Raw genomic sequence first — 266,034 nt, forward strand, 5'->3', positions numbered from 1 at the left:
CATACCACATGGGCAGGGAAAGAAATAAGAGGAAAAGTACCAAATGCAAATTGAACCTGTCTTCTGCCAAGGACTTAGATGTGCCATCCTTCCTACATCCTTTTCCCATCAGCAAGCAACACGCATCCTCCATGTCTTTTGCTAACAGCTGCTCTTCCAGTGTAAGCCATTTTACAAACATCCTTTTCCAGCAGTGGCTGGCTTCTACACTGTCCTCCCACACACACACATTCAAGCATGAGTTTTCTGTTGGCTGGTATTCTTCCCCTTCTTCATATTCCTCATTTTTTTGAGGGTCAGACATCCTTTTCATGAACAGGAAAAGATCCACCTACCTCCTTAGAGACTTTCCGTGCTATGAAAAGAACTCAAAAAGGATCTTGACCTGTCTCTGCCAAACTCTCACTCTTCCATCTATCAGCAAAGGGCATTGTGGGTCAGTTGCTAACACAGTAAAAAAAAATAAAAAATGGTTGATAGCAGTGGCTGATAGCTATAATACTGGGAGGAGAGAGGAAAACATGACTGTGGACACTAAGAGAAAATCTTTGCTGGACAGCCAGGATCCATCCCATGGATAAGGTGGCAAAATACACCTATTACAGAGGTTACAGAACTTCACCATATTCAGGCTACTTCTAGCTTACCTGGAGGATTACAAAACACAGCTTGCCAGGTCACAAAAGTTTGGATCCAGTCTTATAACTCCACAGTGGAAAATCATTCCACCACCAAGAATTATTGCTATTGTACTGCACAGGGATTCCAGGAATGGAAAGGGCCAAGTATGTCTGAAATGCCCTTCTCTAATTATTCTGCATGGGATGGCTACCTCAGCACCTATCTGTGTCTGTTTTTTCACAGCTGTTTTTAATATATGTGCCCCTGTGGAGATGCTTAGGTAAGACGTACTAGGCTGGTCCAGCTGGCATAATGGAAAAATCCTCTAAGAAATAATTCAGTAAGACAGAAAGTTTTTATAGTTCTGCCGCAAGTCTCTTGAGAGTGATTTGGTATCTTTACCTCTGGTATCTTTACCTTTGGCATCTACCTTTATCTAGCCATTTTGGCCCTCTATGCACCAGTGACAAAAAGCAATTCATGACAGGCAAAATAAGTCACTAAGACTGTGTGATTTGCTCTCTGAAGGTTTTTCTCTCAGCTGGCTATCAAGAGAAGCTCAATGACTAGTATACACCACCTGGACTTTTAAATGGCTGAAGTGCATGAAATCAACCATGTTCATGACAGATACCATGAATAAATCAAATACCACTTTTGGCTAACCTGCAGCAGAAACACAATTTCATGCCAGCTCAGCCAGTTCAACTCAGAAGGACAGAAAAGAGAAAACAATGAGACACTAGTAGTTGCAGTTGAAACAGATAATCCAGCCATCTTCTGGTCTTAAACAAAAAGAAAAAAAAAATCACAGATGTGTAATGGGGAAAGAAAACATGCGTGTGTTGGTATTAGCTTACAGTGCATTTGAAAAGACAAAGTTTAGGAATATATTGAATATATTGAATAAAAGCCACATTCCTCCACACCAGGGAAAATTTCTTCCCCTCCTCTCATTTGGCCAGAGAGCCACTGGGCTGGGATTACAGATGGGACAGGTCAAGAAAAGTCACTTCAGCAGTCCAGGAACCCAAAAAGGAATTGGAAAACTACATTCAATATTTTAAAACCTGCAAGGAGTCCAGCATGGGGCAGTCAGACCACAAATCTAGGAGGCTAGCAAACAGAAACCAGCAAAGGAGGCTCAGAGTCTGATCATTTCTTTGCTGCGCTGTTGGCCACATAGAAAGTAAGGCCAGAAAACAAGCCAGAATGGTCACACTGGCCAGCCGTCCTGATGGCAGCCCTCCAACAGGTGGAGTGGATTATGGAAGGAAGAATGATCTGTTCTGTACAAGTTATTGCTGGATAGTTCCCAGATGTGTTAATAAAGCTGCAGTCTATTCAAACAACATCTATCCTGGTCTATCCTGGTTCCTCCTCTACACTTATCTTGAAAAAAATAAGTCTGTTACATAAGCTAGTGACTGGCTTACTTAAGAAGTTGCACTTTATGCTGTGGAATAGAGGGTTTTTTGTTTTGGGAAAAAAGGAAATAAAATTTAAAAAAAAAAAAAAAGAGAGAGAGAGAGAGAGAGAGAGAGAGAACATGCAAAATTTCCAGGAAAATCAGGAAAAAATTGGGTTAAGCAGACTGGCAAAAATGGAATGATGGAGACTTGACACAGGTCTATCTGCAAAGTATCAGCTGTTTCCAGAGCTCAGGAATCCAAAAGAAGCAATTGGCTTTATATGTAGGACCACAGATAGAAGTCCAAAAATAATTTTGCACAAAACTGTGCAAACTTACATGGGTCTGATAGAAAAACACATTTCTTTCAAGTACCAGCAAAAAGGCATGGTGGTTTATTGAGCTACGGCTTTCTGTTTTACCCAACGAGCTTCTGTTCTTCACATTTTTGAGAGTCTGTGACTGAGCTACAAGGAAAAAATGTCTTTCCAGGTATGGACCCTGTCAGCTGTTTACTTTCTCTCTGCCAATTGAAAGTGCTTTCTTTTTAGCAAGCCCAAGATCAGCAGAAGTGGGAAAAAATGGCTTAGTCCATATTTTTCTTAAACACTGAAAATAGATGTTCAGGCACACAGAAAATTCTGCAGACATGATGAGATTAAGGGATTCCTGATGATTTTGCTGCATTTTCTAAAACACCACTTTTGTTTGAAAAACAATGAAGTTTATAGCCCTCTTTAATGCCTTCACTATGTCAACCAACAGACTCTGTGGCCAAACAGACTGAAATAATAGCTTTATTCATTTAATAGAGTGTTAGCTTTTGAAGTTTAATTATCAAGGATAAGAACTCTCCACATTCAGGGAAATGCAGACTGAAGTATGAAATCCACTTGGCTGCAGATCATTTCTACTCCATTTCAGTACAAGGAGGAATTTCGGTTGCGTGCCTGGAGAAGTGAATTCAGATCTGTAGATTCTTCTTGTTGCCTCTTACAATCCCAACATCCGATCCAATCCCTACAACCTCCTGTTCATTTCCTTCCAAGTCCTGACAAATTCTCCTCCTCTTTCCCCAAAGTGGCCCCTGGGAAAGATGAACTTGATTGGATTGAATTTTTCATTTCTACTGCTGTCTGTACTACCCTTTGGAGCACTCAGCATTGCAGCTTTGGCACGGACATCAACAACCACATCAAAAATCCAGAGAGTTTGGGAGCCATCCCAACTGCCTGAGAAACCTCCCTCAAGCCAGACAGACCTTTCTCCAATGTTTTGCACATTGGGCAGTCATCTCACCTCTGCGTGAGTGGGTGTGAAACACTCTTCACCTAGTGCAACACTTGTCATTTGTATTGCAATGATGTAAATGGGGCTGATCGATCCAACTGGCAGATCTGGCCCACACAGTCCATCCATCCTGCTGCCTTTTTTTCCTGTGGCCTCAGAGGAAATCAGGAACAGTTGTTAGATCAACACACAGAGAACAAAAACCATTTGGAAGCCTCTTACACTTCCAGCACATGTTTGGGTATTTGGAGCGATGAGGAGCCACAGCCACATGGAGCATTGAGGCAGTCCCCATGCTGGCATTTAGCCCCAGTCCAGCTGAGAAAGTTGAGACACTGAATTTTAATGATCTCAGGGGAGTAAGGTAAGAACAGCACAAGCCACGTGTCTGTAACAAGGCAAGTCTGCTTGGGATGAGACTTACTTCTGAGGATTTGGGACTTTATGAACATTAAGCCTCAAGGTTCTTAAACAATATTCTGAATACTCTCTGACAATGTCACTGCACTTCATCCAGATCATTGATTCCATTACCCAAATTTGGTGGCAATCAAACCATTCTTTTCCAAATTCAGCAATGGCACTTCATCTCAGTGCCCATTCTCAGTTTATAGGCTTAAATGTCAGACTTTTTTTTGCTAGAGCCAGATTCTCAATCAATGTCTAAAATATTATACTTGTCATGGTACACAAAAACTCCCCTTTTGCTTATCTCCAATACCTCAAAAAAGACTAAGGATTTCATTTAAACATTCCAGAACTAAGCAGGCACTGTAAAAATCATTCATTCCTGTGCCAATAAAATCAATTAGCATGATGTTTCTCAAACAAATGATTTGCAACCTCAACTTATTAAGACTTTTTTAGGAGTCATTTTATATAGCCAAGAAAAAAAAAATATATTCTGACTCAGCTATCAATTATATAGCTATTAGGTACCTTACTGCATTATTCTGGAACTACAAAAGATGAACATATAATAGAGATAGGAAAACAAAAGATCATCAAATTCAACAGCTACTCAGAAACTCTGACCAAGAATGTTAAGACACTAATTGCAGCCCTAATAGAACAAGACTATGCAACGAAATGCCTATACAGCATTCATGGTAAACAGCTCTGCAGCTTCTCCCCTTGTAGTAAAAGGCCAGGTAGAAAAATAAACATCTCTTTTAAAAAATCTCACTTCAGACAGATAAAAACCCTTAAGCTAAAAAAGGGCAAATAAGATGCAATAATTAGGATGTGTTATCCAATATGCAAATCAGTTCCTGCAGATTGCTCTGGAGATGCTGAAGTTTATTCAGCAGGTTTATCAAGAGACAGTGGATTCCTTAAAAAAAAAAAAAAAAAATCCCGGGGAAAAAAAAAAAAAAAAAAAAAAAAAAAAAACACAATGAAGGAATGAAGAGAACCTGCCCTTTCACAGAACATCTAGCTGACATGTCGCTTGCTAAAAAAATGTAAATGATTTAAAGAAAGGCTAAGCAGAAATGTACATCAAGTGCCATTATTTCATCACCCACTTTAATCACACACTGCTATTCAGAATGGCTTGGGATGTTGGTTGTTACAGAAGAGGTTTCTGTACCATTATTAGTACCTCTGAACAAATGCGGTGAGCGGGGAAAAAAAGGGCAGCAGGGGGGAGAGTAAGAGCGAGAAGGAAATGTAGCAGCGGTTAAAGCATAGTTTAATAACTCCAATCTCAGTCACTTTTTTCATATGTATTGTATGTGCAAGTCCATAGTACAGCATAATGTGTCATAATTTGGCCTCCAATTCTGACAGCACTGCTTGACTTGGGCATTAAATCATTGCCCCGAGGAATTCACATTCTGGCAATTCCTGATGGTAGGACTGTCATCTCCTCCCACACATGACCTATCATTTTTGACATGATTGAATCAAAATTAGTCAGTACATTTAGATGTAAATTAGAGACATCCAAGAATAATAATGAGCACAAAAATATAGCTCTGTGTAATTGACACGGCAACAGCTTAGTACAGTCTTCCACAGTGTCCTCGAAATTATTAATATCATGATAACAGAAGTACTGTATCAAAAAAGTGAGAAAACTTTTCCTTTTTTTTTTTTTCTCTTCTTCGGAGGGGCATATTTAACTAACCTTTAAATCCTAAATCCTTGGCTCACCCTGCACTCATGCTACCAGGATGGGACGCTCATGGGGCCAAGCCCCTCAGATGAGCAGAACTGCTTGCTCCAGGTAGTGACGCTTCCCAAAAACATGCCAGAGCTCCCCAGTCCACATGTGTTTCCCAGTGCTGCCCCACAGTGACACCACACCTGGTGTGTTCCCCATTATAAGCCCCTTTTTTTGTGTATTTGCACCGACCCCCAAGAGTGACACTGTCAGGAAGGTGCCAGAAGCCACTGGCCACCCCCAGGCAGCTTCGGACCCAGCCTACCATTGGGGTCCCTGGCGCTGGGGAGCAGAGAGGAAAATCCCCAAGATGCAATTGAAAGAGGAGGCCTGAAACTTTTGAAAAGAAAGAGGTGTGAGAGAGCTCCTCACTCTGCCAGGGAAAGGTCCTCCATGTTGCCACTGCTGTAGGGAGCACCCTCACCCGGGGCAGGTGCGTGGAGAACAAGACACAGCTGCAGACTTTGGGGCAGAGAGGCCTCCCACATCTGTAAAAAAAGGCAGCATACAACATCACCACAACCCAAGACCCCTAAAGTACTCTTTTACCAGATGGAGAGAGAAAGGAAATGGCAGAAATTTTGTGGGTTTTCCTCATTTCCCCACCTCCCAGTGGATCAGTCACCCTCAGAGCAGGCAGACACCAGCCACACCCTTTGCCCAAGAAAAGGACAGGCCTTAATAACAGAGACAGACTGAGACAGACAAAAACATGCACTGTATTAAGAAACATTTCCATCCGGTTTCAGCCTTTACACCATGAAATGCCATTTAATATCCCTGGTTTTGCACACAAACACTGCCCACCATCAGCCATCCCAGAGCTGCTGGGCTCATTGCGAGGGGAAAGCCTGGTTTTCTTCCCATGTGCCCCACAGAAAAACAGGTAACTGTTTAGGACTGAAACAATTCAGCAAGTTGGATGGGTTTTTTAGTTGTTTTTCTGGGGGGTGGATTTTTTTTTTCTGTATGGTGGGAGCATTTACATGTGTTAATGTGGCACTCAGTGATCTCGATAACCCAAGTCTGTATTACTACCTTGAAGCAAACCTAAAATCTCCTGGGGTCATGCCAACATCTCAATGGTTGCGTACTGAGTATCTCCCTAAAGTCTTTGATTACCATGTTGCCGGGGGAAAAAAGAAATTAGCTGGAACAATTTCTGTGTCAGTTGTCTGTGATGAAAGAGGAAGTGCCCAAGATTACTATGTCCTCGATGCACTTGCCATACCTTCACTCAACAGAGATGTTAATATTTAGAGTAACCAGGTGAAGCAAGTGTCAAAGCTGTTTTATTGGAATATGTTTTTCTGGAAGCCACAAATCATAAAACCATTTCTGAAACAATATTGCAAACACTACAAAAGTTTCCCTGTGCAGAGTGCATATGGCCAGAAACACTGCTTAGTGAAACAAAAGCTGGTAAGAAAGAAAATTTTCGCTCATGCAATTCAGTTTTCAGTGCTGATTAGTAACTTCCACCATGAACACTGCAGTCCTCTGGTGCTTAGCATGTCTGCGAAAGTGGCTAATGAGTGCATACAATTTATGAAAAATGCCAAAGCTTGCTAGGGCAAGAATACACAGCCTCAGTAGCTCTGTTTCAAACAATAAAATAATAATAATAAAATCCAAAAATATTTCTGTAAGAGGAGCAGAACACAAGCAGTTCTTGTGCACTTCAGATAGCTGCTCAGCACTATTCCCTTTAATAGGAGTTGAACATAAAATGTTTGTTTTCTAGACGTTTTCTACCCTAAAGTGTCAATGGCTATCTACATCCTTTTGAGTTTGCTGTACTGCCCATTGTGTATTAAAGTATCACATCTCACATTCATGACAAATTCAGTCAGGTAGCAGTACAGGTTGCTTATCTGCTCCTTGGAGTTGAAAATGATTCACCCATCCTTGAAAGAAAGACATAGCAAGTAAATCTAAATCCAGCTGCAGCTTGTGCCAACTTTGGCTGGATGCGATTAGTTCTGTAGGACATATGATAAAGGAGTTCAACTGGACTCAGAAAAGATGGCATCAGTTAAACTAATGAAGACTTGGGCAATGTACAATGATTTACTGTCATATTAGTGTGTCTATGCTAATTTATCCAAAATGAAGGACATTTCAAAATACTGTTTGGATTTGATACAGAATACCACTAAAAGGACAGGCATTTGGGAATGTAAAAAATGTTCTCTGGTAACAAAAGGCTTTGAAATCAACACAGAATGCCTGGCTTCCTTTCAAAGATTGTGCCTGGAAATGGCTGTCATCTCACACATCTTCTTAACAAGGACTGACTCTATAAGGCACTCTTATTTAAGAGGCCTGTCTCTTTTTTTCTTCACAGAAGCTGTTGCTTCTAGTAGGCATGCCCATTTTGGTCAGAAGTGACCAAAGAGTAAAAGTGAGGTAAAAAAAATAAAATAAAAATGATGAGTCCCATTGCTCCTCTATGGGGAGCAAATTGTGAATAACAGAAGGCAAGGAAGACTGAGGAGGAAATAAAGAAATAGAACTGTAATAAATAGAAAATAAATTAAAAAATAGAGATAGAAATAGGACTGGAATGCCTTTCTGGAGCAATATTACTGGGCTGGATTCAGAAGCTTCAGGAGAGGGATAAGTGAAGAAGCTGGCAAAGGACTGAGGGAAGCACATTCCCCAGTTCATGTAAGATGCAACTGGTACTCAGTTACAATGACTGCCAGTGGGAATGAGCATGGAGAGGAAAGGTATGCATTTTAGTGTTAACAGAAGTGGAAATCTGAATTTGTCATCTCATCCTGAAATTTGGGATGAGAACCTCTCCCTAAAACTGAAAATTATCAGGACATAACACCCCAAATTTGACAACGTTGTATTTTAATTCCTTGTATTTGGGGAGTGTGAACTATGTTCACTTAGCTTCTAGCAGCACTGGTTCAAATAGGCCCTCCTGAAATCTGCAATACATCTATCAATCCAAAAACTCAGATTAGGGGAAGAATTCAACACCTCCAAGAAGCCACAGAAATTGAGTGGTATTTCTGAAGTTACCTGAGCAGGCTGCAAAATGTTACAGGAAGTCCAAACCAAGGACCCTATGCATTTAGAATTGTATGGCTGGCTCTTCTAGATGTACATACTTCACTCATGTTTGAGCCCTACCCCTTCAAATTCAGTAGAGAGATAAAACAAGGGGGCAAACTGTCACAATACATCTCAGCTGTGCTACATAGCATTTCCCCACACAACAAAGCAGGAAGGAAATAGTGGAATTACCCACACAAAGAAAGTAAAGTGCTCTAGTGGGTGCTTGTAGAATTGGGGTGCTGCTCTCTAGTGATCCAAATGGTTGTATATAGTTTGGCAGATTAATTGCTAAAGCAACATTTATGCTTTTGTGTCTGTCTTTTTTCCTGTCCTACTGTAATGGTACCAAGGAAACCAAATGCAGAAAACAAAGTTGTTAAATATTACATTATAAGGACAGCATAAAGCGCCTTGATAAGGCTGACAAGCCAGCCTTGTGGGGAAATATTACACAAATTAATTCTTGCAAATTTTAGCTATGCTCTGTTGAAACAGGTCTTCAAAAATTGAGGCAAATCCCACCTCCATTTGACATGCAACAATAATAAAAGACAAGCACAATATACTTTTTTTGTCTGATAAACAGATCAACAAAGCTACATTAAATTAGTAATTAACAATTAGTTTGTCAGACATAAGTGAAAGTGCAATTAAGTCTGTAGACAATCTCCTCTAGCATTTCTTTACTTGCTAAGGAAGAGCCTGATACAGCTAAAACTATAAGGTGTCTCAGATATATTTTGAAGGAGAAGTAAGGCAAACTATACAGCTGTATTTAATGATTGGCTCTACATTGTATCAATGACTGGTCTAACTAGGACAAGGTGAAAACCCGCCTCCAGCTCTGTAGAGGCAGGAAAGCAGAGCGTATGTTTATTATCACCCTGGTGAACAGAAATTCACAAGTAAAATAATCATACATTGTTATAAATAGGGCAAGTCATAACCCACCTGCAAAGACGAATATCAGTATCTTACAAAAATACTTTGGCAAAATAAACTAAGAACCACATGAAAACAAATTCTTTGGTAGTAGGTTATTTTCATCTCCTTTGCATGCATTGTATTTTTCCTTGTATTTCCACTACAGTAAATGGGAAGTATTTTGAATATTCTGAAATACTTCAACTCAACAGTCTTTGTCACAGCAGAGAAAAAATCTCTAATTACAGAGGCCTGCAGAGATGGTAGAAAAACTGACTTAATACCCAGATTATGTTCTGGTTTCTTCAAGTAAGTAATCTTTCTGAGTATCAAGAAGTCCTCAGAAAATAAATAAATAAATAAATACATACATAAATAAATAAATATTAAAAAAAAATCTAGAAAACGTTTTTTTCACATCTTGCCTTTGAAATTAAATGGTGTTTTTTGATTTATAGAACATATCATAGACTGCGTCATTCTGTGACATTGCAGGTTTTATGCAGCCCCTGATACCAGCTGTGTCACAGAAGACTACATTCTGAAATGTCTTTAGCAAATTAACAAACACCAAGAGGATTTCACAGGAAAAAGGAAAAAAAAAAATGTAAGCATTTCTTACTAAATATTTTTTCTTGTATATTCCTTAAGGTGGGTCATAAAGACATTCTCACAAGTCTAACATTATTTCAATTTTCGTTAGCACACTTTATTTTCAAATTATTACAGTGAAAGAGCAAATTGTTATCAAACTGTATGACTTTTTTCAGTCTTACATATATTCTTTGTTTATAAAAGCACATTTTCACAAGGACTAATGCTTTTTCTAAAATAGATATAGATAAATAGATAAAAAGGTTTCTATTGAAACTGTAACTGTCTTTAGTTGCAGCGTTCCAGATCAAAATACTTTCCTTAGACCATGCTAGGATTTATCCAGATTTCAAAACTTCCCCTTCATTCACACATACTGAACACCAAATATTTAAGTCTGAACCTCAGGAAAAGATCATCCTTTAATTCCCAGGGCTACCTTGGAATATGTTATTTTAACTGCCAGATTCTCAAAAAAATTTTTATACACATTGTCCATCTGCATCTCAAATATCCATGTTCCTGAATCCTGCACCTGCTCTTAGTCCAATGCCACAGATGCTTTTCAACAGATGTTGAAAAAAAAAAAATGTTCTTGACTGGCTGCAGTACAGTTGGCCTTGTCTTGGATATTTATTTGGTTAGTTAGTTATATTACTCAGTTCATTCCATGTTTCTTTCATCTGCAAACTGAATGGGGGAAAAAATGAATAGTTCACATGAGCACGTTATGCACATTTACAGTCAGAAGGCAAGCTAGCGAACTTAAATGTAAGCCATTGTGAATAAACATGTAACTCTTTATTGTAAACATGGTAATCTGGAAATTACCTAAAATTACATTCTTATGTGTGTAAAGCAAAACAGAAGAACCTTAAAAGTGTGACTTTTTAAGAACAAGTTCCAATTCCCTCCATAGTAACAAATATGTTTTTTTACAAAATACAGAACTCACCATGGAGAGGCAGATGGTGGCCTTTCCCTGTCATGAAACAGAGGATCATATCTGAAGAAAAGGATCACTTGGAAAACAATTATCACACATTTTAAGTTTTGAATGCTCTAAAGACATAAAATCCTGTTGATCATTTTCTTCATGTTTCTTGTGTATTTGCTCCTAAGTTAAATAATAGCATGGACTCTGAGAAAGCCATCATTAGGCTTCAGAGTCAACAAGATATTGAAGTGAAAGGAGTGAATATAGGCCATTCTGAGCTGCTGTCTCCAGTTATTACAGAAGCTAGAGGCAACACGGCATCAATTTGCTGTCAGTCCAAGTGGGGAAGGCTATTTTTGCAATTATATGCTAGAGGCTATTTTTAATGAAGGATTAGAATTTGGAGCACAAGATGACAGCTTCCTAAAACAATAGGGCTTGTTCAGCTGCTGTGAGCCAACATCATTCATCCGCTGAGTTGTGGCCCTGATCCGTCAAAGCACTGGATCTTCAATGAGACTATTTGCATATTTTTCAGTTTTATTACTTGAGCACCTGGAAGCTTTTTGTCATGGCAAGAATGCCATTGTGAAAGGCACTGTGTGAACAGCAACAAAACAACTCTGTTCCTAGCACCTTACAGTCTAAGCTTTCTTCAGGTTTAGCGTACATTCAAGGGTTCTGTTGGATCAAGGCCTTCCTGTATCTCCTAATCCAGTTCTAGTAACACAGATGTTATGAGACAGTCATCAGGCATGGGGTTTCTCCCTTTCAAACTGTACCAGTTAAAAAAAAAATAAAAAAAAAAAAAGCCAGGGAGAAATCTGAAAATGACAGTAGGAAATCCTTACTTAGGGTGGAACACAAGTAGAAAAATGCAGATTAACAGCCCATAATGTTGAATCCAAAATGGTATTTTTATGCACTTAAGAGTAGGAGTTTGCTCTTTAGTATCCTCTTTTAGAAATGTGCTCTCTTCTGAGTCCATGGTTTGGCTTCCAAAGTTACCAGGCTCTTTGCTATGCAATTAATTTTCTCCATTAAAACATACTGCAAATTCCTTGGCTGAAAGCAACAGCCTTATTGGGGGGGGTGAGCTAGATTCTCAGCTGCCAACCTGTAAGCTTAGTGAAGTAACAAAATTAAAACGGGCTTAAATTGTCATTTCTGGAAGAGCACTGTTTCCCTTAGTGTTTTGGCTCATCACAACACAGACTGTTGACATGCACAAAAATCTAATGCAACATGGTGAGTCAAATTATTTGGCTAGTGTCACTCTGCAGAAGTCTGTCACTGTGTTAATACCCAGATTTGATAGATTTTGGAAAAATGTCATTGTATACCCAGTGTTCAAGCTCTTTCTGCTGGGAGTACAGTGAGAACTACTGGACCTTTAACGTTACATGGAACACACTAGCAGGCAATTACCCTGAAGCTTTATGGTAATAACTTACCATGCAATTCTAGAATATTACACAAAAAATATCTGCAGATAAATTAAAATAAACAAACTCCAGTGTAACTACAGCTCAGCAAGAACACAAAGAGTCTTAGAGTGACAAAAAAAAAAAAAAAAAGCACAGCCTTTGTATGTTTAAATAGGGGAGGCAGGAACAAGAGAAAGAGATAGTTTACGACAATGGTGAGCAGATGTGTTGTCCATACTTTAAGAGGGAAATGGAAAAAATGGAAAATGTGAAGAAAGCACTACAAGAGGTATATAAATCCTGGAGAAAATACTTTACAGTTAGACTCTCAGGGAGCTCAATGTATTTATTTTATTGAAGCAAGACTGAGAGGCTACATGATTTCAGTACATAAACACCTTCTCAGGTAGCAAATCCAGTGCAAAATTCTAGAAGAGAGAAGAATAATGAGAACCCAGAGGCTGAGGAGCTGAAGACAGAAAATTTAGATCAGAAGAAGTGTATGTTTTTAGCACTGGGGGACGGCAATTAAGTTTGAAAACTCTGCAGCTTTTTTTTTTTTTTTTTAAATTTCTTGGCCTTTTCCATGTAAGACTGGTCACTTTTCTGGAGATATTATTTCAATGAAGCACAAGTTATTTGGATTTTATTTTTGTAATTTGGGATACATAATCATCTGTGATGGTAACAGAAGGCTTGACTAAATGATCACTTTCTGGCCTTCAACTCTACATGTTCTGGGAGAAGAAGAGATATGATTTCTTATAACAAGGATTCTCTCTCTGTACTAAAAGGTTCTATTCTAAAATAAAATCCTTCTTAAGTGCCACCTTCTACCCGATGAATTAAATGTGAACAGAGGTTAGCTAGTTCATGTTGGACTGTGTAATATCAGATTAGTTAATTCTGTCTTCTAATGACCCAACAAGATTACCGTCTCACTCTCCTCAATATTACATACACAGGGAATTACATGTAGCCAATATGCCCAAAAACCCACATTCCAAGCTTGACAAAGGAAAAGTCTAGAATTATGACAGCAAATGTTCTGTTAATTCTTCAGTTGTTCTTCATGAAAGGGCAGGGTAATGTGGAGGAGATAAAGAGGAGGAGAGTAAAAGATGAAAAGACATGGAAGAGATGAATGTGAGAGCAACAGAGAAGTAAGATGAGGTTAAGTTAAGAAAAAGCCAAGCAGACATTATGACATTGTGAGGAAGAGAAGCCGTGAAGGCAAATATCCAGTTGGTAGATGTATAGCAAGATTTGAAACTGTAGTGTTCTCTGAAATTTGGCCAGGGAAAGAGAGGCCCTCTGGAAGACATCCCTTAATTTTGTTTATTATTGGACAGAAGCATCCTCTGAAGCCTCTACTTATGCCATGTGGGGCTCTGGAAGCCTCATCCATTGGCTGTAGGTGGGCTAGAAATCTACAAAGAAAACCCAGTTAGTGAGGATAATGGTACAAAATAGTTCAATAGAAGACATCTTGTCTCAGCATCATTAGCGAGCGGAGTCTTTCCATGTGTCTCTGACAGCTCTCTGTTAGACTTGGAGAGTGTGCTTTATCAAGCTAATTCTATCTTTCTATCTTGATATAGTATCAATTCTAGGCTTCACCACCCTAACAAATGCCAGAGAAACAAACCAGGATGTAAGGCCATGAGAATTTCACCTGCCTCAGTTTGCACTGAGAGACAACATGGCAATAAAGAAACAGAAAACTTCCAGAAAAGCTCATTTTCTTTCTAAACTGAAATAAATAGTCCTGCACAGAGGCCTGTGTTCCACGTGGTTCTTACTTCTCCCTGCATCTGTGCCATCGTCCCATGGAGAAATCAGCAGGCAGTGCTTTCCTTTCCACACAGTCAAGAAGATAGAAATTACAGAAAACACCCCCCCTAAGGTAACCACTACTTGCTATGTCTCAGCCATCTTCCATCTCCAAAGTGTTAGCAGTGGGACTCCATTTCTTCTACACATCAGCAAGGGGGGAAAATGTTATAGCAAATAGGTGAACAGTCTTATCTTTCTCCTGACACCACTCACTGTGCACTGGCCAAAGACATTTAATTTAGCCAATAAGTAATTGAGGATTAAGTTAAAACTGGCAGGAAAATAAAGCACAGTTGCCAGTCCAAGTTCTACCCAACCTGAGCACTGCAATAGAATGTCCAGAAAAAAAACATTATTGAATTCCCAGAATTGTTTCATTGGATTTGCACTCCTCTAACTGGGAGAAGTTGGGATTTCTGTGCCATCATTCATTTAACATAAGAAACATAATGATATATCTGTTTGCTTTCATTTTTTTCATTTAAAAATAATAAAGCTTTATGAACAAGCGTACACTTTGTAAAAGATGGGTTATGTCTAAAGATTTCAGAATTAACATTATAAAATTAAATACAAATTGTAATTTTTCTTTTACTTCTTTGCAGTACTGTATGGCATTTTCTGGCTGAAAGACAATTTTTTATTCAACCGAGCTAAACTAATGGCTGGCAGTGAGGAAAATGCACACACTGGGAAAATATCCCCAAATATCATTTCAAAATATTATTTAGTGTGCAATTAAAATAAAAGTGAATGCTATCCAGTGCAACGAAAACAGCCTTTCAGTTGTTCTTAAAGTTAAAAGGCCAGGACTGCAGGAGGCAGGGGACTTCTGGAGCGGCACTTAGGGTCCTGCTCCCATCTCATTGAAACAGCACAGGATGGGCACAGGAGCAATGCCCTTGACTGCGTGCCCTTATAGGAGCGTTACAGCTCCACTGGCTTTTGTATGAACTACCTCATTCAGATTTTTCTCAGCTAAAAATCTGCCTTGTAAATAGAAAACCCTGTAACTGTCTCACACTCCCAGGTTTTGTTTGGATGATACATGGTGTAAGTGGTTATGGCAAATGAACCACACGTAGAAACTGTTGCCATGCTTCTGCACAATAGTTGTCCTAAATGTTTTCTCTGGCTTCCAGATTATCTAATATATTTGCCAGGTATAAAACCTTTCAACTGAAAGTATAACATTTCTAAAGTATGTGTGTGTGTGTGTGTCTCAATTACACAGATACATAGAAAATTAAAATGGAGTAAAAGGACAGAATTATATCAGGATAAACAAGAAGAAACACACGCACACAAAACCAAGTGTGTAGAAAGAGATATTAATTTTAATGTGAGGAAGACAAAATAGTTTTTCCACAGAGGCTTTGTGCTGCATGAGGGTGCCAAAGGTTGCCACTGGCAGGGAGATGCTGCACACACCGGCCATACCTGAGAGCCCTCTTGAAGATGCTGGTTTCACCCCATGCGGATGTCCAAGCCCCCACGCCCCAACTGCCCCATGCAGTGCCACAGCTAGAGAAGGCCCTGGCTGAGCTGCACCTGCCCCATTCCTGCAGCTGGCAGAATGGTTTGCATGTGGGTTGCCCCTCCATACATACAGTGGGCACACCGACTCTGGCAAATCTCTGCTGGTTCCTTTTACTTTTGGCTGAGTTCTGCCTAGATGCTTGTTTCCTCATCAGAAACCCTTGAGCTGTTATGAAAAGCCTCTTCTGGGGATTTTAAATTACATAACAAATTATAACAGATATAAAACTAATATAATTTTGTGTTCTTTGGATCCAAGGCTTTCAAAAGTGACGTGATTTTGGAAGGCCAAACTTCCAGGAATCAGATACTCTTCATTTCCTTTAAGCCTTGTTCTTTTCAAAGGTCTCAAGCTGAGTATTCAAACACTGAGAAACCTAAAATCACTAAATAGCTTTGGAAAATCTTAAACTAAAAATGTACCTAACTACAAGAGATTGATTTCAGTTGTTCGACATCAAAACCCAACAGTTGCTTTCTCTGAGGCCAAAAGCAAGGCTTCCTTTCTCTGATAATGTGTTCTCCAAAAGGAAGACATCGTATACGATGGAAAATTAACACAGGGCAAAGAAGATCACAAAAGACTATGACCTTTCTCCTATATAAATATTTAATCAGGTACTTGACCTCACTGGATTACAAATTAACAGTAATTGGGACCCAAAAGGTTTCCTCCTTTTAACAATTTTTTTTCAATTGAACATGTTATTAAATTGGTTCAACTATTTTTTTTAGTAGAAGGGAATTAGTTACTTATGAAAAATATATTGAGGGACTTTAGGAAACCTGCCATCCCTCTTACCAGCTTTCTGAATCCACACATTCCTCTTCTTCTGCATGAAGGTGTCCTGTTCACCTGAACACCTTCAGGTTTCATCTGAAGACATTGTAAACATAAGACATAGTGTTGTTTGTCCTGTACCCCAGTTCCAAGACAGTAGCTAAAATGATTGAAGACACCCATTAATATCCTGTTCTCCATGTACATGTATACAACAGAGAGAGGAAAACTTCCTCCACAGCTTTGAACATTTCCTAAAGCAACAAAGGATGAATTGTGATTTATGCTGGGACCTCAGATCCATTCAAGATAGTTTTCCAGCATGGGAATTTTGTTTGTAACCATCCTATTAAAGAAAATCCATATGTCATAGAAATTAAATGGACTGGCCTGTCCACTCACAGAACTCTTGAGTCCATAATATGCAGTCAAGCAAAGCTACCACTGAAGTTTCCAAGGGGACTTTGATTTCTCCCAGGCCTTTTTACTCAAAAAATAAAAATAATTTTTAAAGATGTTTCTTTCCTTCTTTAGTCTCTGCTACTTTTATTTTTATCAACAGTGCAATTATTCACCCTGCGTTTTCAAAAGTTCATAAAGCATACGGAAAAAATTGATATGAAAGGAAACAGCACATTTTGGGGAGAGGTTTTTCTCTTTTTACTGGACAAAAAATAATTTGGTTCAGCTGTGTGCAAGTTAAAAGAGAAAAAAATGCAAATGTAGCAATCTGGTGGGATGGGTCGCTTTTTATTTATATCTGTAATTCTAAAACAGCTTTGAAATGACAACTCTGTGTTAGGACAGAGATTAATCCTTGTCTGCAAAGTGCCACGGGCATGTTCCACAAGAAAACCCCCCCTGTCACCACGGTGTCTGCCCTCCCCATCAGGAAGGCTCTCAACCCTGAGCACTGCACATCTGCAGCTTCCCTTCCAGTGAGCACTGCAGTGCTCAGCACAGCTCAGTTGCAGCCTACCGGCTCTGAAAGGACCTGCTTTGGATGACCACAGATTGACCTGGATACCAAACATGAAGGGGAAACCTGCGGAAGGAAGAGCTCGGAGTGATCTTATCAATGGCAGCTGGAGGTAGTTTTTACCTGTCAACAGAAGTGAAAGGAGAACTCACAGAAATGACTGGGAAACAGCTCTTCAGATTAATTCAACTCTTCCCCAAGTTAGCCCGACCTTTGAAGTACAAAGGTGACTGTGCTCAGCATCAACAGCTGAGTACTGCTGATCCAAGAGCCATGTTGTTCTAGAAGCTACTTGGTGCCTCTTCTTTACGTCTTGAAGACCAGAAGATCAAGGTCACGCTCATTTTCACCCTGGTGATGGGATAACTAACTCCTTACTAAACACTAAGCCCCCAACACACCACATGTGCCACACCAGGTTTGAGCTGAGCTAGCTAATCAGGGGAATTCTCCAGCTCTTTTATAAGGTGACCTTGTAGCTCTAATTCAAAAAAAAAAACAGGGATATGAGCCAAATACCAAAGTGTAAATAAGTTTTCCTATAAGCACAATATCAAGACAGTAAGTTTGTGAAGTCCATTCACTGGCTCCCATCCCAGAATGTAAACCAGGTGATGTATCTTCACTCCTCTTTTCTGACAGCAGCAATCATGCTGAAGTCTGTATTTCTGGCTGTGGCAAACACCTGGTGACTGTTACAGTGTTGCATCCATTCTGGCTCCTCTAGGCTCTTTGCCGAAAATCACAATTATATGTTGTCCTCTGATTAATGCTCATCTCTGGGTCTCAAATATCTATTCTGATTTTCCATTTTGTTTACAGGTTTCTCTTGTGTCAAGAATTTTCTTCCTCATGCAGAGCACGTGCTCTGGTTTGCCTCTGGGTATGCGTGGTTAAAGGCTCAATTGAGTTGCTCACATATGTGTACCTACAGGATTTGAAATGCCTAGGGTGTCCACCATGGCCTCCATCTGCCAGTCTAGTAAGACTCAGGTCTCCTCTAAGTCCTGCATTGTATCTGACAGTTTCCTGTGGATGTTTTGGATATGCCTGCACATCTTAAATGGAACAGGTGGCCTATATATGGGCAAGTGAATCAAGCCTTTGATGTCTTATGTTGCAATGGATATGCTGTAGAGGCATTTGGGAGTTCAGAATTAGTGCAGTAATATCTGTTCCCTTTCTTAACAACTACGCATTGGCTATAACTCACTTGATCACACCTAAACCTGTGGTCTTTTCAGTTAGTTATATGCCATGGCAGATGTTATGCTTATCAACAGAAATCATAGGTCACTTCTCAGTCTAGAACCTGGAACTTACAATTAATATAGACATTATTGCCAAACTTATAAATCTACTGAAGCAGTTAAAGCAAATTTGATGTTCACCATTTGTTATCTTTCTCTTTATCTCTGACTAAAGTACACCTTCACTAGTATGTTTTTTGACTAGCCAATCCAAGGTGTCCTTCTCAATGACCTTCTTCCCTACATTTTCTTTTGCCTTACTGCGATAACAGCTATTCTTGGACTTTTTGTGACTGATTTCCAGAAGATCCAACATGAGCATGAAAAGTGCTGTTTTTTTTCTCATTCTCTGCTTTTAATTTGTATGACCACTTGTATAACTCACTCCACATCCAGGATAAAGACAGTTTCATACATTTGTAGTGGTCATACACTCTGTTACAGCTCATTCCAGTTCACCTGGTTGCATTCTTCAAGCAAACCGTATTGTCTGTAAAGGTGGTGATCTTGACAATGTTTCACCAAGTCCTTTCTTGGGTTTTGCCAAAAGTGTTCTATGCTCAGTCTCTTGGCTTTTGATTCAAGTGGTCTATGCTTAGTCCCTTGCCTTTTGGTTCCAGACAAAACCAAAAAACTTTCTGTTGCCATTTGCATGTTCTACTTAGAATATGCATTCATGCACCTGTCCTGTCACCATAGCCCTTGAGGTCTCTACTGTAGATGAGTCAGGTGTCACTCATTTCATGTTCTATTTCTCTCATTAGTTTGAGATTGACAATTTGGTGTTGTTAAGTTTTTTTCTTCTTGCAGTTTCCAGTATTCTTCACAAGCAGTCTTGGTGTTCAATAATAGTGCTTCCCCTTTCTATTATGTAATTCTCATGCATTTTCATCCCTGGGAGACCTCCTATTGTTTGGGTCATGGTGCTTCAAAATGCTTCTGGTTCTAAATGGCTTCCAAAAGACAATCTCAAGAAGCAGCATCTGCAAAATGGTGATGTGAAAGTGCAAATTTTGAAGCATTCAGTGTCCAGGAGAATCTGCCAAAATCCCTTCTCTGTATCTTATCTTCTGAAGAACTTGGCTTTTGCCATCTTAGCAAGTATTTAATTCCTTGAGAGCAAATGGAAATGTTTTCCTTTTTAAATGATCTTGTTCAGCTTCTTGTGGTCACTGCAAAACCTAAGACCAATCCTTTCTGCTATTTTTCTCCACAGCTACAAAGAACAAGCCTGTTTTATTGCACTGGCTGATCCTGTGAATGAAGCCATCTGTTGTCATGTTTTGCTGCACTTTTATTAGTGCCACATGTAAGAGATTCTGCATCTTCCATTAACTGTACCTTGAATGTCACCAGGTGACCCCTTTTTTCTGCGAGCACACTTCACTTCACGCATTGGCACATTCACGTCTGGTTCAGGTTTGTTCCTGGGGCTATGAATCTACTGGGCTTTTGCACACATTCTGATGACGAGACCAAGCTTATGCCCATGGACTACTTGTTTCCCTTAATGCATTACCACAAAGTCTTGCTTTACTCTTTGTGCCTTTGAACATCAGTGACATTTCACACTTGGCCAGGCCTGGAATTTGTCCCCTGCTTTCAAATTTCAGTCTCACCTTTGACTTCTCCAACTTTATACTTTCTTTTGAACAAGTGTGTTTCAGTTTCTCTCACTTCTTTCATTTGGGCTCCTGGGCCTAATTTGTGCATCACATGGAGGCCATTTGTGCTTTCTTTTATTAGCCATTCTTTTGACTTTGCAGCATCTTTCTTTGTTGAGCAAATCCACAGCTTTCTCCTGCACTCTATTTATTCATTTCATTACCTGTTGTAGTCTGAGTGTTTTTGCAAATGCGTGAATTCTTTTCCTTTCTTGATATTGGCACATACACTGGACTTTTTTATATTTATTCACATCAGCTGCCAAAGCTATTTTTGGCCTAAAAAAAAAAAAAAAAAAAAAAGTGCTTGAATTTCTCCTACAGACCAATTTAACTGGCATTCACAGTCATGGGCTCAAACATTTAGTCTGACTATTAAGAAAGCTTTCAACTGATCCACCATGGAGAGTGCGGTTTTGAACAAGGGCACTTTTCAATGCCCTTAATTCACAAGAATTGGCCTGGTAGTTTTGAGTTTGTGATAAATTACTCTATTGTTCCATTTATATTTTCAATAATATCTCCTCCAGGGAGTTTTACTTCCTGGAGGAACTTTGATGATCAAATATCCTTTCTGCCACTACACTCTTGAAAAAATTGGTAATTCTGTGCACCAAGCTCAGTCTAAAATTTTGTCCTTCTCCTGTTTTATTTTCCATTACAGCTTTCATATAGCCTCTATGCACCTGTCTGATCCTTGTCTTCATCTTTTTAGCATTCATCCTAATTTTAAATCATTGGATGCTTTTATCTACTCCAGGTACTGTCTCTTTAGCAAAAAGAAAAATAAACTTCCATTTTTCTCCTCAAGGAAGACCCTCAGTAGAATTTGCTTTTGTTATTTTTTTTGTTTGTTTGTGTTTTTTTTGTTGTTGTTGTTTGTTTGTTTTTGTTTGTTTGTTTTTGTTTTTGTTTTTTGTTTGTTTGTTTTTTTTTTTTTTGATTGGTTGTTTGTCTGCTTTTTCCTGAAATAGATCCTCTTGGTGGCCTGCTGATCAACTCAGGTAGCCACTCTAATGGTGCCTCTATGCGATGAGAGTAGTATGTCCCTTCCATAAATCAGTAACTGCCCCATCAGCCATCCTGTGAGCGATCACTGCGTTTCCAGCCTTTATGACTCTACAGGCAATCACAGAAGATTTGCAGACCTGCCAGCTCTCCATCAGTTTGTGAAAGTTAGTACTAATGAGGACAGGAAAATGTCACACCAGATTACAATTCCCTGGACTTTTTGCCAATTCCAAAATGCTCTGTTTCACTTCCCAGTTCCTCTTGCCATTTGTCCCTTTTCTTGGACTCTTAATGCCCTGGTTTGCAAAGCATTGCACAGGCCGATCTTCATACTGGTGTACCAGGAAGGCAGGCTACTAAATTTGGAGCTGCAGCTGATATGGCAGTGTTATACAACAGGCATCACCTGTAGCATTGTACCTCTAGTAATGTATTTTCAGGGAAATCTATGGCGTCTTTTTATAAATCAATCAAAAATGATCATGAAAAAGATGAAGCTGTGTAACAGGAGGTTTGAAAGACAAGCTAACACATCTGGATCCAAATGGATGGGCAAGGACTTCATTTACTGCTGCTAACTTAGCCGACCTAGTACAGTGTATCTCCCCCTCTCTGAAACTGCCTCACCAACCTTCCTGCCAGGTTTAATGCAGGATCATTTTTAACCAGAACTAAATTGCTTTGTCTCCTCTCCAATGTAAGTAAAAACCTCACTGACTGTACTCTCCATGAGTCATTTCAGTTTCTTGTCCTGGATTTCTTTCAAAGAGCTTCAACTGGTTCACTCAGTTCTCTCCATATCAATACCAAGTTTTGTTTTGTATTTGTATAGTTTAGCATACTGTCAAAAAACTGCATATGTGGACTTGAAATAACTGAGATTTTTTTTTGAGATGTGGGGGTTTTATTTTATTTTTTCTTCCTTTTTTTTTTTAATGGTAAAATTGTTGCAGAAGTAGTAAATTTTGTGTTCTTAACAAGTCTGGTGTAAACACTGTGAAGTTCACTTAGGGTCTGATCCTTAGTATTATCTAAGCCAGTTTATCCTGGCGAAGGCTTTGCCGTGTAGCTTTGGGATTTTAACTGTCATAATGTTCTTCAATAATGTAGCAGGCGGTCGAGGGCTGAAGTATTATATTCAGCCCTTTGAAGTATGCAGCAGGGTAGGTTGTATTGCTGAAATGAAAGTGAGCGTGTCAGAGGGGTTATGGGGCGGGTGGAGTGCCGTGGTGATAGGGAGCTAATGTGACGACCATTGTACTGTGTTCACTTAAAACCTTATTTCCGACTTGAGCTCTTTCTGGTTGTGCAGACTGCTGTGAAAAAAACATATGTCTGACACCATATTTTAAACATATATACATTTAAAACAAACAGGAAAAAAAAATACTGTTACAAAGTAAGCACAAAACAAAGGTCCCAAATGATGATACCGAGATACCCTAATTCCCTTAGAGTGGTTTGCTCACTTGTTTGCTTTTGAAAATAAAAGAAATGAAATCCCAGCTTTGTACATCAGAGAGTGTATTGTCTTTCATGTTTAATTCTTCATTCTCAGCGTCTGGCCTTATTTTAAGCGTCACAATATTCACACCCAATTTAAAGTGTTATACTCAGACCAGTCCAATTACATACCTGTGCTCTGCAACTAAAGAACCACTGGGTGCATCATTCATAACCACTCAAGTGACTTAGGCACCTACATGGATTTCCAACATAGGAAAGACTTGGGAGTGAGGGGGAGGCTGGAAATGCCATCCATAAGTTTGCATCAATTTTTAGCTCTGTAACCAGACTCAAATTCTAATTTAAATTTAAATTTCATTCAATGTAAATATATTCAGTGATTTTGCGTTTAAAATTCCATTGACTTAAGTAGGAACATTTTCTTGAAGCCATTGCCATCCAGATGTTGTAACATAACAAGAGCAAGTGAGTCATGAGTTATAAAGAAAAGGCTTAGAAGCAAAAATGTAAGATTAACTGGGCCTATGTTCCCACATCCTACCTCAGATAAAGATGAAATAATAAAACCAATAAAAATGGTGAAAAGTCACTTTTACCCAACTCCTTACCTCCTTTGTGATAGATGAAAAGCATTCTTTTTAATTTTTTACATTGTTTTATCTCTGATAATGTTCCCATAAGAATTGTGCCTAATTTTAACAGTGTCTATAGTCACACCCTTTATGCTAAAAATCCTGTTCCTTTGCATGAGCCTTCAACTACTGTAAAAATATGCCATTGCCATGCAGCCAGCCCATCCCGCTGTGCACTTCACTTGTGTATTGAGTGTTCTCTGTAAATAAGCAGAAAAACCTACAAACTCCTTGCATCCAAACAATTGTTTCTTTTAATGTAGAAGCCCAAGCTAAGGTCAAGAATAGGCAGATATTAAACAATTAGTCTAAATAACTGCCTGAAGACAACTTTATGGTAACACTATGTACCACCTCCTCCACTGTCCATTGAGCTAAAAGCAAAAACACAAACATGAGGCAAACATGGCAAGTGCCATCACGGTATTTTGAGAAAAGAAGCTATCCAGTGTCTATGAAAATTTAATAACCATTGACTTTTTTATTATTATTATTTCTTACTGTGAATCCAGGACAAACTTTTATTTGACAACCGTATGTCCTTTAAAAGAGATCCATAAGTCTTCAAATAACCCAGACTGTTCCTCCCTCTCTCTTCTTCCCTCTCTCTCTCTCTCTCAATCTCTCTCTGTCTCCCTTTTTAATGCCCACATCTCCACTATCAGGAACAAATATGATTTCTGATTGAACATCACTTTATTTGCCAGTTCTGTGGTCTTTTCTTATCTTGTTCCACACTTCTCAGGCTTTGTGGTTAAATTATGTATTAAGGTCAATGTCAAAACACGGAAGATCTGTAATCTACAGGGAGCTCCCTTTTATTCGTTATTACAGTGAAGGCTGAGCGCAACTGTCAGGGAGCTTGGGATGTGCTCAGCATGGAGGCTTGCTACACAGCAGGGCTCTACAAAGCCTCTCTCCTTGTTCTCCCAGGACGAACCCTTGATAGATTTACCCAGATAACCCATCTCACTTTAAAGCTCTCTTGTCTCTGCTTCAATCTGAAAGCTGTCAAGTGCACCTATATAGTAATGTCATAAATCAAACGTAAAATGTGTACACTGGAGACACTGCGAGTGTCATGTATTCACTTGTACTTTGAGATCTTCTAAAGTAAAATGGTGTCAGAATAAGGAAGGCTGGGAGGAATGTTTTTTTCCTTAAAAACGACAGAATATTTGAAGAGGTTGGCTGTAAACTTTTTTTTTAAACTTTTGTTGCTATAAAGCCAAATTCTGGTTTATCTTAAATTAATCAGGGACAGCTATTTAGTAAAGAAAAAAATAAAAAATAAAAATAAAAGAAGAAGAAGAAGAAGTTGCAAGATAGCTATCTGTAAACAATGTGATTTAATGCAAGACCATGTATTGATTTTGTTTCTTTGGTTTCCTTCTTGACAAGCATTTGTCAACACAGATTTGTATTAGTTCCCAGGTTTGTTTATTAAACACTCATCATTCTTTCCCTGAACTAGAAACAATTCTCTTGCAGCAGGAGTACAACATCAAAGAGGGATCCTAAAACAAGATGCCAAGCATGACAAGAAAGTAAAGGAGTCCTCTATGCAGAAGGTACCACCACTGAACTTAATTTTTTCTTATCCTCAGGTAAAGAGAATTTTATTTTTTTTTTATTGGCAGAAAAGGCTTGCTATTTCTTATTTAGTGGAATCTGCGTTTTATTTTTCTTGAGGGAAGAAGTTTCATTTACAACATCCACGTTGCCTTTTAGTCAAATAGATCCTAGCAAAACATAAGTGATCCTGCAATTGAAACTTTCTTGACTTTAAATGTTCTGGCTCAAAGCCTATCTATTTCAAGGCCAGTTTGCATAAAATGCTTAATTAAGGATATCTATGAATCATACTCTGTCCGGCAGTCACCAAACTATGTATTCCATACTGCATCCCAAATATGTTTGACAAGTTTGCATCATTAAACTGCAAAAAGCCCTAGCATAACTTTAAAGAAATCTCACGCATCAAAACCCCACAAAAGGATTGTGGCTCCTTTTAAATCATTTGGAATTGAAAAGTATCCAGTTCAGCTGGGATCCAGAGACCGTGCGCTTTTTGGTGGAGGGCAAGGTGAGGCCCAAAAAGTGTTCTGCTCTGGAGACAGATGTGTGAGTCTGAGCTATAAACCAGCTGGTGCCAAAGGTCAACCCGGAGGGTGCCAGATTTTTTGGGCTGGGGAACCAGCCCAAACAGGATGTGATACTAGGTTTTTCATTCCCTCTTCTACTGCTGGCTGCAGATCCCTCCAGCTCCTTCACCAAACACACCTACAGTCTGCCCACGGTCATGGTGGCTCTTGCATCTCTTGAAGCTATAAAATCATTCCTTGTTTCTGTGTACAGCAAGGCAATATTTCAAAAGGCTTCACGTACAGGCAGTGACTTCCTCTGTAGTCCATACTACTAACAGAGATCTCTTTGCTCTATGAGGTGTTACTTTTGCACTTTCCTAATTTATATCTTTTGTATTCTTGTTGTTTTCATTTAAAACAAGGGTATTTCTTCATGATAGCATCTGTTCCATCCTCTTTGAATTTGAAAATTAAATCTTTTGCCTTCAGGACCCAACATGACCATAACACGTCATGGAGCCATAACATAAGAATGTAACATTGACAATGTTGGGTCAGAGCAGAGGTCCATTTGCCCAGTATCCTGTCTCCATCATTAGCCAGACAAAGAGTGTAGAAACAGGTCAAGTAGCGGTGCTTCCCCCAGACTGCTCCTAGCCCCCAACAATTTGTCATTCAGTAACCTTGTGAGGCAAAGATGGTGTCTTTATATGTAATAGACACCAGTGGATTTTTCTTCCAAGAATGCGTCCACTCATTGTGTCACTATTTAAATGTTAGCATCCCCAGCAGGAGTTTCACAGCCTAACTACAGATTGTTTCAAGCAAAGCCTCACTTCACACTTTTGAGCAGCTTACCCAGGATCCATAAAATGGAAAAAGAGCAGCGGAATGCTACAAAAGACCTACCACAAAGGAAGACAGGAAGGGGTTAGAAGCTGTCTCGTCTTGTTGTCATTGTCTGGAATCTTTTGATTACTCCAAGCAGGAGATGACTTTGTGCCTTGTAATTTGAAGTTCATCTAGATATACAACTCTATTAGTTGTGTTGTGCAGAAATAAAAGGTTTCATGAGGATAGCAGTCCCATTCTGTGAATCTTCTTTATGAGAACAATTTTTCCTGCTCCCTCTTAAACATTGTATTCATTAGTGAAGATGAGAAAGTCTGGAAAAAAGCTTTCATTCCCCCATCCATCAGTCACATTTCTTGGGGTTCATCCTCAAATAATGTCCATGTCCTGTGCTACTGAAGTGACTGATACCACCAGTGGTATCTCTGCACATCAGGCTTTAGTTCTATTAGAGGAGGTGTGGTCTATGGGAAAGTCTGTATCTTGACTGTATTCTTGAATGTAGGAATCTTTGTCCACTTTCTCCTTCTCAGGTGAGTAACATTCTCCTGAGCCTGCTTATGACTACAATTAATTATAGATTTACATGTTGAGAATTATGGTTTTCCAGGTTGTTGAAGTACAGAAAAAGATAGATAGAGCCGTGCTTTTAGATTAAGGTATAGTTTAAGATTTCCATAGAAAACACAATTTTCTCTAAAGATAGTCATTTGAACTGAATTTTCAGTTTCTTTAAAACTGTTCAAGAAGGAAAAAAAAAAAAAAAAAAAAAAAAACCTTCAGATTTTACTCAGCCCTTACAGAAAAGTTCTTGTATCCTCTCAAAAGTATCTCTGGGTTCCAAGAGTACCTTAAACTTGACTGTTTAATATAATAACAACTAGTCTGACATGACTTTTTACCCTTTTTTTTTTAATAAGACATGAGTAGGTTTGTTGTTCAGTATTCCTTTTTTTTTTTTTTTGTAGAGGTCAGAGGTCATACCCTAAAAGCTCATAGCTACATTATTACCAGCAATACTTGTCCAAGAGAGAAATGAACAGTCAGAAATACAAAACGCATTATTATCCATCATCCATATTTTGCACCTTCAAATTTTTTTCAGTGTCAACATTCCTGAGCCACACTGACACTAAAGAAAAGTCCCTGAAACCTCTGCAGATTTTAACAGGTCACTCCAGAGAGCAAGTTTAGTGCTTTCTTTAAATTCATGTGTTTGTATTCACAAGCCGATGAGTGTCAGGCTCACCACTGCTCCACTTTACATATATGCTTTCCACTTCAGAAGGAAAAGCTATGGTGCATCTGAAACAAACCCTATCTGAAGAGCCATGAAAATAACTTCTGACTACCAGGCCTAATTAATGCCTCCATGCTGACCTCTACATCCAGCCCATATCAAAAATGTTACAGCAGAGCTGATTCAACATGAACTCAAGATCAGGCAAGACCTGGTACTAATGAATACTAATGAACAGTAATTACTGGAACTCTGCCACAGAAACCCACTGCAGAGACATATGCTAATGGGCTTTGCACAACCAGGCACAGGACTTCATATCCACTAAGAAACTTCTGCTAGACTAAGAGCAAAGAGAACCATATGTCACGCTCAACCTTGCTTGCATCTATTTCTTCCCCTGCCCCTTGTGTCTGACATCCAGCTCCTGCCCCATACAGCCAGCTTGGGGCCAGCTCAGTTCTGCATCCCTTGCCAGCACAGGGGTCATGTGCATCCACTTGGGGACTGGGTTTGCCTTTCTGCCCTTTGTTCTCCCTCAAAATGGGCAAAACCTCATGTGGAGTGGAAAGAGATGTTAGGTTCCTTGGTCCTCAGCAGTTGTGCTGATAATATTACCTGCTAGTGCAAGGACACAATGGGAAAACAGATCCAAGTATGACATTTGGGCCTTCCCTGATAGATTTAATGGAAATTTACCCTCCAGAAGGAATGCATAAGATACTTTTAAACATAGAGACAGTCAGTTTGACAAGACTTCTCCCTTCTGAAATGTCCAGTGCCAGTCCAACCACACTGTGTGGATACCCTGACATCAGTGAAAAATGTTTCTGAGATAACCTTCACTTTATCTTAATTTCTGAGGTTCAATTCTGGCAATAATTAAAATTTATAAGAATAAATGTAACAATCAAGCCCCCAACTGAGGTGTTTATGCAATAAACTTATCGTTCTAGGCTAGCACAAGAGGTCAACATAAAAAAAGCACTCAGGCTTAGGGCTGGACCAAGCATCTGAAGCTGTGAGTGAGGGACAGCATGGAGCCAGAATGATTATCTATTCCTCTCTGCACTTTCAGATACTTGATTCCCACAAACACCATTAGTACCCATGTTTTTATTGAAGCTTCATCTCCTGGAGTCATAAATTAGAATCGTAGCTTTCATTTTACTAGGTAAGCAATTTTCTAACCCTCCTGGGTGTGGACAAATGCTTGTAAATATGACCCACATGAACACTAATGGCTCCAAAACCTGAGTGTTAGTAAAAGAGGTCTAATTATTTATTGACCTGCTTTAACTATGTGATTGAAGACAATCTCCTCTTTGGAGCAGATGTTGAATTGTAGTGCTTAAGACTTAGGACTGTGTGCAGGCTGCAAAGGCGTTGCGCTGAGACTGCTGCATGCCAAATGATTAGCATTAAACTTCAAGCTTAATAGATGGTGACCAGCCTTGTTGCTGTCCCCCCCTTCACCAGGCCCTTGCTGGTTATACCTCACGCCAGCTTTTTAACATGCCCTTAATTCGGGGGCGTGTCCCCACCTTTCTCCCATCCCATTTGTCCCTGCTATGTGCAGGGGAGCCCCACTAACTCATTCTTCCCCTGACTTTAGAGTTCACAAAATGAAGAAATGGGCGTGGAGAGATGTTCTTGTTTTGAGGGGTTGTTTTAGCTTGTGAGCTCACCGAGGAAGAACGCTGTCTGCATCAGCATGCATTTAAAAGTTTCCAGCCTTGTGGCTAGCATACAAAAATTTTAGCTTTTTCCCCTTTAAATAAAAGCCTAAATCCTACAGAATCTGAACCTACCACATCATCCGTAGAAATGCATCAAACAACAGAGAGCCATCCTGTGGGCAAGCTGTTTGACACCTGGTTCTTACTTCTGTACTTTTCCATCTCCTCTCCAGCCTCCTCCCTTCTTTTGTCCCTGCTGTGTTCATATCTTGCTAACTGAAATTGAACTAAACAGGACATCACGATGTACCCGTAATGGTCAGCAGAACAAGAGGTGTATTTGTCAGCTGTAACTGTTTAGGAAAAACAAGCACCTGCCAGCTGAAAGACCTCAATACACTTGACCTTCAGTCTGAAACAGCAAGCAGCAGAGTTGTTTTGCTACCACCCAGGCAATACATGAAAATCCATATTCCTTGACCTCTAGGATGTTAGTGGAGTTAATCCCATTTCTACAAGTTAAGAGGTCCAATACTTTCCTTATCTCTTGACTAGCACTTTTCTGCTTAGCATTCTTGCACAGCTTGTGCTCTTTTAAGTACTTTCTGATATTCCCTGGGCTGCAGAGCTTACAGAAAGGGGTCTTTCTTTTTCTCTTTTTCTTTTTCTTTTTCTTTTTCTTTTTCTTTTTCTTTTTCTTTTTCTTTTTCTTTTTCTTTTTCTTTTTCTTTTTCTTTTTCTTTTTCTTTTTCTTTTTCTTCTTCTTCTTCTTTTTCTTTTTCTTCTTCTTCTTCTTCTTCTTTTTCACTTCTTCTTTTTCACTTCTTCTTTTTCACTTCTTCTTTTTCCCTGTCTTTCTAGTCTCCAGAAGTAAGAAATTCATTTCATTACAGGTGCTTGGATCTGACTGTATCATTTCTGAAAAAGATCGACAGTATCTTTAATCAGCTACTACATGTTGAAGGAAATAAATGCAGTGTTTGTCTGCTTTGGCTATAGAGCTGCTCCTCCTGCCACTAAGGTCATTCATTTGTCAGGCATATAGTCCCAGAGCTTTATAATTTATACTTAGAGCTGTTTGGTGTCCAGGTGGACTTTAAGGAGGTGGGTTTGAATCTGTTGATATATGTAATCCTAGACAACATTGGTCCTAAATCTTGTCAGCTGCCCATTACTTCTAGTAGAAGGGGAGGTAGAGGGTTTGCAAAGACTGTACCAGCAAAAATCAACTTTGAGGACAGTTTAATTCAGCCTAGTAGTCACAAGACATTGGTGCAAATTTACTAGAGGACAGAACCAGACAGTAGCTCTCAGTCAAGCTCACTGGAGCATAGACATTCCTAATCACACAATGCTGCAACAACTAGCTTTCCCACTCACTTTGCAGCTGTAAATGGCTCTGAGGAATTTTCTATTTTATCAGCTTGTCCAATCAAAGATATTAGTTACCCTTACAAACTTTAACTGACTTGTAACCTTACATCTGCACAGGTACAGCAACACATCAACTATTCCTTTCATAATGTGCCTTAGCATTAGCAATATTCCTGACCTGTGTATCCACTGTTTCTACTATTCTTTTCTTTTTCTTTCAAGAAGTGTTTTGGAATTAAATGCAGTGCTTTAGCATTCTTTAAGTCATAAAAGAACAGGGTGTTATGGCAACTGATACCCTTAAGTTCCTTTAAAAATGTACTTTGTAGGACTAGAAATAAAAGGTATGAAAGTGCAGTCTCTTGAATACTTTGATATGAACGGTGCAAGAGACACATATGAGAAGAAAGATTCCCATCCCATGTGGTAGCACTGTATTGTAGGAGAATGAAAAAAATGTATATATGAAAAATTCCAACTTCTCCTGTGGAGCAACTTGCTGAATTTGAGAGACTCTTGAAAGCTAGTCTCTTTCAAAAGCTAATCTGACATTTCTGAGGTCTTCCTTTTTGCATGTGGTAATACATTACATGTGTTTGAGAAGGATTTCAGGTTTCCAGGAAGATTAGAAGAGTTGCTGATTCATTCCTAATAAAAAGCTCTGAATGAGTAATAATCAATCACTTTCTGCCCATTTTTTCATCAGCATGTATCTGTCTGCATACCTGAAATGCCTGAATGTTTCAAAATACAGCATCTTTTAAGCCTAAGTGAATTTAGATTCAGCCTTCAAAATCAAAACAAAATCAACATTTGCAATATGTCGTGTTACTCCCTCCTGAGCCTGTTTCCCATGTCATGTTCTTCAGAGAGGCACACAGATATTAACAAACCTCCACACTTCTCTGTAAGTCTAGATATCATTATATAGTTTTTAAATATGGTAGAATTCATGGGAGATGAAAGAGTTAAACAATGTTAACCACCTAGTACATCAGCTCCAGACTGGGACTCAAGCATTAACACTACAGAAACAGGCTGAAAGTTAGCTCAACACATCACTGACAACTTTTGAAATTTGTGGTAAGGATAAAAACTTTCTGTGTCCCAGCAATGGAAGCAAATCAGATGCTCAGCAAGCAGGATTTTACACAGTATTAGTCATGAAACACATGAGCAATTTGTATTTTAATGACTGTTGACAACAGGTTTTGTGCATGAAACTTGAATCCTTGAAGCCTAGTCCAAGGTTATCAAGAAAAAGGTCAAGTCAAGGTGAAAAAGTGTAGATCTTGCAAGGTACATCACAAAGCACTGCACAATCCAAAGCAGAGTAGAATAAAATGTAAAGTATGCCAGATGTAGCTATTTCAAGAAGCTAGGGAAAACTATGATCCTACAAATCTTTGGCTGACATCACTTCAAAACTGGTAGAATCAGGCATACCCTTCCCATTACTAGCTGGTTATGGAAGTGTTAAGCTGTTAACAGTCATTACATCATCAAAGAAGATGTTGCTTTGATATGCTGTCAGAACAACACTCACCCCTTAAATATTCCATAAAGAAATGAGAACACCACTGTGAGGGGGAGCAAATGGTGTTTTTCAGATATGGCTTGATGGTATCCTTGCATTGCATCATTTAGGACTCAGCAGACAGGTGCTTAAATAACATATTGAAATCACTGGGCTGGAGGTGGACCAAACGAAGTGTGTCATGAAAATGAATCATTCATTGTTTAGGCTGCCTTGTAGACAGCAATGAGGAAGATCTGGACTTGATAATCAATGTTGAAAATGTCCCATGAATTCCACAGATTTAGGGAATGTTCAGAATGGCTGTTTATCTTGGTGACTGTTTAAAGGGCATCATTACATGTAGATGGTTGCATGAGTCTTTCCACTGACTTTACTGCACCTTGCATCAGGTCTCTTAAAATGCCACAGACTAATTTAATTACAGACAGATAAGTGAGTTTTTAAGTGAATCTTTAAAAAGGTGCTCTCTTAGTCTCTGTGTTCCCATGTTTCCTTATTCAATCATGCCTAGTACTTTGTGGTTTTGAGCTTTTGACATAAAATGTTATGACGACAATATAAAAAATATTTTCTAAGGCTTGTCTTCAGACACTCTCAACATTCATGCAGTGCTTGGATGCCCAACTTATAGAAAAATAATCTCATTCCCCAGTAATTTCTTCATCTTCTCTTACCCTTCAACTCATTTCATTGTAAATCTGCTTCAGATAAACCTCACTTTGATTTACCTGGTCACAATATATGTTGTAACTTGCTGGGTGGAGTTATTTATACCAATACAAATTTCCTTAAATCTGTTATCTTGCTTTGTTGGAGATATTTTTAAGTAGTTAAGTCACAGGAGAGCAACCGTACAACAGTAACATGGGAGAAAGCTCTGTCAGGAAACCCCAGAATTCCATTTTTTGCAGAGAAAAGCTAATTGGTGTGTTACTGTCAGACCAGCAAGCCATGGGATCTCACTACCCCTCTGCCCAGAACCTTGCTTACAGCTTAATCTGTCCACCCTTTGATAGATAGCATGTTTTACAAGAGGCAACACAAGCACAAATTCCATGTGTATCCATGTCTCTGTACTGAAGGCATGCATGTTCATTTTTGAAGACCTTTAGTCACTACCTAATCATCTGCACCCTAATGAGGACAGACACTTGTCAACATTAGCAGAGAACCTCTATTTCATGCATATACCCATATGCCCTTATGTTTATGAATTTCCAGGCTTAAAGTAGAGTTGAGGCAGCCACAATAAGAAAAATAATGCATGTGTATGCATATGTGAATAATTTTATTGCAGATGTAGCAACTTCTGGTGGTTACGTACCATGACAGAACCTACTTGAGGTTCTTCAGTCTCTCCACCTTTCATAGTCAACTCTACCAGTTGCAATCCACGCTTCTGGACAAACCGTACCACATAGCAAATCAAAAAGTTTGAAAATACCAAAGATTTTTGCCTTCATATCTCCCATCTCTGTTGGCAGATTGGTGAGGTGAATTATATTAAAGAAAGTGACTGCTGATGTGAAGGAGAAGGATACCTGTTTAGTACCTCATTTCAAATATAAAAGGCAGAGAATAACTTAACAGATACTTTTCCCTTTCATGGAAAAAAGCACAGCTCCTGGAAAAAGTCATTGACATGCTCCTTCTCATCAAGAGATATCTAGATGACTCTTGGTGGGGAATGCCAGAGCTGTATGAAAACAAAACCATTTTCTGAAAGTGGCAACCCAAGGAAACAAGTGTGAAAAGTGGCTTATGAGACTTTCAGAGAGAGCCAGTGGCATGACTAGGATGAGAACCAAGCTGCATAACTGAGATATCAGTCCTATGTTTTATCTGTTGATCAGTAGTGCTCAAGTGTCGTGGTTCCGCTCGAGTGGGCAGCCGAGCTCCACCACAGCCGCTCTCTCACTCCCCCTCCTCAAAAAGGAATGGGGAGAAAATATGTGAAAAGTGCTCAAGGATTGAGATAAGGACGAGAAAATCACGCAATAATTATTGTAACGGGCAAAACAGACTCGGCATAAGGAGATAGTAAGATTTATTGCCTACAACTAACAAGCGAGAGAAGTGAGAAAACAAAGGAAAAAAAAAAAAACAAAAGCACCTTCCCCCCCATCCACCCTTTTCCACCTCCTCCCCCCCGAGCGGCGCAGGGGAACGGGGAATGGGGGTTATGGTCAGTCTACAGCACTTCTTCTCTGCCGCTCCTTCTCGGTCACTCTCGTCCCCTGTGCTGTGGGGTCCCACCCACGGGATGCAGTCCTTGATGAACTGATCCGGCGTGGGCTTCCCACAGGCAGCAGCTCTTCCAGAACTGCTCCAGATATGGGTCCGTACCACGGGGTCCATCCCTCAGGAGAAAACTGCTCCAACCTGGCTCCCCTACGGGCAGCAGCTCCTGCCAGATCACCTGCTCCTGCGTGGTCTCCTCTCCACGGGCTACAGGTCCGGCCCGGAATCTGCTCCGGCAGGGGTCTTCCACAGGCGGCAGCCTCCGTCGGTGCAGGGCCACCTGCTCCACCGTGGTCTCCTCCACGGGCTGCAGCGTGGAACCCTGCTCCACCGTGGTACTCCATGGGCTGCAGGGGGACATCCTGCTTCACCATGGTCCTCACCACAGGCCGCAGGGGACTTCTGCTCCGGCGCCTGGAGCACCTCTCCCCCTCCTTCTACACTGACCTTGGTGCAAGGCTGTTCTCCCACTCCCTTGACTCTCCCGGCTGCTGTGTGGCGCAGCATTTTTTCCCTGTCTTAAATATGCTCTCACAGAGGCGCAAAACAACATCGCTTATTGGCTCGGATCTGGAAAACAATGGGGCCCTTCCCAAACATGGGGCAGCTTCTAGATCTTTCTCACAGAAACCACCCCTATGGCTCCCTGCTACCAAAACCTTGCCACGTAAACCCACTACATCAAGTCACAGGGAGTTCTTGGTCAATGGCACCTCTCTGCCTACAAATTCAATTACAGAAAAGGTAAAAACCTTACAAGAAATTTGTGGCTGCCAGTACCTCAAAGCCATTGAGGAGTAATATGTTCCCTCTTCGGTCCTGCAACTGTTCCGTTTGTGCTCCCTTCTTTTCTTCTTCAGAATGCTCCTGCCCTGATCCAGAAGTGCTGTCATTCTGTGCATACAAAAGAAATCTCAGGAGCATGGGCACTGAGCTTCTATTTAATGCCTCCCTTTGTTTTGCCACTAGCCTTTCTGTATGCCTGAAAATACTGCGGATTCAGTGTGCAGAGTAGATTCCTGCCACCCAAAACATAATGGAGAAAGAGCAGGATTTGCCCTTTAGTCAATCCCTGACTGTACGGCATTGTCCCTACAGATACCATTCTGCTCTTTTCCCATTGTATCCATATTGTCAAAAGTGATAAGTCAAAAGCTTTCTTTTGTACAGCTGAAAAGCTATATTTCCCAAGTCTCCTTTCAGATCTGATTGTAGCGTTTTTATCACAGATGAGATTACTGTGTAAATGCATGCACTCTTCATTCTAGATTCTTTATTTTTTATTAAAACAACCATTTCCCAATTTTTCAATAACTATTTTTTACTCTTAACAAAGATCTTCCTGTTTCTTTCTCTGTTTCTTTTCTGACTTCAAGTATTCAATCCAATTAAATTATCATTTTTATCTAGTATTTAGCATGAAGAATCTTACTGTTTAATACATGCAGTCATCTCTTTCTTCTGTCCAATACTTATTTTTTTCTTCAACTGTTTGTGCCTTGAGAAAGATACATATTTCATCAAAAGATCCAATAACACATTGAACACTTACCCCCTCCTACCTTCAAAAGATCATACTTATCCCCCTCTTAATCTAGTGAGGTATGCAGCCTCCATCAAAATTCTACTGAAGACAATGAAAGTATAAATTCTGCCTTTAAAGCAGCTAGTTCAGCCCCTTGACAAGCACCTACAAATCCAGCGCATATCCAGAAGGAGGCGTCATTTTCATAAATGGTGGAAGATGCCAGTCTTCAAGCTATCAGCCTGATGCTGTCATGTGCTTAAAATCCATTTAAATTATTCCTTAAATAAACAGAGGTAAAAAGCTCAGAGTACCAAGTTACATGATATAACCTATGATAGCAATAAATCAAAGGTTCTGACCGTGATCACAGATATTATCTCTTATTACCTACAAAAGAAAATATAAGCCAGATATCCTATTTTGTATCCAGAATGTCTCTAGTGGCTTAGCAGCTTTCTAATGAATATCAGCTTAAAATAAGCTCATCTCCTTAGAGATCTGCTTCTGTGAAGGCAATATTCCCAAAGAAAACCCGTGACTGCTAAGTAACCTTTGTTATACTCATATGGCAATGATCTATTGGCCTAGGAAGCATGTACACTTTGTATAATTCTCAGTAAAAGGTAATTTTTTCCCTGGGAGGTTTTAAGAAAATATCCCTTTAAAATGTTGATGTAGAACTAATTCTCTTTCCTGACTGATTAACAAAAAAATATTGCTACTGTGGAGGAGAAATGTCAGTGAATGTGACAGCAACCTGGCCTTGATTTGAAAAACAGTAGAAGAAAGGTGGAAAACTGTAAGAGAAATGTTTAAAGGTAATACTTTTTAAACAGCTTGCTTAGACAGCATGAAAGCTTTTAAAATCTTGTGTATGAAAAATGAGTTTTTATCACCTATGTATACTTTGCACCAATTTATATTGAAGAAGATGTAGGCTCATGATGCAATTTTTGTTGCATCCTATGAAAGCTGTTAAAAAGTTACCACAGAGTACCTTATGCTAAATCAATCAAATGAAAAGAAAACCCATTATTTTACTGCACTTTTCTGACAGTTACACTATAATAATGGGAAACTTTTTCAACAACTAATCTGTATCTGGCATAATTACAATGTTTAATAGTTTAGTTTTGACATATTTGTTACTTAGCTCATTATCTTCCTATAAACCTAGATCATCACATTTAATGGTATTTCAAAAATCCTCAATCCGTGTTGAAAAGTTTTAAGCAACAGTCTTTCCCCTGTTCTTTCAGTACCTCTGGATTCTGTTGTTTGATTAGTGGATGCCCTCTCCTCGTTTAAATATGCTAAAACACTCACCTCTTCTGATTAGCAGAGTCTGCCATGCAAAGCCTTTGTGTTGCACTTTCTACTGATTTGTACTGTATTACACTGAGATCCAAGTATGTGCCTGCTCTTTTCTATTGAACTCATTTATCTTTGGCGGTCAGCCTCACATGTGCATTTGGTGTCAAGTGTTGGAGAGAGAAGCAGGCACAGAAATGCCTCTTCTCCTTACTCTTAATTTTTGTATTGAAGGGAATGGGGATTCAATGTCTAGCAATCGCCTTTCAAGTCGGCAGCAGAACCACAGATAATTATCAGAGTTTGGATTTGAAAACACTGTGCCAGACAAAAGGCTTCTTGACAAGTCTGCCTCTAGGGGATGGCAAAATGTAGTAGGATGAAAAAATCACAGGGGCCTATCACAATGAGCTACAGCAGTATACAACCAGCTCTTGGGTCAAGCTCCCACAGAGGTTTTGAGGTGTTGTTGGTACCATGCCCCATCCAGAGCAGGGGAGGGTTGAATAGGTGCACTGCATCTTGCTATGTCATCATTTCTGGGCTTTCTGATCATTAAAAAAAAAAAAAAAAAAAAAAAAAAAGGAGGGGGAACACAAACTTCTTGCCTCTTTTTCTGCTAGTTATCTTTCATTTGAGTTGTTTTCAATGCAAATAAGGGGCCCAAGCAGTAGTGACTCTACACCCCACAATTTCATTCCAAAAACATAGGCTAAAGACTGATTTACTGAGGCAGTCAATAGCTCAGGTGGCAAAACTGAAGTTTCAAGCATCCCTTTATTACTAGCACACCTTCCAAGCTAACTGGGCAAATGTGGCAACTCTGCACTGAGAGAGGCAAGAATGGAAGACAGGTGAAAGACTGTCAGGTAAGAGAAAAAAAAAAAAAAAAAAAAAAAAAAAAAAACAGGGCCTTTATGATAAGGTCTTTTGTACATGCTGAAAATCTTTTGAAGAGCCATCAGGTGTGTCTCTCTGCTGAGGTCCAATGAAACCATTGCGGTGTCAGCTCTGAAACTTTAGCATAAGTGTCCTTAACACCAACTGTACTAACATTACCAGCTTCATCGGACAAAATTTGAAGCAATACAGCTACTATTTGATCTAGCAGTCTTTGCCTCAGATGCAACGAATGTTGGTCCTTAAAGGGACACATGGCCCATGGTGTATCTCACTGATCCAGAGAAGTCACACGGGCACCTCTGAGGTCAGATCTGAGCCTGCAGGCTGAAAATCTCTATCAGTGTTCCCTGATATGATTTTTCAGATCACTTCATTGCACTGGAAGCACATGTGTGGGCAGCATGCTGGAGTCAGCCCTCTTACCTGTACACAAAGCATACAGCCTCCCGAGCACCTAGGCCCCAGCCTCCAGACATAGCTGAGCAGCTCCATTACACCAAAGCCAGGAATGGCCTATCCTTCTTCGGGATGAGTGAGGCATACAAGCTGCATTTATCCTTCCCTCATTGCCTGCAGATCTCCAGGCCCTGTGGCTGGTTGTCTTTCTACAATTTTCTTCACTCTTCAAGGCCTCTTCACTTTTAGTCCTCGTGTCCCTGAAAACAAAATCAAGTTCTGGTCTTAATGGACAGCCAAGTGGAGATAATTAGCAAGTGGGGAAATAGGGAGCATGCCTAGCTCACTGATGACTCTGTGACAAATGCACCAGGTGCCAGGGAATTACTCTCGGAAGAGAAAGCTGAGTTCCCATGAATCAAAAAGTGGCCTCCAGGGAGAAAAATATTGGCAACCCTAGAGCCCAAGTGTTTCCATTTCTTGATGAAGCTATTATTTTTCAATGTGAAAAAAAATAATAATAAATTAAATATATATATATATATGAAAAAAAGAGAAACCAAAGGAAAACACTTTTCTCCCATTAAGAAAGTCTGATGAAAACTGTTCTTTCATCTAGCATTTGATACTCAAATGCACTTTCCCATTCACAGTTGGATGGAAATTTTTTTTCAAGTTCAACCCTAATTTATTTATCTTAAAGCAGGCAATGTACTGTAATTTTACAATAAAGGACTCCCAATCAAAGCTTACCTTATCCAGAGGTAATTAATACAAAGATTGTTGAATTAAAGATGTGAGTCTTGACACTTTGGCGGGGGGTAAGGGACATGGTCTCAAAGGCCCAAATTATGCCTGAAACAGACCAATTAACACCATGTATCTTCTTTTATGTTAACTTCAATTAAGGTTTCTTAAAATTTTTAAAGTTATTTTCTTCTTTACAATCTCAGAATGTCAGAAATGTACATCAAAGAAAAACGCTTCAGTGTGAACACCATAGGTAACGCTCATTTGCACACAAATCTGCATATTGCAAAGGAGTTCAGAGCCCATTTTGCATGAATTATTGCCGGATGTGAGTCAATGAATTAAACAGCTAAAAAATAACAACGATCCAAGTGATGATAAGCTGCACCTACTTATGTTGACATAATGAATTTAAAAAAAAACACGTCAGAATTTGAGTTAAGTTACAGTGGAAATAAAGAGGTGATTTAAACTGTGATGCTAGGCAGGCCTGCCTGTGTATTTTAAAATACTTTACAAATTCATTTTGCTCATCATGATTCAAAATTCTTGTATTGTGAGAGCGTATTCTTTTTTTTTTTTTTCTACCAGACAAAACAGAAATGGATGAAATTTCACACTCTTGTCTCTTTCGGTTTTGAAAGTAAATCCATTGACTTTTTTCAGCATTGCAGAGTATGTCATTTATGTATCTTTTATTCTGCAGTCATCTGTCTATAAGATCAGTTTGCCCTTGTACAATTCATCTTGCAAGATGCCATTTCTTCATTTGCCACTGATGGGCAAGAACCTCATTCTTTTCCTTGTGCTGGTGCAAGCAATGTGTTTCTGAAATTGTCACAGCAAAAAAGGAGTGGAGTTCAGCATGACTAATGCAGAAATATCTGACTAAAGAAAGAATTGGTTCTTCAAAGAGTTAAATTTTAATCACATAAAAGGAATACCAAGTAAAGAGCAAAAATCCAAAGCTTTTCAACATAGAGTCTTGTTTTTCAGAGTCAAATCTATCCCTTCTAGAGCCTGTATGTGGCTCCCACTGACTCCAGTGTGTTTGGCCCTAATCAGAACAGGCTGCAAACAATGGACTCCTCTGCTGGGGCCTTTTCTTTCCCCCTTTGCAAATTCTCCACACATGGAACAAGATTTTCTTCTGAGCTTGAGTGCTCTTCATAACTGTTTGACTGATTGCTTTTATGAATATATTTGGGTTTACGGATTTCCCATCAATATTCATAATGAGAGTACCACGGGGCTTCTGCCTTTTAGAATTCAAAACCCAGGTTGTATGTGTGGTTATATATATCATTTGGCATGCTCCTTCTCTCCTTATAAGATGATATCCCTTTTATAAAAATAATGGTAGCTGGAGAAGCCTGAAACTGCTTTAACTTTTCAAAAAGCAAAGGGGGTTTTAAGGAGTAAGTAATAAACAGGATTACAAAAATTCTGATTGCGTATGAGGGGAAATATTTCACAGTGAAACTGCCTATGGATGGAAACAATCTGCAATCTGCCTGTCCTCAGAGACACTCAGAATGAAACTGGAAGGGCCTTGAGCAGCTTAATCTCGCTTGGAAGCAGGGGTTTGTACCAAACACCCTCCAGAACTCCCTTCTGCCCAAAATCTGCCCATGGATCTAATCTGTGGCTCCACAGCCTTGATAGTAATATAAAAGAACTGCCAAAAACCAACTGGGCCAAGAGCCTGATGTAGTTGACAGCAATGTCTGCATTTTCCCACGTAGTCTCTCTGCTTTCCTAATAATTGCCACACTCACTGCAGTTTAAGCCACTGACAACCCAGAATGCACGCCCAAGAACAGATTTGGGTGTTTTGGCTAACTGATGTGTGCAACAGGCCTACTGTGGATTGCACTTTTCTATAGTTTATTAAATTTATTATAGTTATTATAGCAGCTTCACCTTTAAAGAGCTTTAGGAGAAGTGGAGCATGACCCCAACTTCCACTACATTAAAAATGGCTTAATCATACCCAACCACCATGGGAATAAGTAACAGTTAAGGTCAAATGCAGGTTTGCATGTGTTTTGCTTTCTAAAGACCCTCAAGAGTTTGCAAGTTACAAGAAATTTTACACCTGTATTACCTCCATCTTTTCATTTTTTGTGATCACAGGTCAAAAAGAAAAAAAAAAAATAGAAGAAAAAGAAGAAGAAAGAAAAAGCTAGCTCAGCTCAAACTGTAAGGGCTCAAATTCCATCTGTTTTAGCTCATTTTTTCTCTGAGATGTCAGTATTTTTCTAAAGACCAACTGTGATAAAGCTTATCTTTGATCAACAATTCTGAAAACACTGGCCCTTAGCCAGAACTCCATTTCTTTCTCAGTTTGGGCTCAATTCAAAAGTCTCGACTTTTTCATGAAGTATGTGACAAAACTTCTAAAGAAGTGCAAGTTCCAATAGAAGGGAACCATCCTGCCAGGATAACAGGCAAATCATGCGATCCTTACTACTTACCTAAGCCTTTTTCTAAAAACTGTCACTGCGCCTTATCCATTTTAGAATCCCAAATCCCACTCATTGGGACTGCAGGAAACTCTGCTTGTTTAAGAGTGGATTTTGGCCTCAGTGAAGAAGTTGTCCTGAACTCTTTTGGTTTTAAACCAAAAATATATATATATCTGTCTGTAACACAGACACGTTATTCCTCAGCTGCAGATTGAGAAGTAAGCAAGATTATGGTATCTGACATTTGGGCAACTGATGGGATTCTATCAGCAAGTCGGTGTTTTCAACAAAAAGGCTGTGTATCGATATTTGGCTGCAAGGAATGCAGGTGGTCTGCATGACATTTTAGGAGTGACAGTGGACCATTGTCCAAAAAGCTTGGAATCACTGGTTAAAGCAACTACCTTTACTACAAAGAGATGGAGGGGCCACTGAGCACATCTTCGGAAGAAAAGAGCATCTGACCAGGATGCCCAGCCATTGGTGTTTTACCACAGTAATACTGAGTGTGAATCGAATTCCTGTTCATTCAGCCTCAGGGAAAGCAACAGATCTACAAAAAAAAAAAAAAAAAAAAAAAAAAAAAAGACTGAGAAAAGGCTATTGGGCAAGTAGGGCAATTCCACACGGTATTGTACCAGGGCAGGCTAGCAGAGGAAGGGCTTGCTACTAGCTAGCAGTGGACATTCAGTTAGAGACAGGTTCTTAAAGCTATTTAAGCACTAACCTCCTATTCAAAATGTGCTGTGAGGCACCTGAATTGGTTCATTCAAATCTCAGGAAAAAACTGAATGCTGTGATTTACTGTCAAAGCCTTATAAACAGAATTACAGAATTCAGTCTGCAAACATCCTCATGAAAAAAACCTCACAGAATTCTCACAATTATTAATATTAGGCCAAGTAATCATCTCCAAAGGTAAATGATGAAGCACTGTTGCTTGAGTTATTTAAAGCCAGATTGGACAATTCTCCAGGGAACATTTTTGGGGAGAAAGTGGGGACTTTGTTAAGATTAAACTGAGGTTATAAATAGGAAGACATTAATGCAGTGCAGCATTACTGAAACAGCAATGCTGTTTTATGGTTGTTTTTTTCTAATCTGAAACTAAGGAAATTCTCACTTCCCACAGCAGTCTCCGCCATCCCCAATTGCTTCTATTACATTGACCAGGAGTAACACCCTGTGGCTTTTCATTCATTCTGCAATGTTGTAATTTCTACCTTTCTCCTCATCAGATGTCAGAAACACGGAGCTCTTGTGCCTTTCCCGTGAGCCTGTGCATGACTTCTGATTCAATGTTTACACCCATGCGCATTTGGTTGGTGCAGAAGGGCTTGGACCTTAAGTGCAGAAATCTTAGAGCAAGGTGGTAAAAACAAATGCTGTCTAACAGCTTTGTACCATCACTCCAAGGTGAGAAATGTGTAAATGAGCCTCAAGGCTCAAGTGATGACGAGGTAGATGTTGTACTCACCCATTTAAAAGTAGGTAGAATTTCTATCCCCACTTTATCAGGCTTTGGAGGGTGTCATGTTTTCTTCTGGGTGCCAGTGATGAATAACTTGTATACTCATTCAACTAGTTGGGAGAAGGAGATTACGGTTAACAAGACACCTTGGACACCGGACAATTGCAAGGAAGCAAGGAGCTGTCTCCTCAGCTACCTGCAATTGTGGGGATTTACATGTATGCAAGTGAAAGCAAAGCAGAGGTAGAAAATGTTTCCAGGTCAGAAAAGTCTGTGGTGTGCCCCCCTACCTGAGTGTACAGTCATACACTGCATACAGAGCACAGAAGAGCTACACTTTTTCAAGGTCTATATGCTATCCACAAAGGCAGGTGCTCAAGTAAACCCTTATCAATAGGAAGGTTTGATGATTTGAGGAGATTGCTCATTTCTTTCTTTCTGTGTCTCCATTTATTTTTTGTTTGTTTTTTGTTTTTAATTTAGAGTGATTACTTCCTCTGCCTGACTTCTACCTGTTTTAGGAAGAACTATTTGTGCCTTTTCAGTTCAATCCAGAGGAAGTGAAAATCGTGGAAGGTGCTTCTTCCACAGATGGATTTCTAGTTCAAACCTCTAACATCATTACAAGCACCAACATACAGGACAGTTTATCACTGAAACAAGCCTTTTCTTCAGTTGCTTTCTTCAAATGGGGTTTATGTGCCTGTCAATGTGAACCAGAGTGCTGCATATGTGCACCTCAGAGATCTGTAAGTTTCATTCTGAACTCACCAAGAAAATGGGACGTGACACCCAGCACTAAGGGATATTCAATCATTTCTGATCCACCTGCACACTTGGGTTGTCAAGGCCTTCTCAACCTACTTCAAACATCCCCACAAACAGCACCTGGAGAGGGAGCTTGCTTTTTTCCCCTTAAACTTTGGCATGTAGGTTGAAGATGAAGCTAAGGAAAATGTTCCATACGCACACATGCTAGAGCTGGGCAGATACTTTCACTAGCTAAGGGTGGCACACACACATGCAAGCAAACATACTTGAATGCACATAGCAAATATTCAGCTGGCTGAACTCCCATCCTGCTCTCTTCCATCTTTCTCGTCATGTTGCTGTGCTCATCGCGTTTCCCCACAGGAACAGCGGGTGAGTTGTGTGGACAGGTATGTGAAACACCTACAGCAGGGCCATCAAGCAAATCACTGTTTGTGGAAATAAATAATGGTAGCACTTCCGCTCTCCCCATGAATGCACAAGGGGACGCATTGTGAAATGCATCAAACCCTTTACTAGTTCTTGTCTCAGTTCTCACTCCGAGTCCCCGCTGCTTTGTGCTGAATACTAGTCCTTTTCAATGGTTAAAAAAAACCTCTGGAGCTGTGGAATTCCAGAAAGCACAAGCCAGGCTCAGACCCCTCTTCTCACGCAGCTAACATCTTTCTTCTTCAGCCTGAGTGACGGTGCTTTACTGCGGGCTCACACAGAAGGAAAGTCCACAGCTCCAGCCCTGCGACACGTAGACCTTCAGAGACCTGGGCCCACCCCTTCCTACCACTGCTGTGTGTGGCCTTCAGGCTTAAAAATACCTTCCTTTCGCCATAGTCGCTGTTTGTGTTAAGCCAGAAATTGAAGCTAGACGCTTGCAAAGAAAAACGTTCCTGGAAGTATTGTCTTACCCCCTAGCATGAGGCACAGTGCTACAGAAATGATCGCTGCCTTGCCACAGCCACTTGCAGACCCTGCCCACACAGCTGCTGGCGGCATCCCAGCAGCAAGCACCATTGCAAGGATAGCACCCCAAAGAGAAGAAATGTGGACCTTTCAGCAAAACTGGCATTTCACTTCCCCTCCGTCTCTCGTACAAAGTCCTTTCAGTAGCAGCAACTTGATTTCAAGTTTGCAAATGTGCACTGCTCTCCCTCCCCCTCACCTGCCCATGCAGGCATGCCACAAGACATTCTGCACGTCCTGCCTGCTGAACCTGGCTTACAATCGATGCACCAACAAACAGCCGCTGCAGTCGCTGTCCACATTAGCTGAAGACAGAATTAGCAGGAAAGCAGTTGCCAGCTGAAAAGAGGTAAAAAAAAAAAAATCACTGTTGTTGTCTTCTCTGACATAGATTTGGCAACACCATTGTGCATCCGTTCTGATCAATTTTATTTCCAGTGATTTATTCCAAGGATCTCCCAGTTCAACCAAATACAGGTCCCTGGAAGAAATGAACTCAGCCTGTAATAATGGAGAGCTAGCAGGTTCTCTCCTATCACAGCTTAGTTTTGGCCCGTGCATTCAGTCTTCCATTTCCATTCAGCTTTATGGCTGTATATTGCTTATTTCCCGTACTTCTGACTACATGCATTTGTCGCATTAATATTTTCTGAGCTGTGACTTCTTCCAGGACAATAATACAAGGGAATATAAATGCACAGGACTGTCAGGCTGAAAACATTTGAGTCACACAATAACTTGATTTGCAGTGGTTATTTGTGCCAGTGTTCAATGTCATTGCTATCCTAGGATTTTGAACAGAAATTGTTTTACAGGAGACTGCCTTTGTCAATACCATGTGATCTGGCAAATTTTAAATGTGACCCTTGGAATGCAAAGGTAGTCTTCTAAAAAGCATGTGAGGAAATTGAAGCTCTTCCTGGAGGCTGCCTAGCCCAGCTAATTGCACTGCTAACTCTCATTGCCCTCAGAGGATCTTAGTTTGACACTTCTCAGCTATTTAGTGCTCTTCAACCAACAATTGACACACAAACCTGAAATTAAAAAGTGAAAAGGGGACGTTATTTTATAGTGTTTGGGAGCTTAGATTCTCTGGTGCTTTTTATGATGCAGTGAAAACTTGTGTGATGGGTGACTCCTGAGACAGAGCACTTCCTTGTTTCACAGCACGGAGCAGCCTAGAAATAAATGTCCACTACAAACAAAGGTACACTTCTTAAGTCCTAAAAGTCATTGGTCTTCAAAATATTTTTTTCTACAAAAGCCATGAAGCAGAAGATAAACTAAACCACAGGTGATTGTCCCAGCCACTGCTGTAACAGCAAGGCTGGATCTGCAATTCAGGTGCTGTCCTATTCATTGCATCGAGTCTCTTCTCAATACAGTCTGGATAAAATAATGCATTTTTAAAGGTGGACATGAGGAAGGTGAACATAAATATTAAAAGGGTACAAAAAAAATTAGTAATTATGAGGTTTTTTATGTTACAGTTGTTATTGTTTTTGCCGAGCACAAGGCAGAGGAAGGAGGGAGGTGAATACAGGGACCATCATTGCTTCCATTTGTCTAAGAAGCCCAAAGTTCACACTAAACACTTTCTATTTTTAACTCTTTCAGAAATAAGTCATGAAATAGAGAGAACAAACTCATGAGTCAGGCTAAAAGCAATAGTGTACATACAGTCTCCTTTTAAACCAGTTTGCCAGTGTTTCTTCGACACGATGCTTATGTGTAATGCAGTGCAGTAAATAGGGACCTGACTCACAGCCTCCTCCTCTCAGGCAGACACAGACACCTGAGAAAAGCCCCATCAGGTCAGAAGGGCAACACACAGTGCAAATAACCACCTGAGATGCCAGGCAGCATGAAAGGGAGCTTAGGGAGAGATCTGGACATGAGCTGCAGCTAAGTAATCAGGAATCTATTTATTGCAAGATTTTTTCTCTAGCATTTGCCCAGGACTTGTGGACGATACTTTTGACCTTCCAGGTAATAAGATTTAGGACAGAAAAAAAGTAAAATAGACCATTTTACTATTGCCTGAAGTCCAGTGGGCTCTGGCTGGATCTGATGAAACAAGTCTAACTGCTAGTACACAGAATAAGTTCAGTATTATAATGTATTGAAATGCTGATTTAGGTACTGTATCAGTAGATTACACTGTCATCTAGTGGCAACTACTCAACTTGCATCCCAAAATACTTGACGCCAGTCTGCACAGTGCAGATACCTACTCAGGAATCTTCTCTTGACAGGCTTTCTAGAGCAGCCGAATGATGAAGGACGCTTTCAAGGGATATCGCCATACTAATGGAAGATGCAGGCATACATTGTGGATTTGACCCCCCTGCATACCTAGAAAACAAAAGGCCTTTAAACAACTATCTCAGAAGATGCATGACCCACCTAAACTTATTCTACTTCCTGATTAATGAAAGGTAAAAACCACGAGCTGAAAGTTAGAGGAAAGCCAGAGCCTTCTATTATGATGGAAAGGAAAACATGCAAGGCAAACACATCACTTTACGGACTAGCTGGTGATATTTTACTCCTTTTTATAGGTGTGCATATTACTAGGATGTCCCTGACATAAGAATACATGAAGCCAAATCATAAGTTAGAAATAGATTTAGCAATAAAGTCAAAGGGACTTCCAGATGTTCAGAGAACAGAACTTAATGGAAGGAAAAGGACAAATTCATTGCTAGATGAATATGAGAAGTGGTTTAAGAGTGATTAAGAACCACAGGCCCATATAAGAGCCACAAGTCTAAGCATTCACCCCATTCTAACATAAAACTGCCCATAAAATATTTGATTAAGGGATGGCTAGAGTCAATCCATTATTGGCAGAGCCAGACAGAAAGAGCGCAGTGGCATGGAAGAGTTTATCGGGCTGAAGTACTGGCTAGCCTGCTCAGAGAAACACCAGATTTAAACACCAAAGGGTGAAATTTCCCCCCACCCCATTCTCATCCCAAATATCTATCTATATATATATGGATTGGATTTAAGATCACTGGAAGATATTAATATTTTTGAAGTAGGTAGAAGAAACAGTGGCTTTCAAACATCTCAAGTCACCAACAAAAGCATACAGGCTGGAGGATTCTGCTATCTCCTACTGCTCTGAAGGTTGGTATGGATATGAAAGAGAGACAAAAAAAGAAGCCCAAGGAGAAGGAAAACAGCAAAAAAAAACAGCAGATCCAGCCTCAGCAAACACCAAAAGATGGACCCGGGGTAAAAACAGAAAAGACTACTGGACCGGGTGCTCACCGACAGAGGGGAGTGTGGCACAGATACCATGTCGTTCTCCTTAGTTCTCTTTTTTTTTTTTTTCTTAAGACAAATAGCTACCTTTTCTTCCAAGCTATTTTACATGCCATTTCTTGAACACTCTGATGTTTTGTTCACTTTTGTAGATCGCTGTGGGAAAAATGTTAATATTTGCTGGACTAGACATTTGGGTAGCACTTGTGCAAATGTCCTGGTTGTGAAATCCTGCATACTCCTTTATCCATTATCCATCTCCCAGGCCATCCAGTTCTCCAGTGAATTCTCTTTTTATGGTTGTAACAAGTACATTTTCTGGCTTTCACTACTCATGAGGAAAGACAGTGTTCCCTAATTTATTTATACTTATATTTTTGTAATTTGCACAAATGAAATGATCTACAGAACGGGATTCTCGGTAGTATAAATACATGCTATCACAAAGAACGCATTTGTAACAGCATTAAAGAAACTTCAAAACTAAAAAGCATTTTGATTGCAGCAGGCCATTTAATATGCATGCCCCTCACTGAAATTAGGCTACATTAGCTAATCATTGAAGAAATAAGAGAAGCAATATCTCGGTGTAAATTAACAATGCTAGCTCTGAAAGACAGCTAATTGAGATCTGAAACACAGGGAATTACAAGCAAGAGACCACAACGCTCAGAACTAGCACACTCTCTGAAGTTTCACAGCACTTCTCCTTAACCAAAAAAAGACCTTATGTTTTTTTAAGTAGAAAAGCATCACCAAAAAATCAAGCGCCATGGGACAACGATTCATTTGACTGCAGTTCTTGGGCTCAGGTTTACCAAAGAGAAGGGTAAGGGCAATTGCTTTATCCTGTCTCTCCCAGACAGTGACTGTTACCAGTACTTGCTGCCACAAGAGCAGCAGTCTGGCAGAAGAGCTCCTGTGCTGGCACCACGCAGGAGGGGACAGCCATTCCCAAAGCACCATCTGTGGTCATACAGAGGCAAACCACTGGCTCAGGGCCTCCTGTTCTCAGTCCATTGCTTTAAAAAGAAGACATGGTAGCTCTGACACATACATTGATTGTGCTATAAGTGTCTAGTTTAAGGCACCTTGCTAAATAACTCTGATTTTAATGGCCATAACAGTAGAAGCACTGCATTTCTATGGAACAACCGAATGCTCATTTTGTGCAATCTTACAATCTTGTGTTGATTATGCATTGCACTTTTTCATTATTTTTTAGGTAATGAGCTCTCAATTATTCCTGGCAATGGGGGAGGTTGAAGGAAGAATAACCCAAATAAAGCAAGAACGCGGGTAACACAAAACAGATGTAAATTAGGTTGTAAGAAAAGAATAAATACGTTTAACTTTGAAAAGCAAAGCTGAAATGAAGAATGAGGTAGTAAACATAATGAAAATGAGGTGGCAGGGGAAGTGGTTAATCCACAACACAAATAATCCTCACACAGCTGATCAAAAATTGACTGTCCGTGTTTACACCTGCAGTAAGCCCAGCTGCCCCTCTTCTGAACAAAAATGACAGCCTCTGCCTTACATAGGCTGGGAATGCAGAAACTTGGGGGGAAATATTGAAACCTGACACGTTTTGGTGAGGGAGATACAGCCTCTCCTGGATATAGAGGTTCTCAAATTGTAATTAGCGAAGGTGGAAATCACAAGACTGGTACCTAATGCTTTGCAGGCCACAGCTTTCTAGCAGGCCGCAGATCTCTGGAGGTGGAAACTAATGGAAAGCAGCACCCGCGCTCCACGCGCATGCTGCACTTTCTTCAAACCTTCATTACTGATTGCTGGGCTGAGACAAATTCCAGCCAGGCTAAGCAGCCGGTTTTTGGTGCACTTCTACACAGTCAGGACGTGTTTTAATCCCCCAGAATTTATTAAAGGAAAACAACAAAGCTTTAGTTCTCCTGCCACAGCAAACAAACTTTGCTCCAACCTTTCACAGTGCAGATATCAGTTCCTCTCGCCTACCAGTGCAGTCACAGGTAGGTTTTTCTGCTCTGAATTTTGTTTTAATCAAGTAGTAAAATGAAGAAAAAAAAATCAGAAAAGCCATGGAAATTTTAAAAGCTGAAAATCTCACATGCTAAAAAGACAGTTCCCCCATCCAAACCCCGGTGCTCCAGGGCCAACCCAAAAAGCAAGACCAATGAAGAAGTGTCTTAAGAACATAGTGCCTCGTTTCTGTACTGACTGAGAAGGGCAAGGAAAATGAGCCATGGGACCAATGGGTCTTCAAGATTTTAAAGTTGAAGGAAGGCTTCTGGTTCCCCTGCTTCAATATAAAAACTTAAAAACTCTTTCTCGTTGCTGACAAAAAAAAAAAAAAAAAAAAAAAAAAAAACACATATATCTTGATTATTTCAATAGGTTTGAGGCATTCTTGAAGAATTGACTCAGTTTTATATACTTGCACTGCTTTACAGAGCTTCAGAGGAAAACTGGAAATGTGCCTGATGCTGGATAAAGTCTCCAGTGCGTGACATGACAAACACTGTCTCAAAGAATTTACAAACAAAATGGGTGGGACAAATGCATTCCAGTTTTATCCATGTTAAACTGAAGCCTCAAATTACGCTGAAAACCCATGACAGAGCTCAACATTCATTTACATTCCTGAACCTGATTTAATGCCTTACCTACAAGACTCTTTGTCTTTAATTGTGCCAATTTACTTTATAATTCACCTCATTTACAGAGATTATTAAAATTGACAACTGAAAGTAAGTCTGACACAGTTTAAAGCAAGAAATAGGAGAACAAGGAATGCAGTCTTGCATCCAGCACAGATTTCCATAGTCTAACTTCTGCCTAAATTCCCCAGCCTAGAGTTTTTGCTTGAGTAGGTACAGGTGGCAGCCTACAGCCAGCCACAAAAGACTAAATAGCACTTAGGGGGCTGAGCCTGGCACAAACCAGCTCAAAAATAATGTTCCCACAGCTAAATGCTGGTATATTAAGATTGGTTGTCTTCATTTAGACAACCTCTCTTACGAGAATGAATGATCTTGAACAGAAGTATCTTAGTTATGAGAAAATTACTAATGGCACAGGTGAGACAGAAGCACAGTGATGTTTATGAGAACACTAGCCCTATATATTTAGAATTGACATCTTTAGTTTATGTGAATACAACAATCGCATCAGCAGTCTCAAACTGAGATGCGATCAAGCCTTTTCCAGTTTCTTTACTTTCTGGAAAGGCTATGGAGCTATGTGAACCTGCAGCATGACCCAGTACTGAAATTTGTGCGTGGACATCAGGTTTGTGAGACAAACTCTGCAGTTCATACCTAATTTTGCCATGAACTGCATGGAAAAGAGCTGGCTGCTTCTAACAGGATTCTTAGCAGCCATCTGGACCACAGTGTTATTGAAATTAACTGATAGGAAAAGCTGGGATGAAGGGTGTTTAATAAAAACCCTGACTGCTCATGCTAAGACCACTAAGGCCCCAGGGAAACATCAATGTCAGATGAGGATTCATAGCCCATGTGCTTCACCACCTCTGCCATTCCTCTCCACACTGCAACAGGTACCGCTTTTGTCTGTCACAGGACGGGAAGAGGAGCAACTGGGCAATAAGGCAGGAGTTGGGATGCTAGTCCAGGAAGAAAGGAAGGTCCCAATTCTCCCCTAACCTTCCACGTCTCTTGTCTCCCGGCACTGTGCTCCAGCCACCCAGCAGCAGATGATTTTCTGTCCATCACAGTCCTGCAGGCATTCATAGGAGCACAAGGTCAAGTGCCCACCTTGTGCTGTTTGAGACGTCCCAGGGTATCTGGCTCAGCCTCTAGCTGTCCCTCCAAATTGCATGTCTCCCATAGGACCTGTCATCCCCTGGGACATCTGCCAGCCTTGTGCAGATATTTTAGCTACCCACTATTGTTTCAAGTGGTATTAGAGACCTTGGTGCAAGCAACTGAGCTGTATATATATCCTATCTCTGTATATATATCCTATATCTTCCACTCAATCAATACCAGACACTGTAAAATCAGACATAGGATTTGAGGCCTGCACATTGCCTATGTACCTATTTTGTCCTTAAAAACCTCTTTAGGATACCCCCTTCCAGAGAACAAGACCTGTTGACTGCTACATCTCACACTGACGAGGCAGGGTAGGTGCCCAGAATTGCTGCTGGACTTTCCCTTTCTCTGCTATATGTTGTCACTCTGCTAATGAAGTTACTCGGAAAGCACTTTCTACTTATTGAAACATATCACATTTAGGAGTCACAGACTTGTATGGCCATGAATCTCATGTCACTGCTTCATTTTTTTCCCTATTCAGATTGCAAAAAGTTTCCCATCACATTACTTTGCTATATATCCTTCAAGTGAATGCTTGGTACATATTTAGATCCTTATGGGTAGCACTCAGCATAAGATAATTTTTTCTCTAGCGATCCACCAGGGAGATTGAATAAATTTCATAAAGAATACATTTCTGGACATTAGCTAAGCACATATAACAAATGGATCTCAACAGTTTCTTACTAACTATTGATGGACCCTACCTGTGATTAGAGCTTTCCTGAGGCTGCATTTGCTATTTAGGATTTTTACAGGGATTTGTCCATACTTTAGAGCCTGCAGCTTGTTTTGAACTTTCTGAGCAAGGTGAGCATTTTGAGCCAGGCCCATCTAGTCAAATAATATGTTCCACAGCTATGTACCTTCTAATGGTCGCAAAAATTATATTGTCTTCTGCAGAATACATGGCTGAGATTTTCATCAAAAATAAAGCACCCAATACGTTAAGCATATTTCCTTTATTACCAACCAACTTATTCTTACTGACATCTTTATTCATCAGAAGCTGCTGCAAATAGCTTGGACAAATAGGAGGTGGTTTTCTTGGATCATTTATTTTTGAATATTTGACATTTGTTATTTACACTGGGTGATTCTTACCTTAGATCAATACACAGACATTTCTACTCCTTGATTAGATGACAAAATTTAACGAGAGAAAAAGGTACAAATAGATAATAGAGAACAACAACTGTTCACATTAATATTGCATTACACATGTTACTTACCCCCAAACCCACACATTAATAAATCCAACGCCATTGACAAACCACAAACAGTATAAAAAGAGGCACCCAGTCATTGCCAAATGCAAGCTGAATACAACGAAATTTCTGCCAATTGGTATTGCCAATGCAATACCTTGCAGCATTCAGGCAGTTCCAGCCTTGCTGTCATGGTGTCTCTGAAAAACAAAAAAACAGGGTTATTTGTATACACAACTGAGGCATTTTATAAGCCACAGTGACATAAAATGCTGACTAAGAGTCTCTTTTTTCTTACCCCTTTTCCTTTCACCTAAAAATCACACTCATCTAGTATATCTCTGCAGAAACTTTACTTAACATTTTCCTTAAGTACCTTCTTGAATAACAGCCAAAAATCATAAAATTAAGAACTTAGAACTACAGAAATCAAATTAATAAGCTAGTGTGCCTGGGGGAGTATAGAAGAAACCACCATAACATAGTATCAACAATAATACTCACACATGTATGTAAGAACACAGAGGGGGGTGTGTGCACAAGTGTGTGTGTGTGTGTTTGTGCTTATATTTATAACCCTTCTTGTAAAGGTGTATTACACAACATATGTTAGTAAAGCATCTGCAAAAATTATTTCAAGAAGAAGACATGACAGAGACTATACAGAACATTTTAATATTCGTAGTGGTCAGTAGTAATTTCATGCCTCAGTTATACCCTCTCTCCAGTCACGTGCCTCCAATGGCGATGGTCTGTGGGACTGACCACCTAGGGTCACACTTGCTGCTACAAAGGCACCAGACAAAGGGGCCTTCGCACACCTGTGAAGCCAGTTAAAAGCCTCTACGGGGCAAATTATTTGATTTTTCTTTGATGAGTGCTGCATGGCCTTTTTTTGGGGGGGTAAGTTCATGCCTTAGTTGAAGTCCAGCTCAGCAAAGCAAACCCCAGCTTCACAAAGTCCAGCTCAACCATTCAGTTGTATTAAGCTGAACCCCAGCTTCACCAAACTTGTCCATGCACTTCCAGAAATTAATTTTATAGCCTAACCAGTAGTCAGATCTTCAGACAGTCTTGACATAGGGTGTTTGCCTTCTGGTTTTTAGAACCTATTGATCCAATTGGCTCCACTTACATCACATTTTTAAATTGTTCCTACAACCACAAGACTTAGCAATTCATTTTACTTTTGTTGGTGAAAAGAGGGGGTCTTGCATAGACACTTTACTCCAAGGATCTAAGGTTTTAAGAAAGACACACTTGATGAAAGCACAAGGGTTAGCTTGTGGTTAACTTCTGTTAACGATACAAAATAAGCATGAGCCATAAATCTGGTGAAAATTGTATCACGGAACAGAAAATTTGCCAGATTGCTTTTCTAAGGAGTCAGAATATTTGCTGAATCAAATCAATTATTACAGACAGTTTTAGCCAAAACAAAATGAGTAAAAATATCAAAAATGCCAAAATACTTTTCAACATTTTTTAATGTAACATCTTATTTCTGAAACATCAACATCTTGTATCCTCATCTTCCAAATAAAACACTACAATTTTTACTTGAAAAGACAATTTTGTTTACAAATTGAACTCCCTTTCAGATAGGAAGGATTAGAAAGTGTTAAACAACCTGATAATTAAACACACTGAGTTGCCTCAAGCAAGCTGGTCTTGGCATTGTGTTTTGTTTGTGGTTTTTGTTTGTTTTGTGGGTTTTTTTTTAATCAAAATCTTCAAATCCATTGTAACTATTTGTGACAAAACCCATAGTTTCTTAGCTGTGTGGAGGTGGCTTAGTAGTTCGAGATGATTAGGATGACTTGTCTTCCTAAATTTGACTGCCAGTTTTGACAACATTTTCTCAATGACCTTGAGTACATCACTCAATTCTCCGTGCTTCAGTTTCCTCACCCATCTACTTGGCTTTTACTAGGATTGTGATGAAATCATCTTGTGTCAAGAATATTAATTTACCAGTATGGATTGTCATTTACTTATCAGTTCATCTGTGACAGGGCTGTCCTGTAATGTCATTGTCACCTTATTAACTGGGAAAGGAGAGATTTAGGTGTATTTTTATCCCACCATGGATTATAGGAGTTTGGTTGTTGTGGTTATTTCCATTCCTCCAAGTAATCGAGTGATTTTTCTAGCGTGTTTGTATGCATTTCTAAACTGTCCCAGCTCACAGTTGCCCCTCAGTAGCATTTCCTTCAAAAATAATGGTGTTGAAGTGCAGAAAATCATAAAAAGAAATGTCTATGTACCCAAGGTGCAGCTCATGATTTCTTTTTCCAACGGAGGAAGGTATCTTGTGTGACCTGCACAAGTTGATGCATTTTGCTCTCTGTATGAGGAAATTCAATGAGTTTCCACAACCAAGCTTTCAGCCGCTGGCACGGGTCGTTATCGGCAGCACGAAGCGACTTGCACAGAAGCAGATTATTTCTGTATTTGTGCCTGGCTTGTGCTGGGGGACCTCTTCCAAGCTTTGCGGCATCAGTGACCGGGACGAAGCCACCAGCATGGCATTAGCTAGCAGCAAGTCTCCACGTCTCCGTGCTGTTCCTCGCCCGCTAGGTGGCACCGAGTGCTTCGAGCGGTGTAAAGGGGATGGGGCAGCCCGGGGGGGGGGAATACATAAATAAATAAATAGAATGAAAAATCTTGGAAGGAAACGAAGGAAAACTCCACTGCCGTCTCAAGGACGGGACGCTGGCACTCGCAGAGGTAAGTTACATGCCCAGTTTACCACCCAAGCACTTTTATCACAAAACCATCTTCTGAAAATAAAGAAGCTCAGCATGTATCCTACAGCCTCTCTTAGAGGGCAGGTGATCACTGTAACACATCAAAAGCACGAGGGGGTAAATCTTCTGCTGGTGTGAACTCGATTCAGCTACAGCCATGCGTGCGAGGAGATGGTGTGACTGCGTGCACAAGGACACAAGCTCAAGGGAGAGACCACAGAAAATTTGGATCACCTGGGGGATCTGCCTTCTGTCCCTGGGGAGCAGAGTGGCTGCTAGAGACAGCGATTTAAGAGCTGGTTTCATAGCTCAAGGACCACCTATTCCAGATTTCCAGTTTGTGACAGTAAGCAAATAAGGGAAAAAAACTTTTAGGCAGAGGTACATATATATTTGGGGGCATGCTATTTGTTAAATAGTTTAAATAATAAATGTGGCTGAGGGTAATGGTGTACATAACTTAATTTTTTTAATTCAAATGTAGCAATGACACCTCACAAACTTAAACAGGACCCCAGTATGGGCTTATCTGCTTAGCTGAACAAGAATGGCTTTCTTTACCCATACAAAAACACATATACAAAAAATAAAAAATACAAAAAAAAAAAAATACAAAAAGTGAACGTTTTGCTCCTTGAATTTTTCCTGGAAAAAGAGGTCAGAAGAAGCACAAATTTCCTTTTCAGTCCTAATCTATATTTCTATTTTATTAATTTTTCTATTAAAACTAGTTCCAGATTTTTCTGCTCCTTGCTGAAACGTTCAGAGAATATCTCCTATCATCCTATCTTCTTACAGAAACCAAATTTACTTAACTCTGTAAACACATAACTCCATAAAAGATGTTTAACGTGAAAACCCGTAAGTCTGACTAGCAGTTGTTGCTTTTGTTAATACCTCATTAAATGTAGGAACCTGTTTCTGGAAGAGGAAATGTGCTCAGGTTCCCAAACTAGTAATATGTATGTCTAGCAGGGAACTTAATTTTTTGATAAGGGTTTCTAAGGCTATACCCTTGGCAATAGTCATAGAAGCTTAAAGCTGTGAATTTTGTTCCTGATGAAATCTACAGTAAAATCACAGTTGAATTCTCTGCTAAACATTCAGAACCTTTCACTGCATGTCACCATGGCCAACTTTTTCTTCAAATACTTAAAGTGTGCTTATAACCTCCCATGATTTTTCTGAGGCTATCACAGAAGACTGAGATTTAGTTTACACACTGCAGCTCTTTTTGTACCCCTGCTGCTGCCCATGGGGTATTTGCAGCTTTAAAGTTTGTCACTGCTAGATGCCACCAGGTCTGTGCATGTGCTTGCTGGGTTCTGGCTGTTATTATGACACACAGGTGGTTTTTTAATATAAAAGGTCCTTGATTTTAGATAGATTAGAGGAAAGTATTTTGATCAAAAGACAGAGTTCTGTATTGTACTTTCAAAGAAGTAGGTACAAACAGAGCTTGCTAATTTGAAATGTGAAGTAGCCCTGATCTTCAGCTGCTCTGTTTCTTATGAAGGGACATCTCCCAGAAGCAAATCTTCCATCGTTGGTTATGGTCTATGGCAGGCCAAATCCCAAAGAAATCAATGGAAGCTCATCTTCGTTGACTCTAAGGCTTGTCCCCCATGGACTTGATGAGGTGGATGCTTCAACTGTTGGAGATGTCTGAGGAAACACATACACAGCTGCTGCTGCTGCTGCTGCAGGATGTCAAAAGCAAGACATGTCAACACCCAGGCTGCCACCACTGTACAACACACAACCCAACAGAGAGGATTCTAAACTAAAGGAAATTTTCCTTCGTGTGTTTTATTTGCCTCAGGCTGACTTAAAGAACATTTTATCATAGCACATGCGTCTTCAAAAAAAAAAAAAAAAAAAAAAAAGGTCATTATCAGAGCACTAGCCCGCAAGAAAAAGATGAGGAAAAAGAAAGGCACCTGAAAGTTTCTTTTCTTTAGATATTCTGTGTTCCTCAGCACCAACATTTTCATTTTCTTGTTGGCCTTGAGGACACATTGCTACTGGCTGCTTAGCTAAACCAAGCAAGAAAGACCGTCAGGTACGTGAAATGCCATCACATCCTTTCCTTTACACCAAGCTGAATACCGCTCTCTGCTATTAACATAGGGTCTGATCGTGCTCTCACCAAAGTTAGAAGCAAATTTCCCATTGACTTTAATAGGGCAACACATGCTTTTTACTAAACAGACGGGGCACTTTTTTATTTCCTACTAAATATGAAAAAGAAAAATCTGAGTACCAAAGTCTTTGATCAAACAGAAAACAAACACATCTTACAGGCTTTTTAATAACTTTTTTCCCAATAAAAAGAGTAAAGTTGGCCTGAAATTATTATACCTGTTTGAACAGAAAGCATATTTTCTTTCTAGCTAGGCATTATATCATTCAATCTATGAAAACAGAGATGTAATATAAAGTAATAAAGAGGAAATACAACATAAAGTAAGATTCAGACATATTAAATTGCTTAATGAAAACACAAGAGAGAGAAAATAGAAAATATGTTTTCCTTTATTGAGAAAAATCCTTTTTCAAATGCTTAATCAATAATAAAGTTCATATTTCCTGACTTGAAATATTTTTTACATTTTTTTTTTAGAAAATTATTAAATATCTTTAATGAATATAGATTGCCATTTTTCTGCAGCATGGCCTGGCAGCATCCCGAATAGATTGTTCTCTGCCTAATCTGTTTCCCTTCTGCAATTGACTGATCCGAGCAGTGCACTTCATAATTTCATTTCAGATAATTCTTGTCACTGAATTCTATCCAGTAAATGTGAATACACATTTGCAAATGCACCTTGGGAAAAGGGAAATCCTGCAGGATCATGCTGCTGGTAATTTGAAGATGAGTCAAATTAACAGGCAACATTTGTTACCACTTAACTTTTCTATGCTCTTGAGCTGCAGAGCAGATTGAGGCTATGTGAGTATTGCAGTCAAACCACTGTTATTCCAGTTTGCATATTCTCTGACCCTAGTTCGCTGTCCATGGGTTATTAAATATGCAGAGTCTACTCTATGGAAGATGTAAGGCCTCCATTAGAGTGTGAAACCGTACATCCACCTACTCCACCATCTTCTGCCTGAATATCTACAGCTTGCTTCTGAACCATCTTGCTCCAAAGGGTGGAACATCAAAATTATCACTTAAAATAGCTGTCAATTCTGGAAAGACGTGAAGCATTTGTCTTCTCTCAGGGCTCAGTGGGAGCTTTACATTTCCTGCTCAGCATGGCCACCTTTCTCCCAGTATGGGACTGCAAGCACTCAGTAAGACCCTGCATGCAGTTCCCAAGGGGTGGAAAGACAGGGTATGCCTGTAAGATGATGTCAACCTGGCAGTCTTGAAGGACACAGATTCTGTGGCACAAAGACTTAGAGAAGTCATGAAAAGGAAGTAGGAAATTCCCAGTGCCTGGGGAAGCTGAGAGGAAGGAGGCGCAAGGTGTCTACAGTGACAGTGTGGGGAAAGATGTATGGTCTGGGGGGTCCTAAGACAGGCAGCAGTCCGGTGTGCTGGGAGATGAGAAGTACCAGCAGGAGCATCCTCTGGGAAAGGCAGGGTGGGGACAGGAGTAGAAAGGGACAGGCAGCTTTCAGCCATATGAAAACATTGAAAAGTTTGATCTCTCCTGGACTAGACCATTTCTTCTTTATTTGTACCACAACCTGACATCAAGACAATTCAGAACCTATGCATATGTGAGTAATGCTGTTCTGGGCAGCAGGGTATCCGAATTATGTGTCCAGGGCTGGCAGACAACAGAGAACCTGTGCAAGATGAAGGTCCTTCTGGAGTGGCACTCAATTGCCAGCTGGTAGGCCTCTGGGCTCTCAGTGTAGCTGTTGTGGTTAGGATACACTTATTTTTTGGCAAATGGTCACAAATAAGAAAAAAATATATATATTCTATGGGGAAATGGGTTCTACAGGGGCTGTGACCTGCAAATAACCAGATCTCCACGCTTCATCACTGCAGTCCACTGTTGATATGAGCCCACCAGTTTCCTTCCCTAAGCAATAATCCCAGAAGATCAAATTGGCTACAGTTCCTCAGACTGCACGTTATAAATGAGGGGTGGGAAAACGCAGTGCACAGTGTGCCCAGTTTAAGCTGCACCCTTGGCCAAGGCCTGGGCAGGCCAAGGTGGACTGCAGCCCCTCACATTCTGCACGTGCCACCAGGTACAGGAGATGAGCAGCTCCTGGGCAACTTTCTGGAGATGCTTCAGCTGGGCTGGGCTGAGGGAAGCTAGTAGAGAAGGGGCCAGGCAAGCACTAGGGAAGAAAGAGGTAAGGTGACAGGCTAGGGAGAGCAGTTACCCTCACAAAACTGTTAAGGCACCTTGCACATCAACCTTCCTGAATATTACAGTGTATTGAAGTAATCTTATTTACATATCCGAGTTAAATTTGGCTAGTTTCTAAGGAGTATTGCTATAGGCAGTACGCACAAATCACCTGGAACATCATCTCCTTCCATTGTAAACCTCTAATGATGGCTTATAAACAGAAACACGGTCAAGCTAGAAATAAGCTGTCACACAAAATGCTGACATCTCCAAATAACAAGTATATCCAAGAGGTGTTTTTTTTCTCATTAAAAATATTGCATTTATTTTTCACAGAGGAAGTAGATGTCGTAAGAAAAATCAATATGAAGTGACCTAATCTTTCTCATTTTCATTTTTAATTCCCCCATCGTGGGGCTGGAATAGCTCCGTTCCCTGACACCGAGTGCCATGACAACCATCAGGCCCATCAGGTCTCTGCATAGCCACTCTGCTCATTACCTGGGGAAAAATGTACGTACCAAACGCTCAAGCTCTTTTTAAACCTATTAAATATAAATAACTAATATGATTTGACCTAGATAGCTGAGTGTAATGTACCATAACATCCAAATTAAAAAAAAAAAAAAAAGCCTAAGTGTAAAAGCATTTATAAATGTTATGGAGACTAAGTAAAGTTGCTACAGTGAGCTCACCAGTTGTATTAATGTTTTAAGATAACTTCTCAAATGAAATGTGTTCAAAGTGAGAAATGTAAGTATTCAAAATTTCGGGTATCACTTTTATGCTATAAGTGCAAATTTCTATGAACGGTGTATTTAAAGCACTGAGAATATACAAGTTTTTATAAAGGAGATGCATCTCAAATCTGGATAACTAGTATCTCCAAAGAAAAACGTATTTTAAGTTGCCCTTGAAGCTTTAATATTCACACTTTTCTGAAACCTAAAGTGCACAGGTAAAACACCATTTCTTTTAACAGTACTAGCCCATGGAACAATCTGTAGTTGCACACACATTCAACCATGAATAAGCAAGATAAAGATGTATGAATTTCTTATCACTAACCTTTACACAAACACCATTTATGAATAGGTATATCCAACTCGACTGCCAGCCTGGCTTTTCCCTTTCATCTTGCTGCTAATCGATACTTGATAGAAATTTTATGCAATAGCAATGTCCAGTCCACATTTTGCATTTTGATGCACCAACAGCAACATAACCAGCTTCACTCCTTGTCCTTATAAATGATGCTGCCATTTTCACAGATAACCTACTTAAATGTCCTAACGTTTTCCCTGAGAAGCATCACCTTTCTGGCAGCTGGCCTTTGCAAGAGAACGTTAGACTCTCATCTGAAAGAGAGATGTACGACCAAGCCTCACTCTGCCAAGCTGGCTCAAGGCTTTCATTTAATTAGCACATCTTTAGCTTGGCCAAATTTAAATGAATGCGTTTCTTGGTAATACAGATAATAAAAAACGCCTAGCATTTGCACCCTGTGACCTAGATAAAGAAATCACTTTAAAGATGAAGGGTTTGGGGTTCTCTGACTGATTTCAACTTTATTCGGCTTAATTCTCCTATCCTCTGATCAGTATTATCCCTTTCTACTGCAACTTCCTCTTCAAGCATCTCTCCAGTCTTATTCCCTCATATTACTAACTTCTCTAAGCCTTTATTTCACATTTGATTTTATTTTCTCCCTCTAAATGTCTCTCCAAGCACTTAACTGCTTTTCCAGTTTCCCAGATAACATCCAGAGATGCTCGAGCATTAATGGCTTTGCTTCCAGCTACTGATCAGCCATATAAATCTGTTCACACGCTGCAACTCGTCCTGAAAATTGGGTCCAACACCACCCCAAACTTCAGTATAAAACCTGTTTGAAATCCACTGACTTAACACAGCATGCCACTAAAAACGCAGTTGTTGATGCAAAACAACCACCTTCATGACCCCACTGTTTTGACACATTTGAATCTGTCAGGAAGTCTAAAACAAATGAATTTCTTTTGTAGCTGGAAGACAAATAAAATTTGTTTGGGTGGAGGTTTCCCTGTAAACTAATTACGTTAGACTCACCACTGCCTTTCATCTTGTACCACACTCATTCATCTTTTGCTCAGAAACAGGAAGAGGAGGCTGCTTCTTCCTAGCCCTGCAGTCCCTGCCATGCCTGATTCAGACCATATGAGCTCCAGAGAAGATGCACAAGTTTGCTTGGAGCAGAATCAGGCCCACAGAAGCTGGTGAAATCACTTTTTCTCTGTGTGGAAAATGAGAGCAAACCACCCTCACAGAAGTGCAGCAGAAAGGACTGGAGGAAAATGTAACTCAGCTGCTCAAACATTTTGTTCTCTGTGGAATGGTTTATAACCTATTGAATTTTCATTCCTCCGCTACATGACAGTTGAAGTGGGAAAAAAAAAAAAAAAAGAAAAAAAAAAAAAAAAAGAGAGATAAACATTTAACTAATATGTGAGACTACTTCTCAAGGTCACCCCAATTATTTATTATTAGGATTTTTTTTTTTTTTTTTTAGGTTTGCAGCTGTTGCAAGAGAATTCCTTTCACTGAAGTATCCCCTGACTGCAGTTTCCAACAGAAAATCTATTTACTGAAATTGAATATCAAGACTACCAGGTATGCACAGCTGCACTACAAAAATGTATATTATCTGGTCATCTCCTGCATGCTACTCCTTTTTTATTAAAAAGTTTAAGTGTGGTTCACATGGATGTAGAAGATTAGGAGGAAAAAATATGTCAAAATGAAAGCATCAAATTATCCCTAGCAAAGATATGTCTGAAAAAGGGAACCAGAAAAATGAAGGCCCGTATATGACCCAGGGTTAATTGTACTCAACTACCTGTGAAATATATGCACATTTCTATGAGGAGAAACAGCAGCGTGAGGAGGAGTGTTCCCAGCAAATGAGGACGACGGGCTCAATGACGCAGACGCACCATTAGCCACAGGCCTTGGAGACCCAAACCAAACAGATGCCTGCTCCTATCAGAAGCAGCAGGTAAATAGGACAGAAAATGTAGAAGCCCGATGAGTAACAGGACTGTGGTCTGACATGGTACGAATAAGCAGAGGATAATAAGCAAAGGCAAACAAGGACAATGAGAGGAGTCAATTGTAGAAAAGTCAGCTACATCACACATGGAGGCAGCAGTACATTCCAAATCTGGGAATGCTGCATTTTGGGACCAACCGGAGACTATTTTTGCTGAGCCAGTGCCCATTAAGTGGGCTCTGAAGAGCTGTTTGTTCCCTCTGCAGGCTGTCGATTTGGCCAGAAGCATGGTGTTGGCAAGAGAAAAACTGGTGCATGGGGAGTGCAGGTAGCAGTCAAGACACCTCCATGCACACAGTGCTAAAGTTACAAACACAAGTTATGTGAATTTATTCAGTATGTCCCCCTTTCTTACATTACTGGCTTGTCCTAAGCCAGGGGTCACTCCGTGCTTCCCAGTGTCAGCCATCGGAGTTATACCAGCCTCTGAGTCCTGTTGGACGCTTGCTCCTTTATATCAAACACCGATTTTTTGGCTTCTCTGCCTCTTACCTTCAGCAAAGCACTTAGCCTACATGCAAGACCCTTCCCATGGGGTTCAAATGAGGAAAAAAGAAGACTTGATATGGTATTTGCTATGTGTAATGTATATATGAGAAAGGAAAGTATAAATTTCTGCTACATTTAAGGATATAGACTTTGGCAGCTGGATTTTCCTCCTCCCTCGATCAGCCCAATGCCACTTTAAACATGTTATTTTCTGGCTGTCCTCATTTTCTGTGAACTATTCCTCTGTCATTTTCACTGTCACGGGAATCAATACCTAGTAATAGCATTACATAGGTGGGGGTGTTAGCCTCCCAATAACTTCTGGAGCCACAGACATGTGGTTTATTAATTTGTTATATATCTTTGACTGGTTCTTTTCCCCTTTGCCCTCTTATCTATCTTTCAGGGCCTCATGCTAAGACTGCACAGTGCTGAACAGCTGTAATACACATCTCTGTTTTCCTTAGATCAAGTGGTCAGGAAAAAGTACTCTTCCTTCCCCACAAATACAGAATCACTTTTGATAAACATTATGCTAACTTGTGCAAAGAATGACAAAATTTCATCCCCTGTTTGTGAGAAAAACATGTATGTAACAACATCCCTGCTCAAAAGTTCAACAGCTAAAAACACCATGGCAATGAGAGCTCTGACACACTGGAAGACTCCTGGTTTCCCAGCAAATGTCAGCTCTTTCTCCTAGTCCTGAAAGAAGCCAGCAAAAATGCTGAGAACCTATTTAGAGTCACATTTAACATTTTTATTCTGGCCTACAGCACAATGCAGTTGGAAGGATGGGGGGGGTGGGGGAGGGAGTGCATATTATCTTCTTCTGTGACAAAACAGATAGACTGAGATCACAAAAATCAAAGATGTGTTATTTGAGTTTTGCATGTTATTATTTCACTAGGAACAGGTTTTGAAGTGGAAATTTAGAAGTATGAACGCACCTCTGTTTCTACCACAAATGTCAGTGCAAATGAAACCAGCTTATACCAAGAACACCCGCTATTCATAACAGCCTCTTGTATACAGTTTATTGACCTGTACCATGTACAGCATTTCTGTTTATCGAGACTGTTTACATGAAACTAATTAAAACCATCAAGATCATTGGTTCATAGATGCTACCACACAGACAACAGAATGTCATTTAAAAGATGTGCTAAATAAAACACAGGTTCACTTTTCTCAGCTCTGGCTGCCTTTATTTGCCACAATGCAGACACATTTTCTAAATTTGCACTTTCTCTAAAGGGTACAGGATCAGGCTGACTTGTCAGTACTGCAGAACAGGGAGAACGAATGCAATAAACTTCTAGGCTGCCAGCAGCTACAATAAACGACACAGAATGACAACAACCCTTCCACATAAATACTGATCTTATTTTTGCTGAACTCTAGACCTCTTGTTTCATGGTATTTTTATAGACTACAGTTCATATGCATTACATTAGGGGAAGCAGTTATGATGCGAGCATATTGTCACATTCCCTTGTACACTTATATTATGAAAAAGTGCAAAATTAAAGGAAAAATTCATTTCAGTAGACCAGTCAGTCAGCACTGCACTTGGGGAGAAAAATAACAGTGTAGACCTCTGTTTGTTTGCAGCATTCAAAAATCTTCCCTCTGCACAGTCATGGGTTTTATTTAGATCTTCAGAATAAGGTATATTCCACTGTAAGAAAAATATATGCCATTTTTTACCACAAGAAAAGTCTTTTATGAATGCTTGTATAAGACAGTTTTATGTGCCTCTGACACACCATTTACTTGACTTACCATAAATGTATTGCTTCTTAAGCTATCTCAAAAAGAACAGCAAAAACCGGAGGCATGCTCAGTCAGACTAACAGTTACACATACGTTACTACCTCACGAGCAGCTAGAGGGCTGAAGTTTCTGCAAGAAGAAGAAATAACAAAAGCAATGGATTGAAATGGCTGGTTTTCTCTCTGCCTAGCCCATCCCAAATACCACAAGAAGTCTCTCACAATTTGGAAATTACAATTTAATGTGAATGAAGAAAGTACCAAAGCATTACAAGGAGACTCAGAAATACATCTCTTCTTATATAATGAGAGAGTATATCATCATGTTACTATCATTTGAGAAACAGGTGCCTATCTGATGCATTGCTTTTCATAGCAAGGAGAGAGGTGATTCTTCATGCATCGAATAGATAACATGGACATGCACCTATTTAGCTTAATTTACACATACGAATAAATATATTTGCATGTCTTCTCCTGGTTGTTCATACTGCAATTTATAAGCTTCACTGCAGAAACAGCAAGTCCAACATTTTCAGTAAATATTTAGGAATTCTACAGTGCTGATGATGAAGCTTACCACTCCAAACACGACCTGCAGTCACTGCAGTGGCAGTACTGAAGACACTGTACATGCACAGCCTCTGATTTGTGCAGGTGTCAGAAGAAAAAAAAAAAATCTTTTCCCTTTCCTTTATTTTTTGCAGGTTCACATTGTTACCATTTCCCAAAAGGTAGGACTAGACACGTAGCAGTTAGATGAGCTCCTAGGATGTAGGGAAAGAAAAAGGATCTTCTATCTGCAGCAGCAGTAATGAGAGATTCTTTAGATTTTTCTTTCCTTAGACGAACATTTTGGAAGAGCTGCTTGCAACTGAGGTCAAGGTTACATGAGAGGTTACTACAAGTCTGTCTTAGGAAGTGAGGATTCATAGAAATGGAAAGAGTTTTCGTATTTACTTTTGAAACAAAATTCACCTGGGATGCCTTCAGAGACTCCTGACAAGGACAAGCACTCCACTCCCTTCATAGGGCTAGAAGCACTTTCTCTTGTTTCTTCAGTGCAAAGAGTGGGTACCACATGCACAGATTCTTTACAGACACCTGACTTAGCTGGAACAGATGAATCTGAAGCTTCCTTATTCATCCATGAAGGAATCATCTAAGGAGTTCAGTATTCACAGTTATGTATTTTTAAGCAAAACACTTAAAATTATATCAGAAGCATACCAGCTGATGGGTGTTTTATGCCCTGTTCAGATAAAAGCTCATTCGACTAACTGTTTCAACCTCTGGGGACTGCAGAAAGAGAGGCATTAGTTAGTGAACTGTGCATAGTTACCGCTGAGGAATTCCTGCACACGTTCTCTAGCAATATAATTTTCATCTTCTTTCTTCATCAGACAGCAGCATGGCCACCAGAGAATATAAAAAAGAGTTTCCCAAAACTTAATAGGTTTCTCTTTTCTACATCTCGCAGTAACTTGTCCATAGTGAGCCTTTGTAGTTGACTATGGACCCCCAAGTATGGATTTAATCTTAGTTTAGACTTAGTTTTTCACACTAGCAGTACTTTTTCTGTCCAGGGAGGACACTTAGAATCATGGAATCAGAGAATATGTTGGGTTGGAAGGGACTCACAACAAGATCATCAAGTCCAGCTCCTGCCTCACACAGGACCACCTAAAAATCATACTGTATGTCTGAGAGCTTTGTCCAAACGCTTCTTGAACTCCAGCAGGCTCGGTGCTGTGACCACTGCCCTGGGGAGCCTGTTCCAGTGCTTGATCACCCTCTTGGTGAAGAACCTTACCCTAACATCCAAACTGACCCTCCACTGATGCAGCTTTATGCTTCAGACACTTCAGAAATCCTGCCCTGTACAGAATCATTTGGACTTCAGAACTCAAGAGTCTTCAGATACTGCTTAACTTTTAACTTTCACATTCTCCCATCAGGAATCTCCATCCCAGTCAGGCAAGGCTGTCGAGTCTATCATGAATATGGTATATATCCTCCATGAGTTGAGTCTTCAGGAGCCGTATATGTGGTAAATAAATGGTATGGTGTAAAGAAGAGCTTCTGCTTCTGAAGCAAAAAAAAAGAAGAAAAGGGATGTTTCTTCTCTCCTGGTAAAAACCAGGTACCAAAAGAAATAATTATGAAAATTCCATGTCTACCAATCTAGTATCTTTTCTAAAAAAAAGACTATTATGTAATACACCCGTGTAATCCAATTAAATGATTGAATTTATCTTTTCATATGTATTTATTTCTTCCCGATTACAAGGTTTTCGTTGCACACTGCACTTAATGCAGAGAATCCTCTTGGACAAATCTTGCTTGAGTAAAGGCTGGAGAATTTTACCAGTTTATAGCTGTATTTTAATAAGTCTATGATCCCACTGACAACAAAGTAAACAGGAAAAGCTCTGCTGCAGCCAGACTCTCTCTGGGCTTTTCAGCTGACTGCTTCTGTATGTAAAGCAATTAGTACATGTGTATATATTCATGCATGGGGGAGAACAAGTACGGATTTAACTATCAATATGCATACCACAGTACGCAATTTGTTGCTAATAAAAAAAAAAAAAAAGCTAATAAACAAGGCTCTGTGAGTCTACTTTTCGTTAGAAAAGTTCAGTGAACACAAGTGTTGGATTTTGCCTAATCTGCTCCCACCAAATAACTTCAACATAACTTATTCTATCCACTGGAATTCTTTCCTGTTCATCAATTTAAAATTGATCACTCATTTCTTGTTTACTGTTGCAATAATGGCTCTGCAACTGAAAATAAATGTTTTATGCTTATACATAAGAGGAACCCAGTCATATTCATGTTAAGATGCTTCCCTCATATTGTAGTTATAAAAACAGAGAAGGAAAGTGTTGGGGGGGGGGGAGTTCATTCTGCAAATTTCTCTTAAATGGAAGAAACAGCCCCATGGCTACACAGTTCTAGCAGTTTCTGCTTGTGTTTCTTCTAATTACATTTTCCTGAAGAAAACTGACTTCTACTACATCTGAATCTGTATTTGTCCTGCTACAGCAGCATCCTGGTTGTTGCAACATTTTCACTGAGTTCATCAAGGGTTCAACAACACTTCAACAAGGGTTCAAGTTCAACGAGGGTTCAACAAGGGCTCAAGGTGTTCAACATCTCACTGAGATTTTGATCCAAAATAGCAGAAGTAACTGAAGTACTCATTTTTGCTAGAGTACACTTTAAATCACAGTTCACTGTGCAGAGCCTTCTTCCACCAGGTGGTCTGTTACACTTGACACCATTTCACATTTGGCTGTTTAGAAATTGTTTTGCTGACATGGGTAGGATCTTCCCTTATACCTGAGGTGAATGCTGCTGGCTAAGGTCATGCTTCCTTACAGTCAGAGAGGACGGCTCCAGCAATATAAATGGGAGCTGGAATGGATCCTTAGGTCACCATACCATGGCCCACAAAACAAACAGTGTTTAGAAGTCATTCAAGTTGAAAACTTCAAAGGAAAAAGAAAAGATGTGTGTGCTGGCACAACCATGAAAAATTTGTCATCTACTCAAGGGAGCTCCCTCCAGGATTCCATCTCCAAAAATGTATCTTCCACTCTTTGGGGACTTTTCTAAATATCTCGGTAAAATGGCAGCAAATTTAAGACCAGCATTAGGAAGGGCAATCCCATACTGTTAAGCATTTGATGCTCATTTTCCATGGGTCTAGCAGGGGTTATAGAAGGGGACAGTGACTTCTTTTCCACCATTCCCCTGGGGTGGTACAGACACAGAGAGACAAGGTCAGAGTTGAAACTGCTCCAAGGAGCCTGGCTCATCCCCTGGGCTGCTGAACATGATACAAAGCAGTGCACTCTCCATTCACCAGCATGCAAGTCTTGCTGCAATTTGGCTCTAATGATGCCCGCCCAGGACCTCAAGGACAAGCAATTCCCCATGGTCATGTTGCTCTAACACCGTACTTTGTCTACTGCTCCACTTGTGTAGTAGTTTCTCCACAGTAAAATACAATAGAGCTGTATGTACAAATACTTTAACCACTGGGAACTCCCAGCTCTTGAATGATTGATCTCATAATCCTAACACTGTGTGGAAAAGGGTTTTGATATTTAAGAAGTCTTCCCAGAAGTATTTAATTAAGTAGGTCAGTCTCTCACCTAGACAACACATTTCCTTGATGTTAACACAGAACAGTCGTCAGGCTGCACTTCCAAGCCGTGTTTTACCATTCAAATGATTTACCTAAATTAAGCTAAAAAAATCCTTTATTGTTTATCTATGGCAATCTACATCATTGGTTTGGCCTTACATGTCTGAGCTGGTACCTGGCCCCAACTCCCATTGATTTCACCTGAGCTATGGATCTCCAGCATCTTACTAGAGACATGTAGGGCAAGTCACCCTCAGGTCTCCTGTATAACATTTGTTCTTCTATGTTGCCTACATCTTCTGGCCCCTCTGATCTTAAAGTGAAGCCTCTGAAGTGATGAGATGGAGTTCTCTTATATCATGACGCATTTGCAACGTATATGTAGTTCACCTTGATGTTTGCCTCTCCCCAACTATTGTTTTACTGCATAGCCTCTATTTTATTGCATGCTCCAGAAGTCCACAGTCTCTCTATTCTTTTACAAAGTTGGTTACAAAAATTAAATTCTTCTTTACCGTCCAGGTGGTTTACATTGCTTTTAATTCCCTTTCCCAAATTTTAGTATTTAATCATAAAACTTCTGCAGGAGGTCTACCCCATAGAACTGTATTTTCAAACACTGAGGTTTAGTTTGCTTTCAAATATTAAAGGCATTTATTTTATTTGACATTTATTTTATATTATTTTGCTATAATTTATTTTAATTCTAATAATCACCTGGTTTTATTTTCAGCACTGTATTTATTTCCTTTTGTTCCCATCACCCAAGCAGTTCTTTAACGGTTAGCTATAAATTTGCATCTGTTTGATCTTAGGTGTCTTTCTGCCTAAAGAATTAATGTTGCTTTTGATAATATATACTCCAAAGGTATATTGTTTTGAACAACTCCTTTGACCTACTTGTTTCCATAATGTTTGAGGTTTCTGTCAATGTGATTTCTCTTTATAATTTTTCTTCCCTTCTCTTTACCAGAGGCTGATTTTCTTCTAACAGCCTATTTCATTTCAGTTCAGTAAAACTCCCTTTATTTTTTAATTTTCTTAGGTTATAGAAGTCCCTAGATTCCAAAAACATTAATTTTACATTTTGTCAAATAGAAGGAAGTTCAGTAGATTCAAATAAAACCAGACTGAATAATCTTACCTATCTAATGTCCTTTTTCCTTCACTTTGAAAAATTCAGCAACTGTTGATGAAATTCTTGTTCCTGTGATAGGTTGAAAAGAAAATTAAAGTAAGTGTTATTTCATTAGTTCTGAAATATAAAACTCCTTGTCACTCTTCAAAAATACATATTCAAATCTCTATATAAGTAGCATGCAGACATTCCTGATCATATCTAGTAGGAATTTTTCTTTACAAAGACCCCAATTTTGCAATCCAATCTGAACAGAAGAGCCATTTCAATTCCACTGAAATCCAGTGAATCCATTAGGCATTGGGCTTACAAAGGTATTTTGGCACTTGAAAATACAGATGGGTTCACAGTAGAATCTTCAAAAAAGTATAGGAAGTGAATTCTCACAGAAATAAATTAACTACAGTGTCTGTAGCACAACACATTATACTTTAAATTAAACAAGCCAACAAAATTGAAATGCAATTTTTTTTACAAAAAACACTCCAAGAATTGGGATTTTTGTCCTATGGCACAAGAAAAGGCTGTTTTGGGAAAGGCTCGGGCCACACGTTCTGAAGGACCACAGGATCTGGGGGGACACGATTCATCTCCCTGCATTCTCCCTTCTCTGCCCTTCAGGCATTCAGTGATTTGCTGACCAGAAGCTCCTTGCTTCTGTTCCCTGACCATACCGAACACAGGTGCTCTCAAAGCAGTGAAAGGCCAAATTTCACACCTGCACAGCCAACATTTGCACCAGGGCTTTTCTGTCAAGAGAATGCAGGTTGTGTTTGCTCGTGTCAGTTTTTTAAGAGGCTAATTTGTTGACAGAAAGAATAGCTGCAGAGTCAATACATCGCACATTTAATAATTACCCAGTATTACAAATATAGCAAAAAGGCAGTGTTTGGATTCAGGTTATTACACTGTGGTAAACTTTGAAGATTTTCTTTTCAGGTGATACCACTTCATTGGACTTAGAGGGCAGCAACATTTTCAAATTACTTTTCACAAAACATGAGAGAAGTTTCACTACCTTCTAACTGATGTTGGATCCAACCCAAACTCAGAACTGATACCTGCAACGTCAAACCTGTGTCTCTAAGAATTAAAATGTATTTGGAAGTTGGGTTATATATGGTACTATCTATCCTAACAAAAGAGGCTATGAGCGATTATGAAATGATAAACTATTAAAATTGAATACTTACCAACCACAAAAAGGTCTCTGTGAACACCACAGTTATTTTGTCTCCGAAAGAACAAATGTTTAGGAAACACTGCAAATAAAACTGAAAAGTATAGACACAGGCTAAGAACTCCAGAAGCTATGTAGAGGTACTCGCATAAAGCACTCTGTAATTTACACAGCAAGTTTAGAAGATTGCTGTATGAGCATTCCAGGATCTCACTGGAAATCTTCTTTCCTCTAAAATTAGCCCTAGAGTTAGCTCAAATGCCTTTAACAGCAGGAAAGCTGTCCTGCTGACGCAGGCATGCCAACACAGCGACACCATACAAGCAGTTTAAAACGGAGCGAGCATGGCAGCTCTTTGCTAAACCATGGCCTGAATTTGCAATTGTTGACATTTCAGAGGTGGCCACATTCAAAAGGGTCTGGCTTATAAGTTCTTGGTACCTACACTAAAATAAATGAAGAGAAAAGCAAGCATTTTATGGCATGACAGTATCATACTTCTACAATTATTTTGAACATTAATCATTTAGCATTATGAGTCAGAGAGGGAAAACTGCAGAAAATTACAGGGGAAACTAATGATAAGCATTTGAGAATGTTTTTTTTTTTCCTTCACCATACAATTCTATGCACATAAATTGTTACAATTAGATACTCATTCTCTACCTTGTACCACTGATGAACAACCCAAAACTGAAATGGTTAAGGTTATAAAGAATTGGAGATTCCATGTTCACATGGAGTTTTACTATCTCTTTATAACCGATTGAGAATGTTTTCTGAATTCTATTAAAAAAAAAAAAGTTCAAACTGCTTGACAAATATTTCATTGTCCTCATACAGCTCACTGCTGCCACTTGTTTGGAAAAATGAAAGGTAAGTTGAAAAATGCACCTTTTCCATTTTCATCTCTAATTGAATTCTCTCTTGACCCCCTTATTCCCCATGGCTGTATTTCAGGTTTTGATGATAAGAAAAAGAATTTTGTATTTGGATAATACAATTTTCTCACTTGCCTTCAGCGACCTTCAGCTCAATTTCCTCTCCCCAGAGACACTGTATATTATAGAATTGAATCAAATTCCTTATTCATAGAAAAAAAGTTCCAATTTAATCTGAATATTCAGCATTTTACACTGGTCAGGGTGATGGATGGCATATTGAAATGCTTTTGGTTCAGGTAATCAAATGGTAGAATTCAGACTTGTATTGAAAAAAATAATGAAGTCTATTCAATATTCTCATAAGGTGCAAAAAATGCACATTACACCGTAGAACTGGGGTTTTTTCTTATTACCTAACCAATAACATCTCCATTGCAAAAAGTATAGTAAAACATTAAGAATTTATGTAGGTTACAACACGTGAGAAGCAGCCACTGAGGGAAAAAGCAGGCATCTTCCTGAGAGTGCTCAAATGAACAAGCACAAAACGGGGGGGAAAACCAGATCTGTTTCCCATATGTACTCACAGTTTCAATGCTGGCTTACCAAAGCCTTATAATATGTTTTTAAATGCTTTTCAAGAAAGAAACATAGCCTCTTGAATCATTTCAAGTTGCCTGATACCTTGAATTATTGTAATGCTTCATTTCAATTCCCAAAAGTTTTGTCAAGAAACAGCATTGGGTATCTCATTATTTCGAAAGGACTGGTGGCTCCATTTTGGAAAACTGTCCTGCTGGTTGTGAAGCACAGCCCCAGAGCAACAATGGGTTAGATCAACTTCAGCTTGGCACCACTCTCCTGATGTAGCACACTTGGACACTTGGACATGGACAAGATGTCTCCAGGAAAACAAGGGGATAACGATGCTGCATGAATGTGGTTTTTAAAACTCCATCAATAGTCCATTTCTTCTAGAGAAGCATGAAATTACCCCGTCTCGTTTTTAAATACTTAATTAAAGTTATTTATTTTCTATTTGTTCGGAGTACTTAAGCCACAAGGAATGATTAACCGCCGGCACCACGAGCATTTAATTAAAATTGCAGTGCAGCAATTAATTGTTAAGGCACTGTGTTACAAACGTAGCAGTGAGCTGCCCTTCCAGGCTGTACTATACCTGGTGCAGGAGGGGAAGCCGGCTCCATGCTCATTCCCTCCCCTTACACGCGGGCAGCTGGCGCACAGCCCTTGCACGGGAAGGGCAGAGATGAGCCTCCCCTTCAGGGAGATGTCCCCATGGCCCATAGATCTGAGGTGGCCTTCACAAGCCAGGATCCTACTGCTACTGCTACTGCTACTCAAGCTCCCTACGTGGAAATACAGAGCTCTGCATGACGCCGGGCCTCCTCACTGGCCACTGATTTTCTGTGCAAAACCCATAAGCTTACCTTAACAGCTGGGGCAATTTCACAGCCACGGAGTAAAGCCAAAGGAGTGAGGCCTGTGGAAAAAGCACGCACATAAGCACTCTCAGGAACGGCTTACGTGCTCCCACTGTCAGGGACAATGGACACAACAAAACCATTTTAAAGCAGAAGCTTTTGATGTTGAACCACCTCTTTCAAATTAAGAAAGATTGCCAGGAAACGGTGAATGCTCGGAGTGGTAACTTGTGATCCACCAGCAACGGAGTAATGGACGAAGAACAGAACTTAAAGAGACACACAAATAAGTCCATTTCAGTCAAGTTCCAGATTAAAAAAAAAAAAAAAAAACAGGCTTATTTTTTCCAGCTTAGCCCCACATGGGCAATTTAGGAACCAGGCATTACATGTCATCGCTGTATTGGTGTAAGGGAGGCTCTGCAATGAAAGCCACTAACAGCTACACTGACGAACGAGAAAAATAGTCCAACTACTGTTCCAAGGGCCCTTACCTCTTCAGGACTAGCAGGAATAGAAGTCACCAAAATGCAAGATTTTAGAAGTTAATATGAACTGATAACAAAGAGATACACAAAGGAAGAAAGTGCTGAGTGTTTTACATACCCAGAAACACAAAAATGAACTTAAGATACTTTGTCTTAAGATATGTTACTTAAGACACTGAACTTAAGATGTGTTTGTCATAGATCAGGATTTAAGCATGCAGTTTTGAAGTAATTCAAGTACGTTTGCTCTCTGTCCTAAATGGGAGGGGAAATAAGCACACACTTCAGACTAACCTATAAAGTGCATTTCACAGTCCAGAGCAGTAAGGATAACGTGCTGCATGTGCTTACTTCTGTTGACATTTATTTGGAACTTCTTTGAAGTTCTCTGTGTGAATACAAAACGAAAAAAAAGGGGGGGAAATTTTCTTGAAAAGCTGCATTCAGCTCTTGATCCTGCCATAAGAGTTCTTGGTGCCCTTCCCTGCGGAAGAGCGAGGTACACACGCAGCCGGGCCAGTAGGGCTGTGGGAGGAGGCGCTAGCAGTCAGGGAATGCCCGAGCTGAAATTAGTACAATCTGGTTTTATGTTACCATGGGGGCTATTCCCAAAGGCCTTTTTAGCCTGAGGACATGGGGACCTTTCCCAACCAAGGGATAACAACAGGCTCCTCTGGAGGGCAGGTCAGATCAGGAACCCAGCTCAAGCCCAGCAATGTCTGTGTCACCCGGATAAATTTAGCCCTGCGAATGCTCTCCATACATCCAAAGAATATTTAGCCTAAATTATTTTCCCTAGGACCATGTGGGACATTATACAAACCTTGTCTTCTTCCTTCTCCTTTTCAAATTATTCTGGTGGTCTTCTAATGACTGAGATCTTTCCTGAGTTTACTGTACCTGTATCTTGGCAGTTGCTGTCTGCTGTCACATTTGCGACTCTTTTCAGCCAATAATATTAAAAGCTAGACATTAATTACAGGCCGTACTTCTCCAACCTCGTCTCCTTGAAGGGAGACAAGGACCTACTTCCCTAACCTTGTCTCCAGGACAGAAGATTTAGTTGGGAACAGTACAGCCAGGCACAGCTGCAGCCTAATTGACAAGTGCTCCTTAAAAAACAGACCGCTTTCTGCCAACTACTCGGCATCACCAGTGACCGGGCGAGACGGGGCCCTGAGCAGGACTCGTGGGGCTCATGGCACGCAGGAGGCAGCACGCCCAGAGTGCCTTCTTCAGAGAGCAGCACAAGCAACCTCGCAGCAGCGTGCAGAATACCCCAGCCCAGCATTCACAGGGCTTTTGCTCTTCCTCTGTACCTAACTCCAGCAAATGCGGCCGGCAGCGGAGGCTCCCCTGTTGGCTGGCACAGCAGGCGGTAGCTGCGGATACGCCGCGTCCTGTTCACTGTGAATGCGAGCCAGCTCGGGTAGCAATTTAATAAAGCAGCTAAAGCTAATGCCATTTTTTGGCACCAGATAACAGAGTTTGTTGTAGGGTCACGCATATGCATATAAGGGGTCATGTAGCAGCAAATTTTCAGGAAATAGTAGACATGCACATTATTAGACCGAATTGCTGTCTGGCTCCAATACCTGAAATATGTAACCGACTCTTAACCCTACGTCGCAGTGCTCTGGTGCATTTAAATCACAAAAACGTGTAGATTTTTGTCTCTTAAACTAAATTTCTACAGCAGGAAAAGAATATCAAGAATGTAGCACCAGATCCTGTGCAGAAACACTTGAAAAGCCATTCTGCTGGAATTAGTGACGCTGCTGGCACAACGTCCAGATGAATAAACACTTCTCAAAATCTGAGATGGCTTCTAAAGTCTCGATTGTAAAGTAATTAATTTGGGGCTCCTATAATTTTTAATTAGATTTTTTGAGCCATTAATTTTATACTTCCAAGATTTTCTGTGCAACAAGGGCTCTTTTTAACATGCATATTTAATGGAAGATAATATTGTTTCATAATCATGAGACTCTGAAGCTGCAGCTTTATAAGAAAAATACTAAATTGTATTAAACTTGTGATAAAATTATTGGTGTTGGCAACCTTGCAGACCTATGCCTAGAGCTGCAGCGTTTTCCTCCTCTTAATACTGTAACTAAAAAGACTTTAATGAGAGCCAGAGAATGTGGCTCTGTCTACCCAAAATCTTTTGGAATTTTTACTTTTCCCTAATGGAAATGAAAACAAATCTTTTTTTTTTTTTTCTTTTTTTTTTTCCTATAAGTTTTTATGGACATCTGAGCTGACTTTTGTAACGACGAAGGATTAAGCAAACTCAGGAAAATGATAAATGTGGTTTGTATTAGGGTACTAATTAGCTCATAAATTTAGGAATAGTTGATCTTTTAATTTTGCTGAATGAAAATAGTGGTCAAATCACAGATCAGATCTTGGGACTGGAGTAATGCAGTGGTGAATTAAAAACCCCTGAGCGTAAATGTCTGATCCCATAGCATTATGAGAACTGGAAGTTTTGCTACTGGCTTTGAAGTGCACAGAGTAAATCTAACCAAAGTTGTAAAATATTGTTCAAGCAGCCAGACACTTAACAGATAATAATAAAAAAGTGTGATTTATTAGGTGTCTGCTTCTCATTGTGCTGTAATCCAGCAATTAACTACGTTGATTATTTTTAGTACATGGAGCTAATTAGCACACTAGTAGCCAGCATAATCCTATGTTTTACTGCAGTTTTTCTTTATGTACAGATATTCAAAGACCATCCCCTAGAAGTACACATTATTTCAGAAACCCTTCTGGATGCCAAGTGATAAAATACACTTGCCGGTCGCATGACTTACATTTCTTTAGAACTGTCGGGGTAGAAAATGAGTAGAGGCATTATCTGTTTTATGCTGCTCCCCTGGTAATCTCACAAAGACTGCTCTGGTGATATGCAGGGAAATGCATATTCTACCCCAAAACAAGTTTAATTCTCAACTCTTCAGACTGGGTCCTAGCCAGGTGGTAGAGATGCATGGGCCAGGCAGCCAGGCACGGTTCACAGTATGGTAGCAGAAAGTAGCTGGCAGACGCTGCAGGCTGCTGCCTGCAATAGCTGAGAGCCTCCTCTTCCCTCTAATGGTTGCACCAGGACAAGGCTGGAAGAGAACTGGGCTCGGTAACACTCACCATAGAGAATGAATAGGCTCCCATTCTCACACCCCATAAACATCCTCATGCACACCTTGTTAAACACCACCCAAGAGACTGCATTTCAAGCAGTTTTCCATAAACTCCAGGTGACCTGGATACAATGCTAGATAAAACCATCGGATAAAATACAGCACTAGAAATACGTGAACCTGGGATTAGAAGATCACGGGGACTTAATGAGGAACCAGCCTTCACATCTGGACTGCTGTAAACATTGCCCGAGCCAGGGGCCTTGTGGAAAAAACATCACACTGATAGTAATTCAGCAAAACGTTCAAGAAATGTTCACTGCTAGCCCCGCAGTGATATGCAGTAGAATTAATCTAAAGCCATGGTGGAAAACAACTGCTGAACCAATTTTCTACTTTGGCTTGTAATGCACCTGCTCTTACAGTGTCTGCATTTTATGCTCTCTTTCTTTTTTTTCCTGCAGGAATGTAAATACTCCCACATGAAACCAACCACTCACATAAAGAGAAAGCCAGCAATCAGGCCTTAGTCTGACTACACAGTGTGCTAAAGTGGAAATAAAACGTGTTTGCAAACACAGAATGCTGAAATGCCTGGAGCCAGGACACAAACTGATAACCTACAAAGGAATTTGTAATTATACCTCCCGTTTGCACAGAAGGAGCTGCAAATCTGCAAGCAATCAACCAGAACTGATACAACTGCAGTATTCCACCTCAAAGTGGTAGGAGGTCAACAAAATTCAAGCCTCAGGTCTCACTCTCATGTTCTTCTCAGAGCATAGCTGGCTGCAAAACATGTGCACCAAGTCAGCATTGCTGACATTTTTTCTCTGCATATGATGCTACTTCTGGAGGCCATATGATCTGTAGTTCACCATCCTAGCTCTATTTTCGGTAAGCAGCTGCAAGAAAGGATGAAGTGGCATGGTTAGCTGGTATGGGTGGGTAGTTTAAGGGATTCCCAGTTATTAACATTTTCTTAGCCTTCAGTTTAAACGAGGCTGCATAAAGCGCCCAACGTCCTCTCCATTCCAGCCCCCCTCCCCAAAATAGTACCAGGACTAACAATTTTTGAGTGACAGAATGCTGGATTTTATCTTGCAGTAAGTGGAACACAGCTTTTACTCTCCCCTCAAGTCTCTCTGACAGCATACCGTAAGCAGGTTTATGAGGAACATCACCTTGGCAGCGCATCCTCAATGAGCAATTCTGGACAAAATTTTCAATTATAGCAACTTAAAAAAAGTGACCAGCTTGTCAGAAATATTCAGCACACTTACTTCCAACTACGTTAACACATTAGGGAATCAGGACACAGTTATTTTCGTTCTTATATATAGGTTAGAACCTAACTTCAGATGCCTAAATTTGAAAATTGTGAAATGTGTCAGCAAAAGCGCTGTCAGAAGTCTGAGCGAAGTTAAATATTCTTCTTAAAGCAACATCCTAAGGAAATACTGCAGTTCTCCTCCCCATATAACACGCATTTGAAAAGCTCTAGAATAAGGACTCAGAAAGATCCCGCTGGGTGAACCTCGCTTTGATCTAGAGCATGAATTTCACCTCAACCTTACATGCCCTGTGGAACGGTGACAACTCTACATTGCATAAGGCGACATCTCGCACAGCCCTGTGCAGCCAGTTATGCTTGCTACTGCACATGCATTTACCTGACCTAACTTTAGCCGTCGAAAATGCAGTTGTGGATACCTCAGACAACAATCTGTATCCTTATTTAGTAGCGAAAAATGAGCACTTTTAAGTCACGATTCATCTGACTTATGTTAGATGTCTACCTCGGGACAAAGTTAATCAGGCCTTAGAAATGCCTCTTCACTCCCACCAAACACAAAGTGAGAGCAGACAACACTTTCTTAGCCAAATTTCTAAGTTGTACATACCCAAGGGTATGAGGGAAAAAGCCCAGTCCCTCTTGTACATGAAATGCTGACAGAGCAGGAATATTCCCAATGAACACCACTGCCTGGTGTCACCGCAAGAGTGACAAAGCAGGGCAAAGGACTTTGACATTTAGCCATGCCTGTACATTAGCAGTACTGCTGGGATCACTTTGAGCATCAACACTGGTAAAACAAGGTCAGAAACAAGCTGTGTGCACCAGAGCCAACAAGAACTGGAAGCTAACGTGGCTCCTCAGTTTCTGCACCCCTAAGCACATCCAAAAACTACAGGGAGGTGCTGCACTACATGGACACACCAGTATGGGTGTGCTAGCCCCACTGCCCAGCACAGCTTCACACAAGCACCCCCTTATTAATAACTGGTGTGAGTTACACCGGTACAGCACTCTCCTGCACCTCTTATGAACAGATTCCTGCCTTACCTAACGAGTAGTCTGCATCTTTAACAACACTGGCCGTGACCCCGTCACTTCAACTTTCAGGTGTCAGTAGGATATTGCATGCTCGGTGCTTTTATAGATCATAATTATTCAACCAGACTTTTAAAGGAGCTCATCCTTGAAACAGAGACACATACATTGAAACACAATAGAAAAGATTTCTGTTTTCCTTACATTGAAACCAACATAGAAAAGGCATAGCCTCTCTACTTACCATGCCAGCAAAAACAGGGAAATCATGGTCAGAAATGAGTTTCAAGTTTCAGTCCTTGGTGGAAGAACAAAGAGGTTAATTTTAGGTATTCTGCCACTTTGGGCCAACTTTTGGGGCTCATATAACTCTCCAAACACACATCCCTAATGGCAGATATGCTGTTGAAGAGACCTGATCCATCCAGAGGCATGTTCAAAATATCCCTGTCAATTGCAAGTATTTTTATGACTTGGTGATGGCGCCCAAAGCACTTTAGTTTAACAGAAGACATGTGGAATTGATTCCTCTCTCATACCAATGTTAATCATGACAAATTCTAATAAAGTCAGAATTAAATTGCTTTGAATATACACTAGCATGCACGGGAGAATACTCTGACTGTGTGTATTTCTCAGATATTTTTTCATTTCTTTTTTCTTATTTCTCCTTTTCCTCTGGGAGATCTCATTGCCAGTTTCAACAAAGGGCATCATCTCTATGCAGATGATATCCAACTCTACAACTCTGTCAACTCACTCTCTGATCCCCTTCTTGCCACCTGTCTTCAGCATGTCAATCAGCAGATGGCTACACCATCACTAAGGAATGCTTCAAAGGCATTCAAAATGTTTTAAAAGTCCTCTTTGTTCCATGTCTGTGGCTCTGCTATCAGTCTTCTTAATTCAGCCCTTCAGTTCTAGGCCAAAAATCTTACCGTGATCCACAACAGAGCTCTCATTTTCCCTTCCCCTGCTTTAAAGCTACTTCCACAGTATTTACAGATTTATCCACACTTTGACACCTGCTTCCTCTGCTTTATATTGAATGCTTTACACAAGTTCAGAATAATGCCATTTTATCCTTTTTTTTTTTTTTTTGTCCAAAACAGACTTTCTAAACTTCACCAACCAGGTGAAGGAAAACAAAGCACTACTTTGCTTCAAAAAGTGGAGATTCCCCCCAGAAATTTCAACACCTCACAGGTTTTCTTGAATGCAGAATTTCATTTTAAGGCTTGTGTAAATGCTTTTTGGCATCTACAACAGTAAGTCAAAGCCATTCAAAATGCTTACAACGGCAGCATTGTTTTTGCCAAATGCTAACATTCTCAGTATTATCAGAATATAATTGTTTTGATCTCTATCAGATCTCTCTCATGGCATCTAATCTTGTGCTTTACCTTATTTTTTCCTTCACTTTGTCCTTTCTCCAAGCCCCCAGAAATTAGAAAGCAAGGTCATCCCTTCACATATCCTATGTTAACCTTGTCTGCATTTTTAGTCCTTCGCTTGAAACCACTGAAATATGTAAATGGTATCATCTCTGGTACAGCCTCATTTCCACACTAGTATTTCAAGGATCTGTGGCATCAACTTGGCAGAAACGTTCAGAGCACCTCTCATGTAAAAGGAAGCAGAGTGCAGAAGTGAAGCATAGCCACGTAAGGGAAATACAGGGAAATCGAAGTAGGGATCTGAAGTAAAAATATAGATGGTCCCCTGATGTACAAAACACCAAGGAAAAAGTTGCACCGCGCAAGACCATGCTATGTAACAAGCCACTGAGAAGTGTACAAGCCATTGAGAAGTTTCGGTTGGATATTAGGAGAACTTCTTTACTAAGAGGGTTGTGAGGCTTTGGAATGGGCTGCCCAGGGAAGTGGTGGAGTCACCACCCCTGGAGGTCTTTAAAAGACGTTTAGATGTAGAGCTTAGGGATATGGTTTAGTGGAGGACTGTGTTAGGTCAGAGGTTAGACTCGGTGATCTTGAGGTCTCTTCCAACCTAGACAATTCCGTGAGCTCAGGGAGAGCGAGGGCAGCGGGGAGGCTGTGGGGACACAGTGACACGGGCGGGCATCCCCACCACACCGCACCCCGAGGCGAGGCGAGGCGGGCACAAAATGGCGGCGCCTCCCCCGCCCCTCCTCGTTTCCACGGCAACCCCCCGCCGCCAGCCCGGGAGCGGGGCAGTTCTCGCGAGATGTCGGCGGGCCGGGGCGGTGGGCGCGGGGCGGGGCGGGGCGGGGCGGATTTGAAGGCGGCGGCGGGAGGCGCCGCGCGGGGCAGGTGGGTGCTGTGCGCGCGCGCCCCCCCCCTCCGCGCGCCCCCCCCTCCGCGCGCCCCTTCCCGCCTTTCCCCGCGGGGCCGCGCGCGCGCTGCTGCCGTTGGGCGCTGTTTATCCCCCCCCCCCGTGCGCGCTCTCGCCAACGGCCGCAGGTGTGCGGTTGGCGGCAGGTGTGCCGTTGGGAGGGCGGGAAGGGGAAGGGGGGGGGTGGGCGGCAGCCTCCGGGGGCCTCGCCCGCGGCTCTGCCTCAGCGGGGCGGGGATGGGGGGGGGTGGAGGCGGGGTATGGCCGTGGCTCGCTGCCTGCTGACGCGGCGGTGGCGGTGCCTGGGCTCCCCGGGTGTTGGCCGTGTCAGGGCTCCCTCGGCAGCGGGGCTCGTGTATCCCCACAGCACGGGGGTTCAGCGTGCGTAAACGTGAGGGCTTAAAGCGTCAGCACCGCCATAAGCATGTGTAAGGGCGAAGGGTAAACCGTGAGGGGCTTAAATAGCGAAGCCCTGCAGTTCCTACTGTGTTTTTTAATAAGAGGTACCAGATCAGCGTGCACAGCCTTCAGGATGAAAATCCAGCCTTAGGACTTAGCCCCAAACCCTCTCACTGAAAGGCTTGCTTCTTAAGTCTTCTCTGTGCTATCACCACAGGCTCTGCATGAGCTGTTTGCTTGTAGGTAGTTATTTCCAAGTTCAACTACAATTTTTGAAGCCAGTTTGTCCCGAATGAGTATTTATTATACATTCCTGGAGAACACTTGTAGACAGCTGTGCTTGGGTGCAGTTTCTTTTTCTCCACTGTCCATCACTTACAAAGTATGCTTTTATGAAGAGCAATTTTCTGGATTTGGCTTCTAATTAATGACTTATGCTTACAAAATGTTTCTGTGCCTTTGTAATCTCATGCTATCACGTCTCTCCCCACACCTGCTGATATCAGAGGGGAATAACTACCAGCACTTTGTTAGAACTGTAACATTAAATAAGTGTTTTGCTGTTTTTAACAGGACCCTTGGCTTCTGTGAAACTCTGAAAGTTATGTGGAATAAGTAGATAACTCAGACCTTTGTTTGGAATTTCTTCCAACAAGAAGGGAAACTTGTAGAAAATGACACCCGGGAAAGTTTTGCAACCTGTATTGAAAATGAAGGTGGATGAACTGTTTTTGTGCTGGTTTAGCCAGCCTGCGACGCAGCTGATATTAAAGGACTGCTTGAGAAGGATCAAGAATGAGGAGAAAACTGAGATCAGAAATGGAGATTCAGGAAACAGTAAAAATGAGAGGTTTGCTGCTACGAATTCTGACTCCAAGCAAAGCGTATTAGGAGATGTCAGACTACCTTTGTCTTTCAGCCCTCCTCAGCTTTCCACTACTCTTCCATTGTCAACTTCATCCAGCTCAAGGAAAGTTTCTAATGTTAAAGGAACACGTAGATCTTCAGGAACCAGAGTAGTAAGTCTGTTTCTTAGTTATTAGACCTATTTGTTGAAATTGAAGTGAATTTTGTGGTTGTGGCTTTGAGTTATACAAGCAATTAGTTCCTCCACAGGAGGTGTCTGGAAGCGAAGCAGCACCACAGAACATGAAATGTCAATGCTGGCATGTCATCAGTGCTCAGTGGGCTGAGCTTCTGAAACACTGTCTTGGCTCCTTGGAGTTCTGTTGCTTTTTATAAGTTGTACGTGCCTGACACAAACTGAGAAATGGATTGCTTTTATTTCCAATAATTTTTCTATCAATAAAATATTGCCCTGGTTCCTTAAAAGAGCAGAATGGGAAGCATTGTAAGATGCTTGATTTGGTACAGCTGACTCATTTGGTATATCTACCCTAGTTTGAGCGGTAACTTCAAATAAGCAATACTGATCTGTCTTGCTGGTAATGTACGTGTCCTGGTCACTCCAGTGGGTACAGCATATGTGAGGAAGGGTCAGGATAAGTGCTTCCTGCTTTCTGAAGGATTGTCCTGTGCAATAAGGATAAGGCTGGTATCTGTATTCCTGTGTTTCTGAAGTCATGAACAAACTACAAGTGGTAGAAAAGCTACAAATAACTTTTTTTTTTTACTTTTAAAAAGTGGTTTTCCATCATGCCTTTGTGAACAAATAATTTTAATAGCCAAAACTTGGATAGATGGGGCAGATAGCCTTGGCTAATAGGGTATCCTGCATGAAATGCATTTAATGTTTTATATTAAATATCTAATGTTTTATCAGATTATCAGACATAATAGTGTACAGAGATTATTTATTTAGTTTAGTAAACAGATCACAGTTCCTGGCCATTTCTTCTTTAACTTAGTTGTGAGAAGTAACCAAAATGTTGATGTTTCAAATACCATGCTTCCCATAAGAAGGCCTTCCACTGTAAATGCATTTGTCCACAATTGTGAGTTCCCTGTGTTTGTTTGCACTGTTACTTTTACAAAATACTGCCTTGACTGCAAATATTCCTCTGTCTGATGATACCAGGCACTATTGTTAGTCCAGGACTCAAATTTGGCTCTGCTGAATCTGCATATTAACAAAGTAATTGTTTTGGTACTGCATGGTACACTCAGTGCTTCCATTCTAAGAAGGTCTTGGTTTATAAAAGACAATGTCTTCTATGCAAGAATGGCATCCCTGTCCCCAGCCTGACGTGTTTTTTTGTGGCTTGCAGTTCAGTTCATTCTAACTTGTGGGCCTCTTAAGAAATAGTAAAAAAAAAAAAAAAAAAAAAAAAAAAACACCACAGGATAGAAAGTGTGATGATTGATGAAACTAAGCATTGCATGTATGATCTGCCTTGTATCAAAGGAGTTGTTAACAGAGGCGTGCTGTTTCTGCTGTAGTGCTATAAATTCCAGTTACTTAATAATACTGGCAAGTAGTAAGTGGTTGTTGCTCTCAGCCAGTCTCCATACCTTCCTGCCTGACTCCGTCCACTAGCCAAACCCTCTCATGTCCCAGGCAAGCCATCTCGGGTTGGTATGGGTAGAGCAGTCACAGCTGAAGAAGATTAAGAATGTCAGTTAATATTCTGTTATAGGTGTCTGCTGTGTGCATATACCTGTATTTTTACCCACTGGCATAACAATATGACAGTTTTGTGCTAAAACATTTAATCTGAAGTGTTACCTTTATTTTTTTTAAATATTAATTTTCAAATCTAGTTCAACGTGGAGTACTCACTTCTTAGATTCAAGACATCACAGAGTCCAAAATTTGTCAGATTGCCTTTATAATAATAGAGCTGTATTTTATGCATAATCACTATCCAGACTACAAAGCATGACAATTGATTTACACTTTCCTTTATGTTCATACCCTCGTATCTTCTGTTCTAGTGAATTGTAGGTAGTTAGCAGATGCTCGGTCTACTCCTGCATCAGATAAGTGAGCAAAGGACGAGTTTGCATTACATGCCACTGTTACATGATGTATTCCATCACTAATTTGTTTATTCTAATTTCTCTTTGCGTATGTTGATTGCTTTAAGTAGGTACCATAAAGAAGAAATAAGAAATTCATGAAGGTGTGACAGTTGCTTAATTGGAATCACTTGTATAGCACTGAGAAGCAAACTAGATGGGTAGGTTGGTGTTTTTTTCATCCAAAGTGTTGTATGGAGGGAAGTTTCTATGCGATAAGAAACTTACTTGTGACTTTATTCAGCTGAACTGAAGCATCATGCAAAAGGTTCCTAATCTTCGAAATGTAAATTTTATTTGGAATAAGCACCAGCTCTTAAGAAATCCCAAGAGCTGCATAATTGCACATTCTATTGTGACAGTGAGTTTTCTCACAGAAAGCAAAATATACCCCTTTTCCTTCTCATGCAGTCATAAATTACCCATTCAGTGTCAAAAGCGATGCATCTGGCTTTGTGCACTTCACCATTGTTCATAAACTGAGCCATAGTATTTTTACCTACTTCATTTGAGTTTAAGCTTGAGGTCCTTGGCATTCTTATGCTTCACTTATGCTTCTGTAAGTGGAAAACAATGTTTTGAATAACTTTTTTAAGAAGAAAGCTTCTACTGTAGCTCTAGTGACCGAGACTTAAACTCTAAGGAACAGTTCTAAAAAATGCTTAATAATAATAATTTGCTTAACTCTGTGTGCCCAAGAGTGACATTTGGAAAGGGCTTCTACACCCAGTCATAAAGAGCTGGAGAATGATTTTCTTTAGTACTATAGAAGTCAACATAGGCATCTTCTGTATACAGTAAGAAAAGCTTTAACAAAGTATTCCTGTAATGGAGCGTATAGGTAGTAAATTTGTTTTAGTAGGATACTTTTTCGGTATCATTGAGCTGAATCACTGCATTTAATTATGGGTAAGGCTGCTGTACAACTTCTGCTGTCTCTGGGAATATTCCTATTGGAACTTTTCCGAAGGACATCAGGCAGTAAAGCTGGTAACAGCAAGCTGACATCCACAGGTCATTACTAAGTAGTAAGTAACTGTGTAGGAAACGCCATTTTCATAATACAAGTTTGTTTTTAGAAAGCCAAGTATTGTAGAATGCTTTCTTGGAACACCAGTCTTGAAATGCATACAGAATTCAACCATGAAAATTCATTTGAGAGTGTGTTTTGATGTGGGTGAAAACGAAACAGTGTTTGTATAGATGCTTTTGGTTAATTTTCCCTTAGGGAAGGTTCTTTGCCTTTGCTTGTATGATGTCACTCAGGGAGGTCAGTGTCTGTCTTGTGTCTGTTGCACAAGTAACTTGTCTACAAGCACAGTAACTGCAAAGTTCTGGTGAACTTCATTATGTGAGGTAAAGTGCTTGCTAGCACTCAATATTCTTCAAGGAGATTTGTGACTTTTTTTATATGCTAAATGTATTAAAATAGCAAGAAACCAGAGGCATAGATAAACTTCTACAATTGTCTTTAAAAACAGCATACTATAAAATAGTCAAGAAATTCTAGAGCTGTAACTTTGAAACTTGAGGAATTGTTGCTGTAGCTTTCTTCTAACCCTTATCACTACTGTACACGGGTTTAACAGTGTTTCTGGCACTCTAAATTATCTTAAACATATGGAGAATACACAATTGTACACTGTTCATCACACTGTCAAAAATGCCAGGCCTCAAGGCCTAAAAGATGCCGCAGGCAAAATGTTTAATCCAAACCAGCTGGTGTGCTAGGCATCTGGGGAAACAATTCACAGAATTCCCTATGGGCATTTTGGAAGGGAGGGGAGTTGCAGACAGAATGTGATATGATCTGACGAAGTTCAAAGTTATTTTCCATTTCTCTGCAGGGTCAATCTTTAATATAAAGATACTTCTTAGGTTGGTTTCTGTATGTCCTTTTCTTGAAAAGCAAACTGTTCCTGCTCGTTATACTATGACAATTATTAAAACTCATTGTCTTGTATTTCTCTAATTTGTAATTTTCCCTACTGCTGTACTATATTGCAGTATAGCTTTATTCATCACTGCCATTCTTGAAGGATTTCAGTTTCCAGTTAGTCGATTCAAATGGAGTGGTACTACTAGAATCTATTTTAGTTTAAAGGGAGACTAAAATGAAACCATTTACCATTAAGACAAAGGTTTAAGCATAACAGCACTAATAATTGCTTATTGGAACAACTGAACTGATGGCTTGAGTTAAAGGGTGGGTAGCAAGGCTTAGATCTGCATCCTTTAGATCAGTCTCTGTGTTCTCCAGGTGGGCTGTAATGTTTTTGGGGAACCTCCTTTTGTTAACAAGGAGAGAAACTGTTCATAAAATACTAGAAAAGTAAGAGGAATGAGCTTTCAAATCCAGAGAGGTTTTCACTTTGGTCATTATTAAATATCATTAAACTTGGTCGGTCTTGGCACTTCAAGTGTCTTGTTTTGCATGTTGCCTGCATCAGAATTGCTACCTCGTACACCTTAACACTAGAAGTGGTGTTAAGTACAGCCTGGGAAACACTAGCTGCATTGGGATTGCATGGCAAACTAGGTTAGACCGTACTCAGTCTTACGTAATGTGTACTTCCGAACTCCACATTGAGCAAAGCTAGTGTTAGTGGTGCTGTCTCCCATCAGTAGGTTGGGAGGGTGGCAGACTTGGCTTCCAACTCAAGCCTGTGACTTAAAAGCAGACTGTAAATAACCTGGTATCAAGCTGATGTACTTTTAGGATGATAACAAGGCAATATGACAGATGTCAGCACTAACGTGTTCACAGTAAAGGTCCTTCTATGGTGCCAACAAAGGAAGGACAGCCAGAAGTTCATATAAAGGTCTGGAAGATTGTAACTATAGGTATTCCTAGAAAATCATTATTAGTTTCAACTGGCGTGAGATAATAATGGTCAACATAAGCAGTACCAGTGGTATATCCTGTGTTATTCTTAAGCTTTGCTGTACTGAATAGCTTGGAACAGAAGAACCGTTATCCTGATTAGAGAACCAATTATTCATTTTATGTAAAAATGACAAACACTTATTCACTGTTACAGCCTTTTGGTAGTGTTCTTTATTATTGCTGTATATTGGACCCAAGAACATTAATATTATGCTTGGCAGTAATAGTATTTATTTTGTTTACACATTGTGCTTTGTTAGAAGAAATAGTAATCTCTTACAGTCCTCTTTCAAAGTGGCAGTTCCACATGAAAGAGGAGATATATCTATCCTATTGGGAACTCATAAATATTCCTTATATGCTGCAACCATTTCTAAAGTTTTTGACACTTCTAGTGCTGAAAAACTGAATTTGGAACTATATGTGGCCTTCTTTAAATTTAAAATTCATGTGACTCCTGACACAGGACAAATGCAAATATATGGTTGAAATTGATTATTCAGAGGCACTCTTTCCTGTAGGAGTAACTGTTGCTTAAAAGCAAATAAGCAAAAAAAACTTCATAGTTGCATGAGATCGTTATATTAAGATATTTACAGTTACTTGTCTATTCCCAGTCTTTTGAAACATTTAAGCTAATTATAGATCTACATCAGTGTCATTGAAACAGTTCATTGTTTTAGCAGGTGAGCAGTCTTGGAGGAAATTAGATCTTGATATAATGAAGACAGCTTTTTTTTTTTTTTTTTTTTCTTGCCTCAAAGATGCAAGAGGATCCACAGCTGAGAACCCATCTTGGATTTTTGAGAACCTCTCCTTCACATGCCCTACACTTACTCTGTCAGCAAGAAATGATCTTCAGGCCAAAAGTATGTGTGGGCTTACTTCAGTACAAAACAATGTGGTTCATCCAGTGAACTAGTTTGTCTGTTGTTGGACATAGTAAATGGCTGCACAGAAATTTTCAGCAAGCAGTGCTACAGGAAGAATCTCTAAAATTCCAGTGGTAATATCATGGTTCTGTCTTTCAAAAGTAGAGGCTTTGCACACAACTGTTTTGAACTAAATGAAAATTAGGCAATTTAAGTAGCTTAATTGGAGAAGATACCAGTTAAGCTCATTTGTCGTTTTGTACGGTCCACAACAAGTGGGTACCAAATTTAATGTTTTAACTGTGTCACAATATACAAAATAACTCCTTTTTGTTGTTGGGTTGAAGTATTGTGTTCTCGTCTTCAAGTTAACCAGATGGTACTAGTGTACTGGTGGTTAAGATTAGTTTGTATTCTGTCAACAACAGATACAATTTGAAGTTATTTCACAGAAAGCTAACCAGTGATCAAGTGGTGTGTTCATAAGTATGTGCTGGTACTTCATGTTAGATGTGCCTCTTTCCCACAGCAATCACTATTCCATATTAATAGTAGGTAGAAACTTGAGTCACCCGTGTACCATCTCTTGACCACGGGTACTAGCAGTGATAACTGGCTCTTAGGGCTGCTGAGGTAGTGCTTAAATAACCTTTTGCATACTGTTTCTATTAGGTTCTATAGTTTCTATTTCATATGAAACAAGCCTTATGTATTTGTTCTGTGCAGATCTTACTAGAAACTTCTGCGTGTTTCAGGCAACAAATAAGATGTGTTGGAAGATTACAAGGAGACTTCCACAGCATTTATAGAAATAGATGAGAAAGGAGAATGCAAAGAAAGAAGTTCTCAGTGGGTGAAGAAGGGAAACAGCAAAATTATCAATAAAATGCAGCTGTAAATATGCCCAGCATGAACAGTCTTCATCTAGGGCTTCCTAAACAAAACAAGGCTTGTAGAGCTTACGAAACTGCTTGACTTGATCTGTTTTTTAAAATTCGTCAGAATCAGGAGAACAGTTTCTAAACAATTTTATTCCTATAGAAGCTAGATCTGTATTGGTAATCGGCTGATCTAGATTTGGTAAACAATTCTACTAGATATATTGGATATAGTGAACAGTCTTTATTCTTGTGGAGTATCTCATTGACTCATATATCAAGCAAATTTTGAAATTAAATAATGTTGAAGGTACTCAATAGACTAGGTTTTTCTTACTTCAGTCTAACATTAGTATTCATAAATAGTCTTCATTTGCATCAAACACCCTTCTAAAGTTTTCAGTTCAAACTGTAGATTTGGAACAGAGATCACCTTTATCATTGCCTTATTTGCTGTTAACATACTGAAGGGCATCTCCTAAAGTATTGAACAGTGGCTTATTTATCAAGTAACAACTTAAGTGTAAGCTAGACTGCTTGAAAAATATTTGTACCTTACAGCAAGTCACTCAATGATCTCTCAAGCATATGCAGTAAGCTGTCCTGCAGCTGTCACTGACTCAAAATTATGGTCTTGTGATTTCAGGGACTAAATTACATGAGGTGTTCGCTTATGATGCCCAAATTAAAGTAGCTGTTGTACACCAATCATTTTAGTTTTGGAAATAATGAAATTCTAAGCTGTGTGTTTCTGAAGGGATTCGTTGAAAATTCAGTTCATGTGAAAGTGGTAAGTACTGAACAGTTGGTCCTATGTTTAAATAAATTGCTGGGGGGCAATCTAAGAACATGAATGACAATGTTTTATATACCAGATTACTTTGTCAACTTCTAAATTAAGGTGATACAAGGTAAATAATACCAACCTGGAAACAAGTAAATATCCAAATATCTGTGTGACTTTGAAAAGTTGCATAATGCATAAATTAGGCTCCATTATAAAAGTACCTGTCTCCTGTAGGAAAGTCTAAGTGTCATTCGTAATCAGCTTGAACTGACACTTCATTTCAATGTGTTCTGCTACGCACAGGCATACCTTGATAAGCTCCAAATGCACAAACGGTGGCTTCCTCTGTGGATACGCTTCATTAGCATCATGGTTAATCTAAAAACAGCGTTCTATAATGGCAGGTGTAGCTTTAATTTGTATGAGCCAAAATAAATATTTTTATTGTATCTATCTGTTTAACAGCCACCTCAGTAGCATCAGTTTGGGTGCAGCTTTTTCCATGGTCTAATGAACAGGTTCATCTGAAGATCACAAATAGAAAAGAGGTTTCACCTGTAAAGACCATTCCAGCAACCTGTTTCCATCAGAACTCTGTTTATGCTATACAGAAATAAATAAAATGTGAACTGAATCTTTTCCTAAGATGGCAGACAACGTGAGAATTGTTCTGAACGGGGTACTTTACTATCCTTTAACTGCCAGGCTTCAGTTTTATAGTATCTCGTGTTGACGCTTGCTGAAGTTAGTCTGCCAGATGCAGTTAGCAATCTAAAAAGGCTTGTGCTATGTCTTTGGAGTCCAGGCAGTGTAATCATAGCAAGGTGACATGTATCTTATCTTGCTTCTAATCTGATAACAGCCCGTGGCGTGGTGTACATACATGGCATTCTTCTCATAATGCGCAGAGAATCTGATCAGCCCATCCTTCCTGAGCTATCAACATATATCTTCCATCTAATTGGTGTCTTGCTGTTCACTGTCTTACCTCCTAAAAACTTGGGATTCTCCCAGTAACTCTGGAAAGAACCTCCAGGCATTGTTTTGTCTACTCCAAGAGTACTGGAAAAATTAAATCATTAGAAAAGACATACACAATGTCTGAATGTTCCGTGGCGGAGGCACTGCATCCTTCAAGGAAAAAAAAAAAAAACTTGATTCCTTCTGTGGTCTGTACTTTGTAGACTGTCATCTTGGGTTTTGTCAGACTACTGCTGGACAAGCTGTTTGGGCTCTGGATCTTAGAGGCGACCCACTCACAAGGGAGTTAGGGATGGATAATAATGCTGTGTCATTCTGTTCATCTCACGTCATCTTGTTCGGATCTCTTCAAAGCAGTTTGAAATGGGAAGGTCTTAGTAAGAAGCAAGTTAAATAAGTATCTGAAGAACTGGGAAAACTGCATGTCTGGGATGCTATTAAATCCCTTTCCTTATCCATCAGTATAAGAACAGATAAGTTTCAACTTTGTGCATCCTTATTTCATACGACCATAGGTTTTAGTCAATGAAAATAAAAATATTTGTAAATTCAATATTGAAAAATCAGTATCAATAGGTTCTCCCCACCCCTGAATGGGTCAGCTTGTCAATAAGTATTAATGTGCTTAGGTTGCTTAGGCAGGATCAAAAAGCAGGATGTTCTTTGCGGCTTTCTATTTATTCTTGGAGGTTCCCATTCTCTAAAAAGGTCATGTTTTACAGGACCCATCCTACTAAAATTTGAGATCATTAAATCTTGTTATGAAATGCATTCTCCTGAGAAGAGAATGTTTTGTTTATTGGTCATAATAATGGAAAATAACACACTGACAACTGAGGCTTTAGTCCGTTCCTATAAAGAAGCTTTTTCCTTCCAAAGGCCTTTCTGAAGACTTGAAGGGTAATTTTAGATTTCTGTTGAAGTATTGTCATTCCTCATTTATTCAGACTTTGTCAGTGGAAGTTGCTGTGTACAGTATTAAATAGAGCAGTACTGCTGATGCTAGGGAGCCTGCCTAAGCTGTGTTTTCTCTCTTTGGTCATAATACCAGTCTGACTGAAATGGACATCATCTTTTTAATCTTTCCCCTTATTTCTCACTTTGTACCTTAAGAGCTGCTGATACAATAATGGTCCATAGGCTAACACTGGCTTGCAGGGTTAAAGATCTCCAGGTTAGTGTAAATAGTGTATCTGCCCAACCAGCATTATGTTTGCTCAATGTCACTTGCATCTCCTGTTGTGCAGTAAGTTTTTTGCGGAAATCTAGACTTGCTGGACACTCAGTTGGACTGTGGAGCTTTGGAGTAAGGAATAGGGAACCAAGTAATTATCGATTAAATATGCCTCATTTGCATAAATTAAATATCTAGTTGCAACATCTCTCAGTATATCAAAGGCCAGATAAAGACTATCAAGAGTTATTTCTAGGTTAGATAATATTAAATAATGGTGATATTCTAGTTACAATCTTTGTTGAAGATGAGGTGGGCAACTCATCCTTTTAGGGCTTTTTGTATTGTCTGCTTGTTTCTCTGGTCTAGCAAAGAACTGCTGCTTCCATTTGTCATCCTTCTGGTATATTTCTCACTTCTCATTTATTTATTTTTCTTGCCTTATAGTAGCTGTATTTTGCTTAGCAGCTTTAGCTGATTAACTTTTTTGTATATCTTCTTGAGCTATTTGCTAATAGTGCTTTTTCTACTTAAAACATCTGAAATATATCCTTTGTACAAAGTTAGTCATGCTAACTTATATCTCTTCAATGTACTCAGAAATATGTTACCTTGCCTTAGTTATCTTCTCCTAACTGCTCTTCTCTGCCCCTCACTAGTCAGTTCCTTTTGGGAAGTTGTATGTGTTCTCTGCTGTGGAGATAAGGCAGAGTGTGTGTTCTGGGTTAAGGGGAAAGCTAATTTCTGCAGCATTGCAGGCTGAAGGATTCAATTATAATGCACATTGTAGCCATTGAGTTTACTCACGCAGCCTTAAAGTGCGTGAGGCCAAATGGGCCTTCTGTCACCGTGGTTCTCACGTGATTGGGTTGAAGTCTGGAACGCAGGTTTTGTATGGCTGAATGCAGTTTGTTACATATTGAGCTCCTTATTTTCTTGGAAGCTTCCTGTAATGTTTGGATGCTTTTTTTTTTGTATGATTTAAGGCCAGTTTCTGATAATCTCCTAAGACTTTAGAAGATTAGTCAGTATATGCTTTACACTGAGAAGAAAATATAGAAAAAACTGCATTTTGTAGACAAATGTTTCAGTTTTTCTGAGTTATGCTTCAGGTTTCTATTTCTTCTCTATTCCCCAAAACAGATTAAGTAAGATTTGTCCAACCTGAATACTTCTGTGTTGCAGCCGCATAAGTATTACACTACATGTTCAGACCACTGCTAAAGTGGTGAACTCTTTAACCACAGTCCTTTGAGTCAGATCCATTCATAGTGTGTATCTTTAGCTTTGGAAGGAAGCTCTGAGCATGCATCTTCCCTTCTGTTTATCTAGCTAATAATAAGCTGCCAGGATACTTGAACAGCTTCGTGGCTGGCATCCAGCCCTTCACCCAGGAAAGGATTTTGCCTTAGCTTTCACTGGAGAGAATGCAGAGTTAGGGTGAGTGTAACACTACACCTGAACATTCCTGGTTCAATCTAGATGAAAGCTGACTTTCCCTTTCTCCTGTGACTAACTCATGACTGAAAAAGGGAAAACTGATCTTAAGGGGCTCTTGACCACATGTCTTCAGTAATGCTTGTACCTGCTTAAATGTGGCAGTACAGAACCTTTTAGTGTTCAGATGGTGTAAAGGAAGTGAGAGCTGCCACTGTATTTACCTCTCAGTGCATTGCAACTAAATGTTTACTTGCATGTAGATTCTTCACATATTGCAGCCTGTCTGCTTTCAAAAACTATACTGCATGCAGGTACATAACTACTAGGTTTGAAACCAGGCTAGTGACAGTAGGGCTAGAACAACATTAAGCTAGCAGTGGGATTGATGTACCGTCTACTGGGCTGTGAAGTGGTATTAAACCAATGAAACAGAACATCCAAAATATTGAATGCAATATATTAGTAACTGGTGACAGACTCAGAGCTTCATTTGAAAAATGGAGTGAAATTCACAGCTCTTCAAAGTGCAGTTCAGAGCAACAATTTCTTACTGAGGTTCCTTCAGCAGGTTCAGGTGAACAGGAGCTCCAGTCCTTCAGCCTCACTCTCCTTGTGGCAGCCAGTCATCTTAATGACATACTGTGGCCTCCTCGACCAAGACCGTGATTGTACTAGTGAACTGGAGTGCATTACCTTGTGAGAAGGGATGAAAACAGAGCAATTTATGTAAGCAGATACCTTTCCTTACATATTTTCCTTCTCTGAAGGAAGGCCTTTTTTCCCTAACCTGAAATGCAATCTGCCTTGCCTGTGTGCAATACAACCTTCCTGACCTTCCCCAAACATCTTAGTCCGGAATGGGCATCTGCTGCCCAAGTAGGATTCTTCTACTCTAACACCTCAGTCCTTCGTCTCAAGTTCCAGGCATGCTGCTGTTGTGCGCTGCATTCCCTGCTCCCCTCTGGCTTCCTTGTGGCCCAGGGTTACCACAGGTTGGTTGATTTGGTCTTCCTAAAAGGCAGCAAGTGACAGCCAGCTTTGTTCTGTGCAGGTTGACAGCCTCATCATGCCAACCATGTCTGACTCTTGCCTAGTCAACTCCTTACTTGCTCTACTTCTGAGATAAATGTCTTCATAAGTTGCAATAACAAAGGAGGTGGGGAAAAACTAGATACTGACTTAAAACCAAGAGAACAGGCTTTCTGTCATCACTTACTTCCTAACAACATGTGTTAAAGTAAAAAGGATTTAATTAAGGCAAATCATGTTTCACTGGTACCTTTTCATAAATTCCCTTTTTCGAAATCTCGCAAGCTGTGTGTTGTGGAGTTTTTAATATATTGATATGACAGAATGGCTATGAGTAGACGGACGAGGCTAAAGATTATAGATAAACACAGTGGAGCTAAAATAATGCAGTCAAATAAGAAAACTTGAGCTTCATGGCGAAATAGTTGTTTCAGTGTTTCTTGGCTGCATACATTTTTATCTAATCAAGAAGGTTATTTAGAGCATGAGGGATGAAAACAAGAAGACTGGCCACATCTTCCTATTTATGCTATTAGTAACTACACCCGTGCGTGACAGTTTAGAGGAATTAATCAGGCAACATAAAATATGCAACGTAAAATATCTTAAAGAATTTGGGGGGCTAAGAGTGTTATATTGCAAAAACTTCACCTGTTATCTTTTAATGTACATAAAAATGTAGAAGAGGAAGGACACAATGTTACTACCTTCCACAAAAGATTACCAAAAAAGATTATCAAATGTCTGTTTCTGGGAAGGAGATTGCTGTGGACCAAAAAGTACCCTTATTCCCCACAAAATGTATGTAAGATTCAGTAAACTTAAAATAGAGTAGAATGGTAGCTAACTCTAACTTTAGTGCTACTGAAATGGGATAGGCATGCAATCTAATACACGGATATTAAGTTCTATAAAAACTACTATTTAAGCAAGAAAAATGTATCCTGTCAATTTTGGGGGGATTTTGTTAAATCATTGATATTCCTGATGTATTTCTATGTGAAACTAGGTGAGCCACTCCATGGAAGTTTGCAGCTTTTTCTGTTGTCTTCATTTTTCCAATGTGATAGGATTCCTGCTAAAGGACTGGAGAGCTTAAAAGGAGTTTAATTGCTGCTCAGTAAGCCTTATCCTTTGGTGAGGTACTTAATTGAAGCTAGACAGTGAGTGTTTTGTGACAGAAGGAAAAGCTGAGGGGGGATGGGAGGAGGAGGAAGCTACGAAATGACCACGGCTGGCCTCTTCACATTCCTCTAGGGCTTGCTTTTTTAAAATTGGAAGCTGCTTTTATAGATGCTCCTCCAAACAGGTTTGTTTTTTTCCATACTATCCCATTTAGACTTTGGAATGCATGTACGAAAGGGCAGGCCCCCAAAGTGACTTTCCAATCTGTTTTTGTGATTCCAGCCAAGTTCCCTTTAATGTATGGAGCAGGCGAAGTTGAGCTGAGTCTCTTATAATATCACAGAACTCAGGCGCAGCTGCTGCTGCTTTAAGTGGCACTGTGTGATAATACAACAGCTCTGCTATTTACTGGGACTCAAGTGCCTGGACTGGCACAGAGACATTATATGAAATCCGAAAGCATGAGGATAAAGGAAATTTCTTTGCGGCAAGACCCTGATCTAAGAAAGGAGTTGGCATTGCTAGCTCGAGGATGTGATTTTGTTTTACCTTCTAGATTCAAGAAGAGACTGAAAGCTTTTCAGCAGGTCCAGGTTTGTCTTTCAGTTCTTATACAATTAAGTTATTGTATTCAGCTGTATGTTTACAACCGTGCAAATTTCAGGAAATACATGGCAGTTATTCCTCAACTAGCAGTATTTCACTAGGTTTCATGTATGTTTTCTGTATTTTAGAAGGTTGCACAGGTGCTTCTCTGCAAACAAAAAGACAGGAGAGCTTACTGAGTCATGTAGTATAGATGAAGTATGTTTGCACAGAGACATATGCAGTAGAAAGTTGGTGTGCCTATTGCCATTTGACTTTTTGGACAGTTTTCCTTAATCTGCATAGTCACAATCTGTGTATTTCCCCTGGGGGATTAATTTACATTTTACTAAAATCTACTGAAGTAGGATGTAACTTTAACTCAGAATATGTCAAAGTGCTTTTATTTGTCCATGATGATTCTGAATGCCTTTGCGTTGTTGTTCTTTTAGGCTTTTATTTGGATGAGATCAGTTGTTGCTACGTAGTTCATACATGTGCCTCTGCTGTTTTGCAACAGTGAGTTAAATCCACCATTTTAAAGTGAGCTCCTCATTGAGAATAGAAGCGTTTGAAATGCGTGGTTCATAGGAAAACTACTTATAAATGTTTCAAAGAGATTCTTTTGTGAGGGCAAAATCTTAAAACTGTTTTATTGGAGAAAGTCGGTATTTCCTCAACCAGCACCAAACTTTAAGTGTTTTGGTGGTATGTGAAAACATTCACTTTGTCCTTACCTCACCCTCACTTCTAACTCATGTACTAAAGGTGTATCAGTGACAGTATGTTTGACATTTTTTTACTTGTTTTTAATTAAGGAAAGTTTGGTAGTTGAACAAAAATTACATTATCTTAAGATTTCTTTTACTTTTCAAATCATTATAAATATAGCCAACCATTTAATTTTGTGTTCAGAGCACTAGTGTCCCTTCTGGGTGACCTTCAAGAGAGGGCAATGGAGCTGGAGCCCTGTGACCCTAAAAAAGTGTTAGCCGTGTACCTGTTATGTTTTTACTTCAAATTTATTTCAGCTGAGCTATATAAACAATGTTTGTGCCTTTGTGGAAAGACTAATTCAAATGCTGACCTATCAGGTTTATGCTGTTCAGAATAAACTTGTGAATGAAAGGATTTTTGAATTTTTTAATTCAAAAACTAGAAACAGCCAAAAAGGAAAATGTTATCTTTAATTACCCCGAAGTAGCAGTTAATATTTCTGAAACTCAGAGCATGAGGCGAGCTTAGTCTAGTCATGGCATCCCGCTGTAAACAAACACTATTATTACCTTGTGTGGTGCCCGTTAACTTGATCTGCCTTTCATCGAGTGATAGCTGGATCGCTTGCACTTGTACGAGGTTTTTTGTGTTGAGCTAGAAAAGGTCTCAATATAGTATGGCAATGCATATCTAAAAGCAACTAAATACTTTGGAAAATAGCTTGTCTAATGTATTTTTTCAGTTTTGATATTCTGCTGCCTGTTACCTTACAATGCAGAAAACGAACAATCAATTTTCACTTTCAACCAGATTTTCCCTTGGATAAATGGCAATTGTAGAATAACATGTTAAACCACTTAATTGTATTACAGACAAAACTGTTTGGGCAGAACAAACTCAATAGGAATATAAAACTAAAATCTGATGTCTTTGCTCAATCTGATATAAAGTATTTTATCTGGGGTTCCTTTATAAATGCTATTTTATTTCTACTATTTCTACGTGATTTTTAGAAGACCTTTATGAAAGTACCTTAAATATGCAAGTGTCAGTAACTATTGATATAGAAGAAGATGAATATTCTTTACCTTCATGCTAATGGTAATTTCAAGTTGTGCCTCATGGGCCAGGTGCATTTCAAAGAATATCTGTTTATATTTTACGACATAATCTCTGAAGAAATTTCATGTTGAAATGAAAGACTGCTTAAAGCTTTTGTAGAATAACTTGAAAACCTTTTCTCAGTTGCTGAGCTTCATTGCCGTTGGAATTTACAGTCTTCTATACCACTGCAATATTTACTTTCAGACAGAACAGTTCTTGAAATTGATGTAAAATCAGAATGCTAAAATCAAGTGTAACTGAAGGCTGACCTGTTTTTCCATGCCTGTACTATACTTCTATAAGCGTTCATATCCGTGAAGTTTCTGTAAGATGTTAAACAAAAGTCAGATTCTTTTGAAGAAATGCAGTGCTGTAGGAGTTATTCTCCTGAAGTGAAACAACTAATGGTCATGGGTGGTGATGGCTCAACATCTGCTCTGACGTGGTTTGGAGTGACTGGGTCTTGCACAGTTTCTAAGAATTCTGAGGTGGTGTTTTTTGCATAGAGCCATATGCATTTTCCATAGATAATCAACTGTCCTTTGGAATTGGCATTCAGTGGAGTGTAGCAAATCAAGCTGTACGGAAAAATCTTTAAATGGACGATCAGTAGTGAGGTGGGTAGGTTTGGTAAGTGGTGGAACAGGCTGCTTCTCAGCAGTTGCATTTATTGATAGAACTGAGCAAAATAGCTATTTCTGGAAAGACTGTTTCTCAAAAATAAGATTAAAACAATACACAACTGTTGAAATGTTCTCTGTTATGGGGAACTGAATTTGGAACTGAACTTGAGTACATAATTTTGCACAGACCAAAGAACATTAATTCATCTCCTTGCATTAGTTGTAGGAAAGACCATTTTTAGGCAATTTTGTGTCTACAGAATATAGTAAGCTGGAAATGCAACACTTGAAGAGACACTGTATCCATCTTGCTCATCAGTTCTCTGAAACTTTTGAGGGAGAGGGAACTTATCACCATGTCAAATGGACTGCCAACAGCTGGTGACATCCCTACCTGTCAGAGCTGGAATGTAAGCAGCATCATTACCTAGGCTATTTGAGGAAAATATATCTGAAGTTGGAAACAAAATGGTAACAGAATAAAATAAATCTGTGTGCAGTGACATCCTTGCACCCATGTAGCTTAGTGTTAGCAGAAAAACACCTATTTTCCTAGTTTAGCTTAGTCTCACACTGCTCACGTAAATTGGTTGAGTTCTAACACAAACTAGACTTCACTGAAGTCAAATTTGCACTGAATAGGATTTAAAAATAAAGAAAAATTGCCCTTAATCTCAAACTCATCCCCTGAATTTCAGTGCCAGATCTATGTGCTGGTGTATTTTCTGATACTTGAACTGCATCGTACGTCTGTCTGCTGTTACTGCTTGGCGGTCCCTGTAGCTGTATGCGTCACACCTCAGTGTGGAAATGGCAAGCTACTGGTTCCATGACCACCTGTTAATGATACTAAATGCTGCTGCTTTCGCATGCTATTTATGTCAGCTGTATGTGAAATATTTCTTCAACTTCCCCACTGGGCCTCCCAAGATTAGCTTTCCTTCTGAGTGAAGTTAGGCGTGCGTTAGTGCCTCTTGATTGCTTTTGCACTCCTCTGTTACCAAAATGTTTTATAAACTCTAGTGACGCATTCAAGATGACAATGAACACCTACAGCCTGTAGGTGTTAATGTGTGCTGGGCTGGTGTATGCTTCTGCTGTAGTGTACTGGTTCTTCCAGTGATGGAGTTAACATTGCCGTTTCTGAGGGAAAGTGGATTTTGAAAAGCTTAATTGAGGCAGTTGGTTTTACATCGGTAGTCAAGACGTAAGTTGTGTAGTAATTGGAGGTCTTCAGCAGGCCAGCTTTCCTAACAGGGTCAATTTTCTAATTTTATTTTGTTTGGAGATGAATTAATACCACAGAGGGAGACATGATATCTGCTTTTACACAACGTTATTCCCTTTTTAGGGGGGGGAAATAAATTTGCAGGGTGGGGTGGAATGGAAGTGTCATTCTGAGTGTAGCTTATAGCTATGCTTGATGTTAGTTTGGTGTAATGCCAACATTTAAGACAGAATGAGAGTATCTAAGCTGCCCACCGAGACTGGCTTGTTAAGGTGAGAGATTCCCCTAGACAGTCTGTCACTAATGGATTGCCAGGTCCTCAGCTCTAGCCATGCAGAGGAAGCCAGAAGCAAATAGTCAGTTTTCTGCCACTTGGGTGATGGGAGACTCCCTGTGCAAGCTTAAAATGTATTGGCTGCACTGTGACAGCAGCTTCTTCACCTGCTGGTGGCTGGTCATAAATTCATGCATGTGTGTGCTGTTTCTGTAGCAAAGCCAATATGGTGCACGTTTGTTACAGCTCACTTGCACACATGATTTAAGAGTCTACACGTCAGTACCCTCTGCAGATAAGTCCTGACCAAACAATTCAGGTACCGGAGACTTCTGATTTACTCTTTTTCTTGCCTTTGGAATAAAAGGTTCACATGCCTTTTCTCTATTTTAACATACTTCTCTTACCTTTATAATCATTTACACTACCTAATATAGCAGGTGTGCTCTGACTGTCAACAATAGTACTTTGTATCCTAGAAAGCCTGAAACAGTTTGGCACGTTTCTGTATTAAAGAAAATAGCCTTCAACTTCTTAAGGATCAAGGAATGTGCAATTGTTTTCACAATTGTCCAAATCAGAATTTGCTGGGGCATTGCCAGACAAAAAGGTAACAGAATACTTACTACACTGATGACTCCGCAGCTCAGTAACAAGGCTGAGCTGGCTGATATTTTTCTTGTTTGAGTGGATTTTTTTCTAAGCTCAATTGCCCTGAGTGACTGAAAGTTGTTTTGTTGCAAACATGGAAGGCTGCAGAGCTTACGAATTAAGTGGCTGTCTGTCTTAGCCCTATTTGCTACTTCTGATGCTGAACTGATGGCCTGTCCTGACAAGGGCTGTTTTCCATAGACAAATGTTAGAATTGCCTGAGGTAACTGGCTGTCAGTTTTTCCCCATTAAAATGATGTTTAGGCAGTCATGACTCCTGTGCAGGTAGTGAGTCCCAGTGTGATCCACTGGCTGTGTACAATCATAATGATTATGTACTAGGAGGCTCTTACCAGCTAGTCTCCTGAAACAGAACGTGCTGGTAAGGAACAGGAATACGGATTTAACCTATGATCAAAGTATTTTCTGAGAAAGCTGCAGCTATATGCAAAACTGGGTGTATTACTGACGCGGATGCTTGTTTTGATATAGCTCATAAAATGGAGGCTGTCTGACAATTCCCAGGCAGTGACTAATATTTTGTACCCCTTCTGTCTCGGCACAAAACATAGTAGATGTTGCCTTTCATGAGGTATTTTTTCTGAAGTTTACTTTTCCATTTTATAATCTGTACCATTTTCATTTCCTGAATTAGCAGGGGAAGCAAAAAGTATTTCCACTGGTCAGCAAATGCTTAGAGGATCCTACCTCTGAAGGCTCTGGTAAAAGCTCTGTCAGCAAATAAAGCAAGTTACTTGTGGACATATAAGATACAAACTCCTCCTGGGCTCATGTTTTTTTTTTTTTTTTTACCATTCCACCTGTACCCCACCCCAAGGGAATTCTGAATGAATCATGGAAATCATGGAACTGTTTCTAACTGCGTAACTAGAAACTTAATGCAGGAGTTCTGTGTAATTAAAATGTGGGGGACAACTAAATATATGTAGCTGTATTTTAAGGTCTTTCTATGGCAATAATGCATGTGCAGTAGAGTACTTCAGTTCCCAGCAGGACTGCATTATTTGTCTGTTTCAGCTGTACCAGCTTGTAAGTTCATTGCATGCTGCTTTTTTACATGTGTGTGGAATACCGCTCATCTGTGGTGACATGCTTTTAGTTGAATGTATTTTTAATGTCAATGCAAAAGATGGTATGCATGGAATGTATCTTGTACTTTAAGTGGAACCCTTTTCTGGATACCACTACCTACCACCTCCTCCTACGTGAGAATTAACACACTATCCCAAATAGCTTTGTGTACATGGTCCAGACTTCTGCATGCTCTGCTCTGCAGAAATACTTAGACTTGAACATGGATTCAGTTCAGTGGCTTTCTTGTGGAGCTCACGTTGGCTGCTTAAATGTGACTTGCTTAATTCAAAGGGGAAACGAATTACTCATAGCTCTTGTGACCATCAGAAAGTAAGTAGCTGAACTACCTGTTACTCTGCTGTCCTGACCCTGAAAATGACGGGAGGAATTTCCTTCAGGTAGCAAGCGACAAAATCTTTTTTCCTTCAAAATCAGAGGTTAGCAGACAAGCATTGTTTCAGTGACAAAATAGATCTGATTCTAGCTTGTTAAGAAGCTAAATTTTCCAATATTAATTTATAAAATGAATGTAAACTGATATCTCTGCAACTTGATAGCCAGTGATATTCTAGGATCAATACTTTGCTGGTGATGTTGATATTTGCTATTAAAGTGGACCACATTAGTAGTTCATTATTGCACTAGAAATACAGTAGAACTTGGTGCTGAGTATTTGAGGAAAAAAAAAATCATACAAATCAACCAACTCTTCTGAGCTTTCTATTTATAGTTCAACCACCAGGTGATGAATCAGTGAGGGTTTTGCCTGACTTAGTGGATGGAAGAGAGATCAGACCAGTTAGGTTCACCAACTGCTTTGTCTCTAACTGGCAGTACCAGGGTCTGCACTCTGAACTGTTGACCTCTGAACACAGTGAGGCTGACAGAGTTGAACCAAACACCAAGAGAAAGGTTATCTATCCCTAGAGCTGTTTTTATGTTTGTAGCAAGTAAGAAAACTAATATATATATATATATATATATATATATATATATATATATATATATATATATTTAGGTCATGGAACTCTAGCTGTAATTCCATACTTCTGTGAGTAGCAGTGCAAGTCGAGGGTCTTCCTTAAACTTCATTTTACTGATTCCAGAAACGCCAGGGCATGTTAATTCTGCCAAAACGTGACAGTGCGATATACGGCTTGGTATCTAGAATAAAGTTGTTTTAAAATTGGGGATTATCATTGTCACTAGATGACAAGACGAAGAGACCTTAAACTCTTGTACAGAAACAGGTTTGAGAGTAAACTGCCAAGAACATGCATAAGTCAGATAAGAATGATAGGTGGTGTGTGAAAATGAGACGAGGCATGATGTGGCACACCAGCAGGGGACACCCAACAGTCTGGGCAGAATTTTAAGGCAAATACAGACTGCACTTCGGGGAGCTGCTGAACAGCTGCTCCCTTGTATCGATCGAAGTGATATGTATAAAATCAGAAACAGTGTACTTTAAAGTACTTTTTTTCCTTCTAACAGTACATGGCTAGAACTTTGTGGAAAGCTGCATTCCTTTTCTCATTTCCTCCCACTCATTGTAGCACCAATTTTAAGTGACTACAGGCCAAACTGGATCAGAGAACTGATCTGAGTTAAGGCTGAAAGCAAAAGCAAGCCAGTTTAAAAACTATCAGGGCTAAAATTAATAGATGTTTATCTCTTACCGTGGAAAGGAAAGAAGAGCATGTATGATATAATTAGTTTCTATAGCACATCCAAAAACAGCTGCCAAATAATAACTGAAGGATAGGAAGCAACTGGGACTGAAAAAGCATGTGTTGCCAGAGGACTTGTGCGTGTATACCCTGGCACCTGTTTTTGGCATAGGTTCATTCTCTGTAGGTGTGTCTCTAAGCTTGACCACATGTCTTAACTTTAGGATTATGCTTGGCAAGATCAATCACAGTCTTAGCATAGTTCTAAGGGTAATGTAAACTTATTTCAAACAGCATTGCCAGAGTATTCCTCTAACCTTCTTCAGGTTATCACCAGAACCATGTTGCTTGTAAGTGGAGTCAACTGTGGGAGACTGGATGAGAATAAGTAGTTTCACACTGCTTTTCAGCTGCCTCGGTGACCTGGGGCAATTCCCCATGCTGCAGCACTGCCACTGGTACTGACGCAAAGGTCAGTAAACCCAAACAAGATACAGGAGTGGGGGAAGATGCAGGTGTACTTTGGTTTGGCTTGCCTTATGCTGTGCTGTGAAACTTCGTTAGTAAGCTTTCAGACTAAATTACTGTTTTCAACCTATTTTTCAGGGTAATAACTAGATTTTACAGAAAGTCTGTCTGGAAAAATAATTTTGAAAGCTTTAAATTGTCAAAGGATACTCTTGTTAAGCATGTGAAGCCGAATGGGAAACGATGCAGTCAGTGAACTCTTGCAGTAATAAATCTGTCTTTCTAGTTTGGCTAGAAGGAAGATATCTAAGAGCTTACAGAGAACAAGGGAAAAACATCATTTCTTTGAATTAGATAATTGGAAATCTGAATGTCTGCCACAAGGTCAAGCAAGCTTATGTTACAGAAGTTTTTCTTGGCTTGTCCTGAGGGTAGCTGTAAAATTAAGCTTGCTTACCTATTCTGAAGCAGATCTTTGAAAGAACTTTAACATGCCAAAACATTTGGGAGTTTGGAATAGATTTTCTAAAATAATATTTTTTTCCTTGCAGGTCAGTGAATCATTTTCTAGGTATTGGTAGCATGAATCTTTAACCTGGTGTTTTCAGGAGTTAGGTTTTATAAAAGCTACCATGCCACTTACTTATCTAGAGGAAGTGTTGACATTCGCTGTACAATCAAATAGATAGTAACTCAAAGCAGAAATATTTCTCAGACTTCATTGGTCAGACTTGAAAAAAGGGGAAGGCAGGAAGGCTGATTGGGTACTCCTTTTATACCTGCGTACTGGTCACATTTTCTTAGATTCGCAAGTAACATGCACCTTTGATAGACAATAGGGCATAAAATTCAGTATAATCCTACAGAATGCAGTAATTAAATCTTTAAGTTTATGCTGCAATATTTCTTGTTTTGTTTAGAACTTTCAAGTTCACGTGCTAAACAGCATTTATGTCTCTTTACTACCACCCTACTGTCTCTCAGGTCTCCATTTTAACTTTTATTTTCTGTTGTAGCAGTTAAAGAAGGGAACTTCATGCAGCATCTGGTTTTCCTGGTGGGTGACTCAAAGTATCTCTAAGTGGGTGTTTGCAGGGATGTTAGACTTTAAAGAACCAAATTGTATACCTCTGCAGAATAGCTTTTAGCTTATTACTCACTTTGATATTCCTAGGTAATATTTGCATAAAATGTGATATGCAAGAGCAGAGGACTCAGCCAGTGGAAGAACTAGAATCATTTATGCATAGCATGCTTGAAAAGTATTGCAACATTCTTCTGTTGTTTTTTTTTTTTTTTTTTTCTTGGAGGGAGGTCCTATTGTCTTGACCCTATTGTGTATATTCCATTGACTTTTCTAATCTGGAAGTCTTTATGGCAGCTTATGGTAAATAGTACAGCAAACGCTGAATGCTGTCTCTGAAAACACATTTTGAATGTTTCCAGAGGAACTGGTATTACAGGTGTTAGTGTCTGTCAAATGTTTGAAAGCATAAAAGGTTTTACATTAACCTATCTTTTTCTGTAGTCAATGCAGATAACAATTAAGTTCAATGAGTTTGTCCTAATCAGCAAAATATCTATAAAACACTACATTTATAAACATATTTACCTTGCTCGTTTTTCCACAAAGTCCTTTTTAAGTGAGGTTTCACTCACTAGCCTTTGAATGTGAAGCCCATCTGTGAGGTTCTGTGCTTACCTGTAGATGGAAATAGACTTGACTGAGTGTACAGTGTTAAAATATCTGGGAGCAAATGCCCCCTTCCTTTGTGTTTCAGGAAGACATCCTGTCATTGGAGGACTCTTTCATTCATTAAGTGGGGAGAGGGAAAATCACCGTGGTGTTTTTAAAATGAGGTATCTTCATTTTTGTTTAGAACCAAGTTCACTGCTGAGTGTAACTCATCTGTTGGCAGATGTAAGAACGTAAAACAAGACTGAACCTCTCTCATTGGGGTGAGGGGTGGGGAATCTGTGTTCCCCAGTCCAATTACTACCATATTGCTCTACTGTAGTTCTAATAATTTACTTTCCATCCGCTGGTAACAGTTGGTAAAGGGTCTAGAGAGCAGCAAAATAAAATAGAAAGCTGCCCTTTGAACAATGACCCCACTGGGATATACATTTCTGCTTCCTTTGTAAAAGTGAAGGCAAATACGTGTTGGATAACTGGACAATCCTTATCAGTTTGGAAATGAAAACTGATCATGTGTTAAGAGTTTTTAATGAATTCTTCATAGAGAAATCTAACAAACTTGTTGATGTTTCTATAAACAAGGAATTTTCAGGGAACCATCGCTTTCCATCTTTTAGCAAAAAACATAAACTACATTTGCAACTTACAATACAATTACAAGTCAAGGACTTTACATACAGGTATTGCAAAGGCCAGTGCACCATTCAGTCCTAACAGTTCAGCACGCATCTGCTTGGATGAGTTATTTACGAGCTCATACAGTCAACATTCCTAACTCCAAGTATGTTGTTTTTTATGCCTTGCCAAGTTTCAGTGGAACTCATCTCTTACCAAGCAAGTTTCTTTGGGCAGTTTAGCTTGCCAGTACTAGACTAGTATTAAAGGGTTTAAGAAAATGTAGGTCAGTTTTTGTAAACGCTAAATTGACCACTGAAGTGGCATAGTTGTGTCAAAAGAGTAATGAACAGCTGTTGCAGACTTCCAATTCAAAGTTTTGCCACTAGCAGACTTCTGCCATTTCTTATTAAGGAAGAAATCCCATGGTTAGTTTTAATTCATTTTAGAAGAGCTTAATCTCCCACAATTACACATTTTGACTGCCCTGAAAGAAGTTTGCTTTACCAGCTGTACAACACATGCCTCCACAGAAGGATCTAGCTGAAATTGTAGAGTGCAGTGGCACTCGGAGCCCGTCACACATCCCCTCATTAAAGTGCATACAGGAGAGGAGCTTCAGCTGTACTGGAGGCCTTTCAGTTGTCAGCAGAGTTGAAGCTGACAGAAGAGAAGAGAAGAATCCCTGGCCCTTCTTGGGAAGACAAGGAGAGGGAGGAGGTTAATACTAACTCTGTAGTGCATTAGTTGGAGCTGCTCGTTTCGGATGACCAGTTTCTTTCTTTGATGCAGGCTTTTATCCCTGTGTTGACTGATGGTGACAGTGCAGTCTGATTGTCCAGCTGGAAGTTGCCTGTGGCCTTGAAGAAGCATCAGTGTGCTCAGAACGTCCCCATAGCAGATACGGTGGGAGAGCTGTGCTCTGAGCCGGCTGCTGGAGAGCACAGGGAACATTCAGGGTCACTTTGCATTGCACCCAAGATGGTATTCTCACTAGAGGCCTGTATGTAAGCACCAAATTAATCCATCAGAAGGGCAGGTCTTATATTTTCTGAAGCAAATGAAACATCTTTGTTTTTTTTCCTCTCACCCAATTTGAGGAACCAGCATGTAGAAACAGGTATCGTCCTTCATGATACGGAGAAGGGTTTTGTCTTACAGTGAGTCTGTATTCTATACGTGAATTGAATAAATTTACTGTTTTACAGATTAAATATTAGATGTTCTTATGCTAAGCATGCAGAATTCAACATGAGGCCTAAATGTAACACTTACCTTAGATATATATGTGAAGAAAATTGATTTTTCCTGTCTCCAGTTCTGAATCTGTTGCTTAGCTTCTTCCTCAGGACCACTCTCTGGAACATCTTTATGACAGACAAAAAGATGAAAAATAAAAAGCCTCTATTGCATAACTCTTAAATAACACCAAGAAGAGCTACTCTAGTAGGTGTAACTTTACTACAGATCCTGAACTGAGATTTCTACGGGTGCTTAAGAACAACTTTTGACCTGGGCTAATGGAAATCATTTATTATGTACTCTGAGGTACCTGAAGTAAATGAGTAGTTTCTGAGAAGTAATCTTTGCAGTGAAATAGCTCTGTGGCTAGCATTCTCTTTCTCCTGGGACCTTTTCCAATACAGTTTTCCCTCTGACCCTACTTTTCCTTTTAAAAGAAATCTTTCCCTTTGATCTGAGGCTCAAAATTTTCTTAGCTCTTGATTTTGAAGTGCCATGTCTGTCTGTACTAGGTTTTTTTGAATAACTGTTTTACCTCATGTTACCTGAAATGTGAAGGGCACATCAGTGGTCTGTAATCGCCACCTGTCCTCCTCTCAGCTGGGGCCTCGCTCACCAGCATGTTAATGCCTGCTCCTCTGTGGTGAGTGGAGCAACTCGTGTGGGAGCAGCTGGCCGGGCAGTTGGGGAAAGGGGAAATAAGGTAACTTTGCTCTTTGCAACAAACATAAGACTTTGGTTCTGTTAAATAAAAGATCATTTGACTGCCAGTGCTCAAAAGCATGCTATAACTAGCATGCTTTTGTGTGGTACCAGCCTGAGGAGCAAGTCTTTGATCTGCCTAGGGTAACTGCTAGGGCCCTGCTAAAGTGCTGATGTGTAGCACTGGGTTTCTAGAACTAAACAAGGTATTAACCCAATTACATATGCTATTTGTAGTGCTGATGGTAATATTACTTTGAAGGTGAAAGTGTTGCTGTCTTTGTTCTTTCCCAAAGTTTTTGGAGTCTACAGGTGGAAGGGATTTTTGATACCCTATGGCACTTCTCTTACAAACTGAGGCCTTGTTAGCTGAGCCCCTAAACTAATGTTGAGGTATCAGAAAATCTAATTTATAGGTTTCTTAGAAAATAATAGGCAGCAACTGACTCCAGGCATCCGTTTCAAGGTAACTTTTTCCTCTAGGAAATAGGAGTTGTAGCTCAGTTAAGGGATTTCTGCAGCTGGGAGCGTGATCACTGGCTCAAAGTCAAGGAAGGGAAAGAAAGGTTAATTCAGGCTGGTTTAGCATGTGTAGTATTCCAGCAAAGGCTCCTAGATTGGAACCCAGAAAATTTAAAACTGCTCTCGGTAGGTACCTCTTTCTTTCACTGAGATGTGGAAGGGTCTCTGTACAGGCCCTTTGCAAGGTGGTAAAAAGTAAAATGAGGGTTCTTTGGTTTGTTGCTTTTTTCTTCAATCTCTGGTTGTTTTTTCTTCAACTCTGGTTGGAAATGAGATGTAATTCTGGATTTTGAGCATATTTACACTACAATAAGCCATCATATAGCATTAAACATTGTTTCTACATTTGGGTAGTGGCCTTGGGATGAAAGACTTCATGTTTAACCACCAACATTAAGTTGCCACAATTCTATTTTTGCCTTGCTTGCTATCTTGGTTTCTCTGTGTTATTGGACTTTTTTTTTTTTTTTTTTTTGACACTAAGTACAAGGTGAATTCGGCTTTACTTGGGCTAAATGTGTTTAAATAATTTCTCTTGTTACTGGTCATTGATTTTTCAGTAACGTGCTGTATCAGAAATTTCTTGAGAAACAAACTTCAAAGCTCATGCCATAATTGTGTACAGTGTACCAAAAAAAAACAAACACTAATATTTCCTTTATGAAACTGAATGATTTTTAGGAACAAAAACACCAAGCACCTTCTCTGTAATTCTATTAACAGGATGGTAGTTCACAACAAAGCTGTCATGCTTATTTCAACAGTTTGAAGTTGTAAAACTAGAAATACTTCAAAAGCAGATTCTTCCATGACCTGTCTGTTAAACTAGAAGTTATGTTATGCTATCAGCTTCAGAAGAAAAAATTCAAGTATTTCAGAGGTCTCCAAGAAGCTGTCTGGTATATTAATCTTGAAACTTGATAGGTTGAAGACTGATATTGTTTTTATTAAATTTTAACATACCAGAAATCTTCCTAAATGACAGTTTTTGGAAATACTCATGAATTTTTCCAATGTGCTCTCATTCAGCCTGTCATCAGAAATCTTTTTGAAGGTGTGTTGTAACAGATAATACCAAGAGAATCAAGTCATCTGAGGATGCCTATTATACATGATTTCATTGTACCTGGCTGTCAACTGTATATTTATCTATTTAGGTTCAAGCGAAGAAAGAAGAAACTTTGCCACCATCGCTTAGTCAAACCATTCCAACTTTCTATTTTCCTCGAGGATGTCCTAAGGAAAAAGTGAATATAGATGCTGTGATTGCCAAAATTGAGAGAACTTTCTCTCAGTTTCCGAATGAGAGGGCAACTTTAGACGACATGGGGAAAGTTGCAAAGGTGAGAATTTGCTGGCTGGCTTCTTTCAATACTATATTCCTATGGAAAGGAAACAAGAATTGTGCTTTGTTTTCTTGCGTTATGGGTTTTCATTTCCAGCAAGGTAGTGCTAGTAAGACAGCATACCTGCTGATGTTGATAGCACAGTTATGAGTGGAAAGCTTTGCATTAAGTCTGTCTTAAAATTTATGTTATTCTTAGAAAATCTAACAAACCATAGAAAACAATGTGTTCTTTATTGACCCATAGACGTAAGACAAAAGCCACTCTTGGTAAGCACTTTGATTTTTAGACCTCTACAAAATTAGTCACATGGTGGAAAATGTTCCTGTCATTGGTATAAAATCTACAGAGTGCTGTTTTTCTTAAAGCAGTGTCATGAACATCCATTGTAAAGATGCTGAAACACAGAATCATTTGGTAATTTGAAATTATAACTCTTTAGTCAGTAGTGAAGAGTTAACGCAGAGTTACTGTAGAGTAGCAAAGTACTAGGCTTACAGAGCAGCTAAGATTATTTGTAAATCTTGTAATACACAATAAGCTAGTTAAATCAAACTTCAAAATTTCTAAGTAGTGCTTGAAATATCAGTGCAAGTCATGGTCTTGGTCATGAGTCTTAGGTTCTTATCCTTGTTCCTGTCACTTTGCATTTCAAGTCCAGGGCATAGAAGAATAGAAGCAGGCTCTTCTCCAGAGCAGGATTAGGGGTTGAGTTGCTCCTAGCCTACCTCACCAGAAGAGTTTAACTGCTAAGCTGAACACTAGGATTCCCTCCTTTCACAGCTCCTTTCCAACTAGAAGGGGTGCTTCAGCAAGTGAGCTGGAAGGGTCCAGTCAGCTACAACTCAGTGATAAAAGGCAGCCTCCTGAAGGGTAGGGAAAAGCCTCTCAGGCTGAGCAGGGTATTTGTCAGAAACGCTTCTGTAAGTACTGGTTAAACTACTGCATGAGAAATAACTGTCCTTTTCTGCCAGTGACCGTGCACATCTTGTAATATTTAGTATTCTCTGAGATCCAAATGAGCTTCTCACAGATGTTGGCACATCTGATGACTCCATGGCATAGTCAGTGTCAGGCAAGAGAGCAGCACTTTGCAGTGAGGACTGAGGAAGCTTGGAGCAGGCGCAGAAGCAGTGCTGTAGCTGTATGGCAACACTCAAGGTGTGGAGGAGTACCTGCTGGTTACTGTGAAGTGCTGCTGGACAGGACAGGGCAGCCTGCTACCAAAAGTGGGAAAGACGTGCATGTATATGCAATGATGCAGATGACTTGAGCTATCCTCTGAGCCAGATAAATGTAAACTGGCTGTGGTCCAGAAGTTGTGTAACTGTTTGTGCTGCCTGGAGCTCAATTTAAACATATCCAGCCCAATAGCAAGGGCTCTGCTCAGCTGCTTGGAGGGTGGACAGACCAGACATGTGACTGCATTCATCTATTAGGAATGCTGCAAGTTGCTTTGTTTTACTTTCCACTTCTGAATCTTGGCCTAAAGCAGTTGCTTTAAATTAGCTAGTTTGGAGGGTGTAGCTAGTTTCAGAAACAAAATAAAAATAAAATAAAATAAATCTGTGCTTACCATGGTTTCAGTAATGCTTCTAATCCCCTACAGATACATGCAATGTTACAAAAAGGTTTTTCCCATTATGTTTCCTCAATGTTTTTCCTTAACACCTGTAAAATTTAATTTTTTGAAAGACTTATGAGGGAGTAACCCTCAGATAAGCAATCTTGTCAATGAATTGACTTGATGTATACTTTAATTATAGGCTTGTGAATGCCCACTTTACTGGAAAGGTCCTCTGTTTTATTGTGCTGGAGGAGAACGAACAGGATACGTGTCAGTTCATAAGTTTGTTGCAATGTGGAGGAAGTAAGTAGATCGCTTTTTCAGAGAGATGGTATTTTTAAATGAAACATGGTAGTCTAAGTTCTGAATGAGTTTGTAAAGGGGAAGAAAACACTACCATAACCATTGTCAGTAAACTTTTACCTAGGACAACGTAAGTAGATCTTTCCTTTAAAACAAGCAAACAACTCTATATTACACTTAAAGATTTTTAAATGCTTGTGATAAATGACTGGCTATTGATGGGAAAAGTGAAAACCACGGCACTAATTTACAGATGTCATTTCTGGACAAAATGCTTTCTCTTTTTACTTTCTCTTTAGTTTCCTAGTTCTAACTTGAAAATGTCCTTTCATATAAGCAATTACTTTGAGTACCCCTCCTCAAATGTAAATGTACAAGACTAGCGTGCTTTAACTTCCCTTAGAGTGAACTTTGCAATGTGTGATTAATTATCTTTTGAATTAAATGTTGTGGTTGCAGTTCTGTAAGACTTGTTCATGCTAATTTGTATGGACATCCTAGGAGCAATTTTCTGTGTATGCTAGTAAATGCATATCTTTACATTTCAGAATACTTCAGACCTGCTATGATGATGCTGCAAAGTTTGTTCATCTTCTAATGAACCCTGGATGCAACTATTTGGTGCAAGAAGACTTCATTCCTTTTTTACAAGTAAATTGCAACTGAAACTAGTTCTAGAAAACAAAACAAAGTTATGAGCTTGCAGAGTTTTTTTTAGCTAAACATGCGTTTTCATCGTCTTCATTAAAGTTTATTAATACTTCGTGTAGCTCACTTTGTGTTGTCCACTGAGTGCTAGTGACTTCTTTTAAAGTTAATCATTTTATGGCTGGTTATATATATATATTTTTTTAATATTTATATTTTTTTATATTTTTATATATCTGCAGTAAGACGTATGGATTTGAAATTGTTTGCAGGAGTAGCTTGTATTTTTAGAATTCTTGGGATTTTGAAAAGCAGTTGAAGTTACTTATGTCAAGGAGGCCCTTTGGAGGGCAAAGGAAAAGTGGCCTGTAAATTCAAGACTTAATACAATTTCTCTCAAAGAGCAGCGAACAAATTTATAAAACCTGAATTGACTTTTAATGTGTTGTCAGACACAATTACAAGCTACAACAGTCAGTGTTTATCTGGCTAGTTTATTCAAAATCTGCCTATGTAAAATACAGGAAACCTTCAGGTTATATGGCTATTAAGAGATTATTTTATTCTTAAAGTCATCAGTGTTTACATGAAGCGTGCTATAAATGAAGTTATTAATTATTCTAGTTAATTTGAACCCTCTTGCTTAAGGAAGGAGATATGCTAATCTGTGCTATTTATTTTATACAGTCACTAATGAATACTGTTCAGGATATTGTTATTCCTTTCTCTGTAGGATGTGGTGAATAGTCATCCTGGCCTATCATTTTTAAAAGAAGCATCTGAGTTTCATTCTCGGTACATTACCACGGTAAGTGTTTTTTATTTGGAAAATCTGTTCTTGTTAATTAAGTACAAAAATCAGAATGGTTAAAGTTAGTCAATAAGCATCTTTGTCCTTTGGAGGGAAAAAAAAAAAAAGTTGAGTATGCTGTCAGTCTTAATTTCTACTTAACTAGAGGTATTACAAAGAAAATTGATTTATTTTAGCATTGTAGTAGAAAGTGGTGAACTTAATACTAGGAAGAGAAACACTGAATTGTAATAGTGTACAATAAGTTAATGAACATTGAACAAAGAATGTGCTGTTATCTTAGACTGACTTGATTGTGGGTTTAGACTGTACTCATTAGAATCCCACCCTTATTCTGCGATTAATTAAATGCAATTTTGAATGAAAAGTCTATATTAACATGATTATGTTCAGCATCAAGTAAAGTAATGTTAATACTGAAGCTGCTTACCATTTTTCTCTCTGGGGGTTTTTCTTTCTAGGCAGGTTTTTTTATACAAAAAAAAAGCTCCATTTCTTTCTTCATGCAGTTACATGACTGAAGTATTCTTTAGGTACACAAGGGAAAAATCAGTGACATTATATTTCCTTAGCTGTAGACTAGATACCCAATTCCACTGAAGTCTCAAAAGATGAAAACTCCACAAAATGACATTCCATTCATTCTGTGCACATGAAAACTAGTTTAACGAATATTCACCAACACAAACCATGTGGAGTTGGTCATGTTTTATCCAGCTTATAGTTTTACCCAGACCTAAATGTGGAAGACTTTTTGAAGTGTTTGGTTTTGGTTCCTCCTATCCTTCCTATAGAGACTGCCAGCCTATCAAGTAGGTCCTGATGTATTAGTTTTTACTTTTTGTAATCATTACATGAGCTCCCGGAGCCTTCTTGCCAAATGTGACTAGAGGAAATGTTCTGCCTGTGAGAGTAGTTCTCTTGATTAATGGATTGTGGTTTGTATCAAAGCCTGCTCTGCTTAAAATCATGAAAGCTTGCTGAAGGAAGGAAAAAATCCTGCCACTTCCAGTTACTTTTCTTTGGATGAACAGCTTATTTGAGTAGGTTTGGGCCTAGCAATATTGAGTAAACCAGTGCTGGCAGCACTTTACTGACAACACTTAGTATAGTTTCAAGAGAAATCCACATTTAATCAAAATTCCAAAAAAGAAGCTAGTATTTTTTAATAATGTAGTAAGAATATTTGGAATGCCATTCTGCAGATAAAAAAATGGCAAGAGGACTCTGCTGTTATTTCTTGTCTTGTTTCAGGATGGAGTAACTGTTAGTGGTAAATTGACCTATACAGCCTTCTAAAACTCTGTCCTAGAAACTGTTACTAATATAGGTGACTCTTCTAGAAGATAAAGTAAGGCATTTTGGACCAGGTGATCCTGGAGGTCTTTTCCAACCTTTATGATTCTATGATTTTATGTATTCACCTGTATTCAGAATGGCCTTAATCTTGCTACTTGAAGCTTTAAAGGGTGTTGTAAGCATTGTAGTTGAATATTTAATCTCTGTTCATGCTAATTCCAGTTAGCAGTTAAATGAACCATTTTTTTTGCATTTTTTTGCAGTTTGTGTGTATATATATATATGTGTGTGTGCATGTGTATGCATACATACGCTTCATAAATTTAGTGCAGCAGGTGTTTAAGTATTCTTCAACCATGGAAGCAACTGATTCTGTCTGCTAGGCAGTGATATCGGTTGGTTGGTCAGCCTAGTGGTAAGGTTAGGTGCACATGTTCAAGATAAAGCTGAATTACATTACAAACACTTGTCCTGACAAATGGGATACTACGTTTAGTCTGCAAGTATGTTGTATGTACATCTTAACTATGAATTCTTGAAATTGCAGTCTCCACAGTTTCCTCTCCCTTATGACAAACCGTTGTGCAGCCTAGTAAGGAAGGCAATTCTCTGACAATTGGCTTGTACTCTGCTTCAATTCACTTTAGAAAACTGTCTTTTATGCCTGTTCCCAGTTGTCTCCAGCAAACATTCAATTTTGTTTTTATTTTTAGACCAGTTAAATGTATAACAGATGAGATAATGACATGCAGATGGATTAAGTTGCAAAGCTAAGGCAAAACCTTTTTAGAAAAAATTGCTTTGTAGTATAAGCCAAAAATGGGCCTTCCCTAAACTCACAATTAGAATTGAGCTAATTAAGTTTCAGAAGCAGGCTGGTCTATTCTCCTTTCTACATCTAGGGAGCCAGCTGTTCTTTTTCAAAGTGTGTGCTGCAGAGCTTACTGTATGCAACAGTTTAAGCTTTATTTTAAAGAATCATGAACAAAACTCTTCTGTTTGTACTTTAAAATTGTTGTTGTCTTTAAACTATTGGTATGCTTCAATTAAAACCTGAGGTAATGAAAAGGTCTTTAGTTTGAAAGAGGTTTTTATTGGGAGAGGAAGAAATTTCTAAAAATGTGGCCTTTCTTGGCTAATAACTACTGTTGTGAGTAAAATGCTGTGCATGCAACATTCAGTGCATTGCTAATCAGCAGGTATAATCCATTTCCAGTTAAGCAATTACGGTTGATAATATCTTAAATTTTTTTTGGTCTACTTTATTATTGATGAATGAATTATTTAGAATGTTTATCTGGTTGAATCCAGTATTCACCTCAAAAATGTTTTACTTAAAAACTAAGAGAAATTGTGTTTTAAAGGCTCATGTTTGTAAATTAAAGCTAAGCAGGTTATGCTAAATGCATGAGTTTACCAAAATGATCCACCAGTGAAACTGATTTAAGTAGAAGTGTTGGATACTTAACTGAATGAATTTGCTTCTGGTTCCAGTATCACTCTTGCCATAGAAAATAGTGTATTTCTTGCTAGCTTTTTGTTACTCAGTTAGAAATAATTTGTGCTATTTTTAGTAGTAGTGTCAGTTTTTTCCATCTAACTTTAAATAGAATGAAATGGGGGGGGAGGGATGCATTGTCTGTCCACCTGCAGGAAGTATTGTTCCTGTTAGGTGTTGGTTGGTTGTATTTGTGGACTTGAGAAGTCATGGCATCCATGTCCCCTTTTTGTTTGTCACTTCGTTTATGAAGTAAAATTTTCATAGCAAATATGGGTCTTTTAAATCCAAAGCCATGAGATACATTAATGGGTTTATCAGATGATATCCTAAAGTGTTAGAAGATTGGGAGGCAGTGAAATTGTCAACAGATGAATTCTGGATAGCTTGTGAATATTCTGCAGCTTCACTGTGTGGGGCATGGGTACTGCAGCATCAAAGTAAGAGTTACCTAGATTAGATATAGATGGAAGTAGCTTGGGAATATGACATGACATAACAGAAGCATCAAAGTGCAAGTAATGGAAAGAACAGACTTCTAAGCCCTTCAGTTTTGGGGAAAGACGGAGTCCTGTAATGTAGCTAAGGCTTATCTTTGATCACAAATTTTTGGGAGGGTGCTTAGGTAGCATACTGAAGATCACCTCTTTGTTTTCTTTTTCTTACAGGTTATACAGAGAATATTTTATACAGTAAATAGGTCCTGGTCTGGGAAAATAACCTGTAATGAGCTCAGGAAAAGCAACTTTTTGCAGGTACACAATATCTAAAGCTTTGCAAGATGTTTCTACAAGTTTAAAAACTGTATTAACTAAATGTTTAAGGGAGTAATGTAAGAAGCATTTCTTCTTTTTGCAAAACTAGTGGGACTAAATTGCATTAACACGTATACAGGAGAGTATGTTTAAATGTCATCTTTTATCTAGACCTGTCTATGTGTAAATTTGATTAGCAGAAATCTGTCTTCGTTTTTCTATGGACATATTAGCTTTCAACCTTTTCTGTTAAGTCTTTGCTGTCATTCTGCATGGTGTGCCCTGTCTCTGAAGATAAAAACTTATCCATTGAAATATTGTTAGGTAATAGTAATTAGTTTGGTTATCAGAACTCAGATCACTCAGCAGCTGTCTTAGAAATTCTTTAATGTGTTCTACTTATCCTTCTGATAATAGAATGTGGCATTATTGGAAGAGGAAGCTGATATTAACCAGCTGACAGAGTACTTCTCATATGAACATTTCTACGTTATCTATTGCAAATTTTGGGAGCTGGACACAGACCATGACCTCTATATTGATCGGAAGGATTTAGCTCGACATAATGATCATGGTATGACAAATGAAGCATCTTTCTTTACATGTGTTAAATGACCTGTAAGCTTTCACCTGAGGAAGTGGTTAGCCACAAAGGACAGCGTTCATGAGTCTGTAGGTGTAGGTCATCCTGCTTACTCAGGAAATAAAGTAGGGCAAGTTATTTCCGATGCTATCTTGTGTCTAGCAATACCTAATCAGAGGAAAACCCTCAATTTAAATTCTGACTGTGGTGAAGAAGAGGAGGAGGAAATAAGTTTGAAAGTCTGTAGGCTTGACTGGGGAGAAGGGGAGACAAGAGGAAATGACGTCAAGTTGTGCCAGGGGAGGTTTAAATTGAATATTAGGAGAAATTTCTTCACTGAAAGAGTTGTCTTTACTGAAAGAGTTGTGAAATATTGGAACAGGCTGCCCAGGGAAGTAGTTGAGTTGCTATCCCTAGAGGTCTTCAAAAAATGTGTAGATGTAGTGCTTAGTGACATGGTTTAACAGTCAGCTTGGCAGTGCTAGTTAAAGGTTGGACCAGATGATCTCAGAGGTCTTTTCCAACCTAAATGATTCTGTTATTCTGTGATTCTTGCAAACATACGTTGTTGCTTTGCTTATTTTAAGGTTTTGTTGACTCAGCTGCAGGACATTTTGTTTTAATACCATTTAGTGGCTTTACCTCTTCTGCATTCACAACATACAATGACTTTGAGATCCTATAGTCTTGTATACTTGCACCTATTTTAAATATTCTTGTAGCTTTTATGGAACTGCTGTGTTTTCTTGTTCTGTTTGCTGTGTCTATTGTCATCTTTGTCCTCTTCAGGATTAGAAAGCTTACTTAAATGCTAAGTGACTAAGGAATATGATGCTGCATTAAAAAGGAACAAAAAGCATTCTGATAGCTTCTGAAAGCTTGCCTGCAGAAGTCTATACTTTAGCACACCAAGGAAGGGAAGCTTTTTTCATTTGAGAGGTTGCTTTAGTAGGTACAGTGTAAGAAAGCAAGCAGAACTGATATCAGGCCACAGGCAGTTTATTTTGCACTGTTTTTGTATCCTCTAAGCCTAGAAATATTGATTAAAGCTTAACAGTTGCTGTCTGATGAGACCTAGACTAAATAAGAGCATAAAATGGACCTGATACACGGATTTAGTCATAAAAGCTTCTATTTTTGTGTAAAAATCAAATCTACATTCATCAATCCCTTCCTTTCTTGTCACTGGTTTAAAATTAGATCAAACATGTGGAAAGAGCATGGAAAGAAAGTACTGAAGTATTTAGGTATTGTTGGAAAGACTGAGCAACTTCAGTGTTTCAAAACTAGATAGGAAGATAGCATATGTCTGAAACAAATTGGCAATCCTACAGTTCTGCAGATAGATGTTAGTAGGGGCCAATATTCCTACTGAAATAATGTGGTGGTGGCATCTTCTAAAGTATATAAAACAGATGACCAGTTTGAATGGTTAACCACTTGGCTAAATTATCAGTATTTCTACAGTGTTGAAAAAGGAATTGAGAGCTAGAATAATCAGAAGTAATTCTGCTTCTATGAGAATAGGGTTGTATGCTGCTTTGAGTGCCTACCACAAATTCCTCAAGTTGCTCTGCATGTCCCTTACAGGGGTAGTGTTCAGTTAAGACATGTATCTAAAAATCCCTGGAATTGTTTCAAAATAGAAATATGAATCACAACCATGTCAGAAATAGACCCATGTCAGAATCAACTAGGTATGCTCATTATGCATTAATATGCAATTCTGTTTTGGCCCTTTGCCAAAAGCAGGGTCACAAGCTAATGGTACTTGAAAACATTGTTTACTTGTCTTAGAACTAGTAAATGATGTTTTACTAATCAGCCAGTCATTACTTCTGTTATGCTACTATTTCTGTATCAAGTCTGAATTCAAAGCTGGTTGTTCGGCTCTAGCTTTGCTCTGGAGACTGTTAAGTCGTCCTTTCCGAGAGAACTCAAAGGGATTAATGAGTGCTAGAGTTGATCTTTCTTACAGGTGTGTGTTTATGTGAGGTTTCCAATAAACTCTTCAACTAGACAGTACAAAGCAAAAATAATTTGTACATAACTGACAGAACTTTAAACCCTTCTTTCACAGCAATATCAAGTAGAATGATAGAGAGGATCTTCTCAGGAGCAGTAACAAGGTAATTATTTTGTATACTGATCTAAATCCAATCTAATACTTATATGCTTGCTGGTTAAATTGTGTGTGATTATTCCCAGGATAAAATGACCTCATTTGAAACAGAACATTGAATTTCAGTACTTAATATTGTTGTTAAAACTTGAGAGTATTCATGGAATCTCTGGCTCAATCCAAGATTGGATTTACTCTTTAATCTTTACTCTTCTTTCTTTATCCATATGAACACTCATTGTTTGCTATTACATGGCATAGCAGGGATGGGAATGAGGGAGGAAAAAATGTTGGCATTGTCTTTCTGTCCCTCTAACCTGTAGAATTTTCAAAGGGATTTGGGCTTTTTAACTACTACTAATAAAATGAACACTTGCATAACAAGTTTACAAAAACGAATCTATATGATCTATGCAGCTAGAAAGTTAACAATAAACTGAAATAACAAAAGCTGAAATGAATGGTATAGACATTGGCAGGCATGTCTACAGTTCATTCCATCACGAGTTTTTTGGGCAAGACAAAACATACATTGTATCTTTCTAGATATCATAAAGATAACAGCAAAAAAAGGAATTTTGGGGGGAATTAAATATAACATGCCTATTAACTGCCTACCTGACTCTTTGCTAGAGAGGCTGACATTTGGGTGCTATGTTCTGTAGTATGAGTAGAAACAGATATAACTATGTTCTTGTCACATACACTTAATATATTTTTCATTTCTATCTTTATACTTGTATTCCAACACTACTTCTAGCTGAGGAAGATAAGTAAAACTTTTGTTTCTTCTAGACAGAGTGCTGTCCACCTTCTACTACCTTCCTCTTTAAATATCCATTGCAGTAGAAACAGAGCTCACAAGCTCCCTTATCCTGAGTGACCATAGGCACTGACATATTTCCTTCAAACAATGCATCTTTTGGGAGATAAATGTAGTTAATAGCACCAAGGGAAAATATTCCTTAATTCTAGTAAAACCTATCTGTTTTAAAATAAATTCTCCATATTTTTTCCCACATCGGCTGTCAAGAGGTAGAAAAGCACAAAAAGATGGAAAAATAAGCTATGCTGACTTTGTCTGGTTTTTGATATCTGAAGAAGACAAGAAGACACCAACTAGGTAAGAGTGAATTTGTTTTAGCAGAAATAGACTGGCTTTATTGGTTTTCTAGCCCTAAAAAGGGGAGATTTCTGTTGCTCAGATAGAACTTTAGAAGAGACTGAACTATAAAAATTGACTGGGGAAACTGGCTCAGTTGGTTGAATCATTGTTATTTTTTAGTGTTGTTCTATTGTTGCTGGTATAAAGATCTGTTTCAGTGGTTTCTAACAAGCTAACTACATGTTATTATTCATATGTTGCTTGTTATTGACAACAACATAAAAGGAAACCACAGGTGTTTCTTGATGCCAGTGGCTTTGGGGAGCTATGCAGTTAGCACTAGCTATAGAACATTCGCAAACTTATTGCTTGATTTTATTGCATTATTGGCTTGTTCAATTTGAAAAAAGAACTTAGTTCTGATGCACAATTTAATTTTCCATTGGCTCCCTTGATTATTTTTTTTATGTAAAGCTATATGTTCTAGTCCTTTCCTTTTTTTTACCCCTCACAATTAAAGTGTGTTTTCAAATGCAAATGTTGTGTGGTAGGGCAACTACCAGAAGCTTTTATCACAATAGGTGTTTCTTGTCTAATGACTTCCTATGGTATTACAGAATGTAGTCTTAAGTTTTAAATCTGTAAGTAGCATAGCCTTTAAAACAAGCATCATAAATTCTTAAAACTGTTTGTGTGAACAGTTCTTTGTTATTAAATACATAATTTCAGCATTGAATACTGGTTTCGCTGCATGGATCTTGATGGGGATGGTGTTTTGTCTATGTATGAATTGGAGTACTTTTATGAAGAGCAGTGCCAAAAATTAGATAACATGGCCATAGAACCTTTGCCATTTGAAGACTGTTTGTGCCAGATGCTGGATCTCGTGAAGCCACAATATGAAGGTAATGAAATTCTTTTCCATTCTTTAACTTCTTCTTCTCTGGGCTAGGAGTTAGTGTTACCCCTAAGAGCAATCAGTTGGTTATACCAAGAATAAACCTTTATTTGGTGGTCGTCTCTAAAGCCTATTAGTGTTTATTAATTGAATGGTCTTCCAAGGACAGGCAGGCATTCATTTCCACACTAAAATTGAATACACAATATACTGCTTTAAAATTCCATGAAATCTTAAACATGGCTACAAGCCCAAATTTGTCTCATATAAAATCTTTCCTGCTGCCTGAGGTGATGCCCTCAAGAAATGCTCCTGACTGTTCTGCTGACTTGCTGCTTACCTATTCCACAACTCAGTTAAATGAGATTCCTTCAGATCGAGCAATTTCTAAATGGTGTTTGTGTCTATAGATCATTATTATCAGACTTCTTTTAGGTTACAAGCCTAAACTCCCATTAGGAAATCAGTCCAAGATCATCTTGGACTCGATGATCTTGAGGTCTCTTCCAACCTAGAAATTCTGTGATTCTGTGAAATTCATGACAATGGTCTTAGAGGTAGCTGAATTTTAAACCATCCATAGTTGTTGGTCATTTTCTACATTCATTTGAACCTTCAATAGGCCTGCATTCTACTTTCCTGCATTTGACACGTGATCTTTAGCTGATCAAAACCAAGCTTACATTTTATGCCTGGAAAAAAAAAAAAAAAAAAAAAATTATAATGGAGCATGACGCTTGTTTCTTAATTGCTGTTCTGTGCTGCTCTGTACTATAAGTGTTTTGAATGCTTTGATAAACATATTACTGTAATGTTAAAGTGACATCCTGCATGTTCATGGCCTCTACCTCTGCTGTTTCTGCTATTTGTCTTGAGTTTGATAAAACTGTTCTATCAGCAGTGGATTGGTCTTCAGGGACTTCTTGAACTCAGGACAACTGAGGTCAACCTGCATCTGAATTTAATGTCTGAACACTCCTTTATAGTTAACACTAATAATCCTTATTATGGCTAAGCTTTTTAATGTGAACTTCAGTGTGTAAAAGGACTTGGCTTATGCTCTAATTGCTATTCTTGTACAGAGTCTGCATTGCAACAAATGTAGAACTTGCATATTTGCACTTGAAGTGTTTGATAGGAATGATAACGTCTAACTCTTATACTATTGTCTGTTTTTTGTGGTAAAAGGAAATTGTTGAATGCTTATTCTTTTGTCTATCAAATATGTTGTGCTAGTGTCTCACACTTATGCACTTTTGTAGATGAAGCACTGAGTTGCCTACTTGAATTTCAAGTATCACTTCAATAGTGTGTAAAAGGGTAGCTCTGTTTACCGTTCATAAAATTATGGCTAGTGTATAAAAATATGTAGTCTTGCCTATTGCCCACCTTCTTTCCAGTATTAAGAACATTTAATTACAGGAAACTTAGCTCTGTTGAAAAAAAGACACTTATCTTTTATGGAGGTAAATTTCACATGCCAAAGGAACTGAAATAGCTCAAAACTAGTTTTAAAGAAATAAAAGCTTCACATTATTTCAACCAAGTTGAAATGAATTTGCTAAGTAAAAACACTCATTTATCATCATTTTACATCCTTTAGAAATGTAAAAAGAAAAAGTTGTAATAAGTATGTTCTGGCTGGAAGCCTAGTCCTAGATATCAGTGGAATGGAGTCCTACATCAACATTAATGTGTAATGCAAGGGGGGTCAGGGAGAACTACAGAAGTTGAAATAAACTCTGAAGAAAGCATTTGTTATATGCTTGCCTACAGTAACATCCCAGACTTAAAGTGTCCTTCCAGTCTTGTATGTTGTGCTTCTGAAAGGCAGATGTTTTTGATGGTGCCTCAATTCTGCATTTGAAATGAAACAAGATTGGCGTGTCTGATCCATATGATGAACTTGATGAAAGGAGGCTGTGAAAGGTCTCAACCAAGAGAAGAGTTATTTAGGACAACAAAAATAAAAGCTACTCATAAAGAGCTGATTGTTTTCCATGTCACACAGTTTTTGCTAAAAAGATGGATTACTAAAAGGATTCATCCATTTTTCTAACACAACCCAGCCTTGGCAATTGATACTTCAGTTGGTAGATTTGAAACAAAAAGGTAACTTCATATAACATGTAGCTGCACTGTGATACAATTTGCTAAAGGATGCTTTGTACCAAAATCCGAATTCATGAATTTGTACAGACGTAGATCTAGCAATTTCAATTTCGTTCTGTTCCTGTTGGTCTTTGAGAGACAGTGTGGGTGTCTGCATGAGCAGTAGTGAAGCTCCCGGTGCAGTAAATGGAAACTGGAGAGCAAATCAGTGAACCAAATATAGGCATCTAACTTAAATTGGGAGCTTATATAACTAGGACTCAAATCAGTTGCTTGGTTGTGGAGAGATGCTGCCACTTGAGATGACCCGATACACCAGACATCTGTGGCAGTCTGACAGATACGACACAGGTGCCGTGAGGGATTTGTTGTTCTGGAGCATCAGCTGTAAGCCAGGCAGAATACACGAGGGCTCCTCAGATGGTGGCAGATGTGTGGCAATCATTTCCAAATGGGATTCAGATTCAAAGACCTCTGCTTCCCTCTGATGCCCTTGAGTTATACATTGTTAAAGATGGGATGCTCTGCTGAGGAAACACTGTTGTAAGTCTGGCTTTTGAGCTCTTCCATAACATCTGCAGTTAGCTACTCCTTGACAACAGAAGACTGCCCATATATAAGGTGAATTAATAAAGGAGGGTTTTAAGGACAGCCATCTGTCTTTCCTTGTATGTCTGGCATTTCTGAGTCTTTCTGCAGAAGCTTAATATTCAGCCTTGAAATAAGGTAACATTTCTGAGCAACATGACAAATACTTATAACACTTAGCAGATCCATTGTTTTGGGCTTTTGAAGGGTCGGTTTATAAAATAAAATACTTCTGAACGCTTTGCGTTCCACTCAAACAATAAATACTGGTCAGCCTAGACAAATGAGACAAATTACTTTTATGGAAAATTCACTCGTATGAAGCACAGTCACATGCTCAGGTCTAAAATAGATGCTGGAATTTTTGGGCCAAATAGAAATTATTTTTCAAGTAGGAGTTGAAGGAGCTTAGTGAGATGGATTACCTTCACTTGTATAATGCAGAATAATTTAGGGGAAAAAAAAGGGGGAATCTCCTTCATTCAGGGAAGAGAAAGGGATGCTGAAAGAGGAGATTCCTACCTGCTACCCAAACACTTCTTAGGAAGGAATGGCTAGCTCTCTGAAGGCTTCTGTCTCATAGGAAGCTTGGACAATTGGCTTAAATGATCTTCAAATCTAGGTATGGTAGACTTCTTCAATAGGAAGTGCTTCACTAGGGTGATAGCTAAAGCACAGAAAAAAATCTGAAGTACTTAAAGGTTTTGTCTGTTTTGAAGGACACTTTTCTAGGTAGGTATTTCATCTTTTCAGTCCTCTGCTATTGCATTGAGCATCAGTAGCAAATGATCTTGAGCATGATGATGATTTAAGAAAGAATATTATTCAAAAGTTTTTGGCAAAAGATATTTAGAGTTACAATTATCCTCTCTCTTAATCTTGTTTACAGGAAAAATTACTCTGCATGATTTAAAGAGATGCAAGTTGACAAATGTGTTTTTTGATACTTTTTTCAACATTGAAAAATACCTCGACCATGAACAGAAAGATCAATTTTCTATGTTACGGGTGAGTTTGAAGCTGTAAAAGTCTCTTTAGCTACGTGCTTAATGATTAATGCAGCTTTGTATAACTTGCAATGTGATTGTTTAGGATGGTGAAGGCGAAAGTCAAGAGTTGTCTGACTGGGAGAAGTATGCTGCTGAAGAGTATGATATCTTGGTAGCAGAAGAGGCAGCAAGTGACCAGTGGAATGACGGGTAAGAACATCGCAGGAGAGCTGGCACAAGTCCTTTTTACTGATTCAGAGCCTCACAATCACTGCCACTGTTAATGCTGTTTTTGTAGATCATTGTTGTTGGTTGTGTTTAGCCATGTGCCCAGTGAGGCAGAAAGAACCTCCCTTAGAACCTCCCTTGTATCTAGAATGAAAGTGTCTGGAATGAAATACTCTTTGACAGTTCGTGATCACACGAATTTTGTCAAAGAAAAGGTCCTACATCAAATTTTCAGCGGAAAGATTATTTTAAACAGCTTCACAGCTAAACATGATACAACACAGTTTCTCTAGCTTGTTGAGTCAATGAAGAGCATCATTAAGAGTTTTATGGGGGAAAGACTGAGTTCTGAACTAAAAATTATATTGGCTTAAAGTATTTCCTAATTGTTCTGTGAGAGTAAACATGAAAATTCTTGCTCTTTCAGAATCACTCCTTTCAATTTGCTAGGCGACTTCCAGAACCTCTTGGAATCGTGCTGTACTTGGAGTCAGGTTTTCAAATCTTGTTTTCAGGTGGAAGCACTAAAGCTCTGCTTCCAAAATCCTGAATTTGCCTTTCACCTTTTCATTATTTAAAAAGATAAGTAAAAAGGTACAACTTTAACTTGTTTTAGGCCTTAAGTTGAGGGACGTGTCTAGAGAAAACACGTTTTCCTGCTTTCCCTATATCAGAAAAACAAGATCATCTTCTATGCCAGACAGCAATATTCATTTTTAAAATGTCTGTTGTTCTTGGCAAGGATTTAGAGAATTACTGGCTTGATGTTTAGGAAACTGTTCTAAAAGGTGTCCCGGCCCTTGGGAGGGGGGTTGGAATTAGGTGATCCTTTCCAACCAAACTATTCTATGGTTGTAAAACATGCAAGCAAAATCTTCTCAACGTACTAAGTTCAAGAAACTAAATTCAAAAAACTTCTTAAAAGAAAGCATATGAGGGAAGAATTGTCACCCAGTCTCCTCAACAGTGAGGGCATCACACTGTTAACTCTTTGTCGAAGCCTCCCCAGAAGTGATTAATATTACAGAATTAACAAGCCAAAAAAAATACTGAAGTTTTGTTTTGCTGTGAGTTAGTCAATATTAAGCCTTCATTGCATTTATCTTTCCATCTCTAAAGCTTAATTTATGCTAAGCTTGTGGTAGGTGTAGAATGTGTATTTGCATTTTTGATACTCGTCTGACACTAATGCAGAGTGTAATAGCTTAGATTTGATGCATCAAAAGAAAGAGTAGCTTCTGCAGTCTTGCTGGCTGTGAAGCGTTACTCTGATAAATCAGCTGATAAAACTAGTGGGATTCTTATAAACCAGTGATGGATTCAGATTTTTGGCCCTCCTTTTAGAATGTTCTTCTAAAATTAACAAGTTAGAACTATCAAGAGTCAAAACTTGAAGTTACTGGTGGACGTAATAAAGCGCAGTAAATCAGTGTATCAGCAGGTCAGCCTGAGAGACCAGGCTCAAGACAGGAATAGCTTTAGAAAAGACTTGAATACTCTTAAATCTGAACATCTTTTATCTTAATTAAAACCACTTCCTGAAACATTTTACAACATTGTGGTTTTACTCTTTTTTTCTTTTCCACTGGTCTGTTTACTTCTGTCATGGTAGTTGTCTCTTTCCACCTTCCTGTTTTAAAACACTGTTGCTGTTGCAAAGTGGTAATCCCATTTTGTCTATTCTGAGACACAAAGTTGCAAAAGTCAGATGTTTTTGACAAAGATGGCTGCTCTTAGTGAAGATGAAAGCCACAAAATTCACTGCAAGTATGCTTACCTCAGATTGTTTTTGTTCTTTCCCATAAATCTATTCAAGGTGTATCTGAAACCATGGTTCTATAGCTTTATGCATAAAATGAACAAAACTAACTAAAATGCAACATGTTTTTCAAGCTTCCAGATTATATTTAAAAATTCACCTTAAACTTCCCTCTTCAGTAGACTGCTAACAGCTCTTGGACACTTACCTTTTCAGGTATTTCCATGAAGATTTTCTCCACGGCATAGGCACTGTTGCCTTTAGAGGTTTATACAGTCAAGTATTACAGACTTGTGGAACTTCAGACAGTGTAGAACTTCTGTAAAACAGAATCCTAATAACCCTAAAACTTGAGGGGAGGAGGGAGGTGTTTACCTTCACCGTGTTAATACACTCCTTCAGGAAAATCAGTGTGTTGCTCTAAGAATAGAATATAGTTTTGCGTCAGGGCCAGGGCAATCCTAAGCACAAATTCAGGCTGGGCGGAGAACGGATGGAGAGCAGCTCTGTGACGAGAAGGACCTGGGGGTGTTGGCTGACAAGAAGCTCAACATGAGCTGGCAATCTGCACTCGCAGCCCAGAAAACCAGCCATGTGCTGGGCTGCATCAAAAGAAGTTTGGACAGCAGGATGAGGGAGGTGACTCTCCCCTTCTACTCTGCTCTTGTCAGGCCCCACCTGGAGTGCTGTGTTCAGCTCTGTTTTTCCTAGCAGAAGAAGGACATGCAAGTATTAGAATGAGTCCTGAGGAGGGCCACATATCAGAGGGCTGGAGCGCCTCTCCTATGAAGACAGGCAGAGAGAGCTGGGGTTGTTCAGCCTGGGTAAGCAAAGGCTCCAGGGAAACCTCACAGCTGCCTTCCAGTACCTACAGGAAAGATGGGGATGGACTTTGTCAGGGAGTGGAACAGAACAAGGGGGAATGGTTTTAAACTAAAAGAGGGCAGGTTTAATTAAATACTAGGAAGAAATTCTTTACTCAGAGGGTGGTGAGGCGCTGGCACAGGTTGCCCAGAGAAGCTGTGGCTGCCCCATCCCTGGAGGTGTTCAAGGCCAGGCTGGATGGGGCTTTGGGCAAACTGGTCTGCTGGGAGGTGTCCCTGCCCATGGCAGGGGGCTGGAACTGGGTGGGCTTTAAGGTCTCTTCCAACCCAAACCATTCTGTGACTCTGATTGCTTCCATCTAGGCAATGCCAAAGCAGATCCTTTTTCAATATCAGCTGTCACTGACTTTAGCTAAACATTTCATTATCCATCTGTTCATTTTCATGTTCAGCAGGTGATTATCAGTAATTTCTCACTAAACAAATTGCTTTCTAGCCTCTGCTTTAAATACACGGTTGCTATCACTTCCTTGTGTTCATACCCATTTTATTAATGCTTTTGGTGTTCTTTGTTTTATTGCATCTACTGCAGGAATGTTGTTTTTCCTAACCCAGCTTAATTTCTGCTTTCTTGGAGAAAAAAAAAAAACAAAAAAAAAAAACAGGATTTCTGTCAGATGCATAAATCTTGCATCTGACAGCGTCTAACTGAAGAGTAGTCCACTACAGCATTATGTACTAGAGCATTTTGTTTTCAGTATAGCTGTGTGTATTTCACTCTTCTGTCACATGCAGAACTTGTTGGTAAACCAGCTCAAATTGAACTAATTTTTGCAGAAACTGTGGTGCATGTGATTGTTTATTTCCTGAAAATATGAAACACTGGAAGTGATGTTCTTCCTGCAGGTGCCTTGTTAGTGCTGGGACATTTGGGCACTTCCCAATGTATCTAAACTTTTTTTTTTTTTTTTTTGCTCATTTGTAGGTACGAAGCTGAACTGAATCCTGTAGACCATCAGAAGGCCAACGTCCTGAAGTATCAAATGGAAAAAAGACCATTTTTTGAAATGCCTTCACACCTGGCTGATGTAGACTTGGATGAATATGACTATGAAGAGGACTTTGAGTAGCTGTTGCGGTCGACACTTGCAGAAGAGAAGGGACAGTCTGCAGCAGGTCTGCTACACACTACACATTTCAGTGGGGTTTGTTTCCAGGAAGTCAGCTTAGTTTTGTGCTTAAAAAAATATTTAATCACTAGACTACCTTTTAAAAGAAATGCATTTGTATGGGATGATGAAACTTTTGTATTTATTCAATAGTCTATAGTTTTTAAAATTGATTAAAATATTTATTTACAGATGTTGCATAATTCCTTCTTGGAAGAATAACAATATTTGACTTTAGAGAAGAGTAATCTACTGTTTTTTAAGAGAACTGGTGTAATTCTCTCTAAGTTGAGGAGTGGTGCACTGACAGTCTCCGTCCCTTATGCAGAGAGGCATTCCTGCCTTGCTAAGGGAGGTAAGGAGACGACTTCTACCTGGCCGGCAATGCTTATGTGCTCACAGACAGCGCTAGGGTTCTTGTGCCTTGTCGGAGACGTGACCGAGCGTGTGACCCAGCTCTTACTTACAGACGCAGTTTTATTGGACAAGCTGAGCATATTGGTGCATAAGGAAGACTAATGCTGAAACAAGTTGCTTCTCTTCTCTGTATAGTCCTTGTTTGCCCCAACTTTAACTTTGCTTGGCCTTTAAACTTCAGTGTTTTCACTGACGTTCATTATAAAAATACTATTAAATAGTGCAGTCTGTTTTAGTGTCCATACTTGATCCAAAACGAGTGTGTTATTTCTTGTAGAAGGAACCAATTTTTTTAAATCCTTTGTATAAATGTTACTTGATCAGTGATGTGCACTAATTTGTTGTGGGCATTCAGTGCTTTTGTCTGTCCTCCCCTTCAGTTGTTTGCTATTGACACATTCCATGGATATTCATAGTGTCACAGCAGCTTGAAATTGTTGCCTCACTCTTACTGTTAAACAGATTTTGTTGAAAAAAATGTACAAAAAGATGTAAGTTATTTTGTTTGCAGTGTAGATCTGTTTAAAATGTTTAAAAATCATGTTTGTATTTTGAAATAAAGATTTTCATACATGTAATTTAACAGCTCTAATTGTTATGTACTACATCCAATTAAGTTCTGAAAGAACCACTTAAGCTATGGGTTCCATATGTATGCAGTCTGGTTAGATAATTACACCAAGCTGCATATTCAAAGCAGATGAGTTCTAGCAGGTTTTTCCCCATCCACATGGCAGTGATGCTACACAGCTGGAGGAGGTACGGAGCAGTCTGTGCCCTCAGCTCATCGCATGGCCTTCTACTGAGACTTACAAACTTACAAACCTGTGGACCTTTCAGTAATGGAGTTCATTACTCACAGCTTCACCCAAAAAAAATAAAGTCATTAAAATCCTTAGAACATTATTCGAAGAAATAATGTTGTGGTCCATTATGCCACCTTTAATAGGAATGTATGAATGTCAAATTTCTCTAAGTGTTATGCAGACACCTTTCACTACTTCCATGTTTTTCTTACATTTTCAACCACTGAAGATATACAGAGCATTTCTTTTAAGCTCTATACAGAGCATTTATTAAGCTCTATTCGCCAAATGTGCTGTTAGAAAGATGCCAAACTGGCTTTCTGGCTGATGAGCCTGAGCATCAGGGAGGTTGTGGCATCCTAATCTTCCCTACCCAAACCCTTCAGCTGGGAGCTGGCTTCTCAGAAACAGCTGTAGATGAGCAGCCAAAACTTTTCTCATCACAATTCATTAAACAGAGCAGAGCCATGGTGAATGGTAGAACCTGTAGCCATGATTGATGCTTTGTGTTTTAATAGAGAGCAGGAGTGAAGAGATTTCACTATACATTTGATATCCAAGGCCCTTTTTTCCTAGAGGATGTGCAGAGGTTTAATGGAGCAAATGAGTGTGTTGCTGTAGAAGTCTTCTTCCTCGAAGAATGATTACTGTACCTTCCCCTGAAGCGTAGTTCCCATCCCTAATGGTTTTTCCCAAAAGTTTGAGAGCACTTGTGCCTGCGGTCCTAGACCTGTGTTCTTGGTGCAGCTGCACGCTGCCTACTGTGAGGGGCCAGGCTGAGATCCACACTGCGGGGGGATGAGGGGAACATCACTGCTCAATCTGAAACACACACCCGCTGCCTCGGCAGTGATCACAGCTTGCAGTCACGTTCCTGGGAGCTGCGCTCCCGCTGCATTTAATAACAGGGCCAACCAGAGGCCAGCAGCACCGCTGGGCTTTCTCCAGTCACTGTGGGACTGTCGCATGCACCTTCCGTACTAATGGACAGCAACGGTTATACAGTTTATTTTACAGTCATGATCCAAAATATATACATAGATTAAAATTTTAAAAAAGCTTTTAGGATTAATGCAGTGTACAATTCCATGGAGCAGTAACAAAGCACTCGAGTGAAGAACGTTTCCAAACCTGTCATGGAAAGACTGCTTCTGAAGGGCTGTATTTACAGTCTATTTACATTGTCTTTTCAAGCTTTTCATATCCCCAGTAACTACTACGTGCTTGCTGTGCATGACGGATTTATTCCAGAGGAAAATACTGAATCAACTGGTCCGCTGTTGTGTTGTTGCTGCAAGTCTCCTGAGACTGTGTCCTGATCCCCAACGGCAACCAGCCCTGTTTCTGTGAGCGCTGGCGTTCAGAAATGCTTTCAGACGCTGTGAGCCACGATTTGCACCTTACAAGCAGGAAGCGAGCAGCCCTGCCGCGTCCCTCGCCATCCGGCACCCAGCAGGGCCCTGTCCACAGCCGGGCCAGGCTCCTTGCGCTGTGACGGGGTGCGAGGGCACGAGCACATCGCCCTCTCGGGCCTCTCACACCCAGCAGGGCGCTGCTCTGAGCTGAGCACCCTCGTCTCTGTCTCATCCAGTTCACAGAGTCGCTGAGTGTTTGTCAGTACCCTGCCTGCGATCCTTGGGGTGGGAATTTATCCACGAGGGCACTGAAGTCCAGGATGAAGTGCAGCAATAATGATGGTTGCTGCTTCCACACCTCAGAAGCACGCCACCAGCCAAAGCAGTGATACTGATGAGCAGCAGAGTGGAGAAATCACCCACGGTGCTAGGAGCTGGTACTGGGTGGATGCCTACAGGGGGAGACTTGCCTTGAGCTGCTGTGCATCTCCTGCTGCCTTGGTTGATGCCGTCACAACCGCACTGTTCACTTCAGCAATTGGCAGAAAGCAGTAGTAGCGTGTTCTTCACTTCCATTTATCCCCTCATTGTCACCTTAACTCTTCTAGACCAGACAAAAGACACATTAGTCAGGCTCATATTATCAAGAAAACATCACAGAGGAGCAGCTTGTAAGGTGTCAGGACAGAGATGTCTGAATATCAGGCTAAAGGGCCACGAAGACAACCAAGGGGCTGGAGCATCTTTCCTAGGAAGACAGGCTGAGAGCGTTGGGGCTGTTCAGCCTGGAGAAGAAAAGGCTCTGGGGTGACCTCACTGCAGCTTTTCAGTACTTACAGGGTCTCATAAAAAAGATGGAGAGGGGCTTTTTGCTCAGGCAGATAGTGAGAGGATGAGGGATAGTGGCTTTAAACTAAAAGAGGGGAGATTTAGATTAGATATAAGGAAGAAATTCTTCACTGTGAGGCAGTGGTGGTGAGCTCTGTCCCTGGAGGTGTTCGAGCCCAGGTCCTGGGCAGCCTGGTCTGGCGGGAGGTGTCCCTGCCCATGGCCGGGGGTTGGAGTTAGATGCTCTGTAAGGCCCCTTCCAACCCAAGCCATTCCGTGGTTCTGTGCAGCCTCTAACCACTCAGCAACGCAGCCATAGGTGGCTCTCGGAAAGCACACTGGCTGCCACAAAAGGGAAGAGGTATTTCTACGCCACATGGAGCCCGGAAAATGAATGACAGGGAAAGGCCTGTCTGTTTTCTGTATAATTTCAACCTTGGTCTGCTGATTTACCTTATTTTATTATCTATCTTCAGCAAAAGCTGCTCCAAGCCCATTGCCTAAACCAGTATTTTACATTTTAACAGGCATACAACTGGAAGAAAACACAGAAGTCCTTTCTTTCCTTCTAGTCCTCAAGCAAAAGTAAAACCCTGGGTTTGTAACACATTACAAGTTCAGAGAGCAGGAGGAAATGCAAAAAAAAAAAACAACAGAAACACTCAGGCCCTTGCAATGGCTGACAGAGCAAACCCTGGGAGGAAGGAAAGGCAGTGCTGCGAGGCCCGTGGTGTGCAGCAGCCTGGTTGAGCCCTTGGCACTCGGCTGCCCCAGGGCCACGAGCCCTTCCCTGCTGCTAGGATCCGTTGCCCACCTGCGCTCAGACCCAGGCAGGCAGCTGCAGCGTGGCCACACTCCTACCTGACCCCAGAGGTGCCCTCAAGAATAACACGGGGCTGCGCCGTCTGTCACCCCGAGCCCACAACGCTCAGGTGCTTCCCTTTGAATCCCCACCTGGCCTGAGGACAATTTAATCTCCCAACAGCCTCGAATGGAGAAGGACAAAAGCCAAGGGACGCTCCAGTCACAGCGATCAATGGCCGGGAGCACAACGCGCACACCTCCTCTGAGGCAGACATTCCCTCCAGGCCACGCAGCAATGCCATCCCTGCAATGTGTCAGTAACATGAAGCAGCTGCAGAGGGTTCCTAATTAAGGAGCTTCGCAGTATGGGAAAAGGAAACTGGATCTTCCTCGTAACGCGTCCTAGCTGGTCTCCAACATACCTAAGGGTGTCCAGAAGCTACGCTACCAATTGCCGTATGGCACGCAAATAAACGACCTGAAGAAGGAGACCTCAGACACAGCTGGAAAGGGGAGAGAACTTCTTTCCTCAGCCTAAAAGGGGCCACAAAATGAGCACGACAGCCAGGTGGGTACTCACGAGGTTCTGAACTCACGTTCACCCACCCCAAGTACAGCTGTCCACAGAGCTGGAAAACCCAATCTGAAATTACCTGGTCTGCATCAATCACATCAACATCGGCATCTTCACTTTTATCTCCCGCTTGTCGCTTCATCGAGACATCTGTCTCAATCTCACCTTCGCTGAAAAAAAAAAAAAAAAAGCTAAGTCTTGAGAAACTTTATGAGGGAAGTCATACGTTGCGCAGGTTTTATTAAGGCAGAGTGGTGCATGCATCATAATCTGTTGCTGAGGCACCCACAGGAGGTAGCCCAAAGCTTCTGGCTCAGTATTGCCTAGGTATGACATAGGTGGTGCTCTGAGGAATGTCTGAAAAAGGCAGATCAGAAACAATATCTTCATTTAAACAGGCTGGACCTACAATCTCCTATGTTTCTTTTTTTTTTTTTTTTTGTTCTATTTTACTAGTATTCACCAGGTCCATTCAACAGGTGTCCCAAAACTGTCCCAAAACCTGAAAAAGCACGTGTACTCCTTCTGGGATTTGTGTGTCAGCTTTTACCCTGCCAACATGGGAAGTGGAACCCACCAGCTCAATAAATGAATTGCATTGCAGGACATTATCCCAGCTGAGCACTCTGAGCTCTTTACACAGCTCAGAAGTAGACTGAAGGCTTGCTACTTCTGCAACACCTCTCTTACATCCAGTTCTGGTGGGTTCCACTCCCATGTGTGTGCACACTGCACGTAGACACGCAGCTCTTTAAAAGAAAGCCACCAGCAACACAGCAGTTAACAACGGATCTGCAGAGACAAGAATTCTCTCTTTCATTTCCAGAGGTGCAGAAAACACCCAGCGTTGGGCTGCACCACACAGCCAGGGAACAGCTGACAGCACAGGCCTCTGATCAGGACCAGAGACAAGAGAAGTGGGACAGGGAACTCCTCCCGCCTTGTCTGTTTCCCCACACGCTCGGTATTTGCCCAAGAAGTACTGGAAGCTCCGTGGCAGTGGGGAACGATGAGGGCAAGGCAGCAAATGCAGCTATTGGCCCGAGGAAATGAAGAACACAGCCTGTCCCTGGGACACGGCTCGCACAACACTGCGCTTTGCCCATGGCAGGACTGCAAAAAGCAGAAGCAGAGGTGGGTCGAGAGACCCCAGCTCCCAGCACTGGGACACGTGAAAGAGCTTCTAAGATATCTCGCCAGTACCTTTGCTGCAGCCCGCCGGGACAAGGGGGTGGCACATGCTCCTGCGAGTTCGTCTCTCGAGATTTCAGCCTCTTTCTGCTCTTCCCTGCTGCGGAGGTGAGCTGGGAAGCAGGCTGTAAGGCTGGATCTTGGCTTGCTGCTTCAGCAGGGCTGGCTTCAGGCAAAGACCCTGTAGGAGACAGCGAACAGACCCCGTTCTTCAACCTCGCCCTCAGAGGCTGGGCATTTCCAACAGCAGCGTCCCCGCTGCAGGGGAGCAGCGGAAGCCAAGCTCAAGGAGAGATTTGGGGCAAAGCAGCCATTTATTGAAAGTTGCAACTAAAAGGCACACAAAAGAAAAACAATTTAATTTGCCCCGATCATTTTTGCAATGTAGGCTTACGATCTTAGCCCCAGTCCTTTCGTGCTACCAGCACTGCTGACTCTGTGTCACCCTCACTAGACAAGGGCCACTTGGACACAAAAGGACAAGGTTTTGGAAGGCAGGGCACTAACAAGAGAAATTCTGAGAAAGAATGAGAGAGAAACTGAAGGTCTTTGGGAGAAATTCCCTTTCCTCCCCATAGACCTGCACATGTCCATAGCACTTAGGAGTTTTACTGGCAACTGTTTTCATTGTGGCTGTACTACATATAACTAATCCCCACCATGTCTTTACAGATTGGAAGTCCGTGAGAGCAGCCCACGTAACTCACTAAGTTAGGAATATGATTCCAATTTAGAAGGCTAGACCCCCTGAAACCTCAACAGATAGAAAGAACCCAGAGAATGATTTGTCCCAGACTACCTGGGCTGAAGACACGAACCAGTTTCTGGGAATATCGCCCCTTTCTCAGTCACCCACAGGGCCCAAATCAACAACGCCCTTAACGTAACAGCTGAAAGCACCGAGCCAAGCCCCAGTGGCACAGACAAATGGCAGAGCTCAATTCAAGATCATCTGAATTTGGCTCACACGAGGTCTCCAGACCAATCTTCCTCCAACTGAGTAACGAAGAGACCTTTAACAACAGCTAAAAACGTTTGGCAGTAAAGCTGAAGGCAAACACCACGGTTCCAACTGGAGAGGCCACGAGGTCCAACACACTGCGGCACCACTAACACAAAGCACGACGTGCATTTTTGCTGGGACAAAGCCAGCACAGCTGATTCCCAGCAGCCCCATTCCCATACCATTCGACAATTTCCTTTTGCAAGAAGATGCCTTAGAGGTGCCCACTTGGGACCACTCCCCTAAGCTGCCGAGGACAGAGCTCTCCTCATCTTCGTTGGCCAGTAAGGAGTTTTTGTACCAGATCAACGGCTGCCATTCGTCTCGGCTGTAAGGCAGCGGCTCGACTGCGTACCTCTGTAAGTAAGCATACCTGGAGAAAAACAAAAGCAAGCATAAAAAAAACTCAGTATCCTTCCCGTCAACATCAAGGGAAGGTTTTGCTAGAAAGGCTTTTTGCCTTTACTGTCCAAAGGTGCAGACAGAACTGTCAATGCAGTGAAAAGAAAAGACACCCTTTTTCTCTTGTCTGACATCTCTGAAATATGGGAATAGTTATAATGCAAATTCCTTCAAAGCTAAGAGAGTGCTTGAATTTCAGCATTAGAGACAACGTTTGGTTCACAGGAATTACAGAATTACACCAGTCTCTAAAAAGAAGTCCCCACGTAGGAAGTCACTGCCTATTGCTGCTGCCAGGGGCAGCTTGAACGGAGCAGCACTCTGAGGGCATGCCACTTTTCCTGGGGGCCCTTTCCTGCCTCTTGGACTGCCACAAAAAGGAGATCCCAGGTGACAGACACTCCTCATGATTCAATAGCACAGCAGGTCAGGAAGCGGGGTATTTGCACCACAAGTGCCTGTTTTGTCGTTTTGTTTTTTTTTTTAAATGAACAAGCAATAAAAACACTTCTCTGGAATATCATATCAGCCCCAATCCGATCCTCGCAGGTTCACAGTAAGATTTTGAGTGTCTGAAAAAAGCAGTTAACAGCTCTTCAGTTGTGACAATGCACAGGACGCAGGAAGCATTGCTTCAAATCCCTGTTCTGCTTGATTCGATTCACAGACTTGACGTTGTACCCCCCTAAGTCTCAGGTGAATAACTTAATCACCAGGCTACCAGCCCTTCTGGAGCAAAGAGGTCCCCTTCAAACATTTTTGAAAAATAGGGTATTTCTGACACAGTTTTTCTGATCCATTCCTACGTCACAACAATAAGAAAACAAAATCACAGCCTGACTCAGGATTAGAAACTGGGTATTCACTACATTTCAGCTACAGCTCATCACTTCAGAATCAAGCCCCATCTTGTTAAAACAGACCCTACCTTAGCAAAACCAAAAGTGACAGTTTTAACACCAGCCTGTACAGTATATTATTTTTTCTTTGATTAAGAGAGTGGCCTGGAAAATATCAGACATTTCATTTGCTTTGCAAAAAAGAAGGAAAGAAGGAAAGAAGGAAAGAAGGAAAGAAGGAAAGAAGGAAAGAAGGAAAGAAGGAAAGAAGGAAAGAAGGAAAGAAGGAAAGAAGGAAAGAAGGAAAGAAGGAAAGAAGGAAAGAAGGAAAGAAGGAAAGAAGGAAAGAAGGAAAGAAGGAAAGAAGGAAAGAAGGAAAGAAGGAAAGAAGGAAAATCATTGCTGGGAGGTGGTTAGGGTAAGCACGACTCAATTAGAGTTGTACACCCTGAGCGCCTTGGGAATGGCGAAACCCCAGTAATGGGATCTGTTGGTTTCAAACAAGCACGTATTGTAACTACTGTTTTAGGGCCTAATCCAACTGCTGTCCATGTCAATGGAAAGACTCCTACTTATTCGGGAGCCAAGCTCTTCGTACTGCTTGTTATTCAATAATCCATTTCTTGTGTGCATTTTGTGGCACAGAGCAGTTGACACGTCAGGTATTTTACTGCTACAGCCTGGGCAATTACAGGCAGAGAAGGTTAAAATCCATATACTTTGATGGCGTTGAAATATACTCCTTTCTATCAAATGCCCATATTCTGTATCTCATCTGTTATAGGTACATTCACATATGTGAATATACAGACCTGGACATCAATCCCATGATTAATAATAAAAATGAAAATAACCAGATGTTTATTTCTGAAAGTTCATGTTGACCCAAAGCATTCCACCCAGTAATTTATGATACAGCTAAACCTAAATATTTCTAGGAGGAAATATAATCTCCTGCCCCTGCAAGGCGTTTTAAGCCTCCCAGAATAGAAACTGTTACTCTAGAAACATTGTCTGAAAGTCGTTGTGGATAAAATTCCAATTTCCCCCCTTGTGAATTTTATTGTTTCCCATTTGTCCCCAGCAGCAGTGGGTGGGTCTGAGGCAGCAAACTCAAGGAGCATTCCCTACTAGGTTCTCTATTTCCCACAAAAGTTTTCAATGTCTAAACCTACCTGAATGTATAGATTACAATTAGGGATATACTTCTGGAATATATCCACCAGTCAAGAAGTTAAATAGAACCATAGGAAAGAATAATCCGGATATAACTTTATATCTGCCTACTTCAATTATGATTTTTTTTTCTCTTGTTTAATTGAAAAAATACTCCTTGAAGGTACATGAAATTACATTTTTTTTCAAGGATGAATTAACAGACATCTACTTATTGCACAAGTATCACCACACGGGTAATAAGAGAACTTCAAAATCCTGGCAACATGGACACAGATGTACAGGAACTGTACAAAACCAGTACATACAAAATCTATGACAAAAATCTAGTCATAGATCTCAAAGATTCTCTCCAAGAAGAATGCACAAACAAAAAGGGAAGTTATCACTTCCTGTCGATTATCCACCCTAGATTTACCAGGGCTGTGACCAGTGTATGTCAGATATTTTTCTTTCCTATTTTGCATTTTAGGTTTTAATTTATTTTTTAAAAGCATGTTGTGTGGGTAACTGGCAATCATTAATAAACTTTATTTGTCATGTAAAGCAGCAAAGAATTAGACATTTTACCAATCTTGACCTATGTTATATAAAAAATGGTTGACAGTCCCCATGGAGATTAACCTCCAATTTCAGACAAAGTGACACAGGACCAAACAAGTGACACAGGGCTCAGCAAGATGAGTTTTTCTTTTGTTTCATTGCTTCTCCAAAGCAGAACCTTTCCTGACAGGTATTGGAGTAATTTGCTAAGGAATTCCAAAAGGCAGATGTGTCTTCATGTCTCATCTAACTTTCCCATGTCTTCAAATGTGCTCTCAGGAAAATGGAAATACTTGTTATATATTTTGAAATAACTTTTGCAGTGTCTTGTAAAGAAGAGGACTGAAGTACAGATATCCAAAATACACACTACTGACCAGGGAAATAAAGACAATGATCAAATGGCTCAGTCCTGACCCTGTGGAATTAGATTGTTACAAAATAATTATCTAGGCACTACATCCTCCTCAATCTTTTGTGTTTTACTTTTCTCTTCAGAAAAGCATTCCTCCCACTCCACTAGCCAGTCAAGTTGCAAATCTCTGCCACAAAGTTCGCATTGTCTTTCCCTTACACTAATTGCCACATAAAGTCACAACCATTCTAGAAAAAGGTGTAGAAAGGGTACTGCACATGTAAGTAAATACTACGATAAAATTCAACAAGTGTCTCTAAAACCAAGAGCTTCAGGGGCAGATTGATTTCAAAAGGTCTCTGAAAAGCCTTTGAGCGACTTCTCCAGCACTGCAGGTCAAGTGTCCCATGTACAGAGATATACAAAATACAACCCACGCATGAAAATGTGGAAGAATTTAACTTACACTATTTTTTTGTCAGGCTTTAGCAGCTTATAGGAAAATTCACTGATGATTAACAGAAAGCTTAAGTTAGGAGGAAAGCTCTTTCCGTCTGTTCCAGTAGCTCCTTGAAAGGCAAATTCGATCCCTTCCCTATTGAAACAAAACAAAACAAACAAAAAGAGAGAGAATTAAGTAATAAAACAGACAGCTAACAAAAGCAATGACCATGGGCATTGTACGTGGCACATACTTGTGTATCATGGCTACAGATTCTCTAGATTTCACCTGGTCCCAGCCAAACGTTAGCGAAAACCGACGAGCCAGTTCTTTCATGTTTGTGAAGGAAGCAGATGCCAAATCCACACCAGTACTGCTGTCTTGGCTTTCTGCACACGTCTGAAACAGCTGCAAAAGAAGTCCAAGATAAGCAACCACATGGAACCCTACAGGCAAACAAAGCTTCAGGAGGACAGAGAGACACGTGCGGCCAGTAACAGCTTAAAAGATAGAAGCCTTACAAAAGAGTAGTTAAGTCATGTTCTTCAAAAGCACACAACAAGCACTAGGAACTGACACAAAAGACAAGTGCTTAACAGACATGCACGAACTGAAAAGTAAAATAAAAAAAAAAAAAGACATGCATACAAAGAGAATCAATTCCTGAAGGTGAGGGCCCCATCTGTTGTTGAGTCTTCTGAATCAAGCCCAAGAGGAGTAATATGCCTGAGAGGTTTTCAGGGTATCAGAATGCAGATATAGCACACAGGTCTGGCAGCAGGACAGCCCAATTTCTGAGAGTGAGACTGGGTTAAAAGCAAGTCTCAAAACCAATTACTACGTTTCGGGATTTTTTTCCTAACAGAACATGGAGGTAGCTTCAACCTGTTAACTTTCAAGGTCAAGCCAAGACCAGAAAGGGCCTGTTGTCTATGTGATACACAAACACAAAGTGCTGACTATGTCAGCAGAATACATGTAGCCAAATGCTGCTTAGCCTGGTCTAAGCTCAGATTTCAGGGGCTGGTTCGCAGATCTAAGCCCCTGGCAATGGGTGTGAAATAAGCAAAGCTCATGTATCAGTACCCCCTGGGAGGAGCCTGCTCTGGGGCTTACAGCACGACTCAACTCGAGCTAGAAGCAGCTCTGGCCATGGGCAGAGCTGGCAGAAGCAGCTGCTAAAATAGCTGACTGGCCTCATCAGTCAGCAGCTGCAAACCCTTCAAAAGGGCTGTGCCCCACTTTCTTCCACAAAAAAAAAACACTGAAAGTACTGGGGCTTAGAGCTGGCCAGCCACCGGCACACTTACTCACAGTTCCTCACACTCAACAGGAATTGAGGTAGTCAGTAAAACCTAGAATACTGTCCTTAACCTTAAGGTTAAGAGACACCCACCATGTCCCAAGGGAGACTCTGTAATCTGAATGATTACATCAATCCCAACATGCTATGCCTTTGAAGATTGAAAAAAAAAAAAAGAAAAAAACCACCTGTGCACAAAATTAAAGTTTAAAATAGGTGTAATGAGTAAAATAGGTGTAAGGAGTTTCATTAAGACATGCAAAAACACATCTAAATAGAAAGCAAAGCCAAGGAACGAATTTCTTTCACTAGGCTTTAAAAATTAATTTGAATAATTACGGAAAGGTAGGGAAAAGGCTAATATGAAACACAGCTGTCATAAGAACCCCCATCCTCTCATTTTAATTATAACCTTACCTGCTGCAGACAGAGAATCAGTGCCCTGGCACTCTCAATTCTGTTATTGTGCCTCGTCCTGCTTAGAGTTTCTTTAATTATATCCCCAAAATCGTTGTAAGCCTATTAACAGCAACAGATGAAAATTAGTGTTTCCCTTCCATAGTGCTGGGAATACACAAAACAGATGACTATGTTCACGTCACACAAGAAGTTTATAAAACACTCCCAGTATCAGTACACCCAAACTATAAAATCAAAATTGGACGTTTTATTTTATGTTTAAAGCAAAGGTCTGCTCCCTTAAGAGTAATGTGTATGTTAAAGTTACTCTGAAATTGTTAAGTATTATAACAAAAGAACAATCCTTCTTAGAAGAAGAACAGAGTTTTACATATTCAACCAGTGCTTGCCCAATGAAGTGAGGATCAATATCCACACTCAAGTATTTCCAGTGGCAATTGCCCGCTCTGTGCTGTTCTTAGCCCTCTCCACACACATTTCAGAGTGGCTGAGGCTCTAGCAGCTGTCTAAGCACAGGGACCCACATGACATCTAGGCCATCTGACCATGAACTGTGGGAGCTTTATGAAATCTGCTGACCACTTCAGTGTGAGACTCTCCATAGTTAAAACACTCTCCCAGCCATAAACTGCTTCTCCGTAATGGCCTCTTTGGAGAAGCCAAGGAGCAGATGTTCAGACATATAGCCTCTACTTAACTTTCAGTTACTTTGTCTGCAATGACACACCTTTCCAGAGCAAGGAGGCGAGACTGTTCCGCTCTTGCTTGGTTTTATAGCCCTTCTGTGAGTACACGAGGATTCTGAGCCATAAACCATTAACCACATCTTTCATAAACACCGGAGTCATTTTCAAACACTGAAATGCACTGATAGGCAAAGCCACGTTATCTAAAACATTACCTTCACATAATGCTTATAGATCTCAGCAGCTGCAGTCGTCTCCACCACATTAAACACTATTAACTTGCAATATGCTGCAAGAAGACTCCGCTTTTTGTGCAAGTCGTCAAGTTTGTAGCTTTCGTCTTTTCTCTCCTCCTCTTTTGTCAGGTCTAGGGAAACAAAAGCGTTGCAGCTTTGTTCCAGTATTTTATTCAAGGTATCTCAATTTTAATGACCAACTTTCATCCGAATAGCACAGACTCAGCCGTTCAGCCAACATACTAAGCAACAGATGCTACGCTCAGCTCTGTGTATGTCAGAAAACACAGCTTTCCATTTCCATTTCAAAGCTTTCAGCTGGTGACAGTGAAAGCGAGTTGTTTGCACAGTCTTCTACTCTGATCTTCACAGGGATTTCTCATTTCTACTAGGCAGAATCTCCTGTATAACACTGCTCAACTGCAGAACAGGACCAAACAGTGCAGAATAAAAGGCACAAACACACAAAATGGAAGAAACCAGACACATTGCAATCATGTTGTGTTTTGTGGGTTTGTTTTTGTGTGTGTTTTTTTCTTTCCTTTTTTTTTTTTTTTTGCACACAGACAAGCACACCCACAGCATTAAAAAATCACTTCTTTAGGGAAGGAACCTGCAACAGGTTGACAACGATCCTTTGTGGGGAGGACTTAGAAATTGAAAGCATCTTACAGAACAGGTTTGAAACTGATCTCAGAAGGCCATCTAACCCAAAACAGGCCAGACTCGATCAGTTTCAGGTACATAACATAGGTAATGCGCCCAATACTGAACACAGAACTCCATGTGAACAGCTGAAGGGCAAGAGTTCAGCCCAGTAATCTAGGATGGTGCTTGGTTTTTCAAAGCACAACACTTGAACTCAGACTCAAACCACAATGAGCCAACAATCTATTTTCAAAACACTCCCAAAAGAAACCAGCCTTCACAATAACATCCTCAGCTTGGCATCTGAATTTGTTTGAAAAAGGCAACACAGCAACAATTACATAGCTGTTTCCCACAAAAACTGCTCTGCATCCCCACATCAAAATCCTCCAGTCCTTTACTCTGATGGCTTGGAAGAGCCCATGCATCAACAGAGTTGCACTGTAACACTGCAAGGCTTTCCACCGAGGTGGATGACACCATCTCTACCACCGAAGTCGGTCTGTCAAATACCTGTACGTTTCCACCCATGCCTGCATTACATCAGCCCTTTCTACCTGGGACTAAATTGGCAATCGTTGCCTGTGATTGAGCCACAGTGGAGACAAATCACTGAATTTATATTCATCGAGCAACTTTGTAAGAGGGCCAACAATGACTCGCCCCCTTTCAGCGCAGCCGGCAAATAGCAGCGAAAATGGTAGAGTGTTTCTTCAGTGCTGAAGATGTCTGACCTTTGCTTTCCTCTTTCTCCTCCACAAAAATATGTTCTTGGACAAACAAAAGCAGTTTTTCCTGAAGGGAAGTGCTGGGAAGGTAATCCAGAAATCCCACTTCTTCTTCATTATTATTTGAATCTTGATGACTCAAAATCAGCAGCCAGTCACAGAGTATCACGAAGGCCTGTATCAAGCAAACAAAGCCAAGGAAGGATCCAGAGACCATCTTAGTTTTCATGCCAACCCCCATTTGCATCTCCATCAAACACAAGTCAGAATCTGGTTTCTATCCTACTTCTTCCTCACAAGCTGAGGATTTCTGTTGGCCCCACCCTGTGATGAAATGCCACAGCTGAGCCCTTCCAGAACCTACACTTTAGGATACGGTATATGCAAGTATCATGAATGAACACCACCTAAAGATTTGAATTTCAGACTTCTCTGAAAAGAACAATGAGCTCTATTACGCCACAACATCTCTCTTTCAACATGTGAATCACTGGACAATTTCTCCAAATGTTCCATTTTTTAAGTGACATTCATAACAAGGCATTAAAAAAGCAATGACAGTAAGCAGTATACTGATTATTCTAAGTAGAAAATGTAGTGACTATCAAGTGACGAATCAAGTCATTCAGATTCAGGCTTTGATTCTGCATATGGACCATGCAGAGACATACCTGTGTTTGTCTAAAGCACTAACTTTTGTAGCATTTTAACTAACTTTATGTTAAAATAGATAGCATTTATTTCAAATAAATAGTTGAGGATTGTTTATTTTAAAGAGTCATTTCTCTGCTAAGAGACAAAAAATTACAAAATCAGCAGAAGGAAATACTGGTATGAAAAGAAAGAAAGGCATTTAAAAGGAGGACTGAGGATGCATGCCAGTTAAGTGATATAAGAACACAAACCTTTTCTCTCACGTCTTTTTCCTTATGGGTGAGGAAGTACATGCAAATCTCACTGAAACGCCTCAGTTCTCTTCTTAATGCCAAAAGAGCGCCCTAAAAACATATGTAAGGAAAGTGGCAGGACTGAGATGTTAGGGACTATGACCCAATAGAGAATTATAGAATAAACAACAGTTGCATCTTTCTCCACTGATTCATTTAAGATAGCACAGCAGATGCCATTATGAAAGAAGCTGACATCTCACAGTAGCAACAGCTCACCAGATATGAACAACTTTAAAAATATGTCTTGCTTTCAGCCACGATATCTACGACAGAAAGGTCAATCCATAAAAATACATACTTTTTCCCCCCACTCTGGTGCAGAAAAGTGACAAACAGAGGGACATGTGCGTCTTGCTGAGGCTAGCGGTGTTCAGCAAGTCACAAACTCTTTGGTTCTCCATCTGTAGGATTAGCAGCTCCAGTATCATTTATTCCCTGATACAGCCCTCCAAGCAACTAGGAGGTAGGTCTGCAGAACTCACTTCAGCTTACCCTTATAAAGCAGGGATAATAATTTCCACTTTAGAGACAGGTGTAGAGTCACAAAAACTCTAGTCCACCCCACCTTATTTTCAGCACCCAACATGTGAATTGCCTTCTAGAGTTGCTCTTCTCTCCCCTTCTACTGATTACAGAGGAAGCCCAGTTTAACTACACTGCTAATTGTGGCAATAGACAAGTCTATTAGTTAAGACAGTCTACTTGATTTGCCCAGAGCCAAATAAAAGACCTCCTGATCCTTCACTAGGTCCCATCTGTTGCACTGCACAGACCAATCAACAGAAGAACGCCTTTACAAGAGGATTTCATGCCATGCAACTGGATCTTTGTAAGAAAGGGGATCCATCCCAGGGCATACTGAGAAGGAGCAGAGGGGGAGGTAAAACACTGCCTTAACACCATTAGAGGAGGAGGGGGGAAGGAACAGTCCCAGAGCTGCTGTCCAGGAAATGATGTTTTTTGCTCTCGGAACTTCTCTCTTTGCCAATATCTAGATTTGGTCCTGCAGAGTGGGCCGTAACACTGTGCTTCCAATCAAAATCTGCCCCTGTATGAAAGGCCAAGTTCAAAAATGTGCTGCCCCATTATCAGGCAAGCTAACAGTGTCTGGGCTGGAAGGCAGAACATATTAGAGCAGTGAGAGATGCAGACATCCACTCAGGAATGGAATGGGACGGGAATAGATAGTGAATCAGTCACCAAACGGGTAACCTCCCAGCTAACATTTCTCACACAAAACAAATGCCCATGTCAGCGCCCTATTCTGTACACACAGCAGCACCAGAGGAAGGGGGCGGAATGACAGAAACAGCAACACTTGGCGTAGCCAGGATTCACCACGAAGTAAAACTGCAAAGGTATAGATTCACATGGGATTCAAAGTATAAAAGAGTTTTCCTCTCTGGTATCTTAAACTAGAATATCTTCTGAAGTATCTGGCAGAGACTGGCACTATGCAAAACCAATTAGGAAAGTAAAGTAGTCAGCTGATGAAAAAATTACACAAAGTTTGAAGAAAGTGGGATGTCACAGAATGGATAAGTAAAATAAGAACGTAAGAATAAAACAAAGCAACAGGACTTCCTGGAGTTTTCCTTGAATATTATTTGTTGCTTAAAGCAGGAGAACAAACTGTTTGGCAGTGGAACAAGTTCCTTATCTCCATCAAGCATGAGGAATTCGCTGCACATGTTTTGTAGTAAAAATAGAGGTGAACTGTTGTTCCCTTATTCTCTTGCATACTGAAAAGGCATAAACACTCTAAAAAATAGGGAAGGGTGTGGAAGGTAAGGGGAGATATACAGAGAGAGAAAACGTCCCAACTCAGTTTGGTTTCCTCAAGAAAATATAGAAATTGTCTTCTTGAGAAAGCTTGTTTTTTTTCTGGCTATCTGAGAATAGAAAAGCATCTTGAACTTCTACAAGCACAACCCCTGGGTTTCAAAATGATATGGAATGGCCAACCTTGGAAGAATCTTCTGCAGCTGCAGCTACTTGCCACAGGAGAGAAAAATATGTGCACTGGAGAGCTGGCAGGATCACCTGCAAATAAAAACACATGTCCTTTATTTACATGAAAGGCTTGACAGCAAAAAGCCTGGCATTCTGCTTGCTGCTTGCACTGCCATTTCTACACTGCCAAGAATGTAGGTCTTCAAAATAAACACAGTAGGTTTACACCCAAGTAAACGTTGCCTGCTGAGAAACTTCATTACTAAGGTGCTACTTCTGTGTAACTCTGACATCCTGATGCGTTCAATGGAACATAACTCTGTAATACGAGGGGTATTCACAGAGGCTAACTTCAGCTGAGCTTCTTAGGATTTCTCTGCTGTCTTTGGTGAAAGGCTGACTCCTCCAAAGGGCAATTTAGAATAGAAGCCAAACCTTAGTTCTCTGGTACTACAACTGAAGGAGTCTACCCACACGCTTCAGACTTTCCCTCTTTGGCTATATTTTGCCTTTTTCCAAATAAGCCCAAATTCTCCTGGAAATGCAGTCCAATTAACTGCTCAAGTACTTAAAATACCATGATATACCTCTACCTTGGCACAGCCAATGTTTGAGTTGAGGCAATCAGACAAAGAAAAGGCTGCAGTTGAGACAACAGGTAATTACAAACTATCCTCATCAAGTGTCAATTTGCAAGCAACAGGTCCAAAATATTTCAATTTCTGGTTACAAGGAAACCATGCTCCTCATGGTCCCAACAATTCCATATGTACACAGAGCGAGGTTTTGCAACCAGCAGGAAGTACTGAGAAAGGATTATTCAAGTTGTCAGATGATTATTCTGTCGTAGCTCTGGAAAATCTCCAAATTAATGAATACATGGCTATAATCCATTGATTCTAAATAACATTATACCAAAACCTTAGTTTCTATTTGTCAATCTGGGAAACAACATCCTCCTGCCTCATACAACACTAATACATAAGATTATGTAATATTTGCTGGTTTTCCTGCTTTCAACCTTAAGTATCAACAACTCACCAGAACGGACAAACTCCCATGTTGTATTTCATACAACAGCAACCGTAAAGTCTTGTCATACAGCTTCCACTTGGTGAGATCGTGGGCACTGCAAGTGGAAAAAAAACAAACAAACAGAAAAAACAATGTCACACTAAGCAAGAAATGAAATCTCACCTAATCAAGTAGGTTAAATGAATCCTGGTTTTGCCTTCCTCTGATGTACAGCAGTAACTTTAAACAACTAATAATTAATTCTAAGGGGGAGGGGAGGAATACAGTCTGCATTCCTGCCACAAAACTGCAGTGTCTGTGAGGAGAGGAGGAGAAGGAAGCTGGACCTCTGTACATTTTCCTATACATTCTATTCACATTCTCTAAGTGCCCAAAAATGTCTAAAGAAAAATTCCCCCATACACACTTTCAAAGAGTACTTTGAATATTATCAAGTGTTGCAACTCAACTTTAGGTTTCTCTTCGCATGAGCAGAGCAGCTCTAGTATGTAGGATAAGCAAAAGACACATTGCACAGAAGGCCATCTCCCCAACCCTCTACTATCTCACATGGTAATTTACTTGGTGAACAACCCCTGCAGAACCAAGCTTTTTGAGAAATCCATGTTTTAGCAGGAGAAGACCAAGTAAATTAAAACAAACGAAGCAGATAACACCTGCTGCACTCATTACACCTCTTCAGACTGGCCATCAGTGTTGACCATAAGGCAGTGCAACAACATGCAGCTAGGAGGGAGGCACCGTAACAACGTAGCTGAGAGGATGTCAACATCCACTCTGACATCCCAACTCCATTATACACACTTCTTAGCCCCACTAGGGCTGATTCTCCAACCTCAGTAAGTCAAAAATAATAATAATAATCCATACCCAAGAGCACAGCTCTGTTCAGGAGAAACTAAGTCTTGCAATATCTCTTATAGGAATAGTTTCCATTTTCTTGTGAAATTCTTACTAAACCCAACAAGCAAGAGCAATTCTCACTTGACATCTGTTAAGGCAACACTAAAGAATATGGGAAAGTAAATTAGCAGTACGTAAAAAAACATCTCACTTGTGAAAAGCTGCTATTCTTCTCAAAGCAGCGCACATCCGGGCAACTTCTCTTGCATCCGTGCAAAATCCTCTTTGCTAAATCATGCAGGTTTAGGAAAGAGAAAGGCATTAGCCAGCATGGGGCACAGTAATTGCTAAGTTCTCTTCCCACCCAGCCCACAGACTTGAATTACTCTCCTCCAGCCCTCGCCCCTTCACACATGCAACTTATGCATTCCCCTACAGTAAACAGAAAACAACGTGTTGACTGCACAGAAATTTTGTATCAGTGTCCCTGTCCCTACTAAACCCCCAGCAGCCTCCCTAGACTACAGCACTGCTAAAACAGAGTAAAACTAGCAATTAGGCTACCACTGAAGTGCGAAACCTCACACAGTTGCTAGGTATCTCTGGAAAGCTAACCATTCACATGGCGCTGACTCTCCGTGCTTCCAGCTGCCAGATCACATTCAAAGATAGCTAAAAATATATTAAAATACTTTCCCATAGATGCAATTGCTGCAGTTTCCACAAGGATGCTACGTGATTATGGGAGATGGTATATACGACCAGGAATTAGAAGGGAGGGGCTGCAGGAGAAAATCTCTTTATTTAGATACGGATTACTCTATGAAGGAGTTGAAGAATCCCTGGTCTAGCACTTATCTTGTTTCTCATAAGTGCACATTCTCCCATATTGACATAGATATCTATTTAAGACCAACAAAATAAATCCAATCTGAGGTTAGGGGATTTTTTGGCTTGACACATTTTACAATATCCCAGTGTCCAATAAAAACCTGCCAGCATTTACTCCCATACCATGGCATGACACCTGTTCATGACGGCACAGTTGATCAGATCAGCTGCGGGCTTCTGTTGTTCAGTTCAGCCAGCAAGCTATTCATATCACCACCAGCTGTTTCTGCTTTTTAGAACTAATGAAAAACTTTGAGGAAGACTCTACAGTCCTCCTTCAAGGGGAAAGTCATCATTTCGAAGACCCCAAAGCTATGCAGTCTGCATCACAGACTGATGTTTTGTTGTGTTTGTTTGTGTTTGTTTTTTTTTTTTTTTTCCTAGAAATACGCAGCCAAAGTCAAACTACAAAAGGTATCTTGCATGCAGTCAAATATGAAGAAGTATAGAACCAAAGCAGTAACCGGTATTTTGGGAACAATCTCATCACCTACAGATCCACGGTCCTTCTTAGCTGATCTTTTACATAATATTTTTGGCATAGTAATACTACAACAGTGGAACCCATGTCCAGAATATTTAGACAACATAAAATGTCCCTTTGCTGCTGTGGACTACCTCATTTACTATTTTCACCACTCTATTCCTGCCAAATCAATAAAAAGTAAACCATCAGTCATTTTAGAGGAGCAAACCCAACCTTGAAAGCTCTGCTCCCCCCAAGCAGAGAAACAGCAGGCAAAAAATTGTTCCATATCCCCTTTAATTTTTTCTCTTCTGTTTTCATATGGAAACAGGCTGTTTGTCTTCGCAATGAGTCACGCTCACCTTTTGCCAGAAGCCATCTAGTAGCTGGTTAAGCTGTCCCGCCAACTCATCTATCAGCTGAGTTCGGGCGCGATCCACCTGATTGTAGATGGCAATTTCTTCACTGCAGAGGATATAATAAGTCCTGGAGGATGCCTCAAGGACAGACATGTCAGAGTGTTTGACCACAATGTCTTTTACCTCTTTCAGCAAAGCATCCAAATGCTGCAAGTGATAAAAGGGGTATTACAGGTGAAATGCATGCAAATCCACTTAGGCTTCAGACACATTTCGCTTGGACTATGCATCTCTGTAGGTCACACAACCAGTACCAAATAACTGTCAGTCTAAGGAGCAGAGGGGCAGGGCTAGTAGATACAATTTTTTTTCTGGCTTTATGGTTCTATTTCATTACTGTCTGAATCTTTGTGAAAAATTAAGCAACTGTTTTAAGTCTCGCTTCAGTAATACACCTTTGGCACTACTACTACTATAAAAAAATAAATAAAATGTTAGGGAATAAAGATGTCTTTCCAAAGGAAAGGTGTGTCTCCAAACAATGGAAGTTGTCTCCCCCAGCAGCAGAGGACAGATACTGTTTCAGATCATGTCAGCAACTGCCATCTTCACTCTTACTGGCAGGAGGAAACTTAACTTGTGCCATGCCACTGACTCTCCCCCTCTTCCAGTTAATGTTTTGTGCTGAAAGTAATCTAGGCGTGTTTGCTTGTTACCTCCCTGTAAACATCCCTGCTTTAGAATACATTACACTATTTCAAGGATTTAATCAATCCATTTCTGACCATCCCTTTCCCATCAGCAGTTACACTATCTCCATTCTTATCTTTCAGTTCCTATCACCCCCTAGCAGCTGGGAGTCAGTCCTCAAGGAGAATGAAACCTACTCTGCAGAAAACTCCAGGGAGATGCCAGCTTAGACACATAGCATAACCCACCCTCTCTCCACCCATCAATGAAAAACCCAGGGGCAGGCCTATCGCATGAAAACACAACCCATCACCCAGCAGGGCCAGTCACGGCATATCGGAACTGACAAGCGCTAACGCTTTTCTTTGGCAGCTTCCAATCAAAAAGTAAAGCCTGAAAAAGACCGCTTTCCTCAAGGTACGAGACTGTTTCTTAATATTTCAACAGGCTTCTATTTGTTCCAAGTCACACTGAATTCTGTACACTGTCACATAAATTTAGCACTTTCCACATGCACCGACTACCCCAATTCCTATTCACCTTCTCTAGATGTCCCGTACTGTAAACATCTAAATCATAATATTGTGGAATCTGCAGAAGATTTGCCACTTTTTGTGCATCTGTTGAATACTGCAGAGAAGAAAAAAAAAAAAAAAAAAAAAAAAAAAACAGGATATGAGTGCACTGCAGGAATTTTAATGAAATATTTAACATGCATTCACAGAGCAGCTGTTAGTTACCTTTGCCAAGAGCTGAGGAAGCACCATAATAAAATGTTCAGTAATTTTGGTACAATCTTCCGATTGTATTTTCTTCTCTTTTACTGACAGAATCTGCAGACAAAGCATTTTGTTTCAATTATAAAATCTCTTAGATCTGAGTGGAATTTTACATGTAATTCAAGGTTAACTTATATGCCTTTATCTAAATCAAATGAAGCCAAGATAAAGATATTTTCCGTGGAGACAACCAGATGCTTTTTTTATTTTTTGTTAACTTTAAATTAGATACAAAGCACTGAACAACAATTCTGCATGGATAAAATGCTCACCATTTGTCAATAACTTGCTTTAACTGGCTTTTTTCTAATGTTCATCCGCTTCAACATCCACTACTAATAAGATCCACAGGTCAAACGACAGTGTGACATTTCGTAAAAGTATGCCAGTTCATTTCTGAAGATATACCTACCGCTGGGAGCACGCTATCTGGCAAAGCACATAAGACAAAGAGATAGTGATTACAGCACGATATGTAAGAATAAGACGCACTGACTTTTTTGGCTGCACCTCTGCCGGCTGGAGGATGACCTTCAGCTGCTTCTCTAACCGTCGCGAGGATAATTTCAGTGAGAGCACTTTTCTGGGCATCGTTCAGTGCTGTAAGTAAACCAGTCTCCTTTCAGCATCACACAAAAGAAAAATGAAGTTGCAGCAACAGCTAATGAAATGCCTATTCATTTATCCGGACAACTGTGGAAGGACACTACAGAAAGAAAGATGCAGTGTTGCTAAATAAACACCTAGAGTGCATTTGATTTAACTTGAAGAAAACTATTTTCTATATTCACTGAACACAAAGCTGATTATTTGCCTCTTGACTAAACTTTTTAGGGCACTTGGGTTACCAAAAATACAGGCAGCTTCCATGAAGCCCATCTTTATTAACTACTATCTCATTTAGGATAAAACTACTCTTCTGAGCAACAAAATGCTTTAACTCACTGGGTCTGCAAACTTTGATTTCAATTGTACAACCACCTCCAGTTCTAGTACAACTATTATTAAAGTTCACTTTTTTTTTTTTTTTTTTTTTGTAAAAATATCTTAGAGTTCTCTAACATGTTAGATGTCAATGAACTCAACACATTGTTCTTCTTCTCTTCAGGCATGAACAGCAGTCCAAAAATACCACACTTCATTCAATTCTGTTAGATTCTCAAGTTTTGAACAAACAAAAGAAGGGAATGTTACTTAAGCTTAATTATGCAAGCGTTCTTGCAAAATTTCTAAACTACCATTACATAAATGCAGAATACTGAATAAAACAAGTATGTTGCTGCAGATCATGTAATCAGCAGTACATCTGCTTTGTACATCTTGGCGACCACAATCTGGGATCAAAGGGCACTGCAATATGAAATGATCCTAAAGTAGCTGAGGCAAAGTGCAAAAAACAACAACAAGAGATTAATCCAGACAAAGCTAAGCTCTTTGCTCACCCACCTTCTCCATCTCCTCCATCATTTTTTAATAGAAGTGTGGTCATGCACTCCCAGTCCTTCAGGAATGTGCCAGCCCAGTCCCACAAGCTGTCTACGAGGTATGCAACATGTTTGTGCACCTAGGGATTAAAAACACAAACTTATAAAAGCAAACACATCATTAAAAGAAATACAACTTCCTATGGTCCTCTCCTTTTCCAATCACAGAGCTGTCATTCACACATACAGTCACATACAGTATTCCAACATATTTAGTTTGAGGCTATTCAACATTTAAACACTGCCTTCAGTCTGATACAATGCAGGAAAGTGGGAAAAAAAGGATATAAATCAGGAAAGAAGCTTTTCTTTCCTCTTATTATGGTATCTTTGCTTTGTAATTTAAGCAATCTCTCTAAAACTAGTTTCTGTATTGCTTTTATACTGCTGATCGTAACTAAAAATCCAACCTTGGGACTAAAAATGAGTTAACATTTTAGATAATGTCTGTGAAATTCTTTGCACTTTGATTCGAAACGGCAGTGCCTTAGACGTTTTGGCCAGACATAGGTCTGCACCACCACAAAAGCCAAATAGAAAAGTACAGCACTTAAACTGATAAAATCTCAGAAAAACTACACAGTTCTTAGTCAGCATGGAGCTACAGTACAGCAACCTCCATCTGCCTGCAGAAAGACACAGACACACCAAAAACCATTCACATGGTGCCATTAATCTTTTAGGTTGTTTTCAGAAGCTGCTTCAGCTTTGATTCTCTCCACTGGCAGAGTTGTAAATTAGTCTTAAAACACAGAACAGAAATGCCAAATTCTGTCTCCATTAACAACTCATCCTGGAGAGTGAGAATGTGCCAAACACCAAACATTTCAGAGCTCACCACCGGAAATACCCCTCAAAAGGAAGCCAGAACTTGATAATCAACATGCAACAGTGAATTGAAAAGGTTTACTGCAGGGCCTATTCTCACCTCACTGTCCAGGAAGAACTGTATTAAACTTTTCAACTGGTGAGCATTTGTCCCAGCATTCCCTCCTTCTTTGGGCAGAACTTCTTCGTCTCCCTCATAACTAAGCAGCCTGCCAACAGAAAAGGAAGTCAGTTCATTTCTGCCACGTTCCCCTTATGATCATTTGCCAATATAATGCTCATTCTTTCAAGATCCCAAGGACTATATTTTTTCTAAATGTATTCTTATTTACTGTAAATCACATTAGACTTTCTTATGAGATGAAAGGAAAGGAGGTTAGATTGTTTTCCATCAGGAGAGATCTGCTGTCCCTGTGGATGCAGAGACTGTTTCTGACAGTTTAACAGGTACCCTGCCAACTTTCTGGACAGCAGATGCAGATTTCACAGCGTTGAATATATCCTGAGGTAGGCATTTTCTCACGCCTGAGAAGGGGCTTACTCTAGGCTGAATTTAAACCTTAACAACGCAGTAAAAATATTACTACCCAACCATTAGTCGCATTACGGTACATCTAAGAACCAAAGCTTCTTAAAGAAAGCATAGTACCTTGTATTTACAAGAGACAATTTATTCCATTTCACAAATACAGTGGAAAAACTGTTTACAACAGTTTCCATTTCCCTCTTTGCCCCAAATGAGTGTGACAGTATTGCTCATGGAGAGTGCTAATCCCAAAACACATACAGGCCCAAATGTCTTGGATTTAAAAGCAGGACCACACTACTCAACGTCAGTATAGACTTAGACTTTCCAAAAGTGCTTCTGCTGGTGTAATTGATGCCAGCTCAGTAAGTAATCTAAGAATGAAACCACTGAGATTTCATACACACCATAAAGAAGAAAAAAATAAATAAACTTTATACTAAAACTGTTATCAGTATAACTAGGGAAAGGACATTGTCATTAACATTTCTATCACACCAGAAATAAGATTTTGATAGTAGTAGAAGTGCCAGAGAGAAGACCTGGGCAAACAAGAACAAGGAAGAAAGACGTTTAGAGGGTCAGAATGTCCATGCTGCACTGCAAAGCTGAGTATCAAAAGTAAAGTTACCAAGGCAAACAATTTAGTAGCAAGAGACAGACGTTCTGAGAGGAAAAACAGCTGATTTATGATAGAATATTGGGACAAACAGAAAAGACTAAGTAAGGCCAACAGATGTGATAGAAGACTCATCGAAAGAGATTTATTGTCTTTTGTCTTTCTGCTGGACTTGACTCCACAACCCCTGGAATATCAGCAGTTCAGCCAGATAGGAACAGGCAGCTAGGAGGAGATTCTGCACATGTGAGAAACACCAACCATTATTACTTCCGAATTTTTCCCCACAAAAGTCTTGCCAAAATATTTTTGTTTTCATTCCTCTTCGTAAAGCAAAATTATTTCTCTCAGCCACAGAGACAGAATATTTATTTCTTCTCTTTTTAGCATGCCAACTCCATTCACTTCATGCAACCATTGTTATAAGAAGCCCATTTATAAGACTTACTCCTGGGGAAGATAAACCCTGTACTTCATTAACCTGACAGAAAATTGGGAGGGCTTTTTAATCTGCTGCATCTCTCATTATTCAAAGCCTTTACAATGTATACGGCAACTTCCAAAGGGAAGAGGAGGCCATTCTTGTGATTAATCACCAATGCTATGGAAATCCAGCAGATGCTAGGTGATGAATTAGCTTGTAAGAAGCAAAGCAACAGGAAAAGAAAGTAGAAAGAAAGGAGGTGTATTCTCAACATGGCATGGTATCTGTGGATCAGTCAATTGTTTCATATTCTCTGTGTTAGTCTTGCAACTTTTCTCATGCCTATTGCGGAAGGCCGTGCCGAGGAACAAATGATCACCCCCAGACAGCCTTTCCCTTCCGAATCAAAAGAAGAAAGTACATCTACTATCCTCACGGCACACACGCTTCCAGCAGAAAAATGAATGCTTAATGTCCCTCTTAAATAAATCCACCTTCATTTTGAAACAAATGAGAATATGCAAGAAATAGGCAGAGATACCTTTTATAAAGGAATTCCCCAGCTGCTACTGCAAGTGGACGGTGTGTGGTATAAACCAGTCGGTATAAGGTTTCACAGTCTTCATCTGATAACACATCCTCGTAGTTCCTAGGCAAAAATAACAACGGAAGTTATAGTTCAGGTTTATCTGCAAAGAATACAATGAATGGTATGTCCAGCTTTATTAGACTTGATGCTCCTTAGCCTTGCAACTTGTTTATAAAGTTTTGTAGGACATATCTACAAATGCTATCAAATGGAACTAGCAGCATTTTTTACTCATTTTGTAGAGAAGCAAGAGGTCTGTACAAGCCATGAAAAATCAGGCCCATTGGACAGAATATTAATTTAAAGTATAATTAAATTGATTAGTGGACTTGGTAAAAAGAGTAATAATAATGAAAGAGGCAAGTTGTGCCTCTGTGCTTAGATGACCATTATAGAAGATAATAAGAAGCCTTCATCTTGCAGAACAAATTCTTTTTAAATGATTTTTTTTAACAGCATTTTAAAATTTATACTCTATTACACTGGGCTTATACAGAGTCGCACACAGAAAGCGAAACACATTCTAGATAGCATGCTTACGCCTGCAACCTTTCTGTCCTACCACACTGAAAATCACAACTTTTTTTTTACAGCCATTAAGCTATGCATCTTGAGAATGCCACATGGCAACTAATAAAGCTAGAACATACTATGGGAGGTAGCACTTGGTGTTAACTGCAACTTGTTACAAAACAGGAAAATGAAGCATTGAGGTCAAATAACCCACCAAAGAGATACCAGCTAAGTGAAGACCAAAAGAAGGGGTACAGTTTCAAAATGCTTGCTTCTTACTGCAGTAACAACATCATTGGACTAAGCTACTTGAGCGAATGAAACAGCAACATATGACATCCTTCCACTTCCTATAGATAGGTGAGGGGAAAAGAGTTTTTATTTATTATTGTGCTCAGTTCTCAGCTAGTACTAGTTTTAAATCACCTGCAGCTGCAGTCCAGTACCTCTTTTAAAACTGAGGATTCCCCATTTGGTGGGAGTGATGGCTTAGAAAATTAAAACCCCTTCCTGGCTTGCCCAAGCAATTGTGTCCAATCCTGTTGCATCCTTCAGCATCCTCACAAGACCCAACGTCCCAAAATATCCTCAAATCTGACTGAAAGAAAGTGAGCTCACACTAAGGAAGAGTCATACTAAGAGTATCACTGGACTGTTCCTTGCAAATATTTTTTATGTGTATGTTCACGACAGTCATAAGCATGGTAAAAAGCTGTTTAAATGGAAATGCTGATGGTGTATCTTCAAAAGTCATGGGTCAATCTTGCAAGATAATACTTGCAGTGAATAAAAAAGAAATTCTGGCAGGTTTTGGTGGCTTCTTTTATCACACAGTTCCCTTGAGTACACAGTTGTGGTAACAGAAGAAAAAGAAAGTGCTCTGAGTACATATATCATGTAATCAGCATACAGGAAAATATTAATGCAAATTCTTATTCAGCCATCTACAGAAATGGGGAAATAGCATAAAAATGTGCTTATTGTTGCTAAACAATAAGAAACTGAAAGAGATAATATGGTGCATTAGCATCTCCGAATAAGCATTGTCATGTCCGGAAAAGCCCAAGTATTGAATTATTACTTCTATGAGGTTAACAAGTGAGAGTAAACTAAGACTGACAACAAACTGCACCTATAGGAGTAAGAATGGATCACAGAGCATGCCTTTATATTAAAAGACCATGGGAATTTAGTGAAGCCATCCAAAAAGTTTGCATTCATTCTTTTTAATATGTCCGTTATTTAATTCTTTTAAAGCACTAGTTACTGCTAAGCTCCCCTTCTCATTTGCTCTATGCACACATATTTTTTTTTAAACAGCAGACAGCTTGAAAAAGAAGAAAGTTCCATATGAACACACGGTGATCTGGAGTGTGCCAACACTGAATCACAAACAGCCAAGGCTGGAGAGTACCTCTGGAGTAGGTAGATCACCTAGTCCTACCCTCTGCTCAGAGGGTCAGCCACAGGAGGTTGCTGTGGGTTGTGTCCAGTCAGCCTCTCTGACAATCTGTTCCAGCGTTTGACTGCCACCAGAGTAAAAAACTGTTTTTTGTATATTTAAATGGATTTTTCAGCATGAACACACCACTCAAGTGTACATGTTTTCTGATATTTGAATGTACTCATATGTCAGGTTTTCTCTTCCTTATACATTTATGAAAGTAGTGAGACCTCTGAGTCTGTTTTAAAAAAATGTCTTGCCTAAATTGTTTAGATGACTCAAAGTGCTCAGTAGCATGCCTGCAATCTCTTTGGGTAGAAATTAAGGACTTTGCTCTTTTCTAGCACAAGTGAAATTCCAACCTCCTTGGTTTTGACTATGCCTTCAAAGAAGCTAAGAATTTGCCCCAGTTACATTGACCTACAACAGTGCTACTTTGTCTCTCTTCAAGACAAGCGCAGGTGAGATGTAATAGCTCTGACCACCACTCTCTCTGAGACAACCTGCTTTACACTCAAAATTCCCACTCCAGTGAGAGCTGAGCGGTTTTACTTGCCTCTGGAAGTAACAACACTTGGCTACACCTGCTGCCACTACCACTAATACTACTACAATAAATGGGTGCCTTTCTTTTTGCAAACGTAAGCCAATAATCACACATTCAAAGAATAGTTTAAATACAGCAATAACACTGCTGCTAATTTACAGCCCTCAGAATGCCAAGCAACAGATAAAGGTTAAGCCAGAAGTGCCTGCCAGTGTTTAGGTGTCTAAAAATAAACAGGCACAGCCTTCCACATAGCAATGTTATGACATACCATTTTCTCTGCAGTTCAGTGTGAACATGGCATGAAGAAGTTGGGATCTTCTAGGGAGAGATCACAGCCCTATTTTGTTCTGCCTATGGCACCAGATGAAAGATTTCATATCTTGCTTTTTGTGCCATTTTACTGTAAGCAAGAGACGTGGCTATACATGATTGCTGGAATCACTTCTCTTGGTCTGCACTACAGCTTACGCTAAGCATGACAATAAAAATCAAAACAGTAAAATAAAAATACACCTGATGCTATTTTCAAGGCTTACCAACTTACTTTTTTTTGTTTTTAATGTTAGAGGAGGATCTGGCAGGGAAAGATTAAGCCCATGTTATTTGGGCATGGGTAATTCAAGGTCAGCATCTCAATTTTAAAAACTCAGTTTATTTTGCATTTAAATAAACACAAATTAAATATACTAATCTACATGTACATTTTAAAAACATCACTGTTGCACTGAGCACTGCTATTCAAAAAATACCTCTTGAAAGCATTTTGTTCAAAATAACAGAACAACTTATCTATTTTTTATACTTAAAAATGTTATTTCCTTCATTCTACCCTACTGTTATTGCAGGTATTTCAAGATGGCACTTTGGTGATCAGAAAGAGCTGATAACGTGGTTGCCACACTACAGTAGAACAAGAGTCCTTTGCCACCCACTTGAAAATAGCACTAATATGTTACAATGTGCTGTGATTCCATGGTTATGCTGTGACAGAGCACAGGAAGATGCACGTTAAACAGATGCTATATGGTATTCTGTTCTGGTTAAGAAACATAACCCTACGAGACAAGCAACCCTTATTTTTTCTTGTCAACTCTTCAGACAGGAAAGATAAGAATATTTCAGAACAGACGTGAAGGTTCTTGAACAGAGGTGCACAGATGACAAAATTGCTGATGGTTAACTTCCATGAAAGCATACAACTGAGAAGATAGAAAAAAGGAGAAGGCAGAGGAGAAGGCACAAACCTTTGTTCCATTTTGGTCTTTCATTTCTGCTTTGTTTGGAATAAGTTTGACTCCTCTACAGCACTACCATAACTCTACCTTAATAGGAGTGTGGACCTGCAGGAATCACAGAGGAGCTGAGAGGACTCCCAGCACAATTCCTTTCCACTAGTACTGCTAGTCAAGTTACTCATGCAAGAAATCAGAACTGTGCTGTGTAATTTGCTTTACTGAAGAGAGATCTTTATGTCGCTACCTCTATCAACTTCACAGTAACATTTCTTTATTTTTTCTCAAAGCCATTAGACAAAACAAAGGGGGGTAAATTCCTTACATGTATGCAAAGCATACACATCTCTCTTCAGCTTACTTTTTACAATGACAGTAAAACACTTCATAGTAGAAGTTCGTGTTTGAGGCCAGGCTGGGTGGGGCCCTGGGTAACCAGATCTAGTGGGAGGTGTCTGTGCCCAGGGCAGGGGGTTGGAATTAGGTGATCTTTAAGGTCCCTTCCAACCCAAGCCATTCTATGATTCAACAATAATAGCATTTAAGCCTTCAACACAACTTAACCATTTCTCTGAATAGTGGCTTTCTGAATAACCTTGCTAGATATAATGCATTTGCATTTGTCACTTCCTTCTCCGAAGTCCATGGCTCAGCTATGAAATAACACCAGAGAATCAGAGTTCATCTCTTTGCTGACGATGAATTATTTGCCATGGCATGCTTTGCCAATCCAGTTTTTGAGCTTCTCCTAGAATGTAACCCCCCCCCCCAACCAGTCTAACTCAGAATAAGAAGGGAGACTAAAATTTCATTTTTAAGTGCAAGAATGATGAATCTCTACTTGACTTGGGCCTCCTGTGCTAAGCAGAACACCCAAAACTTGTAAGCTTCAGTTTCCTGACCTTTAAGTTGGATAAACCCTACTTAATACTGTCAAAGTACTGAAATGAAAATTAATGTATTCATCAGCTCCAACAAGTAATTTAAACAAGTCCTCAATGAGTCCTCAATATACCCACTGTTCTCACTGAGGCAGATTTGAAATCTTCCAGATTTCAAATTTCAGAGCTTTGTGTTTAAAACACAGTTTAATTTCTACTTACATTTAACTAATGTGATACAAGATAATTTTCTCCCTCTTTGCTCTTTACCTTTAAAGCCGTTTATAAATTTGTATCCCTCCATGCACCACTTGTAATCACATTCACCTACTTCAGTTATCTAATTACTTTTGCTCTCTTTTCCAAACTCCCTCAACTCTTTCAGGTACTTAAGCATACAAAACTGAACTGAATTGTCTGGCAGTAGCCACGCTAAACTAATTTACCTCCTGAAGGGCGATGTTTGCAGTAAGATTCCTTGGCTTCTCACTGTCACTCATTTTTTCTCCTTCCTAGTTCTACTCCCTCTCAGATCCTTTGCAACATTAATGCTAACTATTATGCATAATTCAGTAGCATTAATAATTTCTGTTATGCTAAACCTCATAGGCTCATTTCAGTTTCAGGATCACACCACGCTGTGTAAAAATAGAAATCCACCAGCCCAAAAACCTTGGCATTCAATTGAGACAACACGCAACAAACAAGAAGAAAAAAATCAGCTCAGAGAGAGACAAAATGAAAATACAAATATGGATTTGAAAAAAAAAACACACAGGTATATGCATAGCAAGAGCATTTTAAGTCAGCAATGGATTTTATTATTATTTTTTTAATAGTGTAGCATGGTTAAGTGAATCAAAAAGATTGGTATTTTCATTGCCCGTCTAGCTAGCAAGAAAGAGAAAGAATGTAAAGGCCAGCACAGAAATGTTATGGGCCAGCAGTGCACACAGCAGTCAGGTATATATTCCACTGCACTAGAATGCAGTGATGGTTAAGAGAGAGACATAGTTAGTACTAACAAATATGCAGAGTTCCACTGCAACTGAAAAAAAATAAAAATAAAAACTGGCAAAGAGGTCTTGCTACTATACTCGCCCAAAAGACAATTATGAAAACTCATAAAAGAGAGTTGCTAATATAGTAAATTTTCCCCAGGAAAGTGAGAGAGCACCCAGCAGACTAATTGTGAGGGGAAAATAAAAGTTACTCCCAGCCTTGCCTCTCTCTCATACATGTCACCAAATAACAAAATATGCATTCCAGAACTAGAGGCAAGTCCTAGAGATCAGTACCTGACTAGTCAAGTTTATATTGTTTGTATAAAAAAAAAAAAAAAATGACTTATTGTTAGCCAATTCCATAATATCATGATTCCAAATCAAATAAAGAGAGTTCTTACAGATGGATGTTCTTACTGGTAGCTTTAAAAATGGAAACTTGATCTGAAAGGTCTTTCATGCCTCACTAAAAATGTAGTTTGGGCAACTAGTTGCTAAATTTGCAGATTGACCATCCGCAGAGAAGTCAATACAGCATGACTGAGTGCTCTCTATGAATTACATAAATACATACAAGCAGCAATGCCATTTATAGAAGTTGTCATTTATTATTCTTTACAGGCAGTGGAGTCACTGTCCACAACATCGTTTCATGCTTTATTGCATTTATCAGGCAGCTTTACTGCTCGATATGCAGGTAATGGTTTTGAACCATGATATGCACCTACTAGAGAGCCTGAAACTTCTTTGCTCCTGCAATGTCAGCAGTGAGTCCCTTCTGATACCTGTAGGTTCTGTGGCATAAGGTTTGTCCCTGCTTCAAGAAAAGCACCTTGATTCAGGCTCTTATTATGAAATAGACACTGGATATAGATTATGATATAGACACTGGATAGTGTCTATATTGTCTGCATTCCCTTCACACAGGTTTTATAGATGGATCAGTACTAGCCACATCAAAAAAAAGATCTGTCCTTGAATTTGCTCATTGACTTCCCAATTCTCACTTTCATCATTATAGTAATTAAGCAAAATCAGCAGTGCTCAAAGCAGATGGGGGAAGAGGGGGACAGAAAGGAGGATGGCTAGACAACAGACGAGCAAAAAGAAAGAAGCATGTATGCTCCACACAGCCTAATTGAAAACAATTTTGAAATGTATTCCTTCTGATCATTAAAATTATATTTTATGATGGAAAAATGTCATTCAGAAAAACTTTAGATGGTACTTACATTGAAAACCTAACTGTATTTTAAGAGAAATTTGGGGGGAAAAATTGCTTCAGGGGAAAAAAAAAAGATCAGACTTTTATAGCTGCAGCTCTCATTAATGAGAACATGATCCCACATAATAAAGCCAGAGACCCTAAACAGCTGCAGTGCCAATATAGCACTTGTTAGTTCAGAGACAGAACAAGTGCAGCCATAACTGGTGTTCAACATCTTTGTACTTCAACAATGGTGTGCTACTCCTCCTAGCACAGGGACATGTTACACACAGACACAGCATTGTGCTTTGTTCCAATAGCTACACGTCACAGAGAAGCAAGTGATGTAGAAATGGATATTGTAAACACAGAAACAATAAACCCTATCTACTACTAGCGAGACACGAATAATAGTACTTGCTTCAGAAAAGCATGTTACGCTACTGTGAAGTAGTCATATGCTGTTCTGATGCATATGTTGGAGTAACCTAGAGAAATGCCACTCAAATCAATAGAGTGTGAAGTGAAAGAGGAGTGAGTCCAGACAATAAAGCATCACTTCAACATATACATGTACTTAAAATTTAATGTAAATATCTACACCACCGTATTTTTGGTCCATTAAGCTCTACATCCTCTTCTAGCAATGACCAATACTTCTGGCTTAAATGGGAAAGCAAATGGCTCAAGGCTATTGGACAATGCACCGTGCTGTACATGGAGATAAGCATCTGCATCAGCAGAATTCAACTTAAGCTCCAAACCAGAAGGGACACTTCTGGAGTACTAAAATCTCAACTATATCAAACAATGTAATGCAGTGGGTTTTGTTATTCTTATTTTGCTCTGAAAAAGAGGGACAGAGAATTTACTCTTCATATATTTTGCCAAAAAAAAAAAAAAAGTTGTTTCTAAAATAAACACGTTTCTCAACGATGTATTGGAATAGGAATCATGTGCTTCTGTAACGTTAGTCTAGTTTTTCCCCACAGGTTCAATTTGCCATTACCTTACCAATTCTATGGCTGGCAGGTAATTTCCCAACAAAACAACTTTTCTGTTACTTTTCCATTTCAGCAAAAATAAGATGCCATATACTTATTCATTTGCTGTCAGTTAGGCTGCTGTGGGCTTGATAGCTCCCAGATTTTCTGTCATGGAGCAAAGAATCTGGAAGCCCAAATTCTAGCAACAAAGTTTAAGGCTTCCTGCATCAGGTGGGGAGACAGGGAAGATGCCAGAGTTCCCTGAGCTCCTAGTCAAGACCTGGCAATGCTGGGACAGAAGATTGTATGGTGCGGACTTCCCAGGAGACAGACAGACAGTCTATTTGAGAAAAGCCAAATTGAAAATGCTTTGAAATTTTCTTTCGGGGGGAAGTATAAAGATAAAAACAATTAGTTTTCACATTGAATCTGACCACAAAGGTTTTCTTAAATATTGGTGTTTCCCACAGAAAGAAAATATCATGTCTTGAGCAGCTTTAACTGTAACTCATATCCTGCTGGGACCAATTTTTTCCCAGCATGTAATTGATTACAGGAAGATTCATCAGGATTTTATCTGGATCTTGTTGCCATTAAAACAATACAGTAAATTAAAAAAGAAATTATTTACTGTGACATAAGCATCAAGAGTTTCATGGCTTGAACTGCTACTTCATGGTCCTTGTCCAGAGGCATGGACACAATTCGATCCTAATGGATGTAAAATGACAATAAAAAGATGTAACATGTTTTGTTCTCAATAAACATTATTTTTTGCTACAGATAGATCATCTACACTAGTAGAGCAGAGATTTATTTTTATTTCAGCAGCTATTTCCTAAGAGACATAAGGCAACTTGATTACTACCAAGTAGTTCCCCAGCCCCTGAAAATTAACAGCATGTTAATTTTTTAACTGAATTAATCATGCAGTAATATGGTATTTTTTTATAGATGTAATGTATGCGTTCACAAGAAATCAACTACAGTCTACAAATTAAAAGTGACTGACAACTTGTTTCTAAGATGTTACTACTGACACTTCAATATGTTAAATGAAGGTAAGCCTCAAATTACAAGCATTATATAATCAGTTTCTCCCATCAACAATAAGGTGTGTGTACCTACACATTACAGAAGCCAGTGCCTTGCTGGAAAGATAATTAGGAATTGAGTCATAAAGGTGCTTCATGAAATAGCGGTAATATTCCTGACCTCTAGAACTCAACCTACTGCAACTTGGTGCACATACATCTCAGGAAACAGTGGAAACTCTTGGGAAGTACCCAAGAACTGATACTGCTCAGTGCAGCCTACAACTTTAAGGCATATTAAACCTTCAGAATAGCTTGTTTGGGGACTAGCAGCTTTCTCATTACATATATCATTTCTAAATGTCTAGATTCATTTTTCTTTGCACCTTCCTTTTCTAACAACCCAGATGTAAGGTCTGGAAGTCCATGAATCCTGAGTTTGGAAACTCAAGGGTAACAGGGAGCATGTGAAAATCCAGCTTGTTGGAAACGGATTGACAATTATATATTTACATTGCCCATCACCAAGAAAGTAGTGTTTCAACCCTGGGAGATTTCAGATCTGTCTGTATCTGCTGTTTGGATTTCTTTTCTTTAGAGGAGAAGGAGGGGTTGGGTTGGTTTGTTTGCTTTTTACACTGGGGAGGTAGAGTTTGCAATAATCTAGTTATATAGTGCCCTCCATAGAAAGAGAGATCTCAGTGAAAACAGACTGGAGCTGTTCATCAGCCTTTGAATGCTGATGAACATGATGAATGCTTTGAATTACTGTATGCTGTATAAGCATCCTGCAGATGCTTATACAGCATACAGTAGCTTGTAACAACCTTCCTTTAACAGCAAAGAGAGAACATCACTACAAAACTGTTTAAAATGGGTTAATCTTAGATAGCCGAGACCCAGTCTGAACAATTTATTCCTAAGTTACCAATATCAATCAGTATCTTGTTCTTCAGCAATGTTCTAAAGGTACTTCCTACTAACTGCTCTGACATATGGGTAAGGACTGCACCTTTTGAAAACAAACAAACAAAAAAAAAGAAACCACGAATTGCCACCACATGCAGGCATTGATTGTGTGCTGATTCAGAGGGACTGTGGTATCAATCCCCCCTCTCACAGCATCTTGAGCTTTCTTATTCACGTACTGAAAAGATCCTGAAGATCCTGCCCCTCTGGGATAAGAATAGCTGATTAAATCATTACAAAGGGCAGGATTAAAAAAGTAAGGGCTTACTTCTTAAATGAGTGAAGGTGTTGGAATATAATAAAAGTATATATACATAATGTTGGAATATGATAAAGACGTGTACATAAAGCCTACAGGGTCAGTGCAGTCACAGAACAAGCTCACAGAACTTCAGCATATCGTCTGACTCATTCAGACAGGAGGTAAGGAATCCTTCTTCAAGAGTCATACTGACATGGTGGATCAACAAAGAGTCATTCTCGCGTCAGTGTAATACATGTGTAATACATAGCTAATCAAATATCTAAGAGCCTAACCAATTATCAAAAACAGCAAAAAAAAAAAAAAAAAAAGGAACGGCTGGAGCATCAAATTCCCTCCCATCTGTCAAAGATCCTGTAAAAAAATATGGGCCATCCTGGATAAATGATGGAAATACTTAACTACAGTGCATGTTAACACCATTCTGTGCGTAAACTACAGTGAAATGGAACTGTGAAAATTCCACAGAAGCAGGGGGAAACACCTCTGCAAAACTCCTTCATCCACTCAGTCAAGCAGGCTGCTTCTGCAATACTCTAAGCTTCTGTCACTCAAGGGAGTGGGGAGATGAGCTCTGACCAAAAACATCACACCCTGTGCACACACCCAACCCAGACATAAAAACTAGAGAACAATCATCTATTTACCTTGAATCTGCTTGTAAAGAGATCCATCTTGTAAACAAGTTCTCTTCTGCTATAAATTCCCTGCAGTCCCAGAAGACATTTCAACCGCACTTCAGGTTGCTACAAGACAAAGAGAAATCTGCTAATATGTTATCTCTGATTATTTACTCCTGGCATTTATATTATGCAAATAAGAGTTCCTTGTGGGTACCTACAGCAGATTACCCAAATACCACCCCATTTTCTTTATTAGTGATACCAGTACTGCATCTCTCCCTCTCTCTTTTTCCCTCCCTCTCTCTGAGAAAGCCTGCAATGAGCCAAACTTAAAGGTGACATCAAAGGTTGTAGGCTCCCTAAGATTCAGCGAAACTCTCGCAGAAACTACAGATATTATAAGCAACAGAATACAAAAGACACAAGAATTGCGCTATTCACCTGTTAAAGATATACAAAGACAAGAGTATGGATGACCTACTTAATACAATCATCACTCTTATGTATACCAGACTTTGCTTCCTTTCAACAATTTGTCTCAGACAACAGTTAAACTCCAACAAGGATTCCAAGAAATTCCAGTCCAGAAAAACCTCCCTGAGGAAGATGTGTACCTTAGCATTGCATTGGCTTATCACTGTGGACTCTCATAGAATCACAGAATGGTTTGGGTTGGAAGGAACTTTAAAGATTACCCAGTTCCACCCCCCTGCCATGGGCAGGGACACCTCCCACCAGACCAGGTTTCCCAAAGCCCCATCCAGCCTGGCCTTGAACAGGGATGGGGCAGCCACTGCTTCTCTGAGCAACCTGTGCCAGTGCTAATTTCTTCCTAGCATCTAATCAAAACCTACCCTCTTTTACTTTACAGCCACTACCCCTTGTCCTATCACTCCACTCCCTGACAAAGAGTCCCTCCCCAGTTTTCCTGTAGGCTCCCTCTTAGGTATTGGAAGGCCACTATAAGGTCTCCTTGGAGCCTTCTCTTCTCCAGGCTGAACAACCCCAACTCCCTCAGCCTGTCTTTGTAGGAGAGGTGCTCCAGCCCTCTGATCATCTTCATGGCTCTCCTCTGGACTTGTTCTAATACATCCATGTCTTTCTGTGCTGGGGGCCCCAGAATTGAACGCAGTGCTCCAGGCAGGGTCTCATGAGAACAGAAGCAGAGGGGGAGAATCACCTCCCTCAACCTGCTGGCCAGGTTTCTTCTGTGTAGCGTGTATCGCCAGCTCATGCTGAGTTTTTCATCCACCAGTACCCCCAAGTCCTTCCCCTTAGTGCTGCTCTCAATCTGCTCACCACCCAGCCTGTATTCATTTTGGCATTGCCCTGACCCAGGTGCAGGACCTTACACTTGGCCTTACTGAACTCCACGAGGTTCATGCAGGCCCACCTCTCGAGCCTGACCTCTGGGTGCCATCCCTTCCCTCTAGTGTGTCATACATACAAATATTATGCCTTCTGCCTGTTTCTGTTTTACTCTAGAATGATGTATTTTAAGCATTTTAAAAAGAGAAAAGTTTTAAGTTTGGCCTAGTTGGCAAATTTAGGCAAAACAGTCATCCCTGTTACTTCCTGCTGTTAGTATTCCTGCTTCACAATGTCCCAGAAAAGAGGACGTTTCCCTGACCCAATTTTTAATTAATCTCATGTCTATTGCTAAACCTTTCAAACTACAAAAGCTTTGGATGTCATTAAGAAATTTATTCTGAGGATCTAACATTTAAAAAAAAAATCAGTGTTCCATAAACTTAGAATGCTAGGGATATCAGCAGACACTGTAGGCCTTGAATCAGTCTCTTCATGTTTATTCCTTTTTTTTCCTGCTAACAATAGCAGTAGGAAAATTCAAGGAAACCTAAAAAGGAGACCACCTACACATAGGCTATGTATTGCTACAAGTTCCTGTTCACCTGCTTAGGATGGAAAGCAAAGGATGATATCCAGTAGCAGGGTCTGACCAACAATTTTACATAAGGCAGCTTTTTGCTAAAAAATAAAATATAAAATCAATAGTTGATGACAAACGCTCTCTAACCTGCCCACAACTCACCAGCAGTACATATTCTAGATTGTGTTCACCTTTAAAATTAAAGGCATTCTCAGAGAAAGAGACTCTTGCCCCCACTTGCTGCTTCCTACACCCACAAGGGCTCCACATACAACTCGCTCACAAACAGTCTCAGCTTGGAACCCATCACTGCCTGCCACCAGGAGTGCCACAGGCAGGAGCTTTGCACACTTGCACAAACTCAGCTCAGCCAGCGTAATGCCATTCTGGCTTCAGCTGCTCTCACTATTTTATCATGAGGTTTTCCTTGTGAATAGGGACTTTATTTGTGGTTGGGATAAATAAATACATATGTTTAAAATGTTTGTGATGGTCATATAGCTCTTCAAGCACGGCTAGCAATCAGTCACTTGCACTTGTCAATCAGGTGGCATTCAAGTGTAGGTTTGCAGATATATGGATTAATACATTAAACTAAACCACCTGCTTTCTTCTAAGGTATTCACTTCCCACTCAGAAGCTCTCAGTCATAACCCTGTATCTATATGTTTGAGAAAACTGTGTTAGAACTATGAATACATAAGTACTTCTGCTATGGCGATTTCTGCTGTCTTCCTATGTTTTCTGCTGTATTTTCTCCTTCTCAGCTACCTGTCCTTTTCCAGATTCATCACTCTTCACAGTTTCTTGATCATTCAAATCTATTTCACATCCTTCTAAAACTATCTCACCACTTACCTTCAGCTCCTTTGGGCAGTCATGTAGGCAAGTACAAAAAACACCTAGCCACCTATTCCCTTCACCAAAACTATCCTTCTAATCTTGACACAAACACCTGCCTGTTTAGTCTTTCAAAGCCGTGACAGAGCGAAGGGGAATTATATAAGCACATCTTCATTCGGGATACTCGGAACATACACTGTCCCTCAGCTGTATCATAGTGTACTCTGACCCTGACCTGCAAACAGACTGGCAGGGAAAATCAGTAAGATGGTGAGCAGCTCTAGTGACATCAAGGAGCTCTGCATGGGCTCCAGCACTGTTTAGACACATTCAGTTATGAGATTTCAGTGTTGCTGCAATCAAAGAGATGGAGCCATTCTGTAAGCCATGTAAGTACAGGCTGGTACATGGATGATTTTGTCACTGTTCCTCCTCAATACCCTCCAAATAATAAATTGTGAAAAACAAGAGTATTCCAAAAGTAGACGTGAAGAGTGAAGACAATATAGCTTAGCTGTGCTGTCAAGGTAAAACATAGTTTAAAAAAAAAAAAAAAAAAAAACAGCAATACTGGCCCCCCCCAAAAAAAATTTAAAAAAATGTCAGTATATATGCAGAAAGATGATTTTTGGAGAGAAAACCACACTTCTAGCATGAACACTTGAAGAAAGAAGTACTTCAGAAATTGTCATAACAATGGGATCAGTTTTTATAGCCACGTCGCATGGGAGGTAAACCTAAAAACCTCTTCCATTTCCTGAAATTTGCCAGGAGTATTGCATGGCCAGGACACAAAAGTTCATTTTAACATAAAGTTTGTTTCCCACAGGATTTCTTTGGGTATTTTTTTATGGTCTAGTGAGAAAACCTCAGCAACTTGCCCTAAAGTTCCAGACAAAGCTAGTCTAACATGCTGGGAGGTCTCAAGTGTGTGCACACACACATGTGCATGTGTATCTGTGCACATCTCCATTTTCATTGCCTTTGCATTCCTCTCTGTGGGTTCTACCTTCCCCGTTCCGCACCCTTACTCTTCATCATCTCAGTTTTTCTGGTCTTTAACTCTGAACTTTTTAGACAGAACTCCCCTTAGGTCTGGCTGCTGATGCAGTAGTAGCTATATACCCCTTTGGGTGCCTTTGAGCACAAGTTAAGTGCCTCTGTTTCACAAATGCAGTGATAGGTGACTGGGCTTACGTGTAACATTGTTCAGTAGCATAGGGCTCTCACATTTAATGTCAAGTGTTGCTTGATCTTCAAAAAATAAAGTTACATTAGTTCTAATAGACGAACAAAAATGTATCTTGAAAATGTATTTTTATAGCACTTTTCAACAACTCCTCCTGGGCCAAAGAGTTGTATTCATATACAACTTCAAGAGTATTACTACTGAATTTGGAGAACCCTCTTGCACCTAGGAAATAGCCTTCCATGTAAAAAAAAAACATGCTTCAAATTGGAGTATAACAGCAAAATGGTATTTCAGGGGGAAAAATGATTATATTCAAAGAAAAGACATTGCTGACAAAACATTAATTTTATATCTGCTTTTTTGTTTTCCTCTTTAAAGTCTCCCAAATGACTGAACTTCATATTTGTTTACAACACTGTAGATGATGCTGGCCAGATTTCTCCCCACGGTTAAACAACCACTGAAGTATTCTAACTCTGGGGCCTAAATTATCTGGCAAATGTCTCTATGTTATATTCTAAAAGAAAATTGGCTCTGGGAGATGTCAGTTTTTTGCTGCACACCATCATCACGGTGGAATGGAAATGCTTATTAAGGAGGAGTAGAGGGAAGTAACATTCAGATGTATTTAAAAGCACTACTGTCAGCGTCAGAAATGCCCTGCTCTCATTTCGGAATTGGGCAATTTAACAGTGGCTGCAAATCACAAAGCACAGCCGGGACTGCAACCGCCACTAGTGGCATACTACCAGGCCTCAGCCAAATGTGGAATATGAAAGACTTCTTGCTCTGCTGGCATCTGCACCACTGCTTCCACCTACTATGCTTTAGACAAATAACCATTTCTAGTTTCCAACAAATTACACTGGAGAAGCTATGTGCATTAATCAAAGACACCAGCTGTTAATTTTCACTGTACAGCACTGGGAATGGAGACACATCATCATCAAAAATTACTTCTTATTCTCACAGTTTGAGAATTCTCCCAGCTGAACAAACACTAAAAAAGATATTCTGATCAGATAAAATTCATGCAGAAAAAGACAACAGTTCCTGACAGATGTGTTGCTTCTGAAAATCTGAATGCTACCTTTACAGAAATGGCAGAAAGCAAGGAAATAAGAGGCTTTGTGCTCCCCCTCCTGGCTTTGTGGTAAACTACAATTTTGTTCACAAAACATGGACATTACCCAAAGTTGACACAAAACTGAAGGTGTCAGAATTTGTTCAGATACTACATACACTTTAAAAGGTGGCCTGCAAGAAATACAGTGTACCAATTCCAGTACTTAGCCTTTCATGATAAATATACCTATCTCCCTAAAATTTGTCATGTATTTTAGAAGCATGAGAAAAAGTGTATTTTTCAGTTACTTTTCTTTTTTTTAATGTGCATCTACTTGAAAAGAAAAAAATATATATTAAAAGGAAAAGGTGAAAAACTTTTGGGAAGTGACTGAAATAGACCTTCTGAAAATAATCTCTGTATTCCATATGAGAAATGCAGGACTGAAGACTGTTTTACTATAGGTACTGTATCTGTTCATCTTTATAAAATCAGACAAAATTTTAAATGTAGCCATCAAACCTAAAATCACAGTTTTAGTCAACCTTTAATGCTGCATGTGCTCAAAGGATATAGGACATGTTACAACTTAGTATATTCAATTCAATAAACAACTTAGCTAATTCAATAACGTATTAAAAAGCTGCATGGAATAAGAACACTCAGACTGCTACAGAACTAGAAAAAATGTTGTTTTTTAATGAAACAATGGCTTTAAAAATGAAACCTGGAATAGGGAAGAGAGATTTTTTTGTACCATCGCAGTTTTAATATCTAGTCTTGGAAACTTAAACTTTAGGATTCTTCCAAATTTAAAAAAAAAAAAAAAAAAGTCTTCCTATATATTGCCCCCATAGTGAAGTAAAGAAAACTAAAAACGTTACCTTATCATACAGCATCCACCCAATGTATTTTAAGTAGCTATCATTTAAATATGTATCTGGGTATGTGTTAATCAAGCTGCCAATTTCTTCCATACAAGTAGCTCGGATCTCAGGGATCACATCACTGTGAAATTATAAAATTGTAACATTAATATATTAACATGTCTAATATACTTTAATTATATCATTTGCAATATTTTTTCCTGGAATTGCTGAAGTATGTACAATCCAAAATATTTCCAATATTTATATATTAATGTACTAAGTCGTCAATCAACAGTTAATCCATTTAGCTACAAACGTTTCATACAATAATTATCTTGAAGTTCTGGATATCTTCTCAATAACTAATGTACTCCATGTAAAATTTCAGAAACTAAATTGAGATGTCCTTTTCTAATACCAAATTCCTTAAAATAATTTCAATGCTACATTTTTCTTGACAGGGTGGCATTTAACACTAGTATCCAGACAATCTGAGCAACAGTCTCTTGGGAATGCAGATACACTTCACAGCTTTATTCTTACCGGTAACGGCTTAGAAACGTCCCTTTGAAAATAGCATTCATCATGTTCTGTATCTCCAGGAGCTTCTGCTCATACTGAAAGAGAAAGAGAACTGAATGTTTACAGTGATCCCACAGTTCATTTCACACGATAAATTTGCATCAGTGCACTTACAAGACTACTGTGGTCTAAATCACTATTGTTTACACATGGTACCAACACAGAATGAGTGGTCTGTATCTACACTGGCAATTGGCCTTTTTGTAGCTACGCACTGATGAAAGATTCATCAGGTACCAACCACAAGCCTGGAAAACAAGGTTCAGCACGTAATATTTTTGATATGGTGACTCCTGCTCTACCCACACACAGCACAATCGCTAAGCAATCTTCACGTATAGGTCAAAATTCTTTTATGCACTTTAACAAAGATGGAGGAAAGGCAGACATGCCAAGGAAATCTAGTTTTGAAAATTTGGAAACATGACATTTTATGTAAACATTCTCTCATCAAAAGCATCAGAAAGGGTAAGAAGTTTGCTTTTCCCCCCCAACAGACACATTTGCTCTGTTTTTCCTGTCAGATCAGATTTCTGATGATGCTGAAGACTTACATCTCACCCAAACACTTCCTATGAAAAAGGGGCTGCTTCTATAACAGAAATATTCTTCAGCATCTAAACCTCGGAACAGAGGTAAAAGGTTCTAAAAGGTTCTAAAGCCAGATTTATACCTTACAGCTAAAGGCCTGTCTCTGGGAGGTGATAAGGAGCTGTCTAGCTGAGCAGAGAAGACATGACAGAAACCAAACACAACAAAGATACAGGTCATACTCGAAGTTATGACCATTTTTACAATGCATTACTTATACAGAGATGACAGCTATCTTGTGTCCTTTTGTGTTCATTTCACTCACTGAGACTCAGTTAAAAACCTAAAATCTTGGCTTTTAATTTGTGTAGCCCTGTAAAGCACTCTCCCACAACACCAGAGCGATTAATGCCATTACATGTGTGTGCAGATCTACGTGTGTGTAGAGATCAAGGGCTAATGAAGCAATTAGTGGGACGGGCATCGCAAGCTAACAGTATATAGGTCAGTTATTACCTTAGTCATTTTTGTACCACTTAATCTGGGTGGGCACAAACGCTCTGCAGCTCGCATTAGATAAGCCTCAAAGAACTGCAGTAACCCAAAAGCAAGCTGTCAGCAATCCCTCTTTTTAAATCTTCACTCATCTCCCATACAAGACACCTGCCTAACCTCTTTCCTTTTTCTCTCTAGCTGGTCAAGTCTGTAATTGGTCTTCTTGCCACTTATTCTGTTCTTCTCCACCTCATATAATCTTTGAGCATTGTGCTTGTTGACATCAAGGTTCAGATGTACGCCTACAACTGCTGTCAGAAGCTTCATTGCTGAAAAGGAAACAAACCCAACATATTTAGTTTAGCTCAGAGATATGTAACATAAATATATTCACCACATTACCACAAAAAGCATAGGGCTAGCCAAATCCAATTTATTATCCACATTGCAAATGACTAGATTATAGTAATTTCTTTCAAACCACAGTGTTTGTTTTAAGGGCAGGCGATGATCAGAAAGGAAAATTTAGTGATACTACTAGTAATTTATAGATTTTGGCAAGAGTTTATTTGTTGACTAGTAAGAGAAGTGATTTACCGGACAACTCTCTTCTTATATTAAGTAATCTTGATTTGTTTGCAAAAGTATCTAAAGCTGTGGAATATGTAAGTTTCAGAAAGAAAAAAAAAACACAGTGAAGTCCCAAAAAACACTGGGAACCTCAATATTTAACTTATTTTGTCAAAAAAATTATAGTTTAGTGTGTTCTTTGTATGGCAAAAAGGGTACTTAGTGACTTTAAATTTTAAAAAGTAGCTTTAATATCACTATGCTGAACCAAATAAAAATTTGTTACAAGTTTTTTTTCCTTTTAGCATAGATACCACAAGAACAACAGCTCTCTAAAGGAAGCTTTCATACACAATGCATTTAATGTAACCTCACTGCATTAATTATTAGAGGGAGGGAAACCAACAAAATAGAAAACTGACTGAAAAATCAGTTACTGATTAAAAAAAAATCACAACATAATTTTGAAGTTAGTCATATCAGACATTAAAGAACACATCTTTAGAAAGAAAAATCAGTCTAGATCAGACTGAAAACATTCAAATTCCATTCAGATATAAATGGGAACAATTTATTTATATTACATTAATAAACACTAGGAGGAAAGCACTGTCAATACATAAAAAGAAAACAATTGCTCCAGTAGAGACCTTTTCAATTTTGAAGTGTTTTATTCTGCACGTAAGTCAGAAAAACCCATGGGCTACAGCAAGTCTATGACTTGTTTTACCTGCCAAAGTGCTTGTGTGTCTGAATGCTCTGATCATGGAGTCCGCTAAGCCCGTAAGCAGTGAGATGATAGCGTCCATCAGGTAGCTATCATACAGGATGCTGCACTGGCACTGTTGGACCAGCACTGCAATGAATTCACAGAAATTGGCCCTGAACTTCTTCCAGTAGGATCCTGTTCTGGTCAGTGGGTAGTCTTCACCGTCCTGCACAAGCAAAAAGAGACAAGAGAAAACACACTAAATAGTTTTGTTTGTGCACACCACATACATGTCTCCCACCGAACACCAGAGAATTTTGCTGACAGTCAGCTTCATCTCAGCTCCCCTGTAACTTTTTTCATGGTTATTATTCCAAAGAAGGGACATGCAACTACATTACAGGCAAGCACAGATACAAACTAGCCTCATGAGAGCTACACTGTAATGACAGCTCACATCTTAAAGCAGAAGTTGTGAGGCATCTGTGAACACATGGGAAAGGACATGCGAAACCACAGTATCATGAATGCCTTTCACTGACACAAACCAAAAGCACTCCTGGCCTCTCCTACTTCCTCACAGGTAGCAGTGCATCCCCACTGCTCTGTCCCTCCTGCAACTGCACGGTAAAATTCAGGAGGAAAATGACATGATTGAAAAAGAACTGTTACTTTGCCAAACTGTTTTTCAATTGGATCAGTTCCCTGAGGTGGTTGTATTGGTTTTGTCTGGGGTAGAGTTAATTTTTTCCATAGCAGCTGCTTTGGATTTGTGATGATGTATTGGGTTTATGGGGCAAGGTTTTGGTAGCAGAGGGGTTGCAGGAATGGCTTCTATGAGCAGAGCCCAGCAGCTGCCCTATGTCAGATCAGAGGCAGCTCCAAAAGGGTCCTGCTGCTGGCCAGAGCCGAGCCAGGGGACGACACTGGGTGGGCCTCTGGGACAGCAGATTTAAGGAAGGGGAAAAAGCTGCTGGGCAACATCAACTGGGAGAGAGGACATGAGAGAAGAACCAGCCCTGCAGCCCCCAAGGTCAGTGCACCAGGAGGTGCTCCAGGCACGCAGCAGCAGTTCCCCTGTGGCCTGTAGAGAGGAGCCCACGCAGGAGCAGGGGGTCTGAGGGGAGCTGCCGCCCATAGGGGACCTGTGCTGGAGCAGTTTGCTCCTGGGGGATGGACCCCGTGGGGACGGAGCCGTGTGGGAGCAGGAGATGAAGGAGAGGCAGAGACAAAGTGTTAGGGACTGACCACAGCCCCCGCTCTCCTGTACCAGTAAGGCAGAAGATGTGGAAAAGATGGGGGGAAGGTGGTTGTAGCCCGCTGTTAGTTTCTCACTGTAAGGTAAGAAATTAATCTCCCTTTGCTGAGTCTGTTTGCCTGTGACAATAATCATTGCACATGATGATAATTGTTGAGTGACCTCCCTGTCCTTATCTCACCCCCTGAGCCCTTTTTGTCATGTTTTCTCCCCCTTTCCCTTTGAGGGGGGGGGGGGAGTGAGAGAGTAGTTGTGGTGGAGCTCAGCTGCCCAGCTGGGTAAAATTACCACGGATACAAACAGTGGTAATAACACACCAGTGTTTTAGTTGTTGCTGAGCAGTGTTTACACTAAGTCAAGGACAGTTCAGTTTCTTGTGCTGCACTGGTGGTGCACAAGCAGCTGGGAGGGGATACAGCCAGGACAGCTGCCCCCCATGGTCCGTAGGGATGTCCTGTACTATAAAACATGCTCAGCAATAAAAGCTGCAGGTAAGAAATGGGGGCTTGGGGGTGAGGGGGGAATGTTCAGGAGCATTCAGCTTGATGGCATTCATTTCCCAAGAAACCACTACACATGATGCAACCCCGCTTTCCTGGAAATGACTGAACACGTGTCTGCCACTGGGAAGTAAAGAATTCCTTATTTTGCTTTGCTTGCACAGATTTCACTTTACTCATTAAACTTTATTTATCTCAACCCATGACTTCATTCACTTTTACGTTTCCGATTCTCTCCCCCATCCCACTTAGGGTGAGTGGGTGAGTTATAATAAAGCCCCAGGAGTGTTCACACTACACTTGATAATGCCAAGAAGAAAGCAGACAGATGGCAGTTCACACAACTTCTCACACAAAACGGTGAGCCTCATGTGAAGAACACAATAGTAGGATGTTGTAGATGCCAGTATCAGACAGCATAAACATTTATTTCATTTGCATCTCACAGATCCCATGAATGGCTCTGAATATTGATTTGCATCCTGATAGTTGTGTATGGAACCAGGGAATTCCCAGATTTCACTCATTATGGAAAATGTTATTCTGAAGGAAACCCACTACTCCGCTAGTCCTTCCAAACACCTTCTGAGATGTATTCCAACAGGCAGCTTCATACCCAGAGCAACCCCAGGTACATCTGAAGTGCACTTGATGCTTTTCTCTTTTGACTGTTTCCAGAGCACCAAACCCACTGCTTTTTTTGAAAAACAAACACAGGCAGATCTTAGGGATGCCTGCAACCCAATAAATTTGGAATCTATGGAAAGAGAGGAAAGTCAGAGTGAAGTGCTAACAAGGAGACAAGATGAAACCCCCACAAAGCTGCAAGCAATGTATGGCAAGAGGCATTACAGAATAGCTGTTTCTAAAATATTCTTCTAATTAAAAACATTCTCTTGTAAATATAATTATTTATGAAACAAGCTTCTGAACGAAACTGTCTGCCAAAAGCTCTTGTGTGCATGCTCAGAGGTTGCTGGAAGGGTTGGGGAAATGTTCCTGAATACCATTGCAGCTTGACATACACCAGGCTGCTTAAAACACTACAGGAGCATGTTGTGGTTTAACCTGGCAGACAGCAAAAATGCCACACAGACATTTGCTTACTCTCCACTCCTCAGTGGGATGGGGGAGAAAACTGATAAGTGCAAGAACTCATGGGTTGAGAGATAAGAACAGTTTAATAAGAAGAAAGAAGGAAAAAAAAAGGAAAAAAAAATAGTAACGACAAAAAAAAATAAAACAAGTGATGCACAAGGCAATTGCTCACCACCAGCCAACCAGTGCCCAGCCAGTCCCTGAGCAACAGGAGCCCCCCCAGCCAACTCCCCCAGTTTTGTTGCTGAACAAGACATCATATGGCATGGCAGAATACCCCTTTGGGCAGTTGGGGCCAGCTGTCCTGGCTGTGTCTGCTCCCAGCTCCTGGTGCGCCCCAGCCTCCTCGCTGGCAGGGCAGCACGAGAAGCTGAAAAGTGCTCGACTCTATATAAGCACTGCTCAGCTTACACACCGGTGTGTTATCAGCATCATTCTCATCCTAAATCCAAAACACAGCAGCATACCAGCTACTAGGAAGAAAATTAACTCCATCACAACCAAAACCAGGACAGAGTGATTCATCTTATCCAAATTAGCAGGTTCTGTTCCCCCTCCCTTTAAAATCAATAGCAAGGAATGGACAACTCCAAAGTGCGCATGGGTTCTTTCAAATACAGAGGTCTAAAATAGACCAGATGAAGTAGACTTCTGAAGTGTATAATTACCTCTGTTCACTAACACACAGTTTAAGCTGACTACTTCTGATGTATTTGCCTAAACTGGAGAAAGCTACAGAAAGAGCCATGCTACAACTGGAAGAACTACAAAAGAGCCGTACCATGTCCACTGGCCAAGTAACTGTCAGGATCCAAGGAAAGGCCATGAATCTCTTGTATTGCAACCCAGATTCCTGTAATGCAGGAGAAAAAAAAAATTAAAGGCTTTTCAATGAAATTGCACAGTTAATTGAAAAAGATAAAAACAGCACAACCAATGCATCATATTTAAATGGCTATTAAAACTTCGGACAATTTGTATTATAAATGGTTCACAGAATCCAATGTGTTAAGATGTAATCCCTTATTATTCTTCAGTTATGAGCAATGATAGAAGAAAAATGTATTTTTATATAAAACTGTAGTTTTCTCGCTACAAGTGAAAGACTTGTTTTTAAAACTTACAAGCAAAAATATACAAAATGTAATCCTCAAAGTTAAGTCTGACATATGCCTTTCCAGCAAGTCTAAGAACATATCCCTTTCCAACACTTAGTAACTACATACTGTTAAACAGCTAACCTCTAAAATAAAACATTCTGAGCTTTTGAAATTATACAGGAATGTTTTCAGAATAAGCATCAGAGATGTTTCTCAAATCTACAATTATTTCAAAACAAAAGACAGGAAATCTGCCATTTTTATTAGACTCAGTGAAGCACAAGTATTTCTATCCCTATCTGGCTCTACAGTTAGAAATAAAGCTCATCTCTTCCATTGCTAAACTTTTCAGCAATGAAATGTGAGAGGAAAGGAAGCCTACAAATAATAAACAACTACTGCAAGAAATAAAACAATGCATACAGGAAGAAAAGCAGCAGAGGGAAAGAGAATTGATTAAGAAAGAAAGGAAAATAAAAATTGGTGGTCCTAAAGATAGGTCTGCCTCTCCGATGACAAATACTGCAGCCCACAAAGGAAAAATGCCTCTGAATGACTATTTAAAGCCATCTCCTTCCAATGCCTGTACAAGTTTTCACAGAATCACAGAAGCACTGAGTTTCAAAAGGACTATTTGAGATTATTTTACCCAACCCCACCTGCTCAAGCAAGGTCAGCTACAGCAAGCTGCCCAGTGCCAGAACCAGTCAGGCTCTGAATATTTCCACTGGTGGACACCCCACATCCTCTATGGCCAGTTTGTTCCACTGTTAGACTCCCCTCACAGTAAACATGTTCAGATGAAGTTTCACATGGTTCAATTTGAACTCATTGCCAGGTCTTGTCTGGCCTTTTGTGCCCACTGTCTCACTGGGTACCAGAGTCTAGATTCCTCTTCCGCATCCCAACAGACACTTCTACACATGGGTAAGATCCCTCTGAGCCTTCTTCTTTCCAGATGGAACAGTCTCACCCCTCTCGGCCTCTCCTTGTACAAAAAATCATTAACCATCTTTGTGGGCCTTCATTGGACTCAATACAGTAAATTTGTACTTTTATACTGGAGAGCCCAGATCCAGGCTCAGCACTCCAGATGTGTCTCACCGGTATAAGCAAAGAGGAAGGATCACCTCCCTCCACTTGCTGTCAATGCTCTGCCTACTTCAGGAAGCTGTTAGCCTTGTTTGCTGCAAGGGCACATTGCTGGCTCACGCTCATCTTGATGCTCACAAGGACACAAAGATCCTACTCCACAGAGCTTCCTTCCAGCCTGCTGGTAGGCATGTAATTGCACGTGTGTGGTTGTTTTTGTTTTTTTTCATCTCCTCATATGCATGGGATTTCCTGGTATAGAACTCTGTGAGGTTCTCCAGCCCAGATCTCCAGCCTGTTCATCAACTCACAGAATGACCTGGCTTGGAAGGGACCTAAAGCCCATCCAGTTCCACCCCCCTGTCATGGGCAGGGACACCTCCCAGCAGACCAGGTTGCCCAAAGCCTCATCCAGCCTGGCTTTGAACACCCCCAGGGATGGGGCAGCCACAGCTTCTCTGGGCAGCCTGTGCCAGGGCCTCTCCACGTCAAGCTCTTCATCCAGCAGCACCACCAAGTCCTTCTTTGCAGATCTGCTCGCTCTCTCCACTCGTTCATGCACCTCTGGACAGCAGCACAATCACCTGGACCATCAGTCACTCCTCCCAGTTTTGCATCACCTTCAAACTTGCTAAAAGTAAGTCTGCCCCATTGTCCAGGTTTTTAATAAAGACATTAAACCATATAGGCCCAAATATCAATATACACCACTAGTGACTGGCCTCCAACTGGGCTTTGTGCCACTGATCACAACCCCATGGGCCTGGTTAATCAGCAAGGTTTCAATCCATCTCACTATCCATTTACCGAACTCAAACCTCAGCAGCTTGTCTGAGGATGTTATGGGAGACAGTGGAAGAAGTCTTACTGAAGTCAAAATAAACATCCTCTGTACTCTCCTCACCCTCCAAGCTAGTCACTTCATTATAGAAGGCTATCAGGTCAGTTAAGCACAATTTCCCCTTTGTAAATCCATGCTGACCAGTCCTGATCTTCTTGTCCTTCGTGTGTTCAGAAATGATGTCCAGAATCAGTTGTTTCATCACTTTCCCAGGAACTGAGGTGAACCTGACCAGCCTGTAGTTCCCCAATCCTCCTTCCTGAAGGTAGGAATTATGTCTGCTTTTTTCCAGTCTTTGTGACTCTCTCTCAGTCCCCATGACCTTTCAGAGGTAATTAAAAGTAACCTTGCAATGACATCAGCCAGCTCCTTCAGCACATTGCAAATGCATCCCATCAGGGCCCATGGCCTTATGTACGTTCAGTCTGTTTAAGTGTTCCCTAACCTTATTCTCCGCTGAGAGTAAGGCTTTGCTCCAGAATTTCCCTCTGGTCTCAGAGACCTGGTATTCCTTAAAGCCAGTTTTAACAGTCAAGACCAAGGCAAAGATGCCAATTGAGTTCCTCAGGCTCTGTGTCCTTTGTCACTGGGGCTGCAGCTCCATTTAGCAGTGCAGCCGTTTTTTCCTTAGTCTTCCTTTTACTGCTGATATACTTGCAGAATCTTTTCTTCTTGCCCTTTGCATTTCTCGCCAGGTTCAACTCATAGAATCACAGAACTCCACTAACATTAGTGAGAATTTGGGGAGGAAGCAAGGATACACAGATACAGTGTTGCAATTAATTGCAGTGTCTAATTTCCTGTCCTCTGAACGCTAGAAACAACCAATACAATTTAATAGAGAAGAAGTAATCAAGCAGTTAGCTAGTAATACTCTCCACTCCCGTTATTACTCACACCATTATTATTGTCTGTTTTCAAAAATATGTTTGAAATCTCAGTAGTCCTCCATGGCACTACTCAACAAACTTATTCCCTAAATCACTTTTCCATAACTGTTCCATTACAAAGATGAGAGAGAACTGCTTGAGAAAAGAAATGCAACCACAAGGAGGAAACAACTAATTTTAAAGTAACTCTACTTTCCTCTTGCTCTTACGAGTTCTGCTTTAAAAGAAATCAGTTAAATCCTCAAGCATTATTTCAATCACCTAATACATGATTAGCATAAAAATGGTTGCTTCAGACATATTTTTCTATATTAATTTGATAGTTATATCACAAGTAAACCAAACAAGCTGTCCGACACTGTCTTTAGAAATACTTCATTCTGTATAAATTATTTTTGGAGTTTATTTTACAGTCAGTCAACTTAAAAGCAGATTAAGAGAATTTCAGAACTCATCAGATTTAGAAATGACAAACAAAAATAGAGAGCATCCAACACAGGGAATACCATTTCGTATTTTCCATGAGTAAAACGCTTCACAGGAGTAGCATGTTAAAATACTGCCTCAAAAGAAAAGCTACATTGTTTTTATGCATGCTTCTAAGGCAAATGTAGAATCTCTCCCTTTACCCACCAGGGCAGGAGAAAAGGCTACAGAGCAGTAACACATCCAGAGTGATGATCACAGTAATCCGATCTGTGTACCTTCCAGAGTGAAGGACCTTCACTGTCATGAGTGCTATTCAGGGTTAATTTAGTTAGGACAGAAGTGCCAGATTACTAATTCATATGGCCAGACACATATTGGATCATTTCTGTCAAAAATTAGCCCAAGTGCTACTGCAGTTCTAAAAGGAGGAAAACCATATTGGCAAATTCGTCTTCTGTGGGAATTTCTACAGCAGCTGGTCTTTGAGAGATGCTCAATTAAAGCAAGGCTGATGGCTCTAGCTTGACAAATCAATTCAGAGGTGGCAAATTCAGGGGGAAAAAAAAGCACGGAAGTAACTGAGAAAGTGCCGCAGAAAATCTGATGTTGGCATAATTAACCAAGAACCAGTCAAACAGAGAAACAGCGTAGTGAAGGTGTGCATTTTTCTTAATAATCCTCAAGAAATGAGATATTCACTATTGTTTTGACAATTATCTAAAATCACAAATGCATTTTCCTTCTTTCGTGTGACAACACAGTTATAAAAATTAATGCTGTCAGCAAAACAGGAAGATTTAAATAAAAATACCAAATAAAAATTATCTTCAAAACAGCTCTTCAATAATTTACAATAGCATTTAAAAGGACCTATCACCCGAATACCAGAGGAACTGTTTACCTGTTGCAATGTCAGGTTACATGTACCTCTATAAACCCACTACCAGAAGAACTCCTACGATTTAGGAAGGCTAAGCGAGACAGCCCTAACTCCGAAAATAAATGTCACTTACAAAAAAATACTCTAGTGCTGCTAAAATAGGTCATTACAACTCTCCTGTGCCAGAATTAATTTTCTAAAGAAAGGAAGTGGGATACAGCTCCTGATAAGCAGCAGGAACTTTGTCTAGGTTGACTATTAAGGTAAAGCCTCTTATCTATATTAAAAAGTCACACAAAGTCAAAGCTGTACCTACCTCATCGAAGGTCTCTGTCATTTTTTGCATGACATCATTCTTGTGTGTACTTTGAAACATTTCTGCTGTTACCATGCCTAGAAAAGTACATTTTAAAAAGAAGAATGTTGAGAACCGTACTTCAGAAACCCCAAAAAGGACTTTAATTTAAATTTAGAAATACCAAGAGAGGGGTACTTGAGCAGTTTTATCTGTTTACACTGACACGGGCAACATATATATTGGTAGACATATAAACACATTTACAGTAGGAAGTGCTGATGAACCAGAACTGAAATATACATTAAAGAAATCTACAGTGTCTTCTTGCATGGCTATTTGGCTATTTGCCCTAGCAGTCAAATAGGCTAATGGCATCCTGGGGTACACCATGCACAGCACCGCTAGCAAGCTGAGGGAAAGGAACGTCCTGCTCTTCTCTGCGCTGGCACAGCCTCACCTCAAGTGCTATGTACAGGTTTGGGTGCACAATATAAGTACACAAAACTACTAGAAAGCATCCAAAGGAGGGCTACAAAGATGGTGAAGGGTTTAGAGGGCAAAACATATGAGGAGCAGCTGAGGTCCCTTGGTTTGCTCAGCCCCGAGCAGAGCAGGCTGAGGGGAGGCCTCATGGCGGCCTGCAGCTCCCTCACAAGGGGAGCGGAGGGGCAGGCGCTGAGCTCTGCTCTCTGGGGACAGCGACAGGGCCCGAGGGGACGGCATGGAGCTGGGACAGGGGAGGGTCAGGCCCGGGGTTAGAGAAAGGGTCTGCACCCAGAGGGTGGTCGGGCACTGGGACAGGCTGCCCAGGGACGAGGTCATAGCACCAAGCCTGCCAGAGTTCAAGAAGTGTTTTAGCAATGCTCTCAGACATAGGGTCTGATTTATGATTAGTCCTCTGTGGAGCCAGGAGTTGGACTTGATGATCCTTGTGGGTCCCTTCCAACTCAGAATATTCTGTGATTCTATTTAATCTGTCCATTCACTGACTTCAAAGATTTACTAACATTTAGCCCACTGTTAGTCAAAGATCCCAGAACATTTTCCAGAGAAGGCATATTAGTCAAAGACCTGGAAAAAAATCTGAAGTGTAAGAGGTACTTTCTAGCTGCTTAAATATACTCAGAAGTATCAACCTAACAGAACAGTCTTCTTAAATCTCTTATTTGCCATCCTGAAGCTTTTAGCTAGCTAACATACTTCAGATTACTCTCCCCCCACAGGCAATAGAAAGGGATATTAAGAGGGTAAATTACCTTGGCAGCCTGAGCACTGAATGAAGAAGTTGATCAGATCTAGAAGTGCCACATTCCTGTCTTGTTTATAAGCTTCAACCCAGTCATCTACCACAGACTAGAACAGATTAAATAAACTCATTAGCCAAGAGCTGAACACAACATGCTGCACTTCGCTGAGGACATCCATAATGCACACACAAACTACATTTTTCCATCTACATTGAATTATAAAAATGAGAATTAACTCCATACCGTTACATTCCATTTCTAACAGAACATATAAAAGAGCCTTTCTGGGGCAAAATGAAGCCTTTAACCGCTCATTCCCAACTTCTGTCTGGCTTAGGCAGAAGGCTGAAATAGTTCGCATATTATACTTAACCTAAAAGCTAACCTCAAATTTCATTTCTAGGGCAGCCCAGCCTCCAGCCTGTACGCGACACTAGGCCTGCTGGGACAACTCATGCAGCCTTCAGCCCACCTGTACTGCCACACAGGTCTGATGAATTCCAGCAGCAGCAGCCCGCACTCAAGCTGCTGCCTTTTCAAGCCCTTCTCATCATGTTTCACACAGCAGAAGCTGTGCTCTTCAGGGAGCTCTACTGAAGCTAACACAGCTGTCAGACAGCTAAAGGCCAGCCACAGATCTTGGAAAAAGTAGGGTCTCGCCTCCAAAATATGAATGTGTTTTTCACGTGTGCACACATGCAGTTTATACTACATACTGGAGGCATATGTATAACCCTGGATTAAAAATATTTGAAGCTCCAGGTTTTAATCTTTCATACACATATACGAACATGATATATAGATACACTGGTGGACTTCCTCACACTGAAGAAAGTTGCTAAGTAAACATCTACAGAAAAGCTGATTATGCAACATGCCATCACACATCAGAACGGGGTCAAAAGAAAACTGCCTAAAGGCAGGCTCCCAGGAAAAAAAAAGAAAAAAATGGTCTGATTTTCAGAATTCTGAACAACCACAATTTCCTACTAAAGAACCCTTTCTATACTTTTTTTAAATAATTGGCTTTTCATGTGTTCAGACATTGCTTTAGCAAGACTGTTTTAGATATGCCTTTCCTTCCTCTTTTTAAATATCTTACAGCTACGTTTTCATTAATGAAGATGCATTCTTTTCAAGAACCATGCTCATAGCAGTTTTCTGAACATGTTTCTTCACACCTATGCCAAAAACAGAACACAATTTCAATGCTCCGGAGTGATAACTGAAGTGACTGTTGTTTATCTATCGTCCCTCCACCAACTCCTCTCAGAACTCAGAGCTGGAAATACCTGCATGGCCCGCTTCCCCATGATAACCACTTCAAACAATGTAACCGCCTCAACCACTGCTCCATTCTGCAGCCGTCTCACTCTTCTACTGCTGGAAGAATTTCTCCTTATATTTTCACTCTGTTCTCGGACCTTACGTTTCTCTCTCTGAAATGAGTCAAGCAAAGAAAGAATATGAGGAAAGAAGATACTTAACAGCCATCCACAGATAAATGAACTATTCCCTAATAACAAGTTTATTTTACTCTCACCGTAAGGATTTCCCAAGGGTGCTAACTTTTAAGCCTCACTGAGGCTGACGAAGACTTATCAAACATGGGTATGAAGGAAAGGATTTATCAGTTTGAAATTTTTTCCTCAACAAGTCATAAACATAGCAAGGTATAAGCGGAAAGAAGCTTCTGAACAGTTATGTACTGCCCAGAAGGCATTTTTCAGTGGCAGCTGTAATTTCTGAAGAGCAGACGGCAAGCACAAAAGCTCTTCTACACCTCTTCACTCACAGGGCAAGCGCACAACCTGCAAAGTACCATCAGCTGCACGCAGTGTACAGATAAGGCAGAGCACATGCTGAAGTGAACTGACTGTGCAAAAGCCAGTACTGAGGCTCTGGTGCCAACAGAATTTGGGGATCAAGCTGCAGCCACTGACTAGGTTTTAGATGTACTGTATTGTTTCAAGAAACACTCCATTTTGTAACAATTGAATGAGACAGAAAATAAATTCCTTAAAAAAAAATATATATAAACTTACTGTTGTTTTCAGGTTGCCATTTCTCACACCTCCGCTGTTCTGCACTGCAGACTCAGGCACAGTCTCATCACGGACAGCATTCTCTCTAAAGCATAACAAACATGTTGAAACAGCCGTGAGAACAAAGAACCGTATACTTGGTATAAACAGCAGAAGAAAGTAAGATTATGCATATGCATTTTAATGTTCCTAAGAATATAGAATGGTTTGGAAGTTATGCCTTTTTTGTTGCTAAAATAAACAAACAGAAAAAAAAACTTTAAAAGTACAACAGAAGTTCAGGGCCTTCTTCAGATTATTTCCTTTCCTATCTGATACATAGATAATTAGAAAACTAGTGAAACTATCAAAACCATCAAGGAAGCAGAAAGCAAGTAGTTGAAATACATGTAGAAAGCTGATGTTGACTTAAAGTAGCTTGTAAGAGCCATCAGCCAATAACAAGCATATATCACATTTTAGGTCCTCTACAGAAAACAAGAAAACAACATTTGGTGGCTCTACAATTTAAAATGCGAGGAAGAAACTGTTTTACTTGTCCTGTAAAACACGCTTAAGGAAGAAGACACATAAGAACGTTCTTTTCATTTGCAGGTATATATTCATATTCATTGCTAACATGATGCAGGAATAATGTTATAAGCAAAGATGCACCTTTTGGGGGATCTGAAGCCATACATTTAACTGCAATGAAACCATGTCATTTTTCAGCATTCCTAATGCTAACAACATGTCTTGCCAAAGCTCATGTTTGGGCAGACGAGCTAGATCCCACTTGTGCAGCAGTTCAGTACTGGTGGCCAGCTGCTATGGCCTCCTTGAAAACTGGATGGCCACCTCATGGCCAGGACATGAAGCCAGTTGACTTGTGCTCTAGGAAGGCACAAAAGGAAAGTAAACATGAGACTGTACAGTTACGTTATTTTTCATGATCATGCTGCAACAGGAGAGCGTACTAACATGAGCAAGCACTTTGCAGAGAACAAAGCAGAGTATTACCCTGTCACATACAGTCAAATCTCCAGTATCCAATGTTGACTAACCCAGATGGAACATTAACCATGCTACGGATGCAGAGCCAGATCGAGTCCAGAGGGGTTTATCAATGCCAGATAAACACTATTCATCTTCCCAAGACAGCTTCAGTCAGACAGTGCCTCTGCAAAGCAGATCCTGAGGCTGCGTACCATCCGCTGCAGGGCCTAGGTCCTGATGTTATTTCATTAGTGAGAAGTTTCTATTTAAACACATCTCTGGTTCTGAATTTATTGGAGCACTAGACCGTAAGCGATGTAGAATTAGGCTTCCAAAGATTCCCATGCTGCTCTCTAGATCCCATAAAAATATATCAAATTTCTAAATAAAATGATGCAAATGATTAACTTCCCTACAGAGAAAAATCCCATTGAAGCTAAATTTAGTGAACTTCTCATCATAGAAAAGTTCAAAACGTGCCATGGTGGTGACAGATGGAAGCCAAGAAAATAAATCAGTCTAAACCAACCCTTACATCAGTTGTCTGGACTTCTGCATGCGATGAAAGAGGGAAGAACTGTGCCTCACAACCAAGTCTGCATGCTAAAAGCAACACTTTGCAGTTTTCAGAATGCTTCCTTTGATTTGTAATTGTGCACCACAGAGATTAAGTATCTCAACTGCTACCAAAAAACTTCCTAGTTCAAAAGAACAAGCAGCAATAGCCAGCAATATATACAGCTCTTCTGAAGCCAGGTAGCCCTTCTCAGATTCCTTATACAGACGACAAATTAAAAGGACCCAAACCTATTTGTCAAGGAGCTGCTTCTCCTATGCGATTAAATGCTTTCACTCGTGATTTTGAAGTAGAACGCAACATTATGGGGCTGGACTAACATGTTCTTACTTGTGCTGTTCCACTAGAACGACAACTCAGATGCCAGCCAGCATTTCAGTGTGTGTTACCTGTTTATGCAGTGTACCTCCACACGATGCTCAACATACTCTCAAGCAGTTTTCCCGAATTATTTCTGTGTACTATTTAGCAACTTATTACATGCCATGATGAAAACAAATACATTTCATTTGATTACGGAAACTATAATTGAGTCTAAGTTGAATTAAAATATTTAAATAATGAAGGAAAAAAAAAACACACCGCCCAGTACAAAAAAACACCAGGACAATTTAGTCAAGGACTTGTCTGAACACGTGCTGCATTTAACATCTTTGTCTACAATATACCTCGCTAAAGCTTTAACTCACACAGCTCTTTCCCAAGCACATCCTGGATGTGAAAACCACTTTCAAGCAGTGGTCCACTGACACTGACCCTGTGCTACTTTATGCCAGGCAAAACCTGCCTGTAGCGAAAGGTGTTAACAAAGTAAGTGAATGCCTGGTATAGGGGACAGCCTGCTTCCTGAAGCTCAGCAAAATGAGCAGTAATGAGAAGACAGTTGACCTCCAGCTTCCTCATGCTGGGCTAACAGTTCCATGTAAAATGATAGCCCTGTGACTAGAGCAGTTGGACTAACTTTCACGCATATGCTGAGCATCCCTGTTGAACACCCACCAAATGTAACTCAGCACTAGGTATACACTAAAACGCCATTTAGTTTCCAAATCATTTTGGCTTTCAGTGCACCACAGCACATAGCAATGCCACAGGAAGTACTGTCTTACAAAAGACATCCTACACCAAAGACTGCAAAGACAACGTATTTAAGCAGGTTTAGCTATCTGCTTGCTTTAAAAGTTATTTGAAAAAAGACTTCTCATCATAAGCCTATGAAAAATAAAATTGCGTGACTAAACAAAAAAACACTCTCAAGATCCTGCTTTGGAAAAAAAAAGCATCTTCACTTTAGTACGAACTTAACTATGAACTTCTGGACTGATATGTTTTCCTACACTTAATGTATTCTCTAATTCCCTGAATCTTTAGGTTTGTTTTGCATTCCTTAAGAAGCCGCTAGATCTTGTTTGCTCCTATTTACTTTCTTTATATACAGAGTTGCACTGATCCCTGTACCTGGAAGTGCTCTGTTTAGTTTTGGTAGAGATTTTTAAAAGCCAGATCATCTCAGTACTCATGTTGCTTTCCTTCCTTTTAGTACGGGTATTTCCTGATAGTAATGTTGTTCATCAGGCAGGTAGTTAAAGGTTTGCAGGAACTAGACCAGAGTTTACAAACTGAACCATACGGAGCCACTTAGATACTTCCCTTGAGTTTTTATCTGCACAACTAGAGTTCTGTTGAAGAAACTGTAAAAAGAATTAAGACATCCTCTTGTCTTCTTGAGCAAAATAGGAATTACTCTATCTAATCCTAAGGATGATGTGAACACTACCACAGTGATCCTTATGCGCAACTCCATTTAACATCTTTTCAACTACTTGAGTACAACAGTAGGTTTGACAAATTTTGACATAATCACAAGCTTTTCTTTTGTGTTTTTTTTGTCAACACCACACCAAGTGTTTCGGCATACCTCAACTCACTGCCTCGTGCACTGTAAGGAACAGTTGCCAGCCATTTACTCTGTTTCCATCAGCAAACGGTAAGAAAGCACAGGAGGCGGAATTCCATTCCTATCTCATCATAAATTTGACCTTTAGACCCTGCAACATATGGCTCACAGGCACATTTCTACCTTACATTCCTGCCACAATACAGTCCTTTCAATAGCACTGGAAGTGTTACTGATGAGATTAAAAAAATAAAAAAAAAAACTTGAAGCAGGAAGGAAGCAAAGCCCTTCTTCTAGCCCTCACACAATGCTATTGTGGAAATTTTTTAGTTCAGTTTTCTCATTTTAATAAATATTTGGAGCAGACTTAAGAAACCCACCCTTAAAAAAGAAAGCTACCTCTTTCATGCCATCATAGCTTATTCTTTCAGCTGTCTAAAAGGAACGATTAACCTACGTTACTGGATTAATCCCACCTGTATATTTTCTAAATCATAAATTCCAGTGCAATTGCTTCACCTTTTAGAAGCAACAACAAATCGCCAAACAATAAGAAGCTGAGCTAAACAATCGCCAGGCACCTACCTGTCACTTCTGAAACTAAAAGGTTTGCTTCAGATGAAACATTCAGGAAAGGACACTTGGCAAGCTACACCGATTGTCATCATGGCCTACAAGGAAAGCACCTCTCAGAGCTAACGAAGCAAAAGACCTGGAGCATGCTTATAGAACCATAGAATATCCCAAGCTGGAAGGTACCCATAGGGATCATCAAGTCCAACTCCTGGCACCGCACAGGTCTATCCAAAAGTTTAGACCATGTGACTAAGTGCACAGTCCAATCGCTTTTTAAACTCAGACAGGCTCGGTGCAGTGACTACGTCCCTGGAGAGCCTTTTCCAGTGTGCAACCACCCTCTCGGTGAACCTCTTCCTGATGTCAAGCCTACATTTCCCCTGCCTCACTTTAACACCATTCCCGTGGATCCTATCACTGGTATCACGGATAGGTCACCTGCCTCTCCACTCCCTCTCGCAAGGAAGTTGTAGACCACAATGAGGTCCCCCCTCAGCCTCCTTTTCTCCAGACTGAACAGGACGAGTGTCCTCAGCCTCTCCTCATACATCTTCCCCTCTAGGCCCTTCACCATCTTCGTCGCCCTCCTCTGGATGCTCTCCAACAGTTTAATGTCCTTCTTGTACTGTGGTGCCCAGAAATGCACTCCAGTACTGGAGGTGAGGCCGCACTCACTTGGAAGGTAACAAGATGAGCAAAGACCAGGCTACAATGAGCTCAAAGTAGGCAACGCTAGATACCTAAGAAGTTTCACTCTTCAAAACTACACAAGGTATGCTCAAATTTAGTAACTTTATTATCTGTATCTGCTCTTTCTACCTACATATCCCATTCTGTAAACAGTATGAATGCATTTGGTTTATTAATTGAATCAACTGATGACGGAAAACATAGCCTCTGAAGGGGGAAGACTTGACATGCCCCCGATGAAAGCAGCTCTGGAGCAGCACATCCTCTCCCCCTGCTCTAAGGCAACAAGGAGTACGCAATGCCAACAGGTTGACTACAGATAACTTGGTACTCTTCCCTCTCAGCACCTCAAATCTGTCACTGGAGTGAACACACCCGCTGAGACTATAAATCTGCCTGTTTTTATTCAAACTAGGTTCACTTGCACAGAACAGGGCACAGAGAAGCTCGTAAGACCAACCTCCCTGCACATCGGCATAAAGCTACATTTAGAAGATGCTGAACAATACACGAAAGGGAAAGGAAATGAAACGCAGCCGTTAGTAACGAGACACAGCCAATCCCCTTTACCTTCCCTCCCACCCCCAATGACCCATCCATTCCCCCACTTATCTGCAGGACACAGATTGAAGGGACAGCGCCCGAATTCACCCCCCCAACCCCCTCCCCCTAAAAAAAATAATGAATAAATAAATGAATAAATAAGTAAATAAGCGGCGCCAGGTCTTACTTTTGGCTGGGAAGGCTGCTGGCTGCGTTGGGCTCGGCTATCATTTCCACTACATTATTTCGGCGGCGCAGGCAGCGAGCTGATGGTGGGGGGGGAGGGAGGGGGCTCCTGAGGAAACTTCACCGCGGCGGGGCTCGGCTCCGAAACGCGCGTCCCGGGGCGGGCGGGCTGTCAGGAGAAGAGCAGAGGGCGAGCTAATGACGGAGCCGCTCATTAAGGGCCCTCACGGCCGGCCGGGGGCGTTAATTACCTCAGGGAAGCGAGGGGGGGGGGTGGGGGGGGAGCTGCCCGGATCCCCCCCTCCCCCCCCCCTTCCTTCAGGGCCCTTCCGAGGGCGGCGAGCGCGGCCCTGGCGGCTCGGAGGGGCCGGAGGAGGAGGAGGAGGAGGAGGAGGAAGGCTCCGGGCCGCCCCGCTCACCTGCCTGTGAGGGGCTGTCGTGGAGGAGGAGGGGGGGGGGAGGGGGGGCGCTGAGGCAGAGGCACGGCCGCGGGGACGCGCACTCCAACGGTCGAGCGCGCGCCCGCCGCTGCCGGCTCCCGCCGTCAATCACGGCCGCCCCCCGGCCTATCAGCGGCGGGCAGCGCGGCCGCCAGGGGGCGGGGCCAGGCGCGCGCCGGCCCCCGCCGCCTCGCGGCCGCCGTAACGGCCGTAACGGCCCCGCCTCACGCTGAGGGGAAGGGGGGGGGGCGGGCAGCGCCATGGGGCCCGGCCGCTTCCTGCGGCCGCTGCTGCGCTGCTGCCGGGCGGTGCCGCCTCCTCTGCCTCGGGGGGCGGCTGTGAGGGGGCCGCTCAGCGCCGCGCTCCGCCTCTGGGCGCCTCAGCGGCCGCCGGGCAGGGGCGAGCCGCCCCTTGCGGGCGGCGGGGGGCGAAGGGCGGGCGGTGACGACGACGACGACGAGGACGAGGACGAGGATGAGGAGGAGGAAGATGAGGATGTGGAGGAGCTGCTGGGCCCCTCGCCGCTCGGCCCCGTGCCCGGCGCGCAGCGGGTGGCCGTGGTGCAGCCGGCGGTCCGCTGGGGGCCCAAGAAGCCGCAGCTCACCACCGGTGGGTGGGCAGGAGGGGGGGGGCACCCCCGGTGCCTTTCTCAGCCCTGATAATTGCAGGGCACCCCCAGCCCCGTTATTAGCCCTGGTAATTAATGGGGGCACCCCCAGTGCTGGTATCAGCCCTGCTAGACACAGGGGGCACCCCTGGTCACTACAACACCATATCCCCTTTACAGAATAAAATTGTTAACTTTTCAGAGTTTGTGTAAGCCTTCCCATTTTACAAGCGGGGAAAATTACGAAGGCACCCATCTGTCCAAACGTACATGAGAGCAGCGGTGAGCCTTTTCCATCTGTTCAGGCCCTCCAGATGAAGAGCACGAAGTGTCAGCAAATGATTCAGGGTGACTGCTGAAATGCCACAGTTACAACAGAAAAATGAGCGCTAAGATGAATATTATCGATAGGATGAGAAAGGACCACGGTTATAATTAAAAATATATTACCTTTTGGACTTCTTTAATACATCAAATGACTTTTTCTATCTAGAGAAACATGATGAAACTCCTATGGGAAGAGGATCTCCTGTCTGGCAAATCAAAACTGGATCTACTGATCTGATTTGCCCTTGTGATTTCATGAAATCCTCATAAATCTGTTCTTTGCCACGTAGATGGTTTAAAAAAAAAATGACTAATGAAGCAGATTGAAATCTGTGTCTTTAGCAAGTCAGAAGTCAGTGTAGGTCCTTGATAAGAGTAGGTACCAGTGGTAAGAAGCAAGGTATGCGGTATTAGTAGTTCTTTACATATTGCCACAAAACACCCAGGAATTATTCCTGTGATCTTGTGGTTATCTAAAATAGCAGTTTAATCTAAAGCTAGTTAAGCATTTTACTTTTTAAGAAAAAGGTACAGTGTAGAGGCAAAGAGGTGAGTAATCTATTGACTATACAATTCAGAATTCAAAATCAAGAACCATAAAAATAATTTGTACTGGCAGAAAGATGCTTTTGTGTAGTAAAATTGCATCGAACTAGGAGTTTAATTATTCTGATTAGAGGTAAGGCATTTTGCACCTTATGCTGCTCATTAAAACCATTGGACCTGTAGAATTTAAGTGTAGCATAGTCGTTCCCTGTTCACACATCTTGTAGTTACTGGCAATTTGAGCAGTTGATATAACCTTTTTTTTTTTTTTTTTTTTTTTTTTCTGTGTGTGTGTCTCTAAAGCTGAGTTACAGATTGCCGAAGCCGTTGCTCTCATAGATACCCTTCCGAACTGGACTGTTTTAGATAAAATAATTATTCCTACAAAAAATCCTGACAAGAAGTTCGTTTTTGGCAAAGGAAACTTTGATGTTTTGACAGGTAAGGACTGAGGTTTGTCAGGACTGCATCATTCAGTAAGGAAAGCTTCTGCAGCTGAAAACTATTTAAGGATAGCTATAAAAGTTGAAAAAAGGTAAAGGTTTTATTAATCCGTCAAATAGGTTTGCAGACAAACTTCAAAGATATTTTTTTCAAAAGCAACATGGAATAGAAATAACCCATATTCATTTGAAATGTGTGGGGCACCTTAATCACTATGCTTAAGTGAATGACGTAAAAGAAACTGGCAGCTGTTTTTGACATAGTATGAAATTAAGTGCGGATACGGCTGTTCTGTGGACAAAGAATATGATGCCATTTGGAATTTTATGAGCACCGTGCTCAGTGCAAAATGGTTTTATATTCCGTATATTTTAAGAAGAGAATTGACATTTAACACTGCATTTTGTAACGGTTATCCGTCTTCTAGAAAAGATTAAAAAAATGCCCCATGTGACAGCTGTCTTCTTGAATGTGGAAAGAATATCTTCAGTAACAAAGGTAATTTAATATCAAATCATATTCTTTACATCCATATTGTTTGGAAGATCTTGATGCTATCAGGAGGGTTGGTTAATGATAATATATGAAGCCAGCTGGACTGAGTTTTTCTGAATGGAAACTTTAATTCTTGTTATATTTGTCCAGCTGATAATAAGTGTATCTACATGTCATGCATGAAGTTTTCCTGCAGCCTGATAGCCTTTTAGTATAGACTGTGTTTGTGCATTTGCCACTGGCTCTACTTACATGTAAAATGTTGGAAAAACTTCTCAGATCTTACTCACAAAAGGGGGGTGATAACACAGCTTTTGTTGTGAAGGAATGTCAAGATTTTGGATTACATACGTGCACGGGTTTCATACCTCTACGAATTCTATATGCTTTTTCTGTAGTGCTATGTCTGCTGTATTGTATTTTGAATATGAGGTATAAATTCAGAGCAAATCTGTATTATTTTTTTTGTACTTTTAAACTTTCATTCCTAATCCTTACAAAGAAAATGTATTTTACAAAGATAGATTGCTTGTGGGGAGAAGCATGCTTTGCTTTTTTTTTTTTTTTTTTTTTTTTTTTAACACTTTGGCAATAAAATAACTGGCTTGTGAACTATATGCATGTGAACTATAAGCATGCCCTTTGGCATGCTTAAACAAACTGAAATAAAAAATTCTTAGCTTTTTTTGCATGTGCAGTGTCAAACAGGGTGTAAAGTGCAAACACTGCAAGCAAACATCAGTGCTTTGCAGGTAGTTTTGAATGTTTTCCCTGAATTATAAAATTATCAGAGGTAGATATATCCAATAGTTATCTTGAGTATTTCAATTTATCAATTAAATGAAAGTTGAAAATGTTTCCTATAAACCTAGTTTTTATTCCCTAAATTGAAGTATGAGTTCTTTTAGTCCCAGCTTTACTACAAAAAATCTTTTCATAAATCTAGATCTTAAGTACATTTTAACGGGATATAGATTCAATAAAGTGTTTGAGAATGTGCACAGAAGATGAGCATTCTGGATTTTAGAGATGGTGAAGGGAAACTACTGCATACTTCAAGTTCTTTGAGTGTCTTTTGGTGAATTAGGGCAGTTTGGGGTGTGGGAAGAGAGGAGTTTATTATTTCATGGAAGGCTTGTTATGAAACAATTTTTCTTTCTTCCTCTCTTGTTTTTTTCTTTTAACTTCAATAACTATTTTGCTTTTCCTTTGTTATCTTTATCCTTTCCCGTACTAGCATTTCGTAATTATTTTTTGTAAGGTCTTAGCCACTGAAATTCTTCATTCTTTTAGTGCTGTGAGATGTCCTGTAGGAGCTGTTTTCAGAATCTGTTCAAGGCAATAGAAGGATTCTCGTGGAATTCAGTGGTCCTAGATAAAAAGTTCTACCTTCTAAATTCTTTTTCACCTTTCTTCCTTGTCAAACAAAATGTTGCTTTTGGGTGCTCATAATCATTACTGTGAGTTCAGGTGCCAATCAGCTAACTGTAACTGTAATGCTGTGTACGAATTGATTTACTGGTATTCTGAATCGGGCAGAAAACATCTAGGTTATTTTGTTTTACATGGCTAAAGAAAGAACTAGAAGATGCCTGGGGAGTGAAAGTCTTTGACAGATACACCATTGTACTTCACATTTTTCGTTGCAATGCCCGCACTAAGGAAGCAAAACTCCAGATTGCATTGGCTGAAATTCCACTCCTAAGGTACCTCAAAGTGTGTACTGACCCTTGTATATTTTAGTGAAAATTTCGTTACATTAACAATCAGGGTAATGCTATATCGTGGGGAAAAAAAATGCCACTGTTTTGGTGTCTCCGTACTATGGTCAATGATTGAATAGAGTGTAGAAATATTTGCATTAATGTAATTGCTTCAAACTCCTACAGTGCTGACAGGCAAAACAAGAAAGTGTTCAATAGATAACGTTACGAAATGTATTTCTAGTGAATAGGTCCTGGTTCTTTCTGATATGGAAGATGGGTTGCAAGAATGTATAGGAATTAGGTATGTGTAGTTCATATATAAATAGGTTTAATAAGGAAAGCTATAAACAAGGAAGTTTAAAGGCATTAATTTGCATCTGAATTTTCCACATTTCTGTATTATGTGGCATAAAAATATGCTGGTGTGTGTTGCGTGGATGTATCAGAGGCATTTTTGTCTCTTTAAAGTTTCTGAACAGCCATTATGATTTACTAAGAGTTGCATGACTTTTCAAACTATGGTTGAAGAGCCAGAAATATCTGGGTTTTCTCACCATGATCTGGCTTTATTTATACCTGTGTCTTGTAGCGTTGTAGTGTTTTCATCTGTACTGTTAGAATATCACTAATGCTTCATATTTGCTAGGCATTTTAAGGTAGCTTGGTTAGAGAAGATTGATTTTATTTAAATATTACTCCACTGCCAGGTCAAATCTAAAAAATGAGGTGTCTCAGCTAGATCAGCAGAGAGGTGGATCAAGATACATCATGGGCTCAGGTAAAGTCTATTCCCATGAATTAGACGATTTTTTTTCTTCATAGTCTTTAAAATAGATTAAATTGCATCTTATTAGGGGGAGGCTCAGGGGAAAGACAGTTTGTGTTTTGCATCTGATTAATTGAACATGAAAAAACGTGTTGGATGGTAACTTCAGTCATAGCCATAGTAAAGTTTTCATGCTCAGTAAGTGGCCATGGACAGAGCATTTGCAACCGCAGTTTATTGTGACCAGACATGGTTATTCTAGAGTGCTTAGCATGTGTCTTAATAATTATTTATCACTCTGACTCTATCTTTGGCAAGAATATGCAGTTTTAATTGCTTATGTATACTGTCATATACCCTAATGGTAACTCACTCAATTTCCAGATAGACAGCATCACTTGTTTTACTGTTCTCTTGTAGACTATTCTGCCAGTTACTCATTTGTATTTTTCAGGTGAGACATTCATGGAGACACAGAATCGCCTCTTGAAAGAAAAAGAACTTAAAATTAGGCATGTCCTGGAGAAGCTAAGAAGAAAAAGGTCTCTGCTTAGAACTCAGCGCAGAAAACGCGAGTTTCCAGTTATCTCAGTAATGGGCTATACAAATTGTGGTAAGCAAAAACTCATAAAATTGTCACACAAAGAAGCTTGCCTTGTCTCATTTTTAATTAGAGTCTCTAGCCAGAATCTGATTTTGGTATGAATAGGCTTTGTGTTCTAATTACGTTTTAGATTTTATAATGAGAATATGTCAGTTAGATTATAGTTAGGAAAGTAAATAATGCTTGTTACAGTCAGATTTTTTTGCAGACATGTTCTGGAGAAATTTCTAGTACCTATTTTGTCAAAAAGATTTTTCATCTAATGCTGAAAACTGTCATGCTAGTGTACTTTGTATGTATCTTTATTACTTGATCAGAATGGATAGAGAAAAGTACGTGGGTTTTGAGATCACTAGGAAATGCTGAGGCATAGAAGGAAAATTCAGGAGAGTTGGCAACTAATCTGAGAAATGTGCTTAAAAAGCACTTTAGCTTTTCATAGATTAATGTATAGTGTTTAGAGAAAATTCTTAAGAGAATCTAAATAAAACTAAAGGTTTTTTCTTTTTTTTGTAGCTTACGCAAGTGAATTCATGCACAAGGCATACATTGACTTTGGACTAGACGCTTCTCAGATTACATTATTTTAAAGCCATTTCATTTTATTATTCAACTTCTTTATAAAAAGCAAACTTACCATGCACTAGTTTTGATATTTATTACACTGATACTTTTAAGCCACTTATAGAGTTGAAGATTCAACAAAGACATCTATAGCACAATTTTGCATACATAATTGAAATACTTTAAGCTAAAGTGCTCATATTCTAGGTAATGACTATAAATTCTGTAAAATATTTATGAAGAGTTAAATAAATTTCTCTGGTATCATATTCATGACAGTACACGTAACAAAAGCATAAAACTAATAAACTAAATAGTGCTTCTGGTGATTGTTGGATTTAACAAGGAAATGTTAAATCATTTTATTTCAGAACAGAAGCACTGAGGAGCATGTGTGTGTGTGTGCTTCCTAATGTTGTCATGGCAGCATTCTTCAGATAGTCTTAGAGGTGAGACGTGTAGGTAGGTCACTTTGCAGGTCAGTGCAGTCTGTGATCATCTTGTTGTTATTCCACAGCACAGCTTCCAGACATGGCCTTAAATCCAATTCTGAGTTATAAAAGTTAAGATTATCTTTGGGTTTCATAACATAATACAGATAACTACTCACAGGCTAGACTTCTATTAGTGAACTAGATATGAAAGATACATAGTGTCATAAAACTCACCCAAGTCTTGTGAATTAATATTTCACTTGAAACAAGCCATTAAAGTCTTGTTGTTCTGTTTTCTTTTGTTTTTATTTTAATTAGGAAAAACCACCTTGATCAAAGCCTTGACCGGGGAAGCAGGACTTCAACCCCGAGATCAGCTGTTCGCCACTCTTGATATTACAGCTCATGCTGGCTACCTGCCCTCACACATGGCAGTTATTTATGTTGACACTATTGGGTTTCTGTCTGATCTTCCACATAACCTGGTTGAGTCCTTTTCAGCTACCTTAGAAGAAGTTGCTTACTCAGTAAGTAGTTGACTATAAACATTGAGAAATCGACTCAATTTTCTTCCAGATAGTCTTTGCCCCTTCAGAAATGGGGAACTTAACTGGCATGCTGTTCTTAGTGATGTACCTGACTGACTGTAGTGGTCTTCTAACATAATAACTATCAGGTGAATATCCTATAATAAACCAATTTTCTGATACTTTATGCAGAATATGTAAGCATGAATAGGTTTCAGAATTCAGAGTATACATGTCCTTTTCCATGGGGTTTAAGCCAGATAATTTTTTTTTCTTGTTAAACACATGAAAACCTAGACTGTGCGTTGGCATAGGTTGAGGTTCTCTTTCTTGAGAATAAAAAAATGAAGTAAACCCTTCAGAGTGCTCTGGTTTTGACTTAAGGTTTCCTGTAGCTCTAAAAATGGACTGTTGTGATACAGGCAGCATGTAATAAATGTTAGTGTTCTTTTCCTATAATATTTTCATTACTTGCCTGTTACAGCAAAATTTAAAGTTGCATATTGTCTAACTCTGAGATGAACAGATGAACTGATGAACTGGCTAAATGGCAGAGGGTCGGAGTGAGCGGGCTATGTCTGTCTGGCGATCAGTCGCCAGCAGTGTTCCTCAGGGCTCAATTCTCCGGCCAGTCCCATTCAGTGTTTTTATCAATGAGCTGGATGCAGGAGTGGAGCGCATCCTTAGCAAGTTTGCTCTGATACTGAACTGGGGGGTGCTGTTGACTCTCTTGAGGGACGAGAGGCCTTGCAGAGCGATCTAGATCTGTTGGAACATTGGGCAGTCAGCAATAACATGAAATTCAACAAACATTAATGCCAAGTGCTGCAGCTGGGATGGGCACAGGTACAGACTGGATGAGTGACTGGAGGGCTGTTCTGCAGAAAGGGACTTGAGAGTGCTGGGCCAGCAGCGTGCCCTGGCAGCCAGGAGGGCACTTTGGGATGCCTCTTACACATTTTCGGGTGCGTTAAACACTGCACAGCCAGCCAGTCAAAAGAGGTGGTTCTCCCACTGGATTTAACACTGGTGTGGCCTCACCTTGAATACCATGTGCAGTTCTGGGCTCTGCAACAGAAAAGGGATGTTAAGGTACTTGGAAGTGCCCAGAGGAGGGCAGCAAAGTCGGTGGAAGGGCTGGAAGGCAAGTCCTATGAGGAGAGGCTGAGGACACCCGGGCTGCCCAGCCTGGAGAAAGGAGGCCGAGAGGCGACCCCAGTGCTCTCTGCAGCGTCCTGAGGAGGGGAGTGCAGAGGGAGGTGCCGGTCTCTGCTCCCTGGGCACTGGTGACAGGACACGCGGGAACGGCACAGAGCTGTGCTGGGGGGTCAGGCTGGGATTGGGGAAATCTCTTTACTATGAGGGTGGTCAAACCCTGGAACAGGCTTTCTAGAGAGGTGGTTGCTGCCCCTGCCTGCCAGTGTTCGGGAGGCATTTGACAATGCCCTCAGTAATGTGCTTTAACTTCTGGTTAGCCCTGAAGTGGTCAGGCAGTTGGACTTGATCATCTTTGTAGGTCCCTTCCACCTTAACTATTCTATTCTATATAGATGGGGACTTAAAACAGTCTGTATCCTCAAAGGTAATGAAATCCTATGGTAGCTGGATGTCTGAATTCTTCTAAGGATTGATTTTTTAACTGTGATATAGCAGGAATTTCAAAAGCTGGCTGCTGCTATTATGTTTGGTTTACTTTTTAAGTCTTAAGTGAAAGGCAAGAAATGTACTTTTCACTACAGTTTTCAGAAGTTTGAAGCATTATCTTGAGCAAAGATGCTGAAATACTTTGAATGCAAATGCTGTTTGGTTATTTGTGTGTTTTTTGTTTGTTTGTTTGTTTTTGTCATGGCAAATACATGGCTTAGATTTGCAACCTATCTAACCATGTATGTACTTGAAACTGGTAACTTTTGTATAAAGTTACAAAGTATAAACTGTATAAAGTTATTGGTGCTAAGTGAAGCACCAATAGTAGTATCTCAGAAGCTAGGGATAACAAGAGTCTTCTGCATTTTGAATACAGAATTAAAATTTACATGCATTTTTTTCCACATTTGAAATGTTCTTTCAGCTATTACTCTTGTAAAACGTTTTTAGAATTAATATTTTTTCTTCTCCAATATTTTTGAAGTTTTGCTGTTATACAGCCTTGGCATTAAAAATTATATCATTTATTATTTGAAATCTGCCAATCAAGCTAGTTAAGGAATTCACAGAGCTTGTTTTGGGGTTGTTGGCAGCAATTCATGCTCTCTGGAGTGAGACTACGCTGCCACAGATTTTCTTTCGTCTTTGAATAAAAACCAGTATTGATTTTATACTGTTCCGGTAGGTCATTTTGCAGTGTTAACCTGCCAGGGCATTGTCTAATGTATAGGAAAGCAACTCGTACAAAAGAGAAATGCAAAAATGGTGTAAAATCTCTACAGCCTGGTAACTGGGTGTTCTGTTAAGTAACCGTCTTGTCTATTTGTGCTTGCTAGGATCTGATAGTTCACGTGAGGGACATCACTCATCCAGAAACCGTCCTCCAGAAAGCAAGCGTTCTCTCCGTTCTGAAGAATCTCAATCTTCCAAGCCATTTATTGGAATCAATGGTAGAAGTTCATAACAAAGTGGATTTGATAGAAAGGTGAGCAGGAGATGCCAAGTATACTTATATATCTTATATATCTTATAAGAATATATCTTATGTTCTGGAATCTCTATTTCTAGAAAAAAGCTTCCATACTTCTGAATATGTTTAATAGTGTTTCTCAGTCTTTTACATATGTAGCCATGGTCTTAAAAATTTAATTCATTATTTTTAAATATCAAAAAAAAATCATTTGAGACAAACAAGAAGTGATCTCTGTAGGAAGAGAGCAGTATAAAATAACACAGCTAAATTGTCTGTGCTTGGAATATTTTCTCAATATAATCTTTGCAAACAAGTATGATGGCAATTATTACTTTTCAGGTACGAACCCACTGAAGAAAACGCGTTAGCCATTTCTGCTCTACATGGACATGGGTTAGAAGAGCTGAAAGAAGAAATAGAGAAAAAAATTTTGAAAGCAACAGGGAAGAAGATTCTGACAATTAAAGTCAACTTACAGGGACCTCAGCTAAGGTAAACAACTCTGAATTTTATGAAGGACTTGAACAACTATGAAATTCTTAATATTGCAAAACTTATTTGCCAAAACATACAATACTAATTTTAATCTGTGACAAGAATTACAGGGATATTTGTAAACGTTTTTATGACCTATTGAAAAACTATCAAATATCACCAGTAGATACCATACAGCATGCTTCTCAAAGTGACCTTCACAGAGTTCTGTGTTAGTACAAAAAGACAAACTTCCTGAAAGACCATTCCACTGGTCCTGAAGCCAGATTTAAAAGAAAAAGCAGAGACCTGAAACATTTATGAAAACACCCTACACCCCGTTTCCAAACAGCAAGTAGCAAACAAAAAGTTAAGTGAAGCACTTCATCTTTTGAAGTGTTAAATTACCTAGATGCAAACATTCAGGTCTAAACCAACAATCATACTTTATGCACTCTGGAATGCCTTTAAGATGCTAATACACTTTTTACTTTTACAGTTGGCTCTATAAAGAAGCAACAGTTCAGGAAGTAGAAGTCATGCCTGAAGATGGCACGGCCATGGTGACAGTGATAATCAGCAACTCTGCTTTTGGCAAATACAGGAACCTCTTTCCCAGCAGTACTTTTTTTATACCATGAAACTCCATCCTTTTCTAGAAAAAGAAACTGATCTCATTAAGAGGATGTGAAATGAAGTTACTGGCCCATTAGCCTGGATGTGGAAGAGTATATTTATTAACCAGTTGATGTTCTTGACACATTGTAGAAGTGGACAGTGTTTCAGAAAACGTCTGGAAACAGTAAGAGCTTTGAGTTTCATTCTGGCAGCAAGTGCAAAAACAGCACTAAATTTTATGTTGGGAGAGTGGTTGGCTACAGGCCTTGGGCCTCAAACACGTGGGAATCACTGGATGACATCTAAATTAACCTTTGGAAAAGTACTGAGTTTCTTAAATCATATTTTTTTTTATCCTGTTTTTCAGAATAAGGTGTGTTCATGCATTCTGCTTGAATATATATTTACTTTAAAAAAAAAAAACTGCCATAATTTATTGCAGTGAAGCAGAAAACATTGGTTTGTATATTTAAGCAACTAATAAAGTTACCTGTGAACGTCTTTCACCCCATAGTGTTCCTGCATATGGTAATTTATCCACAATACCTACTACTGTATCAATTCTTAAAAGAGAAAACATCAGTATCACAGAAAGGAGAAGCACAACTCCTATTTCAGTCTTTATTACACAAACAGATCAAGTTTTATTAGGTAAAGTAACAAGACACTTGAAGGGTACAAAAGAGGCAGAAAAACATTGTGAGTTACAATAACACTTCATGCAGGTGGTGACTCTTTAAAAAATTAAACTGAATGACTGCTCTATATGAAGTAAATAGAGATGAGAACACGGATTAAAAGGCCCATAAAAAAAAAGTCTTCTCAATGGAATGTTTGGTTTTCACTCCTATGTCATCTGCAATTGTGGAAGATTGCATGAGATGAGGAGTGAGCATCTTGGCCTTTCATTCCTAGAAGTCAAAGTTAACTTTGATCTGGTATCAAGTGGCAGTTGATTTCAGAGTTATGCAACCATCTACTACAAACATGAGCATCTTGCCAGACACCTGAACTCAGCTTTTACATGTAAAGTGCATATCAAAAGTGAGGTATATTGATGAAGCTGCATAGTGAACTTTATACAATGCCTGTTTTCTTTTAGCCCTGATACTTGGCATTTTTCTTACCTTCATGATCATCAGTTATTGCACAGTCCATTTAAAAATTAGAAAAATAGAATTAATTTACAGTGCCAAGCAGCATAAAAACAGCATTTACGCAATCAAAGAATACTTACTGAGAGGAAATATGACTATGGCGCTACAAAAATATGTTAATAAAGGAAGACCAGTTGTGAAACCTCAAACGCGACAAGCTCATGAACTGTATTTTTAAAGCAGTCTGAGTTTAGATTAGAAATTAGTTTCATATGTGTTTATTTTCAGCGTAAAGGGTATTTTGGCAGCTCCTAATAAAACACATTTTACTGCAGCAGACAAAACTGTCCAGGAGCCTGGCTCTGGTATCTTTGGAGCGACTGCAGAAGGGGCATGAATGATAATAATGAAAGTATTCCAATGCACATATCTCACAAATCGTGAGGAATGTTGTGACTACCCTGCTAGTAAAATGATTCACAACTCAGCACACAACCGCAGTGTGTCAGTACCTTATCTTTCATATATCAAAAATATTTTTAACATTTTCATATTGCATATTTAATACAGTCTATGAAAACAGACAAGTCAGTTTCACACTGATAAAATACTGAGAATTGGGGTTGCAGTTATGCACAGAGTATCTTTTAAACTCCAAGAAAAATAAAATTACAAAACAATTTGTGCAACTAGTGACATTATATTTTTCTTCTTACTTGGACGTAAAATAAAATAGGAGTAAGTTCTTGAGATTTCCAATATTGCCAGCTGCTACAGAATCTAAGCACCTCTAAGTAAATTACACCCACATAACAGTTCTCTAGAGACTTCAGCAAGATCTTCCTGCTCTCTTTTTCATGAAAACACTTTGAAAGCCTGATGATTTTGAGAGCACTTCTCTTAATGAGTTTTTAAAACATCCCTGGTTTAAGTTAACTGGACCTTTATGTAGTCCAAGATGTTTAAACCAGGAAACTCTCAATGCACACAAAGTCTTTTCAGCTTTTCAAAGATTATAAAGCTGAGAATGAAATGGTATTTGTTCCTGCTGCTTTGCTGTGACAGTCTAATGGAGGATTAATTTTTGTGTTAAGTTCTATCACGTCTCTGACAAAATCATCGTTTCCTATGAAGTCTCCAGCAATGATGTTAATACATTCTTTTTGCGTTCCTGGATACTGCTTCCTCACCCAGATTTTCAAGCATGGAAGACTCCGGAGTGTCATTTCCTTCAGTGAGCCAAATGGGTGTAAAAGAATGTATCTTAAATTTTCAGTAAGGTTAATGCCCGCAACAAAGAATTTTTCTGAAACAAAAATCAAAAGGTGACACATTAAATATTCCTTTGAGGAGAACAGAAACCGCTCGGCATTGCATTAACTCCAGGTCTAGTTCTGCTGGGAATCATTAAAATGCTAACTTAAGATTGTTTCACAGACCTAGAAGTGTTTCAGTGGGCTGTCTTCGTTTGTTGCTGCTGTATGCCACACCAAACAATTAACTAAAACCCAGCTCATTCCTTGAACCATCCCAGTTCAGTTAAACCCGTCTCAAGTGTTTGTTGCAGGCTCAATGTTCTCCACCCACCAGTCTCCCTCTGCAAGGTGTGTTTCCACAAGGACTGCTTCCAGCTGACTACACTTCCCACGTGACATGTGAGAACACACGGTGCATCTACAGAAGCATTTTCCTTTGGATCAGGAGTATGCTTCTCAAGCAGTTCTTCCCCTCATCATCCCTTGGTTCTTTTCCACCATCACTCCGGTGAAGCAGCTGCTGCAGTGACATAACCTATGTACGCAGGTGCACTTGCGCACGCATTTACATCAGCAGGTAAGATGACATGCATGTTGCACTCCCTCGTGGGTGGGCGAGAGCACTCAGCACCGTGTGAGTGTCTAGAGCATGCAGCATGCCCAGCGGGGTGACATCCCTCACCCCTGTGAACTCCCAACCTACTCTTTCTGTTTGTGTTGCACTGCCATACCTGCCTCTTGTTTCTTTGCAGCAGCTCCCGTACGTACCTGGCCGGCCCATCCGCTTCATGCGCTCCAGGTACTGGATAAGAGCGTGAGTGGAAGTTCTGTTCCCCCACCAGTACGGGATGGCAGGCCACAGCTCGCAGTGCTTCTCCACCTCCACGACTTCTTCATACGAGACTATGACCTGGTAGCCGTGCTGCCACATGGTCCGCAGCGTCGGAACCACCTAGGGGAAATCACGGCCGGGTGCAAGTCAGTGGGAGCTGTGAGCCAACAAGAGCAGTGTCTGCCAAAGTTCAAATACCAAAGCGTGGAATCGCCTAGACAGCAAGGCTCAGATTTGGTTCAAGCAGTTCACCCTGCAGCCAGGTGGAGCTCTGGATGGATTACAAACTGAAAACGTGTTGCAAGAGGAAGACATAGCCCGTTCTGCACAAGGAGTGACAAGGAACACAAAGCCCCACACCCATCTGTAGGAAAACAGATGCAGAGAAGCAGCAGTAGTTTGGGCAGCTGTCCCACACAGACCCAAATTTCTTGCCACAGCCTTTAATGAAAACTTGAGTGTTCAGACTCAGTAAGGCTAAAGGTAAGAAAGATACTAATTCTGATTTCTGTAAGGGCATTGTTTCAGAAATTGGGATGCCCTGGTCATCCTGCATTGAGAGAAGGCAAGAGCTGAGTCACAAACTGACTCAACAGCCCTCCGTTTATTTATTTTTTGAAACCAACATTTTAACAGGCATCTTTTTCTTTTTTTTTTAAGAACGTTGGTGGTTAAAAGCTGTGTCTGTTGTTTGTGAAGAGGAATTGGTGGCTTTAGGATGTTCCAATTAGCTTCTTACTTAAAATAAAAACCAAAGTTGAAAAATTTTAATGCAAGTCTTTGAAGAAAGCCAGGGGTTGAATGAACATAGAAATCCCTCTTGGCTTCATCCAAGAGAGAGTGTGAGCCCCAATTAGATCAGAAAATACTGCAAAATTAAGATACAAGCTACTCATGAGCTACAAAATCTGTGGTTGACAGAAGCCTTTGCTTTACTACAGCTGCCTTTCTAAAGCTCAAACCTTTTTTATTTTTTTATTTTAAAGGGGGTACCAGAGATGTATACTCGAGCACAGGTGCTTATTTTGCAAACAAAGCAAAGATGAAACTGCAGATGTCTGACAAGGGATTTTTAAACCCTAATAATCCAGATCAAAGGAAGACACCTTGAATAGTTAAGGCAATTACAATTTTAAACACAAAGTAATGTTGTCACACTGTGGCCTGTGCCAGTATTACATGCAGACCTCTGCTTAGAGCTTCATAAACGCTTTGACGCTTACTTTTGTTCAACACCAGAGCTGCAGTCTTGAGAGACAGTAGATGTTAGGTGATTTTAAAATAAGTGAGCAAGCACAAGGCTGTTTGATGTTAATTCTGAATTTGTGATTCTGACAAGCCCCACAGCTACCTAACCTGCAAAGGCGTCACCTGCAGAAATGGCAAGCTCTGCTGTGCTGGTAACAGGCCCCCTGGAAACGATCCTGCTTGAGGGAAATACTTGGTGTCTCCTGTCTCCGCTGCCTGTCCTCCCTCTGCTTGGACACAGCTCAGAAACATTCTCTTTCTCCAGCCAGGTGAAGAAACCAAAATCTCAAACCATCACCTTCCTTCAACAAACTATCAGCAACAACTTGCCCCTCTCCCAATTAATATATTTTTTTTTTATTTTTAGTTTTGGAGCTGACCCAAAAGTAAATTTGACTGTCTTCTCCTGCGTTGCTCTGCTCATCCACGACTTACACACTCAAGGTATTTGGGGAAACAATAAAACAATGTCACTCAGGTCTTCAGTTATTCAGTGGAGGCCTGAATATTCAGAATCCCCTAATTTTGCTGAGAATTGTTCTATTTTAACTCTGCCATGCAAAATGCTTTGAAGTGGTAATAGTCAGCCCTTACTGACACACCAGCTTCAAAGGATTAATTCGAATCGCAAACAGGGTCATCATTATCCTGCACCCCTCACATCTCCAGAGAAAACCCTCTGTTCCTGTGCATCTTTGAAATGTTAATTGTTTAACTGCTAAAAGCTCCCACACCTTGTAAAAAGAAGGGGAAGCTAAAAATCTCAACTTATGAAATATAGTATACTAAGTAATTCTGATTATTAAATATAAAGCCTTTCTGGAGGGTCGGGTGACTGAAAGCTGCTAGGACGTGGCCCAACACAACTTGGAAGTTGGCCCAGTTGCCTGCTGGGGTTGGACTAGGTGACTTAGAGGTCTCTTCCAACCTAAACTACGTGATTTTTATGCTACGTATAGCATCAAAATGATTTGTAATTATTGCTGTGAAAAGACTTCTGTAAGGTAATCTGAATCCCATCAGCTCAGAAGGCAGACATCTCCACCTGAGACTGAAAGCCCTTGCCATAGTCTGGACTGTATTTTTAACAACCCTTCTTCAAAAAATCAGTCAGAACAGTGGGTGGCAGTTGTGTCCCTACTGTTGTGTCCCCTACTGTTATCCCACAACTCAACGGACATGACAGTCCAATTTAATTCCCTCCTCCACACTAAGGGATGTAGGTTTGCTATATTTCTTCAATTTTATTAAGTAAAGACCTATTTCTGATACGGCAAATGTTTCCTAGTTTAAAAATACAGCACAATCAGAAAACATATGACAATTCTGAACCAAAGGCCTCACTGTAATATATCATCCTTTAAAAAAGGTGGGAAAAAATCTCACACTTACATTTCTGGGACACAGCTTACACTGGAAAATCTCTTTTATACAGGCAATAAGATGACAGTGAAGTTTCTTGTTTAATCCATCAAAATTCCTGCAGGCTAAGATAACAACTTCCTGCGGATGAGCTTCCAACCACTTTAACACTTCCCACAGAATATCCTACAAGAGATAGTCATGGCAAATCATTTATGTTACCCTGGGGAAAGAAGTAAAACAAGCAGAGCATTGACTGTGAAGTAGAACCACAAAATCAGCATAGGTTTTGGAGTATGGACGTCTGACAGCCCACAGGATGTTCCAGAGAGAAGCACGCCAGGAAAACCTTTCTGCAGGTCCGCGATGATTTGCTCTGGATGTGGGTCTAACACACCAGACTTAGCAGTTTTATATTTTGATAATACCCACGAACCCCCTACCTCTTAGAGGCAGGTTAGCAGTAAACCCATCTTCCCAAGCTTCTTTAAGGGCAAACACTGTGTTAGTGGGAAACTGGAAAACAGGGGAAAGCTCTGTACTTGCTGAAACAGGACCTGTTCTCCCCGGTTGTTACAGGCAATGACACTTCTTGGAGCCCACCTGTCACTAGCAGGGTGGGCAGGCACTACATCTAACTGTCTGCTCGAGCATGCCACGACATGAAGGGTCCAGACCCCCAATATGAAGCATGAAACCAAAGTTTAGGCAGTTAGGCTACAAACTGAAGCTGCATTTGCTGGGATCTGTACAGCCAGGCGCAGATGAACGCACAGCCAGCTAAGAAAGACGTGAACTGGTCCACAGTGAGAGAGCACATGCAAAAGAGCAACTCACAGCAGTGTCTCCACAGTAGCTGACAGTAATTTGATCATGGGATCCAGACTCGAGTCTCTCTGTCTTTCAGGGAAATACTTTTTCCTCAAAAAGAAAAGTTTCTGTGATTTTATTAGGCTTTTAATACCTTCTGCTTTTTAGTAATGCCTGTCCTTATCAGGGAAATGGGACAGCCCTAGGTAGCATCCTGGGACAACACAAGATAAACCCCAGAAACACATGTTATGGGGGTAGGTGGTAGAGAGCAAGGCACAGCAGTTCCAGATGGATGCTGAAACGTTCCAGCCCAGTAACCTGCCCTGCCAACCTTCTCTAGTTTGAGGTCCTCACGTTAGGAAATCAAATAACCTATTCAAAAGACCTTGGGCCATTGTTTTCAGACTGTGATGGCTCTTACATAAAACAAGCAGCACTGTGTGTAGAGCCATTCTGAAGGCAAGGACAATACCTGTACAACAACAGTCGTGTACACCATGTGCACGAAGTACAGATTCATTGATGGATCGTTGGCCTTGTGGGCAATCCGAAAGTCCAAGTATCTAACGCCGGCCTCAAGTTGCTCCGTCACAGTCAGTACCTGAAGGGTGAAACAGAAGACAAAGGTCCCGAGAGCCTGGAAGGGATCTGTTTCTTTAGATTAGATAACTGGAAGAGGTGTATCAAATTAGCCCTGCGACATTTTTCACAGGTCTTTCATCTTTAAGATGGTGCTGTAAGGCACCGAGTCACAATTTGTATTATTTTACTATCTGACAAGAGGGATCCTGATTTCCCTGCAGAATACACCCCAGACACAGATTAGATTAGTTTCAGACCTCTGCATTTGTCGTGTTCTGAAAGTCAAAGATTCATTAACCTGTGCATAAATACACGATCACTGTTCACAAGACTATTTGTATAAACAAAACCTGCAGGATCAGCACCTTCGAAATTCTGGATTTATTTTGTTAGATCAAAGACTTCACCACGGATGTCTCTGCGGAGCTCACTCATCCTCAACAGAAGGAAAAACAAGAATAGAAAAAAATACTAGCTATTGTTCTTTTTTATTAGGGCAAAGTCTCTTAAAAAAAAGTTTGTATCAACTTGCAGAAGTCCTACAAAACAGAGGATCCCTTCTATTTTAAATTTCTCTTGGACCTCCCCTACTGACTTTGAGGGCTAAGTGGAACATGTGATAAAGCTGAGTTTCTGGGGCAAAAAATCCCAAATGGTACATCTCTTATCTATATCGAGACTCTTTCATTAAGAAAATAGAAGCAACTCAAATTAATACACTTAAATACTAATTTGTCTCAGTTCAACCTGCTTGTATGGACAACACTTTCAGGTCTCAGAAAAAATACTCTGCACTGATTTAGGCCTGAAAGGCTTCAGCAAAACTAAACCAATGCAAGGTGTTGTGCCCGATGAGCCACGTCGGTGGCATTAGCACCTGGACAGAGCTCAGACAGATAGTGGGATGTTCACCCTGCCTGGCTTTCACCATCCAACTTTCTGCTCCTAGGAGGGGAGTTTCACCTCCCCTGGCCGTGCCTGAGCTGCAGGGCTGGGGAGCAGCCCTGTGTGACCCGGGGTGCAAGTAGTGGGGTGCCTCTGACCACAGGAGCTGCCAGCAGCAACCTCCACGCCTGCTTGGTCTCCTCCAGGCTGGAGAAGCTGAGGGAGAGACCCAGGGGTCACTGGAGATGGGGAAGTATATGGTTGTAGGTCATATATAACCTTTTTGGCCAGAAAGAGCACCAGAATAAGCTGTTCTGAACTGTCCTTTGGAGAAACTTCTTCCTTTCCACTGGCTGCACGGGAAAACCAGAGAGATTTGGCTCCTTAATTCATCACCTGCATTTGGATACTCAATTAGACACTGTAAATACTGCCCCCAAGGGCAAAATGTAAGAGGAGGCCTTGTAGAGCGATGCTGCCTGGTGCTGCAGCCTCACGCCAGGCATCCAGAGCACAAGTGGAGATCACACACCCAGTGTCAGCCACCGTGCAGCCGAGACCTGGGCACCGGGGCTGAAACAGAAACAGAACAGCCAGGGCTGAATCCAGGCAGCTCCGAGGCGTTGGGCCATCCAGGAACGCGTGGGCCCTACCACTGGTTGGACTCCTTGATCTGGGTGCTCCAGATACCAACGGGTGGAGTCACCTCCCTGCAGGGACGGCTGGGCACCGCGGCACGTTTCCCGCTCAGCAAGCCGGGCTCGGGCCAGAAAATGAGTGCAAAGGTGTGTGGAGCTTCTTTGTCCCCTCCAGGGTCACCTCATCAGCCAGCAGGGCAGGAGCTTTCTGAATTTGACAAGGGCTTAAGTCACAAAGCAAAGGAGCAGCTCGAGAACAGGCGCTGCGCCGAGCGAGTGACCTTGCACATCAATCTGTGACTTACGTGGTGAGCCGGAGTGTCCAAGCCTCCCGTGTGCCAGGGCTGCTCGAGCACAGCACAAGGAGCCTAGGCATAATCATTGCCAGTTATCAATTATTCAGTTTTAATTCACTAATAATGAACTGCTCCTTCTAAAAGAACAAAAGTGAAAGGATTTCTGGTGCCTCTTTGATGCCAGCAAAGCCTCTTCTTTAGAAAAATCTTCAAAAGCTCTAACTTAAATTATGATTCCCAATTTTGTCTTTAACGGGCGTTTGTGAGGAACAGCAAGAGATAACTGCTACCTTAAAGTGTAGTCATTTTAAAAAACGAACTAAACCTTATGTGAGGTGTCAGACCTTCATTCTCTTAATCTGTAATGGTAAAAGTTCCCTTACACAATAGTTTTGTCTTTGCCGCTCACTGAAATATTTACACAATAAAGCAAGGGAAAACAACAGACACCTCACACAACAGTGACAGTACAAACAATGGGATTACCTTCTGAACACAGTGCAAGAAAAGAAAAACCTTTTTACTAACTTCCTTTGATAATGCTTATATTAAATGTTAACAATAACAATAAACATGCCAAAAGGATGATGGGTTTCTAGTAACAAGTGGTCAGTTTTAAGCAACATCTTTGTGAATCCTCCCTGCCTAAGCCGAATGATTTTTCCCTGCAAAGATAAAGTAAAAATAAAAAAAGATCTGGTACGTACAGCACAGGTATTTCATGAGAGCACGGATTTCTAGGCTGGAATAGAAACAGGAAGTTCTGTTCTCTCATTGCTGTGTGGGAGATCATGACCCCCTCAGCACAGCAGCACATACTTCAGATTTGTTCAGGCCTGGGAGCGTTGGACAACTCTTACCTGTGTTATAGACCACTTCATAATGATCGGGCGTACAATGCAGGGCATAAATTTATTTAAAAGCTCCACCAGCTTCGATTCATTGCCACTAACAGCCGAGTTTTTATCCAAGCAGTATGTCATAGTGTCGTGACTCCCTGTGGAATACAAAGGTAAATGTTAAATGAATGTCATTTCTTAATTACTCAAACACCACGAGACATGGTTATATTGCAGGCACACGCCTGACACACCACCTGATTTCCAAAACATACCTGTGTATTGCTTGTAGGTATGTATATTGCCCATGTAGGTATGGTCAAAAGGTGGGCTCTTCTACAGAGATCGCCCACCTGACATTGACAGCACGAAATCCTCATGAGGGGAGGGCACTGAGACTTGTCAATATTTTTCCCTGAAGCAATTCTTTTCCTTGAATCTATTTGGAATTTGTCCCGATTTCAGACTTGTTCAGGATTTCATGCCCATGCCCCTCACCTTTGCCCATGAAACTATACAGAACCATGCCTGAAAGCTGAAATTCACTTTCTTACACATTTGATTGGATCAACTCCTAATCTGGCACTTCAAGCATTTGTGTCTTAAATATCTGGTAAGAATGCCTCCCTGAACAAAGCATGAGTGCTTGAAGGCTTCAGAGACAAATCTAATCTAAGTTTGCATGTGACAGACGGGCAGGATCCACCTTTTAGGGACTTCAGAACTACCTCTTTCCAGCACAGAGAATTACAAGTTACATATTAGAGTCAAGTACAGCCTGTCCAAATGTTTGACTTCCAAGAAATGTTAAGCCTGACACAGCTCTTGCATCATATTTAGATGAACCTCTATGTCCGCTTTCTTCAGTACAGGCAGCCAGCGTTTCTGCTAGCTTCTTCTGTTCCATTATTTCTTCTGATTTTGAAAAACATCAATAAGCTAACAACTCCATGAAGTGATTTGCTGGGATCTTTACAGAGTATCTGCAAGGAATTTGCATATCATTTTGGTTTTGAAGTCTTCTGTCAAAGCGTTCACTGATGCTAGGAGCTTCTAGCAGCAGTTGGCATCTTGATGGCTTCTTGAAAGGTCAGTCTTACTGGTGCCAATGGCAATACTTCTAGCAGCCAAAGGAAAAGGACAGGCTTGTATTTGAAACAGAGAAAATCATTTAAAATGGTCAGAAATAGTTTAATGTCTCACTATTTTTCACCTTCACAATCTGCTTTCTGCCTCTATTTTCCTGCTTTAAGGACCCAAACTAAGATTACTGCAGAGGGAAGTTTGACAATGAGGGCAGTCAAAGAAGTTTGCCCTAAAAGATGTAGGAGTCAAACCACTAAATCCACATGGACCAAATCCAAGTCTGAGAGAAGGGAACAGGATTCCAGCCATGGGTGTTGCATCTGCTGATGCCAACCAGCCTGCGGATAATAACCTTTCATTTAGGAGTCTTCTTGTGATGTCAGTGGGTTACAGTGATAAGAGGAAGATGGCATATCCATGGTGCAACAAATACAGTGCAAAGACGGTGAGGTAGCAAAAAAAAAAATAAAATAAAAATGCAGTTTTGGAACTTGAAACGGCATCCCCTGCAGCACCGTGGTGACCCTGGCACAACACAGCACCAGCTTCTGAAAGCTGCCTCTGTCTCCTTGTCATGATTTCAGAACACACTTTCTCAGGTTTCCTGAGTGCCTTGTTGTCTTCTTTATCTGAGACAAGCCCAGCCATCCCATTCCGGGAACCCCTTGGCTTGTGACACCTTTACCATGTCCTAGGGACCAGACGGACAGGCCTGGCTTCTGTGAGGAGGTCAAACAGCTTCCGTTTCCTAACTGAGTTTCCCCCAGACGTTGCTCCCTCTGACAACCTGCCAGAGCTGTCCTGACCTGGTTGGTCGTAATTTGTTTTGTTCTGACCTGGGCTGGACGAGTTTTGCAGGTCAGCTGGAGAAGCAACAAAACCTTCCAAGCTACGTGTCCTGCAGTGCTCAGAAAAATTGTACAGTGTTTGCCAAAATGGACTCAGAATCACAGAATATCCTGAGTTGGCAGGGACACATGAGGATCATCGATTCCAACTCCTTGCTCCACAGAGGCCCACCCAAAGATCAAACCACATGTCTGAAGAGTATTGCCCAAATGCTTCTTGAACTCCGTCAGGCTCGGTGCTGTGACCTCTTCCCTGGGGAGCCTGTCCCAGTGCCCGATCACCCTCTGGGTGCAGAGCCTTTTCCTGACATCCAGCCCGAACCGACCCTGCCGCAGCTTCATGCCATTCTGCAGCCGTTCTTCTGTGCCTGCCTGTTCTGCATGCAGATTTGCTCATGAGAACAGCAAACATTCACAAGAATGCCAACGTCACTGTTAGGAGAAGTGCCAGGAAATCAAAAGCACACATCAGCAGTTTCTCAGCTTTCAACCAAGAAACATGACTGCGAAAGCTCTTTAGAAATAACACTGTTCCTTTTCATTGAAAACCACGGAGCATGATACTGGCTTTTGGAACAACTTTTGCAAGAGGAATAGAAGATAAAAAGGGAACATGACCTTTCTTCTGCCATAAGATAGTTACTTATTTTCTTATTTTGTTGATTAAAAAAGAAATTAGATTTTCTTTATAACATCTGAGTACTCTTATTTAGACTTTATCCAAAACTGAGAGGTGTGCTTGTTTTGATGTTAACATCACTTTAAATTTCACATCCAAAAAGTCACCATGAAGTAAGTTTCTGCTTTTCACTTTAAATCATATTCCGCTGTTCCACGAGGGGTAGAAGAGCTCCACCACAGTTCTCAGGTCCTCCCAGGGCTCTGCTCACTGAAGATAAGACTTGATTTTCCTCGTTATCTCTAAATACAGCTTTGCTAAGTTAACCTAGGATTCTCTAACCTACATAAAACATCCATCCACATGCTGTGCTGCTTTCCACCCAAACTGTCGCATCTAAAGGTGTGAGAGAAAATGTGGGCTGGACTGTCCTTCTGTACCATTCTCACTGGGGAGGCAAAGTGCTCAAGAGCTAACAGTCTTCCCACAAGCCAGTGAGAACAGGTTCTCCTGTAAATTCTTTAGGCAGAATGAGAAAAAAAAAAATCTCCTCAAGGCAGCAGAAAGAACCAGCAACATGACCCCAAAAATGCTAATGATAAGCAGGTCTGGATGCAGTACCAAGGAGGACTCCAACTATAATGCAGGTGCATTTACCCATAACTGCATAAATCTAGTTTTACATATTAGAAAAACATATTAGAAAAAAAATGGCCAAGGTGAGCAAATGCTCAGATTATTAGCACTGATCTGACAAGATGATTCATAATCATCTTGTGCATCTTGATGCCAAAGAAGTCTCACTTTCTTCCCTTTCCTCAAGAGGTCATTTTTCCCCTCCCCTCTGAGAAACCCCCCAAAATACAAAATAAAGATATTCACACACTTGCACACACCACACAAACACTCCCCCAAGCCCTTCTCCCACACACTGACCCAAATAATAAATATAGCCATCCCGAAATGGCACAAACAGGATGTTCCAGTGCTGAAGTGACATGCCAATAAAGCATCACAGGACAAAAGTTAATCTTTACCTGGAAGAGCTAAGTTATAGAGGGGAATATCCCAGAGCTTTTCAGGTAACTCTGACATCCACTGGCCATTTTCGTGGCACACATGAAGGGAGGTCTGCAAAGGGCCTTCCATTAGTACCTGTTCTAGGATGTCATAGGGTGTCCTGGGAGGAAAAAAAAGAAAAAGATAACTAAATTATTCCATACACTGTGGCTGAGTTAATGCCATTGGACCTGTGCAGAATGTATTTATACATGCTATAAAACGTCAACCCTTCTCTCAAGTTGCAGCAGCAAAACGTCAAGAGCCCCACAGGCACAGGATACACTGCTCCTGTTAATATTGCCTTCCCACACAATGCCAAAGGGACGATCCAGCTCTGAGCTTGCAAAGTGACCCACTGAAAGAAAAACAGAGCCAAGACAAACACGAGCAGCTTTGTCAGTGTGGAGAAATGACTGTCTACGTTGGCTGTATCAACTACCACAGCAAGCTATAGCCTGCTTCCAGAGGGAAACACTGTCTGTTCCCAAATCCTTGGCAGCCCCCAGGGATATGATGGCAGGGCCAGGCAGGGGCTGGGTCTGCAGGCCCCTCGAGAGCTTTGCCTCTGCCAGACATGGGATTTTTGCATCATGCTGGCCTCTGGGGTCAGAGGAAAACTACCATCTTCTTACACCCCATTTTGACAAGTCCTCTTGATGTCTGTCCTTATCACTGCTGCTGAGCCTGTGACCACAAGTACTTCAGTTGGTCAGACCTTCCTGAAAGCTACTCTGGAAGCATTCTTCTTGGATAAATCTCTCTGTGATCTCATGGAAAATTTGCAACAGTCACACAGGAGTGCCAGCAGGTGAAACTCAGGTGAGAAATCAAGCTCATCACTAGGGCCTACTAGAATTATGCTGTTCATTTTTCACTTTATTTTCTCCTGAACAATACAGAACACAAGGATGAGATCCTCGTGCCATTTTTTTTCTTTCTAGGATGTTGCCTGAAGGTCGGGTTTTGTTTGTGAAGCCTTCCTTCTTTCCACTAGTGTTAAGGCTTTACCTGTTGTTTTTTGTCCCCAGCTAGGTAGTGGAACACTTTTTTAGACCATGGCACAGTGATCACCAGCAATAACATCACACCTTCCATTTCCTTTTCAAAAAGCTGGCACTGTAAATGTTTCCTTCCTGCAGAGACAGCAGCCACGTATGCATCATGCAGGCTTTGTGCTGCACCAGCCCTCCTGACTCGTCCCTGTTCCCTCTTGCTGCATCTCTGCACATTCAGTCCCGGGGTTGTTTCTCCCTAAAACATTCTTTCGGCTGTTTTGGGAGGTGGCCGGTTCTTCAGCATTTACAAGCGAGCCGTGCTATTTATATGAAGAACCCGTGGTTTCCTTAAACACAGCACAATCCATTTTTTTGACAGTCACATGAGGTCATCTGAAAAGTAACGTGAGGAATGGCTGTCCTAAGCTTTACGCACACACCAGACATAGCAGGTACAATTGGCTTTTACATCTGCTGATGCACGATGCACGTAGCATCGCTCGTCCAACCTGCCTGGCTGCGCGTTTGGTGTGGCTTTGACTGGGTCTAATTGAGTACTTCCACCCCAGTTACGATAAGGACGGGATCCCGTCCACCAAGGGAAGTGCCCAGCGGCCGCAGCCCGGTGACAGCGCAGCGACACTGCCCACGTGTCCTGGGGTTTTCCGCCTGGCAAAGAGCGGCTGCCTCGGAGGTTACCCGCACACACGCACAAGACCCTTGCGCAAGCAAGGAAGAAGTGGTTTGAACCTGCTCCCCTGGTCTGCTTGCTAAACACAGAGCAGGTATTTGATGGGCTCGGTGCAAAGGCCAGTGGAAAAACTGCCGTGGGTTTATTTTTAAAAAAGTGCAGATCTCCTTGTCATGGATGAGCAAATGGTCTCTACGTGCCACATCTGGCACATTTAAGTTGAAATCTCAGCAGGATCACCTCAGACATCTCCCAGCTCTGCAACATAACATGCTGACCCTCTGCCGCCTGCAGACCCCGTGCTCTGCCAGCGGAGGCTTCCTGCTGCTCTCGTCCCCTTCTGCTGCATTTTGTGGCTCCTCTGACAGCACAGCACTGCTCCCCCGGGGCTGCCCTGCTCCTTTGCACAAGCGATGCTCCCAGGCCATGCCCACTGTACCCACTGCCACCGTGTATTTTCACTGCCACGGCTGACACGGGCACAGCCCCCCGGCCCTCCACCAGCTGCAGCTCTGCTGCACGGGGGCTTTCACCCAGGGGTGGTTGGGCAGTGAGAAGCCACCAAGCCGGGAGTCCTTGCGGAGAGACCACTTCCCTCCTCCTCCTCCATCCAGCCTCAGCTTTCTGCTGACCCTCCAAGGACCCAGATCATTAGAAGCCAGAAATTAAGCTACCCCTGCTGAAAAAGATTTGGGTTTCTGCCACATTCGTCCCTCACAGGGGATGCCCAGTGACCTCTCAGCTGGCGCAGTCACTGCCCTGACCCCGGTGGGACCAGGGCGCTCCGTGAGGAGCATCCTGCTGGGATCGGGGAAGCCAGCAGTGACAGAAATGTCGAGACCAAGCCGTGCTGTGGTCCTGCTGCTCAAACCCCATAAAAAAGCAACCACACCAGGCTCTGCCCCGAGCACAGCACAGCACAGCACAGCCCCTCGCTGCGCACCCCACGCCTGGCTCCTGGCTCGTACCTTGTGTCAGCGAGGCAAGGGGGCACGTCCTTTAGGGAGAAACCACAACTAACCTGCAGGAACGAAATCACAACCCTTAGCTATAACCATAAGTAAATCTCACAGTTTATTCCCCCGCACAGTGTCTTTATTCCCAGCTCCCAGCCTGACAGCAGTGCCACACAGCGCTGCCCTAACCCTGCTGCCACAGAGCCGCTGCCTGCTTTCCGACCCGACCCGGGGCAGTCCCAGCGCAGAATAATGACACTTCAAAACAAAACGTGCCCTAAAATACGGAACCCCCCCGGGGTGCCTGAGACCCCCGCCCTGACAAAACCCAACCCCGGCGCTGCCCTGCCCGCAGCCGTGCCCCCTTCCCGCAGCAGGGCGGGCGGGCGGCTCCCCCCTCAGCCCCCCAGCCCCTCAGCCCCTCAGCCCCCCAGCCCCCCAGCCCCCCAGCACCACAGCCCCCCAGCCCCTCAGCCCCCCAGCCCCTCACCTCCTCGCAGCAGCGGCACCGCCGCCATCCCGCTCCCCGGGGCCTGCCCGGGCTCCCCGGCACAGCCGCGGGCACAGCCGGGGCCGGGCGGGGCCGAGGCCGGGGCTGGAGCCGGGGCTGGGGCTGGGGCCGGGGCAGGCCCCGTGCAGGTGGCGGAGGGGCGGGAGGAGCCCGCGGCCGGCTGGGGGTGGAAGGGAGCAGCGGGGAGGGCGTTAAAACCCGAAAAAAAATAAATAAAAAGTCTTAAAAATATATGAGTGGTACCTGAGGTGTCTGCTGCTTCGCCCCTTTCTCACAGTTTCTGTTCTTCAGTTTCTTTTCCTCCTCTTGCCCGTCTCGCATCCGTGAGGCAGTTTGGGCATGCACCCTTATTTATGCCGGCAAGCGCCTCAAAAAGCTGTCCTGTGGAAGCAGGCAGGCGGTGAGGCAGGGAGGGAGTGCCCCAGGGAGGCAAACACGCAAAGCCTCGGTGCGGTTTTGGGAGCAGGGTGCCCGCAGGGCCTCTCGTCACCCCTCCTAGGGGGTCACCTGCAGTGGGGCTCTGGGGTCACACCGCCGCCAAGACGAGGGAAAATTCAGGCTGCTGCCGTGCCGTGCCTCTTCACGCAAGGGCGTATCTTCCAGATACCCCTGCTTCACTATCTCAGCTTTGCAGAGGAAAAAGGAAGAGCCACACTCTTGCACAGAGCGAAACTTGGCGGGGTGGCAGTGGGCAGAGCTGGTTAACATCCAGCCGCCAAGCCACTTCCCTCGGCAGTCCCAGTGCCACAGCTCAGACTGCTGTTTGTAGACCAACACTCCTCTAAATCATCCCCAAATTTTCGGGAGATACAGAATAGACATGGAACAGGTTGCAAAGGTAGGAACCAAAAGGACGAGATGCCCAGAGGGGTGAAGTTGAGCGAAAGAGAAAGCAATAAAGAGGAGATGCTGTTTATAGGCTGTGGGGGTTTCCATAGGCGTGACAGAAAGTGGCTGCGAACAGTTTCAGGAGAACCATCGTGTGTGAAGTTGTCAGGACTAATTGGGAAATATGGCTGTGGAGAGGAAGAATTGCAAGCTATTTTTGTGTTGATTTGAAATGAACAACAGAAAGCTCAAAAACAAACCAACAAACAAACAAAAACTATGGAGGTGAAGTACCCAAATATTTTATTCCGGAGGCATTATAACAGGACTTCACACCGTAGTGATGTGAAGCATCTGCTGACTTACAAAGGACGGACTCTTGCAAGCCTCCCCTCAGCAGGAAAAGCCCTCTCTGATCCGTACCCTTTCAAGTCTGAGTTTGGGTCTCAGGTCTTTGGCAGGGGGCTTGGACCCGATGATCTTTCGAGGTCCCTTCCAACCCCTCCAATTCTGTGATTCTGTGATTGTTCTTCAGCTGCTCTGGAATTACTGGAGATAATTCCAGAGACAGTTGCTCCTGGTTTAGTCCCTAGGTCACAATCTCTCTAGGGGGGATTTAGGAAGCCAGTAAAAGGAGGAATGACGGGAAATTAATCAGCAAGCGATTAAGCCCTGAATAAGCATGTCTCCCAAGGAAGGGTCAAGGAAAGGATAACCTATAGCAATATTTGCAAAAGTAATGATAGCAGATCTCAAGAACAGAGGGGAAGAAGCCCAAGATTTCTCACCATGCCTGCAAAATAAATGTCTACATTAAAAAGATGGATAGTGGAGTTCAAAGATATTGGACACAGAAGAACTTCTTACCCAGAAGGAGCTTTTGAAGCATTTGGTAATAAAAAGGTTTAAAGCTGGTAACATTTATGAGAATCAAGACACATAGATACAGAAGCTTCAGCACTGCATCTTGATGGAAACACGGGCCTGATTTATAGCCGTGGATCAGAGCGAAATATTTCTGGTTTATTGGTCAGAGCGACACCAGTCAGAGAGGCTTAAACTGGACTTTATACATTTAAACAGGCCCGGCTGCCCAAAGTAAAATAAACTGCACTCAGTCTGAGAGAAATCAGTCATCTTCTCTGAGGACTTGCAGCCTTCGGAGGTTTATTGAATGCTGACAATATCTGGGATGTTGCATGAGATTTTTTTCTTCCCTCACCGTTTTTTTATTTTATTTCCAGACATTGCACACCTCCTCTTTACTCCTTAACATGCAGAAATGCCACGCAGCTTGTAAACAACCTTAGCTGAATTCCCTGGATTTGAGGTGTTTGCCTGTTCTGGGGACATTTGCAACACCCTGGCAATGTATGTTTGTTCCTGCCCTGACAGACTGATAAGCCCCCTCAACCCTCACCTAATTTCTGTCTTTGGGAACAAACAGGCAGCCTAACGTTTCAGGGAGGAGGCTGCATATCTGACGGCTGCAGCTGTGAGGACGCCTGAGAGCAGGGGAAACAGTGGTGAGGCAACCTGCAACACCAGGGAGATCACCCTATGCAATAAAAAGGGACTGGGAAGGTGGCCAGCACTACAGCCACCCCGCAGGTCTGTGCCCTAGAGAAAAAATATGTCCCAGGCATGCCTGGAGTTGGTTTCTGGTTCCCTGTGTTTGCTTCTGGGGCTGCTGCGCTGATTCCTGATCCCCATGTCTGTCAATGAGGTGTCTTTGGTGACCTAGTACCAGGCAACAGGAATCATCTGGCACAAGGCTTTTGGTGGGATTTAGGTAACCCGAACACACCCCTGTGTATCCACGCCATCACAGAGGGACAGCCCTGGCTTTATTTGCAGCAGGCGAATTCAGAGTAAAAATGCTGCTCTGGTAGCTCAACACTGAGCACAACACTGCTGCCCTGATGTGATGGATACTTGGGAACCAGTGCTGCATGATGTGCATTTTCTCATCAGTTTTGCAAGACAAGGGAAATGTTTTGATGGATTTTAGAATGACAGAGAGGAGAAAGAAAATCGGAGTTGAATTTTATTAGCAAAAATTTTAACTGAAATTCTTGAACAAGAAAAAAAAAAGATTTCTCCAGTTTGACCCAGTCCCACTGATGTTAACTGTGGTTTCAGTGGGCTTGAGGCAAGGTCCAAGCAAAACAATTTTCTTCTCAAACAGAAGCAACTGCTATTTCAATTTCAACATTGCTACACCAGTGTTGACAAGAAAGGTTGGAAAGCCCTAAAAAAACACTGAGTAAAGCTAGGTTAGTTCTGGTCCCACCAGTGTTTTAAAAAAGACTTCCAAGTACTTTAAACAAGTGACTGAAGTCCTTCCAGGTGGTTAACTACAGTGTGAGCCGTGTGCTGTGAGGAGGGGAAGGACCTGAGAAATGACACAAGTTTCCTCAGCGCATGGGACAGACTCTTGCAGCCTTCTTGTTACAATGGTGGCACATCCTCCTAGGGGCTCGGGGTCCTCCACAAACACTCATTCCCCCTCCTGACACCCCGCTAGGCGATCCTCTGCTAGTCAGGGAATGATAAAATAGGGCAGGAGCCATGTGGAGCTACTGGTTCTTCTTGTCTTTCAGACAGGTAATCAGCTGTGTCCACTGGATCAGCAGACCACAGAAGGCCAGCTAGCACATGGGGGCACAGCAAAGCTGCTCATAATATGCTGATAAAAAGAGAGGCTGGAGGGGAAGATAAACAAATCTTTCTCATCAGACCCAAAGCCTGAGAAGATAGGAGGACGAGGAGAAGGAGGCTTTGCTGCTAGAACCCATTCCCTGCGTGGTGAGAAGCCATCTCCCTGGGAACTGGGGAGACACTAGAAAGGATTTCCAGTTACAAGTAATGAATAAGGGAAGCCTGCTCCTCTCATTCCTCCCTTTTCTCAGCTTTGTTTTCTGGTCCTTTTCCTTAAAAATCATCCTTAAAAGTTATGGGGACGAGGCAAACTCCTGAGCTCTGGCAACTGTTTTCTCACCACACTCCCCATCCTACACAAATCTCTCTTTCTGATAGCTGGGACAAGTCAGAAAAAAAGGAAAAAAATAAATGACACCCCAATCCCCACAGAAGCTGAACCCACAGGGTAGAGCAACACCTTTCCTCCAAGGAGGCGCTCTCAGAGTGGCACAAGAGGCAGCAGCTGGGGCAGGAGGGGAGCTGCAGTGTTACAGCTGCCCATGTCTTTTCTGGGTGCAGCTCCTAACGTGGTGGCAGAGCGGGGAGGAGGAATTCTTCTTAAATCCATCACAGTGGTGAAGCTGAGAGCAAGTCTTGTGTCCTTCAATGACCTTGAACAACATCCCACCTTGTCCCTGTGATCAGCTGTGAAAACCAGGCACCTGCATCCTCAGGGACAAGTTTCCAGTACCTTTGACACTGTGCAGAGGCTGAAGTGTCTGTGTCTTTGAGCCATCCAGGCCTTAATTCCTGATGCTCTCCTGTAGTTTAAGCCTTGATGGCTCTGAGCTTGGATCATTGGGAAAGAACTATGAGTATTTTCCTCAAGATTGTCTTCCTCCCACCCCACCACCATGCATTCCTGGTTTGCATGGTCAGCCATAACCACAGCCTGACGTACAGTAAGACCCTTCAGGGGCCATAATTGGGCACCAACATGCCTCACCTATCGACAAGGTGGCAGAGGTCAGACAAACCACATCCTCGGTGCAAAAGCAGCCCTACTCCGTGCCCTGCAAAGCCGTATCTGATGCAGTTGTGTAGACGTGGTGCTCATGTTTGGCCTCAGGACACTTATCATAAGTACCTGGGCGTATGACCACTGCCACTTGGGCAGTGCAGGTGTGGTCTGAAGTGACCTGTAGCAGAGGCTCGCTCTCCAAGGGGACATGAGCAAACAGCACGAGTCCTCTGTGCCAGAGGCTGCAGGTGCAGGGCTGGTGGCAGCTGAGCTCAGGCTGCCTGCCTGGGTCAAACGCTGCTAATAATAAAGACTAAGATCTACAACAGAAAAGTGATGTACTACGTAGTTCCAAAGGGACCAGGAAACATGACAAAGCATTTTATCCTTTATTACATTTTTTTTTTACTTTATTACCTCCTAAAAAAAAAAAAAAACAAAAAAAAAACAAAAAAAAAAAAAAAAACAAACAAACAAAAAAAAAAAAACATAGTGACCTCACCATGGCCTAAAAGTAGCCACTCGCTGGAGGATTGTTTTCCACTGGCACTCGCTGAAAGTTGGTGTCAGGAATGCGGAGCTGAAAAGTCGCACCAGACACACAAGGGCTGCAGATACCAGGCATTGCTACCTAGGGGATGTTACTAGCACTGCTGAGCACAACGTACAAAATGAGGTGCTGTCTGGCCTCAAAAGCAGATTTGCCAAGCCTCAAAATGCAGCATTAACAAACCAGCGCCTTTCAGAGGCAATGGTACGAAGCCACCAGCATGCACTGGGGGCTCAGCAGCTGCTTGAATGCCACTGGTTGTGTTTCATGAAGGAGACACAAGGAAATACAGAGGAGCTGCTCTAGCAGTGGCCAAACCCCACCTGACTGTCTTTGCTTCCTCCCATGGGTTAATGTCCCACAGCAGTTTTCTTTCTGTTGCACTAAGATGCACTAAGACTTCTTCCACCCTCACCCCCACGCCCTGTAGGACTTTGTACATCTCCCTGCAAGGAAAAAAAATCCACTGCCCATTATAAGCAAATCAAATCCTACAAAAGATAGTCTGAAGAGTGTCTTTTTGGCAATGGGCTTTTCCATGGATTAAGACTTTTATGACTGCCAAGTTTGGCTGTATAAACCACGTCAGTCTTCCTTGCAGTATCTCCACAGGTATGCCACCCGTAGCGATCGTGACAACGGCAACTAAGCAATTCACAGTAATCAAGGACAGTAATAAAACTCACTTACAGCAGTATACGAGCACATTTATTACAGCACACATGTTCGGAGCTGCAGGGAGCAAGGACACTTGTGGCAAGTTGCAATGCGAGTTTTTCCTGCTCTCTGGATCCAGGTGAAGAACATGATGGCACACTCACCGTACGCCGTTGCACCCATTAGCTGTTTGTACCTGAATAGCTGTGCTGCTGGGATGGGAGAAGTCCCTTCAGCCTGTGGGCTCCACCGGTTTGCTGACCAGAAACGTCAGCTACAAATTGGAAGCCCTCACGCCTGCGCTCCTCGTGTAGCTGCGGGGCAGCACCAGCCAGGAGAGGGGAAAGCAGTGGTCTGAGACACTAATTGCTCTGAGAACACATCCGTAAGGCATTAGGAATATGTAAAACTCCCCCTTCACTCAGCCACCCTGAACTTCCTCATGTTTAAAATGAAAGCGAACATAAAATCCCCCAAATGATTTCAGGCTCGTAGATGTTAGCACGAGATTGAGAAATGCAGTTCTCTTTGCTCTTACAGTCTCTTTCAAGTCCCTTTGTTCTCACAGACAGAGTTTAGGACTGTGTAATTCTGCAGAAAAGTTAAGCTGCCCGAGCACGTCCGTGTGGTGGTCTGTTCTCCTTCTCATTGCCTTGCTGACTGGAGCATGACTCCTCAGGGAGCCAAGGCCAGTGATATTCTTGTGTCAAAATGCTGTGTGCAGCAGAACTGTGTACCTGCAGCTTGCCTTTGCTCAGGTGTCGCCTTCAGGCTCTGTATACCACCAAGATTTGCCCCGATAGCAAGTGTGGGTGGTCAGGAGGTGTGGTTCTCCCAGGTGGGCTCTCTACCAGTGCTTTCACAGAAGAGCCATCCAACAGCAGTGCAAACAGACATCTTACTGCTATCTTAATGGCATGCGTTAGTGGAACCACCCCAACAGCAGAAGTCACCAGCCTGGGGACCTTGGGTACAGGGCCTTGGCGTGATAACCACGGCTAAGCAGAAATATTTGCACAATCTCCAGTTATTTTTTAATCTAACACCTAGGGCAAAATATCGAGCTATTGTCTTGCAAAAGCACAGAGTGATGTCAAAAGCCATAAAATTTCTTACAAGATCTTTCTCAATTCAGGCTAAGAACAAAACAAATGAAAATGTGACTCAGATATTCTGACAGAACAGCAGCCTCAGCCTTTGGTTCCAGCAGCACAGGAGCAGGCATGTCCCTGCATATTATGCCCCTCACGCCTCAGCTGGGCAGGTTTCCTTCCAAACAAAAGCTCTCTTCGTGAGAAACGAGGACAGGAGAGCCTGTTTCTTACTCCACTCCTCTTCAAAACACATCTCCAAGGGCTAGCCCATGGTCTGCAGCCGCAGCTTCTCTTTAAAATGCAAGCAAACTGAGAAGTCCAAATAAAGTAGGGATTAATTTTATTTATTTTCCCCACAGTTTCTCAGTAGCCCTGGTACTCCCGAGGGAGATTCCTAAACACCGTGCCTCCCCAAGTTGTGCATACAGGCGCCCCCTGGGGAATGAGAGGAATACAGACATCTCCTAAACAGAAAATTCCCAAATTCTCGGTCCTTGTAGGGGCAGATGGGGAAGGAAGGCTCCCTGTACCAGGGCAGCCAAAGTTCACATAGCCGTCCCCACTGTCACCGCTCCTTAAACACACACTCCTCATTCTCCTGGGGGTATCATGCTCCTTAGCAGCATGTTGATTGCTTCACATGTCAGATCCTGCGTCACCTGGAGTTTCATCCAAGCCAAACTTGGCACGCACCTGGAAGGTGTTCCCACCACAGGATCAGTGCCAAGCGTCTCTGCTCCAAAGGGGGCAAACTCATCTGACATCCCCACTGGAGCTAGCTGTGCACCACCTCTAGAGGGCAAGTCAACCCATCCCAAACTAAAATCAGATTGACTGCAGGCCCCTCTTTCTCTCCACCAGGCTCCTCTAACACTTATGGCCACTAGCTCCCCTGGCAGGCTGTCTCCAGAGGAGATGAAGCTTGAGTTATGAGGGAGATAATTGGTCAAAGTCTGTGTAGGGTGTTGCAGAGAAAAAGGTTGCTCACCGCAGACCAACAGTGCATGATCAGGCAAAACTGATCACTACCATGGGATCGACACACTACAGGGTGATACAGCAGCGCAAAACAGATCAAAATCAGAGGTGGGCATGTGGTTCACCAACAGCCACAGTAATGCCAGATCTTGGTGCTTTTCCTTTTCAGGCTGGCTCCGTGCCAGCTGCAGAAGGACAGACAGGCAATGCCTGGTCCATCACAGAGTCTGCTGCTACAAGAGAAAATCCCCAGATTTTTTGGCATATTTAAAACAGCTGATTGAGATTTTTTAGGGAAAATTTAGGAAACAAGCACAGCATGTCATTATGCCCGAGCCCTGTGGCTTGGTTGAAGAGTCCCGGTGTTAGATTTATTGTGGCATGAGCATGCAGCTTCAGCATAGGCCCAACTCTGCCTCAGGTCTTGTCTCAGATGTATCATCCATGTTTGAAAGCATTACATTCAGCATTTGGGGGTTCAATAAGAAAGCACAATGATTCAATAAGATTCAATAAGAAAGCACAATGCCAACAGAGGTCAGTGCATCACCATAACTCAGTCACTCCTCATCTTAGCTAGCAAAAATAGCTCACCTTGTAGATCATGACTTTTTTTTTTTAAATGGGGGAAGAGATTTAAAAGCTATTTGTATGCAGTATCCTTTAAGAGGAATTGTCCTAGTCACTAGCTCATCCTAACAATAATAATAGAAGAACAAAAAATAAAAATAATAATAAGAGGAAAGGAAAGGAAAGGAAAGGAAAGGAAAGGAAAGGAAAGGAAAGGAAAGGAAAGGAAAGGAAAGGAAAGGAAAGGAAAGGAAAGGAAAGGAAAGGAAAGGAAAGGAAAGGAAAGGAAAGGAAAGGAAAGGAAAGGAAAGGAAAGGAAAGGAAAGGAAAGGAAAGGAAAGGAAAGGAAAGGAAAGGAAAGGAAAGGACTTCAGTGACCATAGCATTTTTTGGCTTCTCTTCCTCCTCCGTCCCTCTACCACACACACAAATTTTTAAAGTAAATGCTGAAAACAAATGAGAAGATTATAAAATTGTCCTGTTTAAATTATAAAAAAAAAGGTCACCACCATGGCAGGAAATGCACCTGATGAGCTACTGCTCGCCCTAGGATGCTGTCATTGCATCAGCAAGGAACTGCACGCGGAGTCTTGAAAAGGTTCAAGCCCTCTGTTAAAGTAAACAGAAGGTTTGCTTTGTTGGGACATCCCTACTGACAGGTTGTAGAAAATAGCGACTCTTTCTCAGTTGCCTGCCTCTTAACAAAAATGAAGAGCAAATTCCTGGGACACTGCCCCTGGCAGCTTCATGCCGAGCTGAGCTCACCTGCACTGACCAAGTGATAGCACTGGCTGCAGCTACTCCCACTGGGCCTTGTGAAGGGGGTGCAAGCATCCAGAGCAGGTGGGAGGAGGATGGAGCCACAGCAGCAGCCGCCAGCACAGGGAAGATGGCGTCCATGGGACTTGTCACCACTTTCCTGGGCACCACTTTTTGCGTTCCCTTCTCTCAGCAGTTACTCCCACAGGTTCTCATTACCAACCCCTACCGCAGACCTCATGTTGCCAAAACCCACCAGGTGTTGGCTGGAGCAGGAACCAGCAGATGGAGCTCCTCTGGGGCTCTCCAAATCAGCTAAACCTTTCCTAAGCGATCCTGTTTGCGCCTCAGTTACCCAAGAGCAGAGACGACAGCACTGATCTCTCTCCAGCTCTTCCAGGCAGGCGGTGTCTGTGCACCTCTAGCAAGCTTTCCCCAGCAGGGTATCAGCTGTCCTTGGGGCTCTTTACACCCCAGCCTGCCACAACAAACATCACATGCTGCAGGGACGGTCATTTATCACAAGTAAAGAAGCTCCTATCTTCTAGGGAAAACAAACTGAGCCATGGCAGGCTCTGGTATTCACTGACAGAGAGGAATTCAGTGCTGACCCACACAAATCTCTGGAGAACAGAGCTCAGGGAAGGCCTCCGAGCACCAACAAAGTAGAAGTGAACATTGTCACTATTCAGACACAAGTCTGTGCCGTCACTCAGTGACCTCCCAGCTAATTTTTTAACCTCTTGGCCAACACCACCTACACCTGAGAGAGGAATCCAGGTCAGTGAGACACAAAGGTGGGATTCGGTCCGTCCAGTCCCACAGATACCTGCAATATAGGTGTCTACTGATGTCTGCGCTCACCCAGGTAAGACTGCTTTTGCAATCAAGGAGAGTAAATAATTAAAAGATGCAACCCTCTAGCCTTGAGAAGACATCTAAAATCCGTCTGCTGAGTTACACCCTGGAGCGGGCTGTTTCTCTCGCCACCATGGTGAAGAATTCATTGATTTCAGAGCAATAACCTTCCGTCAGAGAGCACAAATGAGCTCGCTGGAGGAGGGGAGGGAGGCCTGGACAAGTCTTGGGCCTGGCAGAGGGGACAAGAGCACACAGCTGTGGCCAGTCCTCCCAGGAGCACTGCCAGAACAGCAGTGAAGCAACCTCACACTGGAAGACGCAAGTCCAGGTCCCAAATTGCTCCAGGCCAGAAATAACACAACATTCCCCAAGCCAAGATAGTACAGTCAAGTTTGTTCACAGCACTCTATATATATATATATATATTTTTTTTTTTTTTTGGACAGAGGGAGTAATTTGTGCTGAATCATGGGAAGGGAAGGCGAGGCAAGGCAGGGGAACCCTCTCCAAAGCAGGGTGTGCTGGTGCAGGGGCAGGAGAGGGTAGATGGAGGTTGAAGGGGGACTGAGGTACAGGCACAAAGTGCAGCATAAGGCAAGGAAAGTCCTGCAGAGGATGGAGCAAGCATCTTCAGTTTCCTCTGAGTCATAAGAATCCCTTCAGGTATAAATCTGCCAGCTCAAGCTTTACTTCCAAATTATGGAGCCCACCTGTTCAGTCAAGGACTTATTTACCTGCCAACAACACGTCTGTGTTTTCACATTCATCTTCATTATCACATCAGCTTCCATGTTTTTGTCTTATCTCTTATAACTCTTTTTCTTTCCCTCCTTAAAATCCTCCCAGCGTTTCAACACTGTGATATCAGCTGTCTCCAGAAGATACCACTGTCCTGCCAGGGTATTCACTCACGTCTAGTTTTCGGTAATGCTACCTGAGTGCTACTAAACACAGAGTTTAACACTTTCTTCTTTAAGAAGACAAAAGATGAATTAAAATGAGAAGAACGAGGGTCCTGCATCTCCTCAGAGGTCATCACCACTCGCGTTTATAGTTCACATGAGTCTCATTTGGGTGCTGGAAGAGAACCAACACCAACTGTTTCAAGTTGGCAATACTGCAACATGCAGCCCAAGCAAAGCCAATAAGCTATTTCTTTCAGCAGCTGAAGTGGTCTCCAGTTCTGGACAAAACAAATTAATCTACAGCTCTTTCTGCCCTTCAGCTGTTCTTTACAGACCACCCAGTTCCTGCTCATACACCTCCTGAGGAGTTGCCTCTCACTCCTGCAGCCATTTTCCCAGTCAGGCCCATCTGCTGAGCAAACCCGCCCAGATCATCCAATATTCCTGTTAATAGTTTATATGGCAAATGACTTCTCATTTTCCAAGAGTGTTTTCAAGTGAATAGTGGATCAAAGTCCAATGTCTCTCCTTTGTAGGCTGTGCATTATCACCCACTCAAATCTCGGTTCTCATTGACACAGCGATAACAGCAAGGAGGTAGCAAAGATCTGAATTCAAGTTGTTTGTCAGTGTGATGCTGATGTGGATATGGAGCATGATAGGGTCAAGGTAAAATAAACTAGCTATGCAAAGCCAGTTTATTTCCCCTGGGCAGCTACCTCTTTGTTCTGTCAAGGACTTACTTACCTGCAGTAGGTGGCATTTAGAGATCTTTTCATTTTAAGCCATTTACTTTGTGTCCATCCCTTTCTCATTAACAAAAAGACAATCTTCAGAGTTTCTCTTTAATACTAAGTGGTTAATCTGAACAATAAACGGATAAACAAAGCTTGCTAGAAAAAAATGATTAAGTCTGCTTATCCAGGTTTAAGAATTGTTTTTCTTCTATTCTGCCAGAGTCCTGGAGACAACAGTAAAAGCCAGCAGAGCAAATCAAAGAACCATAGACTCATTAAGGTTGGAAAAGACCTTTGATATAATCTGGTGCAACCACCCCCCTACCACCAACGTCACCCACTAAACCATGTCCCGAAGCACCACATCCAACCTCTCCTTGAACACCCCCAGGGACGGTGATGGCACCATTTCCCTGGGCAAATCCTACATTACTGCATTTGCCAGTTGCAGGGCTGTGGGTGCAGCAGCAACGACAGCATGGCTGTGATGTTTAACCAGCTTCATTTGCACCCTAGCTCCATTTACGAATATTTGGAAACCAAAGCTTAGATCAATTAGGTTTCCACAAAGACGTGTCTTTTCAGGCAGGCAAAAAAGGGCATTCAGGCTGTCCACAAAAGCTAGGAAATGTAAGGACCAAAACATCCCCAGCTGAAAGCATGCAAGAGAACTACAATTTACCCAGCTCAGAAACACAGAAAATATTTATAACAGCTTATGAAGGCCAGGATGTGGAGAGCAATCCCTCCCAAGGGAAACCTTGTTGACAAGCTCCTTTATGTTCTGCCCATGACCCGTGCAGGGGAGATGCCCCATCAGCAGGTGATCCCTGGGCAGGCAGCAGCCTCCCTGCCATGCATCACACCCTGCGGGGCTGACCCACACCAATGCTCCTACTGGGCCACCCAGTAGCCATCTCAGAGATGACAGAGGACTGTAGGTACCATGTTGTTCCCCAAATGCACAAGGTGAATAAACTCAGTCCCATACCTCCCTCCTTCTTGCCCTCATCTTGCTCTTGACTAATGAGGCTGGAGATCAGCCCCACCACAGTTTTCAGTAAACACACTTTTTAGGAAGCAAAATCATAAAACAATAACTTCTGAAATCTGAAAAGTGAAATAGTGAGCCTTTTGGCAACAGAGAGAAATTTGCCCTCAAGATTTTCCTTTTTGGGAGGCCCTGCTGAGCTGAGAGAGATCCCAAAGCCCTCAGAGCTTGGAGTTTGAGAGGCACACATGGTACCTCCCTTCAGAGGTGGGGGAAGGAGAGCAAGAGAATTGCAAACAAGACAGCCTGGCTTGCATGCCCAGGGAAGCTCTAGCAAAAATATCAGAGTAATAAGGTTTTGTCATGTGCGTAGTGTTTCAAAACAATCTACTTTTCTTTTCTGGAAGAGCACATAGGCTATTGGACAGACAATTTTGTAAATAATTGGATATTTTTTATTAAATGAATTGTCTGCATACATTTCCTACTTTTTATTATTATTTTATTAAAGATTAAGACACTTGACTACCCTCTAAACATCCTGCCTTCACATTCCTTTCCAGAGCGGGTAAACAGGAAATCTTGCATAATTGTCCATGTTCCTTATACCAGTCTGGCATAGGCATGGTGCCAGAAGGCATTTAACACCTTTGCTGGTAAGAACCCCCATCAGCCTAATTACTACTGGAATCATCACTGGGGAAACAAACAGCAGCCTGGTGCTTGAGCAAAGGTTAGAATGAGCCAAACATTTTATTTCTCAGTCAAATTGGCTTTGTGCAGCTGCATGGACTCACCTACCCTTCCAGACCAAGGTAGGAGTGAAGCAGAGCAGTGGGCCAAGAACCTTTACCCTGTGTATCCTGCTCGACATTTCCAAACAACTAACTGCAGTTTCCCTGCTGCTCCATGCCTGAGTTATCTGGGGAGATTCTCCTCCTCAGGCATCAAGTTCTTACTCCCTGCTCAAAGCGCTGGGTGTCTGAGAGGTGACTCAAGGCTTTGAGAAGCAGTGGCAGAATGGCCAAATACCCCAGAGAAAGGCACTGAAACATCTGATGTGGTGAGCAACGAGCACTGTTGAACTCTTTGTAAAATCAGTGTCAGCATTAGGGATCTGAAAACGTATTCTGTGCTGTCCATCTTTCCAGGCAGTACAAAGATACCAAATTCAATTAAAAGACTATATTTCACCAGCTATGTACAGGATAGCTACAGAAATCAAACCTTTCTCTAGAAAGTAACTAAAGAAAACAAGCAAAAGACAGATCAAAATGAACTGATTCAATGAAGAGTTGTTGCACGTGCACTAAGCTTTTCCTCAAAACAGCTTCTGGAGCTCCTCCTGAGATCAAGCAGATCTCCACAGAGCTGTATCTTCTGATGGGACAGAATCTGCTGCCCCAGCTTGGATCAAATGGGTCACAATGGTTCAGTGAATCCAGCACAGCTTTGGGTTCTCATTTAAATAACCTCTAAAATACAACTTGAGTTGGGCTTTCCATACCGCTGTGGTATAATCAGCTCTTGCTCACAGGATAATGAACTATATAGTTCATGGAGTTGTAGGAGACAAGAATAGTTTGGTCAGGGTCCAGGTTTGTACAAATCCAGGAAACACTGGGAGATCCCCTGCCCTGTCCCATGGCACTCTGTTTTCACACAACCATGTCTGTCAGCTTTTTCCAAAGTGCATCTCACTTGCTCACATGTGAGAAGCTCTTTTTGCCCTGCCTGCAGCACGTGCAATAGAAGCAGAGGGAAGAAGTGGACAACTTCACTTCCACCTGATCAGTCTGGACAGGGTTTGGACAGGACCTGGCTCCCTGCAGGGGTGCTGATGCCATTTGGGAAAACCCCGTACTCAGGAGTCCCTTCAACCAAGCCAACAGGGACCCCAACTCCTGGCAGAAGCTATTGGAGTTACAGTGAAAGGTAACATCAAAGGAGAAAACAATCATATCTGACAAATATTGAACGATAGGGAAGAATTCACAGTATGGCACCCAAAATTACTGATGTCTCCCTTCCTTATCTCTCTCTTCCATTTCTGGAGCAAAACTACAAGTTTCTGAAAAATAAACTTCCTTAAAATAGTGATGGCCTATATTAAGACTAAGATCTACTCCAATTGTTAAAATAATTTCAGTGAAAATAATGACTGAGTGGTGTATGCTTCTGAAAAAAGTCTTTAAAATGAGCTGCCTACCAAACTGGCAGAAGTAACTCACTGCACACCTGGACCCAGAGCATTGAAAGTGCCCCATCAACTTCAAGCTTTGCCAAATGATACCTTCCTAATTTCTTCTTGTAACTGGAAGTTTTGTGGGTTTTTGTTTGTTTGTTTTCAGTTTGGCTTTGGACAGCTCAGACTAGTCCATGGAGAGTTCAGTTTTCTATCTGAAAATTTTGGAAGGAAGAGTTAGTTCGATTCACAAACCACAAATAACACTGCCTCTGTTTAAAAGACAAGTGTTTTAAATGCAAAACTTCCTCTTCCCACATCTAGGTAGTGCCTTTAACAGTCTCATTCAGTTCATAACACTTTCGAATGCTGCAATTTTCTTCACTTTTAAGTGTAATCCTATTTTCCAAGAAGCAAGGTTAGGGTGAGAGTCTCCTGCATGAATCCTGAGAAGCCAGTGTCAGCTTTGGTGTGGGAAAAAAACCTGCACATCTTCAGCAGAGGGAGAAAGGTCAATAAGCCACGTTTGACCTCCTAGAGAAGAAAGAGGAGGTGAGGTGAGGGTAATGCAGCCAGGAACCTGAGCAGGTATGCACAGCACTGAAGGCAGGGACAAGGATTTCATACCTGACACTGAACAATACAGACCACAAAGAGACACAAGAAAGCTGACAAAATGTGAGATTACTCTAAGTGGGGATAGAAACTCAGGGTGAAGAGAAGAAAGAGAAAATCTGAAAGGAAAAGAAAAAAAAAAAAAGAAGAAAAAAAAAAACTAGGTAAAGACTTGGAACAGGAGAAGAAGAAATAAGCTGTGCATTCAATAAGAAGATATGGAAAGCAAAGGGAAGTCCATGCCTGTGCCAAATGTGACCTCTGCCAGGTCATTTCTATGGAGCATCAGTTTTTAGTGCCATAGGCCATCCTGGTAGCTCACATCCTGTTTGCATCCAGACTGTGGGTGGTCACCATGTTTTCTGCATTCATGACTGAATGCAGAGCAAAAAAGTCCATAGACACCTTTTAAATATGGCTGCGTATTTTATTTTCAGTGCATAAATGGTGTCCTAAAGACAAGATAAAAATTTGTGACAAAGCAAATGGAAGCAGGCCAGCAAGGATCTAAAATCGGAGCCTGAATACTACAAATAAGTCTGATCACTAAGAAAATACCCTGGGGGAAATTCCACAGCAGAGATGCAGTCCAGTTCCAGGCATCACACTCAAAATATGTATTAAAATCTGACATATCATTGCTGCTCTATCACTGTATCATGACGAGACAAAACGGGAGTCAGGTCTGCTTCAGGAACAACGCAGACACAAAAATCCAGAGCTGGCCATCAGAAAGCTCAAAAGCACCCTAAGCTTGAGCTTGAAGCATTTTATGTGAAGTCACAAAAAGATATCAAAATGTAACACATTAACTTTACCTCTCCAACCTATCGTATAGCAATATCTTCAATTCCAATCACCTTCGCAAGCATGGGTTTAGAAATCCTCACACAGATGAATTCTGTAGTTCATCGGACTTCTTGTCAGAATTACTACAAGATGCAAGCACTTCTCCATTGTTATTTTTTTTATTTAGTGTTAGCGTTCAAGCAGCAAAGAAATTCTGGGGGATCCCTTTAACGCCCAGGCCTGTTATCTGTTAAACAAAGAGAAAAAAAAAAGTGAGAGGGAGGGAAGAAGGAAGAGAGGAAAATAGGAAGGAGGGAAGGAAGGAGATAAATCTCTGAGCCCAATGGAAACATTCAAATGTACAAAAATATATCATAGCAACCTATCCCTATATCAGGGGTCCCCTGCTTCAAGAAGAACCTAGAAAGAGTCATTACATGGAGTCCTTTGGAAACATTTACCATTAAGATCTTCAAGATTATCAAGCACCACTCATGACTTTTGCTAATTTACACGGTATTTGTGACTGTTACATGTGGTACTTAGCTCTGTGTTATCCAAACAAGCCATAGTAACTTTTAAATTACTTTGCCCGTACAAGACAAATGTGAGTTTTAGAAAATATCAGTTCCCTTTTATAGCTGAAGAACTGAGGAACAGAGATTAAATTAAAAAAAAAAAAAAAAAAGAAAAAAAAAAAAAAAACAAGGTTCATGATGATCTTTTGGTCTTTAGTTTTCCTGTGACCTCCTAAAATTGTCTGCTTGAAAGATCTATCATTTCTCAGCCATGGGAAATCTGTTCTGGATGCCCTTTCAGTTAGGAGGTCCCAGATCCCAGATTAGATCCCTGTCCCTCCTGGAACATGTCTTCATCCTATTGCCAAACTGATAATAAAGTTTAATTTTTTTTCCATTTCCCCTCACTAACAGCCCAACCCTTTCATGTTATGCTCAACTTTCAGTGACAGTAATTGCTGTTTCAGAGGAGCATTTTATTCTCCCAATTCCTTTTTTGCTAATGGACTGCAAAATGATGAGAGAAAAAAGCTTTGCATTGAAGAACCCTAGACAAAAATATGAGTTATTAATTATTTAAAAGGTAGCACTTAACAGACTAAAAAAGTCCCCGAATTTTGGGGATGGGGATGCAACTTTTTGCCCTGGTGAATGTAAGCATTTAACTTTTAAACTAGCAGTCTGTGATGTAAATATTTAGATATCCTGGCACAACTGAAAACTGAGATTTAAGGGAGAGGAATTTCTGAAACTGACAAAATTATAGTAAGAAATAGGAGTGACACCCAGTTCCTCCTTACAGTATATTACAGAATATGCTATACAGACATGCAAGTATAGGAGCTGTGAGGCCTGACAGGTCTGATTTAAAAAAAAGGAAAAAAAAAAAAAATCAAAACCCATCACCTTGAAAATCTTTCCTGCGTGAGGCTCCTTGGCGAGGGTGGCGTCGTCCAGGCCATCGTAGGCAGACGTCACGTACATCTCTGCATAGTCTTTCCCACCAAAGCAGCAGGAGGTGATCCTCGGCGTCGGCAGCCTCACAGTTTGGATTCTTTTTCCTGCAGGGAAAAAAAAAATTAAAAAATAAAAAAGAGACTGTTTCCCAATTCCCTTTTTGTAGGGAGGAGGCAAACGGGAAATTGCTGTTAGTGAAGGTCAGGCCATGTCCCCACAAACAAGGTGCCACCAGGGCAGGCCTCACCCGTCTCCGGGTCGACACGGATCACTCTCCCGGCATCGATGCAGGCCACCCAGAGCTTCCCCTCGGCATCAATGCACATCCCGTCGGGCATCCCCTCCTCCTCCTCCAAGCAGTACACGAGCCTGGGGCAGGCTGCGGGCAGAGGCGCGGAGCTGGGTGACCTGGGCTACCGGTGCCCAGCAGGTCCCCACCCGGCAGCTTCCCTGCTCTTGGCAGCAGGCAAGCTCATGTTCTGTGAGAAAAAATGTGCTGTAAAATTCATATCGTGTCGGCATTTCTGAGCACTCCTGCCCTGTACCAAGGGGCGAGGACCAGAGGCCCTGTCCCCATGACAAACCTCCCAGGCACAGCCGCTTCTCCTGGGCTGCGGTGCTCATGGCAGTCTTGTTGTGGGCGATGCACCCCACGAATAATGGCATCTCTCCTGGGTATAGATCAAGGACTGGACTTATTTTCATGACCAGCAAAGCCCCCTTTTTTGACTAGACCCAGGAACCATGCTTGGCAGGCTGGGCTGTGGTGCAGGCCCTGCAGTCACCGCACCACCCAAAAATGCAGGCACCAGCACTGGGCCAAGCCTGGGGAATGCATCCTCATCAGGATTTTGTATTTGAGAGGGAAAGTTGTGTTATATCTTCTTTGGAAATCTTATCTCCTAAAATCTTAGAGGAGAAAACAGAAATCTGAGTAATTGCAGTTACTTTGTATGGCTTTCACCCATCAATTCGCCAGGTTCACACAGATGACAGTACAGGGAAAGGCAGTTCAGCCTCTTAAATTCCTATGGAGCATAACAGGTTGAGACAGCACAAAAATACTCCACACAGTTTTAAAATGACACTACATCAGTTGTGCTCTCACTTGAATTTCCTTTTCGCAGATATTACGATAAAAAATCTTTGTCCAGAAAATGACTTGAAGAGAAATTTGCCAAACATCTGCAGGCAGCCTTAACTTTAGAATTAAGCTTCAGTCACAATGATTACTTGATTTTTTAAATACATTTCTGTGATATGCACATGCTCATTCTGTATTGGCAATTATGAAGCGAATACAGTTGAGGCATTCCAGTAGATGGCACTCAAGAGTAAACAGCATCACAGAAGCTAATTCTCGGTATAAAAGGCTTCGTCCCTGCAGCTCCTTGGACAGGTCTAAATATGAGCCATCTATCCAGGTGAAAATGCCAAAGCTGAAGGACTGTCAAAAGATGGCTCACCAAATACACCTGCACCATACCTAAATTTGAGAAAAATCATGATCAGCCTGCTGAGAGATACGAGATCTGTCAGATAAATCACAAGATACTACACACCCAGGTCTTGCTGCAGAAAGAGCCATAATGCTACTTGTCACCAAATTTAGAAAAGTGCATGTACCGATCTTTCCAGTGTGCACATCATAGCTGAAGGCATGCACAGCGTATGCCAGGCTGTCGATGTGAAAGAAGGTCCTGTGGTCCAGGGACCAGTCCAGACCATTGGAGATGTCCACCTGGTCTAACTGTTTTATTACCGAAAGATCAGGGAAAAGAGTATAGAGAGCCCCTTGTCGTCTTGCTCGGACCCCCGGCGCTGTCTCTTCAGCCATCGTACCTGAAATGAAAGCAGGAGTGTTGATTAAGAAGCAGCTTGCTCCCACAGGAGTGACTTCCTCATGCTCCATCAGAAACCTTTAACTTTTAATAAGAAATCCTAGCACCAGATATTGTTGTTATGCTCTTTAAGCTTTCATGGTATGTCCTGCTATTCATTTGATAGTGAATGCCTCCTTACAATAGCATGTATTTCCCAAGCTGTCTAAAATAGGAAGAAAAATATCTCCATCCCAAGGTGACAAAAATATCTCCATCCCCAGCGACAAAGCAGCTGAGCTATGGAGACACTGCAAGGACAGAGACCTTGCAGAAATGGGCCTGGAGAGGTCCTACACACCCGAGGATGGCAAAGACCCCACAGGAAACAGCAGGATGATAGAAGAGGAGCAAAATGCCCTCTTCATGGCAATGAGAACGGGACTAAATGGTGCAGTAAGACTGGTGAGGTGGAGACAAGGAGCAGTCCAGGAGAAGCTGCCCCTGGGGAAGTGATCCTGGCCAAGAGCAAGGCGAGTTTCTGCATCTGTGTGGTTTCAGTCGTAGGCACCAAAGACAAAGAAAGCCACAAGACGCCAAGTGCTGAGGTTTTGCTCACAATGAGAGGAAGCAAGGATGTAGGCAAGTATCATATGATCTTGTTGTTGCTATTTATAGGCTACTTTTATTATTTAGATGGGCTGTGACCTTAAAATACAGGTGCTGTATATCACAAGTGAAGAACAACAGAGGTGAGATAATATTTTTAATTAATTTATGCCTCAGTGTTGCATTCGTTATTTAATTTCTGTTTCACTCTTATAGAAGTGAATCTTACAGATTCACCCTTCTCCAAGGAGAGAGCTCTGAAATATATTAAGACCCCTAGAGGGAACATTTACATTTTCTTTCAGTTGGGGCAATCTGTTTCTATTGGTCTCCCATTTTATAAGGTTTCTTGAGTTTGTTTTACAGCATTTGGCCAAAACTGCTGTTGAAATCATTGATCTGTCACACACAGCTAGGAACAGGTATACAAAGAGGTGTACTTTATCTTCTCTCCTATTCTCATTCTAGTGACACGTGAGCCCTAAAGCACAAACAGAAGCCAAACGAATTTGCTGATTTTGGCAAATTTGAAATAAGAGGATGTGGCTGACTGGCAGGGCCATTTTCACTCACATCAGTTGCTCCCTGCTCCCAGCGTGGATAGGAGGAAAACCTCAGGGGTCCCTATCTGCACTGCAGCCAGTGGCAACAGCCCCACTTGCTCTGCCAGCACCTTTTCCTATGGGCTGAGCAGTGCTTGCATTTGAAGGCTGCGAGCCTCAGCACCTGCTTTGGTCTAGGAGCCACATCCTCCTCTGCACCTCCAGAAACCTTCCCACCCAGGTAAGCCCTTTGATGGCTTTCCTCTGCCTGCACAGGCAGACTTTTGGGAAACACCATCTACTAAGTAGAAGCGGAGCTTTCCTGCCTGGTGGCCCTTCTGGGCAGCCTCTGCCCTCATCTAGATCAAAGGATCCAGCACCACTTATCCGCCTCTCCTGGGTGACTGGAGGCTGAAGCAGCAGCCGAGCACACTACTCACACGATGGCTTGCACTGGCGGCAGTGGGTTTTGTGGGGAATTCAACAAAGGAATCAAGAACCTGGAATAAAGTGCACTGTGTACAACACACCCTCGTTAGTTCCTCTTTGCTCCGGGGAAAATTTCTGCCGGTGACTTACCAGCAAAAAACCTCCCCTTTGGATCCACTTTCCCATCATTGAACCTGTTGTTGGGTTTATCCTGCTCGAGCTCGAGGATGGTGGTGACCACCTGGGTGTCCCAGTCCAGAAAGGCAAACCGTTTCCCCAGGGCGATGGCGTAGCCCCCGCACTGCCGCAGTGCCACCGAGCCGACGCGGGCATCTGCGGGAAAGAGGGATGGGAGACGATGGGCACCTCTGGGGCCAGCAGTGGGCCCTACCCCACCCCACCCCACCTCATTGAGGACTTGATCAGGGCATCCCTGGCCCAGGAAAGGCCGAGCTGATGCCAACAGAGCAAGGCCAACGTTTCTGCAGATGTCTGTAACATCCTCCCCTGAGGAGCACAGCTCGCCATCTCTGTGTTCTCCATCTCTCTCCCCGTTCTGTGCAGACACAGCCCTTAGGACCACACCTTTTCCCCTGCAGACCTGGATCAGACTCACGAGGCGGAGCAGCGAATGGCCCTGAAGGCAGCGGCCCCTTACCCACAGCCACGCTCTGCACCTCGCCGGTGGCCGCGCTCCAGCGGCAGACTTTCTGGGAGTTAATGTCAACGTAGACGAGCGCGTCCTCCCGTTCCTCCCAGACCGGGCACTCTCCCATCCTGTTCTTCTCCTTCACCACGGGTTCAATTCTGATGGAGGAGCACATGGCCTGAGGGGAAGAGAGTCAGTAACAGACTGCGTGAAAAGCTCTCGCTCTGGGGAAGTTTGTAATGACAACGCTTAGAAGTGGGATTTGTGAACGGCAAAGCCCCCAAATCCCACAAAATGGAGTGATTTAGGAGGCCCCCGTGACATCTCTGTGGCCTCTCATCCTACCCTAGCACCTCCTGGGCTGGGACTGGGCTCAGGAAGCCAAGGCTCCTCCTGAGCAAACTTCTCCCAGGTGAGAAGTGCCAGGGAAAGCCCAGAAGACTGCAGGACAGGACGTGGGCAGGAGCTGGGCATGGTTGGGGGAAGCCTCATCGCAGAGGAGAGAAGTTCTGCCTCATCAACGCAGATGTGCTAATTATGCTCTGTACAATGCCACCTGCAGGCTGCCAGCGCTGTGGAGCTCCCATCCTGGGTCCCCGCTCCCACAGAGGGCTGATCCCTCCCCAGGATCCTTTCCAAAAATCCGTCTTGTTTGCATCCCTCTGCCCCACATCACCCCATATTGCTTCCTCGGGGCTTGGCCGCTGCCTGGCGCTGGCCCCACCTGCGATTTGAGCAATAACTTCCACAACTCAGCTGTTACAAAACAAAAGGGGCCCCGGTGGCTCCCTCATTCAGCGCTGATGGAGACGCCGCCGCTGCACCCGCCCACCAGAGATGGGAGAGATTCCCTGGGAGCCAGCCAGTTCCTGACACCATGTTCTTCCTACAGCTTGCTGCCTCAGTGCAGGCGTTGTTTCCCAGCAGGTGAGTCAAGGATAAGATTTGCAGATAATTAATTAGCACTAATATGCTTCAAAGTAAGCGGGAAGAGCCAGCAATCACCAGGAGTGAAAATGCTCGCACATGGGAACCAGGGACTGCTCTGTTTTCTGCACAACAAGGCAAGGCTCAGACAACACAGCTTTTATTTTTCCCCCCAGATCACAGAATCACAGAATCGTCTAGGTTGGAAGAGACCTCCAAAATCACCGAGTCCAACCTCTGACTTAACACTAACAGTCCCCACTAAACCATATCCCTAAGCTCTACATCTAAACGTCTTTTAAAGACTTCCAGGGATGGTGACTCCACCACTTCCCTGGGCAGCCTGTTCCAGTGTCCAACAACCCTTTCGGTAAAGAAGTTCTTCCTAACATTCAACCTAAAACTCCCCTGGTGCAACTTAAGCCCATTCCCCCTCGTCCTGTCACCAGGCACGTGGGAGAACAGGCCAACCCCCACCTCGCTACAGCCTCCCTTGAGGTACCCATAGAGAGCGATAAGGTCGCCCCTGAGCCTCCTCTTCTCCAGGCTGAACAAGCCCAGCTCCCTCAGCCGCTCCTCGTAGGACTTGTTCTCCAGGCCCCTCACCAGCTTCATTGCCCTTCTCTGGGCTCGCTCAAGCACCTCGATGTCCTTCTTGTAGCGAGGGGCCCCAAACTAAAACTGTATGTATCCACCTGTCCCCAAAAATAGCGTCAGAAGAACATGCTGAGGCCACACAGCCAACACGCAGGCTAGGAAGTGATTTTGCACACCTGCATTATGGGATGGGGTGGTAGTTCCTCAACCTCATCATTTTTTTTTGCCCAAGTGCCACGTCTACATACCATTTATATGCAATATATGCTGAGCGTCTCCGGGTCTCCGCTTTGATACCAGCCACAATGGCCAGGCTCCAGCATAGAAATGCTCAGGTAACACTGGCTCTGAAGTATAAATGAGGCTGTGTCACGAGGTGCCAGCAAAAATGAACCCTCTAAAACCTGTTAAGCCGTGCTGGAGCTGGAGGAGTGAGTTTCTGTGGGGCTGAAGTTTGGTGCCGTGTGGCTGCAATATTTTTGACTTGATGCTCAGAGACTTTTAACGCTGCCCACACCGTGTCATTGAGCCATGGTCTGGTGAGCGGAGACCTACTCACCTCCGTGGGATCCCCCTCCTGCTGCAGAAAAGCGGGGCCAGCAGATAAGGGACCACAAGGCACTGATTCACAGACCCATCCCAAGGCGCACGCACCCACCTCATCACCAGCTGTTTCATATGGCACCAAGTCCCACCACCAGTGATGAATCAACCCCAAAAAGTGCTGTTCAAAACACCCCGGGCTCATCACCTCGAGGCATCCTTTTGCCCCGCATCTTCTTTTGCGGCACCTCTTGGCTTGCTGGCCGCAGCACCAATGCATCAGAGACAAGCATGCAGGAAAAACAGCAATTCCAAGCAGAAACCACCAAATCCTGCCATGTGCTCCCCAAAGAGAAATACAAGAGGCTAAAAATGTCACAGTCACCCTGGCTGCATCCACTCTGCACAATTTTATTGGCATTTCAGACTCCTGGAATTGTGCCTAAAGCCCGTACAGGGCTGATGGGTGTCACTGCCACGCTCTCCAAGTTACACTATATAAAGTTGTCACGGTTTGGAGGCTGAGAAGAATACGGCAGCCCGTGCAAACCAAGGAATTTTAAGCACATTTTCCCTGGGTCCAGCAGCTGAATACTTCTCTCAAGCCGTAGGGCACCAATGCGACACTCGGCAGCGAACCAAAACACCACACCTGCCGAGGAAAGCCTTGCGAGACCTGGGCTGCTGCCTCTTCTCCAGCAGTGCTCCAATGAACCCGGCTGCTGCTTGGGGAGCCGCTTAACAAGGCGCAATCGCTGATGCTATCTGCGGCCAGCAGGTAACCTGCCGCGCTTCCCCTTCAGTCAGCAGGCAGCTGAGCAATGAGGCACGCACCAAGCCCCTCCTGAACGGCCCGGCTGGCAGTGCCAGCAGCCAGGCATGTGATAGGGAAAAGCCCTGGCTCAGCGCTTTGCTCCTGTCGTGAGAGCAGCTGAGGAAAACAGGCGTTGCACCACGCGTGTGCCCCGGGGATAGCCCGCTCTCCCCAAATTTAGGGGCAAATAAACGTCTCGGATGATAAAAAGGGCAGGTTGATAAGACACAGGGGAGGGTTTTGTAGCATAAGTTGCTTTGAACGGCGAGGGAAGATTATTCCCGTGATGAAGCTGTGCTATCACCATCGAGCCTTGGCTCCCGCTCCCGGCCGTGCCGCCGGCTGCCCCGCGAGGTGCCCAGCCCGGGCTGCTGCAGCTCTGGGGCCTTGGGGTGCTGGCAGGGCCCGTCCCGAACCAGCACAGGAACCAGCAATGCATTTCTCTGCCTGTGTGAGAACCAAGCAAACACTTTAATTTGGCGCTCACGTGGCCCACGGGATGAAAGCTTCTCCCAGATAAGCAAATAACCGCATTTGACCCGGGATTATCCCGACGTAGTCATCACCTAGCCAAATGCAGAGATTAAAAAAACCTACGGCCCTAAGCCAAACTCCAGCGTTTCTCAGCAGAAAGCTGGCAATCCTTCCCACCCAAATCCTTTGGCCAAATCCTTTGCCAAATGCCTGCGTTTCAGGCAGCGCGGTCGTGCCAGAGGTAGGGACCAGCCGCGGGCTGCCCTTGCACTGCCACCCAGGCTGCCGGCACGGCCCCTCCATCTCTGCCCACCCTCACAGCATTTGTTCCTTCTTCCCACCTGAATTATAACTTTAAAGAAAAAAAAAAAAAAAAAAAAAAAAAAAAAAAGTCTTTTTTTTTTCTACAAAAGACATCCCAAAGCATTTTTTTCTAAAGGAATTTCAGTGGAGAAAACCATGCTTCCCAGTCAACTCTTCCTAAGGTGACTTGAGTTACTTCCTCTCCACATGCCGTGGCGGAGTAAAATCAAGTCATGCAATGGGAAGAAACACTCACCTGGACACAATAAAAAAAATATATAGTGTGAAATCCCATGCTGATGAACAGCTCGGAGGCAACCCCATCGGCCGTGCCAGGCTGAGCGCAGATCCCACCCCATCCTGCACCATCTCTTTGGGTTCTTCTGATTCCAGTCCCACCAGCTCCTGGTCTACTGGTGCGGCATCTCCCACCCCACCTACCATGCGGACATCCCCCCTGCCTGCCTTCCTGCAGGCTGCTCTCAAAGGCTGTGTGGACCTCAGGGACAAGCGGTGTGACCCTGCAGCAACAGGTGCACGCTTGCTCTCACCCAGCCAAATCACTATTTTAACAATTTCCTCAACTCAACACCACCACACGCTTCACCCGTTTCTAACTTGGCTGCTTTGCAAAGCAGAAACAGAGAGCTAAGTTGGCTGATGGCAGCCACGCGCCCCTGTACCTCTGTCTGAGGGCTCCCCAGCCCTCGGTGCTTCCTTCTGGGCTGGCTCGCTCCCCTCCCGCTGCCTGGCGCTGCTCCGGTGCCGCTGCTCCTGCTGCTTCTTATAGAGCCCAGGTCTGTCCCAGCAGCGCGGTCGGGGGAGTGTATCGGCGCGCCATACATATTAACGCAGCATTTAAACACTGCTGCTCATCTGCTCTCACCCACGGGCATGCACTCAGACAATAGGGCTGCATTTGTTACCGCCACCACGCGAGTATTTACTGAATCTGTCACTGCTCCCCTTTGTCACCGCTCCCCAGATTGCCCTGCTGCAGCTTCTTCTCCTCGAGCGTCCAGCCCAACTGTTCTCTCCCTGGAAACCTTCCTTTGCATACAATTTGGCCGTCTCCTGCCCTTAAAGCCATCCTCCAGCCAGCCAGTCATCTTCTGCAGCTATCATTCCCACCCTCCTGGCAACAGCAGCAAAGGGTAGAGCTAATGAAGACACGGTCATTAAACCGTCCAGACGGGCACAGGTGTAGCTACTCACCCCGGCAATAGCCCACTCAACGGCGTTGCCCAAAACTCCAGCGAAGGCTTATCTCCTTGTGGTTTCGCCCTTTTGTAGGAAGGGCCTGGTCCCTCCCTGATCTTCAGTCAGGAAGAGCAGGAGCTCCCTGGGCGGTCAGTGCCGCCTGCTTTTATGTAAGCAGAGCTCTTTTGCCTGCGAAGGATTATTTGGGATTTCTCCAGCTTGGCTGGGCATAAATATGCTTCACCCATGACTATAGATTTTGGTCACGAGGATGAAGAAAACCCCTGAGGGCGCAGCAGCTGCTGCTCCTGATACAGCCTCTCCTGTCAGTGCGCTCTTGCTCAACCCCAATTTAAATCAGCACCAGTCCTTGCTCAGAGAGGTGCGTGCCGCTAATAAGGCAGGGATTAAACAAAAGCCAAGAAGCCTCCCCACGGAGGGAGCCGGCAGGGAAAGGCTGGGGAGCAGCAGCTGCTGAGCCCGTCTGGGGACTGGGTGCTCCATCACGAGATCCCAGTCAGGCCCCTGGGGTGCTGCAAGGGCCACGGCCTCGGCCCCGCAGGCTGCGTGGGCCCGGTGGGTTTGGTAACGCTGCAGGAACGGCTCTGCTGGCACAGCTGGCTCTTCCTCACCTCTCGGTGCCTGTGAAGCCAGGGGCACGAAGCCCCACGGGTGATCTTGCAGAAAGGGGAGGTGGTGTTTCTCCCTAAAATCCCTGCGTGTCCTCCCCGGGTCTCCTGGGTGCCTCTTGGCTGGTGATTTTCCACATCTTTGTTTTTCCGAATAAGCAAGAGACACAGACTGAAGCGCAGGAACCTCTGCAGCATGATGGCTAGGGTACAGGGAGCTTATTTCTGCCTGTGTCTGCTTATTTTCCGCTGCATCTCCGGCCACCCATTAGCCTTCAACCACAGCTGCCCTACAGCACAGCTCCCAAGCTGCCGCTATCACTAGGTTCATGGCTTCGGAGATCACAGCCCTAAATTAGCCACACGCTCCATCTCCCTCACCTCATACGCCCTCACTGCTGTGCTTTGAGTTTACCTTGCCACATGTAAAGCCAGTGGAGGCATGGTGGACGCTCGAAGAAGCCCCAGCTTCCTTCATCACCTTGCTCCTCACCTTCTGCCCTGAAGTGAGCTGCTTAAACCTCCTGCTCTTCCAGCAGATGAGACTTACCCCCCACACACTTTAGTGAGGGAAAAGGGTTACTTGGACGCCCCTTGGCTGAAAGCAGCACCAAGGATTTGGTGTCATCCAGCAGCCAGACAGCTGCTGAGTCACCCCCTGCACGCTCAGGGGGCTTGGAGACACTGCTCTGGGAGCGTTTGGTCCAGTGGGAGGGAGGGAGGTGCACGCAAGGTTTTATTTAAAACACACGTGGCCAACACCACCCAATGCTTTTTATCGCCACAGATCTCCCCAAAACAGGACGAGATCTTCCAAGGATGGGCAAAGATGTGGTTCGATTGTGAAGTTATTATCTGAAACAAAGTAAGCAACATAATGACATGCGGTGGGGAGAGACGATGGGCTCCAGCCCATCAGTTAATTTAAGCACAGCCACAGCTGAGGGCTGTAAAACCATAATGTAAAAAGGAAGCCGCAGATGCCCAGCAATCAGTACTGATGTTTCTGTTGCTGGAAACATCATGGGACAAATGGATATTTTATGAGAAACTCCAGAAAATATGTGAAGGAGTCACTACGAGTAGTTTAATCAATATATCAATGTACTATAATTGCAAATGAGACAGAAGAACAAGGAGTAAGAAGAAAAGATACTGAAACAAATGCCATCAGAGAAGAAACTTACAATATTCAATAGTTTATTAGGATGAGTCTTTTTACTACAACAGAAAAAAATACCATCAGATATTTAAAGTAACAGAGTTTAAAGGGTAAAAAAAAAAAAAAAATGATTTTAAAAATATTTCACGTATTTCATTAGCTTTTCATCCTTTCCTGATGAGATATTGTAATCGTGTCATGGCTTCAAAGCAAAAGATGCTGAACACCCACATAAGACCTTCTGATTTGTCTTGCTTCAGCCAGTCTTCTGGACTCCATTCTGAAGAGTGTGCATTTAACCTGCAAATGCATACGGCGGGATTCCTTTCACCCCCAGCCCAGTTATCTGTCAAAAAAAGAGGAAGAAAGAAGATAAATGCAATGAGTCACCACTGCCAAACACTTGCTTTTCTTTCAAAACCAGGCATGCTCTGATTTAGAAAAGGACCGTGTCCAACTTGACATACTGCTGTATGTTGTATACTGCAGCTCGTCACAGCCTGGAATTTCAACCTGTGCTCCTTCTCTAAAGCTAAGCAACCACAGGCCACAGTCTGTTCCTCAGTCCATCGTCCATTCCCCAAAACCCTCTTCTCAGATACTACTACGCCTTAATTCTGCACTTTACAATGTAACTTTTGGTATGTACCTATATGGAAGACTAGGGCTTTGAAAAAACAATCCCAAAGTGACATTTTTTAAAGAGAGAATTTAGTTAGAACTAAGTAGAATGTAAATAAAAGCAGACGTTTTTATCTGCCATTGTTTAGGACACAAAACATGCCATGTTTCTTCCTGTAACAGACAGAAAACTCCCTCTTGGGCGGGGGAGCAGCAGAAAGAGGTGATGGCACAGAAACTTTGCAGTATCAGCTACGGTATGCCACATATTGCAGGACCTACAGGGCACTTCTTGGTCCATTTTACTTGCTAGTATGAATGTGACCAGTTAAACATTTCAAATCGAAAAGCATTTTCAAATCTCTGAATACATCTGTATCTCTCCATCTGCAACAGGAACCAAGGATATGAAGAATAGCTTAACGTGTATTATTGATGTCTTGATGACCACCCTCTTCCCGCTTCCCACCGCTCCGACTGGTTTGTTGTCTAAGGGCAGGAGGAGAAGGGCCTTGTGAAACGGGAGGGGGAAGAACCGTTCACCTTGAAAATCCCACCAGCCTGCGGCTGCCGTGAAAGCCACTCTTTATCCATCCCGTCGCGGGCAGAAGTCACATACATTTCGGAATAATCCTTTCCTCCGAAGCAGCAGGAAGTTGTCTTGTCAACAGGAAGCTTCACAGTCTGGATCCTTTTTCCTGGAGAAAAACACTCATGCTGCTTCTTGTTTGTCTGCTTACAGCAAGGGATTTAAACAAATTCTTGCAAATAACCAACGTGGAGTCAGGTGCTCCACGAAAAGGAATCCCAGGGCCGAGGGAGGGCTCCTGCTGTGCCTCAGCATACTGATGAGCACGGCGACAAAGCAGGCAGACTTCTGCAAACCACCTTGTTGTTGACCGTGTATCACTTGACAAGTTTCAATCTCAGTTATCACAAATGAATCCCGCCCCAAAACCCAGCGTGTCCTCTAATTAAATGCTAACATCCACAGCACAGACATCTACATCTGAGCTCATCATCTAGGCTGCCCATACAGGCAATGGAAATGGGATTTAATTCCTCCTTAAAACAGGTCACATGAAACACGCCCCAGACCTGCTGACTTCTCTATTTTAACTACAAAGGAAGCCTGGAGCGAGCAGAGCTCGTGCAACTCTCACTACGCCTCTACCGCCTGAAGTTAGGGAAGATTAATTCCTAGAAGATTTTCTTGCAATTTCAATAGCCTTTCAAATTAAGCTTGCATAAAATAGGGATCATGGGACACGTCTGAAGTTTACAGAAAACTCGGGGCAACCATAAACAATATTATGCACTTATTATACAACAAATAACTACCATCCTAATGACAGTAGTAAACAGAGTGCCCCTGGCACCAACCAGCAGATTGCTGAGGCACTTCAAAGCAAATTTTTCTAAAATTCCTCCCAAACCTGGGCAATATAATAATGGCTCGTACTCATTATGCCTGCTTTATTTACCTACAATTGACTTTCTCTTTCTGGAAGTACACTAAAGCACATGAATACAAAAATATTATATATTCATTTTTGTATTCATGTGATCGCATACAAAAAATATGTCAAATATGTGATCTCATACAAAATACGTGATTTCCCTGGCCCCTCATTTATATGTGCAGAAGGCTTGGTCCCTTTACAGCAACTGACTGGTCCATGGCATGTTGAAACAACGGGACAGAAACTTTGACAATGGGAAGAAGAAGAAAAAGAAAGAAAGAAGAAATGGAAAGAAGAAAATGGGAAGTTTGGTCCACTTAACACGTTGTGAGAAGTTTTTGGTCTGCTCCAGAGCTGGGCACTATTTCCCAGGACGTGTTCATCAAAGTATCTACCCTTGTCTTCCCTTTTATGTGTCCCAAACCTTTTGCCTCAGCCAACACACTGTGCCTTGGCCTTTTGCAATGAGCGGTGAAGGTACAAAAGCACAGCCCAAATGGCTTCACCTGTACCAGATCACCAAGCAGTGCACAAGCACAGGGCCACACTACCGAGCTGCTGGTGCAGTCCTGGCACAGTTTCAGCTCAGACCCCACCAGTTGCTGCTCTCCATGAACAGTTCAGGCTCTGGTTTGGTGTGGGAAGACAGCTTGGGTGTGCAACATAAGCTGCAGGACTAAGGGAGATCTCCTGATCCATTTCACTTGCTAGAAGGAATGTAACCAGTCTATCCAAAACTCGGGGCTGAGAAGGACGAATGGAATTGCCTTTGTATTGCTGAATGCCCTGACACATGGGCTGGGCACTTTTAATTTGCCTTGCTTTTAACTCCAAAATAAATGAAAGAAAATAGCAAGCCAGCAGCGGCGAAAGAGCCTCTTGTACGTAATAGCCAGGGAAGTCTGACTTTGGGATTCCTGGTGTTGTATAACAAGCTTATTTGGCACTGACCCACCCACAGCGGCCAAAGTAAAAAACAAAAGTAAAGAAATAAAAAAAGTCACAATCACAATCAGTGTAATGGTGGTCAGAGTGTCAGAGATTATAGACAGATCTGGTTACCTCCTTTTTTCCCCTAAGAAGAGCAAAATATATAGAAATACATAGAAAACTGGGAGAGAGCAAGTCCTGTCCGCTGCCTGGGAGTGACGAGGACCAAAGCGAGCTCCAAGGCGATGCTCCTGCCAACTGGCACCCGCAGCACTTTGTGGTTATCCAGTCAGCTGGAAGTAGAGGGATTACATGGCTGCATGGGTTACACGGTGTCTTATACAACACTCCAGAGGCCACCCTAGAAATTGGCTGACAGCAAGTCTGGGCAAAAAGGAGCAAGAATGGTATTCAGAGAGAGAAAATGTGCTGTAGGAGAAGAGGCATGAGCCCCTGAGATAAGGGGAGAGACCCTGACTGTGCTTGCAGAGACGTCTCAGCAGAGACAGCCTGGAAGATGTTGTTTACAGAACTCTGAGATGGGCGTCATCTTCCTGGAGATGCAAGGAAATCTGCACCTGAGAGATTTTTCATGGAGTCATCTTCAAACCCGTCTGGTTCACCTCCCTAAGCAGTCACAGTTCCCTCGGAATTGTGCAAAGTGCAGATTTCACAGACTACTTCAAAAGAAAGAAGGCTCCTTCTGACGTGGACACGCAGCCTGTGAAACTTCTTGCTGCTGTTCACCGTGGGTGCTCAGGGCTTCACGTGGTTGAAGGGAGACAGGACAAGTTCATGGATGAGAAATGCACTGGCAGTTAGAGGTGCACCAGACATCACATCCAGCTCAGGAAGACCCTGACATGAAAACAGCAGGAAGCTGGGAGAGCATTAAGCTGTGTACCCCACCTCCCCTGTTCTTACACTCTCCCTACATATCTGCTTATGGACACTATTGTTATTAGCTTTCCCCTAAAAAAACACCTTACCTCCTTCCAAAAGGGTGCAGGAAAGGGAAGAAAAATGAAAAAAAAGAAGAAAGTGAGAGCCTACAAGGAAAAAGGTACAAACAGGGAACCGGGGAGGAAAATGGTAAAGTCCAGTGCTCTGTGAGGGCATCCACAGGGCTGCTGGAGCTTGCCCAGGTGTGCTCTGCCCTCTAGGAGGAGGGACCAGGAACAGGTCCCAGAGCTGCTGGGATCTCCCAGCTGAAGCTTCATCCTACCAGGCTTGTGGAGCAGGCTCTGCAGGACAGGAGGAAGTCCCGCAGGCTGGCAGGGCCTTGGATGGGTATAAATAAAACGGCGATGGGAAAAACACTGCCTGAGCCTCAGTTAAGAGGCTCTGCAGAATTTGGAAGAGGTGGCAGCCTGACACGTGTGTCGGGGTCTGCAGCGTGCTGTGGCAGGGGCACACACCAAGGGAAGCTGGCATCCCTGAGCCTGCAGCCTCACAAAACCCCATTACTTCTGTTAGGGCAGGACCTGGGTTCAAGAGACCCCAAAAGCAGCTCGGTGCAGCCCATGCTGTCTGGAATCTGTCAAAACCAAGCTCCCATCTCGCAGACAGCGTGGTGCAGTCTCTCTCTCTCTTTACAAGTGTTTATACCCAGACTAAATCATGCCTGGCAGACCACCAAAGTTGAAATGGGAGCAGCAACACGTGACGGGCTCAATAATGTCTTGGGTGTGCCCAAGACACATTACTGTGGGAACGATAAAATGCCACCGAGTCTATTAAATATACTTTTATGGTTTCAGTTGCAAAACTTACCATGTAAATAATTTTCAATCATAAAAAAATGTTGCTGGCATCAGTAGCATGTGCGACTTGTATTAACTTTAGTAAAATAGCCCAAAAAAACACCATGCTAAAAAAAAAGCAAGACTTGAAATGGCTTAAGTCGTCTTTGAAATTTTGTGGCTTATCTGTATTTTTCCAAGTCTCTTATCATCAATATGGTGAACACTGGACACAAGAGGATGCTAACTCTTTGACGGATGCAAGAGGATGTCATCACGGGTATCTGCTATTAAGCCTCCATCTGGGTTTGATAGCATGGCTGAGCTATTTGATAGGCAACCAGAAGTCTTTGGATCATTTGCCCTTATCTTTATGGCAGACTTCAAGTTCCCAGACATAAGCTGGGAGTACCATACAGCCACAGGGAGGAAGGCTGGGGAATTCCAAAAGCATGCTGAAGGTAATTTTCTGTCACAGGTACTTACTGAGGAAAAGTGCCCCTCCTAAACCTGTTGTTTGAGAACAGAGAAGGCCTCATGGGATAGGTGACAGCAGGTGGCCTCTGAGTCGGAGGACTGTGACAGGAGGAGCAATGTCTTTTGATTTGTGGCCACCAGAACTGTCTGTAAGGGAGCAGCTGTATCAGCTGAATGTTCCTAAGTCCACGTGGCCTGATGGGATTCACCCCAAAGTGCTGAATGAGTTAGCAGATGTTACAGCTGGGCCAGCCTCAACGATTTACCAAGGGTCTCGAGAGGCTGCAGAAGTCCCTGCTGACTGGAAGCTAGCCAGCGTTATACTGATCTACAAGAAGGGTATGAGAGAAGACCTGGAAAACTACAAACCCGTCAAAGCTCAGTCCCTGGAAAAGTCACGAAGAAGATGATCCTGGGTGCTATCAATGGGTATTTAAGGAGCAAAGCTATTATCAGGCTTAGTCAACATGGGTTCATGAAGAGAAAACCCTGGCTGAGTAACCTGATCTCCTTCAACGATAAGGTCACCTGCTTGGTGGATGAAGGGAAGGCGATGGATGTAATCTCTCTGCATTTTAGTAAGGCCTTTGATGCCATCCCTCACAGCATCCTGGACAAGTTATCAACTGTGAGACAAACCAGTACATGCTGTGTGGTGTTGGTGCGGCCTGACCTTCAATACTGTGCAGTTCTGAGCTCCACAACATGAAAAGGGATGTTAAGGTACTTGGAAGTGTCCAGAGCAGGGCAGCAAAGCCGGTGGAAGGGCTGGAAGGCAAGTCCTATGAGTAGAGGCTGAGGACACCTGGGCTGCCCAGCCGGGAGAAAGGAGGCCGAGAGGCGACCCCAGGGCTCTCTGCAGCGTCCTGAGGAGGGGAGTGCAGAGGGAGGTGCCGGTCTCTGCTCCCTGGGCACTGGTGACAGGACACGCAGGAACGGCACAGAGCTGTGCTGGGGGGTCAGGCTGGGATTAGGGAAATCTCTTTACTATGAGGGAGGTCAAACCCTGGAACAGGCTTCCTAGAGAGGTGGTTGCTGCCCCTGCCTGCCGGTGTTCAGGAGGCATTTGACAATGCCCTCAGTAATGTGCTTTAACTTCTGGTTAGCCCTGAAGTGGTCAGGCAGTTGGACTTGATCATCTTTGTAGGTCCCTTCCAACTCAACTATTTATTCTATTCTAACACATATAATGGCAATCCCTCTCAGCAACTTTATCTTTTCCAACATAACGGAGGCTTGGAACAATGGCTTATTTATGAAGCGAACTTTTAGGAGCAGAAACATAAAACTGCTAAATAAAAAGAGAAAAAAAAAAAGAAAGAAAAAATAAATAATTATTTAAAAAGAGAAGTCGTACCATTTCTGTATGGAGGAAAGAAAAAAAAAACATACTCCTTGCATTTTTTTTCTTTGTTTGAATTCTGCAAAATTCAAGTCCACCCTTTGCAAGGGCTTACCTGTCTCAGGGTCAAGACGAATCACTCTCCCACCATCGTAGCAAGCTACCCAGAGTTTGCCTTCCGTATCAATGCACATCCCATCAGGAATGCTCTCCTCTTTTTCCAGTTTGTATACACTCCTGCGGTTGTCTGCAAGATAGAAGAAAAAATACAACAAAATTACACAATGTAGTTCCTTTTTTTGATGCTCTTTTCTAGTGCACCGCTCATGTTCCCTACTCACAATATCAAATAAGCAACTGAATAAATTAATATTATATACATATATTCAGGACGTGAACTATGTATTCTAAAGGTAGATTGGACTTTTCCAAGTATGAGTTGCTTCCAGTCAGAGAAACTGAACTTTCAAACAGAAAAGACTTTCAAAACAGATTGCTGGAACGTGCCAATAATCATTGGTCCAACACAAAGCTGACCTTCAGATATATAAACTGAGAGTTTATATAAACAGAGAGTTAGGAAAAGCATCAACTTCAAAGGCACACTGTCAACTTAAAAACAAATAGTTCTATCTGAACTTTTATCCACTGTTATTAAAGAAAATTAAAACCAACTTTCCAACATTGTTTATTTTATGCTCTGACAACTTCAATGTTTCTCATATGTTGCAATACTTTTAATGAGTTTCCCTTGTGCTCCTAGGAATTATCAGATTGCCCACGGAAAAAGAAGGGGGGAGACCACACCACTTCCTAAAGAAAAATTCAATTGTAAACCAAAAAACATAGCAGAGGCACCAGGACAAGATGCTATACCGAAAATAACTCTGAATTCACACTGCTAAAGCTAACTAAATTTGAAATTTACAGGGCTCTTTTAAAGCGAAATTCTGCAGCCCATGTATTCAAAAGCAATTTCTTAGTCCAAGTCACTGGAATTTTCTTTTGCCCCAGCTTGTAGAAGCCCTTAAGGGCGTGTTTTGTTTTGTTTTAAATAAATGAAGGAAGAAGAGCTTTGAGTTACTGCTCTCCAGTTGTTGCTTAGCTCTGTCTGCAGGATCTTTATTTAAGAGCTGAGGTTTAAAAAAACAAAATAGGGTGAAAAAAAAATCTAAAGAAGCATAGCAGAGGTATTGCAAAAGTCAGACTCATGCAGCCACGGAAATCTACCCATCTGCAAAATCTAACAAGAAACACTTTGCCCTTTTTACACAGGAAGATCAGATACGCATCATGTTTAATAACAGCACTCCAGACTACTACTCAAACCCCATCATGCGATTTAAATATTTTATAATGTTAGCAACAGCTTCTGACTAGTTTGAGATGGCAGCCTATGTGGGCACAGACGAGTTTTGATATGGCTTCTGCTCCTTTGTTCTACAGAGGATTCTGAAGAAGTGCTCTCAGATCTCAGATCAGAATTCATCTTCTTGGTAATAACCACCATGAAAACCAACACCACAATCTTCAAGCACAAGTGCGTATTTTAAAATAGGACGATTCATACCAATTTTTCCAGTTTGGATATCATAATCAAAGGCGTCCACCGAGTAGGACAAGCTGTCAATGTAAAAGAAGGTTTTGTGATCCAGCGACCAGTCCAGCCCATTAGAAATGTCCACCCGATCAAAGTGCTTCACTACGGAGAGGTCGGGGCAAAGTGTATACAGAGAGCCTTGGTTCCTTTCCAGCACAGCGGGTCGAATCTCCTCAGCCATCGTACCTGTGTGGAGACAACGGGGAGGAAAGCATCTTCAGAGTGAGCGGGCTCTCCCCAGGGTCTGCAGAAGGAAGGGGGGCTTCAGAAGTTCAGGGAAGAAACTGAGTTAGAAACAAAAGAGAAAGGCAGATTTCAGAAGTGCTGCACTTAGCAGATTTCAACACAGAGCCTTTGTTTTGTCTGTTGAACTGTGACAGAAGTGGCATGCAGTGTGACTTCTGCAAAATGCTTTACTCGGTCACTCAGAAATTAAGAAAGGTGAGGGCAGCATTTATCTTCCAACACACCTGAACAGCCCTGAGCAACCTGCTCAGAGCAGGGTCAGGTACAGCAGGTTGCTCAGGGCTATGTCCAGTCTTCAATACCTCCACAGATGGACACTCCACTGCCTCTGGGGGCAACCTGTGCCACTTTTTGACTATCTTAGTAGATTACCACTAAAAGAGCTTTCTAACATTTAAACACGATTTCCTTAATTTCTGCCTATGTCCATTCCTGCTTGTCCTGTCACTGGGCACCTCCAAGCAGAACCTGGCTCTGTCTTCCCACCAGGTACTCGTACCCATGGACAAGATACCCTGACCCTTCTCTTCTCCAGCATTTCTGCTGGCTCTTTACGAGCAATCAAAACCAGTACACCAACAGGGAGGAGACAAAGTCAGTGCCTTAAACTAAGGGGGCTCTAAATCGCAGGCCTTTTTTTACAAAAATAGTTCTGATAATATGTTGGCCAGGTGATATAAATGCATTTCTAAATGGGATTAAACTCTGCTTGAAGACAAAAAAAAAAACAACAACTCGCCTATAAGCTACAAATATATACGTGAACTATGTAGTTCGTATTTATATGTATGTATCAACTCTGAATGAACACTTACTGCATCTACAACCGATCGCTGCCTGTGGTCTGTGAAACCCAAGGGGAGGAGCGGATCAGCAGGGAGCAGCAGGAGACAGGCAGCAGACCCAGCGTACCTGCGAAATACCTCCCCGCGGGATCCACCTTCCCGTCGTTGAATCGGTTGTTTGGTTTATCCTTGTCCACGTGCGCGATGGTGGTTACCTGCTGCTCCTTCCAGTTCAAAGCAGCGAACCTGGTGCCCAGGGTGACGACATAATCCCCCGATTTCCGAAGGGCCACGGAGCTCACAGGAGCATCTAGAAACAGGGTGCGATGGACAAGAGGCATGTGCTATGAAGACATTTCTTTCCTACCCAGTTGCCGCTCACTTTAGACACGCAAGCAGTTCACTCTGGACCACAGGCATGAGAAACAACCCACGAACTGCACTGCGACAGGTCACGATGCCGTGCAGCTCAGACATGCCTCCAGCAGCACCAAAAGCACACTTGAGGAGTGGCAGCGCTGTCCAAGGGTTAAAGCAAAGCAGAAAATTGGGAAACGCTCCACGGTTAGTTTACACTGTTATGCAGTAAAACCTCAATTGCAGGTTATTATAAAGGAATTAGTTTAAAAAAAAAAAAAGAGAGAAATGTGCGTGGAGATAGTATTTCGGCCTCAATCAGGTGTAACGTAAGGAATAACAACTTTAAATAGAGCAATAAAATCTGGGGGTAGTATTTACCAGATGAGATTTAGGAACGTGCACGGGACTGATCACCAACACTTTAATTAAAAAATAAATAGATAAGTAACATTTTTTGTCTTTATAGCTATACAGAGGTGCAATTAGGTAACAGTTTTACTGAGTGTGAGGAAAACCTGGAATGGTGGGACACTGCCAGCCGAGTAACGGAGGTTTTTAGGAGCTGCCCCGAGGCAGAGCCCGGGCAGCGCCTTACCCAGGGCCACGGCCTGCAGCTGCCCGCTGCCGGGGCTCCAGCGGCAGGCCCGCCGGCCCGGGATGTCGACGCAGAGCAGGGCGCCCTCCTTCTCGTCCCACACCGGCGACTCGCCGATGCCGAAGCCGCTGCTCACGACACACTCCACCCTGACGGACGACATGCCTGCGGGGCGGCACGACATGGCACGACACGACAAAAGAAAAGCCCCGGACCCGCGCCCCCCCCCCCCCACGCCCCATTCACCGAGCCCTCCCCGGCCGCTCCTCCTCCCACCCACCGCGGGTCGTTAGAAATATAATAATAAAAAAAAATAAAGTAAAAAATAAAAATAAAGTAAAAAATAAAAATAAAGTAAAAAATAAAAATAAAGTAAAAAATAATAAACAAATAAATAAAATAAACTGAAGCGCCCGCCGCGGCCCTACCTGCTGCCAGCAGGGCGCCCGCCGGCCCCGGCCGCCGCTTTTATGGGGCGGGAGGCGGGGGCTGGGGGGCGGCCGCGCTCCGCCGGGGCCCGGGGCCCTCCCCGCCGCCCCACAGCGGGCCCTGAGGCTGCCCCCGGCCCCATGGGGGCTGTGGGATGGTGGGCTGGGCTCCGTGGCCATGGGGAGCCTGCGGGTGTTGTGGCTGGGGTGCCCGGCTGTGCTAGTGCCAGCGCCCCATGACGTGGTGGATCACCTTGGGGCTTGGGTCCGGTCGCCCCCGGGGGGATCCATGATGTAAAAGTGGCTTCTTAGCTCCTCACAGACCCTACTTCTTCCTGCTGTTGAAGCACCCCTAATGGGTTACCTCTGTCCGTGCAACAGGCACTCACCCCTTGGATTTCAGTTGGCTCCTTTTCTTTTTGGGAAGCTGACGGGCGACACAACCTCACCACCACGCCGTGTTTCATGCAGGCTTCCCTCAGAGTAACACCGACACACTGCCTATCAGCGTACTGTCATCGTGCCTAAGCACTTTGGCTTTTTATTTTACGGGCTTGTGTAGCATTACTGCAGCCCATGCTAAGCCTCAGTTTTTCTGTCCCCGCTGTGGTGTCATGTAACGCACCGCAGGGCTTCAGCCCAGACCTGAGGCAAGCGCGTTAGCACTGCCTGCCCACACAGAAAGCACCCGTCCAGAAAGGCCTGCAGCAGCTGGTGGGCTTTTGGTTGTTTGTATACAATTTACAAGGAAAGAAGAGATTTTTAAAAATGAATAAACAGAATTAATCTGTAATTTGTAAGTACAGTGAAATGCATTGCCACTTTTTAAAAAGCTCAGCCATGCTGGCTGCTCCCCTGGTGTCCTTGCATGCCACGAGGCCATTTGGGATGTGCAGGGCTCACGCAACATCTTCCTGACATCACCAAGGAGAGATGCTCACACCCGCAACCCACCCGGCGGAGCTCTGCTCCTTGCTGACTGCGACATTTGCCAGCATGGTTTGGAGGCATCAAAACAAGCTGTGTGTTGGCACCCGCCTTGGGAGAAAATTAACAGCTCCTACGAGCTCCAGGTTACAACACAAACTCTCTCTTCTGCCGAAGTGACAAGGATTTTTGAACTTAGGTCTCTGGTTACACGGCACGGTACTCCTCTCTTGTGCCTGTGCTGTAATAGCTAACCTGGCTTGCTGGAAGGTAAAAGGGGGAGGAATTCACGGGTTCCTTCATTGATGAATGCCTTCTGAGTGCTTCTGGCAGCACAGGTTTACCAGGGGAAGGAAGAGGGCAGGGAAGGTGGCTGCCGAAGGCTTCCCAGCCGGCAGCTGCTCCCTGCCATGTCACAACCACCACATTTACCACACGGCGAGCGATAAGGAGCCCACGGCTTCCCTGCGGCCTCCCAAGGGGAGAGCTGTGGCTCAGCGGGCCCACCTTGTATTCATGTGGCAGGGCTCCTCACACACTTACTCCTCCAGTTTGACAGGAAGCAGGGGAAGGGGAACCATGGGGCTCACAGACCCCCTCCCGTGCATTTGTATTATCACAGCCACTAATAGCCTGAGGAATAGATCTGTGACTTGAGAGGTCCTGCTGCCCAAAGCCGCATGTAATCCTGCCCTGCTGTCACATCCACAAAGGTAACCACAGCGCGCACGGGGGAATTTGCCTCTACAGGGTAACACCACAGTCTGGGAAAACAAACAACAACAACAACAAAGCAAGCAAGAAGTAGAAATTTAAGATCAGTCACTGTGAACCGTTGGCTGAAAAGCAAAAGCTAGTGCTGTGACATGCTTGTTTTCAGCCAGGTATAGTTCTTGGAAGAAACTCATGTGTCTGGATCAAGGTTTTATTTGTTGGTAAGCAGCAGGTAGGTCCAAGAATGATCAGACTGCTGAGAGGTCACAAGCATTTACTGGTCTGGGGGATCGCAATCACATCCTTAAATGCTCGTAGGGTTTGAACGTTTCCCAAAGCATTTACCTGCTTTGCAAACTTCTCCTTGGGAGAAGGTGGCATGAGCTGTTAACAGCAGACTTGTCCACTGATGAATTTATACATCATGTCTAACACAGACTGCTAGCACACTGTTAGGGAAGTTAATGCAGAATGGATTAAGAGTCTTAAATGGGGAATCTTTTCTAAAGAGGACTGCACCAAGTTACCATGAAGTAACATCAGAGCATTTAGCCTTAAAAGTCCAGTTTCTCTCTCAGATCTGGCAAAGGTGCCCTTTACTTATCAAAATGCATTATGCAGGCTTCTTTGAGGAGCATTTTGTGCATGCTGGACACAGTCCCTTGACAAATCACCTCACACCATATATGCGGTGCTATAACCAGATGTTATGTGGCCCTTCCCGCTGCAGTTTCTCAAACATCCCTCACACCATCACAAGTGTCCCTCCAGCTCCTGTATCACCACAGCACCTGCCTGTGCTAGCTCCTGCCATCCTAATCCATCTGACAAAGCCCGAGTGTCCAGCCGTGCCTTTCCAGGCCCCTGCTCCTCGCAGTGGGAAAGAGGGTGCTTCAGAAAGGGCAAGCCTTCCACGGTGGAGCCTGGCCAAGAGATGTTGCGTTAATGCCTTACTTCCCTGCTCTTTGTACCCCATGTGACCCGCATTTGCATTTTGCTTGCCTCAGGAAAAAAGAAAAAAAAAAAAAAAGGAGCATTGCTATGTTCTGTGGCAGCTGCAAGAGGACAGGCACAATGGAGGCTGTGCCAGGGAGCCAAGACTGGAGGGAGAGGCCGCAGCTTTCATTCAGGGACCTCCACTGGCAACAGTGCCCTCAGTGTTCGCAGCTTTCAGGCACACAAGCCCCTCTTCAGGCCCAGGTCAGAAGCGAATCTCAAATTAACTGCAGGTTTGGGACAACTGCTCCAAGCTTAACTCAGTGTGTTCAGGCAGGTGAGCTGAGAGAAGTCAGGTTGCTGTGTTAGCCTCCACATCACCCGGCGTGCCTCGCTTTTGGCTTTTTCCTCCTTAAGCCAGGGGAGATTGCTGGGGCCCGGGAGGGTAAGGCGATGCCCAGACACCTTTTTAGAAGAGATAACAGAACAAAGGCTGAGGAATCAGGTCTGGAGGAGGGGAGCCACCTGTCTGGCTCCCTCCAAGCAGATGCAAAGGAGGCCTAGCATACCAGTGCTGCTGGAGCAGCACCACCCCCAGATAAGGGAGGCGAAACCTCAGAGGAATGCCACCAGACACAGCCCTTTCAGGTGCCAGGGGGTGTTTTTAAGAACAGGCTCACTTAATGATCCCCCCCCAGCTATCCCATCCCCTCTCAAGGACCTGCATTTCTAAAGGAAGAGCCAAAACAGGCGAAACTTTGCCCAAAGGGCACCCAACACCGGCTCTTTTTGCAGGTGCCACCCCCAGCGGGCTTCTGGTGGCTGCTGGGACCACAGGAGAAGAGCGGCCTGTCTTGGTGTCCGTCACAGGCTTCTGGCTGACCAGGTTTCCTGAAGACATCTTCTGACAGAAACTGGTAAAAATGTCTTGAGGATGGCTGGGTGAAAAGAAACCGTGAGGGTGTCATCAGCGAGCCCAGCAGATCTCAAGCAACGCCTCCGATGGGGCAGATGGGGAAAACAAGGGCCCAGCCCAGAGCAGAACAAAAGACAGAGCGGGCAGGGCGAGGTGGCTCCGGGACAGGGCCCCAGCCACCAGAAGCCCGCCGGAGAAAAAGGGATTAGCTGGAAGCTTTACTCAGCAGGCAGGGAAACCGATGGGCGAGTATCTGGGGCCGCTTCTCCTCACACAGCCGGGCGGGCTTAGCGGGGCTCTGTGCCGAGGGATTAACACAGATGCACCACACGCATCTGCTGCTTTAGGACAGCTCCCCGGCTGCTAGGAAAGTTTCGGAGGAAAAAAAGCAACCAAACGTTCAGTTTCACAAAGCTGTGCTTGCTGTCAGGTCAATCCACCACAGACGAGTCCAGGGGCTGAGACGTGCTGGCCTGGCAGGGAGCGGAGCCCAGAGCATTTATCCCAGGATGGTCCTGACAAGCAGTAACACTGCAAAACTGTACCCCTGTGGGGGAAAAAGTCTGTTCAGCTGTGGTGCTGGCACAAGGGAGGACTTGGGAACAGCAGCACGGCACCTCGTGAAAGCAGAGCCCCGTATCTTCGCTCACCCTACAGCACCAAGGCACTCCATTGTTTTCCACCTCTGCCCATCCCTGCAATCCTGC

The 266,034-nt window shown here is 41.6% G+C and overlaps 6 protein-coding genes across 9 annotated transcripts; 2 read left to right on the forward strand and 4 right to left on the reverse strand.

Moving 5' to 3' along the window:
• Positions 1–82,937: 82,937 nt before the first annotated feature.
• Positions 82,938–131,448, forward strand: PPP2R3B (protein phosphatase 2 regulatory subunit B''beta). 2 transcript variants are annotated; one of them, XM_032189471.1, is made up of 14 exons: positions 82,938–82,962; positions 83,957–84,402; positions 111,888–112,073; positions 113,843–113,946; positions 114,495–114,597; positions 115,328–115,402; positions 118,871–118,957; positions 119,375–119,531; positions 121,621–121,669; positions 122,696–122,785; positions 123,497–123,672; positions 127,255–127,373; positions 127,458–127,564; positions 131,151–131,448. In XM_032189471.1, the coding sequence occupies exons 2-14, from the start codon at positions 84,058–84,060 to the stop codon at positions 131,293–131,295; spliced, it is 1,743 nt and encodes a 580-aa protein (XP_032045362.1). In that variant the 5' UTR covers positions 82,938–82,962; positions 83,957–84,057; the 3' UTR covers positions 131,296–131,448. The 2 variants fall into 2 exon arrangements, with proteins under 2 accessions (XP_032045362.1, XP_032045371.1); XM_032189480.1 differs by lacking the exons at positions 82,938–82,962; positions 83,957–84,402 and adding an exon at positions 97,867–98,128.
• An 820-nt stretch (positions 131,449–132,268) lies between these two features.
• LOC116490372 (cohesin subunit SA-2-like) lies at positions 132,269–195,252 on the reverse strand. 2 transcript variants are annotated; one of them, XM_032189501.1, is made up of 32 exons: positions 195,103–195,252; positions 189,658–189,742; positions 188,905–189,051; positions 187,622–187,718; positions 186,384–186,460; positions 181,617–181,688; positions 178,001–178,205; positions 176,878–177,029; positions 175,636–175,709; positions 175,108–175,231; positions 169,256–169,354; positions 166,975–167,054; positions 158,479–158,586; positions 156,469–156,577; positions 155,503–155,620; positions 154,553–154,656; positions 154,018–154,110; positions 153,818–153,907; positions 152,591–152,794; positions 151,083–151,159; positions 150,035–150,122; positions 149,006–149,083; positions 146,996–147,088; positions 146,097–146,265; positions 144,694–144,845; positions 143,790–143,891; positions 142,323–142,477; positions 142,094–142,222; positions 138,495–138,685; positions 137,322–137,490; positions 136,198–136,288; positions 132,269–134,513 (listed from the first exon to the last, which is right to left on the reverse strand). In XM_032189501.1, exons 1-32 carry the CDS (start codon positions 195,144–195,146, stop codon positions 134,508–134,510), a joined length of 3,582 nt encoding a protein of 1,193 aa, XP_032045392.1. In that variant the 5' UTR covers positions 195,147–195,252; the 3' UTR covers positions 132,269–134,507. The 2 variants fall into 2 exon arrangements, with proteins under 2 accessions (XP_032045392.1, XP_032045382.1); XM_032189491.1 differs by having other exon boundaries at positions 132,269–134,516.
• A 549-nt stretch (positions 195,253–195,801) lies between these two features.
• On the forward strand, positions 195,802–206,786 carry GTPBP6 (GTP binding protein 6 (putative)). Its single transcript, XM_032199586.1, has 10 exons — positions 195,802–196,150; positions 197,325–197,462; positions 197,893–197,963; positions 199,536–199,666; positions 200,374–200,444; positions 200,887–201,045; positions 202,353–202,561; positions 205,045–205,193; positions 205,521–205,673; positions 206,155–206,786. The coding sequence occupies exons 1-10, from the start codon at positions 195,802–195,804 to the stop codon at positions 206,294–206,296; spliced, it is 1,572 nt and encodes a 523-aa protein (XP_032055477.1). The 3' UTR covers positions 206,297–206,786.
• A 1,270-nt stretch (positions 206,787–208,056) lies between these two features.
• On the reverse strand, positions 208,057–219,823 carry PLCXD1 (phosphatidylinositol specific phospholipase C X domain containing 1). Its single transcript, XM_032203385.1, has 6 exons — positions 219,712–219,823; positions 216,143–216,279; positions 213,354–213,482; positions 212,099–212,254; positions 209,395–209,578; positions 208,057–208,676 (listed from the first exon to the last, which is right to left on the reverse strand). Exons 1-6 carry the CDS (start codon positions 219,821–219,823, stop codon positions 208,384–208,386), a joined length of 1,011 nt encoding a protein of 336 aa, XP_032059276.1. The 3' UTR covers positions 208,057–208,383.
• A 19,438-nt stretch (positions 219,824–239,261) lies between these two features.
• Positions 239,262–250,527, reverse strand: LOC116496513 (regucalcin-like). The gene is made up of 8 exons (XM_032199714.1): positions 250,499–250,527; positions 247,316–247,460; positions 244,606–244,774; positions 244,098–244,280; positions 242,174–242,389; positions 240,795–240,926; positions 240,497–240,651; positions 239,262–239,312 (listed from the first exon to the last, which is right to left on the reverse strand). The coding sequence occupies exons 1-8, from the start codon at positions 250,525–250,527 to the stop codon at positions 239,262–239,264; spliced, it is 1,080 nt and encodes a 359-aa protein (XP_032055605.1).
• A 788-nt stretch (positions 250,528–251,315) lies between these two features.
• LOC116494510 (regucalcin) lies at positions 251,316–262,325 on the reverse strand. Of its 2 annotated transcripts, none has more exons than XM_032196430.1 (7): positions 262,224–262,325; positions 261,407–261,571; positions 260,579–260,761; positions 259,391–259,606; positions 257,936–258,067; positions 252,410–252,564; positions 251,316–251,591 (listed from the first exon to the last, which is right to left on the reverse strand). In XM_032196430.1, the coding sequence occupies exons 2-7, from the start codon at positions 261,567–261,569 to the stop codon at positions 251,541–251,543; spliced, it is 900 nt and encodes a 299-aa protein (XP_032052321.1). In that variant the 5' UTR covers positions 261,570–261,571; positions 262,224–262,325; the 3' UTR covers positions 251,316–251,540. The 2 variants fall into 2 exon arrangements, with proteins under 2 accessions (XP_032052321.1, XP_032052329.1); XM_032196438.1 differs by lacking the exon at positions 262,224–262,325 and adding an exon at positions 261,835–261,861.
• Positions 262,326–266,034: the final 3,709 nt, after the last annotated feature.

The sequence above is a fragment of the Aythya fuligula genome, chromosome 1 (genome assembly GCF_009819795.1).
Source record: "Aythya fuligula isolate bAytFul2 chromosome 1, bAytFul2.pri, whole genome shotgun sequence".
Taxonomy (NCBI): Eukaryota; Metazoa; Chordata; class Aves; order Anseriformes; family Anatidae; genus Aythya; species Aythya fuligula.

Coding starts and splice junctions, on each gene's coding strand:
- PLCXD1 (XM_032203385.1), bottom strand. CDS start 219,823: ATGGAAGGCCCTTTGCAGACCTCCCTTCATGTGTGCCACGAAAATGGC. Junction 209,579..212,098: donor GTAAGCTGTGTCCCAGAAAT/GTAAGTGTGAGA, acceptor GATTTCCCCTAG/GTGGTTCCGACGCTGCGGAC. Junction 208,677..209,394: donor GAAGCGGATGGGCCGGCCAG/GTACGTACGGGA, acceptor TTTTTGTTTCAG/AAAAATTCTTTGTTGCGGGC.
- GTPBP6 (XM_032199586.1), top strand. CDS start 195,802: ATGGGGCCCGGCCGCTTCCTGCGGCCGCTGCTGCGCTGCTGCCGGGCG. Junction 197,964..199,535: donor GAATATCTTCAGTAACAAAG/GTAATTTAATAT, acceptor ACATGGCTAAAG/AAAGAACTAGAAGATGCCTG. Junction 201,046..202,352: donor AATGGGCTATACAAATTGTG/GTAAGCAAAAAC, acceptor TATTTTAATTAG/GAAAAACCACCTTGATCAAA.
- LOC116494510 (XM_032196430.1), bottom strand. CDS start 261,569: ATGTCGTCCGTCAGGGTGGAGTGTGTCGTGAGCAGCGGCTTCGGCATC. Junction 259,607..260,578: donor CGCGGGGAGGTATTTCGCAG/GTACGCTGGGTC, acceptor GTCTCCACACAG/GTACGATGGCTGAGGAGATT. Junction 252,565..257,935: donor TCGTCTTGACCCTGAGACAG/GTAAGCCCTTGC, acceptor GTTTTTCTCCAG/GAAAAAGGATCCAGACTGTG.
- LOC116496513 (XM_032199714.1), bottom strand. CDS start 250,527: ATGCCTCCACTGGCTTTACATGTGGCAAG. Junction 247,461..250,498: donor CTGGCTTTACATGTGGCAAG/GTAAACTCAAAG, acceptor TGCTGACTGAAG/GGGAAGCGCGGCAGGTTACC. Junction 240,927..242,173: donor TGTGCACACTGGAAAGATCG/GTACATGCACTT, acceptor CTCTGCCCGCAG/CCTGCCCCAGGCTCGTGTAC.
- LOC116490372 (XM_032189491.1), bottom strand. CDS start 195,146: ATGATAGCCGAGCCCAACGCAGCCAGCAGCCTTCCCAGCCAAAA. Junction 154,657..155,502: donor TGATGGAGGAGATGGAGAAG/GTGGGTGAGCAA, acceptor GTTTACTTACAG/CACTGAACGATGCCCAGAAA. Junction 153,908..154,017: donor TTCCTCAGCTCTTGGCAAAG/GTAACTAACAGC, acceptor TCTTCTCTGCAG/TATTCAACAGATGCACAAAA.
- PPP2R3B (XM_032189471.1), top strand. CDS start 84,058: ATGACACCCGGGAAAGTTTTGCAACCTGTATTGAAAATGAAGGTGGAT. Junction 122,786..123,496: donor GACAAGAAGACACCAACTAG/GTAAGAGTGAAT, acceptor ACATAATTTCAG/CATTGAATACTGGTTTCGCT. Junction 123,673..127,254: donor CGTGAAGCCACAATATGAAG/GTAATGAAATTC, acceptor TCTTGTTTACAG/GAAAAATTACTCTGCATGAT.